Genomic DNA, 246,855 nt, shown 5'->3' on the forward strand with positions numbered 1-246,855 from the left:
CAGCAAAGTACTGTTTGACTGTTTCCAAATTTTGGAAAGAGAGTCTGTGGCCTTGGCAGGGCTTTGGATTCGGTGTAAATAGCTACTCAGTCAGTTCAAACTGACTGGGTCGGGGGTCTTCTGTGTCCTTAGCTTCCGCCAGGGTGGGATCCTGGGCAAATGGGAGAGTTGGTCAGGGGTTTTATATACAGTGGTACCTCAAGTTACAAACGCTTCAGGTTACAAACTCCACTAACCTGGAAGAGTTACCTCGAGTTAAGAACTTTGCCCCAGGATGAGAACGGAAATGGTGTGCCAGCGGCAGCAAGAGGTCCCATTAGTGAAAGCATGCCTCTAGTTAAGAACAGTTTCAGGTTAAGAACGGACCTCCAGAACGAATTAAGTTCATAACTAGAGGCACCACTTTATTTATTTATTTATACCCTGCCCATCTGGATGGGTTTTCCCAGCCACTCTGGGCGGCTTCAAGCAAAATATTAAAATACAGTAATTCACATAGAGAGAGAGAGAGAGAGAGAGTTGTAGCATCTCCATCATGCCTCTAGGCTTAGTTGATGTTGCAAGTGCTGATGGGCAGATACCTGGGCTAGAGTAATAGTGTTTTTAATTAGTGTTTGTTACACTCTGCTTTTTCAGAGAGGTTAAAGAGGCTTTCCTGGGTCTCCCAGTGGTCTCCCATTCAAGCAGGTCCATCTTCCTCATGGGTAGGCAAACTGAGGCCCAGGAGCCGGATCTGGCCCCATCGCCTTCTAAATCGCAATCAGTGTGTTTTTACATGTGTCCTTTTATTTAAAATGCATCTCTGGGTTATTTGTGGGGCATAGGAATTCGTTCATTCCCCCCCCCCCAAATATAGGCCAGCACCCCACAAGGTCTGAGGGACAGTGGACCGGCCCCCTGCTGAAAAAGTTTGCTGACCCCTGCTACCTCTTTGCTTCAGCAGTATAACACAATCAAGTGCTCCCTTAGATTCAGAATGGCCAAGCCTTTCAGATGCATGCTACTTCCATGACAATACGTTCCAGGTATTCTGGAAGAGTCTGACTCGGAAATTTTATGATGCCCTAATTCAGCTAGCATCTGATTTAGCATGCTGGGGTTATATATATGTATGCATGTGGTATTTGTCTATCTGCCTGCCTCTGTATTTATTCATTTATTTCATAAATTTTACTGTTTGATTGTAGAAAAAACTCCAAAGTAGTTTACAGAAAGATAAAACAATAAAATAATCACTAAAAAAATTACACCATAATTTAAGACAAACAGAAAATTAAAGCCACAGCAAAATAGACTAAACAAATTAAAACTCATACAAGCTTTCTAGACACCTGGGATGCTTGTCTAAATACGAATGACTTCAGCAGGCTCCAAAAGGAAGACAGTGAAGGTGGCTGCCTGATTCCAAGAGGCAGGTCTGTGCCTTCCTAATTGCATCCTAACCCAAAGGACAGTAACCTGAAAAATCTTGATTACAGCTTTGAAAATGATCAATTTGTGACATTGTTGGCCCAGTTCAAGTGCTAGGACTCCACTTAAATGACTGAGGACTCAGGTACCTTAAGGGACATTGGCTCATCTGCCCTGACAAGGATCAGCTCCTGAAGTCCTGCTCATCTGCCACCACTGAAGTACAGGCAGGGGGTGAGTTTGGGAAGCAGATCCTTTTGCGTTATGGTACCAATGCTTTGGAAAGCCCTTTCCAAGGAAGTCCGTGGGGCTTCCCATGCTATATAATAATAATAATAATAATAATAATAATAATAATAATAATAATAATTTTTTATTTATACCCCGCCCTCCCCAGCCAAGGCCGGGCTCAGAGCGGCTAGCAATAATAAAAACAAGATGAATGATTACAACTTAAAAACAAAAATAAAAAACAACATTAAAATAATGGAACATTAAAATATTAAAATGTAGCCTCATCGCAGGAGGAGAAGGAAAAGAAAAAAGAAAGAGAGGGAGGGAGGGAATCAAATTGGCTCCAAGCCAAAGGCCAGGCGGAACAACTCTGTCTTACAGGCCCTGCGGAAAGAAATCAGATCCTGCAGAGCCCTGGTCTCATGAGGCAGAGCGTTCCATCAGGCCAGAGCCAGAGTTGAAAAGGGCCTGGCTCTGGTTGAAGCCAATCTAACTTCCTTAGGGCCTGGGACCACAAGGGAGGCGTCAAGGATTACACCCAAACTCTTAACGGAAGGCAATGGCACTAATTGGGCCCCCGCAAGAGAAGGGAGTTGGTCTCTCATCCCCATGCCATCCCGACCTAGCCATAGGACCTCTGGGAAGGAGGTCCCAGAAGGAGGGAGATGTCGTCGCGCCACCCCTTGGTGTGTGGAATGCCGCAGGGCTCAATCCTCTCCCCAATGCTTTTAAACATCTTTATGCACCCCCTTGCCCAGATTATCCGGAGGTTTGGGCTGGGTTGTCACCAATATGCTGATGACACTCAGCTCTATCTGCTGATGGATGGCCACACCGACTCAGCCCCGAACACACTGACCAGATGTTTGGAAGCTGTGGCTGGATGGTTTCGTGGGAGCCGATTGAAACTAAATCCCTCAAAGACAGAGGTCCTCTGGCTGGGTCGGGATGGTATGGGGATGAGGGACCAACTCCCTTCCCTTGCGGGGGCCCAATTAGTGCCATTGCCTTCTGTTAAGAGTTTGGGTGTAACCCTTGACGCCTCCCTTTCCATGGAGGCGCAGATTACAACAGCAGCCAAGGCAACATTTTTCCACCTTCGCTGCATCAAGCAGTTGGTCCCTTACCTTTCCCACCCTGACCTGGCCACAGTGATCCATGCGATGGTCACCTCCAGGCTTGACTACTGTAATTCGCTCTACGCGGGGCTGCCCTTGAAGCTGTCCCTGAAACTCCAGCGGGTACAGAATGCTGCAGCGAGGCTCCTCACGGGGTCTCTGCCATGGGAGCATATTCACCCAGTGCTTTTCCAGCTGCACTGGCTCCCGGTGGAGTACAGGGTCAGATTTAAGGTGCTGGTTTTGACCTTTAAAGCCCTTCACGGCCTAGGACCCTTGTACCTACGGGACCGCCTCTCCTGGTATGCCCCACGGAGGACCTTAAGGTCCATATATAGCAACACCCTAGAGGTCCCGGGCCCTAAGGAAGTTAGATTAGCTTCAACCAGAGCCAGGGCCTTTTCAACACTGGCTCCTGCGGTGGAATGCTCTGTCTCTTGAGACCAGGGCCCTGTGGGATCTGATCTCTTTCTGCAGGGCCTGTAAGACAGAGTTGTTCCACCTGGCCTTTGGCTCAGAATCAGTTTGATTCCCTCCCCCTCTTTCTTTTTCCTTTCTCCTATGAAGTGATTGCTCCCTAATTGTTTTAATGTTGTATCTTAATCTTTTAAATTGTATTTTAATCAACTTGTTTTTATTATTTGTTGTTAGCCACCCTGAGCCTGGTCTTGGCTGGGGAGGGCGGGGTATAAATAATAATAATAATAATAATAATAATAATAATAATAATTATTATTATTATTATTATTATTATTATTATTATTATTATTTTCATTTTGCCAGCTAATTAAAACCTGGCTCTTTGGGAAAGGCTGATGGCTGACCTCTCTAGTGTTACAAATGATATAGTATTGTTTTATTGCTTTTATAGATATGTTTTACAATTTTAGACACTTTGGACTCCTGTATTTAGAACATCTCTGTGTGTGTCATTAATGTACATATAAATAAATAAATAAATAAATAAATAAATAAATAAATAAATAAATAAATATTTTCAGGAAAGAATCTTGTGGTGCCTTAAAAGCTAACAGTTGTATTATGGGATAAGCTTTCATGGACTCACACCCATTTTGTCAGATGCATCCTGTGTGCTACAGCAGTCTTTTTTAAATAAACGTTGTCTCCATTCATTAAGTTACTTACTTATTTTGTGAAACAGTTCAATTTTAGAAAAAGGAAATATTCTCTCTCTCTCTCTCACTCACACACACACACACACCCATGGGAAAATAAAGAAGTAGAACATGTTCCATTTCAGAACACATTCTGTCCCTCTTCACAGGTTACTGCTTTCATTTTGAAAATAGTTGCATGTTAATGTGCTAGGCTTGTAAATCGCTTCTTGCTTGGTTACCCCCGCCAGTCAGAATCACCTGTAGCCAACTAGGCAGGGAAGTTGTCCAATAGTTAGGTCTTATTCATTTCCTTTTATGACCACAAATCAGACAAGCTGGGAGCAATGTTTGTGGACTACAGTCATACCTCATGTTATGTCCACTTCATGTTATGTTCTTTCAGGTTACGTCCCGCAGCGACCCGGAAGTACTAGAAAGGTTACTTCTGGGTTTCGCCGCTCGCGCATGCGCAGAAGCGCAAAATGACGTCACACACATGTGCAGAAGCAGCGGATCACAACCCGCATGTGCGCAGACGCGCCGCTGCGGGTTGCACTCTTTTCATGTTGCGAACAGGCCTCTGGAATGGATCCCATTTGCAACCAGAGGTACCACTGTAGTAACATTAGTGGACTTTGTCAACAATACACAGATCTGACTGGCAGGATGAGTTGATCCTTCCCAAGTTTTCTCCTTGCTGTCATTTTAGCGAAAGGTACTCGAGCTTCCCCTTCGCTGCTGTCCTGGAACTGGTAACTCTGTTCCCCTTATCTTATGTTCCCCTCTCCTGTTCTGATATTTCAGTGGCATGGTGTGCCTGACCCTTTCTCTTTCCTCCCCTAGTGTTTGAGACCTGTGAATGCTGCAGTCTCACAGAGCATCTTCCAAAGAAGAGGAAGCACCTGCCAGTTGTGACTTGATCCCAGACGCCCTTGGAATGACACTTGCTACAGACTACATGAGAGATTCGGAGCTGGCCCTTGCGTCTCAGTGGCAAGAGCTCTAGCTCTGTAGCCCACCAGGCTTTCCTCCTAATGCTGGGCAAGAAAAGGAGCTCACCTCAGCCTGGCAAAGAGACGTTTCATGCCCTTGACAGCTCAGAGGGGCTTCATCCTTGCAGCTTCCTGGGAGCTGCTCCCGAGCACATCTCTCCTTGCCCTTGGTGCACTTCGCTGTGGCACTCCTGGTGTGACCTTCGTACTCTTAAGCCTTTGCCATTTCTCTTTGCTCTGTTGCCTGTTTCCGGACTGGATCATGGGGGTTCCTCACCACCCCACAACTGTTGGAGGAAGGGTGTGAACTTTGAAATGGCACCTGTGAAATGCCAGGGACCTTCTGCACACACAACGTTGCCACTGGTTGACACAAGAACTGGCTGACTGCCCAGGCATCCTCTCTCTGCCTGCCTCAAGATCCCACAGGACACTCGCCTTGCCTGCTGCTCACCATGTTTCTACTACTGCCCTTTGATAGCTTGGTGGTTAACCTGCTGGGCATTTCCCTGACCGTACTCTTCACTCTGCTCTTGGTTTTCATCATTGTGCCAGCCATTTTTGGAGTTTCCTTTGGCATCCGCCGCCTTTACATGAGAACCCTGCTGCAGATATTCCAGGTGAGTCAAAATTCCTGACGTTGCTGTGAGTGGAAGGCAACAAGAATTAATACCCTCCACTGGATGGGATGTGTCAGCAGTCAGGGTGACTCAGAGCTTTTTGACAGCAGCAGGCTTTGCAATCAACGTTCAGGCAAGGCTTTATTTGCTCTAGGGCTGGCTCTAGCAGCTGTTGTCAATGCCAAGACTTAGCCCTGGAACGTATGACGTTGGAGTCAACGAAGATGACCCTGAGCAGGTGCAAAGTGCTACTAAATAAGTAACTACAAGGTTTCCCCATGCATCGGCAAGGGGAGAGAGTTTCCAGATCAGAGGGCAGGGTCAAAGAGCCCGTTAGCACTGCCGTCAGTTTTTCTAGAGTTTTAAGAGTGGGCTTTGTGGACCACCTTGCACAAAAGGGTCTCCCTAAGGAGGAGTGGGCACAAGCTCCCCTCTGACACCGTCCAGATCACTTTCTATATGGGCTGTGATTGGTTTGGGAGGCAGACCCGCCCCCGCCCCAGTCTGCTCGTGATGGGCAGCTGTGTGAGCAACTGTGCTCGCGTAAGCAAATCATATATCATGTTGAGTTTAGCAATTGAGAGAAGAGCAGTCAATGAAAGTGCCTCTGCTCTGCATAAATTTTTTTGTTTCCCTGAGGTCCACATCTCCTGGAACCTAAATGCACACCGTGGGCCTTTGTGCTCCAGGTCTCTTTCTGATCATTAATTCTGCCAGGCTCTTAAGTGCTGGGCTGGCACAGGCATACCCTTAACTCCATCTAGGAAACATGCTGAGGGTTCCAGCGCACCCTCCTCTCTCCTTCTCTTCTTGTCTCTCTCCAGCCCTTCTGTCAGCTGGTTTCAGCATTACATTTACTATTTCTAAAGTGATTTCAAATCAAAGTGTTCTGCAGTAGACCACATCATCACCATTTGAGCTCAATTTCACCCGAGTTGGTAACAGGTGCACACAACAGATGCTCTTAAATGTCTTTTTAAACATATGTTTAGAAGTGAGGGGTTCAAAGAGAGTGGCATGTCCAATTGCATACCCTGTTCTGAATTGCTTAACCCTGCTTAATTGTGGGCTTACACCGGCTCAGTGCATGTGGGTCACTATTGCAGCTTTCTCTTCATTTCAGTGAGGAAGCTTTGGGCAGACTCTTCTGAACTCTGAGAAGCATATCTTAACCAGTTTTAGAATCCTCATTTCAGAACCATACCAAGAAATGCTGCAGTGTTCTCAGCCTGAGAGATGGTTGTGTGCTTCCTCCACTGGACTTTGGTGGAGAAAAAGCCTGTTGATCAAGGAGGAGTGTGGGCCTGTGGTGCAAGTTTAGTGCCCTGAATATTTTAGTCCTTAGCTGTGTACCAGTGCAGCAGGGAGGAGGAACAGAAGGCAACCAGGAGTCCAGTTGTGGGTATATGGTGCCTTGGAGGGGAGAGGCTGACCTGGGCATAAGGGGGAAATGAGGCTGGCTTCAGGCAATCACTTGAAAAGCTGCCCAGGGTTGTGTCTTGTTCTGTGGCTGGTTGGGGCAGATAATTAGGAGCACTGGAGGTGGCAGGGCAGGGAGAACTTTGCCTGGCCAGGTTGCGTGAACCCAGAACTGGCCCCGCAATTGGGCAGGGTGAGGCCACTGCCTCAGGTGGCAGAAGCCCCCCAGGCGGCACTCCCGGGGGTGCCCCACTGTCTCCGTCAGTGACGATGAAGCACTGCCACCAATAACGCCAATTTCAGGCAAGACTGCAGCCATTTTGAACAAGATCTCACCAAAAACCAGCCCAATCTTGTTTGAAATTGGCGGTGCCCAGCAGCGCATGTGGCTGCGTTTGCAGGTATGGGCAGGGGGTGGTGAGTGGGCAGGAGCAGGGGCAGGGCAGGGCAGGGCGGCACTTCCCGTTTTGCATCAATCTGCCAAAGAGGATGTGGTGTCCCTGCATGAGCCACGTTGACGTGCATCTTCTGCCGCAACCAGCTGTCTGCTTCATGTCAGTTCCAGAGGTCAAGTAGGCAAAAGCTGGCAAGGGCATTAGGCAACAAGCAGAGCTCTGGCCCTGACTGGGTTAAGCTGGCTTCTTGCTGTTCCTCATGTAACTTGGAAGTCAGCTGGAGAAAGGATGTGTGTGCAGGTATGGTTTTCCCTTTCCTGAACTTCCAAGGATTTGCTTTTTTATTTCAACAAATACCATATTGACCTGAATAAAGCTGCACTTCCCCCCAAATTCTAACCGTGAAAAGTTAAAGTGCGGCTTATATTCGCAATCTTACGGTATGCAGCCAGGAGCGTGGGGCAAACAGTGGCACCCGCCCTGTGCGTAGTCCCCCGTCCCCTCCCCCAAGATCGGGAAGGGAGAGAGCAAGGAAGGGGAAAGGCTGCTGACAATGCAGCACACACAAGCACGCACACACACACACACACACACACCCAGTATGCAGCCAGGAGCAGCAAGAAAGGGAACGACTTGATACCCGCTCCAATTTAAAAGCTGCGGCTTATATTCAGGTGCGGCTTATTTTCGGGCCAATACAGTGCTTTGGAAAAGCTTTGACTGGACCAGCCCTTTCCTATTTTTCAGGCCTCCCACTTCGTGGGCTGGAAGCCTCCACAGGCTGCTATTGTTATGATCCAGGTCCACAGATTGTTTTTCCAGTCCCATCCTTCCCAGAATTTGATTGGATATATTTATTTATTTTAAGCGTTTCATGGGCTGTATTTTTCTGAGAGGACAGCATCTGAAGCAGGCTATCAAAAAGAAAGAAAGATTACAAGCATCATAAGCAACACTAGCATTTCAATTGCCATCAGTAAAACAGGTAATACAAACCAGGCACTGCAGCCAGAGAAAGGCATCCACAACCAGATTAAACCAGCAACTAGTGACAGCATCCTGTTTGCCTGTGAGACAGGCCTTTGTTTATTATGAGGGGCCAGGTCTGCCCTTGTCGGAGCAGGGAACTCAACAAACCCCACTAGGCAAAGCAGCCTTGTGTCCTGTTCATTCTCCGCTAAGTCGCTGCTCCTCCTAGCCTGGTGTTGCCCACCCTGATTCATAGTGGCTTTCCGAGGTCCTATCCCAGCCACTTGCAGTCTTACCAGCTTAGGCTGCTGGGGGTTGCTTTCCTGCACACCTAAGAGAGAGCTTCCTGGAGCAGACGAAGGGCCCATTGTCCTGTTCCTCATCCAGCAACAGACAACCAAGCATCCAGAAAGCTGACAAGCGAGGGATGAAGCCAGTGGCCACCCCTGTTTATCTCCAAGATCTGGTATTCAGAGGTGAACTACTAAATGGAGATGTGACTGTTGCCCATTGGTAGGGCAGAAGGCAGGAAGGCAACTAGTAGGGGGGAGCCAGAGCCAAGTCAGTCTACTTTTGTCCCCATCCTTCTCCTTTGCCGAGTTCCACAAGGGCAACATGGAGGCAGTGGTGATGGAGGAGGAGGAAGCTGACTTGGTTGTAGGCAGGCTGGTCCAGGGGTGGCTAAGAGCAGACTGAAGTTGGTGGGACAGTTCCCCATTCACCCTAATGGACCAGCCTCCGCTGTGTTCACTCTGGTGGTTGGTCCACCCATCCTCTTCCCTGAACTTGTCCAGCTGTTTTGAAAGCCATCTATGTGAGTGTCTCTTGCCACATTTCACAGGAGTGAGTTCCAGGTCAGTTGTGTGTGATTGGTAGGATTCTCCTTTTTCCACTCTGTTGTCTTGCAGTGGGCAACACTGAGGATTGAGCGTGGGGCCAAAGAGAAGAAGCACCCGCTTTATAAGCCCTATGTGAATGGTAAGAGGCCTTGCTGCCGTCTCTCTGGGGGAGGAGGGGGTGCGTGGCGGGTTTCGTTCCCCTCACTGTGTGTCTGCTGCAGGGATCATTGCAAAGGAGCCCACTTCCTTGGAGGAGGAGATCAAAGAGATCCGGCGGAGTGGTAGCAACAAGGCCCTGGATGCCCCCGAGTTTGAACTCTCTGACATCTTCTACTTCTGCCGCAAGGGCATCGAGACCATCATGGATGATGAGGTGACCAAGCGCTTCTCGGCCGAAGAGCTGCAGTCTTGGAACTTGCTGAGCAGGACCAACTACAATTTCCACTACATCAGCCTGCGCCTCACAGTCCTCTGGGGCCTGGGCGTCCTGATCCGCTACTGCTTCCTCCTGCCACTCAGGTAGGGCCTGGGGCCTCTCCTGGGAAAGACTGAGCTGGGTGATGGCCCCACTGCAACCGGGGCTCCCTATGGTCCAGGGATGGGGAACCTGTGGCCCTCCAGCCAGTGTTGGACATCAATGCCCATCTGCTCCTGCCAGCAGGGGTAGTTCTTAGGGATGATGGGAGTGTAGCCGAGCAACATCTGGAAGAACCTCCCCACTTGCTCCAGAATGAAAGCTTGGGGGGGGGGGTTTCATGTTGTGCCTGCCCCATGGTGGAACTATGTTAGTGGCTGGGGTACCAGTGCAATTGGTGGTCCTGCCTCCTCAGGGTTCTCATCTCTCTCTCTCTCCCCCCCCCCCCGCAGGGTAGCTCTGGCTTTCACTGGCATTAGCCTCTTGGTGACTGGCACAACCATGGTGGGTTATTTGCCCAACGGAAGGTGAGTTCTCAATAGTGGACCCCTACAACGATCACCACCTGGCAACAGGTGCTGAAATACTCTTAACTTGCTTTGGGTACTGGGATTAAGGAGCAAACATCAGAGGAAAACTAATGGATTTAAATGTGGACTCCCTGTTTCTGCTCTTGTCTCTCTGGTCAGGCTCTGTTGATTCAACCTTCATATCACCATTTTGCCCTCGGGCAATTAAACGTGGAACAAAAGTGGGCGAGACTTTTTTTTGGTATTCTTCTCTATTTGGGTGGTGGGAAGGGGGAATTGCCCTCAGCATCTCAAGAAAATTTGAATAATTGAGCAAGAATCTTTAAAAAAAGGCAGAGCAAAGGAGAAATAGAACTCTGTTAAGATGATGCCATTCTCACTAAAAGGTCAGAGCTTATCAGTATATCCAGAAGGCTAGCCTTTCTGCCTTTCACCCCAACCCTCTTGAGTCACACCAGTCCAAAGAGGGCTTCCCTGAGATCTCCCTCTTTTTGCATGTGTGCAACTTGTGCAAAAAGCAACTTGTGAGGAAGCACCCCCACCACAGGGCTGCTGTTGCACAGGCTTCACACAGCAGGCTCCAGCCCTTTCTTAAAAGTGGGTCCATTGACCAAAGCCACCAGTCCAGGAAAATGGCAGGATCCTTCTGTCTGCACCCACTGGATTTGGAGTCGTTCCTCATCAGGGGATCATCAGAAGAAAAGGATGGCTGCGGTTTTCTCTTTTAAAGCCATGCTGCCACCTGTTCCTTCATGTAGTCCTATCTGGTTGGTGATTTTGAAAGCCAGCTGCTTCCAGAGGGAGGCACTAAAGGTTGCCTGGTATGTGGCCATTTGGAGATGTGTGTCTTCCTCTTTTCTTTAGGTTTGTAAGTGCTATTTTGAGGAAAGCAGGGGCACCTAGACATAGATGGTTACTCTATGCTATAGCCATTGTGATAGTGTGTTTTTAATAGATTTTTAAAATAAACATATGCGCATAGTTTTAATATTTAATATTAAGCATTCTATTATGGTTTATACAGTAGTTGTTCTTATTTTCTTTTTTCTAGCGGTTCCTATTTTATCTGCAAGCTACTCTGAGTACCTATTAGGGAAAAGGGTGGAGAATGAATGAATGAATGAATAGCCACAACAACAACTTTCAATGTAATCAGGTGTTTGCCCTTTAGGTGCAAAGAGTTCCTGAGCAGGCACGTTCATCTGATGTGCTACCGGATCTGTGTGCGAGCTCTCACAGCTATCATCACCTACCACCACCGGTATGGAGGGGATGGGAGGGAGGTTGTAGTACACATGCCCAGAAAAGGGGGAATGTTGACTGGGGCCTGTGTGTTGGCTGCATTTCTGTGGCTTTCATTTAAAAAAAAACAGAAAGAGGAGAGAACAAGTTTTTAGATCTTATGGCTGCAAAAAGAATGCCTGATAATGTGAGAAGCCAGGAAGGTGGTTGAACAAGAATCCCAATAGTCAGAGGGTACGATCAGTGCCTTTACAGCTCCTCCTTATGTCTTCTTAAATAAAGCATCAGCAAAACATCTGTACAGCAACACTGAAACACGCAGAAGCAAAACAAAGCTATTATTAAAATCACTGGCTGTTCAAGGGACATTTTAAGCAACTGCATAGGCCTGTTGACATTAGAAAGTCTTCAAGAGAAATGTGAAAGTCAAAAGCAATGGTGCCTGATGACTCTCTGTGTCCTGGCTCACGGCCTCAGTATCCACTCTAAGTACTGGATACATAGTTCAACCATTCATAAGCTGTGTTCATAAGCAAAGATGCTGTCCCAACACTTCCCAGGTTCCTCCTGCTCTGCTTTTAAAGACGCTTGCCTAGAGCTTGCACAGCTTCTCCTGATTCTGATGCTATGGAGAACTAGGGCTGCATGTCCTCCGTGTGCTAATGGCACTGTGCTCCGAAACACCTAAGGACCGCTCCCAGTGGTTTCACATAGAGGTTAAATAGCATTGGCTACAAAATAGTGCTCTGTGGAACCCCCAAGCACAGGTGCCAGGGAATGAACACTCTTAAAGTGCTCCTCTCATGGGGAGGAATAGAACCCCTGTGCCCATTGCACAGAGTCAGTCTCAGGGGAATACCGTGGTCAGTGGTCTCAAAAGCCAGCGAGAGATTGAGTCATAGTAACAGAGCTGTACTCCCCTGATACAGGGGCAACCAAGGCCTATTTAGTTCTGAAAGTCAGGTTTAAACCCAGATTTGAGCTGGATAATCAGTGTCATCTGCCACTGTCCCCAAGAATGACATGTTTAGCAATGTAGAATACATTGTGCAAACATGGGACACAAATTAATATAATATACAAACTGACTAATGTGGGGGAGGGAGACAGTGCTCCTGAAGGTAGGAGTCTATCAATTGATGAAGATGATCATCCAAATGTCATAGACCAAATGGAGCAAACAGCACACAGACCTAGTGGTGGGAGGAAAAAATCCTTAAATAAGAGACACGGGGGAATGATTAATGGACTTCAATGTCTGTACACTAATGCGCAAAGCATGGGAAATAAACAAGATGAGCTTGAGCTCTTGGTACAGCAAACTAAATATGACATAATAGGCATCACTGAAACCTGGTGTGATAAGTCCCACGATTGGAATGTAATAATGGAGGGATACAATCTATTTCAGAGAAACAGACCAGACAAGAAAGGAGGAGGAGTGGCGTTATATGTCAGGGATGTGTATACCTGTGAAGAGATCCAAGATTTAGAACCTCAAAGCCAAAGTGAGAGCATTTGGGTCAAAATTTAAGGGAGAGAAGAATAACAGTGACCTCATTGTGGGAGTTTACTATAGATTCCCCAAGTCAAACGGAGGACATAGATGATGCCTTCCTGGAACAGATGGCCAAGCATGCAAAAGGAAGGGAGATAGTAGTAATGGGGGACTTCAATTACCCGGATATTTTGTTGGATGTCAAACTCAGCCAAGAGCATAAGGTCAAACAGATTCCTCACTGGCCTTGCAGACAACTTCATTGTCCAGAAAGTGGGAGAAGCAACAAGAGGAACAGCCATTTTAGATCTGGTCCTAACCAATGTTGATGACCTGGTTAGTGGGGTAGAAGTGGAAGGATCATTAGGCGCGAGTGATCATGCTCTTCTGAAGTTTACTATACAGCGGAAAGGAGCAGCCAAGCATACTAGGACTCAATTTCTTGACTTTAAGAAAGCCGACTTCATAAAACTTAGGGAAGTGCTGGGTGAGATCCCATGGACAGTAATACTAAAAGGAAAGGGAGTTCATGATGGCTGGGAGTTTGTTAAGAGGGAGATAGTAAAAGCACAACTTCAGGCAATACCAATGAGACGGAAACATGGAAGGTGCCTAAAGAAGCCAGGGTGGCTATCTAAAGAACTTTTAACTGAGTTAAGATTAAAAAAGGATGTGTACAAAAAATGGAAAAGGGGGGAAACCACCAAAGAGGAATTCAAACAAATAGCCAGCACGTGTAGACACAAAGTCAGAAAAGCTAAAGCACAGAATGAACTCAGGCTTGCTAGAGAGGTTAAAAGCAACAAAAAAGGCTTTAATGGGTATGTTCGTAGCAAAAGGAAGAACAAAGAAACAGTGGGGTCACTCAGAGGAGAAGATGGTGAAATGCAAACAGGGGACACAGAAAGGGCTGAACTCCTCAATGCCTTCTTTGCCTCAGTCTTCTCCGATAAAGAAAACAATGCCCGACCTGAAGAATGTGGAGCAAATGATTCAGCAGAGGAAACACAGCCCAGAATAACTAAGGAGATAGTACAAGAATACTTGGCTAGTTTAGATGTATTCAAGTCTCCAGGGCCAGATGAACTGCATCCAAGAGTATTAAAAGAACTGGCAGATGTGATCTCAGAACCACTGGCAGTCATCTTTGAGAATTCCTGGAGAACAGACGAAGTCCCGGCAGACTGGAGGAGGGCAAATGTTGTCCCTATTTTCAAAAAGGGGAAAAGAGAGGACCCAAATCAGAGAGGGCCCAGTCAGTCTGACATCAATACCAGGGAAGATTCTGGAGCAGATCATTAAGCAAACAGTCTGTGAGCACCTAGAAAGGAATGCTGTGATCACCAATAGTCAGCATGGATTTCTGAAAAATAAGTCATGTCAGACGAACCTGATCTCGTTTTTTGACAGAATTACAAGCCTGGTAGATGAAGGGAACGCAGTGGATGTAGCCTACCTTGATTTCAGCAAGGCATTTGACAAGGTGCCCCATGATATTCTTGTAAAGAAGCTGGTAAAATGCGGTCTTGACTATGCTACCACTCAGTGGATTTGTAACTGGCTGACTGACCGAACCCAAACGGTGCTCATCAATGGTTCCTCTTCATCCTGGAGAAGAGTGACTAGTGGGATGCCACAGGGTTCTGTCTTGGGCCCGGTCTTATTCAACATCTTTATCAATGACTTGGATGATGGACTCAAGGGCATCCTGATCAAATTTGCAGACGAAACCAAACTGGGAGGGGTGGCTAACACTCCAGAGGACAGGATCACACTTCAAAACGACCTTGACAAATTAGAGAACTGGGCCAAAACAAACAAGATGAATTTTAACAGGGAGAAATGTAAAGTATTGCACTTGGGCAAAAAAAATGAGAGGCACAAATACAAGATGGGTGACACCTGGCTTGAGAGCAGTACATGTGAAAAGGATCTAGGAGTCTTGGTTGACCACAAACTTGACATGAGCCAACAGTGTGACGCGGCAGCTAAAAAAGCCAATGCAATTCTGGGCTGCATCAATAGGAGTATAGCATCTAGATCAAGGGAAGTAATAGTGCCACTGTATTCTGCTCTGGTCAGACCTCACCTGGAGTACTGTGTCCAGTTCTGGGCACCACAGTTCAAGAAGGACACTGACAAACTGGAACGTGTCCAGAGGAGGGCAACCAAAATGGTCAAAGGCCTGGAAACGATGCCTTATGAGGAACGGCTAAGGGAGCTGGGCATGTTTAGCCTGGAGAAGAGGAGGTAAAGGGGTGATATGATAGCCATGTTCAAATATATAAAAGGATGTCACATAGAGGAGGGAGAAAGGTTGTTTTCTGCTGCTCCAGAGAAGCGGACACGGAGCAATGGGTCCAAACTACAAGAAAGAAGATTCCACCTAAACATTAAGAAGAACTTCCTGACAGTAAGAGCTGTTCGACAGTGGAATTTGCTGCCAAGGAGTGTGGTGGAGTCTCCTTCTTTGGAGGTCTTTAAGCAGAGGCTTGACAACCATATGTCAGGAGTGCTCTGATGGTGCTTCCTGCTTGGCAGGGGGTTGGACTCGATGGCCCTTGTGGTCTCTTCCAACTATATGATTCTGTGATTCTATATGGGTCATAGATATGAGGTTTCTTTGATGCAGAACTTCAGAATTGTTGGTTTGTTTGTTTTTTAAGTTCAGAACACATAAAAACCTGATTGTATCTCCTGTGTGTGAACTGTACCATTATCTGTGTGGCAGGGCATTGAGGTTGCTTGTTCCTTAAGGATAGAAATTGGGGGAAGAAGGACACATGGAAGGAGGCCCCCTGCTGAATGCTTTTCCAGGACAGGCTGAGCTTGTGCTTCAGCCTTTTTCTTTTATCTTTTTTTTTCTTTCCTTTGGCTAATCTCTTTGTCTTTCCCAACTTCAGGGAAAACAGACCCCGCAATGGAGGAATCTGTGTGGCTAACCACACGTCCCCGATTGATGTCATAATTCTGGCCAGTGATGGTTACTATGCTATGGTGAGGATGGAGAACCATGTGTGTGTGTGTGTGAGAGAGAGAGGAGGTTCACTGTGTAGCAGCAAAAGGTTCTTGAACATAACAGTTATTAAAAATACTGGATTTGTTTTTGAAAAATCAGGGCCATTGCCCAATTCTGTCAGGCAGCATTGGTGGCACTGGGTTGTTTTTAAACCAATCTGTCAATGTGCCCCTCCCAACAGCCATGGGGAGGAAGCATGTTCTGTTCATGCTGCTACGATGTGCCCACCACCCAAAGGAACAGTCATAAGATAGGAGCGTGGAGCCCGTTTGAACTCTCCTTGAGCATCCTCGCTGCTCCTGCCTTTTTCTTGAACCTTGGGAGCTCCTCTGCAGGCAGATGGGGGAATCCTTTGGCGCCCTTGGTGGTCTCTGGAGAATGTCAGGTGCTTGGGTGGTCTGCTGCAGCTATTTGCACACTCCTGAGCTTCTTAGCCAAGAGAGGCCTGTGTTCCTCTGCAGCCCTCCCTGAGGACCCTGTGCTTTTGGACAAAGGGAGGACAGGTGTCTCCCACATTCCATGATGGGTGGGTAGCAGTCAGGTCCCACATTCTCACCTTCCTTAACGCTTGGCATTCCTGCGGGATGGAGAGTTTTATACAGACAAAGGTATCTTCCTCTGCAAGTAGAGCTGCTTGATGTTGGCATGGCTGTCTTAATGGGAGGCTGCTGAACCAAAGTCTCCCCCCACACCCTGACTGACCTATGACCTCTTTTCTGTTCCTCAGGTGGGCCAGGTCCATGGGGGGCTCATGGGGGTAATCCAGAGGGCCATGGTCAAGGCTTGTCCCCATGTCTGGTTTGAACGCTCGGAGGTGAAGGATCGCCACCTGGTGGCTAAAAGGTGGGTGCACAATCTGTCCCTGCTACATATGCCCAGAAGGCAAGGCTTGTGGGTTGTGCTGCGTATGGTCTGGGGAGTTGCAGCTCTGACTGATGACAGACTTGGCTACCTGGCTGATTTGAAGTTGAGGAGCTTGCTTGGTGGTTGCTGGGGCTGCTGGAATCTTCTTCTGGATCAGCCAGGCATGTACCTCTCAGTGATACACACACATGCTCTCTCTCTCTCCTTTCTACCTGCAGGCTGTCCGAACATGCTCATGATAAAAATAAATTGCCCATCCTTATTTTCCCTGAAGGTAAGCAAGAATTAAGGAAGAAGGGTTAAGTCCCAGGGCTCTCTATAGTCATGGTGCCCCAGCCACAGGACGGATGAAAGCATCCTATTAAACATATAAACTGTAGAGGCAAGTAAAGGCTGGAGGGACTCACAGTCCTGAATTCCAAGTACCTAACAGAAAGCAGCCACTTGGGTGGGTAGAGACTGAAGGCCACTCTATCCCTGCATCTCCATGGCCCACAACTTCTTGGCTTGGTATGGTTCACCACTGAAAATACGTTCTGTTTGAAATTGGATGTGCCACTCAGACTTCATTGAAAGCTATGCCCTTGATTTATGCCGCATTCTCACAAATACACAGGCTTCCCCACCCTACCCCACCCCCATGGGTAAGTCCTCTGTCCCACCATTGGTGATCCCTGTTCCTACAGAAACGGCCATTTCTCTTCACAGGCACTTGCATCAACAACACTTCCGTGATGATGTTCAAGAAAGGGAGCTTTGAGATTGGTGCCACTGTTTATCCGGTTGCTATCAAGGTGAGAGCTGTTACCATTGAGCAAAGCACCCTGAAGCTTGCTAGGTAGGCCTTGGGGACTGGCGGATAATGCCACTGTGGTCTGTATGGAGCCAGGAATGCTGGAGAGTTGAGAAGCCCTGGGAATTTCTGGCAAGAGGTTCCAGAATCTTGTACTATGCAACACAGGTCCTGCAACTTTTCACAACCTCTCAGCCTGTTATGCCATTGAAAGTATTTGCTCTTGGGCTTTACATTGGACACGTTCCACTGGGGAGTTCTGTAGATGAGCCACCTTGGAATGATTGGGAGTGATCCCCATTTATTCATCGGAACTTTCATAGGAGAATTCCCCACTAGCCTATGCCTATTTGGACTAAATTTCAGATCCATGGAATTTGTTTGGGGCACATTCAAAACTTGCATGAGCATGTAGAGAGTTGGGTAAAGCAGGCCACTGCACGATGGCACACAGACAGAGGAATTTCAGCTGCATTGCTCTACACCTTGGGGTGGGGACCTATGGCTCTTCTTGAACTTTAAGCTCTCATCAGTCCCAGCAAGCATGGCCAGTGGCCAGGAATGAAGGAAGTTCTAGGTCTTCAGCAACATCTGCAGGTTCCCCACACTTGGTCTTCCCCACAGTGAAAACTGGGCATGTTGCTCTCTCAGCCTAATTTACTGATCTCATGGGGTTGTTGTGAGGATGGAACAGGATAATCTCATGTAAACTGATCTGAGCTCCTTGAAGGAAGAAATGGACACTGCTGTTTAAGAAGGATGTTGACAAGCTGGAAGGTGTGCAGAGGAGGGCAACCAGGGTGATCAAGGGTCTGGAAACTAGCCTGATGAGGAAGAGGGGTTGATGGAGTTTGATATGTTTAGCTTGAATAAGACTGAAAGGTGAGATGATAGCCATATTCAAACATTGTAAGGACTATCACATGGAAGAGGGAGCAAGCTTGTTTTCTCCTGCTCCGGAGGGTAGGACCCAAACCAGTGGATTCAAATTACAAGAAAGGAGATTCCGACTAAACACCAGGAATAACTTCCTGAAAATAAGAGCTGTTCAACAGTGGAACAGACTTCCTCAGAAGGTGGTGGACTATCCTTGATTGGAGGTTTTTAGACAGAGGTTCGATGGACATCTGTCAGAGATTCTGTAGTTGCAGAGTGTTGGACTAGATGCCTCTTGAGTTCCCTTCCAACTTTATGATTCTATGGATGCAAATATCATAAATGGAAATCCTTTATTGAAAGGCAGTTCCTACAGGCATATTTCTTGCCGTGTGTTGAATGTGGCATAAACCTCTTTTGCTTTCAGGAGGTGTTGAGTTCTCTATCTTCCCCTCCCTCCCCTCCTTTTGTCCTTCAGTATGATCCCCAATTTGGAGACGCCTTTTTTAACAGCAGCAAATACGGCATGGTGACTTATCTGCTCAGGATGATGACCAGCTGGGCTATAGTTTGCAGTGTCTGGTACCTGCCGCCAATGACCAGAGAGGTGGGTACCTGAACTTGGAGTAGGGTTGTTATCAGAGAAATGGCAGCCATCCCCACCAGGCTCCTTTCTGCAAATTCCAACCAGCCTTTGTTCTTTTTTAGCCTGATGAAGATGCTGTGCAATTTGCCAATCGGGTGAAGTCTGCCATTGCTAGGCAAGGGGGTCTTGTGGATCTCCTGTGGTGAGTCCTGAAGCTGATGGATCGGGAGGATGGGGAGAAGCTGGGAGTCATGCCATTGGTCCACCTGGCCCAGTGCTCTGGACACATTTTGCTTGGAAAGCAATGGCTCTACCTCTGAGCTCTGCCCACTCAGGGAAGGGCCGTGAGAGGAGCATCTTCCTTACCTGCAGAAGGTCCCTAGTTCAGTCCCCAAAGGCATGTGTGGGCAGGGCAGGAGATGTCCCTTGCTGAAAACCCTGGAGAGCCTCTGTCAGGGTAGACATTCCTGGGTTAGATCAGCCAATGGTCTGCATTTGTATAAGGCAGCTTCCTAAGTTTCTGTGTCACAGCCATGTTGGGATGTGGATGGGACTCTATCCTGGCTAAATCTATGGCTTCCTTGGGCTCAGTCTACGTGTTAAGATTCCTGCATTGCAGGAGTTTAGAATATTGATCCTCCGGGTCCCTTCCAAGTCTATGATTCTATAATTATGCAGAATTCCATGGTTCTTCCTACTACATTTTTAAGAGCTCAAAATCAGATGTATGCCAGTAGAAGAAGCCTCCTTCACCTTTAAAAGATGCGGGGAGGTTGATTTTAAGCTGGAAAAGAATAGGGAGAGTAAAGACTTCAGCAATGTTTCCATGTTTGGCAGCAGCCTGCGTAGGATGTTCTCTGTTTAAAGACCAGTGTGGTGGGGAGAACCATGGACACTGGCCTCAGCTGTGGCTTGAGCCTCCAGCAAGCCAAAGAGCTAGCTGCCTGTAGCCTGCAGCGTCTCTGCAGCCAGCCGCTGCTGAGCCTTTTCCACAGTGGATGGATTATGGGAGTGGGGCTGGCCAAGCAGCCTTGAAGGCGCTGGCTGTGGTGGGGTAAGCCCATGCACCTGAGGCTCCCTCCTTAGCACTGCCACATGATAAATCTGCACACAGTGGCTGTGAGTAGAATTTGCAAGTGCAGTTTTTCCCTTCCTGCTTGCCAGGGCTGTACGTTCCCTCTTGCACGCTGGTGCTTTTAGCCAACAGGGGAGTAATTTTCTTTTCTTGTCCGTCTGCCCTCTACCTCTCTCTTTTTCTAGGGACGGAGGCCTGAAGAGGGAAAAGGTGAAGGACACCTTCAAGGAAGAGCAGCAGAAGCTCTACAGCAAAATGGTTGTGGGCAACCATGAAGACCGAAGCCGCTCCTGAGCTTCGTGGAGCATGGGCTGCTGCAGGACTGACAGCCTCCACCTCCTCCCAGCCTTCTGGAGCACATTCTTGGCTGAGCTGCCGCTTCAGGCCAAGGTGGTGCTGCCCAGAGGCTCATCAGCAAGAGGCCTTATTTCAGCTGCAATGGCTTGGCTCGCTGCTTAGACAGCCACAGTGGAGAACTTTTCCCACAATGGGAGTGGCTGGATGGGCTGCCCCACGTTTTGTATCTGTGTGACGGTGCTGGAGAATGCCTGAGTGTGTGCGTGCGCATGTGTGCCTGCACTGGAAGCTGCTGTGGTTGCAAGAGCAGCTGGACTTGTTGAGCCCCTGCTGCCTGTGGTAGGCGCCCCCAGCAGCTTCCTCTGCCCTTTGCAGCCCCAGGGAAAGGCTCTGTCCTCTTTGCATTCTGTCTTTTCACTCTTTCTCTCCCCCCCCCCCAAAAGAGAACTGACTGAGACTGCATAGGGTCCCTTTGCATTTTTTAATTAAAATATATAGAGATGGAGCTTTGTGCTGAATAATCCCTCTGCTGTTTTTCAAATGGAACCGCAAAGATGGTGCAGCGCTTTGGCTCTCAAAACTGGGAAGGGGACTCCTTAAAAGAAGTGCCAGGTTAAGGAAGGTACAAGGCCTTTCCCCTTCCTCTTTGGCATCGTGTGTGTGTGTGTGTGTGTGTGTGTGTGTCCGTCCTACTTGGGCACAAGTGGCTGGGTGCAGAAGTGGCTGCACTCTGTTAGAGGGCAGTGAGATGGCCAGTTTGGGACACAGAAAATATCACCACTATAGCAGGAAAAGGTGTGACCCTGGGTGGGGAATTCTGCTTTGCCCATTCCAGGGAGAGGCCACATATAACCGTGGCCTGAGCTTCACCCACATCAACCCCTGCTAATTCTGGCCTCTGAAGAAAGTTGGTTTTTAACATCTGCTAATGCAGACTCAAGTTTAAGATACTGAAGTCAAGGGCCCTGAGTCAGAAGCAGTCTTCTCTGCCACGTGAGAAAACTTCTGAGGTGCTGCGCTGACAAAGTCAAAGTCCATCTCCTTGCCTCCAGCTCCATCCCTGCCCTGTGCTTTGCCTCCTAGGGCTGCTACTTTGAAAGCAGCGCTTGCTGCTCACAGTGGGCTGGGCTGCTCTCCACCTGCCCTCCTGCCCCTGGTGACGCATAATGGCCTCCTTCACAGGCTGATGAGGGAGCAATGCACTCGGAAGCCACACAGGTGCTTTGGGGCTGGGGGCGTGTTTCATCTTCTTCACATGGAAGCTTTTTGGCCCTTCCCCAAGCCAGATCCGTGTTTGCATTTGCATTCCTAACCCACCTACCTTCTCAGAGATAAATAGAATGGAAACATCAAAACCCTCTGAAGCTGGCGAGAGACCAGAATGATCCAATCCAACCCACTTCTTGAATAAGCTTTGGTGCTCAGAACCTCTACGGGCAATGAGTGGCCTGCCCACTCACAGACATTGCTTATTCCGGCAGCTCACAGCAGAACAGCCAGGAACAGCTCCAGTCGGGGAACTTGTGGACTGATTTTGTTATGGGCATCCACCAATGGCATTTGGCCTGTGGGCCTGAAAATGGACAAACTGAACAAGGAGTTCTGGGTTTGGGAGCTCACGTTTGAGATTTGCCACGGCATAATGTGTGAAAAGGCCCTCCGTTTCCAGGAGCGGGCTGAGTTGATGGGGTCATCCGCTTTCTCCTCCCTCTACACTTGGCTGTGCTTGGTGGCTCTTTGGCTCACTGGCAGAAGTTCAGCGGCACCCAAGACCAATCCTACATTGGCCTGGAATCCAGTCACCAGTAAAAAGCATGCCAGGACACAGAGTTCTGTGCATTTAGGATTCAGAGTGGGGTATTGGCACTGTCAGTTCATTTGGAATATTTTGCCACCGATCAGTAAAAAGAGTAAACCAAGGAAGCAGCGAGGGGGGTGGGCAGAGATACAAGGGGCCCAGACCCAAAGAGATGGGAGCCTACCTTCCTCTCCCCTGCTTTCAGTATTGGGGAGAAACTTGGCTTTCAAAAAAACAGCCTCAGGCTTCTGCTCTGGCTGCTCCATTCTGTAATTGCAGCCAGGTGGGTTTGGGGGTCAGTTGTTGGCCCAGCTTTACTGTTGGAGTTTTAAGGTCTTGCTGTAAATATTTGTGGGAGGTGCAGTTGTCTACCTGCTCAGGAGACCCATGAACCCACAATCTTCTCTGGCCCACTTCAGACTGATCAGGCCCCCCTTAACTTTCACTCCCTCATGATGCCCAACCTGATGGGGGGGGGGAGGGATTTCCAAAATAAGAGGTTAATAAGAAGAAAGAGTTAGTGGGACAGTCTTCCTTGGGAGGTGGTGGACTTGTTGCGAAAAAGGAGCAATGCTGCTGAGTGCTCCAGATGGCTGGAAAGCCAAACAGGATGTTGATGTTTTGAACCCTTCCTTGGAGGGTTTTAAGCAGAGGTTGGGTGGCGATCTGTCATGGATGCTTCAGGTAAGATTCCTGCATTGCAGGGGGTTGGACTAGATGACCCTTGGGGGTCTCTTCCAACTACAGTTCTATGATTCTATGTGCCTCTGTACTGAGCCTGAACAGCAGGCAGCTGCAGGGCCCAGCTATGTGTTTGGATCAGGAAGGGAATAGACTTACCTCATTCTTTGGGGAGTTGTTTGGTGTTCCTCTTTGCTCCCATTCAGGGATTCCATTTGCTTCTGTGGTGCCCTTGAAGTCAGGCTCCAGTTGCCTCAGACCAGCAGGGAAGGGGGGGAGAATTCACCCCCAGGTCTGTTCTCACTGTGCGCCATGGAGCATGCAAAAATGTTATCGAGGCACGTAGAGTGAATTATCCATGCACACATTTTACCTCTTCTAAAAAGGACCTGCCCCCACTTGTGCCCCATTTTTGCAGGGCCCCCGTCTGTGTCTTGGCTTCTTCCTAGAGTTGAGAGCCTGCTCTTGTTCCTCCAGCAGCTGCAACTGCTCTGGTTTCCGTCATGATCTCTTGAGTCTTGTGGGAATGTTGCCCTAAAGAGTGGGGCAGGAGGTGTCTCTCCTTGCCCCCCACCAAGCGCTCACCATTTCCTGGGCAGGGGAGAAGAACACTGCTGTGATCCTCCCTGGGGAAAAGCCCATTTCTTCTTGTGTTTGCTCAACCCTGAACTTTGCCCACATTTGATAAGGAGGATCTTGCTCTTGCAACAAGCACTTAAGGGGTGTGTGTCTTCTGTCTCGGTGCCTCTGCTGCTCTCGGCCCATGAATATGCACGTCCCATGGCTTGGGGAAGCAAAGTGTACTCTGCCTTTTATGGTTTGACTCAAGAGGCCAAGGTGGGGGGTTTGTGGATGTCAATGATAAGGCCAGCCCCTCACACCCTTTGGAAGGAGGAGAGCACCTGGGTTCGCATGAGCCAGCAGTTGTAGGTGCTTCTGCCTGGGCTATTCTTTGCAAAACCTCACAATCCGGGCCTGAATCAGACCAAAGTTGGGTCTAGCATAGCATTTTGCACCTGCCAGCAGCCATTTCTCACACAGCACAGAGGCAATGTGACCACCCTCATCCAGCAGCTTTGGGTCTGTTAGCAAAAAAAGTGGAACGGCCCCACCAACCTCAGGCCCCACCCCCGCTTGCAACCTGTTCAGGAAGTGGCAACCCCTGACAGCTTCCTCTTCAGTCTCAGTGTTGTAGAACTAAGCAGGGAGAAAGATGGGGACAAACCTGGAATTACTTGGCTCTGACTGGCCCTCCTGTTGGCCTCCCTAACTTCTGCCCTTCCAGTCCCCATGGGCATCAGCCACCACTGTGTGATAATTCTACCTCTGCACCCAACGCTTTCACTACCTCCTTCCAGAGCTACCAAATCCCTTTGGGGACGGAGCAAGCAGAGCTGGAGGCAGCATCATATGCAGCAGCAGCAAGGAGGGCTGTGGTCTGCATCCTGGCACAAACGTGGAATTAGTTTCCTCATTGCCACAGGAACTGCGAAAGGGGAGGCCCTCCAACAATAGCACAGCCTCGCCTTTGGCTCACCTCTGACCAGGTTTGGCGCTGTCCAAAACATCTGGAGAGCACCAGACTGGGAAGGCTGCCCTATCATAATAGCGTCTGAAAGGCCAGTGGCAAATCTCAGGTAATATTTGCTTGTTGGTTCATGGGGAAAACAAATTGCACTTGAAAGCTGGTATGTGAATGTGATATTGAGCCTGCCCTCGTAGATTCACCTTTGTGCTCTGCACTGTGTCGAAAGCACCTATAGGAGAATGTAGGTCAGCTTTCACATGACAGCTTATTGCAAAATGGGAGCTTGTCAGGCATGGAGGTCCAAATGACATCCTCCTCAAAATGCCATCCCATCTTCCCCCCCCCCCCATATAACCCACATTTACTATTTTTGCTGTTGTTTTTCCTACTTACTGGCTTTTCCATGGAAGCAGTAAATCTGGATTAAATGGGGAACTAATACAGGAAAATGTTTTGATTGGGGTGGTGTTGGACAGCAGCAAGTCCACAGTCATCTTCATCTTGTGGCTCAGAGGTGCAGATCCCACTGCGTCTGCCACCTCCTCCCATACAAAATCCACCACAATGGAGGCCAAACAAAGCCGTGATCAGGAAGCCACTGTTGATGTGCATATCAGCCCTGTTGTGTATTAAGCAGGGACAAAGGGAAGTGCGGCTCTTTCTAATGCTGAGAAGGTTGTGCAGGGGAGGAGCTGAACCCTTCCTCTCTGGCATTTCAGGGGATTGGACTGCATGCACAAGTCTATGATTCCCCATGTTCTGTTGCTTCTGACATTTTCCTCTTGGCTCAATCTGACATCAGAGTCAGGCTAGGAGAGGAACAAAATCACCTGGGGAGGCAGATTCCAAAGCAGTGAGGAGGGGGAGAGATCAGCTCCCCTCACCCCACAACTCCCCTTACATTTGACGGTCTTCAGCCCCAGGTGGGCAGCCTCATGCATCTGCCAAGGCCCATGCTCCAGCAGGAGGTCCTCTGGCAACCCTCCTCTTTGCTTGTCCTCTGGGCAGCCAAAGAGGGCAAACGAGCAAGCAGGGGGACAAGGCAAGGAAGAAGGGACCCAACCGAAGGCACTTTGCCCAAATGCCCCATAAAGCCCAGAGCCAGCACTATGTCCAGTTTAGTCAGCAATTGACAACTTACCTGGTCAGCTTGTATTTGCCAAAAGGACTTCTTTGTTTGCTTCTCTGCTCTAGTACTTCTGAGTGCTATAGACTTTGCATAAGGCCCAGTTTTAATCTTTAGTCTGCAAAGGGCTGCCTCTTCCATTACCTGTCAGGGACTGGTTGGAGGCAGAAGGCACTAGCTGGGGAACTGCCAAGGAAAGGAGTCTCAGAGCCTGGGGAGTGGTGATGAGGTGACATGAGAGGTCAGATGGAGAAGACTGGGAGGAAGAGGTGGCGGAACCGGAAGGGGCAACCCAGTTTTGTGAGCAGGGAGAGTCTGTGGCCGAGAGAAGTCCAGACCTGCAATTCATTTGGGCCCAGTTCTCCAACCCTAATCCTAATCCTAAACCTAACCTTAGACACCAAACTGGGAGGGGGAGCCAATGCCACAGAAGACAGAATCAGGATTCCAAATGATCTTAACAGATTGGAGAACTGGGTGCAAGCTAACAAAATGAATTTCAATAGGGACAAATGTAAGATTCTGCACCTAGGCAGGAAGAACCAGATGCCCATATATAGGATGGGGGACACCTGGCTTACTAGCAGTACCTGTGAAAAGGATCTAGGGGTCTTGGTGGACCGCAAGCTGATCATGAGTCAACCGTGTGATGCAGCAGCAAAAAAAGCTAATGCTATTCTAGGCTGCATCAACAGAAGTCTAGTGTTCAGATCAAAGGAAGTAATAGTACCACTCTATTCTGCCTTCGTCAGACCACACCTGTTAAACTGCGTCCAATTCTGGGCACCACAATTAAGAAGGATGTTGACAAGCTGGAACGTGTGCAGAGGAGGGCAACCAAGATGATCAAAGGCCTGGAAACCAAGACTTATGAGGAACAGTTGAAGGAGCTGGGCATGTTTAGCCCGGAAAAGAGGAAACTGAGAGTAGATATGAGAGCCATCTTCAAATATCTCAAGGGCTATCACATGGAGGAGGGAGCAAGCTTGTTTTCTCCTGCTCTGGAGGGTAGGACTCAAACCAAGAAAGAAGATTCCAACTAAACATCAGGAAGAACTTTCTGACAGTAGGAGCTGTTCAACAGTGCGACAGTCTCAAGAGGTTGGAGGTTCTTAAGCCAAGGTTAGGCGGCCACCAGTCAGGGATTCTCTGGCTGTGATTCCCACATTGCAGGGGGTGGGCTAGATGATCCTTGGTGTCCCTTCCAACTCTACAATTCTAGGATTTTAGGATGCTGGACTAGATGGGCCAGTGCCTGATCCAACAGGCTCTTCTTATGTTCTTGACTAAGCCGAGTCTTGAGTCACAAGACCGTAGGGGAGCCTGTGGCCCTGCGGATGTTGTTGGACTCCCATCATCCTCTGCCACCATGGCCAGCAGACAGGGATGGTGGGAGATGTAGTCCAGCAACACCTGAAAGGCCACACGTTCCCCATTCTGACTTAGAGGAATATGGATGTTATCTAGGCTGCAACAACCAGTGGAAGGTTTGGCCAGAGAGCTTGTTGTTGAGCGCACCCAGGAAAAGGCTAACTTTTGGGGAGCATTGGGGAGGTTGCCTGCTGCTCTGTGGCATCCCCTCTCAGCTGGCAAAGAACCAATCCTCATGGAAGCCTGGGTATCTCTGCATGCCTTCCTGCCCTTGCCCTGGCACCTGATGATCTCTGAGAAACAAACAGAGAGCAGGCAAGTCTTGGGGAGAAGAGTCCAGGTTACCAGGCCACACAGGTAACTTTGGAAGCATCCATCTCAGCTAGGATGTCCCCCTCCCCCTCAGTCAATACATCTCTCTCTCTCTGATGGGAAAGTTAATAAATTTAGCTCTAGATTAAAAGTATCGATCATTTCATTTGTAAATGATATATAAATAGGGGGCTCCGTGGGCGGCAAGTGAGGCAGGGCCCGACAGGAGCTGCCACTCGGCTGCTGGGGGGGCACAGGGGGCCCCCTGATCTGCATTCTGCCCTGCTGCAAACATTGATTTCCTATTAGTCTCCCTGCACCACCCAATAGCACATCATTCCAGGATCCGCTATTAATGGCCTTTTGATAAATAATCACTTGTAAGTCAATAAATTTTTATTAAAGAGTGTGGTGCTTTGATTTATGAAAATCCGACGGGGTTTGTCTGGGAGAAAACAGATGTAGAATTGAAGTGGAGGATCCATCCATCCCGCTGCCACCTTCCTCCCCCCGCCCGCCTTTTGCCATCTGCTCATCAGCTCTCGCAGCCCATAAAGTGATCTTGAACTCCTCTTTCCAGCAGAGGCACAGCGCAGCTCAGCTTCACCTTGTGTTACTTTGCAGGTAGAATAGGCTAAAGCTTAACAAAGGATTTTGCATAACCCAAAAAAACTCGCCTTCAAAAAGTTGTGGTGCAGTGGTATTATTATGCAAGTTTTGCAGTCACACAGAGCTCTTCAGCAGACAGGTTGAAACCACATTATAGAATCATAGAATTGTTGAGTTGGAAGGGACCCCACAAGGGCCAGACCCCTGCAATGCAGGAATCTCAGCTAAATAATTCCTCATGGAGGACTATTCAACCTCTGCTCAAAAGCCTCTAATGAAGGAGAGCCCCCTCCTTCCCAGGAAGTCCCTTCCACTGTCAAACAGCTCTTACTGCCAGAAAGTTATTCCTAATATTTCTTCTCCCTTTTCTTGTAATTTGAACCTGTCTCTTTGGGTCCCACCCTCTGGAGAAGCTTTCCTGTATTTATGTGTGAAACCCAGCCTTGGACATAAGTCCAGCGCATACACCATGCAATGGCCTAGCCCTATCCCTGGGCCAGTTAAAAGGTTTTTCAATACTTTTTAATGCATGCCTAGTCTGCTTTAGGGGCCTTTTAAAATGGTTAGGTTGGGCCGAGGGATTCCCATGATATGACATTTCAAAAATAAACAATATTCTGCACTAGGCTAGTTGAACTCGGCAAACTACATACCGTATTTTTTGCTCTATAAGACGCACCAGACCATAAGACGCACATAGTTTTTGGAAGAGGAAAACAAGGGGGGAAAAGATTCTGAATCCCAAAAGCCAGGACAGCCAGGGAGAGGCTGCGCATGGCTAAGGCTCCCCCAAGAGCCGTGCTCCCTTTAAAGAGTGTGCGGAGCATGTGTGCGGCTCTTGGGGGCTTTTCCCCGAGGAGGGAGAAGGGCAGCACGACTCTTTAAAGGGAGCACTGAGTAGAGCCTCCTGCCTGCAGTCACTCCATAAGACGCACAGATATTTCCCCTTACTTTTTAGGAGGGGAAAAGTGCGTCTTATAGAGCAAAAAATACGGTAAATTCTGCAAATCTGTGCCTATTTATTTGTTTGGCACAGTTCACTCAGCTTCCTCTAGTCAAGTAGGGGGAGCCACGTAACCATGTGTGACACTGAAGGTCTCTTCCATGGCCAGGAGAAATCCAGGAGGATAGGCCTTTCACTGGTCATCTGCCATGACAGCCAAATGGAACCTTCACTTCCAGTGGCAGTATATCTTTGAACTTCTTAAGCTTCCTACCCCACTCTTGTCTCCAGACATTTTTCCAAGGGTTGCTCATGCGTTTCCAATCATAAGGGCTTTTCAAGAAATGTCATATAAAAATGGATGTTTGAGTCAGTTATTGATGTCCTATTCTACTTTTTCATAGCAAAGCATAATGGCCAGAACCAGGGACTGGACCACTCAGGAATATCACGAGCCTGGTCCTGAAAAGGCGGGTTTCCCAAATGCACAAAATTTCTTTGCAGATATTTCTTCGTTGTGCTTTTATCAGGAGTGTAATGTCTTGAACTGAGAGCTTCTGCTCCCCGACGGAGAGTCCAAGGCAAAAGAGCGAGACATGGGGCACAACACTAGAGGTGCCAGGAGGTGAGGGAGGCATGTCACTAGCTGAGGAGGGCTGCAGCAGGGTGCCACAGCCCTCGCAATGCCCAATACCCCAATGCCCACGCAGCTATGACGCTCATTGGGCTGCCTTGGGCCAGAATATTGCTAATACGAAATAGATTTTTCTAGTCGCTTGTTACCCAAAGGTCTCCAAGCGACTTACATTTTAAAATGTAAACATAAACCCACCACACCTTTAACAGATTCATACACGGCACACACACACACACACACGAATGCCATGCCAGAGACTGCTCCCTCCCACCCCCACCCTCCCGCCTTCCTGCAACCGCCCAGAGGGTGGCACCCCCACCGCGAGGAGGGTGCCAGGAGAAAAGCGCGCTCTGCCTGCCCGGGCTCTCGGCCTCCGTGTCTTTGGCCTCATCCGTCCCGATGGGCGCCGGCCCTTCCATTTCGTTTAGTTTCAGCAACTAATTAATCTTAAAAAGGGATCCAGATCAAGGTGGTGGAAAGTTCTGCTTGATACTTTTAGAACTGTCTACAGACACACCTTGCCAGGATAAAACGGAGCCGGGAGGGAGCCGAAGCGGGCAGGAGGGCAGACTGGCAGGAAGAGCCCGAGGCTCAGGAAGAGCGCGGGGCTCCAGCCATCTTTCTCGCTGGGCAGAGGCGCTCCGGGCCCCCGAAGCTTCCCGGTGCCATTTGTCATCCCCCCCCCGCCCCCGCAGCCACTGGAGGCCCTTTGGCCACCTGCTGTATTTTTCTTCCTGCGCTGACGGGGTGGCAGACAGGTGTTAAACTACTTAATCACTTTAAAATTGTTTTAATTTTCTGTTTTGTATTGATCTCCCCAGCACCAATTAATCAGCTCACTGGACCAGGCAGTTAGTACATTAAAAATTGTCAGCTACGCCAAACAGCTTAGAAAATGTCAAAAGCATATTCCAGCGGCAGCCAGGCGGCCCGAGCCCGACCAAGGCGCTGCTGCCGGGCCGAGCGAGGGGCCGCTGGGACGGGCTCCGGGCTTGCCGGGGCGCGGTGGGCGCAGCGTGCGCACCGCAGCTCCCAGGAAGAGCAGCCTGCCAACAGCTGGCCAGGCGGGATGCCGACAAAGGCACAAGTCCCGCCTGCTAAGCATCCCTCTTCCTCTCCTCTGGCTTAAGTTAAAATCCAGCTGAGCATCTACCAGCCACCCCAGAGGGGAGGGGAGAAAAAGGGAAAAGAAGGAAGGATAGAAGGAAGGCTAGTTCAGGGGGTTCGCCGGGTCCCTACCAACTCTGCAATTCCATTATTTCCTTCCTTAGATTTAACAGCAAAACAAGCAGCTGACAGCGACAAAACGGGCACGTTTCCAGCCTCGCTTGGAGGGCAGCCTTCCCGCGCCCCTTCCTTTTTCCAAGACTGAAAAACCAGACAAGGGAGCCTCTCTTCTGCTTCACCGGGAAACGGCAGGGAGGGTTAGGAACGGGAAGACTGAGCAGGCAAGCGGGCGCCCGAAGCCCAGACCGGCCCCCCGGAGGCTTCCCTGGGGGCGACTAAAGGCGATGGCGCTGGCCTGCCAGGAAGGAAAAACATGGGCCAGCGCCTTGTAAGACACTTTGGGGGCTTTCCCTTTTTTAAACCATCTAGCGGTGTATAGATTTTATGAAATAAAAGTGAGCCAGAGGCTCATCTCGTGCCCAGCATCTTGTTCTCACGGTGGCCAACCAGATGCCCGGGAGAAGCCCCTAAGCAGAGCCTGAGCCCCAGAGCCACGCTCTCCTCTCTTAGGCTTTCTGGAACTGCTGTTCAGAAGCATTCCTGCCTCTCTCCGACTGCAGGAAGGGAGGACGAGGCTATAAATGGTGCAGCTGGGAGTCTGGGTGTGGAGAGCAGCCAGCCCCCCACTGCCCCGCCCGTCATGCCCACACCCTTAGCTAATCGCGCTGTAATGCATTTTATCTGCCATTGATTTTCCTGGTCACGACTTCACAGCTCTGTTTGCTTTCAGCCACCTGCCATTTAATTGTCTCTGAAGGGAGCAACTGTTGGCCCCTTTTGTGGTGGACCAACCCTATCACCTCCGCACAGGGGAGACTGGTCCAGGAGGGCAAATGGGGCATTGCCCCGCCAACCTCATTCTGCCCCCAGCCAGCCCCCCGCCTGCCCTCTTACTTGTCCAGCCCAGTCAGCCCCCACCTCCCCTCCCTCTCTCCATTGTATGAAAGGTTTTTATTTCAGGTTGAAAAAACAAAGAAAAAGCCATATACAAAAGTTAACATCAAGTACCAAGCTTTTTCTTTTTCTTTACCATAAATACTAAAAGAGAGAAAAGGAAAGAGAAGAAGTAAAGACTTTCGATTTCCCATCTATCCGCTATATGGACTTTCTGCAAAACACCTGCTGCAGGAAAGCATGCAACTCTTATGCTTTCCACGAACCAACCTTTTTTCAGTCTTCAAACCCAGATATCACAAGTTCATTTTCTGTAAAGTCCATAAGGGGTTTCCAGTCATTGATAAATGTCAACCATGAATTTTCTCTGATGAAACACATCAACTTCGCCATCTCAGCCAAATCCATTCATTTCAGTGGTCATTCTTCTCAGTTGCCACCTCCTCAGCCTCCGCAGGCTTAGCTAGCCCCTGTCTTGATGCTAAATGGGAAGTGCCCCCCTGCTCTGCCACCTCTGCCTCTGCCCACCTGCCCCACGGCCTCTGGGGCTGGCAGAGAGATGGCGCTGGCGCTGGTGCTGGTTTTCCGTGAGATCTCCCTGAAATGCTGGTGCTGCCTCTTCAGCAGCACCGGAGGTGGTGGGGTTGGTGGGCAGCCAGGGGGGCCGGCTTGGGGGCTTCTGCATCATGAGGTGGCCGCTTCACCTTGGGGAGCCAGGCCTGGTTCTGCCTGTCCTTGGCTCTGGCCACCCCACTCCCAGCCATGGGTCACGGTAAGATTTAGGGATTCTTTGGGGGATGGAGCCACATGCATTTTACTCACACATGACCACGTTTATGCGTGGTGCTGGGAAATATAAATAAATATCATACCCAGAAATGGCAGGAGAAAGTCTGGCCTGCTGGGAGACTGTTCCTGCCTCTCTCCCCCTGGCCCAGGCTTCATAAGAACTGCTGCTGCTGCCCAGCAAGGGCTATTTGGGGGGAAGTTTTGTGGGGAGTTTTTGCTGTAATTTTTTGTATCTTTATTTCTATGCAGTAATTGTTCAGTTTGGTTATGTAGTTTTTGATGTGTTTTGTTTATTTTTATGACTACTTTGCTATGTTTGTAACTATGTAAATCTTTTCATATTGTAAGCCGCCGTGAGCATTGTTTTAACTGTGGAAAGGCGGCATACAAATAAAATGATGATGATGATGAAAGCAGCATGCCTCGGATCATCTCCCTCAGTATCTGCCTGCAGTATTTAGTCACTGAATGTGCTTTACAGCCTGACCTCCGCCCTCCCTAACCCTCTGAGAAAATGAACATGAGAACTTAAAAGGTGATGCTGGTCAATGTCAAAATGTCCTGCCTGGTCTCTGGTGTCCAGGCTGCTGTGCCCCCAGCAGATGCCTCTGTTGCCCCACCTTAGTTACACCCCTGCCGCCGGGATTAGCACAGGCCTATCTGGGCACAAGCGCGTGATCTGTTGTGCACACACTGCTGACACACGGCTCCGCAGGCAGGGCAGAAGTGGGAGCAAACACACCACTGCTATTGCCAGCGCATCAATCCTGCAGCCCTGACAGCTCAATGGGTTTTTTCCTCCTCGACCCAAGATAAATTGAGATTGATTGTGTGCTCATACATTCTAGTAAGCGGCCTAATGAGTAATTTTTGAACTGACTCTTTGGGTGGCTCTGGCAAGGTGCAAGGAAAACCACAGGAGCACAGAACCAGTGGCAAGGAAATGGCCTCTTCTCAGGCCAGGGGGATCTGAGGGGCTCTGAAACCTAGGGAGCTGCCTTCTACTGAGTCAGGCCATCAGACAACCCAGCTCTGCATTGTCCACATGGAGGGGCTGTGGTCTTCCAGGATTTCAGTCCAGGAGCTCTCTCCCTCCTGGTTGGAAAAAGTTCAGTCCAGCCCTGTGCTATACCTTGTGTATGGTTCCAAATGCCCAGCATCAGAGTTGAGCCTCACTGGGGACGTTCACACATGCATGTTTAAGCACTCTTTTTGCTGCAGGAACAACTTGTGTGTCAACGGTCTTTTACAACTGTCACGCCCCCTCGCCTCATGTTAATTTCTTCTCCATGGAGTCAGTCCACATATTCAGCTGAGAACAATAAAGTGTTTCAAATTGTGCACAAATTCATCCCCCTAGGAAGGTGTGGCCATGCATGCAAATTTCAGTCAATTGTGGCAGAAAATGAAAAAAGATGCTATAGGCTTTTCTTTTGTTTTTAAAAATACATAATTTCATGCTGTGCATGAAAACCCCTTAATGCATCTACTTATGATTTGGCTTAATTTACTCTGGAGGGGCTGCTATGCCTCCAAATTCCATCCAATTCTGTGACAAGAAAAACCCCCAACAACAGCCATTTTTAGATTGCCCATTCCTTTATAGCAAGAAAACGGAAGATTGTATTTAACAGATCAAATTCAGTCCCAAAAAATAAGTCAAATTGGAAAGACACAGAGCAGCTCTGAAATAGACTGGACTGCTTCCCTAAACTGCAGAAACATGTCGAATTTTGTGGCCGATGCACAACCCTACCGCATAGTAGAGCAAAGGGAAGGGAGGGGGGGGAATATCAGGCTAGTTGAAAGGTTGAAGGGTCCATTTGCTAGAAATTTATTTATTGCCCACTGATCTTTGAAAAATTATTGGAGCCACACCCATTTAAAAACATTAATTTTTACAAACAGACATTAATTTCTCCTGCATCCCCTGCTGTTGTGAGTGGAGACTACGCAGGCAGGTGGTTTTGACGGGAAATCTTTCCAGAAGAGCAGTCCCGTCATTGCTGATGGCCAGACCATTAAAAAGGCCATTTGAGCTGCCCAGAGGGGGGCCATTTTTTCATTGCCAATCAAAAATGAAAATGCACTGCGGAACAAAGGATGAAAAGGGACAGTGATTTGCATTAAAAATCACATATTCTTATTGAAATGCACATTTAGAAATAATTGCTACCATTTAAATCACAATGGACTACATGTTGCCCTTGTGGAAAAGGCTGTGGCCAGGCAGCTCCATTTGCTGTCTAGCTGCTCCCTGTACCTGGGCAACTTCAAGTCACCTTCCTCCGCTCCCTGGTCAGAGTCCTTGATGTTTAAGCTAGACTTGGACTGTATTTTTAATCTCCTATTGGAAGCCGTCCAGAGTGGCTGGGGAAACCCAGCCAGATGGGCAGGGTGTAAGTGCTGCTGCTGCTGTTGTTGTTGTTGTTGTTATACTGGACAACCTTTGAAAGAGAGGATGCTTTCAGAAAGAGGAGCCTCAGAGCACTGGCCACTGCCCTAATTGCCACAGAAGGCAGAGGGAATGTTGTCTCCATCCCCAGCGCCCCAGCTTCATTTCATACCAAATTCCCCAGAAGCCCTGAAGTCTCTGGTTATTATGCAGAGAAAAGCACACCTGGCAGTTTCATTTGACCAGATGCAAGATTATGGTTTTGAACGTGCACTGCCTTCTGAAATCTCTTCCTCCCCTCCTTGGCCCCTCAAAACCTGGCAGAAACATCCTCCGTCTTGACATCAGCAGGGTGGGGGACGGATGGGAGAGTAGGGGAGACAGAGCACAGAGTCTTTGTTTTGGTGCACATTCTGGGTGTACACCCTTAAAGGTGTACAGATTTTAAAACAGCTGTGGGAATTGAACCAACCAACTAACCAGCTGGTCTTGCTTTTTGCTTTTCTGGTAATAGGTCTGAAACAGGGGGGCAGAGAAAAGTGTTGAAGTAAGAATTAACACCCTGGTCAACTGGCTTCTGCAGGTGGTGGGGAGTGGAGGGGATGCACTTTTTTCATGGCTTCAGGCCAGCCCCAATATGAAAATGCTGGCAGCAAAAACCCGGCAGAGACTGAGACTTCAGTCAAAAAGCTGCTCCGTCCCACCCACAATTTCCTTGGTGAGATCTTTCCCATTGCATCTCAGAGAAAGAACTGGACCTAAAGCACATCCAGATAACATCCTTTATTGATCAGGTTGCCTATGACCTGTATGTACAGCACACCCCGCCTTCCACGGAGCACCAAAATGTCCCCCCGCCTCCCTCCGCCCTTAGGGCTGCCAACACATTCAGGTGAGCTGGGGAACCCTAAGTCTGTTGGGATTTAATCCAGAAACTTTGAATATCTCTGTAAGTGAAAGCCCCAAACTACAAGAAAGAAGATTCCACCTAAACATTAGGAAGAACTTCCTGACAGTAAGAGCTGTTCGACAGTGGAATTTGCTGCCAAGGAGTGTGGTGGAGTCTCCTTCTTTGGAGGTCTTTAAGAAGAGGCTTGACAACCATATGTCAGGAGTGCTCTGATGGTGTTTCCTGCTTGGCAGGGGGTTGGACTCGATGGCCCTTGTGGTCTCTTCCAACTCTATGATTCTATGATTCTATGAACACCTCACTGTGAAAGATGCTTCTGGGCTGCCCAAAGCTGCAAGGCAGGGAGAAGCAGAACCAGAGTCAAATCTGTCCAAAGTAGGGATTGGTGAATATGTCAGTATTGATTTCTCTCCATTTTTCATTTCCCCATTCTTAAATTCATTTCCTAAAAAGTCCTCGTGAAAATTATTCAGCATTTTAACACGAATTAATCCCAATATACACATCTTTCTATGCAATTTTGCCCAATCCTCACCCTTTTGAATGGGAAGCTTTGCTTCGAGTCCCGGTTTGTGTGTGTGCTGGCTAAGGAAAGTGGTGGAAAAGATGCTCTTCATATGCCCAGTGGCATTCTGTTCTCTCCAGCTGGCCTGCATGTGCAAGGAAAAGACAGCAACGAGAAGGCAAGGAAGTTCTGCTCCAGCTCAAACATGCAAAACCATACAAAAGCATTCTTAATGATTGCTATAGAAAATGTGGAGATCTTCATTCTGAGATTCCCGCTTCTTGCCAGATCCCCCAATGCAGCAGGAAGCCAGGCAGCCATACTGGAGCCATCTGCGGATGCCCCAGTGTCCCCCCTCCCCCCCACCTGCTTACTTGCTTGCTGCCTCAGAGAAGAAAATGGCAGGATCAGCTCCTTGACTCTCCCTGAACTGACCTGCATCCAGTATCCTGGATCCCAACTCCAGAGGTTGCTTGACTCTGGCTCCCATCAGCCTTAGCAAGCCTGGCCAATGGCCAGGGAGATAATGGGAGTTGTCTCATTTGGCACCCAGAGGACCAAAGGTTCCCCACACCCAAATAAGAGCATTGGGAGTGCAGCCAGATTAGGAACCTCAGTTGAAAGTGAGAGGGAAGAGGTGGCAACTGGGAGGGGAGATGTGGCAGATGCTTGTGCCTAACCCTTTCTCTCCTGTAGGTCTTCTCTTGCACTTTCCAGGTGTGGTTTGCCAGTGACTGGGAATGTAGAGTGCAGAGGAGGAATGGCCAGTGAGGAAAGGGTTGTATCCTTAAAAAACATATACAAACACACACTCCCCACTCCTCTTGTTTGGCCCTAATGGACAATTTTAAACCAATCCCAACACATTTCAGGCCACATGAGGCGTTTGCAAGGAGTGCCTTAAAACTATGGTGGATACTGTAATTAAATTAAATTATAGGGCAAGGAGCATGGAAAAGATTGGCTAATGCAGCCATGAAAGCAGGGGCTGATGGGAGTTATAGTCCAGAGCAGGCATAGGCAAACTTGGCCCTCTAGATGTTTTGGAACTACAACTCCCATCAACCCTAGCTAACAGGACCAGTGGTCAGGGATGATGGGAACTGTAGTCTCAAAACATCTGGAGGGCTGAGTTTGCCTATGCCTGGTCCAGAGCATCTGGAGGGCACCAAGTGGGGGGTGGGATGGGTGAAGCCAAGTCAGCCCTTTAAGTAAGCAGCAACCCCAGAAATGCTTTCAGTGAGCATTGCAGCTAAATTAACCCACTTTTTGTGGGTTATGCCAATTGCTTCTATTTTTGCATTGTTTGCCTGAGTTTTTGTGCGATTGCCTAACCCATAGTTTTTCCTCCAAAGGCAAATCCTTTTTATCAGCAGATGATTCCCTCAAACAAAGCTGCTAAAAGCATTTAAAAGCATACATAAAGCTTTCCCGCCTCCAGCCCTCTTGAGCCAACCTGGGTCTCCAGCCTGGTGCCCCCAGTTGCCTGGCCTGCAACTCCCACAGCCGTGCTGGCTGAGTCAGACAGGAGAGACAGTCTTAAACCTGGTTGGTGAAGGTCTCTCCTGAATTTGCTTGCTCATCTGTGGACGCCGGACGCCAAATAAGTAAAGTGCCACTCCTTCATTCAGGTGAGCTGGGGAACCCTAAGTCTGTTGGGATTTAATCCAGAAACGTAGAATATCTCTGCATGTGAAAGCCCCAAAGCCATTCCTACTTTTGTATTATCCATTTGGGGTATTTGCACAAGGAAACTGCATCTTGGGTTTTGAAGGGTTAGGGTTTATTTCTCTTCATAATTTTGCAGCCCAGTCTTAGCCCAGAAATGAAGATCTGATGATTTCAATGTGACAAACACCTTCAATTTACACATACAAAATGTTAATGATTCCATGGAAATAAATATTTTTAAATGTACTGAAAACATTTTAAAATGTGTGCTACTGGTGTAATTATCAAAGAAACCCTAACCCTTTTCTTTTATATTTACAGCTGTTATGAGGAAGACTTATAAGGACTCTTGGAAACTGATTTTGTTTTTAATGGAAGTTGTTCCTTTTACCTAAAAAAAGAGAAAGATTTCAACACTGATTTATTTAAAAATAAAAGCCTTTGCTTTTTTTTTAATGCCCACAAACCATGGTCTGGCAAGCAGTAGACAGGACCTCTGCCTTCTGCACGTACATGAAAGCCCAGCCACAGCTGCCCTGGCCTTTCAGAAAGTGCCGTCCCTCACCGAGGCTGTGGGATGCAGAACCACAGGACATTTGCAGAAGGAAGAAACCCCTCAGCCACTTCAAAAGGAAGCTAAGGGCAACAAAAACCCTGCACTAGACCCATGATAATTTTCTCAACATTTCCTCTTTCCTGTGATAATTATACAATGCAGTTTCTTTTCTCATTAATTGATGGAGAGCGGACAACAAGAAAAGAAAGAAATGCAGGAAAAATGTTTGGAACAGCACTAATTATATCCTCTTCTGTATATTGTAGCTTTTTCCTGTGAGTACAGTATTGGAACAGGAGAAGCTGCATTTGCCAAACTTCTCCCTGCTAGCTTCTCATTTAGCTACATTAAAAGCATATATCAGATCTGCATCAGTTTTGCTGCAGTGGCAGCCTCACCTCAGCAAAGGAATTGCTGCTTGGTGGTTGCTGAGAATGAATAGGTTTTTTCTGCCTTCCCTGGGAAAACAGAATATTGCAGACCCAGTTTATGCCTGCAGTTTAAGCCTCTCAAAGTGTTGCCAGGATCTGGTGCTGATCTGGGCCTAAGGGGACTCACATTTGTACCTGCAGCTCCAACCCCAACAGGTTGTGGGAGGGCAGGCTGTGACACCGGAGTGGCAACTGAAGTGTACTCTGCCTATGTTCAGGAGCACTCTCCTTTATATTTGCTTTACAACTTTCAGAGCCGGATGTCAGTACTGAAGGCGGGATGCTAGGGTCCAGCACTTGTGAGCTCTGGCTCAAATGAAGGGTGAACACAGGTGTAACGTTTTATGAAGGGTGTTGCTGGTCAGTCTCCTCGATACCAGCACATCTTGAACAATTGGGGGCATGTTTTCCGCATGATTCAGTTTGAACCAGGAAAAACTGGCTGTGGAAGGTGACTATTGGCTCGTGCCTGTGACACAACCTGAGAGCGAGTGCCTCCCGCAACCCCTGGAGTCATTTTGTAAGTGGTTTGAAAATATTTGCTTTTCTTTTTTTATAAACAGAGAAATTAAAGCCTATGTGATGAAACTTCCCTTTGCTGCTGGAGAGGACTTGAGGGTCGGGGCATGCAGCCAGGAAGGCTTCGCGGCCCGAGTGCGGCGTGAGCCCCGCCCCGTCCTGCCGCCTGAGCTGCTCCTCTTCCCGCGGGCCGGAGTCCTCGCTGCCGCTCAGCCGCTGGGCGAGCCCAGGCCGAGCACCGAGAAGGCGGCGCGGTGCTTGCGCAGCAGCAGGCGGATCTTCTCGTCGTCCGAGTCCGGGTCCAGAGGCTTGTTGTATTCGTCGTCCTCGTCCGAGGCTGGGCGCTCGCCCGCTCCGGCCGCCGCGCGGGGCGAAGACGACGAGGGCTCCAGGGCGCTCTTCTTGCGCCACTTGGTGCGCCGGTTCTGGAACCAGACCTGCAAGGAGGCGGACGGGCAGCGGGTCAGGGCAGCGCGCAAGGCCGGCAGGAGCCGAGCGCAGGCGGAGCCCACCAAGGCAGGACGGGCTCGCGGAACAGCCGCCCCAGCCGCCAGCGCGCCCGGGGGAAAGGCGCCCGGCTGAGGGGCTTCTGGCTGCAGGCTCTTTAAGGCAGAGGAGCCCTGCCGGCGGGGAAAGATGGCAATCTTACTTCTGAATTGGGGGTTGTCACTTCACCCCAGAGGAAAAGGGGCTGGCAGGGGTTTGTTAAATGATAGCTGAAAAAGAGGTTTATTGATCCAGCGGTGCCTCTTCAGTTTCTTAGGCATACTGGATCTGAATTTTGAATCGCTGTTCTCCACAATGTCCCTGAAGGAGGACCAGAGGGGTCTGAAATGCTCTGGCTCAATAAACCCCTTTCATTTTTTCCATTCTGCTATTTGTTTCCACTTCCACTTGCTTTTTGGAGTTCCTATTTTTGTTGCACTAAATTATCGACAAACCAAGAGTTCTCTGGTAAAAGAACTAGACATTTGAAAGAAATTCCCCCTTTTCAAACTCCTGCAGCATTTTAGTCCTGGCCTAGAGAAATTTTAGTGCGATGGCCTCCCCAGTTTTGAACACAACTGCAGATCCAGTTTTACCACTGTTTTAAATATTATTTCAATTTTCTTGAAGGAACCAGGGCGGGTGGGTGTCCCTCCTCCTTCTAGACCTTTTTTCTTGGCCCACAGCTTCTTTCTTTCCTCCACTAATATAGAGAAAAGAAGCAATAGTTTCATTTGCCATCAAGTGAGCTAAAATTCATTTCTCAGAATAGAGTTTTCAAAGAAAAAATACTAAAAAAACTTTCATTTCCCTCCAAGTATATATGGCAAAATGCCCCTCACACAATTTCACCACCCACAAAAAGTGTGAAGAGTTTTGGGAGGCCATTTTAACTCTGTCTTAGTTTAAATTATATTGACTTTAGGGCTACAACATTTAAGACAATCCATTTGTTAGATCAACTGATGAAAAACTGGTGCTGCGCCAAAGCCTGTCCTTCTGTTTCTGGAGAGATTTCTTCCCAGGGTGTCCTGCCCAGAGGAAGAGGAGGGGGGCAAATACACATTGCTCTATAAAGCCCTTAACAACACGGGGACCAGTTTACCCGGGAGATGGCATTGCCCCAGGTGTGTCCTCTTGACTGCTTAGACCTGGGGCTACATAACCCTCACTCCGTGTGGCAGTGCCAAAAAGGATACAGGGAAGGGCTGGGAAATCCAAAATGGAAATGTTGCCTCCGGCTCCTGCTTAAAATCTTTTTGTTTAGGCCAGACTACCCAGATATCTCGTGTGCTGATGTGCATTTTAATCTGCTTTTAGCTTAGCTCTTATTTCAATTATTATCTGAATGTTTTAAATTGTTGTTTTTACCTGTTCTTATCTGTTTTTACTCATATTCGTATTGCTTTATTCTTTTTGTAAACTGCTTTGAGTTTTGTTTTTGTTTTACAGTCAAATTTTATGAAAACAAATAAATAAAATAAAATAAGGTTGGGGCAGTTTGGGCAACCCAGTGGAATCAAACCTGCACCAAGAAATTCCCTGGCTTCTGCCTCATTCTCAGGCGGCTCTAGAATTCCATTGTGCTTTTAATGGGTGTGGGATTGAGCTTAGCGCATCCCTCAAGGTGGTGATGTGTGGAGTTTCTTTGGCCACATTGACAGCATACATTTAAAGTGCTATGATACCAGTTTAAAGAATCGTGGCTTCTGGCCCCCACCAACAAATTTGGGAAGCTGTAGTTTGTTAAGGGTGCTGAGAGTTGTTAGGGGGCCCTGATTCCCCTCATGGATCTACAATTCCCAGAGTTCCCTATGGAAAGGGATTGACTGTTAAACCACTCTGGGAACTGCAGCTCTGGGATGGGAATAGGGCTTGCCTAGCGACTCTCAGCCCCTTTAACAAACTACAGCTCCCATAACTGGGGGGGGGGGAGCTGTGAGTGTTTAAAGTGGCATGAATATGGCCTTTTCCTGTCCAGTAAATATTTCTTTAGTGGTTTGCAGCCTCCCCTGCTGCATACACCCAAGAGCGGATGTTGCCTCATGGCACCCAGGGAGGCTACAGAGTGCAGAATGCTCGAGGGATGCTAGAAAGAAAGAAAGAAAGAAAGAAAGAAAGAAAGAAAGAAAGACCCTTTGATCACTTCAGATATAATATAAGCACCACAAATCGCACACATGTACATGACAAATTAACCAAAATTTTCTCTCCCTTTTGAGAATTTCTTTCTCATTAATGGTTTAAAAAAAGGTAAATAGAAGAAATTTCTGCCACAGCACTGTTAAAGATCTTTTGATTAAAAGGGGCCAGCAGAACTGTTTTTAGTAGTCAGATATTTTTAATACTGCACCTGGGTTGCAGTCTGGCACACAGAATGCCTCTTCTAAGACTGTGCGTGCTGCCATTCATTTTCATTTATTACATTTGTACTTCACCACCTTCCCTCCTTGGAGCTCCAGGTGGTGGGCAGAGATCTCCTCTCCACTTATCCTCACAAGAATCCTGCGAGGTGGGATTGGCCAAGAGTGAGTGATGGCACAACGTCACCCTGTGAGCTTCATGGCCGAGTGGGGTTTGAACCCAGGTCCAACCCTCGTGTGCCATCTAAAACAAAATGTGCCTCTTTCTTTGGAAATATTCTCATAGTCATATGCAAATGCATTCAGATTTAACCATGTAACTGGTGGACTAAAACAAATGCAATCCATTGGCTTTCTTTAATTGGGTGGCAGGTTAATTAGTCTGCTTAGACATGCAGCCATTTTCAAAAAAATAATTCGGATGCAATACATAATGACAATTTTGAAAAAGAATAATGTTCCAAAAGTCTATCACTAATAAACTGCTATTCATTGCTAATAAACTACGATTAATTCTTGAACTTCTAAAAACCTCAATAGTAGCATAATTTTAAAACCAAAATAAATCTGCCACTATGTTTTGAGGGCTTGGGACACGGGTGGTGCTGTGGGTTAAACCACAGAGCCTAGGACTTGCCGATCAGAAGGCTGGCGGTTCGAATCCTCACGACAGGGTGAGATCCTGTTGCTCGGTCCCTACTCCTGCCAACCTAGCAGTTCGAAAGCACGTCAAAGTGCAAGTAGATAAATAGGTACCACTCCGGCGGGAAGGTAAACGGCGTTTCCGTGCGCTGCTCTGGTTAGTCATGCTGGCCACATGACCCAGAAGCTGTACGCCGGCTCCCTCGGCCAATAAAAGCGAGATGAGCGCCGCAGCCCCAGAGTCGGCCATGACTGGACCTAATGGTCAGGCCTTTACCTTTACCTATGTTTTGAGGTGATGTGTGCTAAGAATTTTGCAATGAGACAATGCTTAACGGCTTGACCGAGCTTTGGAAAACCTGAAGCAGCAGCCTGCCAGGGAAGCTTGTGGCAGAGAGAGGGCAGGCCCTGCCGTGGGGCAGCGTAAGGCAACCACCTCAGGCGGCAAATGCCAAGGGGCAGCAGGGGCAGCCCCCTGGCTGCTTACCAAGACGGAAACAAGATTCCGTCTCCGCACTTGGCAGCAGCTCTATGTGGGGAAAGGGCCTTGGACAGTTAGATCACAGTTGGGCCACCTTTCTGCACATGAGTCGTTGCAGAGTCAGGTCCAAAGTGTATTGGTTTTCAACTTGCTCCTAGGACCATGTCATTCCAAGCTCCACCTGCTGATTTCTGCTCATCCAGCACTTGTGAAAAGCTGACAGAAGCCAGTCCTTTCTCCTGTCCTGCTCAGCTGGTGACTCTGAAAGCAGGAGAGCATGTTTTTAATTCTATAGCACATGTAAACACACACACGCCTCTGTTTTGGAGCCTGTTGTGGTGTGACACAGGCAGAAACCCTGCTGAGGCAAACTGCTCCAGCTCTCCTGCTCCTGTCCCAGTGCCATTTGAGGCAAAGCCCATGGCATAACTCTGTGGGCTTCCCTGCACATATCACCCACGTGAGTGAAAGGGACACAGGCTGCACACAGGCTTGTTATGCATCTTTAGCCCTGATCAGCAAGTTGGCTGTGGGGGATGGGACACACTTTGAGACGGGGGTTAAGGGCAGAGAGCAAGCATTTCATTGGTCACCCCTTAAAGCATGGGCCCTCAAACTTTTTGGGGTTCCCAGAGGCACCGTCGAAAATCTCAGAAACTGTTGTGAGCACCACAAAATACAGAGTGCACAGGACCTAACCCCCCCTCACCACCAAAGAACTGCTTCCCCAGCAAACAAAGCAGAGACAAAAAAAGCAGGAACCTCCCCCCACCCCACAAACCAAGGAAACCCAAAGCAACCTCTGCAAGCAAAAAGAAAGGGGGGGAAATCCCCAACAATTGGGATGAATGGGTGTTCAGCCATGTGCCTGAGGGTGCTCTGGTGCTCACAAGCACCGCATTGTGAGCCCCAGATTTAAACTGCTGTCCCACAAAGTCCCATCAATGCCTCTTCTCCAGCTTGTTCTTTCACCTCCCAATTGGCAGTGCCTCTTTGGAGACTGGATTTGGCCCAAGGGCTGCCAGTTGCTGACCTGGGCGAAGCAGAGCCTATGGGTGCTGCTGCTGATTCCCTGCCCCCGCCCTCCCCCAGCTTGTCTCACAAAGGTACAGGGAGCTCACCTTCACCTGCGATTCACTCATTCCAAGGGAATAGGCAAGTCTGGCCCGCTCAGGTCCAGCCAGGTACTTGGTCTGCTCAAAGGTTTTCTCCAGGGCAAAGATCTGGTGGCCTGTGAAGGTCGGCCGCGTGTGCTTCTTCTTGTGTAGGCCGTCGCCCACAGGCCCTGCAGCTGTGCAGAGGGAGAGGGGCAGCGTGAGGCCTGAGGGGCACTGAAGCTGGCTAGCGCTCCCTTCCCTGTGCACCAGGCAGGATGAGCCCTCCAGCCGCCCCTGCCATAGACACACAACAAGGCAAATCTATGCCAGCCATCCCTAGGAATGCAATCAAAAACAAGACTGCCCATCTCATCATGCCCTTAGACCACTCTGCCGCATGACCGTACTTGGAGTGCTGCGTGAGGTTTGGCTCGCCTAACCTCAAAGAGGACCCTGCAGAAAGAGGCTCAGAGAAGGGCTGCCCAAATGATCAAGGGAATAGAGAGACTCTGCTATGAGGAAAGGCTGCCGCATTCGGGACTTAGAGAAAAGACAATATGAGCTGACGTGGTAGAGGTCTATAAAATGATGCCCAGCGTGGAGAAAGAGGGTTGGGAAGAGTTTTTCACCCTCTCTCCTCACGCTGGAACTTATGGGCATCCAATGTTGGGAGACCCAGGACAGAAGCATAGTGCATAGCTAAACTACGGAACTCCCTGCCACAGGGGGCAGAGCCGGCCACCAACTTGGATGGGGAAATTAACGGAAGACCAGGCTAGCTGTGGCTACTAGCCGCAATGACTATGCTGTGCCCCCACCATCAAAGGCCTGGCGCCTCTGAAGGCAGCTGCTGGGCATCGCAGGCAGGCAGAATGTCTCATGTCCTGCTTGCAGGTTCCCCCCCAGGCGTCCAGGTGGCCACTGTGAGATCAGGGTGCAGGGCTGGGGGAGGCATGGGCCTGATCCCGCAGTCTCTTCCGAGGTTCTTAAGCTACCACAGGTTGAGGAGGACCTTTTTTAGCTAAAAGATTCACTTCTGTGCACTGTTCTGTCAGGCCTATTCGTCATCTGGTGCTGGGCAAGGAGAATGAACCAGACACCCCACAGGTTGAGGACCTTGGGGAACAGGCCCGTACCTAGGGGTGCCTTGAGGTGCCCTCTGGCCTGACCCCAGAGGAAGAACCTCGGGGCATGTCAGAGGATGGGGTGGGAGTGCCCCCCCCAATCCTTGAGAGTGCAGACAACAAAATCTCTGGGCCCAGGATGAAGGACAGTAGCTCAGGAGGTCTCCAGGGGTACAGAATGGGCAGGCTACTCGTGAGAAAGGGACTGCAGTGCACCACAAACCCTGTTTGTGCTGGCAAAGTTGGCATTTCTGCTGCTGGGGCCTGAGCCCCTGAGGGAGCCCCCCGAGAGTGACACTTCCTGACGGCTGAATGCCAGTGGGAGAAGCAGGGAGAGCAATCCAGGCAAATGTCTCCCTTTGCAAAGTGCACTGCTCTCTGCGCATGCTCACAGAGCCCTTTCTGTTTTCTGTCGGGGCAACCTATATGCCTCATTGGGGGTCAAGACGTGTTCCAGTCAGGTAAACCTCTCTAGGGGGCCTAGCAGGGCCGGGGGGTGGGTGGGCATGGCCTCAGGTTCCCCACTCTCAGCCTACCCCTGTCTGCCCCATCACTTGCTCCTCTGCCTGTCCGAAGTGCTGCTCTTAAGATAGTATTCTTATTTAATAGTGTTATTTATTACTTGGCACATGATTACTCCAGAAAGCCAAACAACTAGGTCTACCAAACACATCTGGGTGGCTTGTGTGTGTTTTATTAATCTAGCAGCCTTGGGTTGGGTGCAAATCTGGGCTGCGACTTGTGGCATGCCTTCTCAGCCCCCTTCCCAGCAAAACACCAATGCCAAAGCTATATAAGCTGTTAAGGGCCCCCAAAGGAGCTTTGGGGGGTGTGGGGGGGGTGTTGATTTGAGAGACCATCTCTTCTTCCCCATGAAGCCCCATCAGCTGAAGTCGCCTTCCCAGGACTTGCTCTGCACTCCAGCCCCTGAGCAGGACATGGCTGGCCCTTTTTATTCTGTGAACCCCCCTGAAATCTTATGATGAAGGGCAGTATATACATTTAATTGATAAATATTAATAGTGACGATAATAACCAGGCAGAGTGGGGCTTTAGATACTTTGGTTCATTGTATCAATATTTTATTGTTGCAAAAAGAAATTTTGCAGGGATGTGAGCTGTGGCCTCGGTTCCTCTGATCCTTCCCCCATCCCTACCCCCACTTCCGCTGCAGAAGAGCCCCCAGATCAGGCCAATGGCCCACCAGACCCTGTTCTCATCCTGTTGCCAACCAGGTCCTTACGGAAAACCCTTAGGCAAGACCCAAGTAAGAGCAAGACCCAGGCCATCTCCTCTTGTCTCCTGCAGCTTCCAGCAACTGGCATTCAGAAGCATCACTGCCTCCAAACAATTTGCATAAGACTAGTTAGAACTAGTCTTCCCCAACCTGGTGTCCTCCAGAAGTGTAGAGCTGGGAGGGACCATGAGGCCCATTTAGTCCAACCCCCTGAAGCAGAGAGCAGCTGCAGGGAATGCAAAGTGATGCTGGACTCCAGGGCAGCCTTTATTGCCCAACTTCCCCAACCTTTGCCCAACCAGATGTTATTTAACTCCACTTCCCATCAGCCTCAGCCACAGCAGCCATTGGTTAGGGACGATGGGAGTTGTGGTTGAAAAACATGTTCCCCCCTGGTTTGGGGAAAGCTGCCCCAGAGGAACCTCTGCCTCACCAGATGGTGCTAGACTGCCACTCCCACCGTCCCTGACCATTAGGCCTGATGGGAACTGGAGTCCATCAGCATCTGGAGGGGCAGAGGCTCCCCACCCGCTGCCCTAGAGGATGTGATGGGGCACAGCTCTTCCCTTTGCGGAGGGTGGGTTTGCCACGTGTTTCTCCTTCCACCAGGGCTGTTTCCCTGGCACCTGTGCCCATGCCACACTAGTGCCCCTGGCCTTTTGCACACTTCTTTATGGAGCCCCATATCAGCAGCACCCGGCTACCCGGCGCCGTCTGTCATTCCAAGGGGCACTTTCGTGGCAGCCAAGGATAAACTTTGCTTGATTCCGAGAACCGCTCCCTTTGCCCAGGAAAAGCAACGCAGAGGGAGGGCAAAGGAGCCAGTCACCTTCCTGCAGCTTTCTCAGGCACCTGTTCCAGAAAACCAGGTAACCTCCCCTCCCCCCACTTTCTGCAGTGACCAATCTCCAAACAAATGTGAGGTGGGGGTGAGAGATACATGAGGGATCCCAGGGCTCTCTGACCTAGAAGGCCTGCCCCAATCCAAGAGGTGAAAGGCTGCCTGTGGTTATTAAAACTCTGCACATGCTCAAGGATACTTGTCTGCTTGTTTGCCATGTTATCTCTAGTTACTTTTTCCTGTCATTGCTGTCTCTCACACTCTCAAAACCTGTAAGCTCCTGGTTCCAAAATATGCTGTTTTTCCTCCTGCATGTGACTCTGTGAAAGCACTACAAACACCGACGGCTCTACATGCAAACCTGCCTCTTTCTGGTGCCCTTTGACTTCTTAAGCGCCCCCTCTCTTCCCCAGTCAAACAAAGTCCAGCATGTTTAGCTGCCTTTGCCTGTGTTCATTCATCCTTCAACTTTCTCTCTTTTTTCTTCACTGTGTTTTTTCACTTGCTGTTCAAATGCATACTGCAAGCCCCTTGAGGCAGGGAGTGCCCAAGTTGCTCCACATACTTGAATGATGCCATAATGAACAATCATAACTACTTTGCATATTCCAGGACCAAGTTCTGCCCTCGGTTCAGCCTTGCCAGTTTCCTTTCGCCACCCAAGGCCATCGCCTCACCCTTACAGATACCTCTCCTGGCTACTCCCCCCACCACATCCCCCCAAACCCACCCCACCCCATGGCAAGTTTGCTACTCACGGTTGCCACATGGCCGAGCTCCATGCCACTCCTGCCCTGTGTCTGCCCAGCAGTTCCGACCTCTGGCTGAGTATTCGCTTCCGGCTTTGGAGAAGTTCCCCACTTGAGACCCGTAGTAAAGGCTCTGGGTGCCCAGTCCGTTGAACCCACCAACGTGGGAGTAGCCCGAGAGAAGACCCCCATTCGGTGGAGCCACTGGCCTGCTCAGGATGTCGCTGATGCCATGCGGTGTGCCAGCAGCCAGCTGGGCACTCAGCCCAGGGGGGCTGAGCTTGTAGAAGGAGTTTTGCACTGTATACTGGCACATCGAGGCCTTCACCTCTGGGAAAGGGGGCAGAGGAGGGTTGTTGAGAAGGAATGTCCCCTGGAGGTTGGTATCCATCGCTAGACTGCCCGCTGGGAGATGAGCCTAGTGAGGTTTGGGGGGTCAATCATGCAGCTTTTAGATTCCCAGAAGTGCATGGCACATTGGCAGTGCCATCTCACAGAGACCCTGCTTCTACTTGGCAGCCTCCCTGCTGGCACAGAGGCAGCTGGTGGTCTGGAGCAGCTCCTGCTGGCCAAGGGAACTGTGGCTCAAGTCCATTGGGTGCCTGGCTAGCGGACCTCCCTGTGCCCCAGAGATTCTGAAGTCAAAACTGGCCAGCCACCAAGTTTAACTTCAAGGGAAGCTTCATTCCCTCTGATAAAAGATGGGGCTTATTAGAATACTGGGCCTCTGATAGGCTGCTGTGCTGGGTCTCCTGGCTCTCATTGGCTGGGCCAAGGACAGGATGTGGATTGGCTGCTCCCAGACAAATTACCCTTTGAAAGATCTACGGTCAACACCAGAACCTTAACGCTTGGATAGCAGGGGGGGGGGCAGAGAGCCTGCCTTTGCCTGGGGTGTGTGATGGATGATAGAGTGGGAGGGGTGGGGGTGTTTGTGCAAGAGAGAGAGAGAGACTCTGCACCTTTGTAGGAGACAGACTCTGATTATGGGCGAGTGCAACAGAAGGACCATGGATAGGAAATGCGGGTGCAGCTCTCCAAGGAGCAGGATGAGGCCGCAGCCTCAGGCGGTTGGTTTCGGTGGGCCTTTACAGGGCAGCAAAATGGGAGGTCAGACAAGCCTGAGCCCTGGTCCTTGGGGGAAGCCCTACAGGAAATAGATGGGAATCTGTGCAAGAGATTCTGCTCCTGCATGGTAGGGAATATTGTTTTATTTATTTTTAAAAAGGCTGTTGTGGAACGTCCTGGGGGACTGGGACTGGGGATTGACAGATCTGTCCATTTCACTTTCTCAACAATGTTACTTCTATTTTTATTGATTACCAGTAAAATGCTTGGGAAAGGGCAATATTTTATCATTAAAAAAAAAAAAAGATTTTAAAAATCAAAAGGAAAAAAGTCTGGCTTAGGTATCTTTTCTGCCTCCATTCCCACTAGCATGGATATAACACAGTGGAATGCACATGAACAAAAAGGACCTTCCTTGCCAGGGGGTGGGGGGGCAGTCCGTGGGCCAATTTTGGTCTTCCATGTCTGGTGTGACCCATGGGGCCATTTCCCCCAAACCAAGGCCGCCTGCCCACCAGCCCATGTCACAGTCTTAAAACGCTTTGCAATTGGGAAAAGTACTTGGAAGCCGCGGCAGGTTCCCAAGTGCCTGGCTGTTGAGGTCCTGCAAGACCCGCCCAAGAGATTTTCAGACAATGTCAATCACACGATGTCATAATAATGTCATGTGATTGACAGGTGGGTGATTTTGATAAGGACCCAACCCATGTAGCCAAAAAGGTTCCCTACCTCCCAAAGTGATGAAAAGTCCATTGCAATTCTTCCTGCAGCTTAGCTTGGAGCCAATAAAGAGAAGGAGATTGTGGAGATGCCGGCAGGAACCAATGACTGAACGGGCATTATGACTAAGAGAGTTCAGTGAACTTAGGGATACAGTGGTGACAAGAGACGGATGTCTAGGCCTCATTCACAAATTTACAAATCGCCATGTCTGAATGCTGTTCATCCAGGAGTCCTTCAGGAATGCAAAGGTGAAGTTGCTGATCTCTAACAAAAATATTATTATTATTATTATTATTATTATTATTATTATTATTATTATTATTATATCTAAAACCATCCTCTGTTCAAGGACTGATCTGGACCACAGAGGGGCTGAAGTTAGAATATTTTACTTTATTTTATGTTATTTGGACCTTTGGATCCAGAAAATGACAGGCCAGTTAGCTTAACATCTGTTCTGGGCAAATTGGTGGAAAGCATGATTAGAAGTATGCCCTCCCAAGGATCTATAAAGGGGCCTGTACTTTTAAATTTGTTTTTAAATGATCTGGAGCTAGGAGTGAGGTTATTATTATTATTATTATTATTATTATTATTATTATTATTTCTTATTTATATGCTGCCCATCTGACTGGGTTTCCCCAGCAACTCTAGGCAACTTCCATCAAATTAAAATGCAGTAAGACACCAACCATTAAAAACTTCCCTATACAGGGCTGCCTTCAGATGTCTTCTAAAAGACAGATAGTTGGTTCTATTTCCTTGACATGGGAGGGTGTTCCAAAGGGTGGGCACCACTACCGAAAAGGCCCAGATAGGATCAGGATTATGGACAACAGCGAACTATTCAGGGTGATAAAGCCCAAAAGGGATTCTGCAAAGCTCCAAAATGATGTTTCCAAACCGGGTGAATGGTCAATAAAATGCCAGACATCATTCAAGGTAAGTACAGTGATGCACACTAGGGTAGGAAAACCCTAAATTTAGAATCAATTCCGAGGGTGTCTGAATTGATTATGACTGACCAGGAAAGGGATTTTGGGGTCATGGTGGGCAGCTTAATGAAAATGTTGAGACTGGTGTGTGCAGGAGGAGTGAAAAAGTGAAAGGAAAATGGAAATCCAGTGTCCAGGGTCATGGAAAAGGATCAACAATAACGTACCAATGTCAGAATGCCTTTATGCAAATCTGATCACCCCTGGAATACTGTGGACAGTTCTGGGCATCCCAACTCAACAAGGATATTGCAGAGTCAGAAAAGCATCAGAAAAAGCAGCCAAAATGATTAAGGGGATGAAGTGACTCTCCTGTGAAGAGAGCTTACAACATTTGCGGTTTCTTTATTTTAGAAAAAGGCAATTAAGGAGACTGTGTTGGAGGTGTATTGATTTTACACAGTATGGAGAATGTGGATAGGAAATTTTTCTTCCTCTCTCATTGTACAAGAAACCCAGAGGAGTAATCCAGTGAGCGAAGAATGAATGGTGAATGGCTGTACTTCTTCATACTGTGCATGGTTAAACTATGGCACTCTCTGCCACAAGATGCAGTGACAGCAGCCACTTTGGACAGCTCTAAAAGAGGGTCATACAAACTCAAGTCGTCAGTGGCTACTAGTCATGGTCACTATATTACTTACTGGGTATCAGAGTATCGGTATCTGCACGCCAGTTGCTAGGAAGAGAGAGAGCGTCAGGAGAGAGCTATGGTTGCCCGCATGTTCTGAAGACGTTGACCCCAGTGGGAACAGAATAGTTCCAGGTCTTTGGTCTGACCTAACACGGCTCTTCTTACGCTTTTTGAGCTACCCATCTGAAAGCACACATTTTGGGGGCAGAAGAATGGGATTGTGCTGTACAGTATAGCATGAACCCACTATCAGTGTACAGGGATTGCATGCAGTAGCTTTCATGAAATGAATCCTTGTTTAGTGCACACCTTTAATTAAAGTCATGCAGTTGGAGACTTTGCATAAAATAAGGAAGCTTACGTTTACTCAGGGAAGTACATTCTTGATAGGAAAGAGTTCTTTAGTCCTAGCTAACGAGTTTAATAAAACAAAGAAGCTAGACATGCCCCTTTGTTCTCAGAAGATACATCCAAGGTCCAGAGAAAGTGTGAGAGGGGAGGCAGAAATGAAAAAGGACACCACCTAACATGGATCACTTTCCCTTCAAAAGGACAGGTCAGCACAGAGATCAAAGGGACAGAGACTGTCTAGGAGCCTGGAGTCTCCCATGCTCTCTCTCTCTCTGAACTCCATCCCATCTCTTCTAAGCCAGCCGAAGTGCACTGCTTATATGTCTCTGCAGAGGGTTAGGTGAGAGGGGTGTTTTGGGGATGGGTTTTGTAAGTAGAAATCATGGGTAGGGATGAACAAAATCTGTCTGTTTTGATTTCCCTCAGTTTCACATTTTCCCAATCTTCCATTTAATTCTCCATATTTTCACATCAATCTGCACTAAAAAAAATCCTCATGAAAATTCACTAACATTTTAGCGCAAATTTATTCTGATGTACACATCGTTTGCAAGCAATTTCCCCAAATATAATGCATTTTATGTGTTGTTTTCACAATTAAATGCATTTTGTGCACATTTTCTCCTAATATAAACATATTTAGAGACATTATTTGGTTAGACAATTGCATTGCAAAATTTGGAGAAGAGTGACTTCTCTGTTTTGATTCGCATCGTTTCAAAAAGCACAGATTAGGTAGTTTCACATTAAAATCTCAATGAGACTGGATTTCTCTCCCAGCTCCACTCACTGGCTTGCCAGCCCACATACCCCCTCCCCATTCTTGAGGGCCAAAGGAGAGTTCTGCATGATTGTCACACATTTGTTAAAAGAAAGAAAAACAGACTTGGGAGGTTGTGACAGTGAGAAAAGCAAAGGGCTGGAGGAACTGCTTGTCCCTTCTCCTTCCTGCCTCTAAGCTTTGCATCCATCTCTGCCTCCCATTGATACTTTCCTCTAAAGCACAGACGCACATTGCTTGATGGGGGCATGCGTTTCCTGTGTATTGTCTTGTTGGGCCTTAAGAGTTAGGGCTTATTCACACTTACTTTTTGACCTGCTCTTTCCAAGTACAGGTCTGTTCTTAAAAGCTCTGTGTCAGAGCATTTTCTTTTTTTGCCCTGAGATCTCTCCATGAAAACTTGCTCTTTAGCACTCAATTTTCTGCAGATTGCTATTTGCTCCGGCTGAGCTTTAAAGAGCAGGTTTTCACAGAGAAACCTCCAGAGCAAAAACAAAGGCTGCCCGGACACAGAGCTTTAAAGTGTGAACCATGCCTGGAGAGAGCAGGGAAAAAGGTATGTGTGCATAAGCCCTGAAATGGACGGGAAAGTTCTGCCAGGCGGGGTTTTCCTCCTCAAGCAGTGCTGTAAGCCCAACCGGACAGTCTGCCAAGGCCACTCAGATCTTCAGAAGGGGCTCTCTGGACTACAGAAAGTTTGGCTGGTCAGGGTGCAGAGAAGACCTTTCCCCCCGTAGCACCTACTTTATGGACTGAGTTCCCCATGGGAGTCAGGTGGTGGTGGAGCTTTCCAGGAGTTAAAGATCTGCCTGATTACGTTGGCCTCTCCTGGCGGTTGATATTGCGATTCTTGGTTCTGTTTGCTGCTGTAAGTGCCTGTTCTTAACATTTTATGACTATCTGGATGTTTTTAATGCTTGTTACTTGCCTCTTTTAGAGACTTTCTTGCTTACTGTGAACCACTCTGAGATTTTATAAATGAAAAGCAGTGTAGAAGTTTCAAAATATATAAACAGATAAATAATCCTTGGGCCTCTCCAGGCATCCTTTTGATTTGTGTGCATGATGATGTCAGAGCAATTATCTGCAATCCAACTTTCAAGGTTTTTGGTGCCTGCGAAAAATTTCAGGGTGGACAGGAAGCTTGGCTTCCAGTCAGTGCATGACCCATAGCTTCCTGCTGAAATGATGTAATTTTTCATACTACAAATGTTTGGGATGGGGGGTGATTGTCCTGCTTTTGTTGCACTAGGGCAGAGTGCCCCCCCCGACTCCAATAGTGCATTCATTTTAAGGATGTAATGCAGAACTAATAAACAGAAGTCTGTGGGGATGGTCCAGACTAAATCCACCACCTGTGCAACTATTAGTGTGTCAACAACATGTTGCAAAACACTCCTGGGGAAAAGCCAACAGCCTGGAGGGCCTCCTTGTTCCAGGAGTCAAAGCCATGCGACTGAACACAGAGCAGGGGCCTGAAACCCCATCATGCCCAAATTTTGTGTGCAAAACCAAATAAAAAGTACAAGGTGTGCACTCTTTGTGTAGTGTAGACATCGGGAATGCAGGAGAGGTGAGGGCCAGGCCACTTGAAATGAAGGGCTCATGTTTTAGGTTTGGCTTCAGGAGGAATAATTGGGACATGCAGCCAAATGTCTTGAGTGGTCCTGCTCAGAAGACCAGCCACCTATACCCTTCCCAAGGATACTCCATTCCACTCTAGCTCCACCTTAACAGCATTTTTGTGGCTGCTAAGCATGCTAAGCCCTTGCTGTGCGCCCCTTCTCAAGTTCTTTTATTTTCCTTCTGCAAACCCTGGGGCTGCCACAAGACTGCGCACGCCTCCCCCTGGTGCCTGGATGGTGCCCTCTTGCCCACATAAGGATAGGCACTGGGAGAATGAATTGTCGATGTTTTTTAGCAGGTCATCCACACCATCCCTTTGCAGAGGGATACACCCTCTTTCACTAGACTCTTCCCTCCCCCTTTTTTATGTTGTTTAGTCAAATTTATTAAGTTAGTCAAATTTATGCAACAGAGGTTTTCAAAGAATGTAATAGTTGCTTGTGGCATGGACACGTTTCACACTATTACCTCTGCCAGACAGGTGTTTGTTTTCTTACAAATAGCTACTTGACCAGAGGCAACAGTAAGGGCTTCTACACATTATTTTAAATGAGTGGTACAATGTGTGCACACATTACTTGAGCTGTACACTCATAGTTATTCAAATGCAACATTTAATGTGTGTGTAGCTATGGGCACAATAGCTGAGTTGTACAAATCAAGTGTACACTCTTTCACATCAATAGCTGCAGTGACAGCTTGTTCACTACACTCTTAACTTTCCAGCAAGAAAGAAGGCAGATGTGGCAATTCCTACTGGCTTCTTTGGTGTGTGTCCCCCACTTTGGGAGACAGAATTCTCCTTCATGGCTTTGCCTCATTCACTAAAGAAACACCCACAGAAACCAACATCACTTACTGCCGGAAGCACCTTGCACTGAACTGCAATGTTTGTAACCAGTGTTGACCAGGTGGGCTGGGCAGCTGGGACATTGGGAGGGCCAGAGGCTCCCCAACACTGCTTTGGGGAATGCACCCTTAACTTCTTTCTTGGGGTCACAGAAATGCATTTGCAGGGATCAGCTCCAAAGGAAAATTACCTAAGGGCAAAGCTAGACACAACATCAATCATGTGATTTGCCCTTGTCTGACTTGGCTTTTTTAAAAAATAAAAATAAAATACTATAGCTATATAGTTCAGTGGAAGCTGCAGGAAACCCACATCATCTGGAGGGATGGGCAAATCTGACCATTTCAGTTGCTCTCTAATTATTCCATTATTTTTCTTAGTTCTATGCATATCCACATCAGTTTGCCGTACTAACACACACACACACCAAAAATTCATTAGCATTTTAGTGTGCCTTTATCAGGACGGGTGTCAGGAGCAGGCCACAAGGTGTCAGTGAAGTTAACTCTTTATTCAAATAAACAAAACAGCTCAGTCCTAGTGGTCACCGCAGCAACCCTTCCCAGCAGGTCTTGCCCCAGTGAGGCAGTTGCGAGGACTGCTGGTTCCTGCCTTCCCGCCGCTCTCTAAGTCTCCTCCTCCTCTGGGTGCTTCTCAAGCAATCTGAGACTCTGTCCACGTGTCTCTCTCTGCTCTGCCATCTTCTTGCCTCTTCTGGTCCTGGGAGACTGGGGGGGGGGGAGCTGGTTACAGCAGGAGGGGGAGGCCCCCCAGATTCTTCAGCAGCCTGCCTCATCTCTGCCCCTTGGCCTCCCTCCTTTCCTGCTTCCACTTCTGGGCTTCTCTCTGCCAGACTCTCCCTACCCACTAACCCTGTTACCTCTTCAGCTTCCCCCACCTCCTCCTCCCAGTCTTCTCCCTCTGACCACCCACGGCCACCCCACCGCCTCTCTCCAGGCTCTTCCCTTGGGGGCTCTCCAGCTGGTGCCTCCCACCACTCCTCTGTGCCCATGGCAGGATTTCTGCTAATATACACATTTTTTGTCTGCAATTTTGACTAATACACACGTTTGCAAAGCAATTTGCTCTAATGCAATTTCCCTATGCTGAGGAACTGCATTGCAAAATTCAGAGAGCAAATTTAGAAGACTAGTTAGATTTTGTTTAGCGTATTGTTTCAGAAAGGGCAAATGATGATAGTTGCCTTTAAATGTGAACAGCATCAAACTTTAGATGTAAACTGGCAAAATTACAGCAGTCTTTGCAAATCTCCATGTCCAATGTTACCTTTGATACCCTATTTACCACATCCTGGTTATCTAAACTATTTTACAAATAAAGAGAGAAGTCAAGTTAGTAAGTAGGGCTGCCAGGTCAGGTGTATCCCAGACGCTGAGATTTCTGGGCCCAGCAAGGAGACCTCTTGATGTCATGCTGGGCCCCGGAAACAGAGGTCAATTGGGAGAGGGAGCAGGGGAGTGAGAAGGCCCCCTGCTTCCCCAAGGGTTCATGCTATAATTTGAAGCCAGCTCCTGCTGGGCTGAAGCATGCAAGCTGCAGGCAGAGTCTTCTGGCTGTTTTATTATTCTTATTGAAGGCGTTCTCACCCCCTGGCGATCCAAGCCCCCCAACTGCCTCCTGGAGGGGGCCAGGCAAAGCAGGAGACTTCAGGCCAGAGCTGGATTTCTGGCGCTCCTCTTAGCAAGCGAGAGGAAGAAGAGACAGAAGCCGAGGCAGCACAAAGTGGTGTTGGTTTCTTTATTAACTTGGATTCTGGTAGCAGGTGGACAAGGGAGGATGGTCTATACATCAGGGGTGAGGGATGGAGGTGGGGAGGAAGAGGGAGGGGAGGAGGAGGAGCCAAAAGGCTCAAAGATTCCCATAACAATAAAAAAGAAACTAAAAGTAATCTCATAAACTTCTAAAAAGCATCTAGAGTGCAGACGGCAGCATTCTCTAGGCATCACCCTCCCCTACAGCTCCTACTAGCAATCAGCGGGCAAAGCGTCGCCCCGCAGGCAGGCGAGGGGGGCACAGTTCGCAGCTCATTTTCCTACGCACTACAGGAGGCCAAAGCATGGGGGGGGCCCACGCTAGAGTCTATGGCAAAGGCTGTGTCAGCAATTTGGGGCGGGCGGGCATACAGGGCACATGTTGCATGAAGGTGGTGGTGGGGGTTGCTGTGTGTACTTTGCATGATAGTCACTGGGGCAGCTCTTGATACTTTCTGTGGAGATGCCTGGACCACATTCTTGGGTCTTTCCCCAGCTTCCCTTCCCTCGCCCCATCACTCTGCCCCTTGTGCATGAGAGTGGGACCCACATGCTTGCCCAGCCCCAGATTGCTTGGGGGGGTGTCAACGACCCGGGGCTGCTGCATATGGGGTGGCAGCAACAGCACCAAAGGCCTGGAAGGGGGGGTCCCTGGGGGAAAGAGCTGAACTTGTGCATTTCTCAGGAAGCAGGTGCCCCTTGTCATCTCTTCTGGGTCCAAAGACTGAAGGGGGGGGGGAGTCACATGGCAACCAGCCAGCATAACTCCCCACCAACTCCCCCCCCCCGCTCTCTTTGGAATCCCAGGGCAGATGCCTCCTAAAAGGATCGACCTTTTGCTCAAGGAAGGAGTCCCAGGCTTCTGGCTTGGCTGGAAGAAGTGTCATGGGGATGGGGAGGATTCCCCAAGCACCAAGGGGCAGGGAGGGGGCAGTAGAGCATCCTCTGGCAGGGAAAAAAGGCCCAGAGTGCACTGCTCTTCCCTTTATTCATCCTGGAACTTGGTGTGGGAGTGTGTAAGTGGGTTTGCGGGGGGGGGGGGAGATTCAGCTACTCCCCAGCTAGGAGTGGTCCAGGAAACTTTGGCAGGTGCCACGTCTGTGCTGAGTTGGGAGGCCATTGCGGGTCCTCCCTAGTGTAGAAGCGCAGGTAAGGTTGCAACGCAGCTCTGCACCTCTCCTGAGCGACAGATTGTGCTGGGTGGAGCCGGGCATCGGACGCAAGCAGGACGCTGCGCTCTTCCAGCCCGAGGGTTTGGTGCCAGTGGGCCTGGCACAAGTGGACTGGCAGAGGCTCATGCACTAGCCCTTCCTCCCCCCTCTCTTCTTCCATCCACCACTCACCCCGCCCCCCGAATGTGTGTGTGTGTCTTTGCAAGAGAGAGAGATATGAGCCTGGGAGATCTGCTCTGCCTGGCCCCATCCTTAGCACTCCCTGCCTCCATCCCGCTGTGGGCTGGCAGCCCGGGGAGGCTTCTTGGGGAGCCGCGCCAATGCCATCCTGCCGAACGTCCCTATTTGTGTTTGCATAGTAGGTATCTGTTCGCATTGTATACACAAGGTTTGAGCCACTGTCCAGGCCGCGCTTTTCCACCCGAACTGGGCAGGAACAGCCGGGGGGCGGGTTTCTCTCCCCCTGGGCAGCCCTGCTCTGCTTCCCATCTCCTAGGCCTGCAGACCTGGACCGAAGGCTGGGCATGAGGAAGGGCTGGGCGAGGGTGGATGGGCCGCCGAGTGCCGTCCCGCTGACTCCTTCCCTGCTGCGTCAGAAGAAGAGGGCTCCGGGAAGCAGGTGCCCCCGCACGGCTTCCCCTCCTCGGTCCGGGCTTTAGGTCAGGAGGAAGAACTGTAGCTCATGCGTCTGCAGTCGGTCGGTCATGCGAATAAGACAGTAAAGTTAGGTCTCTTACGGAAATCATGCCATGTAACCTAAAGAGTCATGGAGAGCCAGCCCTGCCCCAGTGAGCTCGTGGCTCCGCTCGCCTGGCCATCGTGGGGGCACAAGAGGGAGGTGGAGGTCAGTGGATTGGTGTCGAGGTGAAGCCCTGGTGGAAAGAGAGGAAGAGGAGACAGGAAGCTCGGGTTAGAAACATGCCAAGGCAACAGCAAAGCACCTCCGCCCGTCCCTCCTCTGGGCTCGGGGATTTCAGTGCAAACAGAAGGAACCTTTCCAGCGCAGACAGAATGATCTCTGCCACTGCACTTCAAACACAGCACACCCACCTGGGTCAGGGCTCATCCCCACTCTCTCCAGGGAATGGTAACTCAAAGTCTCGAATAAAGCACTTCCCAGGGTGATTTGGGTGGGTGGGCAGGGGGATCCCGACAGTTAAGCTGGCTCAACACAAGGGGGGAAATATGCTAGCGTAAGGAGGCCTCTAACATGCCATTGCCACAGCCCACAGGAGGGGCCTTAGGTGAAGTTTCTGCTAAATTTTGCCTAAAACAAGGCTCAAGGCAAACGTGAAGGTTTTCTGCAAAGGCTTCCGAAGAAGGCAAACTTTAATTCCTTCTAGCAATACCCTCACCTTGTCGCCAAATTTACGTGAAGTTTGGAAGTTCTTATTTGAGATACGCATCTGATGAATCTGAAGAGGAGCCAGTCTGACTTAGGGAAAGCTCTTTGGACGCTCAGTACTCCAGGCTTGGGGCCCAGCCTCCCAGCTATTGTTACAATAACGCCAGCAGGGGGCACAATTTGGCTAAAATTGGTCAGAGGGTAAGGCCTGTGGATTTCCTTCAGGGGTTTCCCTACTCTCTTATAATTCATGCACTGGCATTTCTTATTATCATACAACTGCAAAAAGGAGAAACTGCTCCTGGATGCCAAGTTTCTAGTCCTTAACGATCACTGCACTTTCCATGGAGGCTTCCTATACTTCTGCAAATCCTGTGGTCCTCCAGATGTTGTGGGAGTCCAGCTCCTACCAGCCAAGGGTGCCAAGTGGAATAAAATATTGCAGGTGGGCTGTGTGTGCAGGGAAGCCCCGTCCTGCATAATCAATCACAAGATGTAGTGCATGCACACCATTTGAATGGCAATGGGGGGGTCCAGCCCCCTCAAATATTTTACAGGGGCGGGGGCTGAAGGGACCTCACCCCCTACGAGTTGGCTCCTATGCTACCAGCCTCATGGAACATTGCCAGTGGCCAGCTGTAGTCCAACAACCTCTGCAGAAACTCAGGTTTTTCCAGGTGAGAGCAGTGCCATCTGAGCATGCAAAAGCTGCTCTCTCTCTCTCTCTCTTCCTTTGCAGGGGGCTGGATTAGAGGACCCTTCTAACTCTTCAGTTCTATGGCTCTATGACTCTATAGTGAAGGATGGCTACAGCACTCAAGGCAAGAGGAGACCTTCCTGTTCCTATTCCCCCCCCCCCCCCCGAGGCAGACGAGAACTAAGCCTTGTGCTGCTCAGGACAAGCCCTGTTTAAGCGCACAGACTTTGGGCTCCCAGCAGAGCAGAAGGAAGCAGCTGTGAGAACAATGCAGAGAGACAGCACACAAGCAGGCACAGACAGGCCCAGGGAGCACAGGGACTCCCAAACACATCTAGGAGGATTGGCAGCTTGAAAAGCAAGTGGAAAGGGGGAAATTTGGGTGGCTGAAGCTTCTCTCGCTATAGTGCTACACGCCTCGGGAACATTTTCCCCTCTTGCCCAACCCTTCCCCTTCTGCCCAACCAAGCAAGGCCCAGGAACCAAGGGCTGCTCCCCCACTCCTGGCAGCCTTCAGATCTGTTCAGCAGGCAGAAGCTCAACCGATGTAGCTTCTGTTGCATCAGAGACTGGAAGGAGCCACAGATCAGTCCTGCCACAGATGTTGCTAACCAGGCCCTTCCAAGGATTGCCAGATTGCATGAAGGCTGAAGGCTCACACTTTCAGCCCTTGTATAAAGGAAGGAGCTTTGGCAGATATGGCTTCTCCCATCAGAGTAGGAAAAATGTACCTCTGCCAAACTTGACTATTATTATTATTATTATTATTATTATTATTATTATTATTAAAGACACAGAGGCTGTACCTTTGGCAAGTTGTGAACAGTCAGTAAGATTGTCATGGATGCTTTAGTTGAGACTCCTGCCTTGCAGGGGTTGGACTAGATGACACTTGGGGTCCCTTCCAACTCTACTATTCTATGATTCTATAAATATATATACACACATACACCCCCATACATCAGGGAGAGGAACTAGATCTGGCAGGTGAACTGGGTCATGATTGCCCCAAAAGGAGACTGCCAGGCTCTCCATAAGGCAGCTGATTGCTTGCTCTTGTGAGGCTCCTCTTGCAGCCCTTTGCAGGATCCGCCAATCAACTGACTGGTGGTGTCTGCAGACTCCCTTTCGGCTGAGCGAGGTTTTCACCTGTCATCCCATGTGATGTCATATATGAGCTTAGGCGCAGGGCAGGTGGGGGCGGCTTGGCTGAAATGGTATGAATTTTGGCACGAATCACTGCTCTGGGCTTGCCAGCCGGGAGGTTTACCCAGAATGGGTTCATGGAGGCTTGTTATGGGAGGCTTGTTCTCTACTCTGACACTCCCTAAAATCAAATCTTCTGTGGGCACAGAGTGAAGGGCACCCCTGCTTTTCTCAAGAAGAGCAGGATGAGGATCCTGGTGGCACCAGACCCTCAAGAGTAGCACAGAAGCGCTTTGCAGGCACTCCTTTGTGTCGGGAAGGGAGAAGGCTAAGGCTAAGGAGAAAAAGGCGAGGAAGGGGCGGCAGGATAGCAGCTTACAAAATTATGCATGGCATGGAAAAGTTTCTCTCTCACACACACAGTGCAAGAACTCATGGGCAGTCAATGACGCTGAATGCTGGAAGATTTAGGATGGACAAAAAAAGTCCTTTTTAAGGCAGTGCTTAGCTGAATGGTGGAGCTCCCTCCCACAGGCGGCAGGGATGGCCACCAACTTGGATGGCTTGATAAGAGGATTGGGAAAACTCATGAAGGGGTGGGCTATCAGTGACTACCAGCCACAAATGCAGGGGGTTGGACTAGATGTCCCTTGGTTTCCCTCCCAACTCTTCAATTCTATGATTCTAAGGCAATGATCTGCATTCTGTGCTGGAAACGGCAGGAAAGGGGAGACTTCCGGTTGGCGCCAGCGCTAATGGCCGCCTCTCGCTGAGCTCCGCTCAGGGAGGCTCTTCACGGGTTCGGGTCCGACCGCTACGGCGAAGCGGGGACCCCTAAAATCTCAGGCGCAGAAGCCTGAGAGCAAGGAGGCTCGGTGGGCACCTAAAGCGCCCCTCTTTATCGCAAGGGAGCCTTTTTAAAGGCTCCGGAGTGGCAGCGGGGGAGCGCTGGGCTGAGAGCCGCTACCCAGCCCGTGAAGTGAAGCCGCGTCGCCATTGACGGAGAGCGCCGACTTCTTCCTGACATTTGGATTACAAATTGGACTACCGTGAGTAAGATTGAGCAACAAATTTACAAGGAAATAATCGTAAATTGGCTGAAAGCGGAGAAGGTTTAAAATAAGGAAGTCTGCCTTCTCCGGACTGCATGTAAATAAAGCATCGAAATAGGAAGCTGCAATTGTCAGAAAGGCTTTAAAAGTGAAGGACCCAGGCATCGGACCCAGCTCCCCCCTTAGCAAGCAGGGGCAGGGGGGGAAGATTTATGAACTGTTTTGCCTGCACGAGAGAGGCTTGGAAGGGAAAGTTCTGCCGCTTTAAACCCTTGGGGAGGACTGCCTGGGAGTGAGCTACCGGGACTGAGAGCTGTCATTTGAGACTTGCCACAAAGTAGGTGTTCTGCTGGATTACAACTAAAGACTTGATTTGACAGAAGTTTGGAATTTTGGAAAGATACTTTGGAAAGATACAACTTGGCTACTTAGAAGAATATAGGACATTTGGTTGCTACCTTTGTTTGCTTGGGAAGGGAACTTTGTTACTTTGCACTGGAAATTTTGAACTGCTCCATCTAGAGGCTAAAGGGAAATAACTACTACTATTTACTGTAAGAAACAGACTTGTGGAATTTTCCACCTGAAAGTGATTCCCGTGGGAAAGACCTTGGGATATGAGTGGCCCAATAGAGGAGAGAACAACAAGGGCCAAAAGCAAAGCTGAACAAAAAAGAAGAGGCTCAATTGTACCACCTGCAGCTCCTTCCATGGATACAGTAACAATAACCAAAGCATTAGTCAAAATAAATGAAACCCTAGAAGTGCTAACAAAGCAGAGCACTGAAAACTCCAAACAGCTGAATCAATTGTCAACAAAATTGGATTTGAATACAGAGACTATAAATAAATTAGTTCAAGAGAATGAGATAACTAGAAAGATTGCAGAGGAGGCAAAAGTGTCGGCAGAGGAAGCAAAACTTTCTGCAGGAAATACACAGGAACAGATAGTACCAGTCTGTAAAAAGCTGGAAGAACATGAGGCTGCTCTGTCTCTACTGGAACTACAGAGAAAAAATAAAAACTTAAGACTGAGATTGATTCCAGAAAATGAAAAGGATAACTTGATAGAATATTTGACAAAAGAATTTCTGGAATTTTGGCAGGACAGCTTGAAAGAGGAGGAATTTAAGATAACAACTGCTTTCAGACTGGGAAGGAGACAGAACAGAAAGAGCCCAAGAGATTGCCTTATAACTCTGAGATCTCAGGAGGAGAGAGATAAGATATTGAATTTGCATTTCCATACAGCCCTTGAAATTGGAGACTCACGTGTGCAGATTTTTAAAGACATTCCTAAAAATATTTTGGAAGCGAGGACCCACTATAAGGACTTGGTCACCCTATTGAGAAAGAACAACATACTATTTAGATGGGAGTTCCCACAAGGTTTGTCGTTTAACTACAAAGGAAAGAAAATTAAGATAAAGACAGTGCAAGACAAAGAACAGTTCCTGACAAGAAACGAGGAGGACCTTCTTAAGGAAACGGCGGAACCTACGGACCTAGAAAACCTACCAGACATTTCGAATTTATCTTTTGGAGCTAGAAAATCAACAGAAGATCTCCTTGGAGCCGTTGGAGGGGCAACTGAATAAATAATAAGATGTCTTTGAAATTCTTAAGTTGGAATTGTAATGGCTTAAACCTTCCTAGGAAGAGACGAGAAGTCTTCCACATTTTGAAAAAAGAACAATTGGACTTGATTTGTTTACAGGAAACCCATGTGACTAGGTTACATCGAAAATTACTTATCAACAAAAGATTAGGACAAGAATTTATCTCATCGGATAAAGTGAAGAAAAGAGGAGTGGTGATTTATGCAAAGGAGAAGTTGGCCCCGAAATTAATATTTAAAGATGAACAAGGAAGGTATATAGCAATTGAAATTCGAATACAAGGAGAAAAATTATTGATAATAGGAGTCTATGCACCAAACGAAGGGAAGTCGGAATTTTTTAAGAAACTGCATGAGACATTAACAGACTTTCTGGATTACAATGTAATTTTAATGGGAGATATGAATGGAGTGGTCTCTACAAATATGGACAAAGCACAAAAACAGGTGATCTCCAAGGATGGGAGATTACCTAAGACATTTTTTGAAATGACTGACAATATAAATTTGATTGACATTTGGAGAACAAGGAACCCTCTAGAGAGAGAGGGAACCTTCTTCTCTGAAGCAAAAATGACATGGACAAGAATCGACCAAATATGGATAACTAGTGGGATGGCATCAAAGGTCAAGAAAGTGGAAATCTGCCCAAAGACTTGCTCCGACCATAACGCTGTAAAGATGGAAATGAACTCAACAACAGCTGGTTCCTTTAGATGGAGGATGAATGACTCCCTATTTAGAGATGAAGAGGTATATAAAAAGGCCCAGAAGGCAGTTAAAGACTACTTTGAGATAAATCTGAGAACAGAAGTGGAAAAAAGAGTGGTTTGGGACGCAAGTAAAGCTGTCATGAGAGGATTTTTAATACAACAGAATGCCGTAAAAAGGAAGAGACAGAATGAGAGAAAGGACAAGATCATGGATAAGATAAAAGAAGGAGAAAAAAGACTGAGATCTAAACCAAAGTCTCATGAAATCCTGAGGGAAATCAAGTTTTATCAGAGACAATATATGGAATTGATGAATCAAGAGATTGAATGGAAAATAAAACAAATGAGACAAAAGACATTCGAATCGGCAGACAAATGTGGGAAACTTTTGGCATGGCAGCTGAAGAAGAGACAAAAGCAGAATACGGTTACCAACTTAGAAGTTGAGGGAAAAAACATTTATAAACCTAATGAGATTAGAAACTGTTTTCAGAGCTATTTCAGGAGACTTTATGCACAAGGGCCAGTGAACGACAAAGAAATTGAAGAATTTCTTAAAAAATATGGATTACAAAAAATTTCGGAACAAGATAAAGTGATTTTGAATCAGAAGATAACTGATCAAGAAATTGAGGGAGCCATTCAAAATATGCAATTGGGAAAATCTCCAGGACCGGATGGACTGACCTCCAGATACTACAAAGCTTTGAAAGAATGGCTTATGCAACCGTTGAAGGAGGTCTGTAACGAAATTTTGGAGGGGAAAAAGGCACCTGATTCGTGGAAAGAAGCATATATTACGCTTATACCAAAGACAGAGACGGAGAAGAACCAGGTCAAGAACTACCGCCCTATATCATTACTCAATGTGGATTACAAAATCTTTGCAGATATTTTGGCAAAAAGATTGAAAAGAGTTTTGGTGGGGGAGATTCATAAAGACCAAGCGGGCTTTCTTCCAGGAAGACATTTGTCAGATAATGTGAGAAATATAATAGACATTATGGAGTTAATGGAAGTTAATATTAATACTAAGGCAGTATTAATATTTGTGGATGCGGAGAAAGCCTTTGACAACATTTCTTGGAGTTTTATGAAAAAGAATCTCCAAGGGATGGGGGTAGGCCAAGGTTTTGAAAATGGTATAAGTGCAATTTATTCTGAGCAAAAAGCAAAACTGATTGTAAATAATGTGGTCACTGAAGAATTTGCTATTGAAAAAGGGACACGACAGGGATGCCCAATATCCCCACTACTTTTCATATCTGTCCTGGAGGTTCTATTAAATATGATTAGAGAGGACCAGCTGGTTAAAGGGATTCAGGTCGGAGCTAAACAGTACAAACTGAGAGCATTTGCAGATGACTTAGTTTTAACCTTACAAGAGCCAGACACTAGTACGAAAAGAGTTTTAGAACTAATACAAGTATTTGGTCAAGTAGCAGGTTTTAAGTTGAACAAACAGAAAACGAAAGTACTGGACAAAAATCTAACAGCTGTTGAAAGGGAAAAGTTCCAGAGTGAAACTGGTTTAATGATAGCAAAGAAGGTGAAATACCTGGGGATTAATTTGACATCTAAGAATGTGAATCTTTTTAAAGATAACTATGAGAAATGCTGGACAGAAATTAAGAAAGACCTAGAAGTATGGTCAAATTTGAGACTTTCCTTGTTAGGCCGTATTGCTGTTATTAAGATGAATGTCTTGCCTAGAATGTTGTTTTTGTTTCAAACATTGCAGATTTTAGACAAAATGGATTGTTTCAAGAAGTGGCAAAAAGACATATCTAGATTTGTCTGGCAGGGCAAAAAGCCCAGAATAAAGTTTAAGATATTAACTGATGCAAAAGAAAGAGGGGGGTTTGCCCTGCCGGACTTAAAGCTGTACTATGAATCAGCGGCGTTTTGCTGGCTGAAAAGTTGGCTGCTTCTTGAAGACACAGACACTTTGGATTTGGAAGGGTTTAACAACAGATTTGGTTGGCATGCATACATATGGTATGACAAGGTAAAAATCCATCAAGGTTTTAAGAACCATATTGTTAGGAAAGCATTGTATAAGGTTTGGACTCGATACAAAGATTTGCTGGAAAACAAAACCCCCAGGTGGTTGTCACCAATGGAAGCTAAGGAAGTGAAAAAACTTAATATGGAATCTAAATGGCCAAAGTATTGGGAAATTATAGAACATGAGGAGGGGAAAGTGAGATTACAGAGTTATGAGAAGTTGAAGTTTAAAGTAAGAGACTGGCTACATTACCACCAGATAAATGAAGTTTTTAAACAGGACAGGAAAATTGGCTTCCAGGTGGAGAGGTCAAAATTAGAAACAGAGCTTTTGGAACCCAATACTAAGAATTTGTCAAGAATGTATAACTTGCTGTTGAAATGGAATACACAGGATGAGATGGTTAAATCAGCTATGATTAAATGGGCACAAGACATTGGCCATGACATTATGCTTGCTGACTGGGAACAGTTATGGACTACCGGTATAAAGTTTACGGCATGTAATGCCTTAAGAGAGAACATCATGAAAATGATCTATAGGTGGTACATGACCCCAGTCAAGCTAGCAAAAATTTACCACATGCCCGATAATAAATGTTGGAAATGTAAGGAAACTGAAGGTACTTTCTACCACCTTTGGTGGACGTGCCCAAGGATCAAGGTTTTCTGGGAAATGATTTATAATGAAATGAAAAAGGTGCTTAAATGCACGTTCGTGAAGAAACCAGAAGCCTTCCTCCTGGGTATGGTAGGCCAATTGGTGTCAAGGAAAGACAGGACGTTTTTTATGTACGCTACAACAGCAGCAAGAGTATTATTAGCAAAGTATTGGAAGACACAAGAACTACCCACACTGGAAGAATGGCAGACTAAGGTAATAGACTATATGGGACTGGCTGAGATGACCGGCAGAATCCGCGACCAAGGGAAAGAGACGGTGGAAGAAGATTGGAAGAAGTTTAAAATCTATCTTAAGAACTGTTGTAAAATTAATGAATGCTAAAATGTTTTGGGTAATGCAAAACAGAATTGCAGCGACTAGCAATTGGATATGAGAAATAAGATCTAAAGAAAGTCTTATATGGAAATTAGGGGATGCTGAAAAGATTGATAACAGGGATGCAGAAAGGGGAGGTATGGGGAAGTCGCCGAAAGAAGGTCAAGGAAAAAATGTTAAGAAAGTATACGTGTTTATATGTTTGTTTGTTTATGTATTGTCTTGTATTGTCTTTTATTATGTGTTTAAAACCTAATAAAAATTTTTATAAAAAAAAAAAAAAAAAGGAAACGGCAGGAAGGGAGAGTGCTCTTGAGCTCAGATCCTGCGTATGGCTTTCCCACTGGCATCTGGCCAGACGCAGGTGCTGGACTAGAGGGGCCACTGGCCTCATCCAGCAGCCCTTCCTCTCTTTTTACGTTAGAGGAAATGCTTTGCATGCAAACCGTCCCAAGTTCCATCACTGGCCTCTCCGGTTAAAAGAGAAAAGGCTCAGGCAGCCACTGAGGCTGATGGGAGTCGGAGTCCCACGATGTGGGCTGTGTCAGATTGTGTCAAGCTGGTGCCCTCCAGATGTTGTTGGACTACAACTCCCATTGTTCCTGACGATGGCCCATGCTGGCTGGGACTGATGTGGCCGAACAAAGGCCAGCATGGATGATAAGGAATTCTGCGCAGGCTGACACAGAAGAGACAGATGACTCTGCCCCTTCTCCACCAGCTTGCTAGACAGAAGAGGCTAAGAGGCAACATTTGCTTGGAAATGCAAGCTGCTATCCTCTGAATAGACCAGCACTAAAAGATGGCAGGCTAGTAGGACTGTTTGAGGACCAAAGCAGCTGTGGACCCCCAAGAGGCCCTGAAGGTGCTTTGAGACTCCCATTTTAACACCCACATCACATGTCCAGAACAGAGGATGGGCCTGCCCCTTGTGGAGTCCTAGATGGATGTGTTCAGGGCTGCCCCTGAAGATGGCGTTGAGGTGGTAGCCAGTGCATAATGTGGCTGCTGGGCTGCTAAGTGGGGCGGCTCAGTGGGGCCAATCAATGTGTTATACTGGCCTATAAAGCCCTAAATGGCTTGGGGTCTGAGGACCTAACAGAGCACCTTTGTCAGTATCAACCGTCTCAGGTCCTACAATTGGCAGCTGAGGCCGGGGTGGTGGGGCTGCCTGGTTGGTGCTGACCCAGGACAGACAGGGCCTTCTTAGTGGTGGTTTTCCATTTGCGGAATGTGCTCCCTGCTGAAGTGCAGCCATTATTATTATTATTATTATTATTATTATTATTATTATTAGGTAAAGGTAAAGGGACCTCTGACCGTTAGGTCCAGTCATGGATGACTCTGGGGTTGCAGTGCTCATCTCACTCTATAGGCTGAGGCAGCTGGCGTACAGCTTCCAGGTCATGTGGCCAGCATGATTAAGCCGCTTCTGGTGAACCAGAGCAGCGCACGGAAACCAGAGCAGCGCACGCCGTTTACCTTCCCGCCGGAGCAGTACCTATTTATCTACTTGCACTTTGTGCTTTCAAACTGCTAGGTGGACAGGAGCAGGGACCAAGCAATGGGAGCTCACCCCATCACGGGGATTAGAACCGCTAACCTTCTGATCGGCAAGCCCTAGGCTCTGTGATTTAACCCAAAGCGCCACCAGCGTCCCTATTATTATTATTTCAATTTATATACTGCCCTATATCCAAAGATCCCAGGGCGGTGTACAACATTTAAAAAGAGAATTTACATAGCATAATAAAAATAGTAAAATAAAGCAATCACAAAAAAACCCCACAGCAACAGTTTAATGGCTGAAGGCCTGGGAGAAGAGTTTGCCTGGTGCCTAAAGACATGCAATTATGGCACCAGGCAAGCCTCCCTGGGGAGAGCTTTCCACAAATGGGGAGCCACTGCAGAAAAGGCCCGTTCTCTTGTTGCCACCCTCTGGGCCTCACATGGAGGGGCACACGAAGGAGGGTCTTGGCTGACAAGCTCAGGGTCCAGGTTGGTTTGTATGGAAAGAGGCAGGTCTTTAGGTGTTGAGGTCCTGAGTTTTGCACGGCTTTATCAGTCAGTACCAGTACTTGGAATTGGGCCCAGAAACTCATTAACTTTCCGGAGGAATCAAAAACATTCCAGGGATTTGATAGCTGAAAGGCCTTTTTTTAAAAAAACACAAAACTCTGCTTATAATTCTTTGAAATTTGTTATTAGTGTTAATGTGTTTGTTGCCCTGGGCTCCTTTGGAAGGGTGGGATACAAGTTGAAATAATAATAATAATAATAATAATAATAATAATAATATACAGTGTTACCTCGGTTTACGAACTTAATCCGTTCCAGAAGTCCGTTCTTAAACCAAAACAGTTCTTAAACCAAGGTGTGCTTTCCCGAATGAGGCCTCCTGCCGCTGGTGCCCTTCCACCTTCCACCATTCGGCTTCTGTTCCTTGACCGAGGTAAAGTTCTCAAATCAAGACACTATTTCCGGTTTTGCGGAGTTCGTAAACCAAATCGTTCGTAAACCAGACTGTTCTTAAACCGAGGTACCACTGTACAGGCAAAGGAGAGGGACTCCAAGGGAAACTGCTAGGTCCTACCACAGTTGACACCGCCCCCCCCCAGCTGCTAGTAAGAACAAAGGGGTGTTTACCTCCAAAGAGGCCACTCGAGGGGTGGGGGGTGAGGGGTGTCACTGCTTCCCCCTTTTCAGGCTGGCTCGTTTCACTATCTGAGCCCCCATCCTGCCCCCGAGAAGCTCCGATCTTGAGACACTCCCTTGAGCCTCCTCCTGGGCAAACGGCAGCGAGAGACAGGAAAGCGGCAAACGGTCACAGAGAAACCCACGAGGGGGGTGGCAGACGGACGGACGGACGGAGAGACACAAGGAGAAGGAGAGTCAGATGGCGGCAGGGGACTCCTGCAGCAAAGTGCCTGGCATGGGCAGAAGGAGAGGGTCCTGCTGCGCCAGGCAAGGGCGAGGGGGGGGGGAGAAAGAGCAGGGGACAGACGACAGAGAGGAGGACGCAGCTGGAGCCCTGGGGCTGGGAGGCCCGTGGGGCTTGGGTACCTTGCTGCCTGCACTCTCCTGCTGCCAAGGGGCATGGGCCAGGAAGCGGCCAGCCTGGGCTTCCAGCGCATAAGGCTCCTGTAGGGAGCCTTCCATAATCACCTCTTCGTGCTGCCGTGCGTCGCCTGTCCCGTCCGTTTCCAGCCGCCGCACCACCTTCCGGATAATCTGCAAAAATTAAGTGCAGCACTTTTAGACAGTCTCCTGCTGCCTCAAGTGATGCCCACCAGCCCCCGAAAAGCCTGCCCGCTCTCCCTTCCAGCCCCGGATGCCTGGAGTGCCTTCCCGCGAGGCACAGCCCTTGATCTCTTGTTCTGGAGCCTGGACCTGCCCCAAATGGTGGGGCAGGGCCCCATTTGCCCATATGAAACAAACTCCACCACCTCCAAATTTAATTTTATAGCATTAATACCTATTCATCACTCACAGACACCTTTGGAATGTTGAAAGACCATGAGGGAATCATGTTTCCCTCTGTGAACTAAGGCATAAAGACATTATCTTGCAAGAATATGTACAGCTGCCTTCCTCAACCTGGTGCTCTAGGACTACAATTCCCACCAGCTCCAGTATTATATGGCTGTGGCTAATGAGAGTTGTAGTCCAAAACATTTGGAGAGCACCAGGTCGAGGAAGGCTGGGCTCTGACAAGGGAGATATATCTGCTCAGCCTCAAATCCTTATTGGGTGATGTTGGACCAGCCTCTCTCTCTCTTCCTAACCTACCTCACAAGGTTGTTCTGAGAATAAAGAAAGGAGGCTGACTGCATGAACTGCTCTGGTCCATGCATGCATCAATCCCTGTGGGCTGAGGCTGCTGGAAATTGTAGTGCAAAACATCTGAAGGGCACCAGGTTGGTGAAGGCTGCCTTACGATGCCCCTATAAGGCAGGCCAGCATATGGTCTCCAGGTGAGAGCCAGCCATTTGCTTAAGATCACCTGCTGAGTTTGGGGGAAAGGAGAGATTTGACATCCTAGGGACATCCTGGTTCATAGCTCAGACCCTGGGGCAGCAGTTCTATGTGCCCTTGCCTGGGAGTCATTTCCACTGAGTGCAGGGAGATTTAATGTTGGAAGAAGGATAACTAGGATGGCAGCATGAGCTGCTATACTCAGATTTCCCCAACCTGGTGCCCTCCAGATGTTCTGAACCACAACCCTGACCATTGGCTGTGCTGGCCGTGGCTGATGACAGTTGGGAGTCCAAAAGGTTTGGATGGCACAGGGTTGAGGAAGGCTGACTTACCGTATTTTTTGCTCTATAGGATGCACTTTTCCCCCTCCAAAAATGAAGGGGAAATGTGTGTGCGTCCTATGGGGCGAATGCAGGCTCCTTGGCTTCAGCGATAGCAACACGAAGCCTCCGAAGCGCAGAGGGAGAGCTCCCCCCATGCTCCGGAGGCTTCGTGTTGCTTTCACTGAAGCCCCTGGAGCGCAGGGAACTCCCGCTGCGCTCCGGGGGCTTCAGGCAGCTATCCGCAAGCCCTCAGAGCGCAGCAGAAGGGGCTCCATTTCTCCTACCGCTTCACTGAAGGGGCGCTGAGCAGAGAGGGAGAGCTGCGCAGCGCCCCTTCAGTGAAGAAGGGAGGAGAAATGGAAGGGGCTCCGTTTCTCCTGTCGCTTCGCTGAAGGGGTGCTGAGCAGAGAGGGGGAGAATTATTTTTTTCCTGTTCTCCCCCTGTGCGTGGGGGTCCTGTGCGTCCTATGATCCGGTGCGTCCTATAGAGTGAAAAATACAGTAGATTGCAAAGTCCTTTGGGCAAAAACGTTTCTTTCTGCCGTTGCAACTCAATAAAGTGCAATGTGCATTGATAGTGCTGTATTAAATAATCATCTTCAACATCATAATCACATTTATGTTGTAACCACCCTGAGACCTGCGGGTACAGGGCGGTATACAAATTTAGTTAATAATCATAATAATAACCATTGCTAAGAACTGCGCAATGCGATCTCCCCTCTCTCCAGGTGGCAAAAGAAGACAATTGCCTGGAGGACGGAATGTCAGTCTCAGGAGGCGTATCTTGCATGACATGCGACACGGGCTGACATTCCTTGCTCTGCACAACCCCACCCAAAGGCGCAGGAGGCCCTCCCCTCTTCTGCATCTGGCCACCCTCACCACAAGACAAGGGAGCGAGGAATTCAGCAAAAGAGGTCCTACACCCTTTGGGTTTCTCCTTCTCCCTGTTATCGGTAGGTAGCCGTGTTGGTCTGCCGTAGTCGAAACAAAATAGCAATAGCACCTTAGAGACCAACTAAGTTTGTTATTTGTATGAGCTTTCGTGTGCATGCACACTTCTTCAGATACCTTCTCCTTCTCCCCGCTCAGCATTGACCTCTGCCTGCCTCCCAGCACCTGGTGCTGGCCCTGCGCCCGATTTAGACCAACTGGTATTTTTAGGACCTTGCAGAAAGCTACAAGCTCACTCTCCCACCCAGTGCTGTGGCAGGTCATTCACCTCCCTCTTCATTCAGCTCCTGCATGAAATTCCCACAACAAGGTTTGCAGGGAGCAAAGGCCAGCGTGGCTGAAGCCAAGTCATTCCTTTGGATGACCAGAGCTTCTTTCTCTTACACACATAAGGACCCCTATAATTAGATCTTTTGCAATCATCATCATCAGCTGCTGCTAGTGAAGGAGGTGGAGAATCACGACCAGGAATTGACCCACAGGCTAATTCCATCACCCAACCTTATTTCCACATCCACCCCAATTTACCCTCAAACTTCAGACCAAGAGTCAGAATATGACTCAAGCCAGTCAGTCAAGCTGCATCCTACAGAGCAAACTAAGGTCACCCCCCCCACATGCGCATACTAGAAGCCACCCCCCACAAAAGAAAACCCCAACACAAACTCTCTTGGGCTGGGTAGTCCTGACAGAAATTGCTTCAACTACTGCTAGCGAGACCCCATCAAACAACCAAGCCTATCTGTCAGGGTTCCTGCCAGCACACTCTGGGATAAAGTCCAAGTGTGTCACACTGAACACAAGCAGGCAATGTGAGGAGCAAAACTCTGGCACAAAGGAAAAGAGCCTGGAGGTGCAGGAGCCCAGCAGGATTCTAGCGTGAGGGGCAGGAAGGGCTTCTCGGGGAGCCTGGAGCCGACTGGCCCAGCTGCCGCCTCCTGCTCTGCCCTCCGTCTCCCCCTGGCAGGCCACTTACCTTCTTTGTGACAATGTTGCCCTGCTCATCTGTAAATTGCTCCTCGGTCACTTGTTCCCCTGGAATATCCAGCGCTTCATTCCCCTGGAGGGAAAGCAGAAAGGAGAGTGAGCAAGATTGCTATGGGACCACAAAGTCCTTCACCCTCCCAGAACTGGCACAGAGCAGCGGACGTCCTCTCAAAGCCCCACGGGGGGTTCAAAGAAAGTCAGCTCTTGGGGCAAAGCCAGCGCTCTTCCTCTCGCTCCATGCCCTGCCCTGGTCCCTGGCGCCTTCCGCCACACTACCAGTGAGTGAAGCCTGGCACGGCGTCCCTGAGTGCCATCCAGGGCAGGTTGGTGGGCACCGGCCCGGCCAGTCTTGGGGAAGCCTCCTCCGGCCAGCTACCTGGACAATGACTCGCCGGCGCACCACCCGTGTGGAGACGGGCTCCTCGTCATCACTCAGCCCCTCGCTCTCGCCCAGCTCCTTGTCCAGCTCCTGGTGGATGTGCTTCAGCATGAAGCGGAAGGAGCCCTGGGCAATGTGCAGCAGGTTCTGGCAGCTGACCAGGAAGAAGCCAAGCAGCACCAGGCTGATGAGCAGCTGGGTCAGGAAGCCCCACATGGTGCTGCCACCTCCCGCCCCACCCCACCCCAACCAGCCCAGAGCCTAACGCTGGCCTTCCCTCATGGCATGAGGGCACTGCCCAGGCTACTGGCAGGAGCAGCCTCTGGCTCACGACTGGGAAGAGGGCAGGGGCCGGGCTGGGTAGGAAAGCTGCTGTAATTTTAGCCTCCCCCGACCAGCTGTTTGGAGGCTCTGGCCAACCCTCCCTGCCCCCTCCTTCGGCCACAAAGATGCAGCGGGGGGGGGGGGGAGCTTGTCAACGTCACCCAGTGCTCTGCCAAAGCCCAGGCAGGGCAAGGAGGTGGCACGAGGCCTGCCCCAGCCTGCAATCCAGCCTGGTGTCTCCTGGTGCCCCTGGGCACGAAGAGCTGAGACGCATGCTTTGCCTGAGCCACCTAGGAGAGGGCTGTGCACCCGTGTCTTGCACAGCAGCCCCCCCCCCCGTTCTCTGGCATCCTGGGCAGTTCTATTTCTGGCCCCTCCATACCTGGCTCTGGGTGAGAACCAGGCGCTACCCAATTAGGAAGCAATGAAGAGGCCGGCTGGCCAGGATATAAATAGAGCAGAGAGGCTGAACGTGGCTGCTGGGCCAGTCCCTTCCCCCAAGCAAGGGGGGGGGCGCAAATGAGCTTCTTCTGCACAGGAGTGCAAATGTCAGCTGAGCAACCTTCTCATTTAGCTGACATTACCCCCCCCCCCGCACACACACCTTTTTTTAGCCAAAGGCATCTCCCCCAAAGCTGCTGGCAAAAGCTAATAACTACCACTACCATATCAAATAAGAAGCAACAAGTGAAACAAATTGGAAGCCAAACATCCCAGCAGAGTGTCGGCAGGCAACTCAAGTGATGCTGAAGCCCCCTGAAATAGTTCTCTCTGGATCCCAACAGCTAAATCTTGGCAGAAGAATTCTGCAGCCTTGGTCCCCCACCCACCTACCCAGCCAAGGGCCTGCAATGATATGCGTCTGCTTCACTGGGTAAGAAACACTGAGCTAAAGCACAAAGAGCGTGTTGGATGCGTGAACTGAGCTACTTTGCTGGACCAGTTCTTACAACAACCCAGGAAAGGAGGCCTGGTTTTTGGCTTCCCTGCTACAACTAGAGACTGCAGTGTTACTCTGCTGCCCCCCCCCCCCCAAGAGACAGCATGGTTTTAATGGGTGCAGTGAAATACTGTACCTGTCAGGGGAATCTCTCACCGCTTGACACACCTGATGGGTGCAATCTTATCAACAATGTTTTGTTTCATTTTAAAAATGATTTAGTGATGTGTCAAATTTGATTTTTTTAAAATACCCCCCCCACACTTATTTCTGTCCATCTCAGTGAGTCCTTGGATGTGCAAATCCTCCTCCCTAAAATAATTATTATTATTATTATTATTATTATTATTATTATTATTATTATTATTATTTATACCCCGCCCTCCCCAGCCAAGGCCGGGCTCAGGGCGGCTGAAACCCTTCCCTTCCCTTCCACGTGTGGAGGGAAGGGAACACAGAGACAAAGGGCTGCACCTCCTGCAGTTCCACGGCAGAACATCTGTTACACACAGAAATCCCAGGTTCCACCCCACCATCTCCAGGTAGAGCTGGGAGAGACTCCCTCCTTGCAACCCTCTGGAGAGCTGCTGCCTTTCAGAGAAGACGATGCTGAGCTGGGGAATCCATAGTCTGGCTCTGCAGAAGGCAAGTTCCTTATTTCCTGTTCCGTTCCCCACCTTGCTCTAGGTCCCTGCGCTTGGGCTCGTAGGTGGGGATGGGGACTGTGAAAGATGCAAAAGAATATGTGAAAAGGATCTAGGAGTCTTGGTTGACCACAAACTTGACATGAGCCAACAGTGTGACGCGGCAGCTAAAAAAGCCAATGCAATTCTGGGCTACATCAATAGGTGTATAGCATCTAGATCAAGGGAAGTAATAGTGCCACTGTATTCTGCTCTGGTCAGACCTCACCTGGAGTACTGTGTCCAGTTCTGGGCACCACAGTTCAAGAAGGACACTGACAAACTGGAACGTGTCCAGAGGAGGGCAACCAAAATGGTCAAAGGCCTGGAAACGATGCCTTATGAGGAACGGCTAAGGGAGCTGGGCATGTTTAGCCTGGAGAAGAGGAGGTTAAGGGGTGATATGATAGCCATGTTCAAATATATAAAAGGATGTCACATAGAGGAGGGAGAAAGGTTGTTTTCTGCTGCTCCAGAGAAGCGGACACGGAGCAATGGATCCAAACTACAAGAAAGAAGATTCCACCTAAACAGTAGGAAGAACTTCCTGACAGTAAGAACTGTTCGACAGTGGAATTTGCTGCCAAGGAGTGTGGTGGAGTCTCCTTCTTTGGAGGTCTTTAAGCAGAGGCTTGACAACCATATGTCAGGAGTGCTCTGATGGTGTTTCCTGCTTGGCAGGGGGTTGGACTCGATGGCCCTTGTGGTCTCTTCCAACTCTATGATTCTATGATTCTATGAATAAATTAAGTCAGCCTTCACCTTCAGGATATCAAGCTTTGGGCGTGTTGTATCTTTACATTTCATGGCTCCAGTGCCACCAGCATTTGAACGATGCATTCCGTCAGCAAAGATAGATATTTCAGAATACACTGATGCAATATTCCCTAGAGTGCCTGCATTTCAGCAGTGTATATAGTTTAAATATTCTTGTATAGCCTTGTTTTGTTTGTAAAGCTTTAAAATCTTTTCATATCTGTGCTACAGATATACATGAGGTGAAATTTAATCTCATGCTGTGATGTTTGTTCCACATGTTGTTCTGAGGGTTCTCCCATCCCCTCCCCCAGCCCATTTTCTGTTGTGCAAGTGGAAGTCCTTACGCAGGGCTGGTGAGGGTGGAGCTCCTTTGGTGAATCCCACCCATGATGCTTATCTAGTGCCTTGACTTTGTTTATTCTGTTGCCTCTACGGACTGATCAGGGGTTGCTTTGTCTGGATGGGAATCGCGAGGGAATGTTGCACTCTCCTACCTGTGTTTGTCCAAATATGCTGCTGTCAGCTTCCTCCAGCCACTTAGCCAGGCCTTGCCGCCTCCCAGGCTGGAGCCCCCACTCCCTCTCCTCCGAGGAGTCCATCCGGGTGTGATCCGGCCTCTCCCTCTCCCGGCCCCGCACTCTGTAGGGCACCGACTGCCGCAGCGCCGGGGGGCTCAAGGACACCCCCTTGGGCAGGTCCGACAGACTGGAGATGAAGGTGCTCTCCACGGCCCAGTTGCCCAGCCTAGGGAGCAAGGAGAGAAGCACAGGCTCACCAGTTCTGCTCACGTGGAAATGCAGGCAAGTCAAGGGAGGCGAAGCACAGGGCTGCCTCATACGGAGTCAAGACAGCTTTATGGGATCATCCCTAAACTGTACTGTGAACCCCACATTTTGTACTATCCACCCAAACTGAGTAATTGATACACCCAACCAGGGTTCGTAGTTAACACCTAAAAATCAAACACTGTGTGATTCACTCCAAACAAACCCTGCACTTTGATTGGTCCACCTGGCGCAGTACTGTCTACGCAGACAGCGATGCCCAGCACTACAGGCCACATTTAACTGCAGAATGAACCCCATTCCTGAGCCTGCCCCCCAATGCACGCACCCAGTAAAGGACAAATAATCTGCAGAACAGAGGGGTGACTCCTGTCTCTCATATCCTAGTAACCCCTTGCTTGGAGTGACTGCTGCAATGCTCTCTATGCAGGGGGCTTTTCAAACTAGCCTGGAGATTTCAGCTGGCACCCAATGGGTTCCTGTTAGCAAAGGAGTGACCAGATGGGTTGGCACCCAGAGTAAAGTTCAAAAATCCAGTGGTGCCCATGGATCTAACAGCCTCTGGTCTCTTCTGAATGGCAGCAGATCTCCAGGCCTTTCCTGTGTTAGGCGAGGTGTGTCTTGAGGGGAGATACAGGTAATTGAACCTAGGGTCACCTACATGCAAGGCATGCAACACTGAGCTAGAGACAAGAAAATAATAAAAAACAATACATTTATTATTTGTATCCAGCCCATGTGACAGGGTTGCCCCCGCCACTCTTAACAGCTTCCAACACATAAAAAAGCATAATTAAACATCAATCATTAAAAATACAGCCAATACAGGGCTGTTTTCAGATGTCTTCTAAAAGTCAAATAGTTGTTTATCTCCATGACATCTGAAGGAAGGCTGTTCTACAGGGCAGGCGCCACTACCGAGAAGGCCCTCTGCCTGGTTCTCTGTAACCTCATTTCTCGCAATGAGAGAACTGCCAGAAGGCCCTCAGGGCTGGACCTCAGTGTGTCCGGCCTGAGTGAAGGGGGTGGAGATGCTCCTTCAGGTATACAGGGCCAAGGCTGTTTAGGGCTTTAAAGGTCAGCACCAACAGTTTGAACTGTGCTGAGAAACATACTGGGAGCCAGTATAGCTCCTTTAGGACCACTGTTATATGGTCCCGATGGCAACTCCCAGTCACCAGTTTAGCTGCCACATTCTGGATTAGTTGTAGCTTCTGAGTCACCTTCAAAGGTAGCCCCATGTAGAGTGCATTGCAGTAGTCTAAGTGGGAGATAGCCAGAGAATGAACCACTCTGGTGACAGTCTGTGGGCATGTAGGATCTCAGCCTGCATACCAGATGGAGCTGGCAGACAGCTGCCCTGGACACAGAATTGACCTGCACCTCCATGGACAGCTGTGAGTCCAAAATGACTGTCAGAATGTGCACTTGATCCTTCAGGGGCACAGTTACCCCATTTAGGACCAGGGAGTCCCCCACACCAACCTGCCCCCTGTCCCCCAGAAACGTTCAACCTCAGTCTCTTGGCTGCCATCCATCCTGCTGCTGCCTCCAGAGACTCACATGGGACATTCCCCATGGCTGGCATCCCTGCAAGCGGGGAGTGCGTTACCTCTCTTTGCCCTTGTCGATGACCCGACTGACAGTAGGCGACTCGGTGATGCGGGCCTGCACCCTCTGCTGGCCTGAAACAAGAGAGACTTTACTGTGGGAACCCGGCTTCCCACCCAGAGGCCCCCCTGGCGCTCGCCGTCTGGCCTCCTCCCCTCTGACCTCTGACCTTCCTCCTGCTCTAGCATGTCCATCAGGCCATTCATGGCGTCTGAGTCCACTGTGTCGTCCTCCACCAGGTCCATGGAGCCCAGCGGGTCGGGGCCATGCGCGTCCTCCAGGAGCTGCCCCGGGAACCGGCCTTCGCTCGTGGCGTCCGAGTCCTCGGCCTTGCTGCACTCCAGCGAGGAGTCTTCGGCAGTCACCAGCGAGGGCGTCAGCCCCGAGGACCACACCTGCATGTCGGACATCTCCATGAGGGCGTCCTGCTCGCTGGCGGCCATGGGGACGGCATCCATGACGGCCACCTCGCTCCAGTACTGGTCAGCGCGCAGCGGGGAAGGCAGTGAGTAATGCAGGGAGGCGGGGGAGAGCAGCTCGTCCTGCAGCGAAGCATAACCTGCATGGGCAGACAGAGGTCGACAGGCTAAGGTGCTGCAGGGCGCAGGGCAGGACACGCAACCTCTGGCCGTCGGGGCACGCAGGGGGGGTGCACACTTTGTGCGCCAAAAGGTCTCCATCCCAACGCGCATCGGTCCAAGAGAATGCAGCCATTGGGGCGGTGAGCAAAGCCAACTAAACCATTGGGGGTGGGCAGGTGGAGAGAGCGCCCCCAAAGATGGGCTGCCACCCAAATGGCAGATTTCAAATGGAAACGGGAAGCAAAGGCCCCGTGTCTTTACCGACGCCAGGGCAGCTAACCTGTAGCTTCCCAGATGTTGCTGAGCTACAACTCCCATTGTCCTGGACTTCTGGCCATGATGTTGGCTGGGACTGATGGGAGTTGGAGTCCAGCTTCGCTGGGCAGGCCAAAGGTTCCCTGCCCTGCCCTGCCCCGTGCCGTGTTTCTGGTGGGCCCTGGAGCCCTTGCCCTCAGCTGCCTCCTGGGGTGTCCCCCTAGCACTGGTTTCCCAGAGAATAATGTAGGGTCCCTTGTCGGGCGTAAAGGAGAGCGGAAATGGGGCAGTGGGGAGTGTTAAAAAGAAAACCTGATCAGGAAACAAATGTCACCAAGCCAAGCACTACCGTACATAAGGCTCAAGTAGCACTGATGCCTTTCTCTCTCCTTCACTCAGTTTTCGCAAATGACTGATTAGTCATCAGTATCAAACATGAAGATCAGGAGAGGGACTTGTAACTCAAACAAGCCTTTTTGTGCAATTGCATTATAAATTCTATTTCAGCAGAAGTTAGAAACAAAACAAGACAAAACATCTTGTAATGATAATATAATAATAATTTATTACTTAAACCCTGCCCATCTGGCCAGGCCTCCCCAGCCACTCTGGGCGACTTCCAATGGGATATTAAAAACACAATTAAACATCAAACCTTGATGCCTTATGTACGAAAACTCCCTTCAAGTCTTTAATAGTAACATAAAGAGTCCAGAATGTAGCACCTCAACATGCCCTCCTATTTTATATATATCAAACATATTGATTGCCTTTATATATGAGAGGCAACAATGAAATAGAAAACAATCCTTTGTTCATTTTTTGAACTGCTTTCACTTTCTGTCACTCTCCAAAGCATAGTTTTTTGACTTGAAATGTGCTGGTCTACTAAAAAATTTCATTTTAATATTAAAGACTTAGGGATTATCTATATGTTTTGTTTCACTGAAAGCTGTTTTCTTTCATTTGGTTTTTGATTCTCTCCTGTTCACAGAAAGTGAAGGGAGGCCCTCACTCCTTTCCAAGAACCCACAGCTTCAAAGAACTGGCCTCGCCCTATAAGGCAGATGGAATCAGGGCCGGCCCTACTATTAAACCAAGTGAGGGAGAATGGAATGTGTGAGAGAGTCCCATGGTGTACTGGTGGAAATCAGTAAAAGGTCCTGGAAAATCCAGACGTATGGCAGACCATGCCGGCAGTGCCATTTTTGCCGATGTTCAAAAAAAGAGAGAAAAGCTAAAACCTTTTCACTGTTTGAAATATGGCAGCCCTAGCCCTATGCTAACTCCCTCCCCTCAAATGCAGAGAAAGCTGCTGTCCAAACCCCAGTGTTGTGGCAAGATTCAGCGGTCAGTTTAATAAGCTTGGCTACATGGAATGAGAGAGAGCACCATCTTGGCCATGGGTATGAAGAGACAGCTGAAGACGGACAATTGCCCTTTGGGGGAGTTGGAGGTGATTTGAAAGAGGAGAACACATTTATCCCACTCCTGCATCTGGAAACTGAGGGTTCTATCCAGTGACCTCTGTCCACCAGCACAAGGTCTTTTGCACAAGCGGAAGAGTCAGTTTTAATATTGCACAACACAGGAACTCAAGACAACAGTTGCACTAGCAGAAGCCTGCTGTGCCACAAATTGCACAATCTGTTGTGCAACTAAGGCCACATTCATACCATACACTGAAAGCTTGTTTTCTCCCGCTCTGGAGGGGAGGACTCAAACCTATGGCTTCAAGTTAGAAGAAAGGAGATCCCAACTAAACTCCAGGAGGAACTTTCTGACAGTAAGAGCTGTTCAACAGTGGAACGGTCTCCCTCGGAAGGTTGCGGGCTCTCCTTCCTTGGAGGTTTACAAGCAGAGGCTGGATGGCCATCTGACATGGATGCTTCAGCTGAGATCCCTGCATTGCAGGCGGTTGAACTAGATGACCCCCAGGGTCCCTTCCAACTCTACGATTCCATGATTCTATGAAAGCACTATGATACCAACCACATTAAACAGCCATGGCTTCCTTCAAATAATTCTGGGAGCTGTAGTTTGCTAAAGGAGCCGAGAGTTATTAGCAGGGTCATCTTCCCCTCTCAGTGCTACAGTTCTCAGCCTAGTTTAACAGTCAAGCACTGTGGAACAAATATGCCACTAACTGACTTAGCTCCACATGAGTGTTTGGGTATTGTTTAAATACCTGTTTGATCAGAGGCAGCAGCCAGACAAAATAAAATGTGTGTAAATGCTGTGGGAAGCAGAGTCTCTTTCAAACCTCACTTTCATTTCTCTTCAAAATGACTGTCATTTAAGCCAGAGAGGGAACCAGGTTTTTGAGACTGGGGCTCAAAGGTAGAGAAAATATGCCTCTGACCATATGCAAAAGGAACTTCTCTCAACACCGAGTAGCTGCAACCAGTGGCGTAGCGTGGGGGGTGCAGGGGGGGCCGGCCGCACTGGGCGCAACATCTGGGGGTTAGGGCAAATCCACGGGTTAGGGGGCACAAATCCACGGGTTAGAGGGCGCAAATTACTTGCCTTGCCCCGGGGGCTGACAACCCACGCTACGCCACTGGCTGCAACCAGCTGCAACTTCAGGGATCGGGGAGAACGGCTGTAAAGAATCTAAGCAACTCAAAAGCATTCCCTGAAGATCTTAGGTACTCTAATTATACTCTTGCCCCTTTGCTGTTGGTTCAAAGCAGCTTCACCTGCAATGCCTCTCTCTCTCTGGGAATTTGGTGTGGAGGAGAGCGACTCTCCCACATGTTCCCAAGAAGGCTCAAGGCTCAGCCAAAGGGAGCCTTGCTCCAACCCACACTTTGCACTCGGAAAGAAGAAGGACTCGGCGGGACGAGTGCTGCTAAGCCAGGTTGCCTATGGCTCTGAACGTAAGTGCACAGACAGGAGAGGCTTCCGGGATCAGGTCCCCAAGTGCAAAATTACCAGCTCCGAAAACAGGGTGCTTTGGCTCACATGTTCCACTGTAGCCCAAAGCCCAAAGCCAACGAAGAGTTTTGGGGCATTTTAAAGATTCCCCCCTTAATTAAGGTGTGCTGAAGCAGCTGCAGAACACCACATGGGCTCTTCTAGGCTTCCGTGGACTAGAGTCCTCTTTGCCACAGTACTTTTGGTGCTGTTCTTTTGGGGTCCTGCTGTCACTCAGTGCTGCAAAAGGTGGCAGAGGGGGAGGCAACTGGATCTGTGGGGCACAGCTCCTATGGGGCATGCGGCAGGGAAATTCCCAGTAAGTTGTGCCCCATGTGCCTTAAATATATGTGCCTGGAGGTGGGTGTCATGGATGGCTCCGTCTTAAACTCAGGGTCATGGTTTGAGCTCTACGTTGGGCAAAAGATCCCTGCATTGCAGAGGGTTAGACTAGATGACCCTTGTGGTCCCTTCCAACTCTACAATTTGATGATTTGAATTTTCCTGTTCAGGCATCAAAAGGAGTCACACTGTCCAGCATTCATAAGACATCTATATTTTGATCTGGCAGCATCCAAACTTTGGAACTCCCTGCCTATTGACATCAGGCAGACACTTTTGCCATATTATTTTCAGCGCCTGCTAAAAACCTTTCTGCTTCTGCAACCCTGTCCAGACCTGTAGAAGCTGCATTTTTAGCTACTGTTGATTTTAATCATCTTTTGAATGATTTTAATGATTTTGAAAAATTTCTAATGATACCTGTTTTAAACTGTTTCTATTTAAAATTGAATTGCTTTTTTTAAAAACTGCTTTAAGTCCCCCCCCCTTAAAACCCAGTGGTACATCCATTTTATGGAGTAAATAAATACAACGTGCCGGCCTTCTGCTGGCTCATTTGCACCCAGCGGGCACTGACACGCTCCCTTCTCCAGCTCAAAGCATTTAAAGGGTTGAAGGGAAGAAAGAGCTCTTGGGCCACCTCAGAAGTACAGAAGTACATGGGCAGCTTGGTCTGTGAAAAGGACCCCATCTCCTAGGGGCCCAATGTTTTTTGGGAGGGGTTTCCCCTATGTTCAAAAGTGGCAGAGGAGGCTACAGATGGTGAGGCTTCAGTGGCCAACTCCTCGTCCTGCAGTGGAGGGGAAGGAGCGAGGAAGCAGCCCCTGGCCGGTGGCCATTGAAGGTGCTGCCGCACTTGGCTCCACCCCGGCTCCTCCGATGTCCTGATGTCACACGTGCGACATCATGCACCGCATTATGTTGCCCCCTCTTCTCCTTTGGAAGCTGGTGCCTCTGCAGTTTCATCTTAAGCATGCATGGGTTCGCTGAGCCAAAATGGGAAGGTTTGCTCCAAAATCACACAGTGCACAAAACCCACGAAGGATGAGGAGAAATTCCATTTCCAAAACAATATGGGAATGGAGACAGAAGCATTCTCTGAAATGGACACCTCTCTTATTTTACCAAGGCTGTTTTCCAACCAAGGAATGTGCAAGAAATGCATATCCTAGTACAATGCACCCAGAGTTTCCACTGGCTCCCTACAGCTGCTCTTGACCTTGGGCAGCCCTTGGGCAGCTGCTGCTCCCAGATGCCCCCACCAGATTTCAGACAGCCAAGGAATGAACCACCCACCTGCTGCAATTTTGCAAGAGGGACAGAGGCACCCGCAGTGGGCATCTGGGCCACAGCAGCTGGCAAGAAGCCTGGGAAAAGTGTGAGACGCACCTCAGTGTATCTCAGCAGGGAAGGGAGGAGTCAAGGAGAACCAGGGATGCTGGAGAGAATTTGTAGCCCCCCTTACTTACACCTGGCTACAGTTGGGCATGAGGATTAAAGGGCTTACTCTGAGACTTCCTAGGAAAGGTGAGTTTTTGGATTCTGAAGAGCCCTTGTAGCTTTAATCTGCTCATGTTCACTCCTTGCCAGACTGATCTCCCACCCTGTTCTCTTCTTTGCCTCCCCCACTATTGACATTTAGGCTGCAAGTTCCTTGGGGACCAAGACCTGTTTATTAGCGAAGCTCTATAAAGCACCATGTTGCTTATTGATAGTGCTGTGTAATTATGGATAAAGAGCAATTGCTTCACCAGGGGAGCAATCAGGGGAGCAAAGGCCTCCTGCAGGTGTGCCGTGTGTGTGAGGGGGACTCTTGCTCCATGCAGCTTTTCCACAGTTGCTGCGGCTGGACTTTGCCTGCTCAGCCGTGCGGGGGTGGGGTGGGGGGTTGACCTTTGGGAGAGTCAAGCGGCCCAGGGGGGCTTTGGGATCAGCAGGCTGAAGGGAAGCCCTTCCCATTTCCCCAGGCTCTGCTAGCAGCCGTTGGGCAAGGAAGGGAAGCCAGGAAGGGAGGGTGGGTAGCAGCAAAGGGCAAAGTGGCAACATTCAGCCTGGCATGGCTGCCAGGTCCGGCCAGGCACAGCATGCATTCATCAGCAGGGCAAAAGCTCTCGGACGGACGGCTCAGGTCAAATGAGAGAGAGAGAAAGAGAGAGAAACAGTGGAGACAGGCAGTGGAGGAGAAAAAGGAGGAAGAGGAGAGAGGTCAGGACCAGGACGGAGGACAACGGTCAGGATAGGCGCCAACTGGCCAGCCAACTCAGGCTGATAGCATGTGGAAGCACGCAGATTGAACTGGGATGGGGAGGGGGGGAGGAAATGAGCGCGCACACCTCTGAACCCCCGTGCGCAGCACTCTTGACCACAGGGTTGGCTGCTGATCTGGCTCCCAGGGCCCACTAAGCCACACCAGCCCACACCCTCTTCCTGATCCGCAATGCATCTAACTGATAGCTGGAGCCCAGGGTCCAGGCTTCAAAGCCCAGAACCTCTCTGCACCCATCTCCAGGCACACCTTGCGCCAACCCAAGGCCTGATCCCTAGAGGCCATTTGAGCTGCACCATTGCAGGGCCTCTTTCTCTCTCTGCACCAACCTCAGATTCCCTCTCTCAGGGCAGCCTCTCTCTGGATCTACGCAGGTTTTCCTATCTCTGTGCACCACAGAAGGTGTGCTCCTTACCCCTCCCCCCTGCATCGCCACAAGTCTGCATTCCTACCGCCTATCTTTCTGCAAAAGCCGCTTCCTAATGCCAGGGTCCCAGTCTGGACCCCCCCCCCCCGCTATTCACTTTATGGACCACCAGCGCCCTCTGTATGCAGCGGGGCACATGGCACCACAGCCACTTTGCCCCTTGGACTCCAGGACCCTGGGCTCGTCCACCCTTCTGCTTGTCTCGCTGCTTCCCCCCAGGAAAAGCTCCTCCTCCTCACTGAATGGGTTTCCCATGGATGGGTGTTTGTTCTGCTTCAGTGATAAAGACTGGGTTTTCCCAAGGAAAGAGGTGGGGCAAACTGAAAACTAGGAGACCAGTGGGAATGTGGATGTGTCCTCACTCCCAACTGTTCTTTAACACCTGGCTGTGGCCCTCGCTGGCCCTCACAGCTATGCTCTTGCCTCCCTTGCCCAAAGCCACCCAGCGTGCCCCAGCACCTGATCCCCCCACGGCATTCCCTGGGGGTCTGTGGATTTATTCCACCCCACCAGGGTGTGAGCTTAGAGTTGGCTGGTTCTAGCTGAGGCCAAAGGGGAAGGAAGCTGCCAGCCAGGAGGGGTTTTTAGCAGGCAGGTAGCTGGTTGATCTCAGGGACCACAAAATGGGCTGAAGGGGGCAGCAGAAATCCAGAGGGAGGGGGGAGGGAGGGGCAGTCACACTGAAAAGACCTGCGCAAGCCTAGCCTGGGCACATGACTCCGGGTTCACAAGAGACACCAGGCAAGGATCTGGTGCGGCAGGATCTGGGCCGGCACTCACCATTCATCTGGGAGGGCGACAGGGAGTAATCCCGATTGGAGTAGCGTTTGTCTCCCTTCAGGCTACGACTTTGCCGGGAGGAGCCTTCCAGCATGTTGATGATCTCACTGCGGTCTATGTTGCGCAGAGCCGTGTACAGGTTTTCCACTGCCAAAGGAGAAGAGGAAGGAGACATATCAGCCAGACGTGACAGCAGGGGATTCATTTTTGCAACCATCTATCATGGAATGCAGCAGGAACAGGTTGTCCAGCACCTGCAGGCTTCTTCTTCTTCTTCTTTTCTCCCCTCCCCCCATGCTTTATTAATTGAAAATTGTATAACAAAAATGATCATTAGATGTTGAAGACAGCATAAAAAGTAAAAAAAAAAATACAGTCGTTCGTTCCTCAGTTATTTGCTTTTTACACCATTTTGCAATTGATTTCAATGTGACCTCCCATCTTCCATTATATTCCCAGATTATATTTCTTGGATGCACACTTCACTTTATTTTCTCCACATTGTTTGGCTTACTTTAAGTATTATATTATCCTATTCACCCACAGAAGTTCAGTCAATACCTGCCAACGGATTAATATTTTGACAATGTTCCTTTACACAAACACTATATATGTCCCACACTCTGTTAAATTTTTCATCTGTAACGTCTCGTAACCTTGCTGATAGTCTCGTTAGTTCAGCATACTCTCTCAGTTTATTTTGCCAGTCTGATTTGAATGGGATATCTTCTCCATTCCAGCCTTTTACAATTAACATTCTGGCAGCAATTGTAACATACATAAAGACTCTCCTAAACTTTTTTGGAATTTCATTACACATAATTCCTAGCAGGAAGGTTTCCGGCTTTTTAGGGAAGGAACATTTGAACATTTTCTTCAGCTCGCTATAAATCATTTCCCAGAACTATCTAATCTTTTTACAGTTCCACCACATGTGGATTCATGTGCCTTCAGCCTCCTTGCATTTCCAGCAAATGTTTGTCCTAGATCTAAACAATTTGATAGTGCAAATCCTCCTCTTTCTCTTATATCCTCCTCTTTCTCTTATATCAATCAATAATTTATGTTTAATTCTAGGTTTTCCCCCATTCCAGATAAATCTTGATATATCCTTCTGCCAATCTTTGAAGCAGCCTGCCATCCCTATCACCGGAATGGACTGAAACAAGAAAACCATTTTTGGGAGTATGCTCATCTTTATTGTGGAAATTCTTCCCCCAAAAGAGATATTTAGCCTGCTCCAAATTTCCAGTTTGTTTTTGATTTCCTTCCAAGTGTTAACATAGTTATCCTAGAATAAATTGATATTCTTAGCTGTGAACCATGTACCCAGATATTTCACTTTTTTGCTAATTTCCAGGCCGCATATAACTTGTAATTCGTTTTTTTCCTTGTGCATCCATATTTTTTTACCAATAATTTGATTTTCTTTGTGTTAAGTTTTAAACCCGCCACTCTCCCGAATTCATTTATCAACTCTAGTGTTCTCAATAGACTTTCCTTTGGGTTCTCTGTCATTTTTATCAGGTCATCAGCAAAGGCTTTGAGTTTATAAGATTTTCCCCCAACACTATACCTCTTATCTTCCCTTCTTCTCTTCTCTTTTTATTCAGGATTTCCAATACTAAAATAATGGAGACAAGGGGCATCCTTGCCTGGTTCCCTTCCTTATATTGCATTCCTCCGTGATGTTGCTATTTATAATGAGTTTCGCTTTTTGTTCTGAATAGCTTGCCTGTATTCCACTGCAGAAAGTGTCACCAAATCCCACAAGGTTTATTTGTGTTTTCATGAAACTCCACGAAACAGGCTTCACTTGTCCACATAACAGTTGGATCCGGTGGAATGAATTTGCGCCTTGAAAAGCATGTAGAGCTGGAAGAGGATGTAGGAAAGACTGTCCTTCTTTTGACTTCCTTTCAACTCTAGGTACTTTTCAAGGAAGAAAAAGTAGCCCTCCTCACAACCAGGGAGGAAATGAATGCTGGCAGAAGATCCATAAAATCATAGAATCATAGAGTTGGAAGAGACCACAAGGGCCATTGAGTCCAACCCCCTGCCAAGCAGGAAACACCATCAGAGCACTCCTGACATATGGTTGTCAAGCCTCTGCTTAAAGACCTCCAAAGAAGGAGACTCACATTCCCCAAGAATGTACCTTTAGGGAGACTAGCCATGCACAAATGAGGAGCATTGCCCCCCTCACTGCCGGCCCAGACCAGGAAAGAGCAGGCCTGAGGGGGGTCCGGCATGGCCAGCTGCTCCAATGTGTGATGCATTCAATGTTTTGATGGGTGAGGGTGAAGGAATGCCATGTATCGAATGTGGTCATGTGCAAAGGAAAGTCCCCCGGGGGAACCTCAGTTCTGGTGGTGTGTGGCCTCCCTCTTCAGGACAGCAAGAGGTGAAGCCCATGCGCCCCCAGCCCCCTTGCTAATACGCACTGTTGGCACTCTGGCCGCCACGGCTGGTCCACAGGTTCAGCAGGGCCAGGCTCTGCTCCAGAAGGGAGTTGGGATTCTCCACACGGATCCTATTGATGTCATCCACACCAAACTGCAGCTCCCGGGCCAGTTCTGGAGGGAGTGGGGGGTGGCGGGGCCAGGAAAGAGACACAAAGCACAGCAGCCATCAGACATGGGGGGGGGGAGCAGGAAGGCAGTGAACCTTTTGCAGCCCGAGGGCCAGCATGCAGAGCAACCTTCCAAGGGCCACATGCCAGGGTGGCGGGAGAGCAATGGAAGTGACTCTTCTGCTGCACAGGGGGCTGGTTTCCTCTCTGCCTTGTCTCCAGGCAAGCAAGAGGCGTTGTCAGAATCCAGGGATACATCCCAGCCAGCCAAAAACTCTGTGCATGCAAAACAAGGGCTAGTGAGGGGTGTGGCCCAAGGGCAGCACCAAGAGTCAGACAGGAAGGCCTGAAGTTCCTCACCCCTCCCTGCTGTTGGGTATGCCACACTTGATGCAGTTTAGCTATATATTTAGAAAAATATTAAAATGCTGCCCAGAGTGGTTGGGGCAACCCAGTCAGATGGGTGAGGTACAAGTAATAAATTATTATTATTATTATTATTATTATTATTAATAATAATAATAATAATAATAATAATAATAATGGTTTACAAGAACTATGTGCGAAATCACACAAGAAAAACCATACACAACTGTTGTAATCAGATATGGAAGGATGTGCTCCTGATTGCTGAGGGCTAATGGAGCAGAAACGGTTCCAGCCTGCATTTCCAAGTTGGCACAGGAGGCACCTGCTGAATCTCCCCAGGCAGAGTCTTCCCTACAACTGGGCCCATGACACTGAAGGCTCAGTGCTTGCTGTTGCCAAATGAGCCTGGCCAACTTGGGGAACGACCAGCAAGAGGCTCCTGCAGAAGATCCCAGTGACCGAGCTGGGAGACAAGGGTTCTGGAGACTTTTTTGCCAAGTGGGTGTTCACAAAAAAAGCAACAACAACAACAACAACAAAAACCACAGGGAGTGTGTGGGATAATAGCAGGAAAGATTCCCATCCAGCAAGCCCAGAGTGCTGGGAACTCAGAGCGTCTGAGGTCAGTTGTGGGAACAGATGGGAATATTTGTGGCATGGAAAATGGCAGGATGTCAGCAGGAAGTTACGCAACAAGTGCCAGTTGGAAACGAGGCCGTATGTCTGCCCCAAAACACTTGCAGGCACAAACAGTATTGGCAGCAGCATTGTGTATAAGCGCCTCGATGCCTCCAGAAGAACAAATCATGAAAGTACAATGAAAGGGACGCCTGGAAGGGCCTTTCACCCCTTTTTTGCAAGGACACCAGTGTCACTCACCAGCCCAACTGAGGCCCAAATGCTCTGCAATGACAGCCATCTTCATGTCTGTTCTGTCCTTCTCTGTGCTGCTTACTGAGCCTGGGGCGGGGGGAGGAAGGGGGAAGCAGAGTAAGTTTTGGGCAAAGACAGGGCACAAAACTCACGGTCACTGCTGGGGTCTCTGGCATTGTGCAGGTTGTTAGCAGGTTGTTAACAAGGTCAAGAGGCTGATTGGTCCCTTACTCAACTTTGCCCTGGTCTCAGTCACAAATCCTGTTCAGTTTCTCTACTACTAGTACTACTACTACTACTACTACTATTAAAATTTCTATACTGCCTGAAGCTGTTACCATCAAGTAGTCTGGCACCCAACCCACCTGGGATGCTAGCTTTCCACAAAGGAAACAGAGGAACATATAAACACCCTTCCTGCAGAAAGCTCCGATCATCATCATCATCATCAGTTGCTTTTCAGTTGTACTGAAAGCGTCTCAAATTAAAACCAGTTAAGAACATCCAATAAAAATCTAGAAACATAGCTGAAGCGATAAAAGGGTGCACAGATCCCACCTCACTAAGAGACACCAGAATGTCTCCCTTCAGACTAATGGCAAAAGGCCGTCTTGAATCCCAGTTCCATTTCCTGACCTATGAGCTGCCCTGCCAAGCCCACTCTTCTGGCCCCAAGGACTCTTACCCAGGGTGCTGTCGCTGGGGAGGCTGTATCTCTCACGCAAGGCTAGCGGTGTCAGCGTTCTCCTTCGCTCCTCACTGCCGGAACTCTGGGGGCATCAAGGAAAGGCATAACCTCCAACATTTGTCCGATAAAAATAGGGACAGCCCATTCCATAATGATAATTTTACTATTTATACCCCACACATCTGACTGGGATGCCCCAGCCAGCATCTCAGCAGCTTCCAACATATATAAAAACATAATCAAACATGTATCACCAAAAAACCCTTCCCTATACAGGGCTGCCTTCAGACGGCTCGGGGGTCAGATAACTCCATACCCTCCAACATTTCTCCAATGAAAATAGGGACATCCTAAGGAAAAGTGGGACATTCCGGGAGCAAATCAGAAGGCTTCTCTAAATCAGGGATGTCCCTGGAAAATAGGGACACTTGGAGGGTCTGGAAAGGCTGGTGATTTTCCTGCCTCCAGGAGCCACTGAGAGAGGGAGGAGCAGAGACACATGGCAAATTGGAGGAAGCCCTGCCATACTGCACTGAAATCTTGCAGTTTTGCTTGACCTTGTGTCAGTACTAAACTGAATGTTGTCTTTTCTGAGACCGTAACAAACCAATTGTTCTTATACGAAAATTGCATGGATAGATTGTCTAATTCCTTACCGTACTGTGGTACCTCGGGTTACATACGCTTCAGGTTACAGACTCCGCTAACCAAGAAATAGTACCTCGAGTTAAGAACTTTGCTTCAGGATGAGAACAGAAATCGCGCAGCAGCAGCGGGAGGCCCCATTAGCTAAAGTGGTGCTTCAGGTTAAGAACAGTTTCAGGTTAAGAACAGACCTCCAGAACGAATTAAGTACGTAACCAGAGGTACCACCGTACTGTGCTAGGGCCCATCCAGCTGCAATTAGTGAAACTGTTAACAGTTCTTTAGACAATGTGTTATATGACTTTCCCCAAACCTTTTCTATCTGGTGATGTATTTATGCATACATATATTTTATGTAAGCTGCTTAGAGACCCTCTGGGTGACAGGTGGCTAATAAGTTTAATCAGTACTATTTTTCTAGAAAAAGAGTGGCTGGAACTTACCAAAACGCCTCCCTTGTTCTCTTTCAATGGTGATGGTGCCCACCTGACAGCCACCAGAACTCACCTGAGAGATGCCGGAACTGAGTTCCAGCAAGTTCCTCCTGGGGGAAAAGCCCTGCGTTTAACGACTAAATAAGTAAGATGCTCAGGCGGGACTCACCTTGGAACAGGGCGGCATTGTGATGTTCAGGTGGCAGAGGACATGCTGGAGCTCCTCGTACTTCATGGCTTTGCGGAGGAAGGACAAGGAGCCGCTGGCTTCCCGGCTGCTGTCTCGCACCTGCCCCCAATATTATTATTATTATTATTAATTACCACTACTACGCAGCTTTTCTTCCTGACAAGGACTCAGTGAAGCTTATGAATAAAACAGAAACAACTAAAAACATTTTTTGAAACCCAATAATTTAAAAACAATTATACATTTATTGAACTAAAACAATATGTGTGAGAGAGAGAGAGAGAAAGAGAGAAAGAGAGAGATTAAAAACATGCAGCAAATTACAATAAAAACAGCACAGTACCAGCCCTTTCACTAAATGCAGTCAGTTCCCAAAAGCCTCCTGGAATGAGAATTATTATCATGATAACAATTATTTATTTATACCGCCTTGTTCTCAGAAAGGGACTCCAGGACAGCAGGGAGGGAGCCTGTCTAATTTCTCCCGGGAGGGAGTTCCAATCTGAGAGCAGCCACCAAGAAGGCCCTCTCCCACGTCCATGCAAGTGGGCTTGTGAGGGTGGCAGGACCGAGAAAAGGGGGGAATGTGATTTTTCAGAGAGCTTGGACCTAAGCCTCACAGGGATTTATGGGCCATCATCAGCCCTTTTGAGTTCTGCCTGGAAACAGACCAGTAGGCAGTGGGGCTGTTGTAGGAATGGGACTGAAGGCTCCCTATAACCCCAGGAAGTGAGGAGAACAATGGACGGGAGTGATCTATTCCTCAGAGTCAGGATCAGTGCTGATGGGCTTTCTCAACAAGTGTTTGGAAACTGTGCTCCACAAGTTTTCTCCAAGCTTGCGATGTCTTTTTTGGCCCCCTCCACACCTTGCTCCCTTCACTGAGCTACAATTTCCAGAGTTCCTTAAGGAGCTGAACAGATGGGGAGACCAAGACCAACCGGACGCAGGTTCCTCACGCATCTCCTGGCCTATGCACCTGCAGGTGGGCTCGAGAGAAAGACTAGGTGGGGTGTGGTCCTGAGCCAAAGCGATGTGGGACTTGTGATGTATTGGAGCCACGTCCTCTCTGAGGGGGAGATGGCACCTGCTCCCCACTGCAGGGACAGGACGGACCGCTGGCTTGTGCTTCCACGCTGGTGATGGGAGGGTATTGTCCACTCCGCAGCGGGAAGCAGGTGTGGGTGTGCTGCCCTCCAGCTCCTGCCACCTGAAGCAGCTGCTCCACTTCATCCAGCAACAGGCCTGGGCCCTGTATCTGGACACCACAAGCTTTTAAAGTGTGGGTTTTTTGGGAGGGGTTATTGGGTTGTTGTTGTTTTTATTTTGTGTATTTTGTGGTTTTATATTCTGATTTTATTCTGTGAACTGCCCTGAGAGCTGTGTATATAGGGTGGTATATAAATTCAAACAAGCAAACAAGCTGGGAAAACATGATTGCCAACCAGATCATGATGAATTTCAGTGGCATCACAAGTGAGAGCAGCAGCAGGCTGGTCGATCAGAGCCCAGCGCTTTTACTCCCAAAGCATCCTGCTGACCCCCTTGCCTCTCACCTTGACAGGGATGATCAGGCGGTTCTCCCGGAATGACTGGAACAGGAAGCTGCGCTGCTGGGTGGCTTTCTTGATGGGCACCAGGTTCCCAGAAAGCTCTGTGTGCAGGGGCATCCCCTCCACCACCTGCAGAAACAGGCAGTAAGGTCTCCAAGCCTTTGAAAGGGTTATGCTCCACCTCCAGAAATGGCAGCTCATCATGAAACGCTGTCATGGCGCAGGTTTAAGGCCATCCTAGAAGCTATGTTGGGCAGGTACTTTGCTCTGGCATGCTTGTTTTTTAAATCAATCAATCAATCAATCAATCAATCAATCAATCAATCAATAAGGAGGCATTTGAGCTAAACTCCCCCTCCCCAGCAAACCCCTTTAAAATTGTTGAGGGTCTTAGAGGGCCACTAAATAATTTTTCTGCCTGTTGTAGCAATTGTAAAGAAGAAGAGTTTGGATTTGATATCCCTCTTTATCACTATCCGAAGGAGTCTCAAAGCGGCTAACATTCTCCTTTCCCTTCCTCCCCCACAACAAACACTCTGTGAGGTGAGTGGGGCTGAGAGACTTCAAAGAAGTGTGACTGGCCCAAGGTCACCCAGCAGCTGCATGTGGAGGAGCGGAGACGCGAACCCGGTTCCCCAGATTACGAGACTACCGCTCTTAATTGCATTTTTGCAGACACACTACAAACCATTTGAATCAAGGTCACAAATCACTGTCTGGAAACCACTGCAATGTACAATTCTAATGCTACTAACAATAGGCAAGGGCTATGACAGCACTTTAAAAGCTCCTTCTAGACGGCGGCCTGTCCCTCAGCCAAGAGCTTCAGCAGGGCAGGGCCCCAGGTACCAGGGGAGCTACCTCAATGTCCCGGCTGCGTGCCACTTCAGTGAAGTTTTCATGCTGCTCAAGCGTCTTGTCCACTTTGTCGTCGGTCATGCAGTAGCAGCGCAGGCGGCCCTCGCGGCCCTCGTTCATTTTGGCAAACACCACGAACTTGGCCATGTAGGGCACAGCCGCCAGCTCTTTGTAAAGCAGCATAGCAAAATGGATGGCTTCGGCTGTGCACGGGCAGTCTGCCAGCCAGAACCTGGGCAGGAAGAGGAAAGGGGCACATGGAAGAAGCCACAGGCTCACCACCCGGCCGTAACCAGAAATTTAGGAAGCTGAGCTATTTCCCAGACTTTCAACAACAACAACAATTTATTTATACCCCACCCATCTGGCTGGGTTTCCCCAGTCACTCTGGACAGCTCCCAACAGAATATTAAAAGCACGCTAAAACGTCAAACATTAAAAACTTCCCTAAACAGGTCTGCCTCTGGTTAACCTTTTTCTATGTTCCAAAGCTATGCCAGTTTAATTGTCACTTTGAGGTGCAATGTATGCAACTCCCCCAAATGGCCCCTCAGGCTCACCTGGCAGAAACATTGGTGGTGAAGTTTGCACACTCGTTGGCATAGACAAGCTTTGTGGTCCCTGTGATGTCCTCCCATTGTGCTGGGGCTGTTCCTCCTGAGACAAGAGAGTGGGGAGAAAGCACACAGGTGTGCACAGGAGGTTTTTGGAGCAGGCAGACTGACCTGGAAGGGCCCTCGCAGCCTTCAGTCCAAAATGCACTTTCCCAGATTTGAGCCGGGAAGGCTGGTCCATTAGGTCCAACCTAACGCTGCTCTCCAACCAGCCCAATGTGTCGCCGGTTGCCAGGCTCCTCTAGCATTGCCTTTGCAGAACTCCGAGGAAGAGGATGGGAAACAAACTAGAGGAAGTTGGGTTTGCCTGGCACTGGCCTGGCTACCTTCCACTTCAGCAGTCCCAGTGGGCCCAAGCCAGCCCTGGACTTGAGCTCTGGGGGCCAGGGGTGGGGAGGCTTTAAGCAGAAGCCTGGCTGCACTGATTGGTGGCCCCTAGCCCCAAGAACCTCCTCAGGTGCACATCACAGTTTTGCATTTGAGTACATTAATTAAAAAGGGGAAAAAACCTAGTTAACAGATGAATTTTTCAACACTTGAATGTTCACACAGCACTTAAAATGGAAAAGGCAGAAACCACCGGGGAAGGGGGAGAACTGAGCCAGTGTTTCATTCCGCTGGCATGCTCAGTTTCGACTTCAGCTGCAAAGTCCTGAAGAAAAGGGGCTCTGCAGTTGGAGAATATTCTGTGAGCTCTGTGTTGATATTTATTTCTAATGTTTACGGAATATATTTATATGCCACCTCTCCAGCCAGTATGGTGTGTAATGGTTAGAATGTCAGCCTAGGACCTGGTAGACCAGGGCTCAAATTCCCACTTGGACATGAAGCTCCCTGGGTGACCTTGGGCCAGTCACTGCCTCTCAGCCCAAGCTCCTTCACTGGGTTGGCGTAGGGATTAACGGGGTGGGGTGGGGAGAACCACATATGCCACCTTGAGCTCCTTGGAGAAAAAGGGAGGATATAAATGTAACAGCAGCAGCGTTTTATTCCAGTCCACCCAGCGATGCAGGCAGTCACACTGGTTCTTCTTCCAGCACATCCTGGTTCCTTCCTCCCCGTGAGGTTACGCAAGTCACAGGGATGGAGAGATGCACCCAAGCGGCACCCCCCCTCCATTGCTCACTACCGTGCATAATTTCTTGCCAAACCACCAAGCAACCTTCCTCGCTGCTGCTCTGCTGCTCACCTGAGATCACAGGCATACAGGAAGCTGCCTTCCACTGAGTCCGGCTGTTGGTCCCACCAGCTCAAAACTGCCTAGAGTGGCAAGAGCCTTCCCAGCTCTCCCTGGAGATGCCAAGGATGGAACGTGGGACTATGTGCATGCAAAGCAGATGCTCTGTCACTGAGTTACTGAGGATGAAAATAAAGACAACCACCAGGGAAAGACTGGCCTGATCTCAAGCACCAGTCAGAGAAGCAGCAGCTGCAGGAAGCTTTGCTGTATTTGTTCGTTTCCACAAAGGAGGTCATGGTGCCGTCCTCCCCAGCCCACCCCTCCCCACCTGACCTCACAACAACCCTGTGAAGCAGGGGCAAACGAAGGCTAACCGACACCCGGGGCGGGGCATGCGTTGTGCTGCGACATACGATGCATGCATTGCGTTGCTGCATAGGGCACATGTGCGGTGTCACTGCGTACAACGCATGTGTGAGACACCGCCCATGAATTGTACGTAGCGGTTTGCTGCTGGCACCGCCCAAGCGCTGTACAGATGGTGGCGGGATCCTCCGCTTGCAGCTGTAGTGGCACCGGAGGGATCCCACCACCATTCATAAAGTGCTCAAGCGGCGCTGGCGGAAAACTGCTATGTACAGTGCATGTGCGGCGTCACTACGTACAGCGCATGTGCGCGACACCATGCATGCGTTGTACGTAACGGTTTGCTGCCAGCGCCACTCAAACACCATACGGACAGTGGCAGGATCCTCTGTTCGCAGCTGCGCCCACGGGGTGCCTTGTCACCCCCCCCCCAACATGGCACCGCCCCCTGCGACGCCACGGCCGTGAAGTAGCTGAGGCTGAGGGTATGACTGGTCCCATGGCACCCAGCAAGCTTCACAGCTGAGTGGCCATTTGAAACCTGGGCTCCCAGGTGCTAGTCCAACACTCTAACCATTACTCCACCAGAAAGAACACTGTTCCAACTGCCAGCTGCTCTGGGATGGCCGAAGGGAATCTTGCTTTGACCCCCTCCGTCAGCCGCAGAACTGAAGGCTGTTGGGTCATCCTGGCATGTGTGAGTTCAGGGTTCTTTGCGTTATTACCTGTTACTTGTAAGTCGCCTTGAGAATCAATTGATTGCAAGGTAGGGTATGAATCTGCTAAATAAACGAAACAAACACAGGATCCTTTTATAGTTTATGTAGAAGCTTGTTCTTAAACCCAGCAAATCTTAGCACTGTCATTGTGACTTCACTTTATTTCAGACTTAAGATCTTGTCTGGGCTGATCCAAAATTGATGGCGTGGAGATTTGGTGTTGGAAGAATTATGATTAGGAATCTTTTGGCTCAGTTATTTTAAAAAGTTTGCTTCGATTCTGGGGTGTGCAAATTTTTGCTGTTAACTTTGCATTGTTAATAGTAAACTGCTTTATGCATGGAAATGATAAAATACATAATTACAAAAAAAATGGATAGGGGGATATTTTCCCAAGTACAAAACAAGAATAAATACCTTGCTGGGAAAATGCATTGCATCTCCAGCACAGAAGACATCCACCTGGGCAGCCACCTGTGGGGGATTCCCTAGCTCAGCCTTTGCCAACCTGGTGCCCTCCAGATGTTTTTGGGCTCTGCTTTCCATTAGCCTCAGGCAGCCCAGCCATACAAGGCCAGGGCTGATGAGAGCTATCATCCAAAAACATCTGTGATGAAAGGACAAGACTCCACAGAGGCAGAGGGCATAGCTGAGCCCCTGAACCATTAAAAAGAGCCAACCAGCAGACCAAAACTGATGAAGGGCCCCTGAAAGAGCAGCCCACCCAAGAAAGAGACAACACTAAAAGATTTGCAGGGAGAGCACGAGTGCCAGTGGGGTAGATGAGCTTCCTTGAAACTGCTGCCTGGCTTCCCTTTTCCCGCTGCCTCCTCTTGTCCATTCTTAGTAGTAGTACCTGGCTCTCCCCCCAACCACCCTTCCCTTCCCCGCATGATGTCCTCCTAAAGCGAGCACAGAAAGCATTTCCCCTCACTCTACTGCTGCTGCCATCAAGGAGCATCTTTCTGAAAGCAGAGTGAGCGCAAATCTTCTTGCCCTCACCCTAGGGGTGAAATCACAGGCAGTTGCTGCCAACGGTGGAACATTTGCTCCCTTCCATTGCCTCTCCCACCAAATCCCTGAAATCTCTCTGCCATCCGCCTCAAGCTGCAACTTTGGAACCTACAAAGTGAGCAACAAAATGAAGAGCAGGAGGGAGGCTTGTGCTCCAGCCCCAAAAGACGCCACCAGTTATCTCTACTCACCTATGACACTGCAGAGGAGCCGCAGGCTGGTTGTATCGCCCTCCCCACTGTCCCGGGGGTTCTCCCTCCATGAAGGGGGCAGGGGGATGCGCAGCCCAATGGGGCGGTGGAATTTCCTGCGGCGTGGCTCCACTGTCACTATGGGGCTGAATGTTGCCTGGTTCCCCAGAAGTTTTGTCACCAGCTCATCTGGCACCGGCTGCGCCTGCAGGGAGTGTGGGATGTAACATAAGCTGTCAAGTACAACATTTCCTGTTTGACCAGAGTGGACACGCAGGGGAATGTTGCTCCAGCCAGGAGGACTTCCTGTCACGCCTCGTCTGGAGCGTCCTCCCCCTGCGTGTGACCAGGTAGATGGGCGTGACCCTGGCAGACCCTACTAAGGGGCCAGTCACGCAGCCATTTTCCTCTTCCTCTTGATGCTCTTCCTCTCGACTCTTCTTGATACCTTTTTTGCTGTGTGTGGCTCTCAGCCAGCAGCACATGGGCTCATTCCTCAAAAGAGGGTGAACCCACACATTTCTCTGTATCTGTAACAACAAGCTAAAGCCTGCCTTCAGGATCACACTGTGGACTGTGTGAGTAAACCTTATCATTAGTTTCTTAAAGAAGACTATTGTGTCATTATTGTTTTTAAGAGGGAACAAAAGGGGATTTACCAGGAACAAATCCAGTCTGGACAAGCCAGACTGGATTGCTTAACTCAAGTGATTCTCACAATTCACGGTCCCACAGACGCCGCAGTGGTCCAGAGTGTGTGTGTGTGTGTGTGTGCACGCGCAAATGCTATTTCCGGTGCTCCTTCCAGTGCAGAGGAGGCGTGCGCAGCTTCCCATTGGCTGCAGGAGCTTCCTGCAACCAATGGGAAGCTGGCCAGTGTCCCGGAAGGCAGTCTGCTGCGAGCAGGTGGCGGGGGTCCATGGACCAGTTAAACGACCCCCATGGCCACTTGTGGCCCATGGGCCTTAGCTTGCTGACCCCTGTATTAATCAATATATCCTCTCCTACTGTCCTCAACATTCCCACAGGGAGACATGCCAAAAGGGCAGTGCTCCTGGAAGGTGGATGCTCCTTGCTGCCAGGATGCCAGCCATGTGCTCTGCTGTGGCCTCTTTCAAAGGCAACTCCAGAGCCAGGCCCCTGAATAACCAGAATGTCCACCAGAGATCTGCAAAAGTGGGAGATCCAGTAAGCAGCCCAGCATTTGTCACTCTGAGGACCAGATTGGACAATGCATTTAGTGTGTGCTTGCACTGAATGGATCTGGTTTTTGTTACTCTGTTAGCGGCTGAGCCCCACACAGCCACCCAGTCAGGACTTGGTTGCATATGGCAACCAAGTTCCGCCTCCAGCCATGGCAAATCCCACTCAGCCCCTCCTCCGGTTTCTGATATTTTAAGTGTTTTTACAAAACTATTTTCATTACCTTAAGGTCAAGAAACTTGTTTTGCTAAATAAACAAGTAAGTTGCTGAGGATGCTGAATGATGCTGAAGCACAACTCCAGTTTTCGCCATCCAGCCCTGGCTGCTATTCCTGAAACCCAGCGCTCAGTCAGATCCCTTGCCTAGATCTCAATGCCTTTCCATTATTCCCTGCCAAAATACAGGCAACCCCCGTTTTGTGTGCGTTCTAAGGACATGCCACTGTGCACGCATGGGCCATTTTTGGAGCCTGAAGAGGGTGTAACAGGGTGGGGCAGGCTTATGCGTGCTCCATCAACATGCACACTGACATGGAATGCAACCCCTGCACAAATCGGGGCTTGTCTGTATTCCATATTTTTTGATCGCCTATATTATGTTGCCTATATTATGTAATAAGCAAACACAGCTTATGGGTGGTGCTGTGGGTAAAACCTCAGCGCCTAGGACTTGCTGATCGTCAGGTCGGCGGTTCGAATCCCTGCGGCGGGGTGCGCTCCCGTTGCTCGGTCCCAGTGCCTGCCAACCAAGCAGTTCAAAAGCACCCCTGGGTGCAAGTAGATAAATAGGGACCGCTTACTAGCGGGAAGGTAAATGGCGTTTCTGTGTGCTGCGCTGGCTCGCCAGATGCAGCTTGTCACGCTGGCCACGTGACCCGGAAGTGTCTGCGGACAGCGCTGGCCCCCGGCCTCTTAAGTGAGATGGGCGCACAACCCTAGAGTCGGACACGACTGGCCCGTACGGGCAGGGGTACCTTTACCTTATGTGCACATTTAATTTGCATTGGTTATTTTGGCTGTATTTGCTTATTACGAAGCCCACCAAGCCTGCTCCCCAAATTCAGAACCACACCCACAAACTCCCATGTCCACACCATTCCTGCTTCAAGTCTCCCTGGACTGCTCTGCTCTAGAGATAGATGCAAGAGACAGGAGGTTGTCCTTGTACCTGCAGAGCTAGCTTGACCTTCTTGGTGACTGCTGTTTCTGGGAATGTGGCCTGGACCAGAGGCACCAACGTGCTCTGCAGACAGCCACCCTCTGGGCCAATCAGGTCACAGTCCTGGGACACGCGAGACATGACCACAAAGTAAAGAGGGAAATCCGTGGTGATGATGCGGCAAATCCTCTTCTTCTCCAGCTCCTCGAGGCTCTCCAGCTCTGTAAGAGTTGGCAGTGGCATAGTAAGATCACCCAGCAAGGATTTCCTGAACTGCATATTGCTGATAGTGTGCCACGAGCAATAAATCAATAGAAGAACTAGATTGACCAGTCATGAAAGGCTCAGAACCCTGACCCACAGACCAACAGTTTGACTTAGCATTCACACTCCTTACGACTTCAAATCATTGCAATCAGAATAATTTTTTTAATTTACATTTTCCTTTTGAGTAGAACCACCAGCAGACAGATGAAACTGTACTGGAGGTGAGGGGGATTAATGGCAGCTTAAGAGAGACAGGAACAGCAGCGAAAAATGTCACACCAAAAAATCAGGGAGCATAAAACAGGCACCAGCAACTTGCTAGGCCAAATGTCTGTCAAAACCATTGGAAGGGGACAAAGCAATTTCCCAAGGTAGGGAGTTGGACTTCTTAGGGGTGGCCCCCAAAGGCCTCCTCCCTTATCCCAGAGAAGAGCCTCCCAGCAACCTGCAATGCACAAGCGGGTAACTTGTGGGCAAAGGAAGCCTTTTAGGTAGCCTGGTCCTATGTGGTTAGCAGTGGCATAGGAAAGGGGGTGGGGTGGGTGCAGGCTGCCTCGGCTGTCCTCACTGAGGAGGGTGACAAAATGGCAAACATATGTGTTTTTGAAAAAATAACTTGCACACCCACTGGCCCCCCTTCCTACACCACTGCAGAAGCCCTCTCCCCTCGAGTGATTTCCAGAAACCAGAAGCATTGCCGCCTCCAACTTTGGAGGCAGAGCACAGCCTTTATGGCTAGTAGCCTTCGACAGCCCTCCCCTCCATGACTCTGCCTAATCCAGAGGCATAGCTGGGTGAGGCGGGGGGCACTGGGGGCCACACCGTGGGGCCTGCAGCATGCCTGAGCCACGCGTCTGTCCTGAGGGGGAAGCGGTGGGCGAACTGCCTGCAAGCTCAGCGCTGCTTTTTCGAGCAGCGTGGGGCTTACGCCTGCCCACCGCCTCAGCCGCCCTACAGAGAGGCTCCATGCAGCACGCCCTGCCTTGGCTTGCCCCACCCCCATTGGCGGCCTGCCCTGCCCCCATAGGTGGCTCTCTCCACCCCCGTCTGCAGGGTGTGCACACGGCCCCAGGCACCTGAGTGGCTAGCTATGCTATGCTCGGTGGTTAGGGCAGGGGTGGAAAACCTCGGGCCTGGGGGGCAGGCACAAGCAGCCCTCCTGATCTCTCCTCGTGACCCTTGGAAGTCTCTGTAGGCCACACACCCCCTTGTTTTTGCCACGCTGGAATGTGTCCTTGAAGATAATGCTTCTTGCCTGCCTGAATGGTCCCTCTGCCCCTGAGCTGAGGCTTGGAAACCAGCAAAGCTATTGTCACTTCCTTGCTCCTTGGGCAGTTTTGAGCCTCTTCCCCAACTGGTTTCCCCTGTTCCTGCCAGGGACTCGTACCTTCATCCATGCCATTGAGGACCTGGTCCAAGTAGCTCTCCCCATAGCGGCTGCGGTGCTCCTTCCATATGGATCCATTCTCACTGCGCAGAACCACCAGCTCCCTGTCACCGCGGCCGTGCGAGGCAAAGTGAGGGATCTCCACGATTACAGGGCTGTAGGAGAGTGGAGTGTCAGGGCCCAAAGCGAGTGGCCATTATGCTCACCCGAGAGTTGGGGAGAAGCACCTCTGCTGTGCAACTTTCTCACATAACATCAAATGCCCCACGGGATTGTCGGTGCTGCTGTGCAAGCAGGAGGATATTTTTTCTGCTTGTGTTGGTGGGAATGCTCTGGCATCCAAATTCTGGACAGACAATTTTCAAGAAATCTTTTAAAATTTTAAATGTCCCACCCAAGCCTCCTCACAACTTGCACTTTCGAACTTGTGGGATGATCAAATGGCAACTTTCCGATCTAAGAAACATCTTCCATGGATGCAGCGAGAACTTCTTTGGCCTGGAAATGGAAGCTTCAACTACAGGACTTAAGCTTCTTGTTGTGGTACAAGAATATGTTCTTGTCCACATTCTGCTTCTTCCATGCCTGGAATGCAGAGGGCCAAGCAGGTTTCCCCGCTCCTCTGAGCAAATGTCAATTCAGAGAAAACCCAAATTGCCATTTGCTCCATTTGCTGAGCACTACGGATCAGTTTTCTCCAGGGGAAAGCAGCAGGAGAAGAGGAAGTGTATGTAGATTCTGGCTAGTGCAGAAAAAATAACTCACAAATTACGTGCTTTTAAAGGTAAGGAAGAGCTGGAATGTTTTTACGCCACTGGGTGGGATTTCATTTCTTATGTGTCAGATTCAGATACACTGAACTTTCCCCCACCATCAAATTGTGATATTTGGCTTTGATTCTATGTTTTGGTTATTTTACCGTTTTACATTATCTGTTTTCTGTTTCTTTGGAAAATACAACCTCTATACTGCTCCTCCTATGTTTTGTAACTTTGATTTCGGGGTTTGGTTGGTTTTGGGTACTCTTGATTTTACATTAATAAAAAACCTTTATAATATTTATTTTTAAGTGTTGTGGAGAACTAGAGTCACAGAGCTGGAGGGACCCTGGAGGTCATTTAAAGTGACACTGCACTTCAGCTGCATCTGGAGGACCACAGGCTCCCCATCCCTGCTCTGCTCCACAGCATCTCTATGCTGAAAGCCATGAACATATAACATACACAGAGAGATAGGATGCTGGGATTTCAGTTTGGATGTGCCCCCAAGCACTGCATTTGATATTATACGCATTTGGCGCTTAGAGGTACCACGAGGGCTTTGATGTCTTCCTGATGTAGGAACAGCAGGGCCACCCACCACCTTCCTTTTCCTGCCCCAGCACACATGGCGGCGAGTGATTAGAGCTCAGAGTGCCAACTGGCCAGCAACCCGCTAGTGAGGGCAGCCAGGGCACTGCCCAGAGAGGAGAGTGTCTAGCCTTATTCACCTGAGGAACTGTGCTCCGGCAGGGCCCAGGGCAATGATCCTGCTGGCCAACCCTTCTTCCTCGGCCAGAGGAGGTGGGGCCTGCAGTTTCTGGGGCTTGACCAGGCGGCAGGTGATGCGTGTGGGTGCTGCGCACGTCCTGGGTGGGATGATGACGCGGAGGCCATTGTGCCTGCTCCCACGCATGGACCCGCCACGAGCATCCACCATGAAACTGACGAGGAATCTGGGGAGGGGGCAAAAAGGCAGGATTCAGTTGTCAAATGCACAGGTCACAGCAGGGCTTCCCAGAGTCCCAAAGCAGAGAAGCTTGGAAATGCACCCCCCTTCACCCCAGTGGTTGCTCCTCAGCTGGAGGATCTGCAGGGAACCCAGCTGCCATTTGTTCTGATTCTGCGCTAAGCTGCAGGTTTCCCAGGGGAAAGTGGTGTGGCAAGCAAAGGTGTGGCTGAGCTTCCTATGTTCCTTATTGGGGAAGAGCATCTGCCTTGAAAGCAGAAGGTCTCTTGGCACGTGCTCTCCCTAAGGCCCAGGAGAGCTGCTGCCAGTCAGAGCATGCAGGACACAGCTGGGCTTGGCCGTTCCTTGATTTGACTCAGGATAAGTCATTGGGATAGCTGCAGGGGTTGATCTGTCTCACGTCAATGGTGCCTGAAGGACACGCTCCACTTTGGGGTTTTGCAGGGAAACATCCCAGGGCAAGTGGGGATGTGAGAAGCAGGAGGAACTCACCCTGTGTGGACTGGGCTGGCCACAGGGCTGATGTTGTCGGAGGTCTCTGTGGCAGGGCTGCTTGGGATGAGAGACTCCTCGTCAAATTCCTTGGAAGCCTACACGGGACAGAATCAGAGGATCCGTTCAAGCACAAGCCTAGATGCCTCCACCGACAACCTCTGTGGAAACTGAGGGCTCCCCACGCCCCCACCTCTGCCTTCTTCTTTTATGGGGGTCCATCTTCCTCCAGATCCCAGCCATACAATTTTGGGGCCCCTCCCTCAGCATGCCAATGCTCCCACCCTACAGCCAGGGGTGAGTTGGGAGGGGACATTGGGCGGCAGCCTGCTTGAGACACATGTCTTCAAAGCACGTGGGCTTTGCCCCCTCCCAGAGCCATGGAGGCCAATGGAGATGACTCAATGGGGACAGAAAGCCCCTCTAGTCCAGCACCTGCAAAGAGCACTCTCCCTCCTGTGGATTCCAGCAACTGCTGCCCAAAAGAGATCCAGCCAGCCACGATGGGAGCTTCTCTGGGACAGGCATGTCAGTTTCAGGGCACCACTGCTGCAAAGGCATCATTTCTGGTCGCCAGTGGCTTAGCCTCCGAAGAGGGAGAAGCCAAGGGCCAAGGGCCACTGTGGATGGACGCTGTGGGTCCCCCCCAGGTCCTTTTTACGGCTCTGCCCCTCCAGCTCTGCTGAGACAGACACCCACCCACCTGTTCTGGCTCCTCGGGTCGGATCAGGACCGTCTCAGGCGTCACACACGGGATTCGTGGAATGGCGGGAGACTCTTCCCTCCTGAGAAGCAGAACACAGTCAAGCAACTATTGCTCAAAAACTTGATTTATATGTGGAATTCTTCTTAGCTTGTTTTGCATATAGAACTTTAAAAAACTTGTTATGTACTGAAGTTCTCACCCTGGGCCAGCAGGGGGATACTGTAGATAGTTATGCAAATAAGGGATCGAAAGTGATGTTCAATGATTGGATAGCTTTAGAAAGTTGTAACAATTATGTGTACTGGAGCTCTATATAAGCAGGCTGACTGAGCCCTTCAGCTCAGTTCTGTTCTGGCCTCTGAATAAAGAAGAGCTGTTTGAAGAATCGCTGTGTCGTCTGATATGTTCACCCACAACTTAACAAAACTGTTTCTATGTTCTTCTGGTTTTATGCTTGCAACCATCCCATTCATTTCCTAAGTGGGCATTTTATTGCCTTTTCCTGCACTGGAGCTCAAAGTCCCCCCCCCATTTCCTCCTCACAACAACCCTGTGAGGTTGCTGCCCTGGACACAGAATTGACCTGCGCCTCCATGGACAGCTGTGAGTCCAAAATGACTCCCAGGCTGCGCACCTGGTCCTTCAGGGGCACAGTTACCCAATTCAGGACCAGGGAGTCTCCACACCTGCCCGCCTCTTGTCCCCCCAAAATAGTACTTCTGTCTTGTCAGGATTCAACCTCAATCTGTTAGCCGCCATCCATCCTCCAACCGCCTCCAGACACTCACACAGGACCTTCACCGCCTTCACTGGTTCTGATTTAAAAGAGAGGTAGAGCTGGGTATCATCCGCATACTGATGAACACCCAGCCCAAACCCCCTGATGATCTCTCCCAGCGGCTGCATGTAGATGTTGAAAAGCATTGGGGAGAGGGCAGAACCCTGAGGCACCCCACAAGTGAGAGCCCAGGGGTCTGAACACTCATCCCCCACCACCACTTTCTGAACACGGCCCAGGAGGAAGGAGCGGAACTACTGTATGACAGTGCCCCCAGCTCCCAGCCCCTCAAGACGGTCCAGTAGGATGTTATGGTCGATGGTATCAAACACCGCTGAGAGATCCAGCAGAACTAGGAAACAGCTCTCACCTTTGTCCCTAGCCTGCCGGAGATAATCAACCAGTGCAACCAAGGCAGTTTCAGTCCCATGATGAGGCCTGAATCCCGACTGGAAGGGATCCAAATGGTCCGCTTCTTCCAGGCGTGCCTGGAGTTGTTCAGCAACCACTCGCTCAATCACCTTGCCCAAGAATGGAAGATTTGAGACTGGGCGATAGTTGGCCATCGTGGCCGCATCTAAATATGGTTTTTTAAGAAGCGATTTAATAACCGCCTCTTTTAGCAGGTCTGGGGAGGCTCCCTCACGGAGGGAAGCATTCACCACCCCACGAAGCCCATCGCCCAGCCCTTCCCGGCTAGCTTTTATAAGCCAGGATGGGCAAGGATCAAGGAGACAGGTGGTTGGCTTCAATCCTCCAAGCAGCCTGTCCACATCCTCGGAGGTAACAGATTGGAATTGATCCCACGCAACTTGACTAGAATGGTATTTATTACCATTCAAACAATAATTGCTCCTTGTTAAATTCACCCCAGTGGAAGGGAGGCCAGCTGAAGTCTCTGCTGGAGGGACCCAAATGTCTTGGGGCCAACCCCAGCTTCCCCCAAAAGGACAACTCCCGCCTTGCTGCTTCCCTGCCCTGCCCAACATGTCTTACGTGTGGTCCAGTTTGGGGACAAACTCCACAATTTCTCTCTCATCCTCCTGATACTGGAAGTCCCGCTTCTGTGGCTTTGTAGCGGGCAACTCATCGCCTGAAAAAGAGAGAGGGCTGAAAAGAAAAGGGGGGAAGAAAGCCCCACCAGCAGCACGGGGGAGGGGCACTTGGCTCAGGGCCAAATCGAGCAGCACAGCAGCGCTTGTAGCCAACTGGGCAATGGAGGGATGTTGGCCCTCCTGCCGCTTGAGATCCAGGCTGGGGAAGAGGCCGAGGGAATCACTGGGGGTGAGCGGGCTGTTGGTTTCCATTTGGGCAGGACCCCACTTTGCCCCATGGATGTTTAAGGGCTGCAGTGACATGAGAGGAGATGGTTCACAGGGGCAACGCCAGGGTTAGGGCTATTCCACACTGACCATTCGCCCCACACTTTTTTCACTCAGCTCCACCCTTTAAAACTCCATGTCGGAGTGCTCCCCCCCCCCGCCGCCCCATTGCTTTCCCCAGAATAAACAGCAATTTGAGTTTTCTGTGGCTTCCCATATGCTCTGATTCAGCAGTAAAAAGCAGGAAAGCGCCACGGCAAAAACCCCACAAAAACTCAGACACAAACCAGGAAGGCGTGGGCGTGTGCCTCAAAACGTGCCACAAAAGCAAGTCTGCATGAGCACTTAGAGGCCCAGGTGGTGAGAGATGCTGACTTGGGGAGATTTGTCTACAATTCCATCCTGGGAAGGGCATGGGATCTGGCCACACAGAACAGCCAACTCCGGCATCACCCCATGGCAATGTATCAAATGGGGCAGAGGGGGGAGGCACAAAGGGGGCTCCCCAGGCCTCTGTCCCAGACACTCGGGAGCCTCCCCAGGCTTCTTCTCCTCCTCCCTGGCTCTGCTCACAGCCTCGTGGGGTCTCGCTTGGCTGGAATGTGGCCTTGCTGGGATGGAGGCGGGGGGGGGGGTAGGAGGAGCAAGGAGTCGGCTGCACAGAGAGGGGGGGGTTGCACTATGGCTTGGCCCCCTTTGGCCCCTGCCCATTCCAGCATGAGCTGTGCTCTTCCCATGCTGCTTGCACACCTTCTCTCTCTCTCCTGCTCTGTTGCTAAGGGCAGTTTTCAAAGAAACTGAAGGCTTCTTACTACCCACAAGACAAGACAATTAAAAGGCGGATAATAATCCCCATGAAAACCTCATGGACTGGCAGCCAAGCCAGGATCCCAGCACAGCTATAAAAACTGGGGTGGTGGTATGCAGCTGAGTCCTACTCAGTGTAGACCCCTTGAGATGAATGAGCCTAAGCTAGGCATGCTGGGGAACTTCAATGGGTCTACTCTGGCAGAATTAACTTTGGATACAACTCCAAACTCAAGGAGAAGTTGGAATGGAGAAGGGCTGCCAGATCCCCCAGGAAGTCTCCAGATGTGCCTGGGGGAGGGGCGTGACTCTCCAGGGAGGAGAGAAGGCCTTTTCTTTTTATTTGTTTTTTTTTAATTAAGAAGATTGGGGGGGGGGGAGATGGCAGATGTAGTTGACTGCTGGCACTCCTCTCAGTGGAGATAATTATGCAGCGATTCAAGGTGCCGAGATAAGGGAGTTCAAGGATAAGCCTCAAATGCTCAGAAGAAAAAATCATTACACCAGAGACAGAAGTTTTCAGGGTGTCTCAAGTGAGGACTCACAGGCCCCTGCATCGCATAATAGCCCTTAGATTAGATTCTTTTAACTATTTCTGAAACCTGGAAATAACTATAAATCTGATTTTCTATCTGCCAATTAATCAGCACCCACATGACAAATGGGCTGCTGGGGAATGAAAAAGCATTATTTAACAGGCTAAAAAATTAACCAAAAAGCTTATCTTAATCACTGGCAACTAAGAAAGAACACAACTGATAATATGGCTCTGAATCTGTTTAAAATCTTCACTTTATACTGCCCCTAAGTCTCCATCTTGTACATGCTGTGTTGGCTGCAAAAACAAAACTGAACCTTGGTGGAATCGACGCACATATAAAAACCGCTTTGAAAATGCTTTTTTAAAAAGCGTTCTTAAAAATACATTGCATTTTTCATGTGGCTCACCATCGCCCTCTAGTGTCACATTGTATACTGCATGTAAAACATATTTAAATCATATTATTTGCAGCTGTATAGCTGAGTCCCTTATCTTTGTGAGAAAGGAAGGAGCATTTAAAGAAGCAGACACAAGTTCCTGGAGGCAAAGGCAATGCTGAATGCCTCCTCCCTCACTGGTGTCCTCTGCCAAGGGCTGGAGGAACAACAAACAGAACCAAGAGCTGAGATGCGCAGAACGTTAAAGGAGACGGGATCAAAGATACACCAGATGAACGAGCGCACAGGGCCTTTGGGGAAAGATGTGGGCCCAGATCTGCCTGACCATGAGATGACATCCATACAGCTGTCTGGAGGACTGAAGCAGACAAAGTGGGGGTGAAGGGAATTGTGAACAGAGGCCTTAAGAGGCAACCGGAGATGGCAGCAGCGATGGAGCCGAGAGAGAAAAGGCTTTGGGTACAAATTAAAGGGAACACAGAAGAAAAAACCTCTAAGCTCTTGGGAAAAGAATGGGGAAAGTGGAGGATCAGAAGGATTTTCCTTTTCCTTTTCAACTAAGACGAAGCATGGTCAACAGGAAATAGGACTGGAACATAAGGAATTGGGTAGAAATTAATGAAGACACAAGTCAATAAGGAAGGACATTGTTAAGATTAGTCGGAAGGACTATTTTGACATGTAATGATAATAATAGCTGGAGAGCTCCTGTTGGACCTTTTGGATGGAAAAAGGTGGATTTCAGATGCCTGGGATTGAAGATTGAGAAAACAATGCCAAGCAGATTGGGAAATAGCTGGAAATTAATAGAGATAGATGTTATCCTGGAGTGCATATTTTGAATAATTGTCATAATTGGCAGACAGAAAAGCGGAAGCCCTTCTTATTTTCTTTCTTAAAACTTCTCTTATCTTCTTTTTATATGAGCTCTCATTCTTCTTGTTGTTGTTCTTGTATTTTGGTTAATTCCATCTACATTTATGCTTTGTTTTTGTAGTTTTCTGTCTTAGGCTAATGAAGATAAATGCAGGAAGGCGATGGCTGGAAGATGGAGAGCCATGTGTGAGGGCAGAGCAGAGAGGATCTCCCAGAGTGGGAGGCTGGGGGAGAGGAGGGGGAAGCTCCCAGGTGAGAACTCATTCTTCTGTGTGGAGAATAAAGGTCAAGGCACAATGGTCATAAAGAGCCTTTTATTCTCTTTCTCTTCTTCTCTTCTTCTTTATTTTCTTCCTTTTCTTATTCTTGCTTCTTTCTTAATTTTCTTCTCTAGATTAGTCTGGCTTCTATTGTATTTTATGTGGAAAAAATAGATTATAAAAAAGAAGACTTTGCGTGCAGCTTGCAAGCTTCAGCCCAGCAGGAGCCAGCTGCAAAAATTTATAGACTTTTGGGGCCTTAGCCCTCTTTGCTCTCCCAATTAACCTCCATCTCCAGGACTCAGTGGTGGGAGGGAGCACAAAGGAAGACAAAGAACTGGGCTGGGCTGAAGGGGAGGCGAGGGTGATGAGTCCGCATGCATACCTGGCTCATTCGTTAGACTTTGTGGGTTTTGTGTGAATGACATACTCTCAGCGACTGTGTTTAATGCTTAACGTGCCATGCCTAGTGACATCTGCGGGGCCCACTTCCTCAGGGCTCCTGAAATCTCAGGAACTGGGATGCTCCTAGACCAGAAGCAAAAGTGGGGTGAGTGTCCACACCATGAGGAGCGATCACTCTTTCAGACCAACTTAGACCACCATGGCCTGGATGCCTGTGAATGGCCTGGCCAGGTTGGGCTCCAAGCTCAGCTGGCCTGGAGGACTAAGCCAGGGGCCTGATAAAAGGTTTGGGGCCGGATGACATGTGACCTTCACAGCATAGTTCTAACAGTGCTGGGCTGTTTCAGATTTCACCCCAGGACATTAAAGGAAAAGAGGGTGCTTTAACCCTTGGTCATGATCCTGACCCAACCAGCCCTTGTACCCGAAATGGAAGCAAATGGGATCCTTTCGGTGAGTGCAAATTGCAGGCACAGGACAATTAATGGGCACGGAGAGGACAAGGGTTGTATCAACTACTGATTCTACTCAGAGTAAAACTGTGCTGGGTCCTAATCTGAATCAGCCCTTCTGCCCTGGCAGTTTTGGGAGGGGGTGGGGGTGCCCTGCATTTGTGGCCACATGTAGTTTGGTCCACAGTGCAGGGGTGGGGTGGAGGAAGGAGGAGCTGCTGAGAGCTGGTCAGTTACTGGGAAGGATGGGTCGTTGTCACCAACTTCAAGGAAAGCAGGGAGGTGCGGGGGGGGGGAATGGCTCAGATCCTTGTGCTGTCTTCCCTCCCACTTAAGCGACTCCTCCGATCCTTGAAGGAGATGGGAAGTGAGGTGGAAATGCAAATGTGGAAAGAGGGGGAGAAGGGGGTTCAGGAGTGATGGTCAGCAGCAAGGGGAGTCCGGGAGCAAAAGGAGATGGTTCCCTTCTATGGGAGACAGGCAAAAGCCCAGGTTTCTTCCTGGGATAGCTCTCTAAGCCCTGGCACAGATGCCCTGGCGTGCCTCCCACCTGTGGACCAGTGTGCAGCAGAGCTCAGCAGCCATATGGGTGAGGGCTCTCTCATGCAGCCCCCTTCCCCACGCCACCCTCTCCCCACCATCCTCACAGCCACAGACACAATGAGTGGGCAGGTGGGTGAGCTGGCCCCCTGGGAAGCCAAGGGCGGCATGGGATGGAGGCATGTGAGGCCTGGTGGGTCCGCGTGGGGTGGAATGGGGCAGATGGGTTGGGCGGGTGAGCCAAGCCCACAACAGCAACACACAGTCCGTACCCAGGAGAGTTATGTGAGCCGTGCCTGGAAAGCAAGAAAAAAAGAAGAGCAGGTTTGAACTGTGCGCTCCAGGTTGGTGGGCGCAAACGCACAAGTACATGGTGGTGGGCCTGGCACCCTCTGTGCCTCAGCTCAAAACCAAACACCTGCCAGGCCGCCTGTCCCAAGGTGGGCTGATGTTTGGCATCATTCTGAGAGAGGCGGGAGGCAGATATCTTGGGGAAAGAAGGCCCCGTCCCTGATGGCAGCCCGGCATGAGATCCATGCCTGCTATTCAGCTGTGAGCCCTGCATTGCAGGGGGCTGGACTAGATGATCGCTAGGGTCACTTTCCAGCTCTACAAATCTATGAACACCGAGTGCCCCTATGCAGCTTCACCTCTGGCTTCTAAGATTCAGCAGGCACTTCCTCAAGCAATTTCAAGCACATCTTATGTATTTATTTGATTCACAACATAAAATCTAGGCCTTCATATGGGCCAGAAACTTGTTTCAAAACAATAATCTAAGCCGAAGATTCTCAGGATTCTCACTGCCCTATTCTGTGCTTTTGATCTGCTCCCCTGGGATTGAGGCAAACGCAGAGACCCGCTGGTGGCACATCCTTTTGCAGGGACTTGAACTGCTCTAAGCTGTGCAGAAACCAAGCCTTGCTGGCCATGTTCTCCAAGCTACTGTAAGCTGAATTCAAAAAGGAAGTGGAGGCACCCTCACAAACTTATTTCCAAATAATTTGTGAAGGCTTGAAAAATAGAGGCTACTTATGCTTATGCTGGGAGGGCAGGTAGGGAAATGGATCTGGGCAGGCAGGAGGAGTGGCAGATAAAATCAAGCAGGGAGAGACAGGTTGCGGAATGTTCCATTTCAGTTCAGTCCTCTTTTCTACCAAAAAATACCCAATGCAGCCATTAAACAGGAAAAGCTGGCACCTAGTTCAAGGAGGGCAGGATTCAGGCTGTGCACACAACTTCCCAAAGATTTCCGGGAACTGTCCTTTGAGGGGTGCTGGGAACTATAGCTCTGTGAGGGGAAAACTGCAGTTCCCAGGTTTCTTGGGGTGGGTGGAGAATGCGCTTTGGTGTGTGCACAGCCTCTGTCACCCTCGTGCCCGTATCTCCCTCCCAGAGCAGCCCCAAGCACAGGGGAAGCCGGAAACGCACCTTCGTCCTCGGACACATCCAGGATCTCGTCCACCGTCTCTGGTAAACTCATGTGGTGCTTGTCACTGAATGACTGCAAGAGGCAACAGGTCAGGCGGGAGCACAGCTTCAGGGTCACCACAGCACTGCTCCCCCTCCCCACCCCACCCTCCAACCCCAGGTCAGGCTTGACTGGGGGACTCACCAAGAAGCTGGACTCATCAGTGACAATTTTCAGCACATCGGTCACAGAAATGTAGCCCAGACGCTTGGCAATGGCCAGAGGTGTGGCCCCATTCTGCAGAGAGAAGCGGGCAGGTGGGAGAAAACCACTCAGCCAACAGCATACAAGCCTCAGGTCAGGCCTGTGTGTAAATATCTACATTTTTTTGCACCAAAAAGCTGAATTTAGCAATTTGCAGAAAGTATGCAAACTTGCATTCAAGTTGCATAATGGGGAAGGGCCAGGAGCTTTTCTGGGCAATGAAACCCACACTTCAGCCACTGAAAATCTCAGTGCAGAGGGAACTGTAGCTCTGAAATGGGGATTAGGGAGCTCCTAAGAACTCTCTTCACCCTCAGCGAACTACAGCTCCCAGAATTCTTTGCAAGAGTGGAAGCCATGATTTTAAAAAGTTGTATCAATATATTTTTAATGTATGCTACAAATGTGACCAAGGATTCTTCCTGCCTCTAATAAATTATTATTATTATTATTATTATTATTATTATTATTATTATTATTATTATTATGTATCCCATCTATCTGACATATTTTGCCCCAGCCACTCTGGGTGGCTTCCAACACATATAAAGGCATAATCAAACATCAGTCATTAAAAACTTCCCTTTACAGGACTGCCTTCAGATGTCTTCTAAGAGTCAGATTGTTGTTTATTTCCTTGAAGGGGGTTGTTCCACAGGGCGGGTGCCACTACCAATAAGGCCCTCTGTCTAGTTCCCTGTAGCTTCACTTCTCTCAGTGAGGGAACCGCCAGAAGGCCCTCACAGACAGACCCTGGTGTCCGGGTTGAACGATGGGGGTGGAGACGCTCCTTCAGGTATACTGGGCTGAGGCTGTTTAGGTCTTAAAGGGTCAGCACCAACACTTTGAATTGTGCTCAGAAACATACTGGGAGCCAGTGAAGATCCTTTGGGACCAGTGTTCTATGGTCTCCGCAGCCTCTGGCGAGACAGTACACAGGGAGGCAGGGTCTCATCCGGCGTACCAGATGGAGCTGGTAGACAGCCTCTTTGTCAGGGAGAAGGCTAAACTTAACTGTTCTACCTTACACTATATAAGGTGTACCTTATACTAGCTTTCTGCATGCATGGATTGTTTATGTGTGAGCATTCAAAATTATGCCCGCCCACCCCCACCCCCGTTGAAGTATTGCAGTCCAGGATTTGACTGCCTCTTTCTGTAGCGATAGCAGCAACACTGGGAGAAGCACCAGGTGACCCCAGCATGGCCACACCAGCACCATCCAGTTAAAGCACCATGAAGCCACCTCAACAGCCGTGGTTCCCCCAAAGAATCCTGGGAACTATAGTTTGTGAAGGGTGCTGAGAGAGGCCCCTGTTCCCCTCACAGAACTTCAGTTCCCAGAGTAGTTTAACCCCCCCCCCTCAATCCCCCTTTGCAGGGGACTCAGAAAAGTGTAACTCAGTGAAAGAAACAGGGGTTTCCTAATAACTGCCAGCGCCCTTAACAAACTACAGCTCTCAGAATTCCTTGGGGGGAGGGAACCATAGAAGGGTTCGCAAGGGTTCGCAAGGGTCGTCCAATCCAGCCCCCTGCAATGCAGGAATCTCTGCTCCAGGGGAAGCCAAGGACTCGGCAATGGATGATGTGGATGTGGCATGAGCCTCCACCCGAGGACCCTGCAGCAGCCCCAATGCCCAGGCCCTCAGGAGCCCACACTCACCGAGCTGACTTCGTTGGGCGAGGCACCATGCTTGAGCAGGAGGGTCACGATGTCGGTGTGCCCTTGCTGGGCCGCTTGGTGCAGAGGAGTGTATCCCAGCTGGGAGAGAAAGAGAAAGAAAACGAGTCCACCCAGGAACAGCTTGCGATGGCACTTAGCTTTATAAAGCATACCCCAAGCATGTTCTCTCTCTCAAAGAATTCTGGGCACTGAGTTGGCTGAGGGCTGCTGGGAACTAGCTCTGTGAGGGCCCAGAATTCGTTGGGGAAAGAAAGTGCTTTAAAGGCATAGTGTAAGCACACCTTTACGAGGACCAGTGATGGCAGGAACCTAGGAAACTGGTTTGGCAAGGCTCAGTATTGTTTGCCCTGACTGGCAGAGGTTCCCCGGGGAGCCAGGAAGGAGCCCCCCCCCAGCCGTCCCTGGAGATGCCGGGGGGGGGGATTGAACTTGCTGGGAGCTTCGGGGGGGGGGGCAGAGTGAGCTGCAGTCCCTTCTTCCCCGCAAAGGGCAGCAAGCTTTGGAGTTCTCCAGAACTCTTCATCAGGGAAGGTGTTGCACAAAGCAAGAAGTGAAGGGGGGTGTTTCAAGGAAAACAAATAAGGAAAGGGGGGGCAAAAATTAGACAGGATATTGCACCCATGAAGTCAGCTTGTAGCTGCAGGTTGAAAATGGAGATTGATGACTGAATCCTAACTGTGGATTTTCATCGTAGGGACCAATGTGGCCAACTTTGCTTTTTACTTAACCGATGTGAGTGATGGTTTCATTTTGTGTTGGTTTCAGGCCAGGAGTGTCAAACTCAAATGAACCAGGATGGGGACAAATTCCTCATCCCAAGGTAGTCAATATAATCAAGAGGCAGGAGCACTTTCTTCACCCCAAAGGATAAAGGGTTTGGGGTGCCACAATTTAGAAAACAGGCAAGCAAGCAGGGGGAAGGGAGGCAGACATGCTTCTCTCCTAACACCCAGGACACCAAGGAAACATGACTGGCAGCAGGTGAAAGAAAAGTGCTCCACACGACAACAGAGAGTTAGTTTTTTTGAATTTGCTGCCACCAATTTGTGGTGATGGTCACTGGCTTAGAAGGCTTTCAAAGAAGGACTGGATGAATTTCTAGAGGAGAAGAAGAAGATCAGCTGAACCCTAACAAATAGATGGAACCTTCAATGCACACAGGCTGGCATACTGCCTATTTGGAGTTTCCTCAATTTCTCCTTTTCTGCCGTCTTATGTTCAGTTATCCAAATATCCAAATCACCTTGCAATTATTATTTTTCAAGTCAATAAGGCTCATTAACATTTTAGTGGGAAACTTCCCTAATATACATGGTCTTTTGTATATAATTTTACCTAACAGACACATTTCTGCTAAGCAATCTTCCCTAAGAGAATGCATTTCTTTAAAGTGTTTTCACTATTATACGCATTTTTGTCCACAGAATGTGGCCAGAGAGTGTGTTGCATAATTTGGAGAAGTGCAAATTTTGAAGGGTGGGTGTGTTTTGGTACATAAATGGATTCCTAAAGTGCTAATTAGGTAGTTCCAACTTTAAGTGTGACCTGAAACAAATTCCTCCCCTGCCCTCTTTCTGAATCATAGAATCATAGAGTTGGAAGGGACCACAAGGGCCATCGAGTCCAACCCCCTGCCAAGCAGGAAACACCATCAGAGCACTCCTGACATATGGTTGTCAAGCCTCTGCTTAAAGACCTCCAAAGAAGGAGACTCCACCACACTCCTTGGCAGCAAATTCCACTGTCGAACAGCTCTTACTGTCAGGAAGTTCTTCCTAATGTTTAGGTGGAATCTTCTTTCTTGTAGTTTGGATCCATTGCTCCATGTCCGCTTCTCTGGAGCAGCAAAAAACAACCTTTCTCCCTCCTCTATATGACATCCTTTTATATATTTGAACATGGCTATCATATCACCCCTTTACCTCCTCTTCTCCAGGCTAAACATGCCCAGCTCCCTTAGCCGTTCCTCATAAGGCATCGTTTCCAGGCCTTTGACCATTTTGGTTGCCCTCCTCTGGACACGTTCCACTTTGTCAGTGTCCTTCTTGAACTGTGGTGCCCAGAACTGGACACAGTACTCCAGGTGAGGTCTGACCAGAGCAGAATACAGTGGCACTATTACTTCCCTTGATCTAGATGCTAAACTCCTATTGATGCAGCCCAGAATTGCATTGGCTTTTTTAGCTGCCGCGTCACACTGTTGGCTCATGTCAAGTTTGTGGTCAACCAAGACTCCTAGATCCTTTTCACATGTACTGCTCTCAAGCCAGGTGTCACCCATCTTGTATTTGTGCCTCTCATTTTTTTTTGCTCGAGTGCAATACTTTACATTTCTCCCTGTTAAAATTCATCTTGTTTGTTTTGGCCCAGTTCTCTAATCTGTCAAGGTCGTTTTGAAGTGTGATCCTGTCCTCTGGGGTGTTAGCCACCCCTCCCAGTTTGGTGTCATCTGCAAATTTGATCAGGATGCCCTTGAGTCCATCATCCAAGTCGTTGATAAAGATGTTGAATAAGACCGGGCCCAAGACAGAACCCTGTGGCACCCCACTAGTCACTCTTCTCCAGGATGAAGAGGAACCACTGATGAGCACCCTTTGGGTTCAGTCAGCCAGCCAGTTACAAATCCACTGAGTGGTAGCATAGTCAAGACCGCATTTTACCAGCTTCTTACAAGAATATCATGGGGCACCTTGTCAAATGCCTTGCTGAAATCAAGGTAGGCTACATCCACTGCGTTCCCTTCATCTACCAGGCTTGTAATTCTGTCAAAAAACGAGATCAGGTTCGTCTGACATGACTTATTTTTCAGAAATCCATGCTGACTATTGGTGATCACAGCATTCCTTTCTAGGTGCTCACAGACTGTTTGCTTAATGATCTGCTCCAGAATCTTCCCTGGTATTGATGTCAGACTGACTGGGCCCTCTCTGATTTGGGTCCTCTCTTTTCCCCTTTTTGAAAATAGGGACAACATTTGCCCTCCTCCAGTCTGCCGGGACTTCGCCTGTTCTCCAGGAATTCTCAGAGATGACTGCCAGTGGTTCTGAGATCACATCTGCCAGTTCTTTTAATACTCTTGGATGCAGTTCATCTGGCCCTGGAGACTTGAATACATCTAGACTAGCCAAGAATTCTTGCACTATCTCCTTAGTTATTCTGGGCTGTGTTTCCTCTGCTGAATCATTTGCTCCAAATTCTTCAGGTCGGGCATTGTTTTCTTTATCGGAGAAGACTGAGGCAAAGAAGGCATTGAGGAGTTCAGCCCTTTCTGTGTCCCCTGTTTGCATTTCACCATCTTCTGCTCTGAGTGACCCCACTGTTTCTTTGTTCTTCCTTTTGCTACGAACATACCCATAAAAGCCTTTTTTGTTGCTTTTAACCTCTCTAGCAAGCCTGAGTTCATTCTGTGCTTTAGCTTTTCTGACTTTGTGTCTACACGTGCTGGCTATTTGTTTGAATTCCTCTTTGGTGGTTTCCCCCCTTTTCCATTTTTTGTACACATCCTTTTTTAATCTTAACTCAGTTAAAAGTTCTTTAGATAGCCACCCTGGCTTCTTTAGGCACCTTCCATGTTTCCGTCTCATTGGTATTGCCTGAAGTTGTGCTTTTACTATCTCCCTCTTAACAAACTCCCAGCCATCATGAACTCCCTTTTCTTTTAGTATTACTGTCCATGGGATCTCACCCAGCACTTCCCTAAGTTTTATGAATACCTGTTGCTGCGGACAAAGAACAAGGAAGGACTGTGGCCTTCCTGCCGCTTGCTGGCTTCCCAGGAAACAGAGGGCAGCCCCTGAGAAGCAGGATGCTAGGAAGGGCGCAGAATCCTTTCTAGCCTGACAGGCCTGCAGACTCATGACTCACCTTCTGGAGTGCCCGGGCCAGTGGGAAGGGGAGCCAATGCAAAATGGGCAAGGCCAGCCCCCTCCCTCTCACACATGCACCCATCCATAAACACACCAGCAAGGCCAAGAGGACAGGCCCCACTTTCTGAGCACAATGCGTTCCCAGGAAATGGTTTGTCATGCGAGGGTTTGCATGATGAGCTGGTTATTTCCCAGTATTTCCTATGGGAATATTTCTAATCTGTGATTTGTCTGTTCTCCCTCCCTCCATGGTTCCTGCCTGAAACTGCTGCAGCCAATCAGCAAAAGCCAAACAAAGGAAAAGCAGGTTTTCCTGATCTCTCCTGCTCCCTGATTCATCATAGAATCACAGGATTGCAGAGCTGGAAGGGACCTCAAGTGTCATCTAGTCCAACTCAGTCATTCATGGAGTGAACTTTGGCTCTAATTCTTTCTGTTTGGATAATTGAAGTTTCGGATAATGAGTGTTCCGAGAGCAGGATCCACATGTAATTCATGTAAGGCATGCACAGGCCACCTTACCCCATGGATGCCTTCTTGATCGCTTTGATCTACAGAACTGGCACTGTTACAGGCACCACATAATATATGTTCCACATTTCTAAAAATCAATATTTAACTGTGGCAGCACCTACACTTTGGAACTCCCTGCCTATTGACAGCAGGCAGGCACCTTCACTGCACTCCTTCTGGCGCCTGCTAAAAACATTTTTATTTAGGCAAGCCTACCAGATGTGTAGGGATGCGGGTGGCGCTGTAGGTTAAACCACTGAGCCTAGGACTTGCCGATCAGAAGGTCAGAGGTTCGAATGCCCATGACGGGGTGAGCTCCCGTTGCTCGGTCCCTGCTCCTGCCAACCTAGCAGTTCGAAAGCACGAAGTGCAAGTAGATAAATAGGTACCGCTCCAGCGGGCAGGTAAATGGCATTTCCGTGCGCTGCTCTGGTTCACCAGAAGAGGCTTAGTCATGCTGGCCACATGACCCGGAAGCTGTACGCCGGCTCCCTCGGCCAATAAAGCGAGATGAGTGCCGCAACCCCAGAGTCGGTCACGACTGGACCTAATGGTCAGGGGTCCCTTTACCTTTACCTTTTACCAGATGTGGAGAATGTTGGCATGTGCTTTAATCTGTTTTTAGTCTATCACTGATTTCATAAGCCACTTTGTGAGGTTTGTTTGTTTTACAATCAAATGGTGTACAATTTTTATTAAAATAAATAAATGAAATGAATTTGTCTTGCTTGTCAGCCATCCTTGGGACATTTAATGATGAGTGACCATACAACAAATAATAGCAGAATTCTTATAAACCAAACAGAGCAGAAATAAAAATAAGAAAGACAAACAAGTGATCATAGCAGCCTTTCTCAAACTTGGGTTCCCAGATATTGTTTGACTACCACTCCCATCATCCACAACCAGCAGGAGCAGCAGTCAGGGATGACGCTTGAGAAAGGATGCCTTCAAGAGTCTTTCCATACCTTGGTCTTTGAATTGACATCCGCTTGGTGCTGCAGCAGGAACTTCACCAGTTTGATGTTCCCGTAGTGAGAAGCCACGTGCAGCGGAGTATAGCCCATCTGCGAGGCACATATAAAAAGGGCAGACTTTCAGGTCAAGGCTTGGTGGTGGGGTGACAATGAATGGTTAGAGGGAGAAGAGGGAGCAGACTGGGAAGAGGAGGGGTCGGAAGTGGAAGAGGTAACAGAGCTTAGCGGGCAGGGAGAGTTTGTGGCAGAGAGTCCAGAATCAGGGGCAGAAGCTGAAGCAGGAGGGAGGAGGGAGGAGGTCCAGAGGCAGAGAGGAGTCCAGCTGGTGAGGATTAACAAGTAGCTCCCCCTCCTGCTGCAACAAGCTCCCCTCCCTGCTGGTCTCCCAGAACCAGGAGAGGCATGAAGAGGGCAGAGGAGAAATTGGCATCACACAGGCACAGCCTCAGATTGCTTCAAGAAAACCCTGCAGAGGAGGGAACTGAGGGACCTGTGGGAAGGTGAGGACCTTCAGTCTCCACAACTATCTCATGAGGGCAAGAGCGACCAAGGGCGTGCTGCTGTGCTCTTTAGGCCTGGCACTCCTGTGCAGATTCTGTTTTTCCTGATAAAGAGTTAATTCCACTTGCTTCATGTGGCTGACTATTGGCTTGCCCCTGTCTCTCTGCCACCAGCAACCCTGGATGGCTTAGGTCCTGTAGGCATGTGCTGTAGGAGCTTTCCCCAGCTTTGCACTCTCTGGGTGTGGTTGGACCACTGTTCCCATCAGCCACAGGCAGCATGACCAGCGGTAAAGGATGATGGGAGCTGTAGTCCAGCAACATCTGGAAAGCACCCTGGAAAGCTATGGTGTTCTGGTGGTGGTCCCTTCTGCTTCCCAAGCACAGGAGATACCTGGAGCCTACAAATGGCGTAGCACAGCCTTCTCCAACCTGGGGCCCTCCAGCTGTTCTGGACCACAATGGCCACCAGTGCCAGCCAGACCAGAAAGGACACTCTAGACTCTGGGCCTCTCTGTCTGATGGAGGATGCCATGGCATTCGAGGGGACTCACCCGCGTTGTTGCATCCACTCGAACTCCGGCCCGGAGGAGGACGTCTGCCACTTGGACATGCCCCTCCTGAGCCACCAGGTGGAGGGGGGTGAGGCCGCTCTGGAAGACAAGCAAGAGCCAGGTTACCCACAGAGGGTTCCGTGGGGAGGTGGGCAGACACCGGGAACCACTGCTAGGGCCCTCCCAGCTTTCTAGGCAGAGAGCCTTCTCAGTAGTGGCACCGGCCCTGTGGAACACCCTCCCATCAGATGTCAAGGAAATAAACAACTATCTGAGATCTGAAGGCAGCCCTGTTTGGTGTAGTTTTTAATGTTTGATGTGCTATTGTGCTTTTTATTCTGTTGGAGGCCGCCCAGAGTGGCCGGCGAAACCCAGCCAGATGGGTGGGGTATAAATAAATTATGATGATGATGATGATGATGATGATGATGATGATGATGATGAAAGACTCCCAGAGGCTTGAATATGGCATCTGGAAGAGCGACGCCTGCTCTTTATTGATTGGTTTGGGGGGGGGGATGGATGGCTAAATAACAACAAGCATTCATCCTGTTTTCATCCTGATTCCTTGCACTGCAATTCTACACCTTCCCATTGCTCATTTGCCCCACACCATTTAGTGAATTTCCCTGATACTTTCCTAATGGTAAAAGGTCTGGAGTCTTAAATTTGGGGGATTTCTTCAGTAAGGGGTGTTAAATTTCTGATTTCTTCCCGCAGGGCCTGTAAGACAGAGTTGTTCCGCCTGGCCTTTGGCTTGGAGCCAGTTTGATTCCCTTACTCTCTTTCTTTTTTCTTTTCCTTCTCCCCCTGCGATGAGGCTACATTTTAATATTTTAATGTTTCAATATTTTAATGTTGTATTTTAATTTTGTTTTTAAGTTGTAACCATTCAACTTGTTTTTATTATTGCTTGTAAGCCGCTCTGAGCCCGGCCTTGGCTGGGGAGGGCGGGGTATAAATATTATTATTATTATTATTATTATTATTATTATTATTATTATTATTATTATTGCTATTAAAAATATGCTTTGGAGTTTGAGGAGTTCCAATCTGCTATTATTTTTGTGATTGGACAAAATTTAGCTTGGTAAGTCTACAATAGAAGAAGCACAAAAACGGCTTTTGGAAAACCCAATAATTTTAATGTTACCTTCTGAAAATGTCAGGTAATGCTAAATAAAAATATATAAGAGATAAGAGAGAATATAGAATACAACTGCAAGTACTTAGCAATTTCTATGAAATTTTACACACTCTTTACTTACCAAGCAAAACTAAATTATATTAATTTAACCAAAATATCTTTTGAATTCCCAAGCCATGTTACAACGCTTTACCAGCCCTCATTTTTGAAACTGAAAGTTGAAAAATTCTGCATGCCCTACAGGCCCAAGCAGAGAGGGGGAGCCAGCAGCCCCTTCTTGGCTTGTCCATTTGGGGTTCACAGGAGCCCTTCTTTGCCTGTTTAAGTCCTTTCTCAAGGCCTTACTAGCAGTTCCCTCAGGGTCCCCAATTAGGGAATTGGGGTCCCCAAGCTGAGCTCTAGATCAGGAATCAGCGACCTTTTTCAGCAGGGGGCCAGTCCACTGTCCCTCAGACCTTTGTGGGGGGGCAGACTATATTGGGGGGGGAATGAACGAATTCCTATGCCCCACAAATAACCCAGAGATGCATTTTAAATAAAAGGACACATTGTACTCATGTAAAAACACGCTGATTTCTGGACCTTCCGTGGGCCGGATTTAGAAGGCGATTGGGCCGGATCCGGACCCTGGGCCTTAGGTTGCCTACCCCTGCTAGAGTCTTCCCACAAAAAGAGGTAACAGAGAACACAATGGTGCCACCTAGTGACCACTGGTAGAAGTAGAAACCTAACAGCTGCTTGGCAAGTTTAGGGCGGGGGGGGAGACTCATCATGGTGCCATCCCCAAAGATGGCAGCCCTGCTGGAGCAGACCCCACTCCTGCCTTGCTCTGCATCCAACAGTGACCAGATAAGATTCTGTCAAGAAGAGCAGGATGGCAATAGGGAAAGTCTGCAGCTCAGCAGGCAGCACCTGGTCGCATGGAAGGTCCCAGGTTCAGTTCCAACATCTCTGGCTTGGGCAGGGAAACACTTTGAAACCCTGGAGCATCACTCCTGCTCAGTGGAATCATGGGATGGCTGGTGAAAGAGCAGGTTCCTATGCCCAACCCCCTCCTGTGCTTTGCCCCTTCCCCAGCACCTGTCCAATGAAGTGGTAAACTGCTCTCAAACATGGAAGCTCTATTTAGTTTCCATGGTTGAAAGCCACTGGCACAAATAGCCTCCATGAAGAGGATGAACAGCTTCTTGGCTTATTCTGGCAGAGGCTGACTCCCTCTTCTCTCCTTGCCTTGTCACCAGGATTCAGCCCAGGGGGAGCCACCCAGGAGTCGCGCAGGCCAGAAGTGAACTAGAAGCAAGAGGCCCCAGTGGGTGCAGCGATTGGTACAGTACCCTTGACCTTTAACGGGTGGCTTTAAAAGAGGTTTGGGCAAAGTCATGGACTGCTAGTCAGGATGGCTCTATCCTGTGCGCATGGCTGGAGGCAGTGCTGCTTCTGGACACCAGCTGTTGGAAACCACAGGAGGGGAGAGCACTCGGGTGCTCAGGTGCTGCTCCCTGGTTTGCCCCAGATATATGGGTGGTCCCTGCTGGGCTAGGGGGCCATGGGCCTGATCCTGCAGGGCTCTTCTGATATTCTGAGGTGCCTTTGCACATTAGGGTACATGCCAAGAATGCAAAAGCCAGAGGTTTCTATACACATGTGTGAACACACACACACACAGCTCTCCATCCTATCAAACAACAGTCACAATCATGGTTGAAAGACACAATGGGTTGAGCTGTGTAGGAAGAACCACTTCTGCTCATACAACAGACCTCCCCCATCCTTTCCAAGGCACCCTGCACCCCAAATATGCTTCAGATGGTGGGGGGACACACACAGGGGGATGGGAAGCTCCATTGCAAATAACTGAGAAAGGCGTGGGGAAGCCCCCCAAGAGCCAGACAGAGAGGCCTGGAGGGCCCCATTTGCCCCCCACCTGAGGTTCCCCACTCCTGCCTTATCAGGGTTGTGTTCTTCCACCCCCCCCCCCTTGGGAAGCAGACTTTGTCCCTGCAGGGCACCTGCACACTCACAGGAGCCTTTTGCTCCACTCACCTTGCTGCCAAAGTTGCCATTGGCCTGCTTGGAGAGGAGAAGGGCCACCATATCGGAGTGGCCTTCCTGGGCCGCCAGGTGCAGCGGGGTCACAGCTTGCGTGGATTCGGCGTTGGCGGAGGCGCCATACTGCAGCAGGCTGCTGGCCACCTCCATCTGGTTCTGCCTGGCGGCAATGTGCAGGGGGGTGTATCCGTTCTGCAGAGGAGAGAGACGACCCCACCCGCCAAAGGCAAGTCAAGCCCCAGAGTCTGATCCGCCGGAGTCAACGGTGGCTCCTGCCAACCCCATGACTCCCCTCTGAGGCTGCTCCCTGCAGGCAGGAGAAAGGGGCAGCTGTGCTCAGGTTTCCTCTGCCCTCCCCTCCATGGCGCTGCCCTTCAAATCTTTAAATCCTAGACAGAAGTGCGGCATGGAAGCAAAACCTGCCCCTTACCCAGGCCACGCTGTGCGGGGATGCTCCTTTGGGCAGCAGCACTTTGACAATGTCCAGGTTGTTGTGGTGAACAGCGACGTGCAGGGGCGTGAGGCCATTCTGCAGAGAGAGGAGCAGGGGCATTTGAGCATTTTATTTTAGGCAAGAATTTCTGACATGACCTTGTAGCAGGTGAGCATCCTGATCTATACATTGAGGCAGCCTCCACGTGAATGGATGTTCAAAGGGGGTGTGAAAGGATATTGGTAGGGGAATCTGCTTACTGTACACGTCAGGGGTGTTTGTGAGGAGGGAAACTCAGACTTTGACCAATTTGAGAGACAGAAGACACTGAATTCTTCCTGCTGATTTTGGCATCCACACCAGTTTCTTTCTTGTTGGAATTGTCTGCATTTGGGCCTTCAATATTTCTCCTTTTAAGTGCAGGTCTGGCTGCGCTCAGCTTTCCCTTGCCTCTGGATCATGAAACCCAGGAGGACAGGATCATTTCCTCCCAAGTTTCCAAGTAATTCCCCTTGTTGATCATTTGGGGGGGGGGGTCATTGCAGTTGCTGATTCTGGACCACCAAGTGAAGCACCCAAAGACTCTTCAGAGAGCATATTGCCACCATGCCATCTTGGTACAACTAACATAAGACACACGTGACCATCGCCAGGTCTGAATTCCTCAGGGCCACTGCATCTCCCGCCAAGGCCCCCGACATACACACCTTCCCCGCTGCGTTGGGCTGGGCATTGTGCTCCAGCAGCACCTTGGCGACATCCACTTTCCCATATTTGGAAGCAACGTGCAGAGGGGTAAATCCTTTCTGGGGAGAAACAGGGAGCATCAGTGCCTGGCTGGGGTGGGAGAGGAAGACAACAGGTCAAGCAGGATCAGGGGGAGTGGGGTCAAGAAGGCCTCAGGGGGAGGCAACCCAGGCAGCAGTCCAGGTTTCTCTGCTCACTCTCTGCCCTACAGGCATCGCAACACCCACAGCACGCACAGGAGAGAGAGAGAGAGAGAGAGAGAGAGAGAGAGAGAGGAGACATCTAAAGCAGAAACAAGTGTTAACACAGAATTTCAGCTTGGTCAATACTGTAGATGAGCATGTCAGATCTCCTGCCTCAGAGGCTGATCCCCTGCCCTACTCCTGGCCTGGCCTGGGGATGAGGCTCTTCCATCACCCTCCGAGTTGGAAGAGGCGTCCCCTGCAGCTTCTTGTGCTCCACAACCCCAGAGCAGCATGTGGTAGCAGGACAGGCCCTTTAAATACTGTACACAGCACCTCGTGGGGGCAGAGTCACTGCCAAGTCAAGCCTCTGCCAGCCTTCCTAAGGCTTCAGGCAGCTCCAAGTCTTTGCTGAGGTGAGACCCTCCCAACCTGGGCTAGCAGCACCCACAGGGAGCTGTCTGGGGCCTTGCTTCAGCACTTTGGAAGGAACATGACCCAGCGCCCCCGTTTCCCTACCTTGGTCATGACCGTCTGTGAAGCCTGCTTGTCCAGGAGGGCGCAGGCGCAGTCGAGGTGGCCCTCGCGCGCTGTGATGTGCAGGGGCGTGTGCCCGGCTGTTGTGGACAGATTAGGGTCGGCGCCGCTCTCCAGCAGCAGCTTCACCATTGTGCAGTGGCCAAGGCGGGCCGCACAGTGCAGGGGGGTCTGGTCATCCTACAATGGGGAAGAAGGACAAGACACTTCAGATGAAGACAACAGCACTCTGTCCTCAAAAGAAATGTGTATGCGCACCCTACATAGTATATGCCTTTTTGTACTCGTTACTTGGTTCAACATCTGCACCACAAAGTTCAGAGATGTTTGCATTTAGATTTGCATCTTATTCCAGGAAGGGAAAGTCCGTGTCATGATACCCTCTGAGCCTTTCGACCAGCAGTGGGAGGAAGAGACAATGCAATAGACCCTTTAGACACCACCACTCCGAAACATCCAGAGGTTGCTTCTCCCTCACTTGCAAAGAGCAAGGGACCATTAAAGATGGGGAGACTGTATCCCCACGGGAAGATGGTGAGACGGTCTGATGATGTCTCCCAGGGAAAGGTGGCACCAGCAGGAGAACAGAGAAGACTCTTCTCCCTGGGCAGAGTGTCGCAGGGACAGGGATTGTCGCAAGCGTTCTCCTCCGCTGCTTAAAAGCTTGGCAGGGAGGCAGGAAGACTCACCAGAATAACTGCACTGCTTCTGTGCATTCTTGAAGCCCTGTTCCTGATCTTGAACACCTGGGCCTGGGCCTTGATTCTGAGCGAGATCTAAAGATCTACATGGGGATCTGCTGCCCCAGTGATCCGGCTGCCTGAGGTGGCCGCCTCGCTTTGCCTCATGGGTGAGCCAATCCTGGCTGCTACCCTTCTGCCTTATAAGAGCAGCTGGACTAGAGCCTGCTCTTTCTGAAACACTGAGCTTGAAGCACTAGCCCACAATAATAAATGTTCAATTATTTACTTACAAGAAAGTGCACCTGTTGTCTAGGGCCAACCCTGAGGCAAGGTGAGGAGGCTGCATCAGGCAGCAGGATCTGCAGGGGCAGCAGATTCAGCCTCTAAGGCAGCAACAGCTGCAGTGCCCTCCTTGTAGACTGGATCCGCCTTCTCCTCCGCAGTGCCCCCCCCACCATGCCACCTCCCCTCCGCCTCCATACAAGCAAGTGTGGGCCGCTCATGGGGACAGGAGTCTGGGTTGCAACTGCTGCTGGCCCAGAAAGAGGAGGATGCTCTCACCTTGGCCTTGGCATTGACTTTGGCCTTGTTCTGCAGCAGGTACTTTGCCACTTCCGTGTGCCCAGCCCGGGCTGCCATATGTAGGGGGGTCTCCACCTTCTTTGGAAAGGGGGAAAAAAGAGGTTGCATGGAATGTCATCTGTTTTGAAAGATCTCATTCGGTGACCATCTGATCAATCTCTATAAAAGCCAGTGGGGCTTGAGATTCTTGCACCCTGTACTATTCGTGCAGTGCAAACAAAGGCTTGACCCAAGCCCAAAGAGATGGGATAACTTAATGCACTCCCCCTGACCCCATTAAAAATCTCCCTGATGGTAGAAAACAAGCACATCTTACTCCCTATAAATTCCCAAAAATTAAAATTGCTATTGGTGCAAAATGCCTTTTACTAAGGGTCCACAATCTAAGCATACACATTATTACAAATCATTTCATATCTGCAAAAATTATGATATATATACTTTAACACAACTTTGTTAATATATTCAGAATGTTTATCTGAGCATATACTGTTCTCATTTTACCTAACTGTTGCATGTTTTATGTCTAAATATAATAAATAAAATTCAAATAGTAATAGTAATAATAATAATAATAATAATAATAATAATAATAATAATAATAGCTAGCACATAAAGATAAAGGCTAGGTAAGAGCTATCTCACTGCCCTGCTCCATTTCCACAAACCAGGGTGTTTTGAGGTGAGACAGAGCATTCAGATACGTTGTGTTCCACATGCAATTTGAAGTGGTGCAGTCTAAGGTAACCTCTGCGTCAGACACTAAAACCACACGGTTTCCCCCAAAGAATACTGGGAGCTGTAGTTTGTTATGGGTGCTGGGAACTGTAGCTCTGGGAGGGACAAGCTACAGTTCCCAGGATTCTTTGGGGAAAGTCGTGTGCTTTGAATGTACTGTGTGGGTGCGACCTAGGAAGGTTTAGGAACATAGGAAGCTACCTTATCCCCAAGAAGCCACTGGTCTCTCTTTCCCAGCATTGTCTCCCCTGGGTGTCAAAGACGGGTCTTTCCTAGTTCTACCTGGAGACACCAGGGACTGAACCCTTGTTTATACACACATCTTTCTGGGTGTGTGAATCAGATCCGAACCTGGCTTAGAAATTGCTCCGGGCTTGGATTCTAAAGTCCTGGGGTGCAAATCTCCTCTCTCTTGCTCCTCAGCCCCTGAAGCCAGTGGCGCCATTTCTGATGGGAATAATGCCCTGCATGTCCAGAGGCCAAAAGGATTTGTAAAAAGAACCATTTCATTGTTCAAAACAAGAGGAACCTGGCAAAGAAGAACCGGAGAGCTGGCCAAATTCTCCCTGTCTCACCTCTACCCAGACGGAGGGCTCACCTAAGAGAATGTTTCTCTGTATAATTCTTTCAAGCCCCACACACAGAAAACAAACTTGTCAAGGAAGACTGCTTTGTGTCCAGCAATATAAGGCTATTTTTCACAGAACATTTTATTTATTGTATTTATTGAATTTATATACCGCCCTATAGCCGGAGGTCTCATTCCCTTATGAGAGCCGAAACCTGTAGCAGTGCAGTCGGGGCACAGATCTCCCGGCCACCCTCCCGCTTGGTTGGACTGTTGGATGAAGAACTGGGGGACCAGGACTCAAATCCCCACTCAGCCACCAAGCTGGCTGGGAGACCTGGAGCCAGTTGCAGTCGCTTAGACTAATCTACCTCACAGGGTTGTTGTGAGAGGAAGGAGAAGCATGCATGCCACCTTGAGCCCCTTGGAGGAAGGTGGGATATAAATGTCATCATTGTCATCACCTAAAACACATGTGCACGTGTGTGAGAGGGGGGCGGGGCGAGGGCAAAGGAGCTGCCACCTCTTGCCCGCCCTACAGTATTCTGAGGAACCTCCTTCCACCCACCCTAACATTTGTTTTGTGCAACTCAGACTCTCCAGCGAAATGTTCCAGTCCCAAATCTCTGACAAATCCCCAGAGCCAAAGCTCTCAGGGTTGAGTCTTTGGCTATGAAAGCCTCAGCACAAATCCTGAGGGGTCCCCAGAAGCTGAGGGGGTCCATGTCTTCCCCACTTGCCCTCTGCGCTTCTCCCCACTCACCACGTTGGAAACATTGGGAGAGGCTCCTCGTTGCAGCAGGATCTTGACGATGGGGAGGTTCCCCATGAAGGAGGCCACGTGGAGAGGGGTCAGCCCAGACTGCGGACAGGAGAGAGGGAGCAAAGGGATGCAGGACGCTGGGCAGCGGAGACACACGACACACACAGAACTCTGCCTCGTAACCCTTTTGCTACCCAGCCACGTACCCTCCAACATTCCTCTAATGAAAACGCCCGAAGGAAAAGTGGGACATTCTGGGATCAAATCAGAAACCGGGATGGCTCTGTGAATTTGGGACTGTTCTTGGAAAATAGGGACACTTGGAGAGTCTGCAATCAGCATCTTTGGATAACAATCCAAAAATATACATGAATTACTACATATCAGTTGACTGATCAACTAAAGATTTAGGCTGCAATTTATAAGAAATCCATCTTTTAGGAAGGCAGCACCTGCACTTTGGAACTCCCTGGCTAGTGACATCAGAGAGGCACCTTTGCTGTACTCTTTTCGGTGCCAGCTAAAAACATTTTTCTTTAAGCAAGCCTACCCAGATATGTAAAATGTTGACATGTGTTTAATCTGTTTTTAGCTTAGCATTGATTATTTCTGAAAAATGTTGTAAATAGTTGTTTGTATTGATAATTTCATTGTTTTATTCTTTCAGTAAACTGCTTTAAGGTTTATATAAAGTACAGAAAAGTTAACTAAATAAATAAATCATATACCCACTTACTGGGGAGTAAGTTCCATGGTATTCAATGGAACTTACTTCCCAGCAAGCATGCACAGGACTGCAGCTTTAGGACCCAAGCAGCCAAGAGCACCCTTGTCTCTAGTCTCAGGTTGTGCTATTGCAATCGGAGAACAAAAAAGAAAACATTGCCTTTCCATGGACCTTGTGCTAGAATGAGTCACCAGTAGTTGGGCAGCCTTGGTTCGGACACCGGTGTAGGAAGAATAAATGCATCATTACAGATTCACTGAGCAGAGGTTGATCCATGGCTATTAGCCAGGACAACTGAATAGAATCTCCATGTCCAGAGGCCCCGGCAAAAAAGGAAAGAAAGCGAAAGGGCTGTGTCTGACACACAGCCCTTCCCTGGTCTGCCTGTGGGCCTCCCAAAAGCATTTATTGGCTGCCCATTGTTGGAAGCAGGATCTTGGACTAGACAGACCCTTGGCCCGGCCCAGCACGTTCGTCCAGTATTCTCATTTACTTAAGGCATGAAAACCTCTGAAATGGCTTCTACAAGCCAAGCTAAATGGGGCATTTAAATGCAACTGTTTCAGTTAAAAGGTAGATGATTAATCAACTGAAAATTCCAAAATCAGTCAGAACCCCTCCCAAAAAAAATCTCCACATAGCCACAAATGCCAAGAGATTTCTATTTGTCATGAGCCAAACTGAGTCAGAAGCAATAGGCTTGGAACCTCCATTTCCCCTCTCATGGATGGATGGGAGTCGGTTGAAAATTCTGCCTAAGGCCGCAAAAAAGCAATCAACCAAAATCTGTGGGTAGCCAAGAAAACACCCCAATACATTCCAGGCATAATGTGATGAATAAAAGGTGTGACGAATTGCTGAAAGGTATCTTTGAACTATTGCAGACTGTTTTTCTCTTGGCTAGATCAAGTCATTTCCAAGAGTTCCTTATATTAAATGCTAAAGGTCCTATGACTGTATCGAAACCAGGCCTGCCCCTCCCCTAAGCCGAACACAGCGACCCACAAGTTAGGGCATTTGATCTGCCAGTGCCTGGAGATGCTGGGCTTCAGACCAGAGGTGAGCTCTGGGGCTCATCATGAAAGATTGGCTGTGTTTGGCTTGGTGGGGAACATGTTGTGGGGTCTTCATCTAAATGGTGTTTTCCCTGGGGACAAATCCTACAAATTAGTATTTGGGGGGTCCCCTTGGTGGTCCCCCTAACTTGCAAGGTCGTGCAAATTCAGAATTCACTAGGGCCACTTCGCCTCTCCTTGGATGCTCTGCGCCAATGGAAATGGTGGCACTTTTAGAGTTTGGCTCAGTGGCCAAACTTCACTTTTCGTGTCTAGGCCTCTGCTGGGCTTGGTGTCCTGGCAGGTGCCTAACCTTGCCGCCTCTGGATATCCGCCATGATGTTTGTCCTAATTAATCCAAATTAACAGAGAAGTCCAGAAAAACCCCATTGCATATGTGGCTGTGGTCACGTCAGTGTGCCTCACAGCTTCCCATGCTGCACACATGGGGCACCAGGTACCTCGGTGACAGCATCAATGGAGGCTCCCGTCTTCAGCAAGAGCTCCATCACCCGGATGTGGTTCTTCTTGCAGGCGATGTGCAGAGGGGTGAAGCCATTCTGCAGGCACAGAGAAAAGGAGAGGCCCTTCAGCCTCCCTGGAAGAGAGACACGTGGCTCCCCCTCCTGCCACTTGCCCGCCCACTCACCAGCGCCCGAGCATTGGGCTTTGCCCCCTTTTCCAGCAGGACTTTGGCCACTCGGTGGTGGCCACAGTGGGCGGCCACGTGCAGCGGCGTCAGGTGGTCCAGCGTGATGTCGTCAATGTCAGCATTGTACTGCAGCAGAAGTCGCACACAGTCCAGGTGGTCTCCCTGGGAGGCCATGTGGATGGGGGACAGGCCGTTCTGTGGCAAGGAAATGCAAGGTTAGAGCCTGGCGTGACCCGAGGACGGAGACCCAGACCATCAAGGGTCTGGAAACCAAGCCTTCTGAGCAATGGTTGAGGGAGGTGGGTGTGTTTAGCCTGGAGAAGAGAAGACTGACAGCTGTCTTCAAATATCTGAAAGGCCGTCACACAGAAGATCTTGCATGCTTGTTTTCTGCTGCTCTGGAAGGTAGGACCTGAACCAACTGATTTAAATGACCACAAAGGAGATTCTGACATTCTAAGTTATTAGAAATAACTTTATGATGCTAAGAACTGTTCTACTGTGGAATAGACTCCCATGAGAGGTGGTGAACTCTGCTTCACTGGAGGTTTATAAGCAGAGGTTGGGTGGCCACTTGTCATTGATGCTTTAGTTGTGATTTCTGCATTGCAGGGGGTTGGACTGGACGACCCTTGGGGGTCCCGTCTACAATTCTATGATTCCATGATTCTATGATTTAAAGCACTCTTGTGCCACTTTAGCAGTCATGCCCCCCCCCAAGAATCCTGAGAATAACAGTTTGTAAAGGGTACAAACAGAGATGCATTTCCCAGCACCCTTAGGAAACTACATTTCCCAGGATTCCTTGGAGAAAACCATGACTGTTAAAGTGGCATAAGAGTGCTTTAAATATGTGGTGTGGAGGTGGCCCCGGTAGCTGGGAAACAAGAGCCACAGTTCGATGCCAGGGTGGGTGTTAGCAAAGGGGAAAACCACCTCTGTCTCTGGGGAACGTGATTTTGCTTGCCCCACGGCTATTCCCCCACTGCCCATCACCTTGGTCTTTGCTTGGATGGGAGCACCGTGATCCAGCAGGATTTCCGCAATCCGCACATGCCCATTCCTGGAGGCGCAGTGCAGCGGTGTCAGCTCGTCCTGCAACAATGGGGAATAATAATAATAATAATAATAATAATAATAATAATAATAATAATAATTTATTATTTATACACCGCCCATCTGGCTGGGTCACTCTGGGCGGCTTCCAACAAAATATTAAAATAGAATGAGAGTCAGGGGTGCAAATCAGCAGCGAAAGAACCACATGCACCACCTTGAGTTACTCAGAGAAAAGGTGATATTACCTCCCCTGGACAAACACCCAGAAATTTTTGAGGAAATTGAAAAATATGCAATACTTTTAAAAGCACTTTTACAGATCAAAAATCACATTATTACTTTAGGAACATAAAATGTATTATATATTACTTAGTTTGACATTAAATTATCTGGTATATTAAAAATACAGTGTATTGAGTTAGTCATTCCTTTTTATATTTTTGATTAGAAATGGATCTATAAGATGCTGAGCTGCAAGGAACCTTGCATGTCTTTCATTTTGCCAATTTATGAGCAGCAGGGAAAAATAATAAAAGCAGATGAAACCGTCAACATTATGGTAAAAATGAAAGAAAATGTATTCTGAAAACTATTATGGGTCATATTCAACTAAGTCCTACTTAGGGTACACCCGTTAGAATTAATGAACCTAAATTTGTCATGTCTATTAATTTTAGCAGGTCTACTCTGATTAGGATGAGCGCTGAAGACCACCCAATGCCCCTTGTCTCTACTGGGCCAAGCAGACATCAAGCACTCATTCCTATAATGGCTCTGAAAACAAGGGGGGGGCGGGGGACGAGACAAAACTCAGCGAATACTGCATGAAACTTACTCAGTCTCATTTTCTGAGTTATCACTATCAGTTTCTGCTTCTTCCTGTTGGGGGAAAAGTGAGGATTTTCCTCCCTCCCATGTTCTGCGCTTGCACTTCTCATGCCTGGAGTTCTCACTAAGCTGCAGTGTGATTCTGAAGAAGTCCTTCTCACTAAACTCCTTTGCCAGGCTCCTTTGGAGTGGCTTCTCTTTGAGACACCCGTCCCTCTGTGGGTGAACATGAATTCATGCAGGGATGCAGCAGCTTCCTCCTCCATAGGCAACATTGGGGGAGTCATTGAGCCACACAAAAGGGAGAAGGAAGAGGACTCCAATTTCTCATTGTGCACAGCTCACTCTACAACCGAGAGCCACAAGGGGCTTTGCCCCGTCTGGGCTGCCTATATCCTCACGAGGAGATCAAATCCAGAGCAGTGACTCTTGTGGGGAGGCCACGGACACCCTCTTCTGGGCCTGAATATGTCTGGCTTCTCCTGCGAGTCATTAGAAAGAAGGGGAAATGCCCAAAGGTGCTAAAAGGATTTCTGTACTACAATATGAGTATCATAGTCGAGAGCTCTCCAAAGAGAGAAGAGAGTCTCTGGGGCTTCCGCAAGGAGCAGCCAAACTCCTGCCAGCAGCTCTTGAGCTTCACCTTTCTCTTTGGTCTGAAGATTGGTGCCCATTATGTCCTCATGTTTAGGTACGTAATGTTGTGCGCACATTAACAGTAAATATGGTAAAACAGTACAAAGCAAAGGTGTTGGTAAGCATAATAGAGGAATTAAGTGTTATCTTCGGAGGGGGAGAGTGTGAGATTGGAACAGGGGTGCCAACTGCTGGGGGCCCAACCCTTTTGGGACCCCCAATATTTTGGAGGTGGGGCCACCCCCAATGTTCAAAAACGCCGGAGGAGGCCAAGCAGCTTCAGTGGCCTCCTCCTCCTCCTCCTGCAGCAAAGGGGAAGCAGCCTCAACTGGTGGTGATGGCAGGAGGAGGAGGAGCTGCTGCCACTGGGTTTGGCTCTGCCCCTGGCTCCTCCTGACATCAGGATGTTGGGACGTCACACGCGTGGTGTTGGCCCCTGCAGTCTCCCTGGCAAGTTGGCGCCTCTGGCTTGTGATGTTGGTAGTGAGTGATGATTGGATGAGAGTTTGAAAGGGAGTTTGAATACTGATGAGAGGGTCTGTTTGGGAGTGTGTGGTTGCTGGAGGGAGAGTGTGGGTGGTGGCAGGGTTAGTTTGATAGAATAAGGACTGCCTTGTTGTTCACCATTGTCTTATAGAGGACAAAGAAACAAATAAGATAATACAAAACCGAACCTATAGGCTTCTGTCCGCTTAATGATCATAATACCCGTTTCTCCTTTCTGCTTTAATAAATGCTTGTAGGGTGCACTCATGCCATTTGACTACGTTAGAGGCAGGAGATATTCAGGGATAGCTCAGCCAGTGGATCATGAGACTCTTAATCTCAGGGCGGTGGGTTTAAGCCCCACATTGGGCAAAAGATTCCTGCATTGCAGGGGGTTGGACTAGATGACTCTCGAGGTCCCTTCCAACTCTACAATTTTAATTCTTGAAAAAACATAGCATCTGTGTTGGCAGCAGAGAAAAGGAGGGGCTGTGGACCTCGCAGAGGGCGAGAGGTAGTAAGGGGCAGCTGGGGGGGGGTGCAAGGACCACATAGCTGAAGGGGTGGTGGCCTGACAGGGCTGCCCTCCTTTTCTCCTTACTGCCTCTCCTGATGCAAGGCCCTGTCTTGGTTGGAAGATTCAGAACAGACAAAAGAAAGGACTTTTCTTCCATGCAGCACATAGTTAAACTGTGGAACTCCTTCCTACAGGAGGAAGTGATGGCCACCAACTTGGATGGCTTTCAAAGAAAATGAGGCAAAGTCATGGAGGGGGAGAGGGCTCTTGATGGCTACTAGCAGGATGGCTATGTTCTGCCTCCAAAGTTGGCGACAGCAAGGCTTATGGGAAGCAACCATAGGAGAGCATCAAATTCTGCTTGCAGGTTTCCCTTGGGGCTTCTGGTTGGCCCCTGTGAGAACAGGATACTGGATGAGAGGGGCCATTGGCCTGATCTTATGTCCCTACCTTGGTGCGAGTCTCGATGTGGGCTCCCCGGTCCAGCAGCAGGCGCACCATGATGATGTTGCCCCGGCGGGAGGCGATGTGCAGTGGGGTGATGCCATTCTGTGTTTGTGGAGAGAAGAGCAGAGGGAGCTGCCTCATACCCAGCCAGCCCACTGGCTCATCTTGCCTAGCAATGCCTCTTCTGATGAGCCATGGCTTTCCGAGATCTCCAGCTGGTCAGTCCCAGTCAGGGACTGGACCCAGGAACTTCTGCATACAAGCCAGCCCTCTCCTAGAAGCACATGTGGAGCCATTTCCAACCTGAGGGACCCTCTCCTTTCTGGACAACCATCCCAAACACCAGTGGTGGGCGGGACCAGAGCATAGCTGTCAACGTTTCCCTTTTTTAAAGGGAAATTCCCTAAGCTATTGGTATTGGGGGACTTCAACATCCATGCTTCTGATCTGCGCTGAGACTGAATGGACCCAGCCCCCGACCACGAGTGGCTGAAGGGCCCTCCGAGCCAAGTCCGAGACCCAGAACAAGCCCTAATCCTTTCTCCTCACTCCTGTCCTGCTTCTCAGGGACCGGTGAGAAATTGTGATGAAAGAGCCCAGAGGCGACTAAACAGGGCATTTGCACTAAGGGAGGGGGTCGGCCTCTTTCTCAAAGGGGGTCTTCTTTGCTGTCTCTGCAGTAGTGCAGGTGAAGGAGCACAGTGGAATGTTCCTCTGTACAAAAGCATTCCCTGAACATAGAAAAGGAGCATGTCAGGGTTCTAGCCTAACCTCGCAGGCAGGTTGGCTTTCTATGTGCTAGTTTTTTTATTAAAAAAAACCTCTTTTTTCATTTTTGTACAAAGGAGCATTCATTCATTCATGCAAGCCATCCCCTAGAACAGTCTGATGTGGCAGATAGGAAGCTGCCTTAAACAGAGTCAGTCCATTGATCCAGTCAGCTCAGTATTGTCTACACTGGCTGGCAGCAGCTCTCCAGGCTGTCAAAAAGGTGTCTCTTCCAGCCCTACCTGGAGATGCCAGGGATTGAGCTTGTGGCCTTCTGCCTGCAAGGCAGGTGCTCTGCGCTGAGCTGTGGCCCTTCCCTTCCCCTTCTGTAAGCACTGGGGCCATGTCAAGGGGCCTCCTGCAAGAGCCGCCAGAGGACTCTGGACACCCACCTGGGGAGTGAAATTGACGCTTGCGCCTCGGTTCAGTAGCAACTGGGCCACGTTGAGGTTCTCGTAGTGTGCAGCAATGTGCAGTGGGGTAAAACCAGTCTGTGGGAGAGAAGATGGTGGGGAGACTCCATGTGAATATAATGCCATGACCTATCTGCAAAATGCAGGAAGTACTTCAAAGCTGGCTCTTCTGCCAGCCCTTTTCTTTAGGCAAGATGCCGGTCTTGGGTGGCTAGCCCCATAAACTACCTTAGGAGGGATTGCACCTGGAAACTCAATCTAAGGCAGCCCCTCAAAGGCAGCCCTTGGCCCTTACTGGAACTCCCTGCCTACCTTGGACAGGACGTCCGCATTGGGGTCGTTCTGCAGGAGCACAGCCGCCGTCCGAGTGTCATCATTGCGTGCAGCTATGTGCAGTGCTGGCAGCCGCACTTTGCCCTTGGTCCCGTAGTTAATCAGGTGAGCCACCACATTTTCGTGGCCCTGCTGCAGAGCCACAGCCAGAGGTGTGAATCCATCCTGCCGTGGATCAGGGAGGGAGGAAGAGACACATAGTGAGCCAAGGGGTCCATGTCATCCCAAAGAAGCGCAAGGGAACACCGGACAAAGGGGGAGCTACTCACTTCCGTGGCAACGTTTTGGTTGGCGCCATTCTCCAGCAGGAACTTGACCACTTCCAGGTGATTCTCCTGCGCTGCCATGTACAGAGGCGTAAAGCCTTTCTGGAAACACAGAATCAGAACTTGCATTGCCAGCTGCACAAAACAACCCCCACCAATCGCTGCTGATCACAGAACGGCAGGGAGGCACAAGGGGTGAAATGGATTGGCTTATGGGGCAAAGGGAAATACTCCAAAGTTCAATAGAATCAATGGTCACATAACATAACAGCAAAAAGCCTGTTTCTGAGTCCCAGCTCTTTGTCACATGGTGTGATGACCAATGGAAACCAGAGCGGTGCTGTGCAGAGAGAAACAGGGTTGCTTATCAGCAGCTCCTGCTGGACTTTACAGGGAGAAGGCTGCAAACCGGGACAAAAAGTAGGGGCAAGGGGAACCGGCCCTCGCTTCTGCTTTTGGAAGTTGCATTTCTATGTCTGGAAAACCGCCACCGTCACTCTGGATGGTGAGACAGTGGGAAACATGTCCTTGGAAGGCAAGGACCCCAAAGAGAAGAGAGCAATACAACTGGTCTCTTTTCAAATAAACTAACACAAGGAACCTTCCCAGTGTGTGCCCTGGGCTAACTGGTATGGTGAGGTGGATTGGGTTAGGGGCATCATTTGGATTCTCCACTGTAGGCACCAAAATGCCTTGGGACCACCCATAAAATAACAGAAAAGGAGACGGTGTGGGGCTGGAGTAGGATTTAGGATGAGGGAGGGAGGGAAGGAAGGGAGGGAGGAAGTAAGAATTTGGAAAGAAGGTTATCAACAATGAAATTTTAAACAACAGTTCTGCATTTTTTATTCATTTCAGTTTCTACTCAAGATCCTGCTTAGCAAAGAATAATCTAGAAAGGAAACAAATAAACTGCTAGCCTAATGCAAATCTCGGTCTGTGCATATTAAAACGAAATAGTTGGAATTACCAGCTGTTTACTCACCTGCTTAGCAAAAGTATCGCCAGCATAAGCGGAGAGGCTGAGCATTAGCTCTAAAGCGCTCACAAAATGAGCATGGCTTCATGTTTATGCAACCAAAGGCAAGCACACTCAGTCTCCTTGCTTTGGGAAAATGACTCAAAAGTACAAATTGCAAACAGGATCAGAAGGATTTGGGGGAGGGGGAGGGGTCTGCTTGCTGATCTCAGCCAGAGTGACCGACAGCAGTGAGTCCTGAAAATAGAGAGCTTGCCCTCTAGGCCCCCTAAGCCTGTCATTCTGCATTCCACCCCCCACCTTGCCTCAGTGCTTCCCTACCCAATTTCTCTCCAACTCCCTGGCATTTGTTTGACCTTCAGATACCTGCTTATGTAACTCAAAGACACAGCAGACTGTCACGGAGGGGCAGTGCCTCCCCAGGGCCAGCAGGGGGCTCCTGCGCCAGATGATGGTCCCTATTCCATCCAAACAGGCACAGAGACATGACGACCCACACTGCCCCCCCCCCCCCGCAGCTCTGCCGGAGCAGGTGACATGAGGATGGTTGGCTGCCTGGCAGAAAGAGAGTGACGCTGGCAGGGAGATAGCCGGGGACTGAAGCGGCTCAGAAGCATCTATGTGATGCACACAGAGGGACGCGAGAAAGAGACCTTGGATGGCTTTGAATCTGCAAGCTTCACCCAGCCCAGCCAGACTCAAGCGAAGCAATATTTACAATGCTGCAAGCTTGAAGTGGGCAGATTAATCAGCCAACTAACACCATTGGTGATTGGTTTGAAATAGACCCGGGGCCACAGTCTCTCTTGCAGGGACCACATAATGGTGGCAGGTAGGGGAAAGTGGGCAGAACGGGCAGAGCAACAGATGGGACTCATCTGTTTGGACAGTGGCAGACAGTCCAGCCGTGGTTTCACACCCTCCCGGAGCGCTTCTCTCTCACTTGGAAGGAGGACAGAGAGGGACGGATGCCGGCGGGTGTAGGTACCAGAGTACTGCACATTGACATTTGCTACTCTGCTTACTTTTGCCTGGGCTTCCCCCACCACCACCATTTGCTTGTGGCCCCTGAATGCTTATCCAGAAGGCAATGTGGCTCTTAGTCTGAAAAAGGTTCCCTAGCCCTGTTCTAGTATTACTACTACTACTACTACTACTACTACTATTTAAAATCAATAATAAGGCACACAGCTTGGCTGGCTTGCCATGTCTGGCAAAGGACTGCTGGATCATGTAGAATTGGTTTCCTTGTGCGCCCAATACTCTCTGCCCCCTGCTTGTTAAGGGGCCTGGCCCACTCCTGGTCTTTTTCCGCAGAGCCTTCAAAGCCCTGAAGCTCCAGAGCCTCCCAGCTCCTTGCCCAGGCGAGGCCACTGCAGGGAGAGGGAGAGGCAGGCAACTTACCTGGGACTGTGCATTGACATTTGCCCCAAAGTTCACCAGCTCCCTCACCACGTCCTCTTGTCCTGCCAAGGCAGCGATGTGCAAGGCCGTGTTCCCTTTCTGAAAAAGCCAGATGGAAGAAAAGGGTCAAGCAGGGTACAAATTGCAAGCAGTCTAGAAAAAAACACCTTTAAAAACAAACAAACAAACAAACAAACAAACAAACAAACCCCTATGGATCTATACATTGAGAAAACAGCAGAAAACCACACACACACCCAAGTTGGGTAGCGTATCACTAGCATATTTTGTTCTTGTGGACATCCATCTGTCTCGAGATACAATGGAGTATGCCTCTGGGGGTGAAGTCAAACCGCTGTGCTAGTAGCACCAAAGTGACCTCCCCAGGGAGCAAACCTGGGCTGCCCAGGCCTGCTGATGTGGTCCAAAGGAAAGCAGAGCAATTCCTTTGACACCAGCTTAGCTGCAGGAGTTGCCAGAAGGAGGTATACAAGGCACCATCTAACCCTCTTAGGGACCACTCCAGATTTGTGTAGGCTTTAGTCCTTAGCCTTTTCTTCTTCTGAATAAGCGTCTCCACCTCCATTGTTCAATTCTATGAATATGTGACAACAGAGTCAGCTGAGCTGGCGGATAGCCACTCTTTAACCCACCCCAATTAACCACACAGTTAGGGGCTGCTAATGATCATAAGTGAAGTGTCCACAATTGCTAGGGTCCTGCAGTCTAAATCAAGCTCGTGGGTAGACTTCAGGCTGGTGGGATTTACTTTGAATCAAACAAGACATGGTGTTAATTATGAGAAAGCAATCAACATGCACTTAAAAACAAAAAAAATCAGGACTGGAACTGTGCAATGTTTAACCCTTTCTCTCTGTTGTATTTCCAGCAGAAATCCTTTCCCCCGGGGCAGCAAAGAGCAACTTTGTGGGGAGATTTCTGTTTGGTCTCTATAAAGGATATATATATGGGATTCTAGCCCAGGAGAGGCTCATTTGCTGGTCTCAGCAACCATGAGAACTCTTCTTGTTGGTTGCAGGCCACCTTTGTCTGTCTCCAACCTCAGTTTCAAAAGAGCCATTCCCACCCCAACCTGGGGGGGGGGCTTACCTTGGTGGTGGTTTCCAAAATTATTTCCTTGTGCAGCAACTCAGCCACCATCTTCACATGTCCCTCCTTGGAGGCCAGGTGCAAAGCATTCAACCCATTCTGGAAAGAGGAGAGATTCCATGAGACCAGGGCTGGAAGTGAGCTTGCTCGCTCTTCACTGGCCCTGCCTTGCAACCAGTTCAGATTCAGCCAGGGCAGGGGTTCAGTGGTTCAACCCAGAGTGTTGGGGAGAGGGGCAACTGTTCCACACACACCACATGCTTCATCAAGGGGAGCACTGCAGGTGTCCTGCAACATTTCTGGTGTGTGTGATCTCTTTATTATATTTCTGCCACATGCATATATAATTATGCAGGATCAATCTAAAATATAAAGTTGAAAACATCAAGGAATAGGAATTACAGAAGACAGAAAAGGCAACCATTTTCAGCTTAAAAGAATAATTTTGGTTTGTCATTTGTTCATGACAAACAGCACATTGTTGTTGTTGTTGTTGCTGCTGCTGTCATTATATCATTTAATCTTGTCAATTCAAGTTTGCTACTAGTCACAGCTGTTAATCCTACTAACTACAGGTAGAAGAAATTCCACGGTAATGGTTCTGGACTAAGCTTTTAGCAGGACAGGTCATTGATTCGTCTTCCAACTGGGTCCCAACAATGGCGCCAATAAAGTCTCCAAGTTTCTTCTGGTCATGTTTTGCATATGCATGCACACACTCAATTTATTTGTTTAACTCTACCAATTGTGAAGGTAGAGTTTCTAAGGATATCCTGGCACGAAGAATAACAGTGCATAGTTAAACTGCCACAGGAGGAAGCAATGGCACCAACTAGGACAACTTCATGGAGGACAAGGCTCTCAATGGCTCCTAGCCAGGATGGCTGTGCTCACCTGGAGGCAGCCATGCTTCTGAATCCCAGTTGACAGGAGGGGAGAGGGCTCTTGTGCTCGAATCCTGCCTGTGGGCTTCCTGCAGGATGCTGGTTTAGATGGGCCATTGGCCTGATCCTGCCAGAACCTTTTCCCACTCTACAATATCCTTTCTGAGGTGAGGCAACCAGAGCTGGACAAAGGCTGAATCAGTCTGAGTCCATGCGCAGAACCAGCCAGCAAGGCTCCACCTTGCCAGCCCCCCTGCTGCCCCCCTGAGCAAGAGGCCACCAGAGCAAGTGAGCAGAGTCCCCTCACCACCTTTCCAAGCACAACAGAGAGACCCTGGAAAAGCGGCCAGGTGAAAGGGGAGACATTTGAAACTCCTATGCACAGGTTGGGGGGGCATCACCTCTAGACCGTCAGTATTTCACAGGAGGAATCCAAGGGTGTACTTTAGGTCTGTGCAACTGAAGTGGATGAAAGCTAGTCTGTCACGCTGGCACAACAAAACCATTTAACAGCAACAGCAACAACCTGTTGGGATGAATGAACGGTTAAGAGGGAAAGTGTGGGATGAATGAATGATGTGGAAACACCCCGGAAACAAATCAGCATGAATTTGGGAGGAAAGTTCATGGCTGTATAACCCCCCTGCAAGCAAATCAGAATGAATGCTCAATAAAGTCTAAGCTCTGCATAAGCTTTGTGCAAGCGAATCAGTGTACCTGCTCCGTCAATAGGTCATCTGGAGGATAAGCCCAAAGTAACATCACATCCGCTCCAGACATTGTAAAGCAGTATTGTACTGGTTTAAGCAGCCGTGCCCCCCCCCCCGAATCCTGGGGACCACAGGGAGAGTTGATAGGAAGCCCTTATGCCCCTACAGGTAGGGCTATAGTTCTCAGAGTGGTTTAACAATCAATCTCTTTTCCCAGGGAACTTTGGGAATCGTAGCTCTGTAAGGGGAATTAGAGTTTCCAAACAATTCTCAGCACCCTTTAACAAACCAGAGTTCCCAGAATTATTATTTGGGGGGGGGACCACGACTTTTTAAATGGGTATCATAGTGCTTTAAATGTATGCACTATGTGTGGCCCAAGACTGATGGCCATCCTACTGGTCCCTAAACCCACACAGGTAAATAACATCTTTGCCTTGAAGCCCCAAACTCCCTGCAAGCGGACGCAGGCTCCCCCCACCCACCCCAAACCATGTGGATTCTTCCTTCCTTTTCAGCTAGGCACAACATTGGCATCCCAGGGCAATCCGAGGTCTCTTTCTCTTTGCTGCTGGGCATCTAAAGTGGCACATGACAGATGAAAGATGCAGGTGCAGGTCCTCTGAGAATGGTGGTGATGGAATCGAGGTTGGTGCAGATGGTGATGGTGATCAGATGGTAGGTTAAGAGGCCGTGCTCAGTTTTGTGTGAGAATACAAGGCTTGTGGGCTAGGTCTGACCACACGCATCCCTCTTTTATCTCATACAGGACATGTGAGGTTGGACCTTGACCACAAGTGTGATATTCCCCAGGGTGGAAAGGCAGGTGTGCTATCAGACCATGAGCGGCCAGCAGTGGACGGGCACCTGGGTCTTCACTTGACAAGCTCCAGAATTTGTCATGACTGGCAGATGATCAGTCCCAGAGCAGATGCCCCATTTGACCGAGAATCAGGTAGTGCACCCCCCCATGCCCATTCGACTCAGGGGGCTTGCTCACCAATTTGCACCGGTGGTTCATCCCAGAAAGCCACATTTCCATTTATTCAATTCCTTAATAAGACTATAGATGGCCAACTTATATAAAACCCAATAGAATAATTAAAACATCATAAAATTACAATATCACAAATGACAGAGCAAAAGACCAGCACTGAATTTTATTTATCTAAAAATTATTGGCAAAACAAAATCATTCTGAACAGGTAATGAAATATCAGAATTGTCTGAATTCAGCTGGAGCAGCATTTCAAAATACTGGTGCCAGTACTATGCTAAAAATCTTAGTTTGTGTAGACACCAAGGGCTTCTGCTTTCCCCATTCCTAGAAAAAGCACAAGTCTGAGCGGTTTCCCCCTTGCCCCACTCCTTTTGTAGGGAAAACCCGCTCCTCAGTGCTAAATCAGAGCAAACATCAATCTGGAGAAAATCCAAATTGCCATTTGCTCCAATAGGGCGTCGAAGAGCAGTTTCCCTCTAGAGAAAGCAGTGAGACCAGAGGGAGTGTAGATCAGCCCTAAATGAATAGGACCATGGGGAAGTCAGGAGGGCTCCTCCAGATTATTGCAGCTGATCTGGGTTTAAGGAATGAGACAACCCTTCAGGTGAGCAGTTTGGGGCTTTGTCCACTGGCAGCTACACATTGAACTTGGTTCAGTAAGATACAGGCAGCCAGTGCAAAACTTAGATGTTTAGTTTCAGGACTCAGATGCAATGCGGTTCTGGACACAGAATATTATTACTAGTGTAAGAGCATAGCAAGAGCCTGCAGGGTCAGGCCAGGAGTCCCTCTCGTCCACTAGCCTCACAGTGGCCAAGCAGATGCCTCCGTGGGAAGCCCACTAGCAGGACTGAGCCCAAGAGGCCTCTCCTCTCCTGGGGCTCCAGCAACTGGCATTCAGAAGCATCTCTGCCTCCAACTGGGACCCGATAGGCTTCTCCTCCACAATCTGTCCAGTCTTCTTTCAAAGCCACTGTTGGTGGCCATCCCTGCCTTTACCTTAACTATGTGCCATGTGACGTACTTTACTTTATCTGTCCTGAATCTCCCAACATTCAGCTTCATTGGATGTCTACATTATTATTTATTAAATGCCAAGATTCCAGTCGTTGTAAAAGGGAAGGGTGGATGAAATAGTAGAGGAGCTGACAGGCAAAGGATCCAGGTTTAGTGGCTCAAGCACAGTTGCCTTGTGTGGCTAGTGCAATGTCTCTTTTTCCCCTGGCGCCGTTGGGCCCGTCCTCTCACTTAAAAATTAGAGTGCGCATCCAACTCACAGAACACCAATCCCACAAATCCCCACAGACTACCTCAGATTATCTTGTAGGGGACTTGTGTGAGGTAATCTTAATAATTAGGAGTCTCAGACAGGATTTGTACAAATAAACAATAATGATTTTATTTAACAAGGAAGTTTATGACACAAGTGAATAAAATTTAGGATACTTCAGTTTACAATGTTATTTCACTTCAAGGTTTTCTCAGTTGTTTCACACTTAATACTTTGGTTCTTAACAAGGTGGTACTTTCTGTCAGGTAGACACCCCTTAGACAACCCTACTCCTGCAGTGCTCCAAGTAACAGACCCAAGGTTCCACTGGTTTGGGACTCTTCTCTTACTAGAAGTATCTCCCCCCTCCTGACTGGAATGAGACCTAAGTAGATGGTCTCTTTCCAGCTTCTACTTCTCCTGGCTCAGCCTGGCTTTACTCTCACAAGACACCACACACTGTCCTTCACCCTAAGCTCAGAGACTCCTTTCTCTAGCTTGTGATATCTGCCTCAGAGTGGATGTTTCTACCCAGAACCAACTCCCTCTCCTCTCCCTCCTCTCTCTCTGCCTATCCTCCCAACCAAAGCCTCCTCCCTCCAAAACTCACTCCCTGTCTCTCCAAATCCTCTCCTTTTCAACCCCCCCTCCTGGAACCTCGGCCAATCAGAGGCCGCCATACATTAACCCTTTTCTGACATGGGGAAAAGAAAAAGAAAATACTTGGGGACCCAACCTGCCCCAGCAAAAACAAACTTTTCCGTCGCAGCTAGCAGTGCAGAAATACTTCAAAATCCACAGCAGAGGTGGAGATGCCTTTATTAGGACCAACCAAAATGGCACAAAATAGCAAGCCAGCTTTTAGGTTCTCCAGGACACTTAATCTATGGTTACCAGATGTCCCCGTTTCCCAAAGACAGTCCCCAGATTTACAAATCTGTCCCCGGACAAAATCCGTCCCCGGAATGACCCCAGATTTATATTTTAAGTGCTGTAGATTTATTAGTATGGAATGAATGTTGCGTGATTGGTTCAATGGCACAAGACACGTCATATGGGGACTTCCGGTGAGGCAAAATGGTGGGCATCACGATGGCAGCGGGCAGCTCCTGAAGCCAGCCAGAGCCAACTGCGCTATCATGCTGGCTCCAGGCTGCTGAGGCTGCCGCTGCCAAGGGGAAACCAGGGACACCCAGCGCATCAACTGGGGGAACTGCTGACCACCACCCCCATGACCCAAATCGAGCCGGGAGTGAGAGTGCCCAGCCACCCAGCTGCCCAGGAAAACCCCGGAGCTGACGCATGGAGAAGGAGGAGAGTAGAAGGAAGAGAGAGAAAGAGGAAGGAGAAAAAAGAGGGGAGCCACCGCCGCAGAGGAGCAGAAGTAGGAGAGCACCGGGAGGGCAAGGACACGTAGCCAAGCCCAGGCCCTCACCAAGCCTACTCCACGGCGGCTAGCGCTCCAAGAGAGCAGGCCGGGGCCCAGAGGAAGGCTGTGTGACAGAGGAGACTACAGAAGAGAAGATATTACTTTTTAAAAAATAAAACTTTTTTCAATAACTTTTTTTCTCTTAAAAAGAAAAGTGTCCCCGGATTCTTTGAAAAAAATCTGGTAACCTTATCTTAATCAGACAGGAAGTGAAGCAAAGCAGACAGCGGGGGTGGGGGGGAGTCACGTGGGGAGAGAGAAAAAGCTGGCTTGGGGGTGAAGTCTCCCCTCTGACACCACCCTTTTTTGTGTAGCAATCCAGAGTAAATTATGTAGAAGAGGAAGATTGCTGAATAAGTCATTGAGAAGAAAGCATAAGGAAATGAAAAACTAGCACGGTTGCATCGTTTAAGGTTTCAGATCACGGCTTTTCCTGGAGAGGATGTGGGGTCTTGGTGCTGAATTTTGATTTCCCAGACAATCTACACGTATAAACTGTTCATGCCACTGCCTATCTCTCACTGAAGACAAACTTCTAGCATCTGGTAGCAACCCCTCCTTGCCCCAAATTTCTACCACTCCACCTCATGAATGAAACTTCCTGAACAGGGAGGGGGGCTCAGTCTGACACACAACTCACCCTGCGATGTGGGAGCACCTCAAGGCAGAAGGCCTCGCCTGTGGCCTGGAAGGGGCACTCAAGGGCAGGAAAAGCTTCCTCTATGGCTTAGACAAACAGGCCCTCAACATGGGAGCCACACTGACACCAAGGCCTGGCTCTATTAGCCAGAGCAGTTGCGGTCCCTTCAGGTCAAGGAATAAGCGAAACATTCAGGAAGAGCGCCTAAGGCAACAGGAAGCCGAGGTCCATGTCTGGAAACAGATCAATAAAATGAAATTGGCGGCAGGGTATTTGCTAGCTCTTAGCAGCTGCAGCCGCAGCACCACTGAGCCAGCTGTGATGGCTCCCTTGTCTTCCTCCCGAAAATAAGCTGTGCTCACACCCAACATGCCTAGAAATTAAGGCCGGAACAGAAGAGATCGTTGGCGCTGCAACCCCCCTAACAGGGGCTACCCCACAACTATATGCTGTATCCAGGACTGCGGGGAGAAATGTTTCTCATGCTGCCTTCTGACCAGGGGCCAAAGAAAGGCTCTTCTGGGTGCCCTTGTTCCTCAAAGAACCGTTTAAGTTTCTTACAAAGTCCCAGCTGATGCCTTGCTCCAGAGGCAGACTTTGGTAAGGTAATCTTTCATAATATGGCGCCCTGAATTTTGCACCCCCAAATGGATCTTCTCAATTTACACCCCCTTTTACAGGGGAACCACCCATACCACCCTAAATCTGGCACTGGTTGCTCCAAAGATATTATGGGAAATTAAAGTGGCAGCCCTAATTGTTGAGCCTGCTATCAGAGTTCATGAGAGGCAGCCAGGTCTCACACCTGCAGGATCTACTTTAGGGTAGGCTCATCCTAGAGCCCTAAGATCCACCAACTGGAGCCAGGTGCAAAAGAGTGGGTCAGGCAGGCGGCCACACATGAAGAATTGAGCAAGAGTGGTTTTTATGGCTAACTTTAGACCCATTAATTTCAGTAGGTCTACTCTGAGCAGAACTTGATTGGATACAACTCAACATGTGTCTGAGAACATGCTCAGCCCAGGAATTTGTGATCAGTACCAGCAGCAAGCTCACAGCGCCTTTCCCACAAAAATCCACTCCGGTTCCCCACCTTCTGCAAGTATTGCTTTTTATGGAAGGGAGAGAAAGCTTTTGAGGTGTTGTTTTTGTGAGGTAACCAGGAGTTAAAATCCTTTCTTGCTGATCTGCTGCAAACCACCCAGAACTCTCCCAGTAGATCCCAATCTACCTGACACAGGAGCGGGAATTCCAACACAGGGCACTGTGCCAGGAGCGTCAGTGCAAGGCTTGGGAGGAGGCATGAGAAAGCTTTAAAAAGAATCAGGCTCCGGAAAGCCTGTTCCAAGGGCCTTGCGTGTGAGCGCTCCATTGTTGCTACCAATTTCTGGATGGTAATTTTCCAATTATGTAGGCAATTAACTCCTTAACAAGCTGGTGCTCTTTGAAAAAGAAGCAACCCAGTTAGTCGTCAAAGATGCAGTTGTATACTGTTATGTACTAAGCTTGGATCCTAGAACAATAAGCAGGTAGGATCCTAGAATGCAACAACTGATTGGCCTGCAGGAGAACACCAATCAGGCTCCAGGAGGGAAGCAGAATCAGCCAATCAGACAGGACTCATTGTGTAAATAATGTATATAAAGGCCTGAGTTTTGGGGGGAAGTTCAATCACTGTTTTACAAGCATGAAAGAGCATGAAATCACTGCAGGACTCTGAGTATATTTCACATACTCATTTTAATAAACTTCCTGCAACAAAGACTAATGCAGGCATCCCCAACCTGCGGCCCTCCAGATGTTTTGGCCTACAACTCTCATGATCCCTAGCTAGCAGGACCAGTGGTCAGGGATGATGGGAATTGTAGTCCAAAACATCTGGAGGGCCGAAGGTTGGGGATGCCTGGACTAATGTGACCATCTCCTCCTGAAGGGTCGAAGAGCTATCTTGCATTATGAAAGTGTACAAATATATAAATAGTGACCGCAACTACTCCCCTGTCCTGCGCTTTTCTCACTTAAACCAGACAGCTTGGGAAAACTGAGGGTGGTTGGATCCACCCTGCCTCTCCTAAGTCCAGATAATACTCAACAGACACAATTCCACACATCCAGAGGGAATGTGATCCTATTAGACTTCTCCCCTTTTTTTGGTCTCAGTTCTCTAAAAGAGCTAGGGTGGGGGGCACCTTGAATAAGTATTTATTTCTGATCAGTGATGGGGAAGAAAATCTACCCAGGAGCTGTGTGTGTGCATCCATTACCACAAGGCCTCCCTTCCTCTTCTGGGGCGGGAGCCCGGCTTGACAGCGGCACTTCATGATAATGAGCACAACAGTCTCTCCCAATTAAGAACAAACGGCAGCTGCCTCCAGAATCAAGGGCTGGATTTGTGCCTGTGCCTGCGCTGGGGGAAAAGAGACTCTCCAGAGGAACACATCTTCTTCCGCAGCAGAACAGGATCAAACAGCAGTGCAGCAAGATACAAAATCACCCAACATGAAGTGGCTGCTTCAAGGGAAGGTTGTGCAGTGAAATTAGGGATAAGGGAGGAATTCATTCTGTGTGCATTTTAAACTGGAACTTACCAAATTCGCTCTAGACAAACCAAAACACAACTTTCCTCCAAGCCTGGGAATGGAAAGGGAGCAAGCTGGGTTAACTTTATCAGAAGAGAGATGGGGAGGAGATGCAACCCTGTTGGGTCTCCTTGATCTCTCAGTGGCTTCTGAAACCATCAACCATGGTGTCCTCAGGGAACAACTCCGGGGGTGGGAGGAAGATGGAGGCACTGGACTGCAGTGGTTCCACTTCTACCTTCAGCGTATTTGGCAGGAAACAGCACGGGGGGACAACTGCTTGGAGCCACAGCCTTTAGATCGTGGGGCCCCTCAAAGGTCCATCTTGTCCCCCATGCTGTTTAATGTCTATATGAAGCCATTAGAACCCGTCAACTGGGGATTTGGAGCATGGTCTCATCAGCATGCAGAAGGCACCCGGCTCTCTCCCCATTTTCCACTTAAATCAGGAGAGGCTGTTTGAGTGCTGAAACTAGCAGCCTAGAGGCTTTGACGGCTGGAGAGGGTGGGCAATAAACTAAAGCTAAATCTAGACAAGATGGAGTTCCTGTGAGTAAGTGGTGCTCAGTTTTAGGTATGGGGATGTTGGCCTGTTCTAGACAAGGTAGCATTCCCCCTGAGAGAGCAGGAACGTGGCTTGTGAGGTGCTCCTCAATGCAAAGATTTCTCTGGCGGGACACAGGTGGCGTCACTTGCAAGGAGCGCTTACAGCCAATTACACCCATTCCTAGCCCAAGAGCATTTCATCTCAGTCATCCATGCTCTAAGCACCTCCCAGATAGATTCCTGCAATGCACTCTACATGGGCAGCTCTTTGGAAGCTGCAGCTCATGCAGAATGACGCTATGCAGTTACTTTATGGTGTGGCAAGAAATGATATCACCCCCATCCTCAAGGCAATGTGCTGACTGCCTGTGAGCTGTCAGACCCAATTCATAGTGTTTGTACTAGTGGCCAAAGCCCTAAGTGAATGGGGACTATTAAGGGGACTATATAAGGAGGGAGGAGCTTGGTTTTTTAAATGGCAGTTGGATGTTCTATTAATCACATGTTTTGTATGCAGGTGTAACCTTCACTTATAAAACAATAAAATACTTTTCTATTTAATGAATAGATCCTGCTGTGTTTGATCGTCTCCTGCTTCTTCTGCTAGGTTGGGCCTTGGTGCTCTGCTCCAAAGTCACAGGACTATAGAAATCTGCTTGTTGCAGAGTCAGAGTGCTGCTCTGCGTAGCTGAGCACTGCTGGCAACAGCTCTCCAGGGTTTCAGACAGAAGACAACCCCAATCCTGCCTGGAGATGCCAGGGATTGAACCTGAGACCTTCCACACACAAAGCACTCAAAGTGCTCCACTGCTGAGACACAGCCCTGACCTGACAACATTTCTGACACAGGGCACTTTGAGACTGCTGCTGTTTTGCAAGACGGATTCAGTTGCTTCTGGGCAAATTCAGGTTGCACCATTAAGGTGATCTGGCACACTTGGACAACAAATCGAACTTCCCTCCCCTTGAACTTTTTCTGCAATAAGAAAAGTGTCAGGATAATGCACCAGAAAGTATGAGGTAACACTTTCTCATAAACAAATCTGAACAAACGCTCAATAAAAAGCCAACATCACAGCCCATCCCTACAAACGTTGCACAAACAAATCCAAATGAAAGCACCACTAAACAGGCCACCATCTTGAAGCTGCCATAGACACACATATGTTCCGAATGGGAATTTCTCCTCATTGAAGATGCTTGGTCAGAGCTAGTCCAGAACATGCACCTCTGTGGCCCAAAGCAGCCCAAGGTCCTAGCATTAAGGTCAAGGTCACATAACCTCTGAGCTGTCAGGAGCCCAGGCTGCCGTCTTGATAACACAGCACGCAAGTCGTAATTATTGCAAAGCAAACAATTAGCCTCTGATGCTCTAGCCGAGCATCCGTCTCTTACGATTCAGTTGACCCTTCTGAAGACTGCTTCCTGCTTCTGCAGAATATTCTGAACCTATGACCCTTATGTTTCTGGGTTTGTTTTCTGTCTAATATTTTCCCTATTCATCTACTCCTTGGGCTCATGGGGTTAACTGCCTCCTCTTCCGGTGAGGAAATGCTTACCCTCCTGCCTTCCGAGCCTGCCTGTGCTTCTTGATAGAGTTGGCTTCTCTCCAGCCTACCCTCTGCTAATGGCAATAATAATAATAATAATAATAATAATAATAATAATAATAATAATTTTTATACCCCGCCCATCTGGCAGGGTTTCCCCAGCCACTCTGGGTGGCTTCCAACAGAAAATTAAAATACAATAGTATGTTAAACATTAAAAGCTTCCCTAAACAGGGCTGCCTTCATTTCATTGTCAAGAAAGGGGGGAGGGTTGACAGCCGACTGCTTCCAGCTGTCTGAGAGAAATGCAAGCCTCTCTGTTGCTGACTGCATTCTAACTCATGCTGTACTTTGGGCAGACATGTTCCTGACATGAGCTCAGAAGCAGGTTAATTACACACCAGAGGTGTGAAATGCTAACACCGTCTCCCTAGCAGAGTCAAGGGAGTAATGACTCTAGGAAGCCTGCAAGGGAAAGAGAAGTGAGCCGTGCCACTCGGTAAAAAACATGCAGCCACATCTCCACACAGCAGACACAAAGACCTGGTTTCATAGTCATTCCCCTCTCCTGGAAATGCAGTTGTGTGAGAGGGACAAGGGATCTCCAAGAGAGAGTTCTCAGCAACTTCAGCAAACTACAAGATTCAGAAATGACAAAAGGAAGGACTTCTTCACGCAGCGCAGAGTTAGACTATGGAACTTACTCCCACAAGAGGCAGTGATGCCCACCAACTTGGATGGTTTGAGAAGAAGATTGGGCAGATTCATGTCTAGTGGCCATGATGGCTATGTTCCAGCCACTATAAGAGAACCAGGGAACTACGGGGGGGGGGGGAGAGAGAGCTGCTGAACTCAGGTCCTGCTTGTGGACCTCCCATGGGCATCTCTCTGGGTGACCATTCAGAGAACAGGATGCTGGACTAGGTGAGCCATTGGCCTGATCCTGTAGAGCTCCTATGCGGAATGTGCTTCCACAAGAGGCAGTGATGGACACCAACCTGGATGGCCTTAATTGACACCTTCCTGGGGCATAAGGCTACTCATGGCAACTAGCCTGGGTGGCTATGTTTCTACCTCCACTGCTGGAGGCAGCATGTGTTGGAGCACCAGTTGCTAGCAAACACCAGGGGGAAGACTGCTGGGCTGCTCAGGCCCTGCTTGCAGGCACCCCATAGACATCAAGTCGTCCGTTGTGAGAAAAGGGTGCCAAGACGCTCTTCCTACAGTCTTTGGCTCTGCAGATGGCCTCAAATGCTGGACTGGATGATGCAGCAGAGCTCTTGCTATGTTCTGATGTTGTTCCAGGAAGTTTGAGAGCCCAGAGATAGAGGAGGAGCATTATTGGCTTGTTTTTGTTTTTATCATGTATTTTGTGTTTTTTATCTTGCATTTTTTATGTAGTGAATGGCCCTGAGATCTATGGATAAAGGGTGCTATACAAACTCAATCAATAAATAGCACAAAATAAATCATAGGAATCATGGGAACAGAGAAGCCGCCTTAGGACTTGCCCAAACTTCCGTATTTCCCATGCCAAGAAAGGACAGCTTTTTGTTTGCCCTGTGCTTTCCAGGCACAGGTCTGACTGGTTTTCCCCTTGCCCTGCTCTTTTCCCATGGAAAACCCACTCTTTAGGGCTAAATCAGAGCAAACAGCAATTTGTGGAAAGCCTCCATTTGCCGTTTGCGTCAACTGAGCACTGAAGAAGGAAAGCAGCAGGCAAGAGGAAGGATGGGTCAGTCCTTAGTTATACCTAGTACTGCCGCCTAAACATTTCCACAGAGTTCTGGAGGTAGGGGTGGGCAGTAAGGGGCTGTGGGGCAAAAGAACATAGCAATTTTTACTGAAGGAAAAAACAGCGCCCTCCCCCCCTCCTGCTGCGTCATCTGATAAGGAACGGTAAGCACACCTGAAGCTGTCTGAAAATAACTAGGAATTTTGCTTTTGTGACAGTGGGGGTAGTACTCAGCCCGATTGCTACTTCCACTGAGTCAGATCACGTTCCCACCTCTCCTGCTCCCTGTCTCCCAGGACCAGACAAGGACTGGAGAGGGAGGAGCAGAAACAGGTTGCATGCTGACGCAGCCTTCACCTGCTTGCACACAGCTCAGGTGGGCGAGATACATAAGCGGAGGTGGGAGGCCTCTCTGTTGTGGCAGCTGCTTCATTGGGTGCACACCTGGGAGCAGCTGAGAGATGGGATGGACATGTCTTTCCCTAACATGCTAAGTGCACTTTTGACAATAAAGAGCTGATTCCTCACTTTGGGCATTCTGTGCCCAACTGCGCTGTGACACCAAGATTCCTATTTGTAAGCTCCAGCAACTATTTCCCTGGAAGAGCCTCCAGGGCATGCAGGGCAGAGATGGCAGAGAACTGGTTTCCATGCAAGCCCACTCCATCAGCAGGCTGAAGCAGCCCAGAAGTGGCTCTGGGGATGAGCCAGGTGAGTCACCGTCTGCCTGTGGAGGCCCTTCCCCCACCTCGCCTGCAAGCCTGCCAGTGGGGAATGCAAAATGGGCTCCCCAAGGGCGCTGGGTCTTGTGCTCTCCCTTAATGAAGGACTCTGGCTTGTCTGTTTGGGTTCTGGGAGACAGGAAGAGCCCTCTCCAGAATATTTTATGCAGCAGGTAGAATAGCCCAAATCCTTCCCCTGCAAAAGTCACCTTGTAGCTTGGACTTTCTCTTGCACACACGCCTTAGAAGCAAACGCAGGCAGGAAGAAGACAAACTGCCAGATGTCTTCTTAGCTACATAAGAGCAGCCCTGCTGGAACAGAGCAAAGGCCTGTCTAGTCCGGCATTCTGTTTATTGAGCACCTCCACACAGCTCACGCGTGAGGCAGGAAGAAGGAAAGCCCTCTCACATCCAGGGGCATATTGCAATAGTAAGGAGCTTTTTTCAGACAAAAGGCCACATTTCCCTCTGAATAAGCTTCTGGGGCCACATGCCAGGGTGGGCAGGGCCAGCTGTAAAAGTGGAGGGATGTGGTGAGGGATACATTTGGGTGCTACACGACTCCCTTGTTTCTATACTTGATACATCATTTGCCCAGACCATGATCCAGGTCAAGAAGAGCCAAAGGGTGGGCAAGGTCACTCTGGAACCTAGGAATCTTGTGGCACCCTTTGACCAGCAGCTCTGACTGTTCATTACACTGGGCAGCTCCACACAGATCCAGAAGGTTCCCTCTTTCAGGCCAGGAATCCTGGACATTTTCCTTCAGCTCGAGAAATGAAGATGCAGAATTCTGTACTCAACTTCCGCCATGCAGTTGTGCAACCCTGTTGTGCAGGAGGCTACGCCACCTAATTCTCTCCTGGTTAGGCCCTGAAAGCCCTGAAGAACTGAGGTTGAGGTTACCTCAGGGATTGCCTGAACCCTTACAGCCCAGTCACTGAGCATCTGCAGGAGCGTCACTGGTCGTCTACCGAGTTGGTGGGGATCATTTGACAACAGCAGGAAGCCAAGCCTTTAGGGTCCTGGGCCCAGGATTGCGGGATAATCTGCCCATAGAGATTCAGCAGGTGCCTTCTGTTTCCACTTTTAACCTCCTGGTGAAAACACTTATATTCCGTCAGGCAATTAAGAAAACACCTTTCCACAATAGTCAGCTGGCTTCTAATTTTAACATTTTATATGATTTTTACTGCCTGGTTTTATGTACAATTATAAACAGCTCTATTTTTTAAAAAAGTTTATGCATAGTGGTAAATAAATATGTTTACAAATGATTATTTAAGGCAGAAAGCATTCCATGGCAAGAAAGGTCTCTCTTCTCTCCACACAATCCCTAAAGTTCAAGCCATCTGGATGTGCACTAATTATATTATCTATTTTACTTTTTTACTTATTTATCTTTAGTAAATTTGTATTTAATAGATCTCAAGGCGCTTCACAACATGAAAATACAAGATACAAGCCATAGTTATTCAGCAGTGAGTGAAACATATTCTGCACATGCCCAGGGGTGCTCTTTTTATTATTACTTCACACATTCTGGAGCTTAGACTGCAAGAAAAATTCTGCCTGGCAGAAGAATGAGGGAAACTCAAGAGCTCTAAAAAATGAGGGAGCTGATCTTCTACCTCTTACCTGGCACCGCAGCTGGCGCAAGCTGGAGGACCACGAGGCCACCTGAACAGCATCTGATTAGACACCAAGGGCAGAACGCAAGCCCATGGCTGGCTCTATCAAGACCAAGCCAAAAGCTGGTGGACGAAGGATAGGGGGCGTCAGGGAAGAGCTCATGGCCTACCTGGTTGCAGGTGTTAATATCCACACCATTCCTCAAGTGGTCCAGAGCCTTGTCCAAGTTTCCAGATCGTGCCGCCCGTAAGAAGCTGGTCGCAGCATCAGCCTTGGAAAGAGAAGAGGCATTGTTAGTGGGTGTATTGGGCTAACCTGCAATAGCTGAAGTGCAGCTCTCGCTGAAGTGGTTAAGCAGCATCTGGGATTCCGATTGCAGATGGGGGCTCACCTGATTGCTCCTCCATAAACAAATCCTTGCACACAGAAAGTTAGCGTCTCAGGGAGTAGGACTTGGTGCCAGCCAGCACCCAGGGAAGGCGAGGCCAAACCCTTCTAAGTCTAACCAGCATTTTGACTGAGGGAAGAACACTGTTAAAAGAAGCACAGACCTGCAGCCCAATATGGCAAATGCGCGTACAGTGGTACCTCGGGTTAAGTACTTAATTCGTTCCAGAGGTCCGTACTTAACCTGAAACTGTTCTTAACCTGAAGCACCACTTTAGCTAATGGGGCCTCCTGCTGCTGCCGCGCCACCGGAACACGATTTCTGTTCTCATCCTGAAGCAAAGTTCTTAACCTTAAGCACTATTTCTGGGTTAGCAGAGTCTGTAACCTGAAGCGTATGTAACCTGAAGCGTATGTAACCTGAAGCGTATGTAACCCGAGGTACCACTGCACCAAGTTTTCCCCTCCCCCTCCGTAACACGTGGCACCACTCACTGTATGTCTTGATATCACTAAGCAGCAAGTTTCCCTGCCCCACACCACTAAAACACACATTTTTACAAAGTAATTTCTCCAAATATAATGCACTTTTCTATGCTATTTACACTTACCCTACAATATTTATTTTTATTTCTTTATTAAATTTGTATACTGACCTATTCCTGTAGATCTCAAAGATAGGCATCTTTACACGCATTCCTTGTCTGGAGAACTGCACTGAGGACATTCAGAAAAGTACAAATGCTAAAGAACAGCTGTGCTTCAGTTTGCATATTGTTTCACAGAGTGTGGATTTGGTAGGTTTACTACCATTAAATGTAAACTGAATCTAATTTCTCCATTTTCAGCAGAAGCGTTGCATATCTTATGATACGAAGCTCCCCTGTGGAGGTCAGGGGCTTCCCTTCAAAACAAGCAGGGGGAACCTTGAGTCCTCCAGACGTCGTTGAACTACAGCTCCCCTCATCCACTGGCCAGGCTCGCCGGGGATGCTTGGAGGGCTCCCCCCTCCTGCTTCAGAGTATCCAATTAGAATTAAAACAAAACAGGTTGGGGTTTTTTGTATTTAGTTTTTGGCAAATTTTTAAGTTTTAACATTTTATTAAAAAAAACCCAACAGATGCCTTAAACAAAAACATTAAATGCTGATGAAACTGAAGGCAATATTGCAACTGATCACTGTGCTTTTACATCTCAGAGGGATTTCTCCCCTTCCAAAGCTCCTAAATCCAACAACATCCACAATGCCAGCCTAAGTATTCCTAACTCAGAAATACATAGGGAGATAGATGCTGCCTTGTGCCAGGTCCACCAAAGGACCGCCTGAGACTGTATGGCCACAATGACCAGCTAAGCAGAGAAGGAGCTGAACGTCCTGATTTGGGGTGAGCATTGGGAGCTCTCATCTTAGGCTGACACAGCAAGAGCAGACCGTGGGCTGATTTTGCACTCACAATGCAGTCAACAAATGGCATGCTGTAGCAGAGCTACCAATTGCCTTGTCTTAAGTGGGACAGCCCCACTTTCTTTGGAGGTGCCTTGGACTCTGCCTGTGTCCCAGGGCACCCCGATTACAGCCCTACCTGGAAATGCTGGGGATCCAATGAGGAACCTTCTGTGTGCAATGCAAGTTCTCTACCGCTGAACTACAGCCTTTCCACAGATGCATTTGCCTTTTTTTTTTTTTTGCTTTTTTAGCATTTAGATCCCACACTACCTATATTCTGCACAGAACAGCTCACAAAAAAGGGTAAATAGAAAAGTTAGCATGTAAGTTCATGAACATGACCAGATCTTTTTTCCAAAAAATGAAAAACAAACATAACATTGGTACATTCTTATAAACAAGATATGATAACCAAATCTCACATTGTTTAAATTACCGTATTTTTTGCACCATAACACTCACTTTTTTCCTCCTAGAAAGTAAGGGGAAATGTCTGTGCGTGTTATGGAGCGAATGCCTGCGGGTGGCGGGGGGATCTGCTGCAGTCGTGAGCAGAGGATCCATGGTTCCCCTTCCTTTCCTCCTCCGTGGTTACAAAGCATGGATCCACATGGATCCTCAGGATTTTTGCATTGGGCTACTCCAAACTCACCGTCAGATCACATGTCTGTGGCCACAGCATGAACCACAAAAATCATATATCCACTATTTCGTTTCGAATATTTTTTTTCTTGTTTTCCTCGTCTACAAACTACGTGCGTGTTATGGTCTGGTGCGTGTTATAGAGCGAAAAATACGGTAAGTTTTAGTGATGTGTCTGTTCCGTAATTCTCACCTCTTTCAGAAACATCGCATTCAGCCTGCCTACAGCTTTCCCCAGGTGTTCACAGGTAGAGGCATCATAGCTGACTACAGCAAACCCTCCAAAGTTCAGCCAAGAAAGATTGGGACGTGGGCCTCTTGCCTCCTTCCCCAAGCCCAGTAAGAGCTTGCCCAGCTTTGGGAAGGAGGAAGGAGGACTCCAGCGTGCTGCCAGAGCCTCGTGCCTCCTTTCCCAGTGGGTGGTTTTTTTTAAAAAAAACTTAATAGATTTTCAGCTCAAACCATAGATCTGGCTGATGAGTCAGACCATTGATCCATCTATCTCATCGCTGCCTACACTGACAGGCAGCAGCTCTCCAGGCTCGCAGGCAGGCAGGCAGTTGGTTTGTTTGTTGGAGCCCTTGGCAAACATGAAAGCTGTACAATATGCTTATGTGCAAACCCTTTGGTTTTCTTTAAGTGGATGTAAAAGATGGCCTGAGAGAGGCCTCATGGTTGATCTTTGTTTTACAGTATGCTTGCCCCCCCCCCGCCCCCGCACTTCAGACACCTGCTAAGTCAGTTTGTCCAGAGACAGCAGCAGGACAAAAGGAAATAGCACCTGCACAGCCTGGGCAGCAAAGCATCTCTGAGGTCGCCTCCAGACTATCAGTACTTTGCTGGAGGTATTCAACCACATGCTGGGAAATTGAGGTTTGTGCAATTCAAAGGGGAATAAAGTGCTCTGTCACAACAAATCCACTTTTTAAAACAAACAAACAAACGGACTCTTTGCTGTTAGAAAACTGACAAGGAAATGCACTGATAAGTGTGGAATTAATGAATGGTTAAGAGGAAGATGTGCAACCCCAGCACAGGCAAAAAGGGACAAAAGCTTGCTGTCCTATGTATGCCCCACAACAAATCAGAAAAAATGCTCAGGACACAGACAAAACTGGACACGGACGTTATGCAAGCGAGTCATGCCCCATAAGCAGAGGTCATCCAGAGGAGCTCCAGAGCCACTTTCAGCTTTCTTCAAAGGGAAACAGTGTCCTTCTCGGACCCAGGAGGGGCAGACCCCACAGACTAGAGCAGCAGCCTGCATTTAGCACTGAAAACGGATGTGGGTCCCTTCTCTGCTGCTTAGCTTGACCCTACCCAAATTTGAACTCTTGCATAAGCCTTTGGGAATGGAAACCCCCCTCCCCCCCTTACACTTCTCAAAATGAAAGTAGAGCAGGCAGGTGTCCGAGCAGATGAGATAACCAAGATGCTCTGGCTATAATTAACTGCACACTTCCTATGTGGGACCCTGGCCCAGAGAAGGAGGCCTCTCGAGTCCAGGAGAGGGGAGAGGCAAAAGAGAGCTGGCACCACAGGGAGGAGAGAGATTTGTGAATGGAGGCAGGCTTTGTGCAAAGGCCCTAGAAAGCCACAGCTCAGTGGGAAGAGCACACGGCTGTTGCGTGAACATCATCCCAGGTTTCAATCCCTGGCGTCTCCAGGTGGGCTGGGAAAGGACCGCCCCCCCCCCCCGATTACTCAGTTATAGAGATGGGTGGACCAATGGTCTGGCTCTCTTTAAGACAGCTTCCTCCATGCCTAAAAGCTAAGTAGGGGCTGCTGACTCTGCATGCAGAAAGACCACCTTCCATTCTGCCTGTCAGTGCAGATAAATATTGAGCTAGATGAAAGAACAGCCTGACTCTGTATGAGACAGAGCCTTATGACCCCATGGTATTTCATGCCAGGACTGGTCCCCCTGGTCTTGAATGGCGGACAATTCCATCCCTGCCATTGGTCAGGGTGAGGCAGCCACCTCAGGCAGCAGGTGCTTGGAGAGGAGGGCAGCCAAGTGATGGAGGACTAAGGGCAAGATGTTGGAGGGCAGAGGTGTTTGTGCCATGCAGCCTGCCCTGCACTAGCCTGCTAGCCTACATTACAATGAAGGACGCTGTCCTGTTGTCAGAAGATAAGATGAGCCCTCTGGATCAGGCCAATGGCCCACGTCACCCAGCATTCTCTTCTCCCAATGGCCAACCAAATGCCTATGGGAAGCCTGAGAGCACAGCCACTGTGCGTAGTAGCCATGGAAAGCCTGATCCTCCAAGAATTTGTCTACTCTTCTTTTAAGGCCATCTCTATTTCCCATGGGAGTGAAGCCCACAATTCTGCTTGCCCATCCACTTTTTCCAAACCAGACGTCACCTCTGCCATGTCTCCTGTTAGGGCTCATCCGTGCTTCTGCTTGTCCTGTGCTTTCTAGGCATGAGTCCAACCATTTTTGCCTTTGCCGCGCCACTTTTCCCCAAAAACCTGCTCTTTAGCGCTCTTTAGTCATGGGATGGCACCATCGTCTGCTTCACCTCAGGTAACGAAACATCTTGGGCCATTGCTGGCAGAGACTGTACCCTAAAGGGTTTCTGCTGGTGGCAACATAACCAAGAGGGTTGGGCAGAAGAACTGTCTCCTTGCCACTGCTTGAAAGGGTGGAAATAACTCCACCCATTTTTGCACAGTGAAATATGCAAAGATAGGGTAGACTCTTCCTGGAATGTAGCCAGGGGCCACAAAACGGAGGCGGTAAGTAGAGGGCACTTGTTGTTGTTGTTTAGTCGTTTAGTTGTGTCCGACTCTTCGTGACCCCATGGACCAGAGCATGCCAGGCACTTCTGTCTTCCACTGTCTCCCGCAGTTTGGTCAGACTCATGTTTGTAGCCTTGAGCACACTGTCCAACCATCTCGTCCTCTGTCGTCCCCTTCTCCTTGTGCCCTCCATCTTTCCCAACATCAGGGTCTTTTCCAGGGAGTCTTCTCTTCTCATGAGGTGGCCAAAGGATTGGAGCCTCAGCTTCAGGATCTGTCCTTCCAGTGAGCACTCAGGGCTGATTTCCTTAAGGATGGATATGTTTGATCTCCTTGCAGTCCATGGGACTCCCAAGAGTCTCCTCCAGCACCATAATTCAAAAGCATCAATTCTTCGGCGATCAGCCTTCTTTCTGGTCCAGTTCTCACTTCTGTACATCACTACTGGGAAAACCATAGCTTTAACAATACGGACCTTTGTTGGCAAGGTGATGTCTCTGCTTTTTAAGATGCTGTCTAGGTTTGTCATTGCTTTTCTCCCAAGAAGCAGGCATTTTTTAATTTCGTGTAGTCACCATCTGCAGTGATCATGGAGCCCAAGAAAGTAAAATCTCTCACTGCCTCCATTTCTTCCCCTTCTATTCGACAGGAGGTGATGGGCCCAGTAGCCATGATCTTGGGTTTTTTGATGTTGAGCTTCAGACCATATTTTGCGCTCTCCTCTTTCACCCTCATTAAAAGGTTCTTTAATTCCTCCTCACTTTCTGCCATTAAGGTTGTGTCATCTGCATATCTGAGGTTGTTGATATTTCTTCCGGCAATCTTAATTCCGGCTTGGGATTCATCCAGCCCAGCCTTTCGCATGATGAATTCTGCATATAAGTTAAATAAGCAGGGAGACAATATACAGCTTTGCCGTAATCCTTTCCCAACTTTGAACCAATCAGTTGTTCCATATCCAGTTCTAACTGTAGCTTCTTGTCCCACATAGAGATTTCTCAGGAGACAGATGAGGTGATCAGGCACTCCCATTTCTTTAAGAACTTGCCATAGTTTGCTGTGGTCGACACAGTCAAAGGCTTTTGCATAGTCAATGAAGCAGAAGTAGATGTCTTTCTGGAACTCTCTAGCTTTCTCCATAATCCAGGGCATATTGGCAATTTGGTCTCTGGTTCCTCTGCCCCTTCGAAATCCAGCTTGCACTTCTGGGAGTTCTCGGTCCACATACTGCTTAAGCCTGCCTTGTAGAATTTTAAGCATAACCTTGTTAGCATGTGAAATGAGTGCAATTGTGAGGTAGTTGGAGCATTCTTTGGCACTGCCCTTCTTTGGGATTGGGATGTAGACTGATTGGGATTGGGATGTAGACTTCTCGAATCCTCTGGCCACTGCTGAGTTTTCCAAACTTGCTGGCATATTGAGTGTAGCACAGCATCATCTTTTAAAATTTTAAATAGTTCAGCTGGAATATCATCACTTCCACTGGCCTTGTTATTAGCAGTGCTTTCTAAGGCCCATTTGACTTCACTCTCCAGGATGTCTGGCTCAAGGTCAGCAACCACACTACCAGGGGTATAATTCCTCTGTGTATTCTTGCCACCTCTTCTTGATGTCTTCTGCTTCTGTTAAGTCCTTTCCACTTTTGTCCTTTATTATGGTAATCTTTGTACGAAATGTTCCTTTCATATCTCCAATTTTCTTGAACAGATCTCTGGTTTTTCCCATTCTATTGTTTTCCTCTATTTCTTTGCATTGCTCGTTTAAGAAGGCCTTCTTGTCTCTCCTTGCTATTTTTTGGAAATCTGCATTCAATTTCCTGTATCTTTCACTATCTCCCTCACATTTTGCTTGCCTTCTCTCCCCCGCTATTTGTAAGGCCTCGTTGGACAGCCACTTTGCTTTCTTGCATTTCCTTTTCATTGGGATGGTTTCCGTTGCTGCCTCCTGTATAATGTTACGAGCCTCCATCCATAGTTCTTCAGACACTCTGTCCAGCAAATCTAAATCCTTAAACCTGTTCCTCACTTCCACTGTGTATTCATAAGGGATTTGATTTAGATTGTATCTTACCGGCCCAGTGGTTTTTCCTACTTTCTTCAGTTTAAGCTTGAATTTTGCTATAAGAAGCTGATGATCTGAGCCACAGTCAGCTCCAGGTCATGTTTTTGCTGACTGTATAGAGCTTCTCCATCTTTGGCTGCAGAGAGTATAATCAATCTGATTTTGATGCTGCCCATCTGGTGATGTTCATGTGTAGGGTCGTTTCTTGTGTTGTTGGAAAAGCGTGTTTGTGATGACCAGCTTGTTCTCTTGGCAGAACTCTATTAGCCTTTGCCCTGCTTCGTTTTGAACTCCAAGGCCAAACTTGCCAGTTGTTCCTTTTATCTCTTGATTCCCTACTTTAGCATTCCAATCCCCTATAATGAGAAGAACATCCTTCTTCTTTGGTGTCATTTCTATAAGGTGTTGTAAGTCTTCATAGAATTGGTCAATTTCAGTTTCTTCAGCACCAATAGTTGGTGCATAAACTTGGATTACTGTGATGTTAAAAGGTCTGCCATGGATTCGTATTGAGATCATTATATCATTTTTGAGATTGAATCCCAGTACAGCTTTCGCCACTCTTTTGTTGACTATGAGGGCCACTCCATTTCTTTTACGGGATTCTTGCCCACAGTAGTAGATATGATGGTCATCCGAACTGAATTCACCCATTCCCGTCCATTTTAGTTCACTGATGCCCAGGATGTCAATATTTATTCTTGCCATCTCATTTTTGACCACATCCAACTTACCCAGGTTCATGGTTCTTACATTCCAGGTTCCTATGCAATATTTTTCTTTACAGCATTGGACTTTCCTTTCGCTTCCAGGCATATCTGCAACTGAGCAACCTTTCGGCTTTGGCCCAGCTGCTTCATCAGCTCTGAATCGACTTGTACTTGTCCTCCGCTTTTCCTCAGTAGCATGTTGGACGCCTTCCAACCTGAGGGGCTCATCTTCCAGCGTCATAACTTTTATATGCCTGTTGTCTTTGTCCATGGAGTTTTCTTAGCAGGGATACTGGAATGGCTTGCTGGTTCCTGCTCCAGGTGGATCACATTTGGTCAAAACTCTCCACCTTGACCTGTCCATCTTGGGTGGCCCTGCATGGCATAGTTCATAGCTTCTCTGAGTTATTCAAGCCCCTTTGCCACGGCAAGGCAGTGATCCATGAAGGGGTACTAGATCCATTCTAAAGTGACAATCAAAGCTCTCTCAGCTTTGGGTACTAGCCCTAACTTTGCGGTGGAAAGCCCACTTTGCAAACAGAAGGTTCCATGTTCAACTCTTGGTATCTCCAGGTAAAAGGGTCAGGAAGCAGGTGATGACAGCAAGCTGCTGTACACTGAGCCAGATTCCTGTTTTGGTTAGCTCACTATGGTCTACATGAGGTTTGGCTATCCTGCAGCCCTCCAGATGTTGCTAGACTACAGCTTCCAATTCCTTGACCAGTGGCCAAGCTAGATGGGGCTGAACGGAGTTTGAGTCCAGCAACATTTAGAAGGCCACAGGGCAGCTCCCCATAATCCACACTGGCTGGCAGCAGTTTTCCGGGGTTTCAGAGAAGAATCTTCCCCAGCCTGGCCTGGAGATGCCGGGGTTGTATCAGGGACCTTCTGCAGGCCAATCTGATGCTCTGCTACTGAGCTCCATTCCTTCTCCTAAGAAGGGAAGGAACTCTGCCTGAATCCTTGGAGAGATGCAGCCATTCAGAATAGACAACACTGGACCAAATCAATGGCAGCCAGTCTGTTGCCCTCCAGCAGCTCCTGGACTCCCATCATCCTTGACCATGGGCTTCTGCCTGAGGCTGATGGGAGCTGGAGTTCAGCAACATCTGGGGAACATCATGTCTTGCTATCCCTGCAGCACATGGACAAATAGAGGGACCGGCTTCCCATATTCCTAAAAAGCAACAACCTCTAAGGCCAGCAGAAGGCATTTGGGTGCATGTGGCAGAAAATCCAAATGGCAGCCTCACCACTGCCAATTAGCATTTGGCACAAACCAATCCAGCCTCTTTGGGTCATTCATAAAATGGCCCTTTCATGTTCCAGAATGACGTGTCCAGATCCCTTCCCTCCTCTGTTTTATTCCACTGGTACCTGGTCAACCACTATTACTATTTTGAGTATTTAGGAGAAATGGTGCTAGCCTGCAGACCAGGGGTAAGGAACCTTTTGCAGCCAAAGGGCCACATTCTCTTCCAGGCAATCTTCTGGAGGCCACATGCCAGTGTTGGGCAAGCCAGAGGCAAACATGGGTACAGCAACAAATTAAAACATTACTTTTGTACAGTAGGATAGCTTATACACCCCTCCCCCACCCCACCCCCTTTGAGGCAAGCCAGAGTTGACAACAAGCAATCCAGGAGGGTGAGAAGCAAAGCCTGAGGATGGTGTGGCCTGGGAAGAGAGGCCGTGGCCGGGAGGGGGATCTGGTCTGAAGAAGGTCCCCAGGAGTCTGAAGGGGCACAGGACTTCCCTGGTATCTGAGGTTTTCCGTCCTGATGCACACCCTTCCAGCACAGAAATACAGGCAGTTGCCATATACAAAGTCAGACAGTCAGTCAATCTAGCTCTGTATTGGCTACACTGACTGGCAGGGACTCTCTAAAGCTTCAGACAGTCTCTCCTAGCTTTCCCTGGAGATACCAGGGATTGAACCAGGGACCTTCTGCATGCAAAGCAGATGCTCTACCTCTGAGCTATAGCCCTTAGTTTCTCCCCACCACCACCACCACACATGCGCATCAAAATCGTCTCTTTGAGCTTCAGCTGCTCTTTACGAAGTGCAGGAGGGTCCCCTGCAAATCAGGTGGGAGGGTGCTTGGGTAGTGAGTGATCCTTGGGCCATTATAAGTACCCAAGAGAAGGCCTCTGATGCCAGCATCTGTGAGATTCTGGCAGGTGTGCCACCCTGATATTGTTCTGGCATCACGAAGCCCCACAATGGCAAATGTGGGAGAAGGCCTTCTGCAAGTGAATGGTCTACCTCTTACAGGCCTATGGGATGCATCCATCTCCGGGCCCTCAAACATTTTGGCTGGCCTCGACTGAAGCCATTGCTTGTGGGTCAACGATGACCACTCCATCCTGCTCTTCATCCAAGTCCTCTGGCACCTGCAAAGGACTCAGGAGAAGACAGCAACCAGGCTCTCCCTTCGCTTCAGATTCTTTCAGAAGTGGCAGGAATCTCTCCAGCTGCTTCTGAGTATCTCCAAAGGCTGTGGCGTAAAGAGAAAGGCGGAGGTGTGGGGAGAGAGAGCTTGGTCCCACCTGCACCTATCAGAATATGCTAGAGTCCTTGGCGGAAGGCAGTCTCTGGCCCTAGGAGGAGCAGCATCCCAATTTCCCTTTATTTCACTAGTTTTTCCAGCTCCAAGTTCTCCACATTTCTGCATCAGTTTGCAATTTTAAAAAAAAGATTCTTCATGAAAATTCACCAGCATTTTAATATATATATATATTACTGTTACACAATTTGTATATACCACTTTGTATATATGCATCGTATGCATAATTGTATGCAATTTTGTCTAACAAAATTTGCAAACAAATTTTTCTACCACAATGCATTTTTTGTATATTAGTCTTACTAATATATGCATTTACATGCACACTTTCATGTATGTAAGTATGCATCGCGGTACACATTATTTGTCTGGGGAACTGCATTGCAAACTGCCGAAGTGTGTGTTTTGGTTTGTGATTTGTTTCAGGAAGCTGAAGTTTCCATGTAAATCACACACCTCTCCTGCCCTCAAGTTCTCTGCAATGCACAGAGGAGGGGGTGTCCCTTACTTTGCGCTGGGCAACTACAGGGGTAGGATGGCTTGCAGTCCAGCCATCTGAAGGCAAACACACAGATTGCATGCCATCGCTGAGGCTTACTGGAACAGCTGCAACCAAGGAACACTGGCCCTTCCATGCAGAGTAGTGAGTGTGGCCCCACAAAGGGTGACTGCGAGAGAGAGAGATGGTGGAAAGAGGACCAGGGAAAAGTGAAATAAAGCCATTAGCTCACTCAACTTGGACAGAGGAGGACATCAGTTTGCTTGTTTTTCCCGTGCAGAAATGGATTTAGGAGCTTGTCTAAGAGAAGTCTTGTGTGCCCTTCTGCTTGCTCAGTTTTTTATCTGCTGGAGGACAAGACTCTGCAGCTGCCACCACCCTCTGGCCTGAACTTTACATGTTGTCCTAAGGTCCAAACAACTAGGCAGAGCCAAAAGGAAATTTCTCACTCCAGAGGCCTGTAAGGCAACTCAGAAATGGGGAAAGGGTGGCTTGGTATGTCAGCTGGGGGGGGGGGGGAGAGAGAGATGGACTCTCCCCTTCTGTGTGAGCTTTCCCCTGCCCTCGAGAGACACATAAATAAGTACATGTGAAGCAACATGCAAACTGAACTTTGACGGCTGAAATGCAACCCCACCTCCACCCCTCAGTTCTGACAGGCAGGCAATTTCCAGAGCAAGAGAAGCAGGGCGGGGGGGGGGTGAAAGCAGAGGGACAGGAGGCTTTGTGCGAAGGAAAAGCACATTTTATACTCACAGCACTGCCTGGCCCAGACTTCCCTTGCCGTGCTGCCATAGCCCAGCGCTTGAGCCGAAACCTGAGCCCAGCTTCAATCTCTCCCTCTCTCGCTCTTCCTCCCTTAGCTATTCCCCACCTTTGGGTGAGCCGGAAAGTTGCGTTGCATCCTGTCTAAAAATATAGGCTGCCTTCCTCCTGCCTCTGTGGCCGCTGCAGGGTGAGCCAGATGCTAATGGAAGATGTTCCGCTTCTCCTTCTTCTTCTTGCCATCATTATGTCAGGCAGGGATATTTAATAGCTGCCTGCCTCTCAGCAACAAGCGGCTGCTGGCTGCCAACCCATTGGCGGCGGCGGTGGGGGGGGGGTGTCAGCAGAGATGCAGGTGCCAGGGCCTCAGGGGGAATGCCGGTCAGCAGGCAGGGGAATCAATGGGTGGCAAGCTTGCCACAAGCAAAACAGAGCCAGGCCAAGGCATTCTGGTGCCTAAAGCAGGGGCAGGCAAGGGGCTCAGCTCTTGTCCAGGGGAGACTCTCCTGCACAAACAGGGATGGGCAAACTCGGTCAATTTTGGCTTCTCCCAACTCATTTTCCCGATTTCTTCAGTGTAGTTCCCCACATTTACACATCAGTTTTTGATCCATTTATTCTTTAAGTTTCTGCTTAGAGTTTTTCCTAATGTACACATTTTTGCAAGCATTCCCCCCCTAATATAATGTGTTTTTAATGTCCTTAAAATATGCATTTGTAGGCAATACTCCCCTCACCCCCAAACACTACTGGGTCAAGCTGGTACTAACTTATACAGCTCAAGACTAGGTTACTTGAGATTTATCCCTTTTATCCCCAGTAGATCACTGTGGTCTGAGAAAAAGCTTCTCCTGCAAGTTCCGAAGATCCCACAAGCGGTTATTCTGCAGTAACTCAGAGCAGGGCTTTTAGTGTTGCTGCTCATGTTCTGTGGAACAGCATTCCTGTCCAGATGTGACAGGAACCCACAAACTGCACTTTCCAGCTGAAGACGTTTTTCTTCCAACAGACTGTCTCACCTTGACTCTCTGCCACAGCTGTCAGTTCTGTACTGTTTTTAAGTTTATCTGCCATTATTTCCTGTGCTGTTTTAAACTGTTTTGGGGCTGATTTTATTGTATTTTTATATTGCCATGAAATGTATGTACAAGGAGATAACAACAACAACAACACTTGCCTGCGAGGGCTCCAGTTGGAGAACAGCCTTGACCAAAGGTGTCCTGGGCTTTGAAGACACTCGAACTCAGGATGCAAGGGAGAAACATGCCAAGAGGAAGGCACGCTTGATCCGCACCGTGATCAACTCCCCCCGGAAACTAATGTCCCCACTGTGGAAGGACGTGTGGATCCAGAATTGGCCTCCACAGTCACTTAGGGCCTCATTGTTAAAACCGTGTTCATGGAAGACAATCTTACTCGGCTACGAGTGATCGCCAAAGAAAGAAAGAGAGAAAGAGAGAAAGAGAGAAAGAGAGAAAGAGAGAAAGAGAGAAAGAGAGAAAGAAAGAAAGAAAGAAAGAAAGAAAGAAAGAAAGAAAGGTTTTTAATTTAACTGCCATTATTTCCTGTGCTGTTTTAAACTGCTTTTGGGCTGATTTTATTGTATTTTGTACATTGGCATGAAATGTACGTACAATGAGATCATCATCATCATCATCATCATCATCATCTTTGTATGCATTGTATGCTCCTTTCCTCCAAGCTCCAGGTGGCATACATGTTTCTCGCACTCCCTTGTTTTCTCCTCACAACAGCCCTGTGAGGTAGGTTAGTCTGAGAGGCAGTGAATGGCCCAGGGACATCCAGTGAGCACAACTGGAGGAGGGATTTGGCCAAGAATCGCCCAAAAACTAGCCCAATGTTCAAATCTCACCACTATGCCACATGGGCTTTCTCGCTGTCTCTGTTCCTCTCCACTGCACAGGCTTGGCAAACTCTTGCATCACTGGGGTCCAGAAGAGTATTTTGGAGAGGAGGGACCATAAGCAGAAACTTCCAGACAGAGTCTGTAGAACTGGGATGGCGCCTGCTCCATTATTCCACAGACCTGGGGCTTGCAGTGTGGAAAGGGAAGCCACCCAGAGGTTGGTGGGCCACAACACCGATCCCCCTTGACCCCTGGCTATGCTGACTGGGGCTGGGGGGAAGGGGATCCCAGCATCACCTGGTGGCATGACAGCTGCTGCCCCTGCCGTGTGGGGTGCTTGTGTGCACACAGACATGCGCATCAACATCCCAGGCATGTAGGTGAAGAACATCGTAAGAGGAAGAGCCCACATCACAATTCCAGAGCATGTTGCAGCCTGGCAAAAAGCACAGGAAAGGACAGGCAGCAGGGCCAGTGTGCCCTGGGAGAAAGGGTGTGGCCAGAGGAGAGTCTCAGGAGCTGGAGAGGGAGGCCCAGTTGCCCTATTCCGTCTGCAGAGCTGAGGTTCCCCACCCGTGAGCTACAGCATCTGTCTCAGTCCAGGGTCTGTTCCAGTCTAAGCTGGAGATGCAAGAGCATATTAAGGAAGAGCAAATGACCTTGCCATGGCCTTTAGTGATGGACTCTGCAAGGAGAGGGCACTCCAGGGATCCAGTAATGGAAGCAATTTGGCATCTGGATCTCTGGACTGCACTGCAGGATTTAGAAAACAACACTCTCTGGGTTTGCATCAGTGCCAACCTTGACTTTTAAAGCGGGATTTTAAAAATGGTCCCGTGGGTGGCAAAGGTGCTGGGGGAGCCTGGAGAAAGCCGGAGGGTTCAGGGTAGAGACCCAGCATTACCCGCCACAGCATGCCAGCATTTGTCAACCTGGTGCACCGCAACTCCCATCAGCTCTTTTATGGGGTGATGGGAGTTGTAGTCCAAAACTCCTGCAGGTGCTGGGTGGGCAAAGGCTGCCTTAAGGCTTGTTCCTTCAGCAGACCAGCAGCAGGGCTTGTAGCACAGAGGCAGCAGCCTTCTAAACTCACTTCAAGTGAAAGCAGGCACCACAAGTGAAATATCAAGCAAGGGGAGGCAGATATGGGCTGCAGACTGGAAATCTGACAGGGGATGACAGCGTTCCTCACCCTGGTCCTCCCCACCCTGATGGCCTGAACTATGTTTTAGACCAAGGGGAGGAAAGAACAAAACACATAAAGAATCAGGGCTTCTAAGTCACCCTTTAAGTAACCCCAGCTGCATCCCAAGGTCCTTGGAATGGAACAGCAAGAAATAATAAAATAAAATAAAATAAAATAAAATAAATAAAATAAAATAAAATAAAATAAAATAAAATAAAATAAAATAAAATAAAATAAAATAAAATAAAATAAAATAAAATAAAATAAAATAAAATAAAATAAAATAAAATAAAATAAAATAAAATAATAAAATAAAATAAAATAAAATAAAATAAAAACCACAACACCTCTGTGCATCAAATGCTGCAAAGTGCAATGGCCATAGCAGGGCAGCTCAGGCTGCTTTCCCAGAGAGATGCCATCACCCAGCAGTTCCACCCAACTCCACATAATTCTGCACTGGACTGATAAGGAAAGGTTCTAGAGAATTCCACCTTTCATGAAGCAGACAAATTTATCAGCTACAAAACGTCTAGTGCTGTACTCAGCATGTGTGTCAAGTTGCCGGTTTTTGGACTGCATCAAAGAGCAGGCGCTCAGCACAGACCCATTGAGTTCAAAGGCCAGAAACTCCAAAGAGGCATCTGGCTGGATGCTGGGCAAGACGGCTGCATCCAGAAGGGCTCTTCTTAAGTTCTTTACCCCAAGCTCTTCTGAATGGTGCCTGGTGCAAAAGACATACACCCAGAATGAAAGAATCCTGAGCGCCAAATTGTGGTTTGAGTAACCAGAAGCTGAGATCACAGCCCTACTGTACAAAAATCCAGTCTAAAATAAAGCTAGAAGTCAGAACAACCCACTTCCAGAGCAAAGCCAATTCCTGCCGCCTGTTCTGGCGAAATGCACAGCTTCTCATGCGTGTCCCAAGAGACAACAGCCATCTTCCCATCAGGAAGTTGCCTGACTCCTAACTTAGCCCACCCAAGAGCAGAGAACAGTGTCTTATTCAGAGTCGGACCATTTCCCCACTGAGCTCAGTACTGCCTATACTGGCTGGCAGTGGCTCTCCAGGTTTTACGCAGGGAGTCTTTTGCAGCTGGACCAGGAGATGCGGAGACTAAACCTGCTGGGACCTTCTGCATGCAAAGCAGATGCTCCCCCTGAGCTAAGGCTCTTCCAGCCTCAATGCCGCTCTCTGCTCACAATTAGCCCATGGATCTAGCCTGGAACCAGCCGCTTCCTTTCGTCTGCAGGCTCAGAAGTGCATCCTGATGTGGGCTCTTATGTCTTAGCACCAAGCGATCTTCCTCAAACCAAGAAAACTCAACACTTCCACCTAATGGCAAAATGGCGCCTCTACAGTCAAGACCCCTCAAGCACCAGTGTGGCTTGGCGCATTGCTAAGTGTCATCTCATCCCTGGCCAAGATTTCACGGCTGCCTGCTCTGCAGGTCTTTTCCTTGAGTCTCGTGCTGTTCTTTCCCCCTCGCCCCAGCTTCCAAAATCGGAATTACTCCACAAGTATCCATCAGTTGCTGCTGTTTTATTTCTTGCCAGCAGAATTAAGAAATGAACCTGATGTTAGATTAGACACAGGCATTTGACTGAAGATCCCTCTAATGCACTTAGCTGTTTTCACAAAGCAGGAGAAGCAAACGTAAAGAGAGAGACAGGAAAACAGGAGGATAGATCCCTGGTGGAGACCCTGCCCCAAGGACCTTATAGTTTAAAGCAAGAAGGAACAGCAACAAGGGATGAATGCAAGCAGAGGCAGCCAAGCATCCTTAGGTTTTTGTTAATCTTCAAAGCCATAATGGGAATTGTTCATTAACTCTTCATGGCTATGAACTGCTAAAGCTGCCTGAAACTGAATCTGACCCTGGGACCCTCCAGCCTCCACCAACATGGTGCCCTGAGGATGCTTGGGTGACAAGTCCCATCAGTGCCAGCCAGCAGTTCTGTGTGCACTTGCACGGGAGTAAGCCCCACTGAAGACAGGGAGATAGTTGGAAGTACAACAGCAGGGACCGTTCAGTTTGTGTGACTTATGGGGTTAATTCTGTTGCTGGTGTGGCTGGAAGCAGACTTTGACTGGCTGGAGATTTTAGTCTGTTGGGAGTTAGCAGTTTCTCCCTGGATTGTGTCTGCTTTATTCCAGCTACTTTGCTAACAGAGACTAATGTCTGGAGACACATGCCTAGGATTGCAGCATTTGCTGCTACATTGCATCCACTCCATACAGTGGTACCTCAGGTTAAGAACTTAACTCATTCCGGAGGTCCGTTCTTAACCTGAAACTGTTCTTAACCTGAAGCACCACTTTAGCTAATAGGGCCTCCCGCTGCTGCCACGTCGCTGCTGCGCGATTTCTGTTCTCATTCTGAAGCAAAATTCTTAACCCGAGGTACTATTTCTGGGTTAGCGGAGTCTGTAACCTGAAGCGTCTGTAACCTGAAGCGTCTGTAACCTGAAGCGTCTGTAACCCAAGGTACCACTGTAGTTAATAACAGTCTTATGTAAACTGCTTGGTGAGATCCACCTGAAAAGCAGTATATAAATATGGTAAATAAATAATAACAAATCACACCAAGCAGGGGAGGGACATTTAGGAACACAGGAGGAGGCTGTCTTATACTGGATCAGACCACTGGTCTATCTAGCTCAGTATTGTCTGAGCAGCAGTGCTTCTTTTAGGCAGGTGACACTCTGAGCCCCACCTGGAGATGCCAGGGACTGATCCCGGGACCTTCTGAATGGAAGGCAGAGGCTCTGCAGCTGAGACAGGGCCAGGGCTATTTATCCAGAAAAAGAGGTGCCAGAACTCACCAGGAACACCTCCCTTGATGGCGCCCACCAGAGAGGGGCTGGAACCTCTAGCGAGTTCTAGGCTCGTGACTCTAGTGAGCCCTGGATATGGCCCTTCCCTGGCAGTGTGATTCTTTTCCTGGAGGGCGTCAACGGCTGCTATTGCTTTGTCCCATCTCCACTGCTGGAGGCAGGATGCCTCTGGGCACCAGTTGCTGGGAATCACAAGCAGGGAAAGGCCCTGCCTGCCTCACCCTCCATAAAGGAGTCTAACCCTCCTTGAAAGCCATCCACGTGGATGGCCATCATCCTCAGCTTGGCTGGATCAGCCCAATGGTCCATCTAGCGCAGCATCCTCTTCTCAGAATGGCCAGCCAGATGCCCAGGGAAAGTCCCAAAGGGCTTTCCCCACATGTGCTCAGAGGCAGATCACGTTCAACAGGAGAGAGAGAAGCCACCATGGTTGGAAGCCACTGCCACCCTTCATTAAAAGAATTCATGTGTCTGCCGATTGCCACAGGCAACACACACATGCATGCACACACAGTTAAAAACGTGTGTGCGAGAGACTGTCACACATGACGTTCTACATCAGTCTCGTCCCCTGCAGATGTTTTGGATGAGCGGAAGCTGTAGTCCAAAACATCAGGAGGACCCAAGGCTGGTGAATGCTTGCCTGTTTCCTGCACAGACGAGCCTCTTGTGTTGGCTTTGCAATACGTGAAGTGCCTCTTGTTTCCAACAAAGCTGAAAGAGAGCAGCCAACAGAGCTTTCTCCCAACCTCCTGGCTTCCCTTCTGCCATCCCCTCTGCCAGCTGAAACCTTCATATAGCTCCTTCTGACCAACCATCTTGATCTCCCACTTTTAGCAAATTTGATGGTGGGAAAAGGAGTTTTGAACGAGCCAGGCAGCTACTGGCAAGGAGGCCTGTTTCCAGAAACACAAAACTCCTTTGCTGCAATTTGATACAAATGCTGAAGCTGCTCGGGCAGCAAAGTGGGGGGAACTTAGCTTTAGAAAGAGCCAGCCTCCGAGAGTAAGGCTCCATGACAGCTGGGGTCACTAAGGACAGTCTCACCGTGGTGCATCCAAGGATGGCCCCTGACCGCCTGCCCCAGGGGCTGGCACCAAAGTCACAGCCACCGTTCTGTGCGCAGGAGCACACTTGTGAGGCCCCTCAGATGGACTGGGTGAGCTGGTGCAGAGGCTCAGAATGTTCCGTTGCTCACAGAATCTAGCAGCTTGCAGTCCAACTTTTGTGAGGCGAGGGAAAGTGGTCCATTTGGCTGGGAATTAAAACCTCACACAATGGGAAGCTGAGGAACTAGGGAGAAGTCTCAGAATGTAGGGAACCTAAGGAGTCTGAGAGGAAGTACACAGAGCAGGAAGAACTGGAAAAGAGAAGCCTGAAGGGAGGGTGCTTGGAAGACAGGGGAAAGGGCACCAAAGCAAGAAAATCAAAGAAGAAACCTCACAGCACAAACTCAGGAAGGAGCTTTAATTTATTTATTGTCTTTTTACCCCATCTTTTCTCCACAGAGTTCAATGTGTTGCATATGTCTTGTGTCTTCATCCCCACATTTTATCCTCACAACAATCATATGAGGAAGGCTAGGCTGAGAAAGTGTGACTGGCCCAAGGCCCCCTTGTGAATTTCGGGTGGCTGAGGGAGGATTCGAATCTTGGTCTCTCAGGTCCTAGTCCAACACTCTGACCCAGCCTTTCTCAACCTTAGGTTCCCAGACATTGTTGGACTACAACTCCCATGATCCACAGCCAGCAGCGGCAGCAATCAGGGATGATGTGAGTGCTAGTCCAACAACATCTGGGAACGGAAGGCTGAGCAAGGCTCCTCTAACCGCTTCACAACACAAGCTTCTTATGCCCTGGTTGGGGCAGGGGGCGTCTTAAGAGACAAGGCACTTCAAGGAAGTTGGGGCAAAGCAGGCAGTGGCCCAGAAAGCAGGCATGCAAAGGAGCTTGGGAGTCAGGGAACTGAAGAAAGGAGGAACCAAAGGGAAAGGAGGGGTGGGGGGAGGTGTCTGCGGAATCTGTGTATCGGGCCCAGGGAAAGGAGGGGCTCTGAATAATTAGCAGGAAATATGTAGGCAAGGGAAGAAGAAGAAGAAGAAGAAGAAGAAGAAGAAGAAGAAGAAGAAGAAGAAGAAGAAGGAGGAGAAGAAGGAGAAGAAGGAGAAGAAGGAGAAGAAGAGTGCCAGTCCAAAACATCTGGAAAGTACAAGGTTAGAGAAGGCTGGTAACGTTAATCAGTCTTCAGCACCGTGCAGAAGTGTGTGCAGGAGCCGCCCTCACACCCAAAAGCTCCTAGAACTTTGATAAGGAGTTCTTGCTCACTAATCTCTGAGCAACAAACCTGACATGGGTGGCACTTTCCAAATAGCAAGGTAAGGAGATGCTCCAGAAGGCCACAGCAACCTGGGCCAATAGCCGGATCCCAGAAAATGGGGCCCCTCCTGCAGGAGGTAAGGCAGCCATGGCTCTCCCTGCCTTTGCCCCCAGTCAGCCTAGTCATCCAACCCTCCTCTCCGCGCTTCAGGCATAAACCGGGAGACAGGATGGGCTACAAGGGGAGGCAGGGGGCAGGCAGCACAGAGGAACAATATTGGAACATAGCAAGGTGCCTTTTATGAGTCAGACCCTTCATCCATCTAGCTCTATAGTGCCTGCACTGACTGGCAGCAGCTCTCTGGGGTTTCAAGCAGGGTTCTCTCTGAGCCCTACCTGGAGATGCTGCTGGGGATTCAACCTGGGGCCTTCAGCAGGTACTGCAAGCGCTCAGATTTGGTGCGAGACCACTTTCTCTGCTCCTCTGTAGAAGAGGCTGCCTGCTACATCTCTGCATGATCCTGCTGCATTGGGCAGAAGGAAGCACCCTGCTCTGACCAGTGTAAAGATGCTGCAGAATTACATACCCTCAACTGAGTCTGACTGACGCATCTCTGAATAAGTTTTGACTTGGACTTGCACCTGCTTTCTCCCAACAGTGACTCATGCAGAAGGCCGCTTTTCTGGAGGCAGGCAATTTTGATGCACTCTGCAAGCAAAGCTTTTGGGGTGCCAGCCTCTCACAAAATCCTCCATTGCTGATTTAGTGGTGCAGCCACCAGGGATCTGTAGTGTTGCTTTCCCAGCTTATGATGGACTTACAAAATTTTGAAAGCACAAAGTATGACCAAAATATTAGAAAAGGGGACAATGCGTTGCAATAAGGGCCATACAATAACCTGCAAAACAAATCAATCAAGAGAGCAGCAAAAATATACCCCCAATAGACTGCAAAATGCCCTGGAGCAAGCTTAGAGGCAGTTTTAGCAGTCATGCCCCCTGACCCTGGATTTTTAGCACCACCAGCAAACAGAGGAAGAAGCCACAACACAGACTGAAATGGGTGGGGCTGAGAACCTCCGCAACAGACACACACACACACACACACACACACACACACACACACACAGGGAACCCATTTCAGAAGCCATTCCCTCCAGCTTCCCAGCAAAAGTCTGCTAACAGAGCATTAATTCTACCAATCTGTTCCCTCTCAGCTTTTTTAGCCGGGTGGAAGCAAGACAAGTTCACACCTGCTTGGCCTAGACATTCTGGACGAAGAAGGCTCAGAGCAGAGAACTGTCTGCTGCGATCTATCCAAGCCCAAAGAGAGAACTCTGGCAAGGCAGCAAACCAACGAGAAGGATTCAGCAAGAGCAAAGAGGAGGCATCTTTCCTGCAGCCAGTTCCTGCCAGCTCAGCATATCCAGGCTGGTGGCCGGGCAGCAAGGCTTTCAAAGCACCAGCCCTGGGTCTTGCCTTCAAGGAGGTTTGCCAGCTACTCTGGAGAGTGTGGTTTTGAATGCAAGAAATGCAGGGAGTCCCTAATTCTCTCTCTCTCTCTCTCAGCTCATCCAGACTTCCTTTAGTGCCGCGTGTTGAGGCACAGGTCCGTGCTTTAAAGTTCTGTGTCTGACCGTGGTGATTTGGTTTGGTTTTTTGTACCAGCGCTCCTCTCAGAAAAACCGGCATTTTACTGTTGAATCGGCACAAATGGCAATTGGGTTTTCTGCTGTTTGTTCCGATCAATGGTAAAACACAAGTTTTGCCAGGGGCAGCACCAGGACCCAAAACAGCAACCATCACTCAGACACAGAGCAGATTGCACCCAAACCTGTCTACAGCAGCTAGCAAAAGAAGTGCAGAAACAGGCAGCCGGTGTTGTAGGTTTCTGTTGCATTTCAAAAGCCTGCAAAACCTGTGTGACCATTAGCAATAGTGGTGCCTTGTATACCAAGGCAAGCCAGGCTCCTTCCAAAAAGCCTGCGGACACCTCTCTCTTGAGTGTGGGTGATGCTGTTTTGGCTACATTAGAGTCCACCCTCAGAAAATCAGTTTGCTACTATAAGGAGGTACCTCCAGCCAGTCCTTTTTTTCCTGGGGGTACTCAAGGGTACACCGTACTGGCCCCTATCCCTCCCCCCAAATGTTAGAAGTGTGGCACTTCCTGCAACAACTGCATGGTGAATACTGGCACCTTCTTTTCTTTTCTTTGAAAAAGCACTGCTGCCTGCCTGCCTCTGGGTCAGGGGTCAGCAAACTTTTTCAGCAGGGGCCGCTCCACTGTCCCTCAGACTTTGTGGGGGGCCAAACTACATTTTGAAAAATAATAATGAACGAATTCCTATGCCCCACAAATAACCCAGAGATGCATTTTAAATAAAAGCACACATTCTACTCATGTAAAAACACGCTGATTCCCAGACCATCTGTGGGACAGATTTAGAAGGCGATTGGGCCGGATCCAGCCCCTGGGCCTTAGTTTGCCTACCCAGGCTGTAAGTCAAGTCTAGGATTGAAAGGACACCCAAGCAAAATCTGCTGTACCAATACTTACTCTGCACTGGCTCCATTGCCATATGGAACCCGACATCGCCGCTGCTTGCTCCAGGAAAGCAAGTGGATCCCCCCAATGCTTTCAGGCTGCACACTCAAAGGATGGGGCTCACTGCTGAACTTTCTTCAGCCACACAGAAGCTCCACACCAGGAGTGGCAGATAGAAGGAGTGGCAGATAGAAGTTGAGATGGGGCACACCATAATCGGCAGGCACAGAGATGCTGCAGCGCCTGCTGCAGGGGAGGCCCCCCTTCTGGGACTGTGAGATTATACAGAAGGCAGGACAACAGAGCTCATGAACTTTGCCTTATCACAGAACACAGTCCATCTCACGGCTTGGGATGATTTCGTTGTAGCCATTAAATAAAGCATCACTGGCAGATGTAGCAAGGAGACCAAGCAGATAATAAGCCTTGGCATTGACGTAGCGTTGTTTTAATTTTAAAAATGTTACACCTCATCCTTTGTCACCTTGCTCTAAGGTAGCTTCCCACATTCCTAGCCTAATGTAGAGTGCATTCCTAGTGGGCAGAGCAATTTGCATACATTAGCCCAGTAATCTTCACAACAGCCCTGCAAATAGGCTATTGCTTTTATTGTTGTCACTGTGTCGTCTTCTTCTTCTTCTTCTTCTTCTTCTTCTTCTTCTTCTTCTTCTTCTTCTTCTTCTTCTTCTTCTTCTTCCCTGCCCATCTGACTGGGTTGCCCCAGCCACTTGTTAGTTGCTTGTTACCTACAAGGTCCCTGTCATTGTCTGCATTGTAAATCAGGGAAGGGTTGTAGCTCAGGTGTAGAGCACCTGCTGTGCATGCAGAAGGTCCAAATGGCAACATTTCCAGGGGGTGGGGGTGAGAGAGACTCTTGCTTAAAAACCTCAGCCGGCCACTGTAGACAACACTGCGCTAGATGGACTAGTGATCTGGCTCAGTCTATGGCAGCTTCCTGAGTTTCTAAACTAGTTGCCCCAAGCTCAGACTGCATCGCTCTTACAAGCCACTCTGGAGTTCCTGCAGCAATAACTTTCAGCACTTTGGAACTAAACTAAGTTTTTCTGTCTGAGCAACTTTTTCTGAATGCTGTATAGATATGGCTATGAATCTGACCTTTGGGGAGTTTGTAAGTAAACCATTTTTAACTTACCAAACACGTGATCTTTTTCTATGCTAGGGAAGAGGGAAACTTTGGAACTCATATTTTAAAGGTCTAATAGTCAATATTGCCACTCTGCATATTTTGTGATTTAAAATCTCTGCTGGGCTTTTCTCACCCAAGAGTAGTTGGCCCAAACCTGGATCTTGGCATCCAGGGAATTCTCCTTTCTATATATCTCTTTTATGTCCTTTGTATCAACGTATTTGCTCTAATGAATCAGCTTCCATGGAAAAGCTCTGAGTAGTCTGGGGAGCTCCAGAACTGTGAGTCACATTTATTTCAACATGGCAGTAATGGGAGAGTTTCCTGAGGGACTGTGTCCCATACTGATCAGTGGGAAGCAGCAAAGAAATTCCACCCCAGAGGCAGAAGCACTTTCCAGACTGCAGCTCAAGTCCCTTAGCCTTATAAAGAAACTGGCAGCATATATATATATTCCATGGAGAGTAGAAGCCTTGCTAATTTTCAGTATCTTGAATGCACCTCTGCAATTCTCAATAGAAATCTGCATTCTAGGATTTACAGCATCGTCACAGACACAAAGGTATCTTCGCCTTCAAGTCTTGCACTGTTTTCACTCATTCTTAAGAATGATTTAATGGATGTTATGTCTCCTTGCGTGGGGAAGGAGACTGACAAAGATTATAAAATAAAGATGAGATAGAGGCCCTTGGACAGCTCAGGCCAAAGCATGACTAATCTTCAAGCTTTCGTCAGGTCACCTCCGCTGGCCTTTCACTGTCCAAAAGGCTTCTCTCCACTGGTTTTGCTTACTTGTTTGCACTTCCCGCTTTGCCAAGGGAAAGAGCCCCAAAGCATAGAAAGGGCAGGAAGGGAGAGCAGACAAGAGCCATTTAAAAAGGGGAATATAAAACAGCAGCACAGAGTTGAATAGCAGATCCGGGGGCCACAGAGAACTCAAACAGGATTTAATTCCAGTCTGCATGTTTAAGTGAACCAACTAGATTCACATTTCCTGGTCTAATATGCAGGTCGGAATGCAGTTTTCCTAATTTTGCCGTACAATGTGTAAAAAAATGTGTAATGATACAGAAGCTAGAAGGAACAGACTTAGGAATGAATACCTCTGAAACTGGCAAAGACAGGAAATAGATTGATTATTTGTCCTTAGTAAGTAAGGACAAGGAGTTTGCACTGCACACAGTATTTGCTTGCCTGAAATGTTCTGCAACCTTCCTGAAGACTCCTGGAATTCCACCCACATTTACTTTCTTTTCATACAACAATTCCAAGAGCTACCAGGAAAGCTACAAAGACCAAACCTCCAGCTATCTGCCCTCAAGAAATCAAAATGGCAAAAAGAGGCACAGCTCTGGTATGACGAGGGAGAGAAAAGCTTCTTTCTCCCTGTCCACCTTCTCAACCCCAGGAAGATGTTTCTCCACTTCCTTCTGAGTGCAAAATTAGACATTATACAAAAGATGCATGAAGATTCTCCTGCCACAAAGGGACACAGATTAGTGGTCCTCAGAGGACCTCTGCTCCCCCCTTTGCTCCCTGCTGGTGGTCCTCCTCTTTACATGGGGAAAGGGAAGGGCCGCTTGTGCAATTTATAAGTTGAAGGGTCTGATAATGCTGGGAATTCGGATACAGACCTAGCTGGGTGGCAGGGTTGTGCTTCCAGAGGACCTGTTCACTGAGCATTTAACCCTGATTTGCTTGCAGGAAGATTAGAGGACTTTATGTCAAAACAGGTTCTATCCCACCCTTCCCATCATTTCCCCATCACTTTCCTTATTGCAAAAAACCCCTGATTTTTGGAGGAAGTCATAGAATCTGAGAGCTGGAAGGGACCCCGAGAGGCATCTAGTGCAGCCCCCTGCAATGCAGGCATTTCAGCTAAAGCATCCCTGACAGGTGACCATCCAAGCTCTGCTTAAAAACCTCCCAAGGGAGACCATTCCACTGTTGAATAGCTATTACTGTCAGAAAGTTCTTCCTGATGTTTAGCTGGAATCTCCTTTCTTGTAACTTGAAGCCATTGGTTCGAGTCCTACAAGCATGCTCCCACTTCCACGTGACAGTCCTTGAGATATTTGAAGATAGCTATCATGTCTCCTCTCAGTCTCCTCTTTCCCAGGCTAAACATACCCAGCTCCTTCAACCATTCCTCATAAGACTTAGTTTCCAGACCCCTGATCATCTTGGTTGCCCTCCTCTGCACACATTCCAGCTTGCCAACATCCTTCTTAAATTGTGGTACCCAGAATCAGACACAGTACTCCAGGTGTGGTCTGACCAAGGCAGAATAGAGTGGTACAATTACCACAATGGGGTTTGTTGTTCAAGAGTGCAAAATTAGCAATAACTGCATAACCTGAACTTCGCAGTATGTGATGGAATCCCACCCAAAAATAACACCAGCCTGGAAGTGCCCAGAAGAATCTATGTAATATTTTGGCCTTGACAGTAAGGCCACAAAACTTAACAGCTCACAACAGCTTCACTCTGGTCCCATGTAAGTCCCTTGTAGCCAAGCGCTATAGCTCAGTGGTAGAGCATCTCCTCCACATGCAGAAGCTCCTGGGTTCAATCCCTTTCATCTGCAGGTGAAACCCTGGAGTGCAGATAATACTGAGTTACAAGGGCCAGCGCTCTGCCTTCTCATAAAGAGAGTTGCTATGATTTTAAAGGAAAAGCAGCTGTGGGAGTTGCCCCTTCTTTCAATGAGGGTGGAGTGCTGGAGCACTTAACCCTCTCACTCCCTATTATTTTCTTCACTCACAATGGCTTGTCCTGGACTGCCACGGTCCTGCATCTTACCCCTTCAAGCTAGGAAACGAGGATTTTTGAGGGATTCGTTCATTTGTTAGTTCGTTCATTCATTCATTCATTCATTTATCTATCCATCCCTCCATCCATCCTCACATCTATATCCCACCTTTCCTCAATTGACTTGTAAGTGGCATCTATGACTCTCTCCTTTCCCATTTTATCCTTACAAAACCCTGTAAAGCAAATTAGGCTGAGAGAGAGTGACTGGCCCAAAGTCACCCTACTAACCTTCATGGCTGGGCAAGGATTTGAATCCAGGCCTCCCAGGTCCCAATCCAAGACTCTGGCCACTTAACACCGTGCTGCATCCCCTTTCAGAGTGAAAGCACCCACATACAGACCTCGCACAGATACTGTTTGCGCATCTTTAGGCTAAGGCCTAGTTTAGCTGTCATTCATCAGGGCGTCAAAGCCAGGCAGGATGCAGTGATTTAATACAGGGATCACTAATTGTTTTTGTTAGCTATTTGCAGATGGCAGAGGCTCCAACCTGGAGAGATTTATCTGTCTTGCTCCATCAATTACTTTGCTACTTTAATCACATCCTTCCATGCACTCTCCCATTGATTGGCCTGTTTACATCTCACCTCCCTCAACCCATCGCTCTTTCTTGTCAGGGCTGGAGGAATGAGTGAATGCCCCCTCCATCACATGCAGCTAGCTATGGCATCCTCTTTGGGACAGAGATACCCCTGACAGGACTGAGAGATGGGTTAATATTCCAGAGAGAAAGACACTCGACTGTCTTTCTAATGCAACAGCAGAAGTACTATCTATGCACTGGGAGTTTGATAAGGAGGGGGCAAGTTAACGCAGAATGAGCATCTGCACAGTCATTTAAAGAAAAAAGCAGCAGAGGAAAAGCTTCGTTCCAAAATAAGGTCTGCTAGGTGCACGGACCACTTGATGCAATTTTAAGAACCATTTATGTCAGGAACCTCAGGCAAAAAGATATTGGAACCTGAGGCCAGAAGCTTTAGCAGGCTGGCTGTTTTCTGGGATTCTGTTCAAGTCCAAAAAAAGTGAGGAATGTGATATTGGGAGTATAATTCTTGGGAACATCAACCTGGGGGGGGGGGGACAAATTTCTAGCCTTTGAGGCTGTGAAGAGAGTGGCTGCAACAGTTGCTGTGGTGAACCTTGGGCTTGGCCAGTGCCAAAGGAGTCTCCATAACAATTTTTTTGTAAAAGTAAAAATCCCTACATCTAGAAAGTTGGCATGCTGAAAAGAAGAATTCTGACAGGCTAGTTTTTTATGTGCTATCGGGTATTTTTATATTAGGGCATCCTCTTGCAGTCTGGAGCGGGACCCCATCTCATCTATGTTGAATGGTTTCTTTAAATGTAAAGGTTCATCATTGTTCCACCCGATGTGTATGTCTTTAAGGGGCCAGAGCAAGGGCCAGAGCAAGATAACGAGACCCAGCTTTGCAGCTGTGAAGCATGAGTGCTGCTGCTGAGTTGTATTTGATTAAGGTGTGTCAGCATTTGGGTGTAGTATATAAGGAGCAGCACCTAGCTCTCCCATTACCCTGGGGGATGGGTTGGTGGTTAATGTATTTAGTGTAAAAGGAGTTTTTGTTTTTCTTATTAAAACCTTGTTTAAGTTATTTTTGAGTCCTTTTTTTTTAAATGCATGGTCTCCCCAGCAAGCTCTCTGCAGTGCTACCATACTGCAAACAGCCAACATCTTTGGTTATGGGCCCAGCTGCTGAGTGGATGACTGCATATTTTTGGACTCTGAGAAAGGTGTGAAAACTCCTTCTCCTGTTAGCGTAGTTCTGTGGGTCTGGAAGAGTTCCAGAATGGTTGACCGGGTTCCTGAAGCCGGAACTTCGATGGTCTCCCCAGCAAGCTCTCTGCAACGCTACCATACTGCAAACAGCCAACAATCTATTGCCAAGAGCACTGGAAAAAGGAATACTGGATATAGCAAATTTATCTTTTGGATTGCACGGCCCAGAGAAAGAGACACAGTTGACAGAACAAGAACAGACACTTGGTGCAGTCGGAGGTAAAGCGAAGTAACCCCATCATGGCTCTGCAACTTTTAAGTTGGAATTGTAACGGCCTTAACTCTCCTCGGAAGAGAAAAAGTGTTTTTCATTTATTAAAAAAGGAGCAATTGGACTTGATTTGTCTACAAGAAACTCATGTAACAAGGTTACACAGGAAATTACTTATTAATAAGAGATTGGGACAGGAGTTTATCTCATCTGATAAAGTTAAAAAAAGAGGAGTTGTGATATATGCAAAAGAGAGACTATCACCGAAATTTATCTTTAAAGACGAACAAGGAAGATTCCTGGCAATTGAAATTCAAGTTCAAGGGGAGAAAATTTTGATCGTAGGAATTTATGCACCGAATGAGGGGAAATCTGAATTTTTTAAAAAGTTGCATGAGACATTATTGGACTATCTGGATTACAATCTGATTTTGATGGGGGATATGAATGGAGTTGTATCTACAAACATGGACAAGGCACAAAGACAGGTAGTTACCAAGGATGGTAGACTACCAAAAACTTTTTTTGAAATGACGGACAATATGGACTTAGTGGATATTTGGAGAACAAAGAACCCCTTGGGAAGAGAAGGAACCTTCTTTTCTGAAGCCAATATGACATGGACTAGAATTGACCAAATATGGGTAACTAGAGGAATGGCACCAAAGATAAAGAAAGTGGAAATCTGCCCAAAAACTTGCTCCGACCATAATGCTGTAAGGATGGAGATGAAGCAAATATCAACTGGCTCCTTCAGATGGAGGATGAATGACACCTTATTTGGAGATGAAGAAGTGTATAAAAAGGCCCCAAAAACTTTGAGAGACTATTTTGAAATAAATATGAACACTAATGTAGAAAAAAGAGTAATCTGGGACGCAAGTAAAGCTGTTATGAGAGGGTTTTTGATACAACAGAATGCAATAAAGAAGAGAAGTCAAAATGAGAAGAAAGATAAAATTTTGGAGAAAATAAAAGAAAGTGAGAAGAAATTGAGGGCAAAACCAAAGTCACAGGAGATCTTGAGAGAAATAAAACTAAATCAAGTACAATATATGGAAATGATGAATCAGGAAATAGAATGGAAAATTAAACAAATGAGACAAAAAACATTTGAATCAGCTAATAAATGTGGGAAATTGCTGGCTTGGCAAATGAAAAAAAGGCAAAAATTAAATACTATTACAAATTTAGAAGTGGAAGGAAAGAACATACATAATCCAAATGAAATTAGAAATTGTTTCCAGAGGTACTTTAAACAATTATACTCACAAGGGCCACAGAAAGAAATGGACATAGACCGATTTTTGAAGACAAATGGATTACAAAAAATCTCTCAAGAAAGTAAATTAATGTTGAACTATAAAATATATGAACAGGAAGTAGAAGGTGCCATTCAAAATATGCAATTGGGCAAATCTCCAGGACCGGATGGGCTGACTTCTAGATATTATAGATCTTTGAGAGAGTGGTTAGTACAACCTTTGAAGGAAGTCCGCAATGAAATTCTGGAAGGGAAGAGGGCACCAGAGTCGTGGAAAGAGGCGTATATTACACTTATACCGAAAACAGAGACTGAAAAGACCCAGCTTAAGAACTACCGCCCTATATCGTTACTTAATGTGGATTACAAAATTTTTGCTGACATTCTGGCCAAGAGATTGAAAAAAGTATTGATGGAAGAGATTCATAAAGACCAAGCGGGCTTTCTCCCGGGAAGACATTTGTCTGATAATTTGAGGAACATAATTGATATTCTGGAAAAACTAGAAGTGAATATAAACACTAAAGCAGTTCTGATATTTGTGGACGCGGGGAAAGCCTTTGACAATATCTCTTGGAGTTTTATGAAAAAGAACCTACAGGGGATGGGGGTAGGCCAAGGTTTTGAAAATGGTATAGGTGCAATATATTCTGAACAAAAGGCTAAATTAATTGTAAATAATGTGGTGACGGAAGAATTTAAGATAGAAAAAGGGACACGACAGGGGTGCCCAATCTCCCCATTGCTTTTTATATCGGTCCTGGAGGTTTTGCTGAACATGATTAGAAGGGACCGGTTGATTAAAGGTATACAGGTCGGAGCCAAACAATACAAATTGAGAGCATTTGCAGATGATTTAGTATTGACGTTACAGGAGCCAGAATCTAGTACTAAAAGAGTTTTAGAACTAATTCAAGAATTTGGTCAAGTGGCAGGATTTAAACTGAACAAGTTAAAAACTAAGGTTTTAGAGAAAAATTTAACATCGATTGAAAGAGAGAGGTTTCAGAATGAGACAGGTCTGACTGTGGTTAAGAAAGTGAAATATCTGGGGATTAACATGACAGCAAAAAATGGGAACTTATTTAAGGATAATTATGAAAAATGCTGGATGGAAGTGAAAAAAGATTTAGAAATTTGGTCAAATTTGAAGCTTTCCTTGTTGGGACGAATTGCAGCTATAAAGATGAATGTATTGCCTAGAATGCTGTTCTTGTTTCAAACATTGCAAATTGTGGACAAGATGGATTGTTTCAAGAAGTGGCAGAAAGATATCTCTAGATTTGTCTGGCAGGGCAAGAAGCCCAGAATAAAATTTAAGATATTAACTGATGTAAAGGAAAGGGGTGGATTTGCCCTGCCAGACTTTAAACTTTACTATGAATCAGCAGCTTTCTGCTGGTTGAAAGACTGGCTGCTTCTTGAGAACACAGACATTTTGGATTTAGAAGGTTTTAACAAGGGTTTCGGGTGGCATGCATATTTGTGGTACGACAAGGTTAAAGCACATAAAGCATTTAAGAACCATATTGTCAGGAAAGCTTTGTTCAATGTCTGGATAAGATATAAGGATTTATTGGAAAATAAAACTCCAAGGTGGCTGTCACCAATGGAAGCAAAAGCTCAGAAAAAGCTTAATATGGAGGCCAAATGGCCGAAATATTGGGAAATTTTGGAACAAGAGGGAGATAGACTAAAATTGCAGAGTTTTGAGAAACTAAAAAATAAAGTGCGAGATTGGCTTCATTATTATCAGATAATGGAGGCATATAATTTGGACAAGAAAATTGGCTTCCAGGTGGAAAAATCAAAATTAGAAATAGAACTGTTAGAACCCAAAACTAAGATTTTGTCAAGGATGTATAACTTGCTGTTGAAATGGAATACTCAGGATGAAACGGTGAAATCTGCTATGATTAAATGGGCACAAGATGTCGGACATAACATTATGTTTGCTGACTGGGAACAGTTGTGGACCACAGGTATGAAATTTACGGCATGTAATGCCTTAAGAGAGAATATTATGAAAATGATATACAGGTGGTACATAACCCCAGTCAAGCTTGCAAAAATATATCATTTGCCCGATAATAAATGTTGGAAATGTAAAGAAACTGAAGGTACATTCTTTCACCTTTGGTGGATGTGCCCAAGAATTAAGGCTTTCTGGGAAATGATCTATAATGAAATGAAAAAGGTATTTAAATATACCTTCCTGAAGAAACCAGAGGCCTTTCTTCTGGGCATTGTTGGCCAAGTGGTGCCAAAGAAGGACAGAACTTTCTTTATGTACGCTACAACAGCAGCAAGAATACTTATTGCAAAGTATTGGAAGACACAAGATTTACCCACTTTGGAAGAATGGCAGATGAAGATGATGGACTATATGGGATTGGCAGAAATGACTGGCAGAATCCGGGACCAGGGAGAAGAGGCGGTGGAAGAAGATTGGAAGAAATTTAAAGACTATTTACTGAAATATTGCAATATTAATGAATGTTAGAATGAGGTTGGATAGAAATTAAGTGGTTTCCAGCTGTAATGCTTTAAGAATATGGAAGAAGGGCATAAATAGGTAAAAAAAAAATAACTAAAATGGTGTTGGATTGGAAATAAGTGGTATTAGTAACAAAGTTAATAAGAATATGCAAAAATGAATTGATAATGGATGAAAATACTGAGTTATAAAATGTTAAGTTATAGAGATAAGATAAATGAAAGAGGGTAAGGATTTGCTGATTTGATTATTTAAATGGGAATACAAGAAGGGGAGGTGTGAGGAAGTCAAAGAAACAAGCAAATGAATTTTAAGTTATGAAAAATGGAATTGTTTTTAATTTTTCTTATTTTTTCTGTGTGTTTATTCATATATATTTTTTGTTTCTTTTATTATGTGTTTTCGTATATCTGTTTCTGTAAAACCTTAATAAATATTTTTCAAAAAAAAATAAATCTATTGCTGGTGAGAAACAATAAATACAGAAGGCCCTCAAATGTTCAAATCATGTCACATGCACAGGTTCCCTCCTTCTCGTTACAGCAACCTTGTAAAGTAGGTCAGAATTAATGCTTCCATTTCCAGGTGGGGGAGCAGAGGCTAAGAAAGTATTAGACAAGCCACTCCAATTACCAATGTCCTCATGAAGATAAGATTTGAACAGTTGCAGCTCAGTCTCCTAACCATTTAAACTATACCGCTTAGGCCTAAGAGTGCAGAAGACTATGGTGTATCTGGCCAAATCCCAAAAGCTGGAGAAGCAAGGGAGCAGGATTTGCATTTGTCAGGAGGACTGGATCTCAGGGCCCACTCAGAGCAGCAGCAGAATAAGTTCTGCAGGTAAGCAGATACCTGCAAGTCAGCCACATTTGCATCCTTGATTCAGCTCAAAGAATTGCTTCCTTCCAGTGCAGAAACAACTGGCACAGGGAGAGCAGCGCTGCAGCTGCTCCGACCCCAATCTATCCAATCTGGAGTGGCTTTAGATGACACGGCGCCATCTGGTGGCCACTTGAAATGTCACTCCACAACAGCTTTCCCCCCCTCCAGAAAGAGAGAGAGAGACATGAAGCCGCTGGCCATCTTTTCTGTGTCCTTGCTGTGGTACAGCAATCTGTGCAGCCATACCATGCAGCCAGCTGGCTCCGCATGGTCTGACTCAGTATCAGGCAGCTTCCTATGTTCCTGTGTTGCATTTCCTACCATGCCCCTATTTTGCATTTCCCACAATGCACCTGTGCTGCATTTCCCACCATGCCCCAAATGAGCAAACTTCCATGGTATTGTGGGAAATGTAAACAGGCGGCAGCTTTCCAACCCAGCTGCTGTTGTCAGATAAGGCTGCAGCCTTGGACGGCCACTGACAGCAGCATCCACCCACACCCGCAACTGGAATACGCATTGCTATGCCGTCAGACACACCCTGAGTCGGCTTGGCATCTGGGCTCCCAGCTGTCCTAAGAAGAGGACAAAGGCAGCCTGCTCCCACAGGGGCCAAGCAGATGCCCCACTGCGAAGCCCCCAAGTGGGACAGGAGCACAAGAGCAGTGCCCTCCCTACCCATTTCCCCCAGCAAATGATATGCAGAGACATGGAACCATAGGGCTGTAGAGTTGGAAGGGGCCCCGAGGGTCATCTAGTCCAACCCCCCACAGTGCAGGGATCACAGCTAAAGAATCCCTGACTGGTGGTCATCCAACCTTTGTTTGAAAACCTAGAATGAAAAAGAGTCCACCATCTTCCAATGTAGTCCATTCTACTATCAAACAACTCTTCCCATCAGAAAGTTGTTCCTAAAGTTGAGTCGGAATCTCCTTTCTTGTAATTTCAACCCATTGGTTCAGGTCCTCCAGAGCAGTAGAAAAACAAACAACTGGCACAGGGAGAGCAGCGCTGCAGCTGCTCCCTCTTCCGTGTGACAACCCTTGAGATATATGAAAATCTCTTCTCAGTCTCCTCTTTTCCAGGCTAAACGTTCTCCACTCCCTCGACCATTCCTCATAAGGCTTCTTTCAATCCTGGAGGTACTGTATCACCCATCACAACTAGCAACCATTTTGTGGAAGTGAATTTCCATGGTTTAACGGTGCGCTGTGTGAAGACTTCCCCTCATCTGCTCTGAGTTCCCCACCATTCAGCTCCCTGCCTAGTCCATCTGCAGCGCTTCCACAACAAGTCCAGGGGCAGAAGTTCTACGCTTCAAGGATGCCATCTGGGATGCCCCAGTGTCAGTCCCTGTCCACCAGGTCCTGCAGAACCCTGGCCCCAGAGCTGCCCAGGAGCCAGGCCCGCCAAGCTCAGTGCTGACTACACTGGCTGACAGCATCTCTCCATCTTCTTCAGGCTGGGGACTGAGCCTTTTACAGGCACGGCTGCTGCTGTCCCCACCCTGTTGGGTGAGGAGGCTTCTGCTGGGCTCCTACTCCCTATCTGTGATTGCTGCGCTACACTTGATCCCTGCAAGCCTCTGGCTAAGTTGGACTGACAGGCCCCTCACCTAGAATCATAGAATCATAGAGTTGGAAGAGACCACAAGGGCCATCGAGTCCAACCCCCTGCCAAGCAGGAAACACCATCAGAGCACTCCTGACATATGGTTGTCAAGCCTCTGCTTAAAGACCTCCAAAGAAGGAGACTCCACCACACTCCTTGGCAGCAAATTCCACTGTCGAACAGCTCTTACTGTCAGAAAGTTCTTCCTAATGTTTAGGTGGAATCTTCTTTCTTGTAGTTTGGATCCATTGCTCCGTGTCCGCTTCTCTGGAGCAGCAGAAAACAACCTTTCTCCCTCCTCTATGTGACATCCTTTATATATTTGAACATGGCTATCATATCACCCCTTAACCTCCTCTTCTCCAGGCTAAACATGCCCAGCTCCCTTAGCCGTTCCTCATAAGGCATCGTTTCCAGGCCTTTGACCATTTTGGTTGCCCTCCTCTGGACACGTTCCAGTTTGTCAGTGTCCTTCTTGAACTGTGGTGCCCAGAACTGGACACAGTACTCCAGGTGAGGTCTGACCAGAGCAGAATACAGTGGCACTATTACTTCCCTTGATCTAGATGCTATACTCCTATTGATGCAGCCCAGAATTGCATTGGCTTTTTGAGCTGCCGCGTCACACTGTTGGCTCATGTCAAGTTTGTGGTCAACCAAGACTCCTAGATCCTTTTCACATGTACTGCTCTCAAGCCAGGTGTCACCCATCTTGTATTTGTGCCTCTCATTTTTTTTGCCCAAGTGCAATACTTTACATTTCTCCCTGTTAAAATTCATCTTGTTTGTTTTGGCCCAGTTCTCTAATCTGTCAAGGTCGTTTTGAAGTGTGATCCTGTCCTCTGGGGTGTTAGCCACCCCTCCCAGTTTGGTGTCATCTGCAAATTTGATCAGGATGCCCTTGAGTCCATCATCCAAGTCATTGATAAAGATGTTGAATAAGACCGGGCCCAAGACAGAACCCTGTGGCACCCCACTAGTCACTCTTCTCCAGGATGAAGAGGAACCACTGATGAGCACCCTTTGGGTTCGGTCAGCCAGCCAGTTACAAATCCACTGAGTGGTAGCATAGTCAAGACCGCATTTTACCAGCTTCTTTACAAGAATATCATGGGGCACCTTGTCAAATGCCTTGCTGAAATCAAGGTAGGCTACATCCACTGCGTTCCCTTCATCTACCAGGCTTGTAATTCTGTCAAAAAACGAGATCAGGTTCGTCTGACATGACTTATTTTTCAGAAATCCATGCTGACTATTGGTGATCACAGAATTCCTTTCTAGGTGCTCACAGACTGTTTGCTTAATGATCTGCTCCAGAATCTTCCCTGGTATTGATGTCAGACTGACTGGGCCCTCTCTGATTTGGGTCCTCTCTTTTCCCCTTTTTGAAAATAGGGACAACATTTGCCCTCCTCCAGTCTGCCGGGACTTCGCCTGTTCTCCAGGAATTCTCAAAGATGACTGCCAGTGGTTCTGAGATCACATCTGCCAGTTCTTTTAATACTCTTGGATGCAGTTCATCTGGCCCTGGAGACTTGAATACATCTAAACTAGCCAAGTATTCTTGTACTATCTCCTTAGTTATTCTGGGCTGTGTTTCCTCTGCTGAATCATTTGCTCCAAATTCTTCAGGTCGGGCATTGTTTTCTTTATCGGAGAAGACTGAGGCAAAGAAGGCATTAAGGAGTTCAGCCCTTTCTGTGTCCCCTGTTTGCATTTCACCATCTTCTCCTCTGAGTGACCCCACTGTTTCTTTGTTCTTCCTTTTGCTACAAACATACCCATAAAAGCCTTTTTTGTTGCTTTTAACCTCTCTAGCAAGCCCGAGTTCATTCTGTGCTTTAGCTTTTCTGACTTTGTGTCTACACGTGCTGGCTATTTGTTTGAATTCCTCTTTGGTGGTTTCCCCCCTTTTCCATTTTTTGTACACATCCTTTTTTAATCTTAACTCAGTTAAAAGTTCTTTAGATAGCCACCCTGGCTTCTTTAGGCACCTTCCATGTTTCCGTCTCATTGGTATTGCCTGAAGTTGTGCTTTTACTATCTCCCTCTTAACAAACTCCCAGCCATCATGAACTCCCTTTCCTTTTAGTATTACTGTTCATGGGATCTCACCCAGCACTTCCCTAAGTTTTATGAAGTCAGCTTTCTTAAAGTCAAGAAATTGAGTCCTAGTATGCTTGGCTGCTCCTTTCCGCTGTATAGTAAACTTCAGAAGAGCATGATCACTCGCGCCTAATGATCCTTCCACTTCTACCCCACTAACCAGGTCATCAACATTGGTTAGGACCAGATCTAAAATGGCTGTTCCTCTTGTTGCTTCTCCCACTTTCTGGACAATGAAGTTGTCTGCAAGGCCAGTGAGGAATCTGTTTGACCTTATGCTCTTGGCTGAGTTTGACATCCAACAAATATCCAGGTAATTGAAGTCCCCCATTACTACTATCTCCCTTCCTTTTGCATGCTTGGTCATCTGTTCCAGGAAGGCATCATCTATGTCCTCCGTTTGGCTTGGGGATCTATAGTAAACTCCCACAGTGAGGTCACTGTTATTCTTCTCTCCCTTAATTTTGACCCAAATGCTCTCACTTTGGCTTTGAGGTTCTAAATCTTGGATCTCTTCACAGGTATACACATCCCTGACATATAACGCCACTCCTCCTCCTTTCTTGTCTGGTCTGTTTCTCTGAAATAGATTGTATCCCTCCATTATTACATTCCAATCGTGGGACTTATCCCACCAGGTTTCAGTGATGCCTATTATGTCATATTTAGTTTGCTGTACCAAGAGCTCAAGCTCATCTTGTTTATTTCCCATGCTTTGCACATTAGTGTACAGACATTGAAGTCCATTAATCATTCCCCCGTGTCTCTTATTTAAGGATTTTTTCCTCCCACCACTAGGTCTGCGTGCTGTTTGCTCCATTTGGTCTATGACATTTGGATGATCATCTTCATCAATTGATAGACTCCTACCTTCAGGAGCACTGTCTCCCTCCCCCACATTAGTCAGTTTAAAGCCCTCCTGATGAGGTTTCTGAGATTTTTGGCAAAAACATTCCTCCCAACCGTTGTGAGGTGCAGCCCATCGCTTGCCAGAAGTCCATCTTCAAGAAACTGCAGTCCGTGATCTAAGAATCCAAACCGTTCCTGTTTGCACCATTTGCGAAGCCAGCTGTTCACCTGACTTGCTGGATCCTGACTCTGGCTAATGATCTGGAGAACTTCCCAGTGGGCTGTATTAATAGGCTAGATCCTCCCTCCAGATGACCCATTTATTGGGAATTCGCCCCAATCTGCTTGCACAAGGCTTGTGGGAGATTTATGCAACATCCACTTTTGTGGGGCACTGGTTTTGGTTCTTATGTATGGGATTTTTACAAAAATGAGTATTCATCTCAAATCGTTTGCATGGAGGTTACATAAGTCTTCCAGTTCATAAATTGTTCATCTCATCATTTGGGGGGCATATTGCTGACTGTTCCCTAACCACACGAAGCCTCTGGTTTTTTAATGTGTGTTTATTGTGCCTGGACAACAGAGCACTTTAATTGCACAAACCTGTTATGCGACTGAGTTTCCTGTGAAACTCTGGCCGCCCGGAGGTGATGCTGGTGCCCAAAATCCATCACCTGGGGCAGGTGTTCCACCGTGCCTCATGCAAGGGATGCCTCGGCAGTGGCAGGCAACAGGGATGCCTTCCATCAGCAGCCATGCCTGCAGGTCAGCCAAGCGGCCTCCTTCTATGGAGGACAGCCCTCTGTTGAAAGGAATCTTCTGCTTGAAGGACTGTCTGGTCCAAGTCCAGTCAAAAGATGAAGAACCGTAAGACGGTACAGCAGGAGGATGTTCATGTTGCCCATTAGCATCTGGAGCACAGAAAGAGCAGGTGTGTGGCTCACCTGGCTGAAGTTCAAGGGGACGTGGCTTTTTCAGAAAAGATTCCTGTGCAAGTCAAGGCAATGTGCACAGGGTAATTTGCGTCAGGAAATTTTCAGTTTGCCCTGGTAAATTTCCCAGTGTGGTGGAGAGGGATCCTAATTTAGCATGTTCATTCTACTTGTACTCCGCAAACATTACTGAAACCTTTGAACGTGCCAAGCTTGCGTCATATTGATTTGTAATTGGTACCCCTTCATGGTTACGCATGGACTGTGTCCCAGTTCACAGTGCAGTGGCTGGACTGCGACCTGGGAGGCCAAGATTCAAATCCTACTCAGCCAGGAAACTGACTGGGTGACCTTGGGCTGCCTCTCAGCCTAATGCACCTCACAGGGTTGTTGTGGAGATAAAGTGGGGTGGAAGAGAACCCTATATACCACACTGAAATGCAGTAGACAAAAAAAAGACTAATCTATAAATAACTTATGAAATGGAAAACATTCGATGGAAAAAATAAATCACTAGAACAATTTCCACTTCATATAACTGCAGTTTTACCCTGCTATGGGGAGGTGTATTGTAAGTATAATAAATTAATTCTAAACATGCATCCATTCACATAAATTAGCATATGCAAATAGTATGATGTCCTGTGCCCTCTCTCGTCCTCTTTTCAAGTGATGCACAATTGCCCTCACATCAAGCAGGACACTTGAATTCTATCTGCATCCACAGAAACATGAAGGTTTTGGTTTTTCCTTAAAAGAAAAATACTGAGAAAATAAAAAAAGTCAAAAACAATACAAGCCTGCCTCCTGTTTCATTCTGAACTAGCAAGAACACACCACTGGATTCTTGTGAGGTGGAGAGGGAAAACCAGCCTCCTTTTAGGTCAGGGGAGACAGCAGCAGATATCAGTCCACAGCAACAGATCTGTGACCACATCTCAGTAACTATCCATCACCCACAAATGGCAGGGGCCCAAAACACAATTTCCCAGCAGCCTCTTACCTCACGTGCCCTTTGCTGTGCTTAAAATAATCTGGAGGCCTTACAGGCTGCTTCCACCTCTCCTTGTGTGTGAGGAAAGCCCCAGGGAACAGCCCAGGCTCTGCATCCAACAAAACAAAAATCCCACAAGCATCTCCAGGCCAGCTCTTCTCTCAGTTACACAGCAACCAGGAGAAGATGCTGGCTGGCTTGCTGTTCCTGGCTGGCAAGCAAAGGACAACTAGGTCACTACAGACAGGCAGAGGCATGGTCCCCAGGAAAGACTGGAATGAAAGGTGGGGAGGAGAGTCAACTCAGTTTGCATTTAAAGAAGAACATAACCAGGAGCTCAGAGTAACTCACAGAAGGGAGCAGGGCAGAAGCAGCCGTCATGCGCAGGATAGATGCAGATTCCCAGCAGAAACAATCCAGGGCAGGCATGGGGGAGGTGTGGCCACCCAGATGCTGATGGACTCCAACTCCCATCAGCCCCAGTCAGCACAGCCAACAGTCCGGGGTGGTGGAAGTCACAGTCCAGTGACATCTCGAGGGCCACAGGGTAGCCAGCATGATGCTCTTCAGCTGGACCACAACGCCATTGTTAGAAACTCAGATATAAAAGCAAGTCGCCAAATGGCAACTTAAACTTGGGTTTCAGTTGCCTCAGTAGAATGTCTAGCTGCCATTTCCTTTTGCAAGATTACAAAGCAAAAAACAAATTGTTTCTCTTGTCAACATTAATATATTTAACAATTCAGTCACATTTTTTACCAGTTAGAGTAAAAAAAAAATTCTCAAGACATGTTAACTCTGCATCTTTTGCTGCTGTGCTGCCACATGAGTCAGCCAACTAGTGTAGTGGTGCAGCAACAAAAGACACTGCTGCCCACCAGCCAAGGAGATGGTGAAGATGTCAGTCACCAAACCTGGCAACCATAAATCTCCACTTGGTCACAAGTGGATGGTCGTGAGTTACAAAAAGCGACTGGCAACTAGGGAATTTTGAACACTGCACAATTCCCAGGATACCTGACCCCTGGCCATGCCCCTACAACACCTGGAAGTCATCATGTCGGCCATCTTTGATTCCAGGGGTTTTGGTAGGGGGTAATTTGGCAGTGGAACCAGTGGCCCAAATCCGCCTTGCCCAGGACACCTACATCCTTGGCAGTGAGTCTGAGTCTCTTGCCACACAGATCTTTGGCTGCTTGGATTGTCACCTGCCTCAAGCAAGGCTCACAACTGAGCGACACTGGCACCAAGCATCAGAGGTGCCTGATGCTGTGCCCAAGGGCAAATCACTTCTTAATTACTGCTTACAGTGCAGGTTCCTGCTTCGGCTTGGGCTGCTGCCAGCCCCGGGGACATGCCAAGGCCCTCAGCTCTGCTTGTGGTTAATTGACCCCTGCTATCGATCTGGCTTGAATCCATTGACCCTGTTTGTGACCGGAGAGAGAAAGAGAGGGGTTTTATTTCCTTGCTGGGCAGATGTTCCAAGAGCAGCAGTGACAAAACCCAAAACCTTGTGCAGGGGGGCACATGATGAGACAGTAAACGTATCAGTCGTTGGTAGAGCAGACGCTCCAGAAGAGGGGGTGATTCAACTAGAAAGAGGACTCAGATTTGCATGTGCCCATTTATATGTCTCAGTGCCATCAGGGTTGCCGGGGAGTGGGCCCCAGCCAACAGAATGGCTGGGGCAGGTTCCATTGGGGGTGGGTGCGCTGGGACACCAGATCTCAGGGATCACAGGGAGGAGGAGGAGTTATGCTAAGACCAGAACACATCATTATCGAGGAGGCAGGTTTAGTCATTGTTTGAAGACCGGAAGGATGCTGGAATCAACAAAGGAGACCCACATGACCTGAAGGTGCTGCTATGCAATGTCAGGTCAATGATTCATAAGACCACTGCCATCCACGACTTGATCATGGATTATATACACACACACATTTTAGATAGATAGATAGATGATAGATAGATAGATAGATAGATAGATAGATGATAGATAGATAGATAGATAGATGATAGATAGATAGATAGATAGATAGATGATAGATAGATATAGATGATAGATGATATAGATAATTGTCCAGTAGCACCTTAGAGGCCAACTAAGTTTGTTCTCGGTATAAGCTTTCGTGTGCATGCACACTTCTTCAGGTGTTGCTGTTGTTGTTATCAAAAGAAAACTGAGGCATCTCCCCTGACGTATGCCAGCGAAGGACAGGCAACTTCAAGACCCCTCTTGCTCTCATAGGAACACAGGAAGCTGCCTTAGAGTGAGTCAGACCACTGCATTGTCTCCCAGTCCCAGCCCTACCTGGAGGGGCCAAGGATCAAACCTGGATGTGGAGTGGACGCTGTCCTCTGCACAGGAGGACACATGGGCATAGCCAGGGGGCAAGGGGCACAGCTGCCCCCCGCAAATCAAGTAAATAAATAAAAATACTCAACTAACTGATCAATCATGTTGAAGATAGCTCAGTTCTGCCCCCACCCCCCAAAAAAACACAACCCTGGCTACGCCCATGGGGGACACAGAAGCACGCAATTCTGGGGCACTTGGGAGTTGAGAGGGTGATCTCTCAGGACTGCTCATCTCTACCTACAGAAGAACAAGGAGAGCCTGGAGGGGAAAGGAAGCCAAGGGAATGCAGCATGATCAAGAACTTAGGTTAAACTCTGAGCTGTCAGGATGACCCACAGCCAGATGCAGCCTCCGTCAATGGTGCCTTTTTGAGATGGAGGGGCTCCCCTCTGGTCCATGATGCTGCACCCCCCCCTGACTGCTCCCAAAGTGCCATTCTACTGCATCTGTGGGTTCCTGCGCCTCCGGCCTTCAACTCTGGAACTGCTTAGCCCTTTAAATAAACGCTTCCCTGGCAGTATCAGGGGCTGGAATCCAATTCATTTCTGATCAATATCCTGGCTACAGCCCAGGACAAGGCTGGAACTTACTCAGCTTGTTACATTTTCTCCAGAGATATGGCAGGCCACTTGGAAACGCTGGCACAGCAAAAATACCCAGGTTTGGTGGTGTGCGAGAGACTTGGGCTCCATTCACACCATACATTTTATTTATTGATTTCATAAAATTTATATACTGCCTACTGGTTAGAAGAAACCTTAAAGGGGTTACAACACTTTAGGATGGGTGGATGATGCCCTGTATGCTTCCATCCAGCGACTCCTGCCACCAAGATGGTACACATCACCCAGCCTTGCACCCTGGTGAACGTCACTTCAGTGCTATGAGCACAACGGTTTGACTTCACCCCCGAGGCCACTCCGTTGTCTCTCGAGACAATGCCACCTTTTCCTCCAATTAGCTCATGGTTCTCCTCGTTCCTCCTCCCCACAACAACCCTGTGAGGTAGGTTAGGCTGAGAGGCAGTGACGTGCCCCAGGTCACCCAGTGAAACTTCATGGCTAAGTTGGATTTGAATCCTGGTCTCCCAGGTGCTAGTCCAACACTCTAACACTCCAACTCTCTAACCACTACACCACACTGGCTCTCTCTGTTTAAAAGAATTTAAAGCATCTAAAACTTTAAAAAAAAAACAATAGAAAACTTTGAAACAAAATTTTAAACAAATGTAGTAGAATAGTTTTCAGCAGGCATCTAAAACAGTACAGCAAAGATGTCTGCCTAATGTCAACAGGGATTTAAATAATCATACAGATTTAAAATCAGATGAAGCCCTTTTGAAGCAATGTGCAGGTGTCAAATGACACCTGTCTCAGAGGTCAAAGGCCAGAGGGCAGAGAGAGGGACGGTTTCACAACGGCAGCAGCAATACTGGGCTTCTTCCTGCCTTTAATTCTTCGCCACTTAATTCTAAGTGTGCCAGGCAAAAACATTTATTTTCTGCCAGGCCTTCGGCTTTTAAGGATCTGTGTTTTCCTTGACTAGGCAGGATGCTTTAATCCTGCCCTTTAATGCCACGATCACCTTTCAGATTTTTCTGTTTTCCTTTTTGCTGGTTTAAATGTTTGTTGTTGTATGTCGCTTTGATTGGCTTTTACAAATAAAATAAAAAGTGACCAATAAGTTTAAACAATCACTTGCATCCAGTTGGCGGCTCTAGGGGATTCTAATAGAAAAACAAAGTAGATCCTGAAAAGTTTTGCTTTTTTCCAAGTCCTCATGCAATGCTCTAAGGTAAAGGCGAAGCTCCAACCACTCACCACGCTGGCTCTTTGCAAAGCATCGTCCTGCCGTCAGCCAAGCATGAGTTGGAGTTATCGCATTTTATCCTCACAACAACCTTGTAAAGTAGGCCCTGAGGGGGAGTGGGGGGGGCTCCCAGGGAGCTTTGTGGCGGAGCAGAGATCCCAGGCCACCTCTGGCTCCAGACTCCTCTGACAGCCCTGGGCCTGGAGCAAACTTGGGGCTCCTCTCGCCACCACAAGCTGCCTTTGAAGACACCGTTTTGCCATGAGGCATATTAACATCCATGCATAATTAAGCCAACCTGAGGAAACTGGGCACACAGAGGAGAATCCACCCCTTTCATGTTCTCGGCTGCTCTGCCATCTATAATTAAACCACTTAATGCCCTGGGACATTCCGTGGGTGGCATGCAAGGAGGGGGGAGAGTTTAGGAATGAGCCCCACGGCAGATGCTCCAGTGGCATAAAAACTGCAGTATCTGCAGCAGGGAAATCTAAGCCCTGTTACATGCAGCAGACAAGCGGAGGAGAGAGGGCTATCTCTCTCTCTACACAAACACACACACAGTCCATTGCAGCATATATTGTGCTAAAACCCAAGGCATTATTTCGGTGATGATTTCCTTTTTAAGAAATGCCTGTTTCCAGGATTCTGTCACACCCTGGCATGACCGAGTCTCAGACCACCTGATCGGTCAAAGCTTCTCCTCACGCCTGCTTGCCATGAGGATGGTGCTGGCTAACAGCTCACAATTTTGGGAAGGGAAACATTCCAGAAGTCAGAGTGAAACTGCACAACTTCCACTCCAGGGTAATTGCCAAGTTATCTGAGAGAGGAAAGGGATGAGCCTGCGCTCACTCATCAGCACTTACGAGCGCTTCAGAGGGGAGGCTGGTGGGAGTTTTTTATTTTTTGTCCAAAGCCTAATTGAATTATGTAAGATGCCTCTGGATGCAGGCAGCAAACTCCTTGGCTTGGATGCAAGTCGGAAAGATGTGTATAATGAACAGCTATGAAAGAGGAGGGCACAGCAAGGCTCAGGAGACTGCATTGGGCCCGTTTTACTTAAAGCAAACGTCAAGCTTTTTCGTGCCTGAAAATCTTTTTATTTTTATCTACTTATTTTGGTACTTATACCCTGCCTTTCTTCAAGGAGCTCAGGGTGGCATCCATGGTTCTCCCCCTCCTCTTTTAATCGCCACAGCAATCCTGTGCGGGAGGTTAGGCTGAGAGGCAGGGACTGGCCCACAATCACGCAGCGGAGCTTCATGGCCAAGGGGGGATGTGAACTCTAGCCTCCCAAAGTCCCAGGCCAAAACTCTTACCACAACACCACGCGCTCTCCCCTTGAACACCAGCAGAATTAGGGTTTTGTTCTGGTCTCAGCTGCCAGAATGGGTACATTTCCTCGATAAAAATCACACTCGAGTGCGCATCATACGTTTATAGCACTGCAGCACCTCTCACTGCAGCCCTCAGAAGCTCATGACCAGAGCCAAAACAAAAACACACACAGGTGACTGGGGGAAGGGGAGTGGGGGGTTTGTAGCAGTGCCCCAAACACCTTCCCCTTTTCAGCAATTTTTCAAAAAGGCCTTGCAAAACTGCTCATGCAATGCCCTCACTTCCCCACCTTGACTCACCCTCAGTGGCGTAGCGTGGGGGGTGCAGGGGGGGCCGGCCGCACCGGGCGCAACATCGGGGGGGCACGCTCGCACTTGCAGCTCTCTGCCCAAGTGCTAAAATCCACGGGTTAGGGGGCACAAATTACTTGCCTTGCCCCGGGTGCTGACAACCCATGCTACGCCACTGCTCACCCTCACTGATCTTGAAGAGGAGGCCCAGGAAACAGGCTGTCCTTCATCCCCCTCCCAGTCCAATGTGATGGAAGCAGGAAGAAGAAAAAAGAAGCCGGGAGAATCAAAACCCTCGCCATCATTCCTATCATCATGCGGGGGGGGGGGGGGTTCTATCGCAAATATGAAACCAGAGAATATTTAGTAAGCTCTGCTTCTGACCCATAACAGGGTTATGCGGCAAGATTTGTTTGTTTGTCATTATTTATTTATTTATTTATCCACCCTGCCCATCTGACTGGGTTGCCCCAGCCATTCTGAGTGGCTTCCAATATATATATAAACATAGTAAAACATTACACCTTAAAAAGCTTCCCATTACACCTTAAAAAGCTTCAGATGTTTCCTAAATGTTATATAATTACTCATCTCCTTGGCATCTGAAGGGAGGGCGTTCCACAGGGAGGGCGCCACTACCAAGAAGACCCTCTGCCTGTAACCTCACTTTTCACGGTGAGGGAACCGCCAGAAGGCCCTCGGCGCTGGACCTCAGTGTCTGGGCTGGATGATGGGGGTGGAGATGCTCCTTCAGGTATACAGGGTTGAGGCTACTTAGGGCTTTAAAGGTCAGCACTGACACTTTGAATTGTGCTGAGAAACATACTGGGAGTCTGTATAGATGATGATGATGATGATGATGATGATGATGATGATGATGATGATTTATTTATACATACATACATACATACATACATACATACATACTTACCCTGCCCATCTGGCTGGGTTTTCCCAGCCACTCTGGGCGGCTCCCAACAGAAAATTAAAACAGAATAAAACATCAATCATTTAAAACTTCCCTAAGTAGTTTTATGGTCCCAGTGGTTGCTCCCAGTCACCAGTTTAGTTGTAGTTTCCAAATCACCTTGAAAGGTAGCCCCACATTGAACACGTTGCAGTAGTCCAAGCACGTGCACTGGATTCTGCGCCACTTTGTGGGTTTCCAGCATGCACGGGTGATGTCACATGGCAGGAAGAGGCCTGATGGGGCCCACTGTGGCTGTGGGTGGGCCTGACAGGGCCTGTCATAGCCTCAGGAAACCCCAACAAAGGCCCTGCAGTGGAGGCGGAGGCTCAGCTCCAGTTGCCACTGTGGCACCAGAGAGAGGTAAGTGGGTGGGAGCTGAGCACCCACAATCAAAATTTTGTGGGTGCCCAGGCACCCAGGGGCCCCCATAGATGGTGCCAGTGAATCCAAGCAAGAGATAATCACTACTTACAGAGTGTACAGGCAAGCAGAGTCTCATCCTGCGTACCAGATGGAGCTGGTAAACAGCTGCCCTGGACACGGATTTGACCTGTGCCTCCATGGACAGCTGTGAGTCCAAAATGACTCCCAGGCTGCGCACCTGGTCCTTCAGGGGCACAGTTACCCCATTCAGGACCAGGGATTCCCCCACACCAGCCCGCCCCCTGTCCCCCCCAAACAGCATTTCTGTCTTGTCAGGATTCAACCTCAATCCATTAACCCATCCTCCAACCACCTCCAGACACTCACACAGGACATTGGCAGGTGCTGCCTTTTGGCCAAGTGCAGCCATTACCTGCCCGCCTCCAGCATCAAATATGACGTCAAGTGTCAGGGAGGTTGGCATGGCTTGCCCCAAACAGCCTTGCAGGCAAAATCATTAGACCATCTGATCAAGACATAAGGCAAGTAATTCCCAGCAGTATCACCTGAGAAGACCTGAGAAGTCCGTGAATCCATGTCAAGTTTGGCACATGACCAAAGGGCCAGGCACTTGCATAGGATTGGGATGGAAGGATGATGGGACCATTCTACAATGACAGACTCTCCTTGTGTATGATGTGCAATTCAAATATTAAACCAGAACAGTTTAACCGCTCACCCACTACAGTTTGCTGTCTCTCTCTTTTCTGCATAATTTCTGGGACTGCTCTCTGAAATTTAGCTTATTCATCCCTTGGAGACTTGATCACGTAGCCAAATTGTATTGTGGGAACTTGCGTGATTTTAACACAGCCACGCATCATTTCAGGTGTGGCATTGTGACACCATGCAGTTCCCTATGGGTTCCCTGATCTGCTGAAATCACCTATGTAACGAGTTCAACAAACAGGAAGCAGAAGCACACAGGGGAATATGGGGGGGGGGGCATGATTATTTGCGTACTCTAAAAGTTTGGGGGTAAATCATTACTCTCATCCAGAATAATCTGTTGAATAATTTCTGTCTCCCTATTTAAAAGTGTATTAACCACTCCAAGAGAGGGACAAAAAGCCTTGCGGGGGTTGAGTCTGGCAGCATGCTGAGACAATCTCTTCGAAAAACATTTCTGTGCACTGGAGGGTCACCTGGAATTCAGCACTGGAATGCCAAGGAATCCCTCAGGACTTCGAGATCTGTGCATGATCAGCCTGCTTTTCTTGTCCTCTCCACTGCACACAAATCCCACGTCAGTGACGGGAATGGCATCCGTTTGTGCAGCAAGCAAGCAGCCTGGCAAGCCCTAGAGGCAAAGTCTCCCGCTAGATGGCGCCTACCGAGCAAGAGGGATGATCAGGGCTTACAGGACACACTCCACTGGAAACAGACACCAGCGACGGGAACAGCTGGGCCAGCTGCCAAGACGGTTCTGCGATGTGGGAGATTGCTACGACTGCAGCAGAGGGACGAGCCTGGCTCTGGATGCTCCAAGCCTACCTTACATTTGTCCCTATTGAAATTCATTTTGTTAGCTTGTGCCCAGTTCTCCAATCTGCTAAGAATCCTGATTCTGTCTTCTGTGGCATTATCTACCCCTCACATTATCTACGCCCATTGCACGTGCTGGGTGGAACTGGCCCTTCAGCATCTAGGCAGATGGATATCTGCCCTGCCCAGTAAACGTTAGGCCCTCCACTAGGCAGGGAACGAGGGTCACGGTTTCTGAACCACTGCAAGTGACCATAAGTTGGTGAAAGAAACTATGCTTGCATGTTTGGCCTACATGACCTTGGTGGTAGTGGTGGCCTCCAGCTTGGATGCCTTAAAAAGATGATTAGAAAAATTCATGTCAGCTGCTACTAATGCTGATAGATATGTTTCTCATGGCTCCCTCTGAGCCCACTGTTCAATGTCTTTATTAGTGACTTGGATGAAGGTATTGATGGGATGGTTACCAAATTTGCAGATGACACCAACCTGGGAGGGGTAGATAATGCCACAGAAGACAGAATCAGGATTCTTAGCAGATTGGAGAACTGGGAACAAGCTAACAAAATGAATTTCAATAGGGACAAATGTAAGGTAGGAAGAACCAGGTGCACAAATTTAATATTGGGGGTTGGGGGTGCCTGGATTGTGAGTAATACATGTGAAAAGGACCTAGGAGTTTTAGTGGATCATAAGTTTACCATAAATCAACAGTGTGATGAAGCAGGGGGAAAAGCTAATGCTATTCTAGGCTGCATCAACAGAAGTCTAGTGTCCCTATCAAGAGCAGTCATAGTCCCACTCTATTCTGCCATGGTCAGAGCACACCTGGAATACTGTGTCCAGTTCTGGGCACCACAATTTAAGAAGGATGTTGACAGGCCGGAACATGTGCAGAGGAGGGCAACCAAGATGATAAATGGAAACTAAGCCTTACAAGGAGCAGCTGAAGTAGCTGGGCATGTTTACCCTGGAAAAGAGGAGACTGAGAGAAGATATGATTGACATCTTCAAATATCTCAAGAGTTATCACATGGAAGAGGGAACAAGATTATTATTAGTATTACTAATTTTATAAGTATTAAAATTTATATGCCACCCTATACCCGCCGGTCTCAGGGACTTCACAATATAATATCACAAAACAAAAACACAAAATACATAATCAAAATAAAAACAAAAGCAACCCAATAACCCCCCCTCAAACATTTTAAAAGGGCATTGATTTCTCCTTCTCTAGGACCCAGTCTAATGGATTCAAGCAGGGGTTGGACTAGATGATCCTTGGGATCCCTTCTAACTCTACAGTTCTGTGATTCACACCAGGAGTGGGAGGCACGCAAGGACAACATGTGAGTGTCAGGCAGACAAAGCCCCACTGTGCCCCCGAGACGTGCCTGGAACGAATGAGGCAGGAGATCTGGGGCTGCTCCTTCCCAGACTATGGAGGATGAAAGGGCTCAGAGGCCCAGCCTGCTGTGAGGAGGAGACTCATCAAGAGAAAAGAGGGGATTCGCTCCCTCCAGAATTCACTCCCTCCTCTTCAGGCTAGAAATTCCCAGAGTGACTAGAATTCTCACAAGAAACTGAACTTTCTCCGTCTGTGCCTAAAAACTTGGCGAGTAGGCAGGGAAACTTTGCAGATCCTGTGTGGTCCTGAAACAGGATGCTGTCCTGCCAAAATAAACGGGAGCGGCACAAGGATATCCTGGCAGATTGTACTCCGTGTTAATCAGTGTGAGGGAAGCATTATTTGGATGCTCTTCCCAAGCACCAAAATATCTTCAGCCTGTATCTGCACCTAGGAGCACAGGGAGCTGTCCTGGAGCAAGGCAGGCAATTTGTTCATCTGGCCCACGGCTGTCTACCTGGACCGGCAGGGTCTCTGGCAGAGAAAGCTCTTCCCCATCACCTGGTATCTTCAACCCAGCCTTTGGCTGATTACTATCCTATGGCCTTTTAAATGTATCTGTGGGAAGGGGGGCATTATTGTCTTGTTGTTTTGGTTTAATTATTTACTTGTGTTTTATTTTGTATTTTATTCTGTGAACTGTCCTGGGATCTCTTTATGAAGGGTGGTATGTATGTATGTATGTATGTATGTATGTATGTATGTATGTATAAACAAACAAATGTCTGGCATCATGAGTGGTGCAGCTAGGTAATTCTAGACCAGCCTTCGGCAACCTGGTGTGTAGGAATGATTGCTGGGTGTGGAGCACACACTCCCTCCCCCCCCCCCCACACACACAAACAAAGCCACAGCTGTCTGAACATCATGCCCCCTATCTAACATTTGCACTCTTAGTGGTCTGCCGTGCCCTGTCTGTGACCTTTGTCTCCTTCGCCATACATTGTGCAAGGGGAAAGTGACATGGTGGAAACTGGTGCGAAAATACCCTTGTACCACCCCACGATCTCAGGACTGGAAGATGTAAAGGTCACAGTCCAAAATGTATCTGTCTGGTTTTGCATATTGTGCCAATAAAAAGGGCCTCAGCAGAGCTAGCTGGCAGCTTGCCTGTGCACAGCTCACCTGCATTACCAACTCCTGCCTCATGTCCTTCACTTCGCCAGTGCCTTCACCAAACTGGTTTGGACTACAACTCCCAGCCAGCTGGAGCTGATAGGGTTTATAATCCAAACAAGTTTGGAGAAGGCTGCTTTAGAACCCACATGTAATGGTCTTAAGAGATCCCCATTCCCTTTCCAGGCTTTACAACAGCTCCTAGGTTCCTAATATATTAGTGTGATGGCTTTAGGGGTTGCTTGTGCGTAAATAGCCGCCGCTCTGGGCTAGGTTGGCTGGTTAAACCATTTCTCGCTGGACAGCCATCCACTCCGTGGCTGTTCAGTCGCTGGCAGAATCCGTCAGTGGGCGTTTCTTAAACCTTTTCCAACATAAAAGTTGTTTGACGCCCAGTCTCCTCCTACTCTCCCTGCGCGGAAGTCTTCTGCGCAGGGAGGGCGTGGGTAGCGGAGGACCTGTGCTCTCCCTGCTGGTGTCCAGTGAAGAGTCCCGGAGCCTGCTCTCTGCTTCCCCCATTGGCCCCCCTCTATCCCTGGTGTTGCGCTGATTTTCTTCCCCAACAGGAGACCTGCCTCTCTCCCTGCTTGGCCCCTCTCCAGCATCGCTGTGGAGCCTCGCCTCCTCCTCCTCTAGTTCCGATGGCAGTTCCCTGACATCCAGTGCAAAAACAGTGCACCAAGTCTGATTTTAAAAACAAAAGAAAGATTCTAAGATGTGCAGTTCAGATTTTAAAACCTCTCTAAAATCATAAGCTCCACCATGACTTCAGGAATAATATTGAGTTTGCTTCTACTGCTCTGCTGCTCTGCTGCTCTGCTGCTCTGCTGCTAAACCCATTTGCTTGGGATTAAGCAACATTTTGTTATGGGGGGGGTCTATTTTTAAAGTGAGAGAGAGAAAGAGAGCATCTGTAACCATGTACTTTCCCAGCCTGCAGTTCTGACTATAATTTTTTTTAAAGAATAAAAGGATGTCACCTTCAATTTAACTGGAGGTGCCTTTAGGGATTAAACTTGGGATCCTCTGCATGCACCGCAGGGGCTCTACATCTTGAGTCGTGATCCCTCCCCTCACCAAAGGAAGGGTTGAGAGTCCTCTAGACATTAGGCAGTGGGCATCCTACAAAATCCAAACACCAAACTTTATGCAGAAATCCAGGTTCCAATGGCCCACCACCCGGCGTTTTGGTGGAACTAGGAAGCTGTTTTTACTCAGTGAGACTGATCATCCATCAAGCTCAGTATTGCCTACACTTACTGGCAGTAAGGGAAGTTTTTAATCTGTGATATTTTAGTGTATTTTTGGTTTTCTATGGAAGCCGCCCAGAGTGGCTGGGGAAACCCAGCCAGATGGGCGGGGTACAAATAATAAATTATTATTATTATATTATTATTACCTGGAGATGCCAGGGATTGAACCCAGGAGCTTCTGCATGCAAAGCAGATGAGCTACAGCCCTTGGCTACAAATGACTTATTTATAGCCAAGTTGAAGTTGTTGTGGTCTGTCAAAGCTTTGTGGTCTTATTGCCACAGCCCAAATATTGGACAGACTAGTGTTATTTGCAGGTGGGATTCCATCACATACCGGCAACTTCATGTTATGGAATTACTGTATAGCAGATTTTGCACTCTTCAACAACAAACCCCTTTCCCCCCAAATTCAGACTTTTTGCAATGAGGAAAGTGACGGGGAAATGATAGGGGAAGTGTGGGATAACCCTCGTTTTGCCACAAAGTCATCTAGCCACAAACAAGTGAGGGGTGAATGCTCAACGAACTAGTCATCTGGAAGCCCCTCAGGGGCACAACACTGCCACCCAGGCAGACCCACATCTGAATTCCCTTTCGCTGGAGTCTGCAATGCCAGGTTGCAGAAGACTTTATCAGCTGCGCCTTTGTATATCTTTCCTTGTATATCAAAGAGAAGAGCCAAGAGTAGGGAGCAAAGCAGGAGCCGAGATCCTCTTGGCACCAGAGAGGAAAAGAGGCAGTTTGCTCTCTGCTCAAGAACCCTGGAGAGCGCGGCAGGCAACAAGGGCACCTTCAGGCGTTGGAAAGGGGACTGCTGAACTGCTTCCCCATCAAAGGAGCCGCTTCGTGTAAGCCTTTCAAGTCCCAGGCTCCCCGGGGCGCTTTGTGAAACAGACACTGTCGCTGAAGCAGCCTCCTTGTTCGTCCCTGTTCCCCATCCTCACTCGTGTGCCAAACAGATGAGCCACTCGCTCTGCTGCGTGGAGCAGCTCCTCTCCCCCGCTCTCCACAGGCCAAGCCTCACAACTGAATTCACAGAGGAAAACATTTTGGAAAGACCTGGGAGGGGAGGGGAAGAAGATATCCCAACACAACAAAGGGGCAGGCAGACATCTCCCATTTTTTGGCACAGCCTGAGCCTCAAACAGCCCTGGCTTTAAAGTCTCCCCTTCAGGGCCATCCCCACAATGTGGGGGCTGGTGCTGGGCTGCAGGAAAATCTCCCGCCCCCCCCCCATCCTCCTGACCTCACCAAGCTGGCTCCCCAGCCTCCAAAGGGAACCCCAGACCCCAAAGAGCATCAGGACAGGAGAGGATGCACACAGGGAAGCTGCATGGGCCTCCCCAATTTGCTGAGAGGCTGGCTCCAGGTTGGGACAGGACCAGATCTTCCTGGGTCAGACCGGGGCCAATCCAAAGTGTTGGACTGGGACCTGGATTGAACTGAGGGGAGGCACACACAGCCCGAGGAATAACCTCTTAAGAGAAGATGTGCAATGGTCTCCGCAAACCACCATTCTCTGAGAGAAGCCATGATAACAGTTCATTGGTTATAAAATAGAGATCTGCCTGTAGCAAGTGATCTCTTGCTCGCTTGTCTCTCTATTAGCACCTAATTCTTTGCACATGTAAAGGTAAAGGGACCCCTGACTATTAGGTCCAGTCGTGGCCGACTCTGGGGTTGCGGCGCTCGTTTCACTTTACTGGCCGAGGGAGCAGCCGTACAGCTTCCGGGTCATGTGGCCAGCATGACCAAGCCGCTTCTGGCGAACCAGAGCAGCGCACAGAAACGCCGTTTATCATACAAATACCCAAATGCACTATTTCAGATATATGAGTTCAGAACAGAACATGAATTTAGCAGGTTTCTGGTGGTGGTTTTTAAAGTAGTTTTACAAACCACTGCTTCCTGGACAGGAAGCATCCCAAACTGCAGAGAGCCAATGCAGTATTATTATTAGCATCAGCTCAGTCCTAGATTCCCCCAGCCAAGCTCTCTAGGCTAAAACTCAAATCCCGCTGTCTCCAGCAGCCACTAGGAGTGTTCAGAGCCAGCTCCATGCAACAGCCTTCAGAGCAGTCCAAGAAGACATCGTCCTTGGAAGTGCCTTTGCTGTCCTCCTGGGACAGGACTCAGCTCCACCTCTCAAAGGGAGCGCACACACTGAGCACTGAAGCTGCTCTTGTCAGGGTCCCTGCTTGTGGGAAGCCAGAGTGCAATGGGGGGAGGCCTGGGTGGTTTCAGGAGGCAGCAGAGTGGAAACGCCAGGCAAGATGGACCTAACAGGCTCAGTCCACTGGGAGGTCCTCCAGAGCACGCCTTGCTGAAATGAACAGGAGCTGCACACACTTGCACTCAGCTCCTTTTAAGAACAAAACACTAACTGTGCTGGGTGAGGCCTGCTGGATGCCTCTGGGAGGCCCACAAGGAGGACTCGAGTCCAGCTGTGCTCTCTCCTCTGCAGCTCTTCAGAGGCACAGCATTCCCAGGACTGGACACAAAGCATGGCTGTTGTGGCTAGTAGTCACAATGTTTATTTCAAGAAGGCATGTGCAGGAGATCTTCCCAGTAGATTGAGCTCCATGTAAGATCTTTGCAGATAGGGCAGCACACAGCTATATTCCTGCCTTCAGTTCTTAACCCTGTCATCCCAAAATTTCAAGCTATTTATAAATTTGTTTGCTTTTTTTTAAAAAAAAAGCATACAAAAATAAACTTCTAAAAATATGGGTGTAAGATTTAAAACCATCAACTACCACCAATCAACCACCTCTCTGTCTCGTCTCCCCCCAACCTCACCCCCAACACCTGCTTGAGAAACTCACTGCCAAGCTTTCCAACCTGATCTGATGGTACAAGCTCTGGGGAATTTTGTCAGAGCAACAGAGAGACTTTGGGAACTCTGCCTGGATGAAGCCAATGCCAGCCTGTGGCAGATGGCCTCAAGGCAGCAGCCCCCACCTCCCAGCTGAGCAGCTTTGCAAACAGAATGAAATTGTTGCTTGCCCACTAAGGGGAGAAAGAAAGAAAAATCAGCTGTCCACAGTTCCCAGGTGCCACAGCTAGCTATGAAAACAGTGCGTCCTTCCCACAAGTAACAGTGTTGCAATGCCCACCTATCTGGAAGAAGCGGTGTTTGATTCGAGAAACCATCCTCCAAACCACAGACAAACGGGGATTTCTTGCTTGGCTGATAGGAAGGAAGGTAGTCAGACCTTGGTCCACCTAGCTTAGATGGTCCGCAGCAGGGGCAGGGCATCTGGTGCCCTCCTGGTGTGGTTGGAATGGCCAACAGCATGGTGGGACTTGAAGTCCAGTAACATCTGGAGAACCACAAGACCGCTGACTGGCAACAGCTATCCTGGGGCCTTCTGCATGCGCAACAAGTGTCTTATCATGGAGCTGCACTTCAGACCTGAGCACGGCAAATAAGTTATGAATGACACACACAGATTATGCAAAGAAGTTATGAATGACACACACAGATTATGCTCTTCCCTCTGTGGCTGTTTGTTTCCTAACACAATTCCAAATTTTGTTTCATACCAGCTACCGTAATTGAATGCTATCTTAGTTGCCAGCCTTACCTCTGCCCCCACAGTAGTGGGGGCAGTTTCAAACATTTAAAAACTTCCCTAAATAGGGTTACCTTCAGGTGTCTTCTAAAAGTTGCATAGTTACTTGTCTCCTTGATATCTGATGAGAGGGCGTTCCAAAGGGAGAGCACCACCACCAAGAAGGCCCTCTGCCTGGTTTCCTGTAACCTCATTTCTTGCAGTGAGGAAACCACCAGAAGGCTCTCGGGGCTGGACCTCAGGGCTGAATGATGGGGTGGAGACGCTTCTTCAGGTATACAGGGCCAAGGCTGTTTAGGGTTTTAAAGGTCAGCACCAACACTTTGAATTGTGCTGAGAAACATACTGGGAGCCAGAATATATGGTTATATGTTATATGGTCCCGATGGCAACTCCCAGTCACCAGTTTAGCTGCCACATTCCAGATTAGTTGTAGCTTCTGAGTCACCTTCAAAGGTAGCCCCACGTAGAGTGCATTGCAGTAGTCCAAGCGGAAGATAACAAGAGCATACACCACTCTGGTGAGACAGTCTCTGGGCAGGTAGGGTCTCAGCCTGCGTACCAGATGGAGCTGGTAGACAGCTGCCCTGGACAAAGAATTGACCTGCGCCTTGACAGAATTGACAGCTGTGCGTCCAAGATGACTCTCAGGCTGCGCACCTGGTCCTTCAGGGGCACAGTTACCCCATTCAGGACCAGTTGTGTCCACTTTCTGGACACAGCCCAGGAGGAAGGAGAGGAACCACTTTAGAACAGTGCCCCCAGCTCCCAAGCCCCCTAGACGTTCCAGAAGGATACCATGGTCAATGGTATCAAAACCACCAAGAGATGTTAGTTAGTTAGTTAGTTAGTTAGTTAGTTAGTTAGTTAGTTAGTTAGTATACCGCCCTTCATCAGAAGTTCACGGGATGGTTCACAATATAAAAATACAAAATGAGATTACAAAATACATAATAAAACAAAAGCAAGCCAATAACCCCTCCCACGAGCACATTTAAAAAGCCATAGAACGTTAATTAGCCCAAGGCCTGGTTATACAGCAGCATCCCCCCACCCCCGCACCTAAAGATATGTAATGAAGTCACCAGGTGAGCCTCCCTGGGGAAAGCATTCCACAAATGGGGAGCCACTGCAGAAAAGGCCCGTTCTCCTGTTGCCACCCTCTGGGCTTCTCATGAAGGAGTCACCTGGCTGGACTGCAACGGGGAGAAGGCACCTGTGTTGCCCCACCCCCTCTGCCTTTGGCGCCCAGCCCACAGGGAAGGTGACCCTTGGGCTGAAAAAATTCCTGGACCGTGGACCAGAAAGGCAAGGGAAGAGATGCAAATGGGAGGTGGCGATGCCACTGATTCAGACACTATCCTACAGGCAGAAGCCACTTCAGGATGTGCTAAGGTATGCGGCCTTACCTGAGTCAGACCATTGGACCATCAAGTTCAGTACCACATACACTGACCAGCAGCAGCTCTCAAAGGTGTTAGACCAGAGACATTCCTGGGGCAGGAGGGGCTCTGTTTGCCATCCCCATGAAGATTCATGCTACAGGGCCTTCTCCATGCTGGCACCCTGGTTGCAGAACTGCCTCCCCTTGGAGATGCATTCCTCTTCTTCACTTTACAGATTTAGGCTTCAGCTGGAAACATTTTTTGTTTTCTCCTTAGGCATTTATAAATTGAGGCCAGGTTGCTTTAGTACAAACAGCTGCAGATTTTCCGGAAGGGTTTTTGAATGGTTCTAAGCTTTACAGATATTTTACAGTTATAGTGGTTGTTGTTATGTTTAGCTATGATAAGTATGTTGTGGTTTTGTATTCTATGCTACATTGCCCTGGGAGAAAGGCTATTTGGAAATGTAATGAATGAATGAATGAATAAATAAATTGTGCCCATTAGTTTGCCAACGCCAGGATTTCTGTGTTATCACCAACAACTGTTTTGTGAATGACTGCTGTGAATAATGTAATCTCAAGGCTCTGTCTGACCTCCCCAACCATGTGTGTGTGTGTGTGTGTGTGTGTGTTAGTAACACAAGATAATGCTTACTGTATTCAAAGCACAAAGCTTACGCCACAATACATTTGTTAGTCTTTAAGGAGTTGTTTTTGTTGCAAGTGACTATCCCTCTGGAATTTGTGATTTTCTGCTGATTTACAAATATGCAAAAATAGCCTCTAGGAGGCATGCAGAGACACCAGGAGCAACAGCATTTGAAGGATCTCCAGCTAACTAACAAAAAAAAACCCCTTGCCACTCTCTCTTCTACAGTGGTACCTCTAGTTACGTACTTAATTCGTTCCGGAGGTCTGTTCTTAACCTGAAACTGTTCTTAACCTGAAGCACCACTTTAGCTAATGGGGCCTCCCACTGCCGCTGCGCCGCTGCTGCACGATTTCTGTTCTCATCCTGAAGCAAAGTTCTTAACCCAAGGTACTATTTCTGGGTTAGGGTTAGGGTAACCTGAAGCGTATGTAACCCGAGGTACCACTGTATTTCCTTTCCCACGACAAGCTCTCCCCCCTGCTTCTCCTTCAAGAGGACTGACTTCTGAGCCCACCCGCATGCAGCCCCCATCATCAGGTGAGAACAGCCAAACTTTGCATCCGCTGGGAAACCTGGAGCTACTGCACCAGCCTTCAGAAAGTCTTTCTCAGGGCACTGGGAGAATGGTTGCACCCTGGGTGCAGCTTGTCCTGGCAACCGTGGGTGCCCATGGGCCAAAATTTGTGGGTGCCTGCCCCTTCATGGGGAATTTTGTGGGTGCTCAGGCACCCAGGACCCCAGCGGCTTCTTCATTCCTTGAAAACAATGGCACAAGCTTGAAAAATCCCAGTTCTCTCTATTGCCTCAGATTGTTCCAGCGCCCAGTCGCTTAGCTGCCTTGAATAAAGCCAATGGTCTTCACTCCAACTCCTTGGAAGCCCGAACCCCTCTTCCTTTGTCCTTAGCCGAACTCTGGCTGCATACAGATCATACGATTTAAGCACGCGCACACCCCGGAAAAGGAATCCTGGGAAATGCAGTCTGCTAAAAGTGCTGGGAATTGTCGCTTTGCAGGGGCCAAAGGACAGTGCCCAGGATTCTTGGGTGCGTTAAATGTGCTTTGATTACGTGGCGTGAACGAAGCGCCTGTTGTGCTGCTGGCATTTGCCCTGACCAGTGTTTTTCCTCGTCTGCTCTTTTTCATCCGCACTGGCACCCGGAGAAGACAGGAGCTGTTGTCTCCCGCATCAGAAAGGAACCCTCCGGGGAAAGCGCACCAGACGCGCCATGCTTCTGTCCCTGACTTGGGCTGGTGCACGAGCGCAATCTTGCTCCTGTCCCAAATCCCGGCCGCCGCTTGCTGTCGGAGACGGATTGGGCGGGGGGGGGGGGGCAGGCCAGCAGTCTTCCTGCTTCCCAGCGCATGAGCAATACTCCGAGAAAGGGGTTTCGTGGCCGCTGCAGCAACTGCGCGCCCCGCACCCGCTTGAGCCGCCTCACTGCAGCGCTTTGCTGCTTCTGCTGGAGCCCACGAAATTACCTGGATGCAGTCCCACTTCAGCGCACACAAAAACGCAGCTGCCTGCACAGATGGACAAGATCCTGTCCCGTTTCTCTAGCTGCTGCCCCCCCCCCGCCCCCAACTCTGCCTGTGCCCTCCTGAACACTCTTTCCCCTTCTGCCCGCCCGCCACACACACCCCGTTGTTTTTGCTCCTCGCTTTAGCGCGTGTTACGTTTCCGTAATAAAGACGAGAACTGCAGAGCTTCCAGGTCCCAGATTTAAAACACACGGCCCCGTTTCTCCTCCATGGATATTTATGGATCTCGCTCTCTGCGTTTTGGCTACTCATCATTTTATTTTATTTATTTTTGCCAGCCTCCAAAATAGGATAGTGCAGCTGGAGGACGCTGTAACCTAATTATACGATGCAAAACGAAACCCCGAAAAACAAGAACTGCTATGGACCCCCCCCCCCGCCCCCAGGAGCCTTCCTTTGGCCCTCAAATCGGTGCGCTGCAGTTTGCAAGAAGGAAGGCTCTACTCCGCAGCCGCGTATCGGGACAGGGCTGTGTAGCAGCGGCAACAGCCGGCCCCAACCTGGTGCCCTCCAAACCAATTCATGGTTTCTTTTAAGCTGATAAATTGATTTGTTAAATCTAAACAAGATCGCTCGGGGGACTAACCCTCAACAGGAGTGCACTGAAGTCAATGCAAGATGTTGCGCATTACCTGTACATGATCTCAGACATCCTCCCAACAACCCTGTAAGGTAGACTGATTATTATTGATCCTGTTGCAGCTGCTCTCCCCCGTTTCGCAGCCACACCAGGAGCTGCCAGGGAATGAACTGGGAACCCTTTTCATTCAAAGCAGATAGGAAGCCAGGCCAGTGGCCCATCTAGCTGAGATCTAGCAATCCCCAGGGTTCCAAGCAAGGCTATTCCCAGATGCTGGTCCTGCAATAAAAGCAGGTGCTCTAACACTGAGCCGAGGCCCTTCCCCCAACTTGCCTGCTCTTTCTCAGAGCAGGTGACCTGACTAGGGAGGGAATTCCCATATTCCCATGGTCACATGGAGGCACATTGCAAGCTGTAAGACCCTTCCTCTATATCTACACTGCCCACCTGGCCCAATACACACACCATCATGACGCAGGCATTTTTCTTGCAAAAGTACGCAGTGCTAGCAGCCCTCACAGTGTGCATTTCACTTCTAGAAGAAGCACCGCCTGTTCAGCCTGTGAGTCGCTCTGTCGAGACTGCCAGCTGAGAGGAAGGGAGAAAGGAGGTACGGTAACATTTAGTAGACTCCTGCAGGGCCACAGGGTGGGCCGCAGCGCAGGAGCCGAGCTGCATTGCTGCTCTGCAGGCTGTTAAATTATTCAGGTGCTCCTGCACGAAGGCTGTATGAAAGAAGGTGACTGAGCTGGTTTCAGGAAACTTCATTTGGCAGTCAGTTCCTCCTGCCCAAGTAGGCAATTGCCCTCCTTTGGCAGGGGCTGAAGCAGTGGCTGCTAACCTTTTGGGGGCCTGCAAGCACATTTTGCAAACTGCAGAAACTGTCATAGGCACACACCCCACAGCCTATTCCATGGGTTGTGGGAGAATGCTTCTTTCAAACCTAATTTGGGCAGTGGGGGGGCACCACGTTGGCAACTCTGGGTGTAAAAGGTTCCTTCTGTACTCCAGAAGTCTCATGGAGCAAGCTGGCTCAGCCTTTGCACAATCTGAAAGGAAGGTCCCGGGTTCAGTCCCTGGCATCTCCAGGTAGAACTGGAAAGGGCTGTGCCCTGAAACCCAGGAGAGACACCTCCAACAGGTGTAGGCAGTGCTGAGCCCAGATGGGTCAGTGGTCTGACCTCTGTTCCCTTTTGAGGCTGAAACAGAAATGCAGCTGGTTCAACACCTCCCTACAGTATCTTTCTCAGCATGAGAATCACACTCCTTTCTGAGCTGCCTTCTGGGAGCCAGGTGCTCATGTGGACAGACCAATAGCTGAAAATATTTTCCTTTACCAGCTGTTGTTGGACTATAACTCCCATCATCCCTAGCTAGCAGGACCAGGGGTCAGGGATGAGGGGAGCTGTACTCCTGCAACAGCTGGGGACCCCACTTTCAGAAACAGTGTTTGGACAGTAGGCTAGTTTCTACACACACTCGCATGCCCCTGTAGCCCACCCCCCAGGTGAACAAGAGGGGGGTTCCACCCGGGAGGGTGCAAAGCAGGGCGGGCAAGGAATGTGGCTCAAGTGGGTGAGTCACCAGCGGAGAGTCCTGAGAGCCAGATAGAGAGCGCTGGAGGGCCACATTAGACACCTCACTCCTGTCCTAAACAAATGGAGTCTCACAAAGAGGGGAGACACAGAGGCGCTAGTGCTGCCCTGGGGGGAAGGGCACTGAGTCCCCCTGGCTCTCACTTCGGGAGGGGCACTTGAGTCCACACACGTGTTAACAGCCCACCTGTCCTTTGATGTGATTACTTATCATTCACATTGCATGATCAGTGTGCATGGCCCCTTATATATATAGGGAAGAATGGTATTTTAAAGATTCTGTGCCTCTCTTCAGTTTAAAAATCTCCTAGGGTAGTTACTAAGGGGTGTAAATAGAATAAAATGTAAGCATATAAATACCGTATTGGCCTGAATATAAGCGTCACTTTCCCCCAAAATTCTGACCGTGAAAAGTTAAAATGTGGCTTATATTCGTGATTTATTGATGAAAAGGCAGTTGATTAATCAAGGTGAGGTTTTATCTGAAGCATTTATATCCTGCCTCTTTCTCCCCTTGCTCAGCACATCTCAACATCCAGTTCCTCCCTGACAACCTCAAAGTCCAAAAACAGTTACTAAAATCAGCACCTTCAAGAACATTTAAGAAAATGTTGTTACGCAAACCTAAATGTGACTGCCTTTCTGAGATACTGCAGGACATGTGAGCTAATTCATAATTTAATAAAGAAAGACGTTTTGCTGTCTTCTGCAGCAACATGAAAGAACAAAAACAAAATAGAAACTATAAACAAGTGCTGACTTAACTCACAGTTCCATTGATTAAAACTGGCCTCAGCGAGCCAGTCAACCAAAGTTTCAAGTTGATGACTCTATCACTTAATGTCTGCACTCCTACATAAAACGCATTAGGACTGTGAAGCACAGATGCTTCCAGTGTGGACCAGCCATGCTAATCTAATGAAAACAGTCAAAGGTTAACCAAGAGTACCATGGGGGGGGCACTTTAAAAGCCTTGACCTGAAGAAAAGCTACACTCAGCTGTTCCTGAAAGCTCAGGACAGTGGACAGACCCTACAGCCTCAAATAGGGGCCCCTAAAAGCTATCTTTATTATTTATTTCACATGAATCAGTTCTTAATGAAGCACCTTGAAGCACTTTCAGTTATAAAAACAGTTTAAAAATGGTATTCATGTATAAAACTAAAAGGATTACATACGTAAAATCAATCACATCTATGAAAACAATTTCACACAAGGCTGCTGTACACAAATCCCCACAAATCCTAAGAGTGAAGACTCATATTGCTGAGTGCTCGAGGCACATGAAAAAGAATTCTTCTGATACCCAGAAAGCTAACATGCCAGAGTCAAGTCCCTGACAGACTCATTTTTTAAGTTCAATTATTCTTTTGTGTGAGAAAGCGGATGAGCACTCAGGTTCGTGAACTCCATCCGTGCATTGTGAAGTGAAGCAGCCCAAATACAGAAGAGATGAGCCCAGTGAACTCAGCCAAAGATTTCTGTACTTGGCCATGATTTCAACAAATAAGAAAAGCTACTCTTCTTAGACAAGAAGGCCACTTTAAATATCTTCTCATTCCTTATTACAACCACAGACCAGAAACAAAGCAGTTTCAAGAGGTGTGCCCTAACTTTGCAGCCACACCGGTGAAAAGTGGCCCTGGCAGATTACTCAGTGGAAACTTTGGCTGATTAACCGACCAATTGAACCCTGCAGCCTTACTTGAAAGTAAATCATATTTGGTTTTATTGGAACTTGTTTCCACACAATCCATTCAGGTTCAGGATGCATCAAATCATAGGATCGTAGAGCTGGAGGGGATCCCAAGGCTCATCTAGTCCAACTCCCTGCAATGCAGGGATCTCAGCTAAACCATCCATGAAAGATGGCCATCCAATCTCTGCTTAAAAACCTTCAAGGAAGGAGAGTCCACAACCTCCCGAGGAGTCCATCCTACTGTTGAACAGCTCTCACCAACAGAAAGTTCTTGATCATGTTTAGTCAGAATCTCCTTTCTTGTAACTTGAAGTCATGGGTTTGAGTCCTACCCTCCAGGGCGGGAGAAAACAAGCTTGCTTCATCTTCCATGTGGCAGCCCTTGAGATATTTGAAGAGGGCTCTCATATCTCCTCTCAGTCTTCTCTTTCCCAGGCTAAACATACCCAGCTCCTTCAACCATTCCTCATCATCTTGGTTGCCCTCCTCTGCACACCTTCCAGCTTGTCAACATCCTTCTTAAATTGTGTTGCCCAGAACTGGACACAGTAGTATTCCAGGTGTGGTCTGACTAAGGCAGAAGAGAGTGGGATTATTACTTCTCTTGGTCTGGACACTAGACTTCTGTGGATACAACCTAGAATAGCATTAGCTCCCCCCCCCTTGCTGCATCACACTGTGACTCATGTTAAGCTCTATTAGATCCTTGTCATGTGTACTACTCACAATCCAGGCACACCCCATATTAAATTTGTGCATCTGGTTCTTCCTGCCTAAGTGCAGAGCCTTACATTTGTCCCTAATGAAATTCCTTTTGTTAGCTTGCACCCAGTTCTCCAATCTGTTAAAGTCATTCTGAATTCTGATTTCGTCTTCTGCAGCATTAGCTACCCCTCCCAGTTTGGTGTCATCTGCAAATTTAATGAGCATCCCCTCAATTCTTTCATCCAAGTCATTTATAATGTTGAACAACAACGGGCCCAGGACAGAACCCTGCAGCACCCCACTTGTCACTTTTTTCCAGGATGCCAAGGAACCATTTATGAGTACTCTTTGGGTTTCGGTCAGTCAACCAGCTACAAATCACCTAACAGTTACCTTGTTCAACCCACACTTACTAGCTTCCTCACAAGAATATCATGGGGGACTTTGTCAAAAGCCTTACTGAGATCAAGATACACTATGTCCACAGCATTCCCCTGATCCACCGAGCTTGTAACTCCATCAAAAAAGGAAATGAGATTCGTCTGACATGACATTTTTGAGAAACCCATGCTAGGACTTAGTAATTACAGCATCCTTTTCTAAGTGCTCACAGGCCAACTGCTGAACTATCTGTTCTAGGATCTTTTCTGGTATCAACGGCAAGCTCACCAGTCAGTAGTTTCCTGGGTCGTCTCCCTCCACCCCCCTTTTTGAAGATGGGGACAACATTTGCCCACCTCCAGTCTGTAGGGACCTCACCGGTTCTGCAAGAATTCTCAAAGATCAAAGACTCTGAGATTACACCTGCAAGCTCCTTTATTACCCTTGGATGCAGCTTATCATGCCCTGGAGATCTGAATTCATTTTAAGTAAGTAGATGTTCCCTTTTCCTATCTTGGGCTGCAGCTCCCTCCTTATATCACCAGGTTGAGCATTGCTTTCCTTATGGGTGAAGGCAGAGGCAAAGTAAGTGCTGAGTAATTCTGCCTTTTCTCTGTCACCCAATAGCATCTCTTCATCTTCTCCATGCAGAGGACCTACCACTTGCTTATTCTTCGAGTATTTTAACATCTCCATTCAGAGCACATTCAGTGTGTCTGGAAAAGTCACAAGACAGTATCATATTTTAATGCTGGGCTATAGATAAGGTTCTTATCTCTTCATGAATTCTAGTCTGAAACTAACCTATGACCGACTGTTGGCAGAAGCTCGTTTTGGGCCACCTCTGTGTCCACAGAGGCACAGACACAGCTGCACTGGATGCTGGATGCAGACATCTTTGTCATACCATCTTCAATGGGCCTCATCTCAAACATACAGCACCTCAGCTAAACACCACCTTTGAGTCAGTGTGCAACCAAGTCATGTGACCTATGCACTACACAGGGGTGATCTATGGTGCAATCACAACTTTGCTGCTTGCACACAGATGCCACCCAGACAGAACTTTAATACCTGCCAAGTTTTGCTTTGGGGGCTGTTGGCAGACCAGAGAGATTCAAAACCAAGATCTGGGTAGGTGGGTGGGGGGTGAATTCTAACTAATCAGTTATTGCCATTTGTGTGCATATGCATTTTACCACAGTGTACACATATGCACTAAGGCAGCATACAATCCCTGGATGTATCTGTGGTGCAGAATATGTGTGCACACTGTAAACTACACAAAAAACTTCTTCCTGAGCCTCTGCTCCTTAAGCAGCATGGATGTGTCTGGGGTGAGGGGTCCCATTCGTAGCACAGGCAACCAAGCCAACTCAGAGTGGAAGTCAAGCCTCTCTTGATACTTTAGAAAGACTCAGTGGCCAATCTACTTCAGTGTTGTCTGCACTGACTGGCAGCAACTCTCTCCATAGTTTTTGGCAGAGAATCTCTCCCAGGCCTACCTGGCAATGCCGGAGACTGATCCTGGTGCCTACAGCTTGCATGGCAGATGTTCCACCGCCCTTCCCCTAATTCTTCCCCCTAGGCTGCCTCTCAAGCAGCCCAGCTGAGGGCGTGTGTGCAGGTTACATCTTCCGCAGCACACTGAGTCTCCTGAAAGGTAAGGAAACATTTCCTATTCAAAGGAAAGTCACTTTGCCTTGCTCAGAAGCATTCTGCATTAGGAATCAAAGCAGACACTCTAGCAGAGGCAGCCTTGCAACTGTCCCCTATGCACAGGGCTCATTGAAGGCTATATCTATAGTGCCATTCTCTACCCAGTCTACTCTCATTCATCTGCCACAGCTTTTTGGAAGGATGGAACCCTGGGAGGTGTAGTTTCATGTGTTTACTTGTCAGAGTGAATCTGGAAAGCAAGAGGGAGAACCCTGGGACAGTTTAACATGCAGCCGATTAAGAGTGCCATATATAAATAGCAGCACTGTTTAAGAATGGGTTTTCCTGCATCTGTTTGACTGCCAAATTAAGCATTTGGCCGACGAGTTTCCAGCACGAGTTTCTCTCCCTTTCTTTTTGCAAACTCACTTCCAGGCAATAAAAATAGATACACAAAAACTTGTTCCTAAATGACATTTATGTCAGGGGGGAAAGAGTCTATCCCTGGAGACCCCCTCCCCTTTATCTTCTGCTCCCAACTCTCCAACTCACTGCTAATCAGGCTGGTCCTGAACCTGGAGGAGCATCAGGTGGGCATTGAACTTGCTTAGCACAGATCAGCACAGCAGCCAAGGCAGCCATGCAGCCACCAGGCGCAGCGCTTGCCCTCGTGCTTGAGCCGGCACAACTCGTCAAGGGGCACAGACCAGACTCCCCCTCCTCCTTCCCCAGCCTGGCTCACAGAAATGTTAAGGGTGCGGTTGCCCTTAAAGACAGCTCAGAAACTTCATCGGGTCCAAATGCAGTGGCCAGATTATTGGCCAGGGTTGCTTTTAGAACTCACGTAACCCCACTTCTCAAGCAGCTTCATCAGATGCCAGCACATATCCAAACCCAATTTAAAGTGCTCACATTAGCATCCCAAGCCCTCGATGACTTAGGCCTCCAGTACTTGACAGTCTCCTTCCTTACAGACCCCCACCCCGAGTATTAGGATCAATGGAGGGAGAGCTCTTGGCAGTTTCAACCCCCTCAGAAGCTTTTTTGGGGGGAGGGGTGGCCCAGGAGAGGACATTCTCTGTGGAGCCCCTAAGTTGTGGAATGCCCTCCCCACAGAGGCACATCTGGATTCTCCACAGCTTCCGGAGAATGCTGAAGACTCATCTCTTTGCCACCTTTGCCACCCAAGATGTGTGTTTTCGGAACCCATCCTGTTCTTGTGAATTTGATAAATATTATAACTATTTTTAATTCTCAAATTGCTGCAACCCACCCTGGGACCTTATTGGTGAAGGGCATGTCATAAATTTAAATAAAAATAGTAATAGTAATAATAACAATACATTTCCCCTATCCTTCCCTATTCTTCTGCTATTCTCTTTGAAGAGAGCAGTTTGTACTGTCTGCTACTGGATCCATGTTCTGCAATGATGGAGTCTGGGGTGCGGAGTTTCAGGGCGAAAGAGGGGAAAGTGGGGAGCAGAATTCATCTCATGTGCCTCTACACATACACTAAACCATGGTGCCTGTGGAATCTACTAGGTTTCCCCCTCAGAATTGCAAGATCCACCAAGCAGAGCCAGGTGTAAGCCACACATGAAGAATTAGGGGAATTGTGAGCCCAGGATTTGAGGTCTTTCCATCCAAAGACTCATCTGCCAGTAACTCCAAACTGTCCTTCTTTCCACAGTATAATCTGCACTGCATAAGAGAGCAGGGGGTCATTTTGTTGCTGCCATTGTTAAGCAAACTAGGAGCCAGAAACCCTTATTGATCTGCTGTGAATCTCCTGGTAGGTCCAGATTTAACTTCTGCCCACACCTGCACTAAATGCAGATAAAACCCCACTGAGCGCCCCCCCAGCCCCACCCACCTGCCCCCACACCAATGCTGCACCCACAATACACTCACATTGCCAAGAGGCAATACAGGGAGGGTCCTGTTCCCCCTGGAGTGCCCACAAAGTGAAGCATCTCCATGCGCACCACCAAATGCGCATGGGCAATATTTTTCACACATTCCCCTTGAATGCACATGTGCTGGGGGGAGGGGGGAGAAGGCCAATGCAGCAATGCCAGGGGGAAACACAGCCGCACCCCTGCTGCACCCCGTGCATTTAGCATGTGCATGGAGTCACGCACAAGGAGGGTTTGGGGACACAGAAACAACTTTTGCTATGCTCTTCTATTAAACGAGGCGTGTAACTATCATACCAACTTAACTTCAAAGCTTAAAAGAAGAAGAAAATGCTCCCGTTGTGCGGCTTGGGCAGCCGGAGCTGGTCATGCAAATTACTCAGTTGCAAAAAATAAATGGAGGAGTTGGCCAGGGTTCATAAAAATGTTGCTGATTCACAAGGAAATTCTGTTCCTCCTGCATTTTCCACGACTCTTGGGACTTGTCTGGTGCCTTAATAGCTTCACTGCCATTCTTTCAAAGCCCTCGGGTGGCTCTGCCCACCAGATGCCTCACTTTAACACACAAAAGATGGGCTTCCAGCCAGGTGCGTGACCCAGCTCTTGTCAAGCTGGGGAGGGGGGAAAGCGCCATGGCACCTCATGTAAATAAGAAGCGCACAGGGCAAGGGGACTTGTGCCACGGACTCAAGACTCTGGACATGCAGGAGAGAAGGTGGGTCAAGAAATACGGATAAATTTGCAAAGCACTCGTCCCAGTTCCAGGAATGGCACAAGCAAGCAATGCAGCAACTGCATGGTGCCCTGGCCATCTCCAGATGTGTTGCACTACAACTCCAATCAGGTGGGTGCCAGGTTGGAGACGTCTGGTTTATTCTAGCTGGGTGGGAAGGGCTCTCTAAGGACTCAGGGAGCAGATCATGCCCAGCCAGGCTTCCTGTACCACAGAGGCCAAACACGGAACCTGGGACCTTCTGCATGCAAAGCACAGTCTCTATGACTATCTATCAGTTATAAATAACCATGATAGCTCTACAGAAGCTCCTGTTTCAGAAGCAGTCTACCTTTGAATACCAGCTGTTTGGAAGGAAGCAACAGGCGAGAGCTGTTTCTTTATGCTCTACTTCAGGAATTCCTAGACGCACCTTGCTGGCTAAACAGAAAGCTGGATGAGAAGGAAGAGCCTCAGCTCAGAGGAGGAGCCCGTGCTCTGCAGACAGAAGGTCCCAGGCTCAATCTGCAATGGCATCTCCGGGTAGGGCTGGCTGGGAGGGACCCCTGCCTGAAGCCCTGGAGGGAGGCGGCCAGTCTGTGAGGACAATACGGAAGGAGATGGACCAACGAGTAACTCAGCAGGAGGCTGCTTCCTCTCTTCTATGGACCTATGTTCTTATAGGTACACTTACAAGTCAGAACGCTCCTGATCATGGGAGTCAGGTGATTCCCAAGAGCCAAGCCCATATCATTACCTACTGCGTGCCTATAAAGTCTCTAACATTTCCTCAGCCTGGGGAAGGCGAAGGGGGGGCCGACCTGCTGTTGCTTCAGACATTGCGGGGCTCCAGCTCCCAGAATGCCTGACCATAGGCCTGTCTAGCTGGGGCCGATGGGAGCTGGGGTTCCCCACACTTGCACTAAGGGAATGCTTGTTCTCTCTCTGCCCGTCCCCTTGCCATCTGCCTCTATGACACCTCCTCTGTGCCGGGTACTTGGCACCTCTTCATTGGCTGGTACCTGAGCCTGGCATGACTCAGGCCTGGGCAACTAGCAAGTTTTAGCCTCAACTAAGGGGACCAAAGCAACATGAAAATTAAGGTGGAGAGAGATCAGGAAGCAGATTGCAGCTCTCCATAGGAATGGCCTGTGCCAGCCCTAGGGGCCTCCAAATATTCTTGGACTGCAACTTCCATCAGCACCAGCCAGCATGGCCAATTATCAGGGATGGTGGGAGTTGTAGTGTAGTTTGGCTCTGCTGCCTATGGCTGGAGGAAGTGGTAGCCCAACAAAGCCAGGAGGGTGTGAGAAGCCTGATTCGGCATATCTCACTGCACACATCACCAAAAGACTGCACACATCACCCCTTCCAGCTGCTCATGATTTTAATAGGGCTTCTTGATAACAATGTTTTATCGCCAGTGCCAGTAGCTATAAGATCTGCTCTCTCTCACGAAGCTCTCTGGAACCCATGACATGGATTTAATTCCTACAAATGGGCGGGGGTGTGTGTGGTTTCAACATGCTGCCTCTGGCTGCATTGCAGCCCAGCTCCAGAGAGTTGCTGGCCTAGTTAGGAGTCACCTGAGTGCCCAGGATTTGCAGCACATCTCAAACACCAAAGGCCACACCAATGTGGTGTAGTGGTTAAGAGCGGTAGTCTCGTAATCTGGGGAACCGGGTTCACGTCTCCGCTCCTCCACATGCAGCTGCTGGGTGACCTTGGGCCAGTCACACTTCTTTGAAGTCTCTCAGCCCCACTCACCTCACAGAGTGTTTGTTGTGGGGGAGGAAGGGAAAGGAGAATGTTAGCCGCTTTGAGACTCCTTAAAGGGAGTGAAAGGCGGGATATCAAATCCAAACTCTTCTTCTTCTTCAACTCTCACAGCCACTTATTAGTGCTTAACATGCAGAAGGAAAACAGGCCTTTCCCTTCAGATCTGTTGCTGAATGAGTGGAGAACTTTCTTGGCCTGATCTTTATCTGCTGGGGGCCAACTTTGGCAGATGGACGGGACTACCACCTGTCAGTCACCAGTCATATGTCAGAACCAAGCAACCAAGCAGCTTGTTCCAAAGGAATCGTGGACTAGCCCACCTGCCAACAGATGCATTTAGCCATTTGCAGCACACTGGTAGCCTAAACGGGAGGAAAACAGACCACCCCTCTTCCAACTTACAGAAGTTTCCCTGTCTGCGTATCACAGTCCCTGGCAGCACCAAGTTCCAGGACAACCACTACGGGTTCAGTTTTCTCAATGAGAAGACTGCTCTTGAGATTTATGGGATTTCTGTGTGACAGCAGTCATCTTCAAAACAGCATCAGCCCAGATCAAACAGAATATACTTGACAGTTGCAAAACTGCAGATTTCTTTTTGCCAAACCAGTGTTCAAAATTAGCCAGGTACCAGGTATATTTTGCACCTGCCTATTGGCCACTTGTGACCAAGTGAAGCTGCTTGGGCGCTGCCAAGATGGTGCCTGACATCACCACCATCTGGAAGTCCATACCTGGGAATCTTTGGGTCATAACTGTTTTCACACACTGATGCCACATCTTGTAGAATTCTATCAGTTACATTTTATCTGCACAATCAGAATTTCTAGAACCAAAATGCTTTTTCTGTGCAGCCTGAGCAGGAGCAGTGAACAAAGTTATAGTCTCAGCTTGTCTTCACTTACCCCAGCCCACTGCCCTGCTCACAGTTGTGAAGAATATCCCTATGTTATGAATGGTCTGTGTCACTATTAAGAAAAACAGGTTGGAATAGGCCAACACACACACACAAACATACACACAAACACAGTCCCTGGATCAACTGTCCCTGAACTGAAAATGGATATTGGGTCTTCTGATGGAGGTAAGAACCTGCTTAGCCACAAACAAGCACAGAACCTGAAATCGGAACTCTTGCAATCGTGGGTCTCCTGGGGTTGCTTTAGGGTGTGTGGAGGACCATTAGAAACATATTGCCCTTTCTCCAGTTTCCAGAACAATCCTGTGAGAAGCAGGATTTCTGTGACATTCACACAGCTTCAGGCTGACTTGTTCCCATTCTGCAGAGAAGTCCGCAGGTCAACTGGCCCAGAAGCATGGAGAGTGGCTAGCCACCCACTTGCTCCAACAAAGATTAGAAGAGAACTGAAGTCTTGGGAGCCTCTGCCTCCAGTTTGCCTCTCTGAGGCTACACCTGTTTGGGAAACTGAAGTCTCTTAAAGGCCAGCCCTCTGCCTGGAGATGGACACTTCTCCCGTGCTCTGTAGCCTCCTGCCTGGTGTGCTCCCAGGGAACACAGTAGGATGCACCTGGTTCCCCAGGGCAAGACACTTACTGTATGAGAGTCTTGGCTCCTGGTTCACAGGGTCTTCCTGGCTGCCAGCCTCGGGTTCAGTGGCTCCCTATCCACCAGCCCAGCTCCTTAGCCAGTGACAAGGCAGCCTCCAATTTGATGCCCTGGTCACTGCTGGACTCCAGAATCATGAAACAGATTGCAGTCAACTTACTTTGACCCACATTGATCCTACTCCCAGCAGCTTCTGGCCTTTGTCTCTTAATTATGGAGCAGGTGGAATGTTTTAAACCTCCCTTTAAAAAAAATATTTGTTTATATACTGAAAGTAGTTTTGAGTTACCCTGGTAAAAAAAAAAGAGCAATCAATATATTTAATTAATAATGAAGGCTGTGCAATTGCAATGACCAGAACTGTTTTAAAATTCACTTCCAATACATGCTGGAAAGTGATGCTGTCCACTCACACATCAGTTTTTAATTTTTTTCAGTTGACCTGTCAACATAATTATCTTCTCAGTACCGGGTTAAATAATTTCTGCTTTGCCCAGATATCCTAAAGAGGCTGTATTTGATTTTTCACTGTCACCTTATGATGGCTTATACTTTGCTTTTATCATATTTTATTATTGATATTATTGTACACACTGCCCTGGAGAACAGTTTAGACATTTTAAAAATAAATAATTCCAAGCCACTGGCTTCAGCAAGTCTGATCTAGTGAAAGTCCTTAATTATGATTCACAGCCTCCTGCAGAAAAGTTGAGCCCAGAATAAAGTTTGTAACTTGAGCATGTAGCAACGAATTCACATGAACAAAAACACACACATGCACACACAAAATGACTGAAACACTGGTTGTGCGAATCAGCCTTTAATCAACAGAAGGAATGCAGCTCTTAGAAGCTACCCAACTGGAAGTCCTGGTGGTTAGAGTCAACGGTCTGTCTAACTATACTTAATATGCACTAGAAATCAGGCTTTTAGTGTTGCAGCTCCAGCCCTCTGGAATTAGCTACCAACTGAAATTAGGCAAGTGCCTAGTGATCTAGAAGCCTATTGGAGACATTTGCATTTAAGAGGGCTTTCCCTGAAGTGTGACCAGTCATTTTAGGGAATAATTATTGAAATGGGTTTACTGCTTTTAGTTCACTGCGTTTTGAATCTTTTTTATTTTATCTCATTTTATTGTAGAATCATAGAATCATAGAATCATAGAGTTGGAAGAGACCACAAGGGCCATCGAGTCCAACCCCCTGCCAAGCAGGAAACACCATCAGAGCACTCCTGACATATGGTTGTCAAGCCTCTGCTTAAAGACCTCCAAAGAAGGAGACTCCACCACACTCCTTGGCAGCAAATTCCACTGTCGAACAGCTCTTACTGTCAGAAAGTTCTTCCTAATGTTTAGGTGGAATCTTCTTTCTTGTAGTTTGGATCCATTGCTCCGTGTCCGCTTCTCTGGAGCAGCAGAAAACAACCTTTCTCCCTCCTCTATGTGACATCCTTTTATATATTTGAACATGGCTATCATATCACCCCTTAACCTTCTCTTCTCCAGGCTAAACATGCCCAGCTCCCTTAGCCGTTCCTCATAAGGCATCGTTTCCAGGCCTTTGACCATTTTGGTTGCCCTCCTCTGGACACGTTCCAGTTTGTCAGTGTCCTTCTTGAACTGTGGTGCCCAGAACTGGACACAGTACTCCAGGTGAGGTCTGACCAGAGCAGAATACAGTGGCCCTATTACTTCCCTTGATCTAGATGCTATACTCCTATTGATGCAGCCCAGAATTGCATTGGCTTTTTTAGCTGCCGCGTCACACTGCTGGCTCATGTCAAGTTAGTGGTCAACCAAGACTCCTAGATCCTTTTCACATGTACTGCTCTCAAGCCAGGTGTCACCCATCTTGTATTTGTGCCTCTCATTTTTTTTGCCCAAGTGCAATACTTTACATTTCTCCCTGTTAAAATTCATCTTGTTTGTTTTGGCCCAGTTCTCTAATCTGTCAAGGTCGTTTTGAAGTGTGATCCTGTCCTCTGGGGTGTTAGCCACCCCTCCCAGTTTGGTGTCATCTGCAAATTTGATCAAGATGCCATAGCTATATGAAATAATAATATGGTGATGGTGATACTGTTGAGAGGCACTTGTAGGATGTTCTGCCTCAAGTTGCTAAAGCAGCCTGACCCGCCTTAAGACCCAGGCGCCTTGATCTGGTTGGTGGGGAGAAACAAGCTGCAGTTCTGCCTCAGGCAGCAAATTTCCTGGGCAAACCCTGACATGGAGCCTAGGAAGCCGCCTCAATCCTCAGGGAGAGCATTGATCCACTGAGCCCAGGACTGCCAACACTGACCGGTTTTCAGGCAGGGCACCTTCCGAGCCCCACCTGGGGCATCTGCAGGCAGCGCAGGTGCTCAGCGCTTGCTGAGCTATGGCCTTTCCTATGTGTGGTGCCCAAGAATGGAGATCAGGATGTAGATCTTCTTTCCCATGTTTTCATATTCTATTTTGCATTAAAGACCAATTTGTGTGTCTGGTTTAAGTCCGAAGACTCAAGCCAGCCAAGTCAGCGTGTTGCATAGGCTGCTAATACTGAATATAACATAACATGAATATATGGCAAGAGGATATAAATTGACATTCATGTTCCTATATTATGTATGATTTATAACCTAAAAAATTAAACCTGAAAACTGACTAACGTGCTCCAGCCCAAAATGGCACAAAATGAAGAAAAGAATACATTTGTTTCCGCTACATTAACCCTCTGAATAAACTAACCAAGCTAATCTGCAGCATCCAAAAGGGCTTTCTGTGTGCACCTGTGTGCCTGCCTTTGGCAAACCTGTTTTAGGGGATTGCTTTTGATCTTGACCAAATTTTTGTTCTGGATTTTTGTACCTCCAGGCAGGATGGGTTTTATTAATTTAGTGCTGGCTTTTATTATTTATTTCAAAATGTAAGATTGCATTGGATTTAATCACATATGCTTGCTTCAGGATGACTTTTTGCCCCTAAAAATGACATTAAAATATTTTAAATAAAATAAAGAGAGGAGCAGGCTGAATAAAGGAGCCCAGACTGAGAAAATATACTCCCTACCCTTTACTGACATGATGAACTATTTAACCAAGATGTTTCACATTTTCTCAGGCAGCATCTAATTGCTGGAGGAAGTCTATAAGGCAATATTGCAGAGGATGGATGAAATGGTTTTTATCCTCAAAACATGCATGGACACATGGATGCAAACACACATATCACCTGATTTCTCACTACTTGGCTATTTGCCACTGACTGTGTGAACAGACTCCTTCAAAAGCACACATGAGATGGTAATGAAAGTTCTGTGGGTGGTCTTTGACTGCGACGAACCATTCTTTTTGCAAAAAGGCTGCTTGATGCTGCAGGCCTCAGGTGTTAAGCATGAATGAAAGAACTGGGTGAAATGAGGTTCCAGGCCCTCTAGACTCCAAAACGTGGGACCTAGTGAAACAAAGAAAACCAACTGTAACCTTTCTCCCTTTCTGTATGTATGCTCCATCCAAAGACCTCCAGGCATCTCTCTTCTGGGTTCAGCGTGATGCTTGCATGTGGGCTTACATTTCAGTTGGACATGCATAAATTGGTCATTGCCTGTACAACTACAAAACTGCTGCTAGCATATAGGGTTTGTTTTATTCCTAGCCTGTTTGCCCACACACACCCATTAGCCATTTGCAATGTATCACCAGGTAGAAAGAGACTGATTTCTTTGCCATTAAAAAAAAAGTCTGTTTGCCTGTATAAGATTATGACTCCCCATAGGTGACCAGGAGACTGTGTATATAGAAACTTGCTATAATACAGCTTGTTCACACAAATTATCTTCATAGACTTCTGATGCATATAAACACTGAATTCAAAGCCCTGTCTTCATCCAGAGTATTTCATTCTTAAAGTAACTTTGATAGATTCCTGCTATGATCAAAATGAGATAGCTGTGTTGACCCACGATGCCCAAAATCAGTGTGATTTAAAATACATTTAATAAGAACCAACCAGTATTCACACTGTGGGATGCAAGCTTCGGGTTACAAAAAATTCATCCTCTTCCTGGATGATCTCAAAAAGAGAGGGAGGCGGGAATGGATGTTTCCCAGCAAGGATAAGACCATCTTAAGACTGAAACAAACTTCAGGCAAAGATTGTATCCTCCTTTTCCCCACATCCACTCTCTTCAGGCTGAAGAACAATTCTGTGCAACTCAAAAGCTAGCAGACATCCCTAGCAGGGACATTTCTGCAAGAGTCAGGCTAAGGCATCAGCTGGAAATTCCAATGGCATCAGCCTCACATACTAATTAGCATGGATCATAATCCACCTGGAAACTGAAAGGAACAGGAGCAGCTCCTGTTCATTTATATATAAACCTGCGTGGCACAGAGCTGGACCTTTGGTCCATCTAACTTAGATTGTCTAGACCCCTACAATGGCTGCTGGCATCAGCTTTCCAGAATCTCAAGGCCTCTCCCTACCTGGAGACACCAGTGAATGGATGCATCTGGGACCTTCTGTGTGTAGAGCAAATGCTCGGCCATTGAGCTACGGCCCCTCCCAATGACACCTGCACATGGAAACGGGGGGGGGGGGGTATTCTAATAACAGCACCTAAAATCCATTGCCCCAGGCGGCCACCTCATCTCACCTCTGAATACTGCATTATGAACATCAGCTGGTCCTTTAAAGGGGGCGGAACTATCATTTCACTTCCCCTCCAAAAGAAGGGAATTCAATCTCCTTAAGCTGAAAGGGGAAGAACAGCTTCCTACAAAGGGAAAGGAAAAGAAATGCAGTCTCAGGTTTAATCATGGGATACCTGGCATTTGGAGCCCCCAGCAAAAGCCCTCCCCGCCCCTATTGCCATATAATTAGGAGTAAGTAAGTTTGTGAATGAGAAACACATAAAGCTATCTATTAGCCAATAATAGTTCAATGGAGCTTCAGTGCACAGAGGAAGTATACCATTGAAGACCAGATGCCAAGGGGGGGTTAAGCTGCCTGATTCATGCTGCAGGAGAAGGGCTGGAGCTCAGAGGCAGAAGGTCCCAGGGTCAATCCCTAGCGGGCATTTCCAGGTATTGCTGGGAAACCCTGAAGAGCTGCTGCCAGTCTGTGTCGGAAATACTGAGCTAGATGGACCAATGGTCTGATGCCGTCTCAGGCGACTTTCGGGCGGCCACTGAAAGCACAACAGGCGAGCAGGTCTTGCCTTGCATCCTTATCTCCATGCAAAGAGGCAGCCAGCAGAACACCGCCCCGTGCCCAGGCGAACAAAGGACTCCAGGCAAACCTGTGGACCTCCAGACCTTGCGAGACTCCAGCTCCCATCAGCCCCAGTCAGACCAGCCAATGGTCAGCATGATGGGAAGTGGAGTCCGACACCATTTGGAGAGGCACTAGTCTTGCCAGTTCCCACCCCTGGAGTCCTTCAGAACAGCAGCGTCTGGAAATATACGAACGAGCAGAAAGGGGCAAGAGGAGAAGCACAACATCCAGCACGGGCAAAATGGACCAAAGCCAGGAGAAGTCCAGAACCTGCCAAAGGAACTACCGGGAAGGGTCCCCAAGCTGCTTTATGGCTCCTGGGACCTGGTCCCCGCCTCCTCCCCTCAGCCCCCGCCAGCTGGAGGGCACGAAGCTGGGGAAGGCTGGACTGCAGCCTCCCAAGTCGGGCTTCAGGGTCCCTGGAAAGGGAAGAAGGAGCCCCCAGGAGCTGCAGCGCAGGCCCCGCGCTTGGCGGGAGATGGGGACTTCTAAGCTGTGGGTATCTTCGCCCACTGGACGCCAGACAAGAGGCAATAGAAGGCTAGATGTTCGGACAGGCGGGTGGAGGGCGGAGAGGTCCCCACCACCGCAGCCCCTCTTCTACCCTAGCCAGGACCTTCCCGGGGCTCCACTGTCCGGCGCGCCTGGAAACCAGCGCGGCCAGGGAGAGGCGGCGGATCAAAAGCCAGTGCGCGCTCGGCGACGCCTGATCCCAAAGCCGGAAAACACCGCCACGCCAAAGAAACTTGCCCGGGAGAAGCTACTCCCCACGGGCTGGAGGAAGTGGAGGACGCCCCGGCCCATCCCCAGAGCGCAGACCCATCCGCGCCCCCGGGATCTGCAGGAGGGGGTTCCACCTGCCCCAGCCCTCCCCTCGCCGCCGCCCCGCGCGCGCCCGGGCCCTGCGCACCTTTTTCTTGCGGTCCCGCGAGCGGTTCCTGCGCTTGCGGTTGGACTCCTCCTTCTCCTTCTGCTCCTGCAAGGCCTGCGCCTCGATGTCTTTGATCTTCTTGAGCTGCTTGGCCGCCTGCGCCATGGCGAGCAGCCGCCGCACCAGCCCCGCACGCGGCCCCGGACCAGGACCAGGACGGCCCCAGACGACGCCGACGCGGCGGCGGCCACTGCAGTCCCGCCGCCCCGCGCCCGAGCAGCTGCGCTGCGGCCGCGCGGGAGGGGAAGCGGCGCCGCGGCCGGAGGAGAGGCTGCTGCTGCGGCAGGAGGCGGGCGCGGCGCGCCAGGAGCTCGGGAGGCGAGGGGCAAGGCGGCCCGGGCGCGGAGGATGGCGCGCAGCGGGGCGCGAGGGCTGGGCGCGCTCCGGCCGCTGGGCTTCAGTGCGCGCTTCCCGGCGGCCCGCCCGGCGAGCTGGCCCCCGGCATGCCGGCTCCGGCGAGGCGGCGGCTCCGACGGGCCACCTGCGCAGGCGAAGCGAGGCGGGCTGCGGGCAGGTAGGGCGCCTCCGCCTCCGCCGCTGCAGTGGGGGGGGGGGTTGCTGCCGCCGCTGCCGCTGCTGCTGCCGATGCCGCTGCGGTGGCGCGTCTGCCCAGCTCAGATGCTCCCCGCGCGGCCACTAACCGCTCAGCAGTGGCGGGAGGGGGCGGCGGGATGGGATCTGAATCGATGCAGATGCGGCTCTGCCTGGGCTAAGCAGGGGACGGCTCCTGCCCACCACCACCTGCCCATCTGGCAGGGGCTCTCTCTGTGCTCGCTGCAGGGGGAAGAGGAGGAGGGCCCCCCTCGGCTGCCCGCCCCCTAAGCATCTCTTTTCAATGAATGGGCTCAACTCTGGAACATCGTAAAGAAAAGAGAGGGTGCAGAGTTAAGTTTCCTTCCACTGGCAGGTCTGCGGGTCAGAGGGCCCCTGAGCAGGTGCAGAGTTCTGCTGCTTTCAACAGGCAAGGCTGTGGGCAGAGAGCCCCCCTGCTTTCAGATTGTAGAGGGGATGGAATGCTAAAAGGCATGCCTGTTTTGTTTTTCTTTTGTAGAAATTTAGAAGTGTACAGAATCCACAGTCAGGAAAGACCCAAAATGCCTTGCAGAGTATTCCAGTTCCTCCCTAGGAAGGAAATTGTTCTCTCTGTGTGAACAGGCCACTGGGCACATGATCCAAGGCCAAACCCAGTTGGGAGACAGGGAGCAGGGAGGGGAGACAGTGGCTTTGGTCCTTGGCACACGTCTAGTGTAGGGGAGGCTGTGATCCTAAGCATAGTTACTTGAGAGTAACTCAGCAGGACTTGTTTGTGAGTTGAAATGCATCGGATTGGGCTGCATCAGCATGCCATGACCCAGGCTGAAATCGCATCAGAGCTCACCTGGATGATGCAACAAGCAGCTGTTCCATTATATTCAGCACCTGCCTTGCAACACGGGGATAATACATGCTTGCTACCCTTTCATGACTAAAATCAGCTGTCTCTCTTTGCCTAGTAGTCAGACCGGCCATCTTACAGGGTGTTTGATCAACCAAGCCAACCATTTCTCTTCCCTTCACAAACCAGACTGGAATCCAGTGCCTGTCAAAGGCACCATCACTCCAGAGGGGAGGGATCTGGGTGATCACTTGGAGAACAGGATGCGGGACTGGATGGGCCATTGACTGGATCCAGCAGGCTCTTCTGATGCAAGAAAGGATGCTGGGAGTTGTAGTCCAGCAACATCTGGAGGACCACAGGTGCCCCATTCCAGGTGTAGACAATACTGAGCTAGATAGATCAATGGTCTGCCTCCGTATAAGGCAGCTTCCTGCCTTGCTGTGCCAGTCTGCGCAAGCCATTTGCCCACCAAGCTAAACAGAAACCACAAGCATATGGGGCATGAGAAGTCTGCAGAGTATTTGCTAGCTACCTCAGACTGCCAAAATAGGCTGGAAGGTTAAAAGCAACTGGGAGGTGGGGGGGCAGCTATTTATGGGATGTAATCCACTGGGAGCAGTCAAATACAACAGTCCTTGTTTTGCTAGAGTGGACATGGAAGGGAATGTTTGGTCCAGCCAGTCGCAACTTCCTGTTCCTCCTGGCCTGGAGCATCCTTCCTTGCATGGGACTAGTGGGTGGGCATGACCTTTCCAGACCACTCTCTCCCTTTCTTCCGTCTTCTTTTCGTCCTGCGAACTTCCTGGAATGAGCTGCTGGCTGCCAGCCAAGCAGTCCCCCAGGTCATCTGTCTTATGGGATAAACCTGTTAGTATAAGTTTGTGACTTTAAGCCAAAAGTCTGCCTTCAGGGATCACGCTGTGCTCTGCCTGATCGTGAGTAAACTTTATTTTTATTGAGTATGAATAAGACTGTGGTGTCTTTATTCTTTTACGAGGGATTCAAAAGGGGATCTTACCAAGAACATACAATTCAATCTGAGGGAGATTGAATTACATAATAGTAAGAGGTTCTAACAAGCCTGCAACCAGATTTCTGCTGTGCATGAGAAGGGGAATGTAAACTCTGCTAAGTAAAGGAACTTGCTAGCACAAGTTAGGAAGGATATTAATAAACAATATTACTTCTTCTGCCACCCTGAACATTCCCACACTATTTACATCTTCCATTGGACAGTGTTTGGCTGGCCTTGCTAAAACACAGGTGGGGGTGCTTTGGAAAGAGCAAGCAGCATCACCCCACTTTGGATGCCATCTTCCATGCACACAGACTTGGGTCTGCCTCTCACACATGTCGTGTTGGAGATCCTTTCCAAAACTGTCAGCAAGTTATTTGTGGGGCAGGAGAGAAGTGCCCTGCCTGGGGCAAAGCTTAAAAGGGCTCCTTGTCTTTATTTTGGCTTTGTTTTTAATTGGAATTCATCATGGCTACTCCTTGCCACAAATATCTTGGCTTCAGTATTTGCACCCGAGGGCTGTGGAGTCCTTTCCAGGAGCAGCCAGCTGGCAAGGGAGAGAGGGTGTGGCTGACTGCTGGAGAGGCAGAGGCAGCCGTAATGGGAGGCCATCTGCCCTACTCTGTGCCCTTAAGAGCGGGAGGGTGAGAGGTAGCTGGAGGTGGCCCAGGGGTCACGCAGCCCCCCAGCTGGGGGGAGAAGGGGAAACCCACAATGGGAATGGATGAAATGTCATTTATCAGCTTTCTTTCCCTCCTTTCTTCCAGGAATGCAAGGTGGTATGTGTGGTCTTTCCCCCACCCTCAGTGAAAAATGGATCTTGTTGCTCCCAGGAGTTTCTGAACTATAGCTCTTGACCATCAGTCTTGACCATTGGTGTCATGGACTGGCTGGAGGCAAAGGAATGGTGGGAGGACCCTGCTGGGGGAACCCCCAATGGAAGAAAGCTCAGAACCTGCGGAGTGGTGGTGGGACAACAATGAGTGCTTAGAGAAAGAAGACTGGGAAGAGAAGGTGCTGGAAGCTGAAGAGGTAACAGGGCTTAGTGAGCTGGGGGAGTCTGTGGCAGAAATAAGTCCAGACTCAGAGGCAGAAGCTGAAGTAGGAGAGTCGGATGAGGGAGGCCAAGAGGCAGACATGAGCCAGGCTGGTGAAGAGCCATGGGTGTCTCTCCCTCCTGACAAGACGTTGGATTCACACAGGCACAATCTCTGATTGCTTGGGAAAAACCCAGGGGAGGTGGGGACTTTCAGTCTTGGCAACTGAACCGTGGGGTATGGTAGCTCAACCTACCAGGTATTAGCTACTGTGCTCATTAGGCTTGATACTAAGCCAAGTCAGTGCAGATTGTGTTCTTGATAATAAAGAGTTAACTCCAACACTTAACACCAGCTTGTGATTTACTGCCAGCTCACTCCTGTCAATTGGCTATGCTGGCTGGAGCCCCCCTTGTAATGTAGGAGCAGCCAATTGGAAGAGCCCAGGATGCATGATTACCACATGGAAATTCACACAAACATGGGGGGGGGCACCTTTGGTGTAGGCTAAGAGTTGGCTCAATGTCACCCAATAAGCTTTATGGCTGAAGGGGAATTTGAACCTGAGCCTCCTAAGCCCTTGTCCAGCCTTCGAACCATCCCATGAGGGATCCCCAATGTGGTCCCCTCCAGCCATTGTCAAATTCCAGCCAGCCTAGGGCGCTTTCTGTAAGGAGGGCCCTCGGTGAAGGGCCTCAACCGAAGAGAGGAACACCACTAGTCCACCCCGCTCAGTATTGGGAGCAGCACTGGCTGGGAGCAGCTTTCCAGGGGTTCCAGCAGCGCTATCTTGCAGTCCTGCCTGGAGATGGCAGGGATTGAGCCTGGGACCTTCAAAAGGCCAAGCAGATTCTCTGCTACTGAGCTATGGAGAAAAAGCTAACCGTCTCTTGGAGCTGTCCAGGGTCTGACCTGGTGAGAGACTGGCCTACTTTTCGTCTGGGGTTCCAAATCTTGATATCTTGGCTCAATTGGGTCCCTTTTTCCTGGCATGCTAGCTTTCTGCAGAGGAGGATATTATTTGGGCATGAAGTGGTCTGTAACGTGAGCCTCACCTGGAGGGCGGCTGCCAGTCAATGTAAATAATAGGGAGCTAGATGGACCAGTAGTGTGACTGGGCAGGGGGCAGCTTCCTATGTTCTGTCTTCTGCTGAGGCCCTTCTCAGAGCGCCTCCCTTAGCAGAGTTGCACTACTCATTTAATTCAATCTAAAAAAATGTAGTATAAACACCAACAATTGGAAAACACTTGCCTGCGAGTGTTCCAGTTGGAGAACAGCCTTTACCAAAGGTGCCATGGGCTTTGAAGACACTCGAACTCAGGACGCAAGGGAGAAAGGTGCTAAGAGGAAGGCACATTTGGCAAACTCTCACCATGATCAACTCCCATCCAGAAACCAATGTCCCCACTGTGGAAGGACATGTGGATCCAGAACTGGCCTCCACAATGACTTACGGCCTTATTGTTAAAACCGTGTTTATGGAAGACAATCTTACTTGGCTACGAGTGATCGCCAAAGAAGAAGACTCATATAGTTAATAACAAATTATTTACCACTTGATTGTAAAAAACCAAAAACCTCAAAGCAGAGTAAATCAAAATTATCAGTAAAAACAGAAAATTAAAACTTTCAAATAACAATTAAAATCAGCAGCAAGCTGAAGACTGATTAAGGCACATATAATATGTATGTACAAAGGAGAGAGCCATTTCTGTGGTGGTTCCCCAAACTAGAGGAGGCATTGCAAGCTTTTTGGCTCCAGGTTAAGACGTGTTTATTACCCCAGCCATTTTAAAGGGTTATGTTGCCTCAGTCTGCTTTTAGCTTCTATAGAGTTTGCTTAAGCAGAGCACATCTAAAGTTACCGTCCAGTTTATAGGTTGGGAACAACTTCCGTAGTTGTATTGCCCCAAATTAGGCTGACGACAATTGTCACAAAAGTTGTCAGCACGTTAACTCAATCGATTGCATTGGTGCAGGTTTGGGCTGCCAAAAATTGATTAGCTCATGAGACACCACCATGGAGCAAAACTTCATTTGTATTCCATTGTTAAACGATAATCACAACCTGAAATCTTTAATTTAAAAAGCTCAAAAGATTTTTGTTGCAATTTTCCGAATAGCTGATGCTAGAAATTTTAATTGGAAACAGTCTTCACCTCCTCCTGTTGCAAAAGGTTTCTTCAGTGGTGTCAGGGAGAAGGCAGATTGGGATCTACAGTGGTACCTCTGGTTACGTCCTTAATTCAGCCTGGAGGTCCGTTCTTAACCTGAAACTGTTCTTAACCTGAAGCACCACTTTAGCTAATGGGGCCTCCCGCTGCTGCCAGAGCACGATTTCTGTTCTCATCCAGAAGCAAAGTTCTTAACCCGAGGTATTATATCTGGTTAGCGGAGTCTATAACCTGAAGCGTCTGTAACCCAAGGTACCACTGTATTGGGAGATCGCTGGGTGATTTGAAGTAGATCTGCAAAGTTTTCTTATTTCCAACTGTTTGATAATGGCAAGAACAAAATGATTCCCCCACCCCAAAAGAATTTATACTATTGAAATGAAGAAAGTGGAGGGTGGGGGCAGGGATGATGATGATGATGATGATGATGATAATTTATTTTATTATTACAAATGTAACCCTAGTTCAGTTCAGGTATAAAAACAAATTTGGGGGATCAGAAATATTTTATTCCATGTCTCTTTTGCACCTGGATTCTGTTTGTGAAAGCATAAGAATATCCTGTGTTGTTGGGGGCCGCTAGGGGCGCATTGGAAGATGGCCGACAATAACATCTCTCCGGCTCACACGAGGTAATTAAGAGGCTGATATGGGAGTATGCAGCCTCCCTTGTTGCCCAAGGGAATGGGGAACACTGCCCTTGCCTGCTGTGGCCATAAATCACCCCGGATTTGAAAGAAGGGGGTGAGGGCACTAGGCACAAAGCCCTCGTGTGGGTCCGGCTCTCCCGGATGCTGTCTCTGATCGTGTGCTGGCTGCATTAGCTCGAAATAAACAATTAGAAAAGAAGCAAATGCACATACTTCGAGTGAAGATCGGGAGTAAAGACTGCTAATTAAAGGGATCTCTGGGATGTGGAGTGACGGGCTGGATTCAACAATAAATCAAGAAAAATCATCATCAAAGAATTGGTATGTCGGAGCGAGACTGAAAGGGGGGGACTTTTCTTTTTTTGTCTTATGTGAGTACCCAATAACCCCTCCCCCTAAGAAAGAATGTCGCGATTACTGATCACAAGCAGGAGGAGTAAGAACTGTGTGGAAATTAGTTACTAATCAAAAATATGGCGTGTGGGAACATCGAGAAAGGAAAGAAAGTTCTCTGTGACGCAGTCATAAAAAGAGATTGTTATGGCAGGCCTGCCCGCAGGAGGACTGAGGGGGAGGAGGACTATGGCTCGTTACTATATCGGAATGTGAGATCGGCCTGGCAGGGCCCCCTGAGAAAATTTATGAGAGCGGCAGGCCTGTGGAAATCAGGACAGACTGTGGGAAACGTTTTGTACGGAGGTGTTGAAATTATGTCTGTCTGTTTTGATATGGCTCTTGGATGAGTGTAAAATCCACAGAGGATATAACAACGTTTGTTTTCAACCCGCTTGTGGAGACTATCAGAGATCATAAAGGAAACAAGAAGATAAGGAAAACAACAAAGAGAAGATGGAATAGAACTGTGAATACTATTTGGACAGAACTGTGTATATTAAAGCAGCAGCAAGAGAGATGTTTGGATCCCTTTCGGAGCTCGAAGTATGGGTACCCCCAACAAAAAAATTTAAACTTTGGCTGTGTAATTTGGAATTAATGTGATTTGGAATTAATGTGATTTTATTGGCTTGTTAATAAAAATTATTTTTAAAAAAAGAATATCCTGTGTTTCTGCATATCATTCTGAGCATGAACCCCATTTCATAAGTAAGTGCCAAACACTGGCTCATGTAGAGATACAACAGGCAAGCATTGGCAACAAAGCGGAAATTGCTAAACCACATACAAGGGAGAATGAGGTCTAATATCTCACTGTATACAGCTCACACAAAAACTGAGAGCCACGAAGTGCTCTTGTCCAGTTTGCCCTATCTACTGTACATCTTCAATGGGAAAGCAAGCCCAGCCCAGGGACTCGTGTGGGATGCCACAGAACAACCATACACACTGCAGTGATGTGGCAAAAGGACCAGCTTTCCAGTGGATATTGATTGGGAAGAGGAATGTCCAAAGCAGTGACTCACACAGGGTTGCAACGGGGGCCTCCTCCTCTCTGGGTAGTTGCTTTTGGCTCAACGAAGCCAAATTATTTCATCAGTGCCTTCCTCAAAACATATTTTGGGAATGATTCTATTATCGGGGCTAGGCAAATTTTGTAATGGATATGGGGGGGTGAAGTTTCTTAAGAAAAGTCATTCCTGGATTGAACCTTTCTATATTTTGAAGTGCTCTCTAATTATGTATCACGGATCAATAACGGTAAGCCACCTGTTGATTCTTTGCTGTGTTCTACTGCATTGTATAATGTTTTCATTACTCAACAAAGTCTTTTATAAAAAAGATAAAGAGTGATTTCAGTTATTTTCATCCAAACTGGAGCTAATTAAAACATCTGCATAATATTTGCAGAAATATCAAAACCCTCCTAAGGCAAAACTGCTATTGAAATCTGCAAGCCTGTACTAATTTTCCTGGGAGTAAGCCCTGCTAAACTGAATGGGACTTACTTCTGAGAAGGCATGTATAAAATTGTGCAGTGCTAGCACCTGCTGAAACTTGAGAGAAAGTACATTAATGATATGATAGTCATCTTCAACTGTCTGAAGGGCTGTCACATGGAGGATGGTGCAGCCTCGTTTTCTGCTGCTCCAGAGAGTAGAACCCAAATCAATGGATTCAAATTACAAGAAAGGAAGTTCCAACTAAACAGTGGAACGGTCTCCCTCAGAAAGTGGTGGTTTTTAAGCAGAGGCTGGATGGCCATCTGACATGGATGCTTTGGCTGAGATCCCTGCATTGCAGGAGGTTGGGCTACACGGCCGTTTGCGTCCTTCCCAGCTCTGCAATTCTATGATTCAACATATTGAGACTTGTTCTAGTTGCCAGTGCCCTAGAGCCATAAACCGTTCCAAAATTCCTGAGTTTCCAATCAAGGAAGTGAAACTAAGCTCTGCCCTCCATCAGTTTTCAGATAGGTCTGTCTGAAAATCATGTCATCAAAATTGTTGTTATGTTTATCATCATCATCATCAATATTATTTAAATAAATTGAAATATTCTTTTAAAAAATCAGTCGCCATATACATTACTACGTTTTCATTGCCCTGTTAAAGGAGTCATTCCTATACAGTGGTACCTCAGGTTAAGTACTTAATTCGTTCCGGAGGTCCATTCTTAACCTGAAACTGTTCTTAACCTGAAGCACCACTTTAGCTAATGGGGCCTCCTGCTGCTGCCGTGCCGCCGGAGCACAATTTCTGTTCTCATCCTGAAGCAAAGTTCTTAACCTGAAGCACTATTTCTGGGTTAGCGGAGTCTGTAACCTGAAGCGTATGTAACCTGAGGTACCACTGTACTGTGTTATGAGGAATGAACTGGTGGAATAACTTCGCTCCTGTGAGCCAAAAGCTCCAGAGAGGAGGAGGCTCCCTAGAATCACAGAATTGTAGAGTTAGAAGGGATACCCAAAGGGTCATCTAGTCCAACCCCCTGAAATGCATCATTGCAACTCTATGTGAGTCATCTCTTCCCAGTCAGTCTCCACAGCCTCCCTGTTCTGGGCTTGTTTTCCCAAAGAAGATGTAGGTATCCCAGGCTGGAGAAGAACACTTTGCCGCTTTCAATTTGTATCCCACCTTCCCTCCCAATGGAGCCCAGGGCATCAAACACATCAATAACAATATCATTAAAGGCATTCCAGACAGTGGCGTAGCGTGGGGGGGTGCAGGGGGGGGCCGGCCGCACCGGGCGCAACATCTGGGGGTTAGGGTTAGGGGGTGCAAATCCACGGGTTAGGGGGCACAAATCCACAGGTTAGGGGGTGCAAATTACTTGCCTTGCCCCGGGTGCTGACAACCCACGCTACGCCACTGATTCCAGAAACAAATCCCATCCTCTCAGCTGCTGATTTTATGGATGCCGACAAGAGTATCTTTCAGCCAGTATCTTTTGCAATAAGGAGGGGCCTAGTCGAGAGGCAGAGCACCTGCCTCAGCACAAATGAATGGGAAAGATCCTTTTCTGGAGAATCACTGCCCGGCAATGCAGGCAATACTGAGCTAGCTGGACCAATGGCCTGGCTTGAAATAAGACAGCTCCAGATGATGTGGAGCAGCCCACACCAACAGATTTTGGACTACAAATCCCATCAGCCCCAACCAGCACATGTTGATTGGGGTTGTAGCCCAACCCATCAGGAGGCAGAGAAGGTGGCTGTCTAGGGGGGCTCACAGCCTTGTGGGAGGGTATGCAGAAGGTCCTAGGTTCAACTCTTGGCAGCGTCTCCCATTATTAAGGCCCACATAACGGAGGATGAGGAAGACCTCTGGCTGAGACGCTAGAGAGGCACTGCCCAACAGAGTGGATGATCCTGGCTTGAAAAGGCATGTAGGCTTACCCAGAGCATAGGATCACTTGACCACGGTCCTAAAGCCATTGCATTCTACAATGATTGACCCCACCCCAGCTGCAACCAATTATACAATGGCATCATGGGTGCCTACATGCTGTTGGAATCCATCTGTCTGGAGAGACCATGGAGTATGCCTCCGGAATGAAGCCACACTGCTGAAATAGCAGCACCGAAGGGACCTCCCCAGGGCGCAAGCCTGGGCAGTATGTTTGGGGGTCCTGGGCTGCCCAGACCCTGCTCTCGGCATTGCTGGTTTTTCCAAGGGAAAGTAAAGCAAGACATTTGGCACCATCTTGGCTGCGGAAGTTGCTGGAAGGAGGCAGACATGGTGCCACCCAACCCTCTTAGGGACTCCACTCCAGATTTGTGTAGGGTTTAGTCCATAGCCTTTTCATCTCACAAAGATACCTTGCAAGACAGAGGAACTTTAGTTTCAGAATTTTCCTTCTTCTAGACAGGCTACCATCCCAGCATGACAAGCCCTTGTTGTTGTTGTTTACTCGTCTTAGTCGTGTTCGACTCTCCATGACCCCAAGAGCATGCCTTGGAAACTCTCACTTTCTTCTCAAAGCTTCTTTTTATGTCCATGGAGTTTTCTTGGCAAAATACTGGAGTGGTTTGCCAGTTCCTTCTCCTGGTGGATCACATTTAATCTAAACTCTCGACTATGACCTGTCCGTCTTGGGTGGCCCTGCACGGCATGGCGCACAGCTTCTCAGAGTTATTCAAGCCCCTTCACCACGACAAGGCAGGGATCCATGAAGGGGATGACAAGCCCTATCTGCCCCTAACTTCCCTCTACACTACAGCATGTGCAGAAACTGCCTTCTTGACCGTTAGATCCACTCTTGGCCTCGTGCCCTTGATCTGCCTGAGCCTGTCTTTGCAGGCAGGGGAAGTCCCTCACTCATGGAGGGTTTGGTCGGCTAACATCATCTGGTTTAGCCAGCCAGTTGAAGCTGTACCCAGTGTGTGATTGCTGTCCCCTGCTGACAGCTTCTTGCAGCCACAGGGTTTAGTAAGCAGAAAGAGGCAGGAGGAGAGGGACCAGCAGACAAAGAGGCAGGCTGCTGAAGAATCTGGGGGGGGGGTCTCCTCCTCCTGCTGTGACCAGCTCCTGTCCCCCCTGGTCTCCCAGGACCAGAAAAGGCAAGAAGATGGCAGAGCAGAGGCACGTGGACAGAGTCTCAGATTGCTTGAGAAGGACCCAGGGGAGGAGGAGACTCAGAGAGCGGCGGGAAGGCAGGAACCGGCAGTCCTCGCAACTGCCTCACTGGGGCAAGACCTACTGGGAAGGGTTGCTGCGGTGACCACTAGGACTGAGCTGTTTTGTTTATTTGAATAAAGAGTTAACTTCACTGACATCAGGTGCTTTGTTGTTTTATTGCTGAACTATGCCTAACAACCTAGCAGTTCGAAAGCACGTCAAAGTGCCAGTAGATAAATAGGTACCACTCTGGCAGGAAGGTAAATGGCGTTTCCGTGC

General features: G+C 48.5%; 3 protein-coding genes and 2 long non-coding RNA genes across 36 annotated transcripts in view; 1 reads left to right on the forward strand and 4 right to left on the reverse strand.

Moving 5' to 3' along the window:
- Positions 1-20,814, forward strand: part of GPAT4 (glycerol-3-phosphate acyltransferase 4) — a 31,509-nt gene extending 10,695 nt beyond the window's left edge. For all 4 annotated transcript variants that reach the window (XM_083629536.1, XM_083629539.1, XM_083629537.1 and 1 more), the window contains exons 2-13: positions 4,724-5,492; positions 9,184-9,253; positions 9,336-9,633; positions 9,982-10,056; positions 11,231-11,320; positions 15,703-15,796; positions 16,546-16,661; positions 16,901-16,956; positions 17,391-17,476; positions 18,830-18,958; positions 19,060-19,139; positions 20,198-20,814. In XM_083629536.1, coding sequence (XP_083485662.1) covers positions 5,328-5,492; positions 9,184-9,253; positions 9,336-9,633; positions 9,982-10,056; positions 11,231-11,320; positions 15,703-15,796; positions 16,546-16,661; positions 16,901-16,956; positions 17,391-17,476; positions 18,830-18,958; positions 19,060-19,139; positions 20,198-20,306 — 1,368 coding nt within the window. In that variant the 5' untranslated portion in view covers positions 4,724-5,327 and the 3' untranslated portion in view covers positions 20,307-20,814. The remainder of the gene's footprint in view (positions 1-4,723; positions 5,493-9,183; positions 9,254-9,335; positions 9,634-9,981; positions 10,057-11,230; positions 11,321-15,702; positions 15,797-16,545; positions 16,662-16,900; positions 16,957-17,390; positions 17,477-18,829; positions 18,959-19,059; positions 19,140-20,197) is intronic.
- A 14,573-nt stretch (positions 20,815-35,387) lies between these two features.
- Positions 35,388-38,015, reverse strand: LOC310769932. The gene is made up of 2 exons (XR_014551864.1): positions 35,800-38,015; positions 35,388-35,477 (listed from the first exon to the last, which is right to left on the reverse strand). It is a non-coding gene; the product is annotated as an uncharacterized lncRNA (long non-coding RNA).
- A 5-nt stretch (positions 38,016-38,020) lies between these two features.
- NKX6-3 (NK6 homeobox 3) lies at positions 38,021-49,793 on the reverse strand. Of its 2 annotated transcripts, none has more exons than XM_083629688.1 (3): positions 48,241-49,791; positions 44,305-44,474; positions 38,021-39,648 (listed from the first exon to the last, which is right to left on the reverse strand). In XM_083629688.1, exons 1-3 carry the CDS (start codon positions 48,620-48,622, stop codon positions 39,421-39,423), a joined length of 780 nt encoding a protein of 259 aa, XP_083485814.1. In that variant the 5' UTR covers positions 48,623-49,791; the 3' UTR covers positions 38,021-39,420. The 2 variants fall into 2 exon arrangements, with proteins under 2 accessions (XP_083485814.1, XP_083485815.1); XM_083629689.1 differs by having other exon boundaries at positions 38,527-39,648; positions 44,305-44,468; positions 48,241-49,793.
- Positions 49,794-57,003: 7,210 nt separating this feature from the next.
- On the reverse strand, positions 57,004-235,444 carry ANK1 (ankyrin 1). Of its 28 annotated transcripts, none has more exons than XM_083629248.1 (46): positions 235,286-235,444; positions 157,406-157,507; positions 142,540-142,638; positions 141,430-141,528; positions 139,050-139,148; positions 138,760-138,945; positions 138,427-138,525; positions 137,270-137,368; positions 134,290-134,388; positions 133,291-133,488; positions 133,103-133,201; positions 130,860-130,958; positions 128,770-128,868; positions 127,508-127,705; positions 126,767-126,865; positions 126,057-126,155; positions 125,621-125,818; positions 122,431-122,529; positions 121,368-121,466; positions 116,000-116,098; positions 114,277-114,369; positions 114,093-114,165; positions 112,934-112,957; positions 108,057-108,153; positions 106,280-106,361; positions 105,577-105,674; positions 104,846-105,070; positions 103,357-103,511; positions 101,712-101,923; positions 99,341-99,545; positions 98,142-98,195; positions 95,817-95,913; positions 95,260-95,488; positions 94,402-94,527; positions 92,825-92,944; positions 91,574-91,658; positions 90,895-90,975; positions 89,519-89,650; positions 87,075-87,221; positions 79,677-80,066; positions 79,509-79,581; positions 77,606-77,855; positions 74,016-74,099; positions 70,947-71,012; positions 70,428-70,565; positions 57,004-59,075 (listed from the first exon to the last, which is right to left on the reverse strand). In XM_083629248.1, exons 1-45 carry the CDS (start codon positions 235,409-235,411, stop codon positions 70,467-70,469), a joined length of 5,691 nt encoding a protein of 1,896 aa, XP_083485374.1. In that variant the 5' UTR covers positions 235,412-235,444; the 3' UTR covers positions 57,004-59,075; positions 70,428-70,466. The 28 variants fall into 28 exon arrangements, 25 of the variants coding, with proteins under 25 accessions (XP_083485374.1, XP_083485373.1, XP_083485360.1 ...); XM_083629247.1 differs by having other exon boundaries at positions 98,142-98,198; XM_083629234.1 differs by lacking the exon at positions 235,286-235,444 and adding an exon at positions 179,826-180,084 and having other exon boundaries at positions 98,142-98,198.
- Positions 111,305-112,927, reverse strand: LOC310769944. Its single transcript, XR_014551876.1, has 2 exons — positions 111,650-112,927; positions 111,305-111,411 (listed from the first exon to the last, which is right to left on the reverse strand). It is a non-coding gene; the product is annotated as an uncharacterized lncRNA (long non-coding RNA).
- Positions 235,445-246,855: the final 11,411 nt, after the last annotated feature.

Source organism: Podarcis filfolensis (genome assembly GCF_964270895.1).
Source record: "Podarcis filfolensis genome assembly, chromosome: 8".
Lineage (NCBI taxonomy): Eukaryota > Metazoa > Chordata > Lepidosauria > Squamata > Lacertidae > Podarcis > Podarcis filfolensis.

Bases quoted from the DNA above. Each gene is read 5' to 3' on its own strand.
- ANK1 (XM_083629226.1), bottom strand. From the start codon at position 235,411: ATGGCGCAGGCGGCCAAGCAGCTCAAGAAGATCAAAGACATCGAGGCG. The intron at 114,370-115,999 runs GTGAGTGTGGGC...TTCTCTCTGCAG, and splicing joins CGCCCAACGAAGTCAGCTCG to AATGGGGCCACACCTCTGGC. The intron at 112,958-114,092 runs GTGCGTTTCCGG...CTTGCTTTCCAG, and splicing joins GGATGTGTCCGAGGACGAAG to GCACGGCTCACATAACTCTC.
- NKX6-3 (XM_083629688.1), bottom strand. From the start codon at position 48,622: ATGGATACCAACCTCCAGGGGACATTCCTTCTCAACAACCCTCCTCTG. The intron at 44,475-48,240 runs GTGAGTAGCAAA...CCCTCTGCACAG, and splicing joins AGCTCGGCCATGTGGCAACC to CTGCAGGGCCTGTGGGCGAC. The intron at 39,649-44,304 runs GTGAGCTCCCTG...GCCTCCTTGCAG, and splicing joins TGAGTGAATCGCAGGTGAAG to GTCTGGTTCCAGAACCGGCG.